Genomic DNA, 245,088 nt, shown 5'->3' with positions numbered 1-245,088 from the left:
CGACTAAGGTTGTTCTCGATTTGTATAAATTTGTATTTGCGTAAAGCGTATGTGTTTGTTTGTGTGTTGGAGCACGTTTACCTTGGAAAAGGGTGATATCTTTGACTAGTCCCGGCCCAAACAAGCCTTCCAAAATGCTTTCAAAGCCTATGAAAGAGGAAAGAGATGTGACGTTAATGCAAGCTGACATGTTTACCATCAAAACGACAAATGACAGCAGCTAAAATGCCATGTAGCCACAAACTGTAAGGAAAAAAAATAAACATTTTTTTAAGCCGTTATTTTATCTTTTGAAGGCTAAGGAAAATAAATGACAAATAACATATCCCATAGGGTATATTTTGCTGATGCACAGCCTCCACTGCTCTCCCCTAGCAGCAACAAAAACAAAGCAGCAACAAAATAACAACATAAAACTGGAAAGAGCAGCACAAAGCAGTTTGTAATCTTAAATCGTGAGGGTGTAAATCAACATGTATTTTGGTATTGGAAAAAATTATAATCACTCACACACGTGCATACATTCCCACAATGGAAGCTCTTTTACACACACGCACACACACACAAACACACACTACTGTATGCAGGCTGATGTAAAAAATACAAACAATTGGTCAAGGCAAATTTGGGGTCCCCGTTTCCTCAAGTTTATGCAAAATCTTTTTGGCCACACACAAACAGAAACAGGAAATATCTACAACCACGAGGCTGGGGGAGCGCCTATTATGCATACACAGACAACAGACGCACACACACACACACATAGACATGCGCCTATACAGACAGGGTGTGGAAGCATTTTTTAGTCACTATGTACACACACACACACACACGTCTTTCTTCTCAGCTCTTTAAGCAAATTAGTGTCGTACCTTTAATACACCAAGCTAATGTCACTCACTTTTTATTAACTGTAAATAGCCTTGTACTGCTGTTGCCTGGCAACCGCATACAGAGAAAGATAAATACATATTGCAATTTTCAACCTGACCTCCCCTCCCCCCCTCCCACCTCTTCCACCCCCCACACCTCCTCCTCCAATAAATGGAAATGGAGGCAGATGCAGAGAAACAGAAACAAAGACACGTGTGTGTGTGTGTGTGTGTGTGTGTGTGTGTGTGTGTGTGTGTGTGTGTGTGTGTGTGTGTCATTTTTTTAGCATAGAAAGAATAGGTTACCGGAGCACACATACACATATACATAGTTTGAGTGTAGCCACTTATCAGGCCACATACTTAACACTGCAAGAATAAACTAGCTTGATAAAGCCACAGCCTGCGTATACAAATTCATTTAATACATATAAAATCATTATGGCTGACCTCTGACAGCAGCAACACAGCTCCTGCAGCACCAAAGTGGAAGATTCAAGATTCAAGGACTGTAGGCGTGTTTTTATATGTTTTAGCCCAATAACTAGTGATGGAAAAGATCAGGTCAGTCACAAATCCTGATGTTTTATGTGACTGACTTCCTAACTTTGGGAAATACACTGTACTGTCTTTAAAAGGTAGGACAGGATGTTGCTTTTCAATGTGTTAGCAATCAGTAAGGGGTGCTTTTTTTATTTATTTTTTTTAAATCTGACCTTGTGGCAGTTTTTCCCTCATTTTGAACTCACCTTTCGAACCCTGCCTGTCTACGGGTTTGTGTCTGATGGACAATATACTAAGTAACACAAGGCATTATGAGATCTTGGGGCACGGAGCTAACGTTAGGGTAGAGAGGCTGTGTAGCATTAAGGAGTGACAGGGCTGGGAATCAAAAGAAGGATGGGAAATACTGTTTTGGAAATTGACCTCCACCGAGTCAAAATGCTTATCTTATCAACAATTAGTTTGTTCCTGTTTTCCAAACAGCGTCGCGAGTTATAGGAGCTTCAGCTGGGAGCTTGAACTGTGCTCAAAGTTGGTCAGGGGGATGGTGAAAGTATGCGGCTGCAAAAACCCATTCACATCGTGTGGACGTTAAATAACCTACAAGGGAGATAGTCAAAACAAGCATGGAGGACTTTTATATTGCAGTACAAAGATGGAGCTCGTGTCCAGGTTAAACACATGCTGCAGTAATACAATAATCGTGTTGTCTCTTCTCAGTCAGCACAATATTGACATCAACACACACTGAGGAGGAAGAAAGGATGCAGCTTGTTGTTTCACCTGCCAGCTAAATCTGGAAACAAACCTGTGCTGTTAATATATAATAAATTGCAATATTACAATATCACTGCCAATTCCCAACCATACCAATTTCTACAAATTATATAAACTTTTAATTGTTGCAGATTTTCAGTTGGAAATTCTTCGTCATATCAAATGAGTGAGCATATTCCTGATTATGGACTTAGACACGCAGAAATGAGTGAGTGAGTGAGTGAGTGAGTGAGTGAGTGAGTGAGTGAGTGAGTGAGTGAGTGAGTGAGTGAGTGAGTGAGTGAGTGAGTGAGTGAGTGTGTGTGTGTGTGTGTGTGTGTGTGTGTGTGTGTGTGTGTGAGAAATCCCTAATTACCAATCCTTTAGTCTTTTCAGCTTGTGTTGGCCCGATGCCAGAAATACATAAGTGAAGTTGTGTTAAACTTAAAATTCCAGCCAGACCTATCATGGTATGATAGACACACACAGAGACACACACACACACACACACACACACACACAAAAAGGGCCTGAACTTGGCAGAAGAAGCTTAAGTGGGTGCACCACTTACAAACTGATGCTAAAGTTGATTTTTATTTTACTTTAAATAACATAGACACCCCCCCGCCCATTCTAAACATGTGAAAATGATTGACCACATGAGACAGAAACAAAATCACCCAAAGAGTTTATTGTTTATTGTTTTTATTGTATGTTTGGTCAGTGCACAAAACTGTAGTATCGCTGGATTAAAAGTCCTTTAATCATATCATGTCGGGTCTCATTTGGAATTATAGATTATGCACAAATTGGGCTTTCAGATTTCAAGTCCTTTGCATGACGCTGAGCACCTCACATACTATCCAGGACAATTCAACCCTACACCGACATTCATCCTATTGCCCAAACCTCCTCTGACGGGCAACCAACAATCTTCTTCTTCCTTCTGCTCTTCTCGCTTTCTTAAATTAGTACAGTATTGCAAATGGTGGACCCCCCACCCCAACACACACACACACACACACACACACACACACACAAACACACACATCACAAAGTACCCTTAAATCTGCACATGCAAAATTCATTCGGCCTACAAAGGCAGCTTTGATAACAAAAAAAACGGAAGCTTCAAAGAATTTTCAAAAGCTTCAATTCTTCCATCCTCTCCAGTTGCCAATGTGCACAGACATACAGCTTTCTTTTCAAGTCAGGAGGGGGGGGGGGTATAATTAGGGTTGCAATGCTGCAGCGTGAGAAATCAGCGCTGGAAGTCAAAGTTACACAGGCCCCGTGCTATTTGGGCCACGAGATGGAGAGCGTTTTCATATTTAAAAGGACAGTCAGTCACAAATGCATCTCAAAGTAGGTGATGACTCCCCCGCGAGGCTGAGGCTGTGATTGGACGGATGAGATCGAAGATGTGATTGGACAAATGAGATTAGGGGATGTGATTGGCTAGATGAGATAACGGCGACAAAGTCTTCTGAGCCATGGGCAAAAAGCTCCAGAAAAGTAGGTCAGTTAGTGAACGCATTCTGGGCCCAAAAGCATTCACACATGACATGGTAGAGACCATGCACGCACACACACACACACACACACACACACACACACACGCACACACACACATCTGGGATTGTGTCAGTGTGTTATGCAAAAATGCACGGGAATGTATATATACATACAGACACACACACACACACACACACACACACGTTCCCAATCCCTAAAAAACCTCCATTGTGTCACTTCCTTTCACTTCACAGAGTTCTGCAGCGCAGCCAGGAGCAGCGTTACACAAACTTAAAGACTCACACACGCACAAAACACACACAAAAATGCACACAAATACACGCATGGAGGAAATCACATGATGTTGAGCTAATCCACATCTGCACCAGGAAGGTTTAAAACTTAAAATATGTGATTATAAAACCTTGTTGATTGAGGATCTGCTGGAGGAATATTATTTCAATAATAAAACAGAGGTGGATTATGTAAACACACACACACACACACACCTTTCAAATTTAGAATTGAAGCACATGATTCCTGTTGTAACTGCTTGGTTTTATTTAAAGCTAAAATATCGTTTATATTTCATGGGTGGCTGCGGGTCAGGTGCTAGAGCGGTCGCTACTTAATGGAAGGTCGGTGGTTTGATCCCTGGCCCCTGCAGTCAACATGTTCAAGTGTCCTTGGGCAAGACACTGAACCCTAAATTGCTCTCCATGCTTTTCGAACCACAAGCAATTTTATTTTTGAATGGAGAACATTTCATAAATGACCAAGAAAAGGCTATATTTCTCTGCCTCGTTATGGGCATGGCAACAGTCCAATCCAAGTACTACACTGAAACATGGAAGAAAAAAATAAACAAAAACAGTCCCATTGCTGTTGAGAGCAACTGAGTTGCTTTAAATGTGTCAAATCAAAGTGTGAGAGCACACACAAACACAAACACAAACACACACACACACACACACACTTCCAAATGCCTTGGAAAAGGAACTCAACACTGAAGAAAGCATTGTGATCTATCCGCGAATAAACAGGGAGGCAGAGAGGGAACGCACAGGAAAAGGGACCTGCGTTCGGCTTACTTGTGACCATTGGACCTAAGCTATATATAGTGCTGCATGAGCATTAATAATTTAGCATGACCAAAGCTGTTAGAACTGGGCCCCTTGCCTGGCCCTAAACAAATCAATACCTAATTAACCCAGCCCAACAGGGGCCTGGGCTTAAAAGAAGAGGAAGTGAGACACCATGCTGGGGAGAGAAACAACAAGCCAAGTAAACTTCACCTCAGACCTGACACCGTTAGTGGTGATTGCATTCAAGTCTTTACTCCTGACAACCTGGCGAGACTTATTCATTTCTTTTCACGGTGACTTCCAAAAACATTATGATTAGAAGCAGTGGAACTCTTCTAGCCCAATTAAACAATAATTGGCAGGTTATAAAGACAGCCCTGTGGACTGGATGCTACTAATCAGCTGGACCAATCAGTTGATGTATAAGCCACTGATGGTGAAGCACGAATTAAACAGCTGATATCCAGCCAGCTGATGCGAGCACAACTTGAACTATGCCTGATCTTTGTCTGTTTATGTGCAGTAAGCATAATGAAGAAGTTAAAACAAGCCTTTGATTTTTAAAGGTTAATAAATACACGTGAAATGAGGTTAAGCTGGCCCTGTGCTTTCTGCAGCCAATTTATTATGCTAGCCAAAGGCCTGAGACATGCATGTACACTTAAGCCCCTTTTTACACACTCACTGCAACCTTGAACTTATCTAGACATTACGGGGGAGCAGTGTGTGAGAACGCAAATGTCCAAATCAGTTGGACCGGACATTAAAAAGCCTTTACCAGCCCCTGCCAGCTCCCATCTACAAAGTATGTGTAAAGTCTGATTGTACCCCATGTGTGAATAGAGCAGCTCATTGTCTGGAGAATTCACAGCAAGCAAGGGCGTATTGGTGCTGTTTCTATCATGTAGTTGGCGTGAAACCAGAAGAAAAAAAGCATCCGAGGTTGAAGAAGAAGGGCCATTTACATGAAGACGGTTTATCTGAAGAGACGACAGGATGACGGCAACGGAAATGTTTATCTGAAGAGACGAGAGAATGACAGCAACGGAAATGTTTATCTGAAGAGACGACAGGATTCTGGAAGTTCTGTCGATAAGGGCCAATGGCAAAATCGTCGAACAAATTCAACGAACGGCAAATGACTTGGTTGTTTATAACCCAATTACAAACCAGCTACCTATCCACGGTGTAATCCGCTTCATGTCCTGCCTCCTGCACGCTCTAACCAGGCACCATCCCTCACCTAAACCAAGCGGAGTATTTCTAAGTGAGAATGCATTTTACACGGCTCTCCTGTTGTGTGCTACATGTGTGAAAGGGCATCCGACTAATCAGGTCCAGACATTTTCCAGAGTTACAGGTGCGTTCCAAAGGAGCACTTTTGTACTCAACTCTTTGTGCAGCAACTCTATGTTGTATGTATCTTACCGAGATTGTGAACTATAAAGTTGTAGTGATGATTGTTTTATCCATGATGGATTAAGCCCTAAAGATCAATGATGCAACAGACCTCTGATATTAGCACTCCATTTAGCTGCAGCCATTTATACAGAGGCTGCTTAAAAAAAAAAAGAGGTAAGAATAACATTTTTATGTGTAATTCTTTGCACTTTGACCCTGATTATAACCTCCACGCAGCAATGTATAATCCACTCTGGTGACAGTGAGGGACACGGCAGGGGGAGTCAGTATTTGGAATGACACGAGGACATCACATGACAAGTCAGCAACCAGAAACACTACAACAGAAATTTACTGGCAGACTAATCTATTCTTTCCACACATGTTCCATATTTACTGTGATTTGGATTCAACTCAAAGTGACTACATGTTTGCTTAATTCGGCGGTAAGTACATTGGACTGTCAAATGATACGTCATAGTTGATCTTTTTTATGTCTGAGCATGTTACTTTGCATGGTCTTCATTATTAGGATGGCCATCTTCACACACCACCAAAAGGAGCATGAAGAAGATTGCTATCTTCTGCTTAGAGGCTGACATTTTTTTCGGGAATCCTGTGGTTCACGGGATATGGGAGTCAATTTCAATATTCATCAAGTGATTGGGACGAGACGGAGAAAAAAAAGTGAGCGGGAGCGGATGGGACTGAAATCAAAACAACAAAAGTCAGTTTTTACATTAAACCGCAGTTCTAATATGAATAAACGCTGTTTTCTTTATTTGAAACCAAATTCTAGTCATTATGTTGTCTTTTTTTAATTCTTTTTTATTCTCTCCTGTCTGCTCTGGTGACTTGTTGCAAGGGACTGGGATGGTATGGGAGTCATTCATCCAGGATTGGGATGGGACTGGATTTTATTTGTGTGATGGGACAGGATTAAAAAAATCCAATCCTGTGTCACCCTCTGCACATGATAAAAATGTGAAGATTTAGAAATGTATCATTTCACTGATGTCAGATGCTTTTATGCTTTATCTGTAGGCTACCAACATCATTAAAAATGCTGCTGTATAAACAACCTAAACCAGGAGCTAACACAAGCTAGTTCGCTACATGCCCAGCCTGAAATGGCAGCAGAAACAACAAAAGCACATTTAGCACCATAGTTTTTGTACTAGGACTTGGTGGGCCAAAGGAGAATAAACACTACACAGGTGTCCAGAAAAACATGTCCAAAACGATGCCCATCTTTAATTTATTTTAGTTTATTTAAGGATCCCCACAAGTGCGTCTAGCCTTCCCGGGCTCCTGAACAAAGAAATACAATACAGACATACAAAAAAGTACGGACAGCGTAGGATAAAAACAATCAAACATTCTAGACAGATACACAAATGAGAGAAATTAAAGATGAAGTAACAGTAGAATTAAACATGAAAACAGAGGAGAAAGACACAGAAATGCTCTTTCTGCTAAATGTGTAGCCAGTTGTTAGCTAACATGCTACAGCTTGACATTTCGGTGAGTTTTGTTTGGAGTTTTTGTTTTCTAGTGGCCAAAAAAAAATCACTTCATGTACCAAGAAACAGAAGGAAAAGGCAAATATAGCATACAGCATTGTTATTGTGGCAGTGGCTACTTGCAATCTAATATTAGCTAAAATGAGCCATAGTCTGTAGCTGGCCAATGGAATGTAGCTAAGTCGCTAGTGCGTTTTCTCTCTTTGGTAATTTATTTTCTTAAAAAATGCCTCCGTAGCTAAAGTGAATCTGTTCCTGAAAGCTCTTTTTTATTCTTTGGGTGGCTCTTTGTTTTCGTGCGAGGTTCGTGACAATGTTCTCAGACGTCGCCCCAAGGACCGGCTTTCTGGTTTGACTGACTGGATGATGATTGACTGACTGCTGGAAAGAAATTAAATTCAGTTTGACCTTGGTGCCTCAGTGGAGATTAAAGGGTCTGATTTCAAGGCTGCAGAAGACACACAACCAGCAAGATAGCTTTATATCACTGCCATCATCACATGTGTACACAAACTGTTGTAGTGTGTTTGATTGCAACTGTTTGGGTGACATTTTACAATAAGAAAAAAAAAGTAGTTAACATAGGATTAAACAATGTTGGACCAATGAAATAGTGATCTGTGTGTTGATGCAGATGCAGATCCAAAGCAGATTAAAATTGTCTATTAAAAACAACACGTTTAGAAGGTTTGCACTCTCTTGAGTGATCCATGGTTTATGTCATGCAATAAAGGTTTCTGTCAATTAAAAAGTCTTAAAAGTGTCGCTTTTAATTTAATTAGTCTCTCCTGCCTGAAAGAATGGAAGCAGCACAATCAATAATTAATCTCAATCAAGCCTGATTGACTTTATTTTACACCATAAACCAATGGTTAAAAGAAATAGTAGCCTATTGTATAAAAGCAATGCTCTATATTTGGATGCGTTTTGTTAACCAACTCTAAATTCTTGTTAAGTGAAATGTTTGAGTGCCGAGACTCACAGAGCAGAGGGAAAGAGTACTGATTCTCAAACATCTCCGCTGAGGAGAGATCAACCAAATGCTTTTTTTATCTGCAGCTTCAGTTCATCTGTTGAACCATTTTTTTTGTCTGTGTGAGAACAAATACTGATATAAAAGCTTGTTTACCAAGAGTCACAACCACCTTTGGCAAATGAGCAGTGTGTATATGTATGTATGCATTTATGTCTATGTGTGGGTGTGTGTCCGGGGGAATGAGGGAGAAAATGAATATAAAGCAAATATGTGCATGATTGGCCAAAGGCGTGGTAAAACACAGAGACTAAAGCAAACTACAGGAAACACGCACACACATAAAATTGAAATACACAGCCTAAACGCAGTGTGTCTATTCAATCTGACGTCTTCTCGGCAAACCAAATCCCTAATCTCATCTCATCTCATCGCTCTCTCTCTCTCTCTGAAGTATCCGGTGATGAGCTCAAAGGAGGCTGATGTGCGCTGGCAGCTATTTCTGTGACTAACACACGACCATCGCACACACACACATGCACATGCTTGTTATTGAGGCAGAGACCCCGTAAAAGCAATCAAAACTGGGCAGTGCCTCTCAAGAAGTTTAATCAGCCCAAGAGTACCACCATCACACCGCACACCAAACTGTGGATTTGGAGGTTTGACATTATGTTGCCATGGCGTCACACTTTCAACATTTGAACATGGTCATGGCTCGGGGAAGAGAAGGGAAGGAAAAAAAAAAAACTCTCTCTCACACTGTTGCAGCAGCAAGGGATAGGTGGAAAAAGTACAAGACACAGATTAAAATATATATATATATATATATATATATATATATATATATATATATATATATATATATATATATATATATATATATATATTTATATATATATACACATACACACACATACATACATACATACATACATACATACACACACAGATTTTCCAAATACAAACGATTGGTCAAGGCAAATTTGGGGTCCCCGTTTCCCTATGATGCACTGGGGCAGGCTTGGACTCGGGTGTGGTGCTGCTCTGAATCTGCACTCCTTTTTTTCTGTTCGCTCTGCTCATCTCTGCAGCCAAGCAGATGTCACAGCGGGAGGAAAGAGAAATAAGAATCAGTCCAATTACTCATCTAATTATCTAATTATTTCATTATGTGGTGGAGAGCAGGATGAGGACGTCTCTGTGTTTCCTTTCGCCCTCTGTGCTCCATTCCTGGTGACGACACCTGGAAATATTTCAAAGTATTACCTTTCGGCACAGGACCTCTGCTGTGGATTCTGGTTTTCCTGCGCAGATTTTATTGCTACTTGCAACTACTTTACTTTACTTTTATTTATTTGAGCTCCAACACAAACATGCATCCTCCTCTCATTTTCCCCCTTCTGTATGTTCTCTCTCTCTCTCCCTCTCCCTCGCTCTTTCACTCTCTCTGCACCCCGTTAGATGATTTGGCTGTTTTTCAGCCAAATACTTCTGATTGCTTCCAAACCACAGAGCCGGTTCTGAACCAGCGGTTCTCAACCATCTGGCTCTGCACGATTATTCATTATCAATTCATCTGCTGATTATTTTCTCGATTAATCATCTGGTCTATAAAATGCAAAAAAAACTGTAAAATATGTGCATCCAAGATGATGTCTTAAAATGTCTTTGTTTCTTCAGTCCAAAACCCAAAGCTATTCAGTTTTATATGATATAAAACCAAAAAAGCGCAGGAAACCATATTTGAGGGCTAAAAACAGCATTTTATGCCATTTTGTCAAGACAAATTACTTTAAGGAATAATCGTTAATCAAATTAGTTGGTGATTATTTTTCTGAGTCAACTAATCGTTGCAACTTTAATGCTGATAGTGTCTGCAGATTATTTCCATGGTGCCAAGATGTGAGTGTTCACTTGAATGAAGAGTGTTCACATGAGCTTTAACCCTTGTGTTGACTTCGGGTCACATGGGCCCGTTTTAAATTTGTTTTATATCAGAAAATATTGGACGTAGAAATAAGCGCTGAAAATGTGTAGAAGAAAAATTTTAAAATTTAAAACGTTGGAAAAAGCAAAAACAAATTGTGAAAAAAGGCGTCACAAATGTCAGAAAAAAAGGTTGAAAGGAAGACAACACAAGGGGGGGGAAAACAAGTCACAAAAACAAGAATAACACTTTGAACACACGTGATGGTTAGTGATTGATGTGCCCAACTGAATTTACTGACAATGGTGCGAAGAAAAATTATTGGAGATCCTTTGGATGAAAACAGCTTCCGGGTCAGAGGGATCGAAGGAGAACAATGAAATGCAAGCAAATCAACTCCAAAGTTAACATTACTCAAGGCTCAGAGGCATTAAAACCATCAAGATCAAGATGACCCCTTATCAATTAATCCAATAGGACCAAGTTTTGCAAAAAAAACTATGGCAGATCATGAACTACTACAACTACTATTTCTAGTCATAATTCCCTTATCTTTATTGTGATTGTGATTGCACACACTGCTTAATGTGTGTTTTTGTCCTTGCTGTGTGAAGTACTTTGTGATGAAGCATCAAAGCACTAAATAATTAAATGTCATTGTCTCACTGACAAATGAACTGTGTCAACACGCCAAAAACCTACTCTGCACTCTGCCGAATATTTCATTCTGCTTTCTTTAAATAAAGTAATTCTATTAGTTCTTGAAGTACTCTGGGACCTTTGACCCAACTCTGCAACCATTAAAGAGAAGAAAATCTCAAAATTCTTTGGCCAATACATGTTCCTCTCCACACTACCGTATAGGTCTTTCATTAGGCTACAAGGTTGCAATAAAGAGTGAAAAATAACATAAAATGAATGCCATAGCGAGCCAACAATAAGACAAGAAATGAAATGCAGGCAGTTTTGTAATGCCCGGAGAAATGGGTAAAATTTTTCTTGCTCATCGACCTTGTCTTAAATCCTTTTCAGTCAGAGGAAGAAATTATTCACAGCAGGACTTAAAAGACTCTCAAATATCGGCTTGCAGCTGTGGGGAAGAAAGATGTAAAAGAAAGAGAACAGGGTTAAAACTGTTACTGACACAGAGACCTTGCCTTTTAAAGACCATCTCGCTTCAATGCACCAAGGGCTCCAAACAAGCACTCAAGATTTTATCATTTCTAAAGGGCAGCAATTTGCAATTCACTGGAAACAGAACCCTTTCAGATTGAAGAGGGCGACACAAGGCCGTCCTTCCGCCCTTGAATTCTTTCTTTTTTTTTTCTGTTTCTGGCTGACATTGTCACCCCTCCTAATGGACACCAAAAAAACATTCTTGGCACAGCTGCAGGTTTAAGCTAGATCCCCCTGCTCAGCAAGAGAACAAGCCTTGTGGGTTAGGGTTATTTCCATCACATGTGCTTTAAGAGCAGGAGAGAAGAGCCTCAATGGACTTGATAAAACTGGACAACGGAAAACAATTATGTGTAATTTGCTTTAATTATTAATGCTTAGTACTGGGGAAATAACAGTTTCAGCACAGCCCAGTGAACAGTTCAAAATGAGATAAGATCTTCATTCTTTCAAGCACTCGGGATCATTTCCTGAAGTCTCAGCTAAAGGCTAAGTTCACCCAAATTGTAACAAAAACAACATATTCACTCACTTACGTCGTGCAAACGGTTTTGATTTGACGAGGTTTTGAGATGTATGTCTAAGATGTCTGCCTCGGCCCCAAGACAGCACCTTCATAAATGCAACAGCCTGAAGCACTGTCGACATTTAGATCACATTGGTATATTCGAATAGGATCTGAATGTCCTCTGGTCCTTTCAAATCAGGTCTCTTGTGTTTTCAGAATTAATTTATGCATGCATGGTTTGGATAGGTTTTCCCCAGGTTTGTTTTGAATGAGGTCAAACATTTTGGATTGGTGAACCCCCTTTTCGGGCTTTCATCAGCAGCTGTTCGAAGTAGATATCACAACCAATGAAAAGCCATTGTATATAGCATTAGAAATCTCATATGTATCAAACCCTGGCCAATTAAAACCAAATCTACTATGGTTCCATTGGAGGTAAGTGAGAAAATGTGTTTTGTGTTAAGTTTGGATGAACTGACTTTAAAAACTCTTTGTTTGAAAGTCTTATGATGTTATAGCTGCACCTTTATTTTCTGTTAGAAAGCATGTGTAATGAGCATAAGTTTCACACACGTTTTTTTTACAAAGGCTGTCTGAGCGGATCCTCAGAGCGGAGGATTGTTTCAGGGCCCTGGGGACTGTTGATCCTGGTTCATCGCCAAAGCCGAGACCTTGTGTAAAGACTGCTTGTTCTGGCGCGTGGCAAAGTTTCAGCATTGCGAGCAACACTGTAGGAAAGTTATGTGGCGCTGGCACACAAGTCAACAATCACATGCGGAATCTCCTCGTTAGCATCAAAGAACTGTGAAGCCGAAGCCTTTATCCGCTTCATTATCTCCTAACACGGAGCCTCTGAGCCCAATCTTCCACTGGTAATTACTATCAAGTTCTTTGCGAAGGGAGGTGAGGATTTGACCAAGTAAAGCTCAATGGCTCCACTGTGCAACAAAAATATATATAATATTTAATCCACTGCACAAATGAGGCATTCTACGATCAAATGAGAAACATCCGGACTCAGATGGTAAGCAAACGAGCCTGACATCTAATCTTGTTAGTTGAGCTGAAGTCGACAGCATTCACAACTTCACCATCATTATGTAGCCAATCAGGAGCTCTTTCTTAGGACTGGATTATATTTTCTGCATACACAAGTGTGCTAGGGGCCCGTGTGGCATATATTTGGTCATCAGAGGGTGTATGGGTAGGCTCTGTGCGGACATCCGTGTTCGGTATGTTTCTAAGCAGGATTACGGAAAGACTACCAGCCTGATTTTCATAACACTTGGTGAAAGGGTGTAGCATGGGCCAAAAAAGATCAAATTGAATTTTGGAGTGGAACTGAATCACTGGGCAGCTACACAAATTTGTAGTGGAACGCATCTTCCAAGCGGACTCCAGAAAGTAGAATAACAGAGTCTAGTCTTGACGCCATCAATATTAAATAGTGGTCAGAAATCATTCCGTTTCTTAACGGTATGATCGGCTGCCGGAGCTTTTCCTGACTCACATTAAAGGTAACAGTGGTGGCTGAGAGAGAAGGGAGGCTTTTATTGTGAAGCATCTACAGGAAGTGTTGAGTTTGCATTAGTCTATATCCACGACGTTCCACTTCAGGGATTGCTCTGGTGCCACCGGAAATTCAGCCGGATATCCTTCTTTTCGACCGGATGTCCGTTACCGTTTTCTTACTTTGTGTTGGAATTTTAAACTCCGCTGGATTTGAGGACTATGGTTAACTGCTCCTCAGATCTCTGCAGGGTAAATCCAGACAGCTAGCTGGGTAAGTTCCTTCCCAAGGCTATTTTGCAGCTGCACCGGGGCTACGTCCGGTGCTTAGTGCTGCCCAAGACGATTGTGATCAGTTTAAAGATATGCCGATAAACCAGAGCATCCATATCCCATCCTGGAATGCTGTGTGGACTAGCCAGACCCTCCTCTACAGCGCTGTGGAGGAAGGTCTGGCAATGTGAGACTAAGTTTGAATTAACAAGTCGATTTGTTGTCATCATTTTGTTGAACACTTCAGTCCAGACCAAGAAATCCCAACAACTACTGGGCAGGTTTGATGAAATCTGCTGTGGATATTCATGTTCCCCAGATGATGATCACTACTCATTTCAATGATACCTTTCCTTTTCTCCAGTCAGCATTTCACAAAACCAAACCAATCTCATGAACGGGTTCCTATGATTACGTACGAAAACGTATGCACAACAATTCGTATGATATCCTATGAAATTACGGCGACTGCCGGCTAGTCACGTAACGACGGGTCACATGACAGTTACGTGTAGCGGTCTTTACATTTAAAATTAGATGAGAAAAGGTTACTGTGAGCCGGGTTCCGGTCACCATGAGGTGCAGAGCATTTCAGAGGCCATTGCAGTTGAGTTTAGCCGACAAAATGTGATCGCCATGCGTTAAGGCACCAAATGGCTTTTTTTTGAAGATTAGAAAAAAGATTGTGGTGTGAATTAAAAAAAATCTGTCTCCTTATGCAGTACTCCCGGCACATGAACACACGTTTACTGGGTGAAAGTCTTTTGTTTTCCCCAGGAAACGAACTCCGCTCCCCCACTTGAAAGCGACCTTCTTCCTACGCAGACTGAAGCCTCCTCATACAGGAGCGGTCACTGTGGTGCATACAGCAATATAAATACATGGAATACCTACAAATGAAAGTGCATTACATTTTGTAGCTATATCTACGAATGGTCCATGAGCCTGTGAACACTATGGGAAAACACATCTAGATTTACTTTCTGGATCATTTAGATTTACCTGAATCAAAATGTATTTAGCATCATAAAGTTCAACACTTGAACACTGTGAGATAGAGTAGTCCCGCAGTTTTCTATCGGTGGCTACCAAGCAGGTCCCACTAGCTTTGCCACCTGAACAACTCATTTTTTTGTCTCTCCAAACTCAGATTTTTTTCCCCCAGAGATTCAAATCAGCAATGTTCTGGTCACAAGTCAAATGAGGCTTGAAATCCTCATTTTGCATGTTGATGTCTCTCACACTGAACAAACACTTCCAGGAAGAATGCAACGAAGTCATTAAATGTTTACCACAATCTAAACTTGGTATAACATCCCCTAAAATGAATCAATGACCCAGAACTAAACAAAGAAATTAATTCTCACTGCATAATAAAGTCCAGCATGTTTTTTTCTGAAAAAAAATAAGGGTTTGGACTGATTTCACACTTTTTTTTAATGTTTCCATGCATGAAAATGTTGTTTTCTGCCAGCAAAGGAAATCCTTCAGCACAGTTTATAGTCAACAAAAAGCCTTCTGTGGTGAAAACAGCTCCTAACATGCTACTTGTAGATATATTGCTGAATATGCTACAGATGAGCCAACACACACACTAACAGACAGTAATTACACTTATCTTTATGTTTTTTTAAGAAGAGTTACATCTTTTTTTGTAAATAAAAAATAAATACTAAGAATGTCCAGATTGTTTTGAAAATGATAAACAACATGAATGAGCTCTACTGTTAATTTAATTTTAATTTAACTTTTCTATAGCATGCTGAAAAAAACTGTATAAAAGTATGAAAATGGAAAATGTTAAACGATAATGTAAAAAAAAAAACTAATTTAGGTACTGGGCGTAAAAAAAAAGGCCGGGAAGTGTCCAGAATAAACTACTGATCCCAAAATAATCCGACAACAATATTTAAGAGGTTAAACCTTTAGATTTCGACAAGTTAAGGTGATCGGTCTGAAGGACTCAGTGGACACTGAGCTAACTGAGCTAACTGTAACACACACACACACACACACACACACACACAGATATCCAATGGGATTCAATGACTCACTTCTCTCTCTCACACACACACACACCTAATAAAAAAAAAAATTAAAAACTATTTGTTTTGGGGCAGCAGAAGCATAAGGCAGCGTTACTGCACTTAAAAACACACACACACACACACACACCTATTTGTTTTGGGGCAGCAGAAGCATAAGGCAGATAGTTACTGCTCCTTTCTGCTCCTATCCTATCTCTTCTGTTTCCCCACTCAACCTACATTTCACTTGAATTAAAAAACTGGCTCTGACCAAAGAGACACATAGAGACGGTGACATCATGCTTAGCGAACAGCTAAGCTACTGGACAGCAGAAAATCCAATTTGTGCAGGCAGGACCTCGGCCACCAAAGGCACTGTCGGGGGGGCAACTCCCCCTCTTCCACCCTCCGGTCCAAACACAGTAGCAGAGGGGTGGGATGGTGTGTTTTTTTTAAGCTTTTAATGCCAGTGATTAAAGCCAGAGGCGAGGTTCGAGGTTCTCCGCTAAGCGCAGAATAAATGTGGGTTTTTTTACGGCAGAGCGGAGCTGAGCGGACAGATGTGGGGCATCGGCCGTCTGGAACAGATGTGATGATGTTTAATCTCCACTGGATGCATCTTATTCTGGTGCACTCACATTTTTAATGAATCGTATGTGGCATTTCTGCTTTTTTATAATTTTCACTGTGAAGGGAGATGGACAAAGTGAGGATGAAACAAAGGCTCCAGATAGAACTAAACCAAGGCCTCTTTGTTGTCATGGTTCCTGAAGACACAACATGACTTGTGGCTGATCTTGCGGCACCAGAAGTTCTTTGAGATCTAACACAAAACTCCTAGAATGGAGGGACTCTGAGCGTGACCATAATGGTGGCATTTTTAAGTTCTAGATGTCTCACAATTTGTATTTTCGTTGCAGCAATTTTGTAGTCAGAGATACGCGAGAGCACAATAAAACCTGCTGATAATGTCTCTAAATACCGCCGTATTCCCTTCACAGCACTACACACAAGAATATCCACAGTTTGGTCATTAGAGGATGAATGGTGTAGCACATTACTGAGATTTTATAATTTACCTCTCTGAGTCTCTACGGAACAAAAAGGCTCCTGCTGCCTGCAGCTGTTCTCGTCTTCAGATGTCTTCCCGTCTGTATCTCTTCAGGTACATATGAATTCCCAAACGTGTTAAAGTGGGTTGTAAGTGTTGAGGTTAATCCACTAAAAAACTGCCTTATCGGGGAAAAGAGTTGCTGAAGAATTAGAGTAAGACACAACAGTTGCTTGTTAATATTGTGTCAATTTTAGTCTACATCCTCAATGTTCCACTTCCGGGACTGCTCCGGTGCCGTGGGAAATTCCGCCGGATGCATGTATTTTCGCCGATGTCCGTTACCTTCCCCTTTCTTTGTGTTGGAATTTTTAACTCCGGTGGATTTCTGAGGACTATGGTTAACTGCTCCTCAGATCTCTGCAGGGTAAATCCAGACAGCTAGCTAGACTATCTGTCCAATCTGAGTTTTCTGTTGCACGACTAAAACAACTTTTGAACGTACACACGTTCCACCAAAACAAGTTCCTTCCCGAGGCTATTTTGCAGCTGCTCCGTGCGGAGATTAGCCCATGACGATTGTGATTGGTTTAAAGAAATGCCAATAAACCAGAGCACATTTTTGAGCTGTGTGGACTAACCAGACCCTCCTCCACAGCGCTGTAGAGGAAGGTCTGGCAAAGCGAGACTGTGTCAATTTTAACTACACAAAATCTCGGCCACGCCTTCAAATGACAGAGAACAAAAGTATTGAGTAATCTAATTAGGAGTGGGGTTGAAAGGATGCACCTTTTTTTTTTTTTTAGAGACAGCTCAGTTATTACAGCTGATCTCAGCAGGCCAAACCTGAAAAAAAAAACCCAAACATATGAATATATAGGTTATGTTTCCCAAAAACCTTATTTTTATTTGTCACAATAAAACCACCTGACTGGCCTTTTCAGACTCATCCATACTCAATACGGTTTTCACAAATCCCCATTTAAAAAGGAGTGTAAACAGCTTTATGTGGATGAAATGTGAAGAGGAAAAGATGTGGTGGCACAAAATCCGCCCTGCAGTTTGTTTTGGTGACACAGCAGGGTATCCACATCCTTCACAACCTGACCGAGCGCTGAATCCTAATGTGTGACACCCCCCCCCCCCTCATTGTTCGATACGAGCACCACTACGCCTGCAGGACAAAAAACTACAGCATTACGTCTCCTACTGTCTTATAGTGCACCTTTCTGTTTATGTTTTCTACACTTTTCCCTCTCTCTCCTCTATTGATTATTGTTTTGTTATTGCCTAGAAAAGCTGAAGGACAAGCCACTGACATTTCTTCATTATTGATTTTTTTTTTTTTGAAAAATTGTTTTGGGTGTTTTATGTCCCGCTGAGTGTTGGGTTTGAAGGTTGATGGCGGGACTAAACCTCTTTGGCCGTCCCCAGCTCTCCTCTCCCCCTTGACCCGCCGGGGCACGTGGGTAAAATTCCTTATGAGATTTAAATGTTGGATGAGACAAAAGAAAGCTAGAGTGCTCCGCACACATACACATACTCGCCCATGGAGGCCTTATGTGATCATTGTAGTGCTACATATACAGAGTATGTGTGAGGGTTAAAGAGCGCGGACATAACGGAGGGAGGATGGACCTTCAGCTAGAGACACATTACACACACTCTCTTTATACCTTTTCTACCCTTTCTTCTCCCCTCCCCCTCTCAATAACACCCTTTTTATTTTATTTATTTCCTTTAATTCATTCATTTCCTATAATTACTCTTTCACTCCTTATCTCCGCCCTCTCCAGTTTCTTTTCTACCTAAATTACTCCTTTCCCTGCCCCCCGTTTGGTGAATATTTATTTTTCATTTCTCATTCAGTCTCGTATTATTTTATTCCCTCACTGAACCATGTCACACTTTTTATTTCGTCTTCATTTGCTCTCTCTCTCTCTTTCTCCAATATAACATTTCCCACCCCCCGTCCATTGTTACAGCTGTACCATCGCTGCCTCGAGAGACGAGACGCTCCAACAATAAACCTGCTTAGATGGCTCACACAAAGGCCACACACAGACACACCACACAGACACACACACACACACACAAAATCTCCGTTACAGTATGAAGAGGATTAGACAATGAATATGTTATTTAAGGCTAAAGCAGAATCGTGGCTATGATTTAAATCATTGAAACTTATGAGATGGGATGTGAACTCCGAGTTAAAATGTTTTCAGTACTCACACTACACAAACGTCACATTACTTTCTGTATGTGGAACTGCTGTTGAATTAGCACAGAACAGCTGCACATGAATGTAGACTTGTTGGAGACTCGTGCTGCTAAAATACCAACACTGTACGCTTACTGAAACTGGAAACTCTTATTGTGACATATACAGTCATTCATTAGCTCCTATCACACAGCCTTTGTCATTATTTGGGAGTTGGCGCGCATGATTCACTTTCTGAGTTAAGACACAGTTGCATTATATCAGCTTTGGAGAAGGAAGAGGGACGTCTTCTTTCTTTACTGAGACACAAAGGATGTGATGGAGCAGCGATCGTCCACGAGAGAGAAACTGCCCCGCTGTGAAAGCTCCATACGTCTCCTCCCCCTCTCTCCATATACCGTTGGTACAGCCTTTTACTGAGGCCTCATGCTAACTGCCTGATTGACTAACTCTATATTTATGTATGCACATGCGTGTGCGTGTGTGTGTGTGTGTGTGTGTGTGTGTGTGTTGTCCAGGATACATGCACTAAATGCCAGTGAGCCGCATGCCTCCACTGACAAATAGGGATAAGAGCGAAACCCACAGAAGCCATTACAGTGTTATAATATATATATATATATATATATATTTTTTTTTTTTTTTTTTTTTTCGCTGAGGAAGATTAAAGCAAAAGGCCGTCCATGTCCAGCAATAAGCCAATTTTATGTAAGCGCTACTTGACCCTAAAACTCACAGATGACCACATGTGCAGACGTTTATAGCTAAATTGCTGCTGTCATTGACAGGGGCGTGGCTAGAAGGGGGGCAATATGATAGGCCTCCCCTGGTGCCCCCCCACCCCAAATATATTGGGCTAGAGTGCTGTCAATATGACAATTGTGATTTCCATTGGATCAGAGTACTGTCACTTGGCTGCCTGTTCTGCCAATTTTCCCAGCCCTTGTCACGTGACCAATTAATGTTTCTATGATGACTTATCAAAATGATATACCATGGAACAAGCACTGAAATATTTTCTTTAAAAAGTGGCTGAGCCTATAGAAAATGTGTCTATAATAACATTACATTACTAACTTAACCCTACCAGCCCTAAGGTCATTTTTACAGTTCATTTTCCGTCTGGTTTTATTTTCTAAAAAAGCTTGTAAAACATCAACCCTGTTGTCTACAGTCAATTTATGAAAATCATTTTTTTCAGGAAAAACTGGGCTATTAGAATATTTGTGCTGCAGTGAGGTCACTTGAATGTAAAAAAAAGGTTGTATGACCTTAAAGACAAATAAATAAATAAAACGGAACATGAATCTCACAGATATATATTGATATCACAGACAGATCAATAAAAGTGAAGCCAATCTCCTGTCTAAATCAGTTCCCATATGTATTAGGAGTCACACTGTGAAGAAATAAACATAACTTATACAGTTGACTAAATGTAATTTTTTTCAAAAAAAGTCCAGATGCTTTTGCCCTCATGACATTCACTTATGCCAATAATCAAATAATAATGTCATATTTATTGAAATCACACACATAGCAATGTTCTAAAACAGTTCTATATATTTGGAGTCATGCAGTGCAAAAATAAACATAATGAAAAGGACAAACTATTTACATTTCTTCAAAAAAGGCCCCCATTAATGCCAAATCCCAAAACAATCTTCTCTGTAGAACGGTAATAAACTGGAGTGATCCATCTTTCACTCTATAGCCTTTGTTCTTGCTTGGATTCGCTGGAGCGATCTCTCTTTCCTCTCGATAGACTCTTTGTATGACGGACCTGCCTTCCCATTGGTTGAAAGACGTCAACACAATCTCGCAAAGCATCATGGCATATTCAAAATGGCAGCTAGCATCGAGCTAGCGGCAAAAATGACGGAAAATTGATAAATTATGGACATCAAGTGGATAAATCTTGGATGTAAGCATTTGGATTTATTGCTGAACAACTCCGAAAAGAGGCACAACTTCCAGGCTGGATAGAAAACCTTCTGTAAAGGCTACAAAGACACCAAAGACACCCCCGTGATGGCTAACTCGTTAGCTATTAGCAGCAAAACTCGGTAAGTTTGTACATTAAACCGTTATCAAATTATCTAAATATTAATCAGAGGTGCCGTTGTACGTCGCTGACGACGGCGTCGGGTTCTAACGGTTAATAACACAATTTGTTTAAAATGAAAACAAGTGAAACTAATGATGAATGAGGTCTTTTATTTAGCAGTATTACATTATGTTGTTCTATCCTATCCAATATTTCCTATATTTCTAAGCAGATTTTCTATGCTGTATTCTGATAAATACAATACAATTATTGATCCCCACCCTCACCCGTGCCACCCCACTTAAAAAATCCTGGAATCGCCCCTGGTCATTGACTTTAAAGACAATACCTATCAATAATGGACAAGAAGAAGGAGGTTAAAGTCTCATTTGAATTTTTTTAAGAGCTAACCGGCTAATGGGGCATAATCGAATCAGTGTAAATATGAGGCAGACAACATGAGCGGCCAAGAAAACCATCATACTCTAAGCAAAAGAGCATATAATATCAACTACTGTCACTTCAATGCATCTTTATCAAAATAGAATCAAAGTGAATAGAATCACGTCCAATTTTTCTTTTTGCTGTGACTGACAATATTGTTTGGTTGTTGTTTTTTCAAAGTGAAATTCAGGGATGCTTCAATGTTTTGACCTGCAGTTTGCAGTGTACATTCATCACAAACGTCGGCACATAATGGGCTTAACGTTAACTTAAAAACTTTAACTTTAAAAACTTCAGCAAAAAGGTAACTGAGCAAAATGTTCCAACTCAGGAAATTCATAAGCTAGCTGTCAGGTAAACACCCTGCAAAAAGTTGAGTTTTTAGGAACAGTACTGTATATATTTGTGTACTGACAAAAACTGTCAAAAGCTGGCATTGAATACTTTTTTTATTTTATTTTGTGATCTTGCTAACTTGCACGGTAGGGCTGGGCAATATATCGATATTATATTGATATCGTGATATGAGACTAGATATCGTCTTAGATTTTGGATATCGTAACATAAGTATTGTCTTTTCCTGGTTGTAAAGGCTGCGTTACAGTAAAGTGATGTACTTTTCTGAACTTACCAGACTGTTCTAGCTGTTCTATTATTTGCCTTTTCCCCACTTAGACATTACGTCCACATTACTGATGATTACTTATCTAAACTCTAAGGGCGTTTTCACACATACCTCATTTGGTCCGGACTTTCGGACTTTTTTGTTTGATCCGAACCAAAATTAGAGGTGTGAAACCTCCCCCGGACCACGGTCCGGATCAAAAGACCAAATTTTGGTCCGATAAAAAGGGGTGGTCTCGGGCCGGTTCGTTTATAGTGTGAAAGCATTTTTTGGATGGTTCGGACTTTCGGACCAAATAGAAGAAGCTCTGGCAGGCTCTCCTTGTGTTACAAGACCGGGGAATAGCTCCTTTAAGGAATAGCTTGGTGCTTAGTGTGTAGGCTACATGAGAGAGTGAGAGTGACGGTGAATGTGCTCAGAGCAGACAGCTGTCGGCTATCAGAGCAGAGAATACAGCAGCAGTTTATTTGTTAAGTGGTAGTAAATGTACAGTGTAGGTTTCCGTTTGTCTCTGAATAAATTCTCCAGAAAGAAAGTTCCCGTGTCTTGCTTCTCAACAACACAACAAAACAAAAAGAGCCGCGGCAGTAGGGGAGAGCAGCAGTCAGTTGAAAAAACTCCGACACAGAGAGAGGATACGAGATGACGGGGAAGCCCGTCTACAAACCAATCAATTGTAAGTATCTGGAGACGCAGCTCACGTATGTGATGACGGCAGGACGTAGTTTTGTCCCGTATAGATCTTTAGTGCGCTTGCATAACTGCAGTGTGAAACCAAAACTTACCGGATCAAATGTATACAATGTAACAAAAACATGAACCTTGGTCCGGACCTTGGTTCGGACTTTCATGTGTGAAAACACCCTAAGTGTGAAAATAATTTGTTAAAGCACCAATTGTCAACCCTAGAATATCGCCGCAATATCGATATCGAGGTATTTGGCCAAGAATATCGTGATATCTGATTTCCTCCCTATCGCCCAGCCCTATTGCACGGTGATCATATATATGCGGAATTAAATTATAATTTAGCCACTGGTATACCTTATTTCATCAAGTTTTTGTGTTTCAACAGCATTTAAGAATGTTGACTTTTTTTGTTAAGAGCTTTGTATCGTTTAAAGCAGGGTCTTCAACCGTTTTAAAAAATTAAAAAAATTAACAATTTGGCGGCCCCCCTGCAGTAACTCTGAGCACCCCCTAGGGACCCCGGACCCCCTGTTGAAGATCTCTGGTTTCAAGGTATCTAAAAAAAGCATTGTTTTGGTATCAATATGGAAACCCAGGTACACATCGGTATATGTTCTTTAAATATTGCAAATGTCCTATTGAGGAATTAGGAAAACCTATAAGTATGTTAATTTCATTATTAGAGCTGCAAAGATTAATCGATTAGTTGTCAACTATTAAATTAATCGCCAACTATTTTGATAATGACAGTAAACTGAATATCTTTGAGTTGTGGACAAAACAAGACATTTGAGGACGTCATCTTGGGCTTTTGGGAAACACTGATCGACATCTTTCACCATTTTCTGACATTTTAGAGACAAAACAACTTATCCTTTCATTGAGAAAATGATCGACAGATTAATCAACGATGAAAATAACTGTTAGTTGCAGCCCTAGTCAATATAAGAAATGGTTTCATTGGCCAGGAGGTTCTATAGTTTTGTATAGTGTCTAATATAGACTGAAAAGTTGTGTTTCCCAAATAAAAGAAGCTGAGACCAGAACAGTGTGACTGCATTCACTGAACAAACTGAATTATATCTCTTCTGTATGTGTATAAACATTCTGGGTACAACCTTAAAATCGTATTTATTGTATTTATGTATTCATTATTACCAATGTTAGCTGCATATAAACAAGGTTAAAAAAGACAAAGGAGACTAAAGACAAAATGCTTGCATCACTTTTATGAAGGGCATCGTGTACTTACTGCAGATGCGTTGTAGAGACTAAGATTTAGAAATTAGATTTCATATTGGACTATATTTAAAAAGGTGCAGTAGGTAAGACTTATAAAACTAACTTTCAGTCATATTTGCTGAAACTGACCCTATGTTTGAGTAGAACTACATGAAGCAGATAATAAAAAAAAAAAATCCAGCTCCTCTGGCACCACCTACAGCCTGTAGTGTGATTTGTAAAAATCCACCGCTCCCTGTTCAGATGCACCAATCAGGGCCAGGGGGGGTGTCTAACTGCATGTTAATCACTGCTCATGCACACACTTTCATTCTCCCTCGTGGGGGGAGGGGCTTAGGAGACCGTTTTGTGCTTTAGCAGAAAGGGGGGGAGGGACTGAGAAGTTATTGATGTTCAAATTTTTTGGCTAAGTCTTGGATCTTCCCAATCCTACCTACAGCACCTTTAACATTTAAAATCAACAATAAAAAAAGTGAACAGGTGTCTAAATTTTAGTAACCTACAGGCTTTATCTATTTACATGTAACTACAATTACAAAAATGTATTTCTCTAATCATCATAAAAAAAAAAACTCAGTAGGAATATAAAATAATAACATTTCATTTCACCCCGGGGGTCATTGTGTCTACTTTTGCAACTCGACCCTGCTTGGTGTTCAATGTGTGCGTTAAAAGGTACGATAAAGGCTAGAGATGCACCGATTACAACTTTCGAGGCCGATTCCGATTACAGATTTTTCATTGAGTTTGACCAGCCGATACCGATTTTAGCCGATTCCAATTTCATATTTTCTAACCACCTTACAGCACACACAAATACTTATTTTCTATCTTTTCTTTAATAGAACATTTTACATTTTGCATAGAACATAGAACATTTTTTGAACAGATAATCTATCGCTATAAAACAGAACTATATAAATTACTCCTGGTGTGGGAAATTCACTGCATTTCGCTGTCTTTGTACTCTGCACAATGACAATAAAGTTGAATTTAATCTAAAAAAAAAAAATAAATAAAATAATCATGGTTACCTCGGAACAATCCAGCAAATAGACAGTACCCCAGAGTGCTGTTACCTGAAACAGATGATTTAACGTCACTGCTCATTTTACACACATTTTAGCAACAAAACTAAACGAAGATTACTACGTTTTTAATGTTGGATTGGAGCGGTATGCACCCCCACTAACCTGGAAAGCGTTTTAATAATGTTAATACAGCGTGTCGGAGGAATACAAACTTCTGTTTGTCTCCTGCAGTGGGGCATCAGAGACAGGGACCGTCACCGCTGCGTTTGCTAACATTAGCTTCTTGTCTCATCTGGGGTCTGATAAACAGTAAATTCATCAAAGTCAGTGTGCCCAACGCTATTTTCCGATAAACTGTAGTTGTGAGTGAGGTTTTCATGTTGACCGGTCGCCTGAGATCAGTAGAGCAAACGGCTCTGCAGAGCCGTGTATAATTACGACTTTACTTATTTTAGTTAATTTCATACAGCTGATGGAGTGGCGGTGCGTGTGCACGTGCGATGCTGATGTTGCTTGATGTTTATCATGCGGCGCCCGAGTGCATTTGACCGGCATAAAATCGGCATATGTCAGACTGACCTGCCGGTCTCCGGTCATGGCCGGTCACGTGAAAATCGGCCAATTCCGGTCACCGGCCGGTCAATCGGTGCATCTCTAATAAAGGCCCAACACACACTTGCGCATGTAGACATAAATGTAACGATGGTATAAAACACGGAAATATAGCGACGTACTCCGAACGCTGAACACTTCACACCAGTCGGACTCTGCAGGAAAGCTGTGGCTCCGTCGGCCCCGAGATGTGAAACCACGACACAGAATGAGAACGATTCTACTGAATTCCCCTTTCATCGGAGTCGTTTATCAAAAGCATCTCACAGCAGAAGAGCGTGGAACTGCTATTTCTACATCTATTAGCAGCCAACAGGGAGGAGTTGGTGGAAGAGCAGAACATATCACGAGGAAGAAGCAAATAGCCAGAATTAAAGGGTCAGTTCACCAAGATTGCAAAAAAGACAATCCTCACTTAAGGCCGTTTTATGGTTCTGCGGAGGCTCCATGGAGAGCTTTCGCCGTAGCCTACGTAAGTGGCCTGAAGTTTATACTTGTGCGCTGGTGTGTGTGTGTGTGTGTGTGTGTGTGTGTGTGTGGAGTGTGTTAGAGCGAGGGAGAAGTGAGAGAGTGATGGCGATTAGCTTTGGAGCAAGTACTAACTCTAGAGTCATAGCATCTAATAGTATTTAGATAGTTTAGGTTTTAACATACTTTCACATTTGGCCCACATAAAGCCCTAAAAAAGACAGCAAAAAAAGTTGCTTTGCCATCATAGAATTTAGCAAATCAAGCAAAACAATCATTCTGATTACGTTTTTAAACCTACGTATGTGTGGGAATTTCTGAGTCTCAAAGTCGGCAAAATCTGCCAAATACTGCGTTGAGTGTTGCGTAATTACAGTTTGGAAAACATTTCCCCGTCTTTTTGGTTTGGCACACAACTAGGCAGGCCAAAAAGTATTTATTTATTAACCTAAATTGTTATGTGGGCCGGTTCAAAAATTGCGAGGGGCCAGATGTGGCCCGCAGGCCTTGAGTTTGACACGTGTGACCAAGACAGATTCATGCCACCATCCTAATGCAATAGATGAATAGGTGAATTGAAAATGTAGTTGGTGGTCCTCTAAGCAATCTTTTAAATCACAGATGTTATTCTCAAAATTACAAAATATGACTTAGAACTTCAGCAAGGAAATCAAAAGCAGCTGCATTGTTAAGCGTTTTAGTAGAGAGCGTTTGCTTATGTAAATACATTCTCACACACACACACACACACACACACACACACACACACACTAACATCTTTTAGCCTGAACAGCATCCGACAGATGTGAGGATTGGTTGAAATCTGGGTGAGTTAACGAGGTCAGGAGGCCCAGGGCCAACGGGACAAAGACATATTTTTGGACTTCGTCATGTGTGTTTGTGTGTTAGATGTGTATACTGTGCGTTTGCAGTCCGTGTGTGTGTGTGTGTGTGTGTGTGTGTGTGTGTGTGTGTGTGTGTGTGTGTGTGTGTGTGTGTGTGGTTCTTGTTATCATATGATTTTCACATGAAGTTGCGCTGCTACATTTTGATGGACAAAGGAAGCAATTCACAGACAGAAGGGCACATTAGGAAAGGATGTATGTTTTAAATAACAGAAATCCCCCTAAAACACACACAGGGATGATTGTCTACTGTTAGGAGCTGGCTGATGCATTCACTGACCTGCACCTTTAGCTTTGAGTATAGGCATGGGCCGATTACCGGTTTCAAGGTATACCGCGGTTTGAAAGAGTCAAGGTTTCAAAACCACTAAAATGAGTGGTCAAGGACAGAAAGTGCAGTTTAGTAATCTGTCTCCTTGCCAGTGTGCGGTATGTTTAAAAATAAAAAAAACATTGTGTTCAATGAAAAAAAAAGAAAAAATGTTTTTTTTACCAAGACATTTAAATAAAATAATACATTATAAAGCTGTAATTGCAGTACCGCAATACCGTGAAACCGTGATATTTTTCCTAAGGTTATATCTTATCGTATACCGGCCCATGACTGTTTGAGTACATGCATATTTTTCATTTAAAGACATTACATTTTTTTTTATAAATTTTTCATTTAAAGACATTTTTTTTGTAGGGCTGCAGCTAACGATTATTTTCACTGTCGATTAATCTGTCGATTATTTTCGCGCTTAATGGATTAGTTGTTTTGGTCTGTAAAATGTCGGAAAATGGTGAAAAATGTCGACCTGTGTTTCCCAAAGCCCAAGATGAATGTCTTGTTTTGTCCACAACTCAAAAGATATTGTCCGCAATGTCTGTCAACGGGCTCACTGGCTCTCTCAAAGCAGGATGGACAAAATCCTGAGTCGTAACGGATCCCAAAGATGAGACAATAAAGTGAAAAATGGGACTGTGTCATGGGTTAAACCTGGGACATGAAATTGTGTTTTTGTGCCTCTGTGCGTCACATGATCCAGTCAACAACTGCGGGCAGAATAAAATCAGTCGGCTCGCCATCATTCTGCTCCACCGACATGGAGACGACCAATTAAAAGAGTCAAGTCATTAGTTACATATTCCTTCACTTTCTCTTCACATGAGCATGAGATATAGACAGTGTCACCCTACAGAACAAGCTTGTCAATAAAAACATTTTTAAGGGCTACATTATGGTTACTTAACCCTCCCGTTGTCCTCGGGTCAAATTTGACACGTTTACAAAAACTTTCTATATCAGAACTATGACAAAAGAACGTTGGAAAAAGCAACAAAAATGCAGGAAAAATGAAAAAAAAAATGGAAAAACATTTTTTTTCTTTAAATGCTGAAAAAAGTGACAAAAAAAACCATCAAAACATCATTTCTGGGATTTGGGGTGTTATTGTCTCTGGTACTTCCACACGCATACAAACTTTGAAAAAAATCCATCTATGCTGTTTAGAGTGAGATACGGGTTTCTGAATGTGTCCTGCCTTCAGTCTCCGGGTGAGCTGTTCAAAATCTGCACGGCTTTCTACGTAACTAGCCGAGACGAGGGGCCTAGGGGGCTAACTGTTAGCATACTAGCTCGTTCTCAATGGCAAAACACTGCTACAACACACACAAATTCACCCTAATCTACAAAATAAACTGTATAGAACTACTTACATGTCCCTGTTCTGCAGGTATTCCACGCAAAGTTTGAAGTGCGCCCTCATTCAGAAGAAGTCTCCCAGCTAATCCTGCCTTGTACAGGCAGAAGTTGCAGAAACAGCTAGCTAGCTCATGTAATCCTTACCTAGCTACTGCAGCATGTGTGACTGACAACAAAGATCTTACAGAAGTCGCGAGGTCTCACTCTGTAGCTAATAGCATGTGTGACTGACAACAAAGATCTTACAGAAGTCGCGAGGTCTCACTCTGTAGCTAAAACAGAGACCTGAACACAGGGTGAAAAGAGGAGCTGCAGCAATGTGCAGTACAACAAAAATATGGTGTTTTTTGAAAATCAAAGCATGTAACCCTATTCTGATACAATCTCAAATTACAATTATGAACCTGAAAATGAGCATAATATGGCCACTTAAAAAAATTTGACAAAAACATAATTAAAAAAACCCAAAAAGTGACAAAAGAAATTGGAATAAAATCGACAAAAACGTCGAGAAAAGTGTATAAAAAGACACTGAAATTTCGACCCAGAAAAACACAAAGTTGCATGGTCGACAGGAAGACAACACAAAAGTTAAAACAGAGTTAAAAGAAATGTTTTGCATGTTTCAACAGCTGGATGGATATCGTCGCTGTCAGGTGAAAACCTTGTATTTCCGAAACCGCTGTTTTTCAGGGAATAAAAAAAGGAGGCTGATTTATACATCTTATTGAGCTAAGACAAAGTCAGACGATATTGCATCGTCACTGTTTAAATATTTGTAAAAACCCACAGACAGAAGTAAAGAGAGACCAATAGCATTGATTTATGAAAAAAATCTATTAAAATTATGAAATATAGAGATATGAGGTTTCAACGATATGTAGGTAGAGACAACTGGTATGTTAAGAATGTTTCCTCAAATTTCTACCATAAAAGATGCAACTTGATATAAGTCGAATTTCATTTGTAGTATTTCAAAAAGACAAAAGGTGATGACAGTGCAGTCAAAGAGTCTTAAAGCAGCCATATTATGCTCATTTTCAGGTTCATAATTGTATTTTAAGGTTGTACCAGAATAGGTTTACATGGTTTAATTTTCAAAAAACACCATATTTGTGTTGTACTGCAGTGCTCTCTCTCACTGCTGCAGATCCTCTTTTCAGCTGGTCTCTGTTTTAGCTACAGAGTGAGACCTCTTTTCTTCTTCTTCTTCTGTACTATCTTTGATTGCACTGCACATGCCCAGTAGCTCAGATGTAGATCATGTCAGCTAGCTAGCTCCATAGACAGTAAAAGAAAGGCTGTTTCTACAACTTTGGTCAGTTACAAGGCAGGATTAGCTGGGAGACTTCTAAATGAGGGCGCACATGTAAGTAGTTCTTTTGTAGATTATGGTGAACTTGTGTGTGTTGTAGCAGTGCTTTGCTATTGAGAATAAGGTAGCATGCTAGCGTTAGCATGCTAGCGTTAGCCATAGCGTTAGCATGCTAACGCTACGAGCTAATGGTTGCGGTTAGCCTGCTCATTTCGGCTTGTGACATCACAAGCCGTGTCGATTTTTAACAGCTCACCCAGAGACTGAGGGCAGGATACATTCAGAAACCGTATCTCACTCTAAACAGCATGGATGGATTTTTTTCAAAGTTTGTATGTGTGTGGAAGCACCAGAGACACAACATAACACCCCAAATCCCAGAAAAAGTGTTTTTTTCATAATATGGGCACTTTAAACATCAAGTGCATCAGTTACGATAACAATTTACTTCACTATTTTTTTTTGTATATAGATCAAATGAATATACAAAGCGGCAGTGAGAGGGTCAGTTGGGTCACCAGAATTTGGCTAAACAATTTACAGTGCTAGATACACATGCCCACAATAATTAAAATCTTAGGCTAAAAGTTAAGCCACATAGGCATAAAACAAGTTGTCCTAAATAGTCATGTGGTTGCCAATATACTGACTTTTTTCCTTGTATGGACTTTTAAAAAGACTCTTGCTTGCAGATCAAAAATGGTTGGCAAGCGACCTCTTGCGATCTCAAGTCCCACAGAAGCCAAAACCGCTGGAGAAAAACCGAGGAAGCAGATTCAGTAACGGATCAGGATTGCACACTCAAATCTGATTGTGCTCTTAGGAAAACGTGCGCTCTCAAAGGTTGACTTGCAGCTCAGAATGTGTGTTGTGCTCTCTCTAACCTATTGTCATTAATATACTTCCATACCCGGGCAGCACTGTACCCAAGAGAGCTTTAACAACTGGTCATAAATATTTCCCTTTTTGCAAATCAAAGGTCTGGTGTACTCTCTGAGAGAGAGAGAGAGAGAGAGAGAGAGAGAGAGAGAGAGAGAGAGAGAGAGAGAGAGAGAGAGAGAGAGAGAGAGAGAGAGAGAGAGAGAGAGTGAGAGAGTGAGTGTGTTGGAGAGAGAGAGAGAGGTAGGCAGGAAGAGCAGCTCTGGAGTTCAATATTGACATAGCAGCAGAGGAGCCTCATTGCATTAATATTAGATGATATTATCACTAATATGGAGGAATGTTCTCTTAGTTAGCTCCACCTACAACACACACACACACACCTCAGCGTGTTAATAGCTTTATGTATCCTTGAACTGTTCCCCAATTTGTCTTCACAGTCCAAAGGTGGACGGTCCAAAGAGCCGCTGATAGGCTGCAGACACACCTTAGTTCACAAAATGTTCACGACTCATTAACCACATCCAAAACTGACACACTGCAAAACAATGGGACAACAGTGTGAAAACATGCTGCATGAACCGAAAAATTAACAGAAAAACCTGTCTCAAATACTTCCTGGTTTATGAACAAAAGTCACAGATTTGAAAATCCAAACAGAAAATTCCTGCCTGCCATGTGTGTTATAAGGCTTTGCTGGTTAGCTAACAATGAACACAATAGTTAAGCAAGAAGGGCACTCTGAGAGCACAGACCTCCGCCAGGCCATGCCTTTTTCATAATGTTAATGCAGTGTGAATTTTCAATCAGAAACTCACTTTTCAGATTATTAACGCCAGATGAATGCAGCACAAATGCCCTATCTAGCAATGTTGATGAAAGTGACAAATAATTTGTGTATCGGCCCCATGATTTGGATACTTTTCAAACTTGAATGGGTTCGTCTTTGGCCCATGCTTCACCCTTCCACCAAGTTTCATAAAAATCGGGCCAGTTGTTTTTCCGTAATCCTTCTGACAAAGAAACCAACAAACAACGGACAAACAGAGCCGAAAACCTAACCTCCTTGGCGTAGACAATAATGGAAATAAGCTTTTTCACTATCTTGCCAAGAGTTAGATGAGAGGATTGACACCACTCACATGTCTGTACGATAAAAATGAAGCTACAGCTAGCAGCTGGTTAGCTTAGCTTAGCATAAAGAATGGAAAGGGGAAAACAGCTCTGTGCTGTTGTGTGTAGTTACACTCATGAGTCATGACTGAAATAGAATTCTGAACTCTGCTGTTTTCCTTATATTACATTTCGTTGGCAACATGAAACTGTTTTGCACAACAGTGTAAGAAAGTGTTACTGGAATGCTGTGGTTTTATTGGCTAATTTACAAATGCTATTCATGCATAAACTGGTTTAGTAAGGCATTCACATGCCACTAAAAACATATTGAGAATCTTGCATAACAGTCATAATGGAGCAGTGTCTCACAAAACTGAATCAACCACTGCATCAAATGTCAGAAATAAAATCAGAATTCTGAGATTAAAGTCTGACTTTTTTCTTAGAATTCTGACTTTAATCTCAGAATTCTGACTTTTTTTTTTAAAACTTGAAAAAAAAAAATCTACTTTAAAAAAAGTCTGAATTCTGAGAAAAAAAAGTCAGAATTCTGACTTTTTTTTCTCAGAATTATGACTCTAAACTCAGAACTCAAATAAGTTGTTCACATATGGCCCTAATCCTCTTCCGTAGTCTATTTACAGTAAAATAACTTAAAGTTTAAAAACAGCATGCGTACTGTAAATAAACAGTAGTTTACTGGTAAAGTTGCTGCCAGTATATCACAGTAAATTTACGGTGAAAAATTTTACAGTGTACGGGACTGGCCATAACATTACAGTTCTGCAAATTATTTCAAAGAGTGATTAATCTGTTTACCAAAACTATGTGTGAGGTTTTACTGAAACATGTGACCGTGCTATAATCACATCTATGTGTGTTGCAAGTCAATTTACGGTGACAGATGGACACTTATGACCCCTCTAATAATGCATTTCTAGTATTCTTCTAGTATTCTCTATAATAATATGACTCACATGAGTTTGTCCTTGTGTATCTGATCTCTTACACTAATTTATACAAGCTTCAGCTCCTCAGAGTGCAACACACTACTTTCATTGTCACTTAACTACCGGCAGATAATACGTCCAAATTGCAAAAGCCCGCAATGATAATTAGCCGGAGAGAATGTGTTTCATGCAGCTTTTGAATAGCTTCAAGTTAAAGTCACACATCAGAAGAAATCTTCAATTTGATTCACACAGTCAAAACCCTAATCTTTTCTTTACACGTCAAATTACAATTACTTTGAAACCACAGGCTCCACATGGACGACCCATTAGTATCCGAGTTGCAATATTGAAGAAAAAGAAACTAGGCCGAGCCACTGGCTGTGGAAGCACATCATGTGGCCAAAATGTTTACACACCTCTTAGTTCCAATGAAAAGGAAATCCTAACAGCAAAACATCTAGATCATAAAATGGTACTTTAGACAACAGTGTTTTTTATACGGTGGCCAACCAGCGCAAACGCGCCACAACAGCCCCAAACACTTCCCATTTCTATTAGCAGAAACGTGCTGCAAATACAAAAACGAGGCAAAGTAAAAAAAAAAAAAACACACAAACCCCCAAAACATGAAAAAAAAATAATAATACATGCAATGTAATATGTAAATACAATGCAAAGTTTAAAACACAGTATGCAAGTGTGAGTTTTTCTCTCCTGAACATCCATTAGCCGACTGCATTTTGAAGGTTGACTAAAAAGCTGGTATACATAAACATAATGCTCTATACTGTAGTCCATCCACTTTAGCAGTGATGTCTTTGCTGCTTATATTATACAACCATAATCTGTTGTTGACCTTATGAGTGTCTAATAATGTTTGTCTGCCCCACAGTCGCATCCGGCCACAGTCTGGTGTCCAGCCCGACCCCCCCCAGTATTTTGCATCTCCCGGCGCCCCTCTGGTTTTTCTGTCGAAAACCCCGTAATTGGCATGATCCTCAAAACGACATAACGTCTATTCATCACAAACAAATCCATACGTTTTGTATGTTTGTCGTCGTCACCCAAGTTGCCAGATCGTCTATGAAACACAATCTACACAAACAATCCACACACTACGTACAACTTCAACCCATCTGTCACCAAAACCCGATTCATTGAATCGACTGCTCTATGCACAAACTGACAAGCTAGCTAACTTAGCATAGCCTTTGTCAAAATGGCAGGGCAGGACCATGGATATATAATAACATCCATGGGCACTAGGGGTGGGAATCTTCACTGGTCTCACGATTCAATTCAATTGCAATTATCCTGTCAACGATTCAAATCGATTCGCTATCACGATGCATCACAATGCGTCACCTCCTCAATATTATTACATATTGTTACACATGGTTTTCCATCGACAAATTCAAGCAGTCAGATATATATACTTTATATACTCCCCTTTTCATTGTATCTGCTCTTAAAAAGACACTTCCTGAATGTAGCGGAGTCTGAACACATGGAGGCAACAGATGAAAAGGAAAAAACTGAAAAAGCAGCGACTGGAAAATTAAAAAGGTAACACCAGTAGGCAATAAAACGATTGTGGTTAAAAAAAAAAAAAGAAAAGCAGAAATTATGATTCATTTTGTCTAATAGTTAAGATCAGTGGATGTTGATGGGTAATCATAGTCAAAGTTTAGTCAGGACGTTGTTTTAAAAAAAGAAATTTGAATTTTCTCAGCGAGTCACTCTTGCATTGAGTAATGATGCTCATTAACTACGCCCTTGTAGCCGAGCTGCAAGCTAAACAGCAGCTAAACAGATGACGCCAGTTTAATCTACCAATTAGCTCCGCTGGTAGCTAAGAGTATGGGGCTCTGGATACGTCACCCCGTGTATTGTGGTGATTGGTCGTAGTGTTATCCAATTGCGTGCAGTGAGATTTTCAAATGCATGCTTGGTGCCGCCCCTCGAGTTGGGCCATTTTCATTACTCAATGCCAGACCCTTAATCTTTCGGATTTGGGTCTGGATTTCCAGGCTAATGAAATTAAATAAAACACCCAAAATTCAATGGAAGTAATCATTAATTTTACCAGCGAAGAATGTTGTATAGGTTCCATCCAACGTACATGCAGCGAAGTTATGTTTGTGCAATTTGGTTTAAAGAAACCCATATTTCTGACATAAAAAAAACTTTGGAAACGGGTCAAATGTGACCCGAGGAAAACACAAGGGTTAAATATTAATATTACTTTTTTAACCAGTTTTGTTAATTGGGGTTTTATTTACTCATTACTTAACTTTGCCTTGACTGTACGCAGACCGATCATGCTTACTGTGCAAAGTCCCCCCCCCCCCCAAAGGTCTATTCTGAGCCTAGAAAAACCCCCGAGTAATAAAACACAACAGTACAAATAACCCAAAATTGAACCAATCTATCAAATAGGTGATACATTGATTAGTCGATCGTCAGAAAAATTGATGCAAATAGTTTAATTGAATATTCATTCAAGTCATTTATTAAGAAAAAGGTCAACAATTCTTCTTATTTACTGCTTTTCTGTTTTCTATCAAAATAAAAGTAATATCTTTAGTGTTGGTCCTGGACAAAACAAGCCCTTTAAGAAATTACCTGAGTGGTTTCTGCCTTCTCTTAACCCTTGTGTTGTCCTCGGGTCAAATTTGACCCATTTTCACAGTTTTTTTTATATCAGAAATATGGGTTTCTTACAACCAAATTGCCCAAAAATAACTTTGATGCATGCATGTGACATTCTTCGCAGGTTAAAATAATGATTACCTACATTGAATTTTGGGTGTTTTATTCAATTTTATAGCATTTGAAAAACAATGTAAATAGTTTTAAAACAGTACATCCTGCCTAAACTTGACATAAACTGTGATCCACTCAACATCGTCTGATCTTAACGCAAAATAATTCTGAATTTCTGCTCTTTTTTTAAAACTCAAAAAATAAGCTATGATGTCATATAGATTAGGGTTATTGACTATGAATAGTGTTGAAAAAAAGTGAAGAAAACTTTTAATAAAAAGCGTTAAAAGCACCGGGGAAAAAAACGCTGAAAAGAAAGTTAATTTTCAATTCTTTGACCCGGAAGGAGAACAGGTTCATGGTCGACGGGAAGACAACACAAGGGTTAAACTGAACAGTTAATTGATTAATTGAAAAGATAATAGTCAGATTAGTGGTAATGAAAAGAGCCGAGTTATAGTTGCAGCCGTGTTACGTTCCACAACTTTCTCGAAGCTGAACCGTTTAGCTGCACAGCAACAGAATTTGAAGCTCACTGATTGTTTCTCACCGCAGTTCTTCCTTGGGAGTTGGAGTTCACATCTTTCCTCGGGTGTTGATTAACAAAACATTTCCAACGTAGTTTCTAAGAGAGCTTCACTTCCAGTTTTTGGACAAACTCAAGTGGGCCAGTCACCCCCTCACTGACTTTTACCTCCAGCCAAATATAACTCCACCCACTTCTTCCCTGCCTTATTGATTCCCCCCCCCCCCCCCTTCCACACTTTTACTACCATTTCTCTCTTCCATGATATTTCAAAAAGGAATTTGTCCTTCTGGTTTTGACCCTTACGGTCATTACTACGGCTCTCGGCTCCACAGTGCTTTCATTGTCTCATTTTCAAAAACTGCAACCCCCGGCCGCTGAAATCTCCAAAAAAAATGCATGAGCCCTGTCGCATTAATTAACCAGAGAGAAATGGGTTTCATGCAGCTTTTTGAGCAAAGCATGCAAAATGACTACAAATTAGAGTCACATCAGAAAAAAATCTTTCACACATTCTAAAAGCTAAACATCATCTGGACCTTTTTATTGAAGCGTTGAGAAAGCAATTACTTTGAAAACATTTGCTCCACACGGATTACGATTTATCTCCCAGTTGGAATTTTTAATGCACAGAGATTGCACTTTGATTATTATAATTTTTTTTTGTGCCTGTATTGTGCAGCATTACTCACCTAAATAATGAAATCACATGCTTGTACATAGGGCTGCGTATTGGCAAGAATCTGGCAATACGATACGTTTCACGATACATGGGTCACGATTCAATATATTGCAATATATTTCGATACTGTGCGTAAGGCGATATATTGGGATTTTTTTAAAGTATCATTTTAGAAAAACTAATATTTAAAAAAAGACATGATGTGCATGAAAGTCAAAGAAGTTTAATTTAGGTAAACTATTCAGTACACAGAAAATGCGTCTCTGCAGAGCCATCTAGCGGTAGGGGGTTTGAACACAACATAAACGTGAACCACCATCTTACATGAATGTTTTTGCACGTAAACAAAAAAATAAATAAATAAATAAAAATAGATATTGCGTTTTTGAAAATCGATATAGTATTGCTAAATAAAATATCGCGATACTCAAGTGTATCGATTTTTTCTTACACCCCTACCTGTACATGGGTTTTAAAGTGTGTGTACACATGTAGCTGCTCAAACCATTCGAGGGCTCTGTATATTTATAATAAAGAAATCAGGACATTCAAATGATCTGAACACGGTGGCATTACATTTGCTCATGTGTGTAAGAAGTACTGATATTGGTGAGAAGAAGGTGAGTATGTATATCATAAAAATGGACCGTTTGAAAAAGAAGAAAAAAACATCAACGGAGAGAAAATGTGGAGGAAAAGAAAACCCAACCTGCCTACGCCGCAATTAAGTCTGAGACGAAAATGTCTACAGCTGCCACTCCAACACACTCTGCCTGTGTGAGTGTTTGTGTCTACAGACACATGGACACACTCACTGGAAAGTCTACCAGACTAAAAAAAAAAGCTGTCTGAATATAAGTGCCTCTTGGCAGAAATTAAATGAAAAAGAATTCAAGAGATCCTTCAGCGAGCAGCGAACTTGATTGAATCCTTCATTTCTGCCTTCGAAAAAATACAGCCAGAGACACCGGCGAATCTAAGCGATGTTTGACAACACTCCTACTCAAAAAGCGACGTTACAAAATGTCATTTTAGACATTTATTTAACATTTCATTCATGTATTACGCTATTTTTTGTGAAGACTTTGTTAACTCATTTCAAGCACCAAAACAACTGAGTGTAGGTACGTTTTCACAAGAGATTTGAAAAATATCTCCGCTTTAGTGCCAAATTATCTCTTTACACATTGCTCTGGGACAATTTTGGCCGTCACTATGCAGAAAGCTGAGTTTGTTCTAAACATTTTGATATGAAACACATGGGGATCAGTTATATGCAAAAAAAAACCTTAAAAAGGAGAATTCAAGAAGATATCTACAAAAGCCCTTGGACCTCAGAGGGTTTTAAAAAGGCAGAATTTTGCCAGAATAAAAAATGAGTGCAGACATGGAAGGCTGAAGAAAAGAGAAGACGTAAAGGAAAGAGAAGAAGATTGAGAGAAGAAGACGTGGACAGAAAAGAAGTGTAAGTTTAAGGAGAAAAAAAAGAAGAACAAGGGAGAGGAGAGAGATACAGAAAAAGAGAAGGTGAATTAAAAGAAAAAGAGAGACAAAAAAAAGAAAGAGAAGAAGGAAAGGGGGAGGGAGAAAGAGGAGAGAAAGGATGCAGCAGAGAGGAGGAGATAAAAATACAAGTGGCATTTCTTCTGACGGAGAGGGGAGTGACGGCAGCGGCAGAGCGTGGTTTGTTGCTTGACCTTCAGTTTTATTGCCGTGTGTGTGTGTGTGTGTGTGTGTGTGTGTGTGTGTGTGTGTGTGTGTGTGTGTGTGTGTGTGTGTAGCAGCATGGTGGGCTTGACACCTAACTGAGGGTGACACGGTCACACACAGAGCATAGCTGAGAGCCCCCAGCTCTGCAGCAAGCCCGGACCTCACACAGCACAGCTGGCCCTGTCACCTCCACTTATCCTGCCCGACTCAAAGTCTGCCTGTACAGTAACTCTGTGTGTGTGTGTGTGTGTGTGTGTGTGTGTGTGTGTGTGTGTGTGTGTGTGTGTGTGTGTGTGTGTGTGTGTGTGTGTGTGTGTGTGTGTGTGTGTGTGTGTGTGTGTGTGTGTGTGTGTCCAGTACAGTGCTGGGTAGTAAAAGCCAGACGCAGAAGCTTGTGAGCGTCAAGGTGCATTCATTCAATTATTTTACTGTCCCACTGCACTATGTAAACCATAAATTATCCGCTAGGGATGCCAGCTTTGTTTTGTTCAATACTGACGACTATGAGCGTACATAAATCAGAGCTTGCGGTAGTTAAATGAAGAAAAAAAAAAAAGCCCAGAAAATCTTTAGGCTTCTGGCCGACATGGTGTGTTACAGCTTTGATGTAGTTAGGTGTAAAGCATCAGGATTGTTAGCTTGGGTTACTTGTAGTTAGGGTTGGGGTTCAATATCGTTTTATCAAATCTGAATTAGAATTAGAGCTGCAACGATCAATCGATTAAAGGTCCTATGACATGCTGCTTTTTGGATGCTTTTATATAGGCCTTAGTGGTCCCCTAATACTGTATCTGAAGTCTCTTTATATAGACCTTAGTGGTCCCCTAATACTGTATCTGAAGTCTCTTTTATATAGACCTTAGTGGTCCCCTAATACTGTATCTGAAGTCTCTTTATATAGACCTTAGTGGTCCCCTAATACTGTATCTGACCTAGGTCCCCTATACGTCTGCTTTTATATAGACCTTAGTGGTCCCCTAATACTGTATCTGAAGTCTCTTTTATATAGACCTTAGTGGTCCCCTAATACTGTATCTGAAGTCTCTTTATATAGACCTTAGTGGTCCCCTAATACTGTATCTGAAGTCTCTTTTATAGACTAGTGTCCCCTAATACTGTATCTGAGTCTTTTATATAGACCTTAGTGGTCCCCTAATACTGTATCTGAAGTCTCTTTCCCAAAATTCAGCCTTGGTGCAAAATTACAGCCACTAGAGCCAGTCCTACAATGAGCTTTCCTTAGGATGTGCCATTTCTGTGTCTGTAGCTTTAAATGCTATTGAAGATGAGAGAGGGGGGGCAAGGTGGAGGGTGGGGGTGTGGTCTTGACCAACTGCCACTTTGCTCGTTTGAAAGCCATGATGTCTCTCTCTCATTGGTGGGCCAAATTCTCTGGGCGGGCAAAGCAGAGAAAGGGGAGGTAACCTTTCCCCTTATGACGTCATAAAGGGAAGATTCCAGATCGGCCCATCTGAGCTTTCATTTTCTCAAAGGCAGAGCAGGATACCCAGGGCTCGGTTTACACCTATCACCATTTCTAGCCACTGGGGGACCATAGGCAGGCTGGGGGAACGCATATTAATGTTAAAAAGTGAAATTTTCATGCCATGGGACCTTTAACCGATTAGTTGTCAACCAATAAATTAATCGCTAACAACTTTGATAACTGATTAATCGCTTCGAGTCATTTTTTTATGAAAAATTCTCTGATTCCAGCTTCTCAAATGTGAATGTTTTCTAATGTCTTCACTCCTCTGGGACAGTCAACTGAATACATTCGAGTTGTCGACAAAACAAAAAACATTTGAGGACGGCATTTTGGGCTTCTTGGGAAACACAGTTGATTCTCCGATTAGTCAATTGACAGAAACAAGCCTCTCAAATGTGAGGATTTGCTGTTTTTCTCGGTTTTATATCATTGTAAATGTGAATATTTGTAGTTGGACTAAACATGAACACACTGATCACTATTAAGCCAGCAGAGACAATGTTACAGGTCTAATCTTATGAACAAATGGAGCACTCAAAGTGAGGAAGGGGGCCATTATGTGTGCTGCAGTCTTTCCGTTACCTCAAGGTGAAAACTCTTGAGAACACAAAAGATAGTTTTGGAGGAAACTCAGGCTTCTCTTCAGCAAAACATTCTCCGCGAATTCACCAGAACCCTTTCATTTATCAGCCACTTTTGAGGATTGTGTTTGCAGACAAAGAAAAATCCATGTACGAACTCAATAAACAAATGGAATGCAACAAATGAAGCACTAACTCTAATAAAAAAACAAAAGTTACAAAAACGTATGTGACTGTGCACACCTACACATTTGAGCAACTACAGTAAGAGAGCAGCAGGCAGTCTGCAGGAGAAAATAAACTGGGTGAATGACAGACTTGAATGCAGGTTTTGTAGACAAAGAAACAGAAATGGCTGGTAAGGTGGGAGTCAAGGTGGGCTGAAGGCGGAGCTGAAGAAGTCTGGGAGAGAAAATCTGCATCGTGGCTTCACTGAAGACAACAGGATGTCGCTTACTTCTGAATCTAATGTCATTTTTAACTAAAGCTGTCTTTGTCAGCTTCATTTAACTTAATTTCTTGATAATTCATCTTATTTTAGAAGCATTTTACTACTTTTCACAAAAGGGCAATTCTACTTTTAAAGGATAAGTCTGGCGATATTTTTCTAATCGTCAACAAATCCCACAAAAAGACCAAAACCAACAGGGAATGTATCTACTAACAAGTATTGTGTTACATTATTGTTATTGTTATTGCCACACTGTTGCACTGGGTGACATGTTCCTTCATGAACAAGCCATTCGTTTTGGTACCCAACCCTATCACTGAGGCTAACCTCAAAAAAAGAAAAGTTTATATATGTGATCTGTTTTTAAAGATTTAATATAGGAACCATTGGGCTTGGGGCTGTGTGAAATATTTAGGGCATATTTAACACATTGTTGGTGTTGGTCCTTTAAGAGCAAATTAGAATTGGAAATTGGCCCTAAATAACAGTATAGAATTACACCAGCCTTAACCTTTAAATAGTGAATTGAACTGTTTTCCTCCATCTGGTGCACACATATTTAACATCTGTCCTGTGTGTGTGTGTGTGTGTGTGTGTGTGTGTGTGTGTGTGTGTGTGTGTGTGTGTGTGTGCATCCAAATTAAAGCCACATAACTACAAATATTATATCATTATAACTTTCAAACATTCTTGGCGTTAGTCAACTTTTCAATGACATTCATATACTAATTAAACCCATTCCCACTTTTTCAACTATTGTCACTACTTCACCTTCTTCCTACACAATTAAAGCCAGCAATCCAGTGTAGCGTCAGCCTTTCAACATACAGCATTCACAACGCAATTTCTTCAGAAATTGCATTCTCCAGTTAACTTCTGTCCTTCAGCTGGAAACTGCTGGCAGGCCTTCACTTCCTCCTCTTGTACAAAAGTCAAAAATCTCACACCCCCTCCCTCCATCTTTGAGTATTTTCAGATGTTGCTTGTTTTATCATCTACATTATTCTGGTTTGTTCATCTACTTCTGGCTGCGTGGTGCCGTTTCATCCTCCAGGCCGTGAAACATGTTGGTTTTCTGATTAAAAACTGTTCTATTATTTTTACCCAAATGGCACAAGAAAGAATCGACCGCTCATTGGCTGCCAGGAATACACCTACAGCGGCTCATAGGGGACAACCGCTGCATTCAAGTGTGTCGACACAACTAATAAAATATGAGCAAGGTGAAAAACAAAACAGCCTTTTAAGTGTCAAGGGCATTTATGCCCATTTATTTTTAATTGCTTTGTTGTTTTATGAATTTTAAAAAGGCTTTTTGCCCTGAAGCTGCCATTAATGTCTGACCCCAGTCACCAAACTATCAGCTTTCATGTGACTCTTTATTTCTTAATATTTTATTATTGTTTCATGCTTTTTCTGGTTTATTACCATAAAAGAAAAAAATTCTAAAGCCCCCACTAGCTGCTTGTTGAGGCTACAATACAACAAAAAACTAATGCTTTCCTCAGATCTTTACCAGTGAGTCCATCAGGGCTTAAAAGTTAGGTTTCTCTTAACGGTTGTGGATTCATTCAAATCAAGTAAAAAAAAAAAAAAAAAAAAAAAAGTTAATTACATTGCCTTTCGTTCATTTAATTTACATTTTCTTTGAACAACCTGATTGATGCATCAACAAGTTTTAGCTTATTACAGATATAGGTCGGCCAAGAAATAATTTAAAGGTCCTGCGGCATGAAAATGTCACTTTATGAGGTTTTTTACATTAATGTGAGTTCCCCCAGCCTGCCTATGGTCCCCCAGTGGCTAGAAATGGTGATAGGTGTAAACCGAGCCCTGGGTATCCTGCTCTGCCTTTGAGAAAATGAAAGCTCAGATGGGCCGATCTGGAATCTTCCCTTTATGACGTCATAAGGGGAAAGGTTACCTCCCCTTTCTCTGCTTTGCCCGCCCAGAGAATTTTCTGGGCAAAATCTTGGCTGTTAGGTTTCAGAAATCGTTTGCAATTGACGTCCGTGTTATAAAGGGGAATTTGGGCCTGATGGTGACACAAGACGAAAGGTTACGGCAGTGGTTCCCAAAGTGTGGTCCAAGGACCCCCAGGGGTCCCTGAAGGGGATTCTAGGGGGACCCAAGCAAAAAGGGGAATCATTTATTTTCAATATAATTCCATCCTTAAGTAACACAATGACAGAATGTATTTTCATCATGGTCTTCATACACTTTGTGTAGTAAAACATCTAGAAGCAAAAATTCTATCAAATGGGGGACCCTGGGACAAAAGCTAATCAAATGGGGGTCTAATTTTATTCTAATTGTTGCAGCGGTTTCCTGCGTATTTTCCTCTCTCCTTTCATGTCTGAGCTGTGATTAAAGGCGGAAATGCCCAAAAAAGAATCTAAAAAAAGAATGGGGGTCTAATTTGTGTCAGTTAAGGGGTCCTTGATGTGAAAAAGTTTGGGAACCACTGGCTTGTGGGACACCCAAATCATTAGACACAATCCTGTCACAACCATGAACATATACGCCGGACTTCCTCGGCCATCAGCTGATTTTCTAATCTAAAACGGTGTTGCCAGCAGGGAAATATTGCTCAAACTTGGAGAAAGCTGCATCAATTTCCCTGACAACACCAAAGGTCTTGGTCCAAACAGATGTTGGTCTGTATACGAGGAGCTTCTGCCCTGACTGTTGTTCGGTGTGGAAGAATGACAACAAGGTCAATGTCCCCGGGCGGTGTGAGTGAGTCAGACTCCCAACTCGCCCTGCAGCTTCAGAAAAGCATCAAAAGGAGACGATCCTCTCTTCTGCTCTTCAGACAAAGACTGCTGTGTGGGTTTCGTTTTTTTAACAACGCTGACATCGCTGAGCCCCCCCCCCCCCCCTCCTGTGGCTGTTGAATGTGGCGGCGAAGGCTCTGAAAGCGAGCTCATTCCGACACGGCGGAGACGAGGGTTCGCTCATGACGTCCTGGTTAAGTGTATTTGGAAAGATAATTAACCACAGAGAGAAAAGAGTGAAGGTAGTGATCTACGCAGACGGAGGAAGAGGCAAAAAAATAAAATGAACAGACAATGAAATGAAGCTGAAATTGTCAACCCCCATGAAAATGAGAATAATGATACAAAAATGATCATTCCCTCCAATATCGTGAATCATATCGCAATCTCACTCAAAATAATCCCAATTAGATATTTTCCTAATATCGTGCGTCCATTACGCCTATGGATCTGGGATACCCAAAATAGCCTTTCCTGTCAAATACAAAGATTTATAAAATAATACATTTTGTTCTCGCGCCACAGTTAATGTCAAATATGAGTTAAATCAACAAAACTCTGTGTGTAAAGTTCTTTCTCCGGCCACTGTTTAGCATTTAGCTGAAATGCTGAAGTGCTTTAAAAGGGTTTGTGTGTCTGTGTGTGTGTGTGTGTGTGTGTGTGTGTGTGTGTGTGTGTGTGTGTGTGTGTGTGTGTGTGTGTGTGTGTGTGTGTGTGTGTGTGTGTGTATGTGTGAATCATTTGTTATGGCTGTTGAGCAGTGGGACGGTTGAAGCTTTCTCTTCAGGTCTCTTTGCTTTCCAGCCTTTGCTCCCTGCGTTCAACCAAATCACGCCATAACAACACGTTTGCAGTGTTAAAAGCTAACTGAGGCAGATAAAGGGGGGAATATACCGAAGGTTCATGTCCTCCTGTTCCAAGAGCAGTTTGAGATAGGGCTGTGCAATTAATCAAATTTTAAATCGCGGTTTCGGCTCCTAACGATCACCAAAACAATGGCATCGAGAAAAATTATTATTTTTGCACATTACACTTTGCAAGTTAACTCTTATTTTGTGCTGTGAAGGGGAGTTTAGAAAAAGTTCAATAGGACAAGTAAAAGAAATTTCACAGTTCAAGGTGTCATCACTGTTGATTTGTTTCACTGGTTTTTTCAAGTTCAATAAATGCAACATATTTCCAAAAGATATAATCGTGTTAAATAATTGTGATTTCAACACTGACCAAAATAACTGTGGTTATGTTTTTTTTCCATAAGCCAGCAGCCATAGTGTAACCCTGTGAGGTCTAAGGGTGATGTCACATATCTTCTTAAATTTACCTTTTTAAAAAGGTATTTGCATGTAACTGATCCCTGTGTGTTTCATATCAAAATGTTCAGAACAAACTCAGCTTTCCGTATAGTGACGCCCACTGTAATATGCGTCGTAATATGTAAAGTGGCCATATTATGCTCATTTTCAGGTTCATAATTGTAATTTGAGATTGTATCAGAATAGGTTTACATGGTTTAATTTTCAAAAAACACCATATTTATGTTGTACTGCACATTGCTGCAGCTCCTCTTTTCACCCTGTGTCAGGTCTCTGTTTTAGCTACAGAGTGAGACCTCTCACTTCTGTAAGATCTTTGTTGTCAGTCGCACATGCGCAGTAGCTAGGTAAGGATTACATGAGCTAGCTAGCTGTTTCTGCAACTTCGGCCTGTACAAGGCAGGATTAGCTGGGAGACTTCTAAACAAGGGCGCACTTTCAACTTTGTGTGGAATACCTGCAGAACAGGGACATGTAAGTAGTTCTATACAATTTATTTTGTAGATTAGGGTGAATTTGTGTGTGTTGTAGCAGTGTTTCGCCATTGAGAACGAGCTTGCATGCTAGCGCTAGTATGCTAACGGCTCGCCCCCTAGGCCCCTCGTCTCGACCAAACACACTTTTAAAATAGTAAGTCTCAGGTTTTTTTCTCCTTTTCTAAAAAGAAATGTAAAAGGACACCACTTTAAAAGGCTGAACATGTCATTGTGGAATATTATCTCCTATAAACACTTTTGTTAATTATTCCCCTCGCTGGTTTTGTTGACATGGCAAATCACAAAAGCAGAATTTATAAATCCAGGATAGGTGCCTCTGCTTTTGTGAAGCCAAGTCGAGGCTAAATTGAGCCAGGATTACTGGGAAATCCCGGCTTAATCCGCTATCTAGGTTTTGTGAAATAGCCCTCCGGAGACATTCTTCTAACGGTAACGTTTGCTGACTGAGTTGCTAATTAAAAAGGACATCCAGCAGACTATGGGATGTCTAAACAGGTGTATGAGGGTTCTCTAGTGCAAAAGGTTTGCTGTATTATTTTTTACATACGAGATTTACTTCCTCTGAGGAGTTCTCAGGCCTGTTTGTTCGGTTTTTTTTAGTAAGTCATTTTTAAAAAGGTCAAAAACTCAAGCAATTTAAATGAAATCTTGATTAAAGTTATGAACCATTGTGTTGTCTTCCTGTCAACCATGAAAAAACAAACACTTTTGTTGTCCCTATCTCAATGTTTTGGTTGCTTTTTTCAAAGTATTTTTCTCACATTTTTGTGGGGGTTTTTTTTCAACATTTTGGGCGCTTATTTCAACATCCCATATTTTCTAATATAAAAAGAACTTTGAAAACGGGTCAGATTTGACCCAAGGACAACATGAGGGTTAACTAGGTATATGCTCCAGTCTGATCTGTTGGATCGGTATCGGCGTCCAAGACTGAACTTATTAAGTGGATCTGGTTTCGGATCTGTTCATTTGCAGCAAAAACTTATTGTGTTCAGAGTTGCTCCTGATATGAACTGGTGCATCCCCATCATGAACCACAGAACAAGGGACTGGTTTTTGGTGCAAATCAAGGACGTTTTTAAGAGGATTTCTAAATTACTTTTACAATTTTCCCACAATTGTTTATTACTATATTTTCTCTGTATGTGTCCTTAGCACTGCACCGAATCCAGATTTTTGGGGTTCGGCCGAATACCGAATCCACTGGCTAAGATTCTGCCGAATCCGAAAACCGAATCCTACTAAATTTTTTTAATTTTGGCTGCTGTCTGTAGATTCCTTCATGCACAACTCGTATTCTTTCAGATGTTTCATACGCAAATGTTTTAACAGCGGCGATGTTGTGTATTGTTTAGGTTCCTTACCACCACGAGACAAATTGCCATTGCAAATAGAACATGTAGCTGGACTTGAATGGTCTTCTTTTGACTGAAAGTACTGCCAAACAAACACTTATTCTGCTCACGAGTTCCATTTTCACTTTCTCACAGCCTACTGCATTGAACGCTCCACCTACGTAAACACCTTCCTGTAATCAACAGTGCCGTCATTACGGCGACCGGTGTAGTGCGCGTAGTGCAAGCGTAGGGTTCGGTGGAAAAAAATTCTAAGGTTCGGCAGAAACCGAACCCTGTCAAAAAGCCCAATATTCGGCCAAATCCGAAGCCGAATCCTGGATCCGGTGCATCCCTACTTATAGAACACAGTTTTTAAAATGATCAAGTTGTGAAAGCAGGCACCGAATGTTTGGTCTGATTAATAATCGTGTTTACTCATGCACTCTCTTTACGTTGTTCAAGCTCTGTTGATTCTTTTAAAAAGCAGTTGAAGACTTTGCTATTCAAGCAGGCTTTTAGTGAGACAAGGGCTTTTATGGCTGGCTGATTTTATGTACCTATGTTTTCCTTTGTATGCTTATGTCTTCTATTTATCGTATTCCAATTTATTGTAAAGCACTTTGTGATTTTATCTGTGAAAAGTGCCATTTAAATAAACTTTACTTACATACTTATTGATCAGATAGTTCCTCATTCAAATAACACACGTTGCCTGTTTTATTATTTTCATTTTGGTAAAGCTTTTTTATGGATGCTCATGTGTCTGAATTTGGCTCTTTTTGTTAACTTAAAAAAAGAGATTTGTTGAAAAACATCTAGCCTTCCAGTACAAATCTGTATTTTGAGTTAAGAGAAATAAGTCACTTCTAGAAAGCTTTTTTTTTTTTCTTTAAATCCGTCTACAAATCAATATCAGAAAGTAGATCCGCCGAAAATAAAGATGTTGCTTTAATTGTTGTGAATATAAACCACAGCCGTGTTCCTATCTGAGAGGCAGCAGCAGAGTGTTTACCTGCGCCTCCGTGCGTGCTCCATCTCATGTCCAGGGCCGAAACCTAATGAAGTCTCATTCAGGCTTTTGAATTGCAAATAATTGCCCATTGTTTCCGTGTCATTTGTTGTGCAAAGCTCATCCGTCAATGTGTCCTCGCAGGGCTTGTTGTATAAAAGCAACATACGTTCCTAAACCCTCCCTCCTCTCTGCCTCGCCGTTTCACTCTATTGTTCTAAGTCGCCCATCCGTCTCCCTCTTTGAGGAACTACGCTTCCCAGGGTGCACCCGTGGGCGCACCACACACACACACACACACACACACACACACCTTCTCTGATAACTGACTCTAGACGTCCGATGACTAAAATCCTTCATCCGGTTAAAATGTATAGTTAAAAAAGACCAAGATCTACAAATGTGTATCGTAAAAATGTGGCTTAAAAATGGATAAAAAGTCAATTTATGAACTGGCTTCCGGCAGACAACCACAACGCGGAAAAGGGGATATGACGCAATTGACAGGCAACCAAAAGACAGATTTCGCTGGGTTTTTAAATGGTTGGAAACATTTGCGAGAATGTACATAACTCAACAAACTATGTAACATAGCCATTTCAGAAAAGTTACATATAATACCTGTAGATTAAACTTAAAAGTTAATGTGACCCCTGACATTTCTGCGGCTACTTTTTAATATTGTTCCAAACAAACTACATTGTTGTGTCTGTGATAGGGCTGCAACTGGCAAATTATTTTCATTATTGTTAAATGTGTCAATCATTTCCTTATTTATTGTCTATAAAATATCAGAAGAAATGCCTATCACAATACCACAAAACAACCAAGGGTGACATCTTCAAAACGTCTTATTTTGTCTAAAGCAACACTCCCAAACCCAAAGATGATCAAAATAGCGCTTATCATTTCTCTGTTTATCGACTAATCAATTAAGCGACTAATGGTTGCAGCTATAGTCTGTAAACTTCTGTTTGATACAGACCTGATTTCATATCAGTCGGCGAACAACATGACAGGCATTTATTTAGATGACAAAGTTGCAGATTACGTCTGAAAATGATTGGGAGCAGACGGTTGCATTTGCCCACAGACTGTCCCTTTAACTCTGAACCGTGACAGCTTAGCGCTGCTTAACCGACTGCTCGGCTCCATTATTATCTCATTAGCCGGGTTCCTCTTGTTCAGGAATATCGAGGTGCTACTTAGTATTAATGCGTTGTTAATGGCGGTCTGAAATGACACACACTTTTATTTTAATTCCATTAATAGTGAACTCTCGAGGAGATTTGAGCCTTTCCTCATTAGAATAATAAGGCATTCCCTGAGCCTAATCGTCACAACTGCATGGCTAACCACGAGTCTCACACAGCTCTGAACAAAGTCTCCTCACTTTCCAAAAGTACACACACACACACACACACACACACACACACACACACACACGATCAAATACTCTGAGAAGCAAATTGCTTAAATATGACCTTCCACACAAAAGCAGCCATTATGGAAGAATAAGGAGTTCACAAAAGGCGGGACCAAGTAAACATTCCTGCTGCTCTAAGTGTGTGTGTGTGTGTGTGTGTGTGTGTGTGTGTGTGTGTGTGTGTGTGTGTGCTACCTGACCTCCTTGGTACAGTTTTTTGGACACTAACACCATGCGGGCTCATGCACGGTGTGCAGTTTGTGTATATACAATGACAAATATAACACACATAACAAAAGGAACTCACATACACACACACACACCCACACAATGGAATGCTTACATAAATTTTGGTTTGAGCGGGGACGCTGAGTACAAAGTTTAGTCAAGGACTTTTGAGTGCTGCCTGGTGAGACTGAAGGAAAGAGAGAGAGAGAGAGAGAGAGAGAGAGAGAGAGAGAGAGAGAGAGAGAGAGAGAGAGAGAGAGAGAGAAAGAGACTTGAGACTTTAACAACAAACTTTTCGGCCTTTTATTTGGTTTTAAGACTCTCATACATTTCCCTTAAAGATTCTCCAACACTTAACAATAATGAAAAGCTTCCCATCCCCATCAGATACACCAGAAAAGTCTCTGGGGAGGAAAACAACCACAGAAAGGGCCTTTTTTAAGAAGTCAGCCGCCTTCCTCCTCTCCTGAGATTTTAAACTAGTTTGTTATTTTAAAGCTGTCGCTCCGCTTCTTTAACAGGTTGAATAAAAAAGCGTTATTTTCTGAAACAGTTGACCAGTTTCTCAACAGCCACGTACCAAATGCCAGGTGTGTAACCAGAACGCCGGCAGTTTGAATCTTTCTGACAGTTTAGATAAAGGTGTGTTCGTACACGAGTCTGGAAAAGAGCACACACACACACACACACACACACACACACACACACACACACACACACCTTCTGTCGACATCCACTCAGTGCCAGTGGTGTATTTTGCTTTTCCACAGATTGCGTCCACCCCCATCCCAAAGAGAGCAGTCTCTCTCTCCCACGGGGCTCTTGGTTGGCATGGATCGGCCCCCGAGATAGCTCCACACACACACACACACACTTTTACACACATTACTGGCAAGCATGTGGGGGGGGGGGGGGGGTGTGTGCATGCTTAATGAAGAGGGTACGCTGAGATTTACAGTGTTGGCACCCAGTCAGACTGCCCACCACCTCCCAGATAAATGTGCCATGTTTTGTTTTCCTTTTGAAAAAAGCCCATGAAAAGAATTAGCAAGATGAAAAAGCGGCACGCAGATCTCTCGGGGCGTCCATCTGTCCATTACTGAAATAAAAGCCGTTCGCTCAGAGAGGGAGGCGTCGCGGAGGGACGGAGGGATTCTGTTGACTTGATAAGATGAGGATTTGACTTTGAGTACAGTGGGGAATCGAGGGGCTGAATGGTGGCTGGATACAGTCACACAGACAGACAGACAGACAGACAGACAGCTCAAGGGATCAACACAGCTTTCATGTCGACCTGTATACACTGTGGTGACTGAAGGTGAGGCAACTCATCATTTCGTTACAACAATGGCCATTTTTGGCGTGTTAAAAGATGGCAATTTTAGTTTTGAGTCTAGCATGTTTCTGCCTTTATTGGCAGATTTATTTTGTAGAGAAGTTTTTTTCTGAGGCAGCTTCTTTGGAGGCAAACAAAATCTCAGAGTCAATCTTCAGCTTAACCTCAGTTAAAGTAACAGTCCAGGGTGGGGGATGAGCTAAATGTTATGAAACAGTGCTGTATAATCTACTTTACGCTGCCGTTTTGGCCAGGTCTCTCTAATGTATCTCAAGAGACTTCCTGGTGAAATAAAGGTTAATAAAGGTTAATACAAATTAACTAGCGCCTTGCACTTGAGTTATGGCCCAAATATGTCACCAAAAGCTAATCAAATGCTTGAGTTTGTGCCAAATTTTAAGAAATTCCCTCCAGGCTTTTCCTGAGTTATCGGGATGTACGGACGAACAACCCGAAAAAACATAATGCCTCTTGCCACGGCGGTCACCGGTATGGAGGAAGAATAAAAGAGTAAGCTTGCTTATAGACAAAAAAACATGAAACATTCCGAGCTAGTGAGGCCAGGTTAGCTATTTAGCCTTGCTGAGATTCCAAGTTCAAACTAGCTAGTTATTAGCATATATGCTACAACATGCAAGTCCAGAGGTCAGCAACCTTAGGCTCAACCACTGGCACACTAGCAATAAGTTGTGTCCATTGGTTGGAGCACAGCCTGTTATTTACGGTAGTTTGATTGACTTTTTCCCCGTCTGCATTCCGCAAAGACCCGCCCTAGCCCACTCTACCTCTTATTGGCTAGTACTCGTTGAAATGGCATTTCATATTACAAAGGTTGCGAACCCCTTTATTAGTCCATAAAAGCACTGTTTCCAAAAGGTCTCCGTTTGTGATTGTCCAGACTACAAAGCAAACAGTTTTCAAACCAAAACAGGGGCAGCAGTGTTTCCAAATGTCTCTGTTTTAGGGGCTCGGAAACGCCAGAGTAGTGTGGACGCGAGGCGTAAACAAAGCAAAAGATATTCGTTTTTTTAAACCAAAACCTACTGTAGTAGTGTAGATGTCGCCTTGGATTGCTGGACACTATAGGGACCCTCAAACATCTTCTGCCAGTGGATGGAATACATCACCAGATAACCACTGTTTCCAAAACTTTAGACCATATAAAACCAACCAACGTCAGCTTAACCTGGTGGCATCGTTACTGTGTTCAGATACGCTCTCCCTCTGAGAAGTGTTGGAAGTAAAAAAGCAATCTGCCACTCAGACTCACACCTCTCTCTTCCTCGCACTCTGTCTCTCTCCAGCACGGCCACAACCTTTCAGCAATCAAATTAGCTGCACTCTCCTACCCAGAATATGTGCCAAAAGGAATTGGCAGTTGGGGCTATAATTGCTACCACCTAATAATGTTAACCTTTGTATGGCATATAGGCCCTACTTTATTATCAGTACAGCACAGGGTAAAGTGATGAGGCTGGTGGTGTCGACAAGCTGCATCCTTTCGAAACGCTGAAATAAACTGGAACACGTCCACCTTTGTTACCTGACCTTCTTAAAAACACAAGGATCACTATTAACACTGTTTAATAAAAAAAAGTTTTGGCTCATGACATAATGTGATTTAATTTCAATGCCAGCACACATTTTTGTCTACAAATAAAACATATATTCCTTTTTTTCTTACAATTTTGTCTTATTTTGGAGTTTGAAGGCTTTTCAAATTAAGAGTTAAAAAAAATTAAATTTGTGCATTTTTTCAATCGACAAAAAGCTAAAACTATTAGTCAATTAATTGATTGGTCTATTTTTAATAACGCTTTAAGTCATTTTTCAAGCAAAAATGCCAAACATTCCCTGGTTACAGCTTCTCAATTATAAAGATGTGTTGCTTTTCTTTGTCTTATGTGATAGTGAACTCTAATTTTTTGGGGTTCTGGATTGTTTTTCACTACTTTATGACGTGGATGGATTTATTGAGAGAATCATTGCTACTTGCAGTACTAACAACATCTGAATATCTGTTATTTCACATAAATGCCCGAACTGCATAAAGATAGCCCAAAATTAATACAAGCAATGTCAAAACTCACTGTACCTGCAACGCTTTTTTTTTACACACAGCACTTTTGAAAGCAAATTCTTCAGCTGGTCAGAAGACAAACATGTCTTATGATGTTCCAGTCTCTCAACAGTTTCAGAGCCGATTAGCCTTTTAACAAATAAACATGTCAGACTTCAATCTGACTGCTGATAACTGCTGCTGCACTCGGCCCTAAAAGTCCTCGCGCATAGCAAACCAATGAACGGCAACAACCATAAATATGAAGAAATATGCCGAACTCTCTCTCTCACACACTCACACACACACACACACACACACACACACACACACACACACACACACACACACACACACACACACACACACACACACACACACACACACACACACACACACGTGATCTTACAGTATGTTCATCATGCTTATGATAGATATCTCTGTCAACGTTAGTATCTATGTAGTATTCCTTGGGACTTAAGTCTCACTCAGATATCTAAATAACATCCTTACGGGGTTTATTACAGGTATACAGCTCTTTTCGATTAAAGGGTATGCTGTGAAAGTAATCAAATTTCAACTCCAACGATCACAATAACAACGCAATGGAGAAAAACAATATTTTTTGCAGATTCAACTTTGCAAGAAAACTCGTTATTTTGTCTTGTGTTCTGAAGGGGAAATCAAAAAGTTCAACGGGAAAAGTATTTAGGGAAATGTCACGGTTCAAGGTGTTTTCACTGTTTTTATACAAACAACAAATGCAACGTCTTTCCAAAAGTCAATAAGTAATCGTGTTAAATAATGATGACCATAATGATTGTGATTATGATTTTTGTTCCATAACCGAGCAGCCCTATTAAAAAGGGCATCTGCGACCCCAAATGAGTTACACTTTTTTAAAAGGGAACAACACATCATCATCTGCTGCTGCTTTTAACTACCACCCGGTGACCCACTTAATCCTTAAAACAGCACTAATTAGACTAGAAATGAAAGCAAAAGCAGGGCACAAAGCAGGCAGTTCATGCTATCAGTAGTAATGTGAAGCTAGAAAATAGTCTAAGTTTGTTGAGTAAAAACACACTCTTGTGTAATAATCTCACATGAAATGACCAAACTGTTGTGAGACAAGTGGAGGAAAGGAAAGCCTTTTTGTTTACGCTGCTGACTGTGATTCCTTATGGCTTAAGCCATATTTATGCTGGAGGTCAGAGATTACCCAACCTCTTAATTTAACACTACATGCTCTCATTAGAAGGTTTTCTTACTAAAAAGCCTATAGTCGGAATCAGGCCATGTGGGTTGTTATAAAACGCGCGTATGGATAAGTAGGTGACAGTTCAACGCGCAACATCTGGACACAGAAGTGCATCCAAAAACAAGTGCAGCCGCAACACCCCTGACTCTGATGCTACTCGGGTGGTGCTTATCCCTTTATACCGCTGATAAAAGCCAGATTAAGAGCGGGGCAGAGAGCCGAGGAAACCCGGAGAGGTTAGGAGATCTGACGTTAAGAGTGGATCATAATCTTGCCATAACATCAGGATAGGTCGATGTAACCGGATTAAACTGAGCTAATGAAATACAACAGAAACGGTGGTGGAGGAGGAAGAGGAGGAGGAGGAGGAGGAGGAGAGGGGGGAGGGAGATGTATGGATGAGAAAATCCAAAATAAAAGCCGACATGAACTAATGAGAAAAAGCAGGGAGAGGTCAAGAACTGGATTTCCATTCGTTTTTTCAACAAGACAAAGCCTGACACATGCCACGGCCGCTGATGTTAATTGTCCCTGCAGTGGCAAAGAGATGCTGTACTGTCATAAACATAATTTTTTTAATTTTTTTTTTTTTTAAATCATAAATATGTCTTGATACAAACTGCGCCGGACAAATCTCAACCGCAGAGTTCTCCACAGCATCCAGGAGCCCCGGCCGTTTCAACAAGTACCAATCCGGGTTTAGAGGCGAGCGCTAAGGCATTTCTCCCTGTCGACCCCCCCCCCCCCGCCTATACCTTCCGCCTAAAATACAAAATTATTCCCCCAATGCAGCAATGCGCGCTCCCAAAAGCCGATTTCCAGGGAAGTGGAAGGGAGGAGGAGGAAGGGGGAGGAAGGGGGGGGGGGTCATGTTTGGAGATTGAGAGCGCGCAACGCCTTCCCTCCCTCCACCCACCACCAAAATCTCAACCCGGCGGCGCGCACGCGGGCACAGGCAAGCCTATAGCGGGGAAGCCGATTGGCTGAGGCGCAGCTCCATCTGCACACGTGACTTTGCCCTGCTTACAATAAATAAACAGCTCTGGAATAATGTATTAAAAAAAATAATAAATCTCCAAAAACACAGACATTCTGAATACAACAACACTCAGCAACAGATCACAGACACAAAGTCTGCAGGTGGAACACCTGCCAACATTTCGGACATGAGCCAGAAAACTTAGAGCTGAATATTTTTTTGGATATGTCCGGTGGGAGGCAGGCGGCGCCAGGCAACGCCGTGCGTAACAAGAAATGACAGCTTCATGTAGAACCTATAGGTTTTTCCAGCCGCGGCTCCCTGCTTCAAAAGAAAAACAAACGCAAACACACAGTTACCGGCACCGTCCGCCGCCCCGGACCGCGCCACACACACTCTCACACACAATGCCAAGCGAGCTTACCTACACAGTGAATGAGTTTGTGCCTCCAAGAGTCAAGTTCCTGCCGAAAGCCGCGCCTCTCTACCGTGCATTGCTGCCTTTTGCACAGACTCGCCATTTTCTATCGGCCCCTCCCGTGGGCGCGCACATACTGCTGGGTGCTTCCCTGCGCGCACGTCACCGGTGGTTTTTATTCTAGGGCTGGGTGGAGTGAGATATGAGGGGGACGGGGCTGCAGCATCTCCCTTTCTATATCGCTCGTTTGTCCCACCCACCAAAAGCGCCCTCCCTCCTCCTTCTACTTTCCTCCACCCCCCTCCCAGCATCACTGCGCGAAGATGTGCTGCCATTGGTCGTTTACAGACATGTTTGTCTGTTTTAATGTTGTGTAGCAAGTCACAGAGCACATGGCGCCTGTGCTCCAAATTTGCCATGGCTTAAAGCTATGTGTGTCAAAGGGCGCGGGTGTGCCGGGGATTTAAAATGCGCATAAAGACACTGCATTGTTTAAATTCACAGATATGTTACAGTGCACCTCTCAGCGCTGTAGTTAATAAACTGTAGCCTGAAGTGTGTGGACTGTGTATACACAGAGGCATTGTTATAAAAAAAAATGTCATTTTATGAAAATAAAAGAGCCTGCAGCTCTTTGATGTGACTGTAAACCACACTGTCCGAAAAATCCCCCTGATGTCCCTGTGGAGGCTCACATCGACCAGGAAACCGACGATTCGACCAGTGACATCACTAATATTCATGTAAACAAATATTCTCATTGAGCCAATTAAAGGATTACTACAAATTCTCTGTTAAGGGATTATGTGACATTTTCTTGCTAAGTGGTATTAATCAAATTAATGAAACGCTCAACTACTCAGCTATTTCCACCCATCCATTGCATCTTGAGTGTGTTTTCCATTGCTGGCATCCACATGAAATTTTCCATAACTGACATTTTTCAAAACTCTGTCCAGGATTTTAGAAATACTGATGTGATGAGTCTAGTACCACTAGTAATGTTTAGTTGTAGTTGGACAATTTATGGGTTACACTATTGTGTTGCGGCTGCTGTAATATGTTTTTCTTTATTCTTTTTTTTTGTGTGTACAAAGTAAAGAATGTTGTGTGTGGACATTGGACCGGAAGATGTGGATAAAATTACTTTTGTATTGGTGTCATGGAATTCCATGTGGGATGGGCCGCTTATAGTGGCATGACACGTAAATAAAATATCATATCATATCATATAGTACCCCCCCCCCAAGTCCACAACAGTAAAGGAATCACCCTAAAAATGTATATTGTAAACTCCCCAAGGCATACAACCCCCCCAATAATCCAAACTGGCCAGGGCAACCCACCCCAAAAAACTATTATAATTCCTTTGCATAAAGTCATTTGCACCATACATTGTTGCAGAAAAAAATCACCAGAATGCAGAAAATGAAGTGTTTGATATGCTCAAAATTTCAATTTTGCTCAAAAGTGGAGATCTTGATCCCCCCCCCCTCCCAGCTTGTGACCGGGAGGTCGTCGGTTCAATCCCCAGCGTGAGGGGAGAGTGAAAGAGCAGCCCTTGAGCAATCTCAACTGCTCCAGTGGAGCTGCTCAGTGGCCAGCAGATCAGACTGTGATTATATTGGGCAGGTTCCAGGTGTGAATGTGTAACTGTGTGAATGTAGTCTCGCATTGCCAGACCTTCCTCCACAGCGCTGCAGAGGAAGGTCTGGCTAGTCCACACAGCAATCCGGGATGGGAGCAAAACATGCTCTGGTTTATTGGCATTTCTTTAAACCAATCACAATCGTCTTGGGCGGCGCTAATTGCCAGACGCAGCAACGGCGCCGCTGCAAAATAGCCTAGGGAAGGATCTTGTTTTGGAGGAACATGTGCAAGTAATTAAATTTAAACAGCGAATGTAAGTCGAAACTGCCTGCGAGCTTCTCCTGTACTATACAGTAAATCCTCTTCTATGCGACAGTAAGTTGCGTGGTCATGATACAATCGTTAGCCTATTTTTACAAAAACTTCTGCTACGGAGCCATAACGTGAGGTACAAGGTAATGGAGCCTTTTATACATTATTGTGTTTCTTTGGAAATAAACAATGGACAAATAGAGTCTTTAAACGCTTCAGATGTAAAGTTATTCGCTGTCAAAGTGACGTCAAAATGAATGGGAGTCAATGGAATGCTAACGGCAGGTGAGAGCTAGGTGGTATCAAAGTGGCGCCATAGGAGGTACGTGTTGTGGAGAGAGGCTTACCCTCTTGGTCAAAAGAGAGGCTCCCTCTCAATTTCCCTGATTTTTTTTTAATTAAATGTTTAATTTTTTGTACAGATCATGGACCAACAATACACATACCACAGCATGTATGACCTAGATGGCTACAATAGGCCTACACACAACTTCACAGCAGAGCACACACGTCAACACCATAAACAGTGCCATAAAATTTAAATGAAAAACACCTGATTATACTATCTTTGAAAACAGTTCCACGTTGATCCCCTGAAAGTTTAAGATTAGCAAATTTAGTGAGTCATCAAAAACGTAATATAGGCCTATTTAGTTTCTTCAGAACGATGATGTCATGCCAATTTTGCATGATACCTTCTACCCGGTCTGCATCTTGCGTTTTAATATAGCCTTTTCTTATGACTGTCTCTACCTCAATAAAGGTTGGGGCACTGTGAAAACAAATGATAGGAATAAAATCCAGGACTTTATCGTTCCATCCCTGGCAAAGTTTGAGAGCCTATATGTTGTATTTTATGCATCTATTGAAATATGTTTTATAAATCAACCAACTGAAACAAACAAAGAGCAGCAGTTATTTCATATTCATGTTCAATATGTTTGTTTGTTTGTTTATGTATGCACCAAACACAAGGGCAAATTCCTTGTAAGTACTTACTTGGCAATAAACCTTTTTTTCTGATTTCTGATTCTGGTGAGATCTTATTGGCTTCCTCCAAAATTTGAATGACCCCATTATACCATCTTGAAAAGCTTGATGAGAAAGCAGCTGGATTAATGTAGGAGCTGGACTTAGGCCGTTATATTGTTGGATAAGTTAAATTATAATAAAACATCACATTTCATAAACTACATGTGTTTTGTGTGCAAAAATCTTATTTATAAGTAACCAGTAACCAAAGCTGCCAGATCAATGTAGTGGAGTAAAAAGTAGGCCTACAGTATTTCTATCTGAAATGTAGCGGAGTAGAAGTAGAAAGTGACATGAAAAGAAAAGACTCAGGTAAAGTAGGCCTACAAGTACCTTAAATTTGAACTTAAGTACTGTACTTGGGTAAATGTAGCCTACTAGTTACATTCCACCACTGGTAACTAGCAACAGTTAAATGTTTGCCATGTCTTATAATGAAAAAAATGTTAATTAGACCTATAGGCTATTAGTTAGTATATTGCTTAATAATCCATTTTTCCCCCGAGAAACCAAATTAGGGCCGTTTTGTTGCATTTGGGTCACCTTGATTCTTTTTCCCCCCCTTAGCTTTTTAGTGAATTAAAGCCTTATTGGCTTTGAATCCATATCACCTCATTTAACAAACCCTCACCACCTAGCGCCCTGTGAGAACGATAAATCAAGTTACATAAAACCCGCCAAAACGCGGGTCTAATCACCAAATTGAAACATGAAATGACACAGTATCATTAGGAGGAACCTCGCTGCAGTTTTATAATCCTACAGAGACGGTGAGCAGCGCATAAAAAAGGCAAGGGCAAACGCTTTAACGGAGGAGCACTCCGGCTAATTAAGCCGTTGAACCCGTTGCCCTCGACAAAGATGTCTCCCGCGGAGGGCTGGACAGAGGGAGAGAAGCTAATAGGAGGCCGCTTTGAATCGAAGTGGAGGAAGGGCAGCCAATGAGACCGCGGCACCTTGCAGAGACGCTGAGGCTGCTCCGCTGCCAGGGAAGTAGCAGTGAAAAAAAGCGAAATTGTCGCTGAGAGGAGCAGAAATCCTCCAACTGCCGCGTTGTTTTCAGTGATGTAGAGAAAAAGGACTGAGTTGCTCTTTAATAAAACAGGTAAACTGTTTATTTTATTACTCCAGGACAGCCCAGTGTGTGTGCGTGTGTTTGTTTCGGAGGCTGACAGCGTCATGCCGGCAGGATGAAAGGGATTAGGGCGCCGTTACTGTGGCAACATTAGACGGAGGGATACACCATAGATCCTTTCCTCCTCCTCCTGTCTAATATGACATCGTGTCTGATGGCATTTGAGCAATTATTCAGCCTAATAAAACGGACCTTAGATGTTTTCTTTTTCACTGTGAAGCCTAAATGTTTCTCTAATGCTCCTGTCGGCGGTAGTTTGTCTATATAACATCATTTCGAGACAATGGAGAGGATAGATAACGTTAGCCCTCAGAGAGCCACAGTAAACAAAGCTGGTTAACAAATGACAGTGGATTTGAGTAAAAATGGAAATTTAAAGGATCAAACAGCTACAAAAACACAGACAGGAGACACATAAGACGCCTAAATGAATAAAAACACCTCTGCTGTGCCAGTGTGTTGCTGTCATACCACTGCTGGAGTAGGCTAGGCTACTAGGCTAATAGTAGGACACATGTCCAGGGGGCACAAACAGGTGAGGGATCCCAAAGTGAAGCAGTACTTTAATAGTAGCCTATATTAGGCTATTGCATCTGCCCTGGTTCATGCTGCTGTACTCCAATTTATGGTAAGTTTCTCTTGAAGAAAAAAAAAAGCCCAATAGGGATAGAAATGTTGCTCCACCACCTGTACTGGTTCGACCAAATGGAGCAGAGAGAGGGAATTGGACACACAGGGTGCAGGAGAGCTGGGCAGCCTCAGCCTAGTCTATATCAACGACGTTACATTTAGGGGATTGTTCAGGTGTCGCTGGAGGTTCCGTCAGATGTCCTTTGGCCGGATGTCCCTCGCTTTCCACTTTCTTTGAGTTGGCGTTCTAAATTCTGGTCGATTTGGGAAACATCCTCCGAGCTAGAACCGACAATCAAATTATGTTTATCTTTTTTATTTGAGTAAAATTCTCATCACACATTCAACTGCCATTTCAGTTCCAGCGCTCGTCTACCTACATGCACATGTTCCTCCAAAACAACATCCTTCCCCGGGGCTATTTTGCAGAGGCACCGTTGCTGCGTCCGGCGCTCAGCACCGCCCAAGACAATTGTGATTGGTTTAAAGAAATGGCAATAAACCAGAGCTGTGTGGACTAGCCAGACTTTCCTTAGCGCCGCTGTCTAGAAGGTCAAGCAATGCGAGACTAGCCTCAGTCTGACTCCAGCCAGCCATCCATCCATTAAGAGTCAATAATTTCATAAATGAAAAAACAAAATCTTAAACATTTGTTGTTTCCAGCTTCTCAAATTTAGGACTTTCTATTAATCTGTGTTTTAAATCACAGTAAATGTAATCTCTTAGGGTTTTGGACTTTTGGTCAACCAAAATAAGACGTCACATTAGGCTCTAGGAATTTGTGATGGGCATGCTTTTTTTCTGTGATTTCATAGATTAAACAATTATTTGATTAATGAAAAAAAATAATATTTGAGAGATTACTCTTTAATCTTCTGCTGTCCCACTTGGAACTTCAATTGTTGGCCAGGCATTTTGCCCAACATCAGTGTTGGACCTCACTAAGTGTAAATATAGCTTTTTTTTCTGAGCGCCAGCATCTTTTATTTTTATTGTTACCAATGAAGTATGTGGCTGCATGCGGCCGCATAGAGAAAAAGCACTACACCCAACACACTGCAGTGTTCAAAAATGCAAGTAACCCATGGTTATGGCGTCAGATTTATGTCATATCTCATGAGTGCAATAAATCATGCTCCACGAGCAAATTATATAATTTCACACGTGCAGATATCACTCCTCGCGCACCAACATCACCAACATCACAACGGATGAGAGACACATACAGTCCTTTATTTACGGTACTATCCTGCGCTTAATTGTTAATAAAGACAGAAAAACTGTTCTTCGGCCGGGACACCAACTCCAAGCTTCTTGAATGAAAGCTGTCAATCAAGGTAAACTAAGGAGGTCCGTGGGTGATATCGCCGTAAAAGTGACAAACCATAGGAGGGCCAGTGCCTCCTTGGTTTCCGCCCCGAAAATTCAAAAGTCAGTTTCATGCGGCGAGCAGAAATCAACTTCGCGAGCAGAGTTTACCTGCGAGAGCTTGTATGTCCTCCAGCGCTTGCACAGCAGACACTCGGGGCCGCGTGGTGGCTGCTCTGTGTGTGTGCTGCTTAGTTTTATACGCGCCGGTACCATTCTTTCCCTCTCCCTATGTTTTGTTTCACGCTCACAGATGCCTATTCACTCTCGATTGTTGAATTGGTGCGCGAAGAGGGATATCTGCTCGTGTAAAATGATATAATTTGCTCGTGAGCATGTTTTATCGCACTCGCGAGATATGATATAATCCCGACGCCATACATGGTTGGTTAAAAGGTGGACACATTATTAGATGAACTCTCAGCTGTGCGTGCGTGTGTCAGAACGTCAGAGCTACAGGTTATTTCGTCCATGTCTTGATGATGTTTTTGTGTGTTGTCGTGTGTGCCAGCAGGACCCATGACCCTGACACGAGGTTCCTTCAGCTACTCCAATGGCGAGGAGTACCACGGCGAATGGAAAGAAGGCAAGGCCGACCTGTTCACTCTCACTCGTCCATCCTCCATCACTGGCTGCATTTGCATGCACAGCAGAAGTGTTGTTATAATAGGATTATGGGCGTAGCGGACACGGGGTATATGGGGGGACATGTCCCCGGCACTTTCAATGTCTTTGCCATCCGTCCCCCACACTTACAACACGTCTTAGTTGATTTGAACACACCGTCAGTAGGCGAGTGTGCACGGTACTCGGGTTGCGTCAGTTGATTGATAGACTCATATAGATATAGACAATAAGAAAAATATATACCGTATAATAGAAATATATACAAAAAAATTTGGGGAGGAAAACCCATTAAATGCACTAATTAAGATCAGTGTATATGATGGATTAGTGGCATTAGATTAAATTTGGGCTATTACGGCCAAAAATTACACTACCCCCAAACATCTGTGTTTCCTTCAATCATAAATAAAATATAGGCAACTTGGAATCCACAATTTGGTGAGACAAATGCTAGAGGATCTTTTCAATAAAAATACTCCTCCTGAACAATCTGTCCCCCTCAGTTCTGAAATTACAGCTACGCCCCTGAATGGGATCAAGACGATAATGCACGCAAAGCAGAGCCCGTGTAAATAACCACACTTGTATTTGATTCATGTAATAATGCTCTTGAGGGAAGTGAGCATAATCACAGTAACGTATGTGGAGTACTTAAGACTTTATTTGCCACCAGTTGGGACCTGTTTGCAGCTTAATTGCATTTACCGCTCATAGGTTTCTTTGAATATGTGCTCGGCTCACTGTACGGACAGGGGGAAGGAAGTCAGTATAAAACTATTTCTATTATAAAGACCATGGAGACAAATGCTGCAAAGCATGGATATCTTAAAGGTTTTTGGTGTGTGCAAGCACTGTCGCCTGCCCATTTCAAGTAAAAGAGGCTGTGCAAAGATTGTTGATATTTGAACTCAACTGCCAAACAAATGCACCCCCCCCCTCCATCCCCTTCAGAATCTTCGCCCCCCTAGATTCTTGGACACGCATTGCTATAGCGACCACTTCTGCGTCTCTGCTGACTTAGTCTCGCTTTGCCAGACCTTCCTCCACAGCGCCGCGGAGGAGGGTCCGGCTAGTCCACACAGCATTCTGGGATGGGAGAAAAACATGCTCTGGTTTATTGGCATTTCTTTAAACCAATCACAATCGTTTGGGCGGCGCTAAGCTCCGCACGGAGACGCCGCAAAATGGCCTCGGGGGGAACTTGTTCTGGTGGAACGTGTACGTTTCAAAAGTTGTTTTAGTCGTGCGAGAGCAAACTCAGATTGGACAGATAGTCTAGCTAGCTGTCTGGATTTACCCTGCAGAGATCTGAGGAGCAGTTAACCATAGTCTTCATAAATCCACCGGAGTTTAAAATTCCAACACAAAGAAAGCGGAAAGAAATGGACATAGGCGAAAATATACGCATCTGGCGGAATTTCCTGCGGCACCGGAGCAATCCTGGAAGTGGAACTACTGCTGACTAAACGAAATATGGCAGGGTCGATATTAGCTCACGTTAGCTTGTGGATTAGCAAACTGTTGCTACTGCTGTAAACCAGCCAGTTGGGAGCAGCCATCACAAAACAGTGAAACAACGAAGCAAACGTTATTAGCTTCGTATCAGAGAGCCCGTATCAGTTTTCATTCCGTTGATCACGGAGGTTTCTGCAGCGTTGAAACGCATCAGCGATGTTAACAAGGATCTTCCTCCTTTCCCGGTCATACAACTTCTTTTTTAATTTCTATTCTTCAGTCCTTTTCCTCTTTTGCTGTTTCTCTGCCAACTCTTCTCGGTGATGACTCCTGGCCCGGACTGCACATTCACATTCCCCCCTGCCCCCATCACTCGCATCACTCGCTGGCTGATAGGCTGGAATAGTGTTTTGTGGCTCTTGCGCACCTTTCTGTCTGTTTTCCCTTTACAGAGCCAGGGCTGTGTAGGAACACTGGATTTTTTCAGTGCACACAGAAAATAGAGAGCTAGGTGACCGTGAGGAGATATTCGCTGTATATTGGATTAACATCGCTTACTACCACCTTTAAATAAGGATCATGTATCCATCAATATAGCAAAGTTGTGAGATTAACAGAGTTTATTTTCAAACCTCTCATTACAGTCATAATCCCTCAGCCAAGAAAACAATACAAATCACAGTTTGAGTTTGATAGTATGACAGCAAACTGAAAGAGCAATGTAAGCTACATACCACAGCATCACAGTGCAAGACGGCGGAGCCTTGAACAATGAAATCATTTCATCATAATCCAAAGTGTCTGTCAGCTCCTTCTCAAATGAAAGAATAGATAAACTGTTCACTCGGTCTGTGAGCGTAATTTCCCGGTTGCTTTTGTGGCTCCTGTGCAGTTGGTTATTGGAGGGAATGACAGGAAATGACAGGAAAGTTGGCAAGGAGTTCAAATGAGCAGTCACAACGTGGCATTGATGGGCGATCCCATTAAACATCCATGGGTGGGACGGACGATACCAGACGTCTAAAAAAATATAACGATTTCTTTTTTAATTTGCGGCTAACTCATAGCCTGACATTTTTTATTATTATGATGAGTGTGCCAGCTCGAGATTTAGATGGCACAGGCACGTCCGGGCACATCCGTGGCTACACGGGTGAACTAGTTGGCTTTTAAATGTACCTGCACTCGCATAGATTGCATCTAACAGGAAGAAAAATTAAAAAAAGGTGTCAAACTGAAGTCCGTAACTATAGGAAAATGTTCACACACAGAGCATGTGGTTAGTGAGCCCTCTGAGATAAGAAATCACACTACCTAAACTAGTATTTGCAGTTTGACAAAAACACTCATAAGCTTTAGGGCGTTTAACAAAGCACAAAAGTTTGGCACCAGAGCGAGCGTGAAACGCGAGGAGGAACATATGGTCTCTGCAGTTTTAGCAAAAGAACTGCTAAACCGGTTTGACTCTGGTGCTCTGATATGCTCAGGTTTGAGTGCAGCGCAGTGTTTTTTAGCACAGACGTTTCTAAGTTACGACTGGAGAAATGAGTCCACAAATAGAGCTGATGTAGATCTGTGTAGGCTGTTTGGAACTGCCAGGATTTCTTGGCATTGTGTGACTTTTTTATTTTTAGTTCAAGAAAAACATACTACATATTGAAGATAAATTTGGTCACTAGTTCAAGTCCCCGCATAGACCAAGTACGGAGTGCGGGCACCTCCTGGGCACTGTCTAGGTTCCCGTGAGCAAGGCACTGAACTCTCAACTGCTTGGAAGGCAGCCCGCCTTTGCATCTCTCCACAAACATATTGCATGTGTATTGGTCGTGTTTGTGCATTTGTGTGTGAATATATATCTATAACAGAGTGAAAAAAATGAATTTCCCCTTGAGGGATTAATAAAGTTTACATTCTAATTATTAAAAGCTGAGGTTGAAAGTTCCTTTTTAACATTGGAAACAGCAGTCGAGGGAAAAAATCTCAAGAGCTTTGTGTAGTTGCTGTTTTGGACCTTTTTAACCCTCTGAAGCCTACGCCTGGGCACAGTTTTATATTTTTGCCATTTCTGAGTTTATTTTTTCAGTCTGTATCCAGTGTTACACGTATAAATGATTTAGGGAACCTATTCTTTCTTTTCTGGTGCAGTGTAAAGTCGTTTTGTTGAATAACTCCACTTTAAAGTAGTTTATTTATGTTCTTTATCCATTATGACTGATTGTCAAACTGAAAGAAAGTTCTATGGCATTCATTCTCTGTATGTATTTGTTCATGTTTTACAATAGGGTTTCTAAATCAGTATGGGCCGATTCGCAAGTTAAGACACCTTGTATAATTCCATGTCTAAACAGAGCTAAAGTACTCCTGGGAATGTATTTTGTAGCACTTAACATACCTTTTCCTAAAACACAATTGTTTTCTGGCATTTTCTAAATATGTGTGTACACATTGTGTTGACTTTAACACTACAAGCTCAAATAACACTGCTGACTTTGCTCTGTAATATGTAACTGTGTGTGTGTGTGTGTGTGTGTGTGTGTTTGTGTGTGTATGTGTGTGTGTGCTTGTTTTACTATATTCGTGTGGTCCAAAAACCGGGGAATACAGTATACTTGTGGGGTCTGCACAGCCTTGTGGGGCCCAAAATGCTGGACCCCACAACTTTAAAGGTCTGTTTGAGGGTTAAGACTTGGTTTTAGGATTAGGGTTAGAATTAGGTTATGGTTAGGGTGAGGGTGAGGGTTAAGGTTAGGCATTTAGTTGTGATGGTTAAGGTTAGGGTAAGGGGCTAGGGAATGCATTATGTCAATGACGGGTCCCCACAAAGATAGTGAAACAATCGTGTGTGTGTGTGTGTGTGTGTGTGTGTTTGGGAGGTGTTGCCATGAGCACAGATTGATGTGTGTGGTGCGTCTCTGCGTCCATGCATGCAAAGTCACTGTTTGCACACAAACATGTAGTGGTGTGTTGGACAGAGGTCTACGGTGTCACATGAATAATTCAGCAGAGCGATGGGTGAAGACAGGCCCAGAGGCTATCAGGTTACAGGAAGTAGGTTGGGTACATGCACAACAGCCAGGGTACAGCCAGAAGCCATTTACTCATGTACTTCAACCCATGCAGTCATTTAACATCTATGCATTACCGCTATCGATTGACATAAAAGCCGGACAAATTCTGCTAAACTGTAATTAGCTGGAGACCGTGACCCGACACGAGATTGAGGGGAGGGCGTTACAAAGGAGCTGAGTGATGGATTAGAGTCTGTCTGGAGGGATCAAATCCGAAGAGGAAATAAATGTCCCTTGCTGCAGCGGTCCACTGATAATCTGTCCCTTCAGTGACGAGTAAACTGTTACAGCGGCCTGTGAAGCACTTTCACTTTTGCCACTCAATTTCATTATATTCAAAGAGCAGCATTCATACTTTGATACTCCTCTAATGCTTGATGGAAGACACTGTTCTTTAGGGCTGGAACGATATGCTTTTGTCCCGATTCGATTCTTTCGATTCGATAGTATTCGTTGTTGCGATTTTCTTTTCCTTCTTTTACAGAAACAAAACTTGAATAATTCACTTCTAGAGACAATATATCATGAGACTTCTAAATCACAATAATAAATCACATGTCAGTCGGTCTGACATTTATGTCATTTGTAAAGAAGAGCATAACATGGACTTTCTGCATTTTCTGCTTTCACTCTGTTTCACTGGAAACGGATATGATGTAGTCGCCGTTGGCGGTGCCGTGTACACAGAAAATATTTAGGCGAATCGTTGGTAAAAAAAAATGTATAAAAAGAAATTGATTTCAGGGAACGGATTGATTTTTAAAAATCATTGCAAAAAAAAAATCACAATACATAACGTGAATCGATTCTCCCCCCCACCCCCCCCACACACACACACTCCTACTGCTCTTGGTGTTTGTGGCCAGACAGCTGCGGCCTCTTTGACATTCCACAGATCATATTTTAGCAGTTAGTCTGTGAAATTTTCCGCCTCAGGCTCTTAGTCGCTAGTCAAGGCTCCCACAGCCTGAAGAGTTGGATTTAAGTCCCTGTTGGCCCCCTTTTTACCCATATATACCTACCATACACACACACACACACACACACACACACACACACACACACACACACACACACACATATATCTGCACGGATACAGTATGGATACAGGATGTTTCAGAGGACTCTGAAAATGGAATGCAGAGCTCCAGATTTAGCTTCTGCCTTCTCCAAATCTCTTCTCCAAATCTCCCGTGAAAACCCTGCTGAGATTAGGCAGAGAGCAGCACATTAAGCAGCCCCGACAGATGGACTGCCTAATTTACTTTGCCATTAGCTGGGAGCAAGGGACAACACTCTCTAAGCTCACCCTTGCCTCACCCCCTGTCTTCCCCCTCCTGTAAATCCCTATCCGCTGTTAAGGCCCTGACACACCAAGACTACCACCGGCGACGGCCACCTGTGGCGTCGCCTCTCGTCGGCCCTCGTCACCTTTGTCTGGGCCAAAAAATTTGCACTGGAACACACCGCACAGACTACAGCCGACGGCCAAGTACCACGTACGTTTTGCTCATGCATGCAAGGAAATACCTCCCCATACCAGCAGGCGACTGTAATCATTTAACAACGGACACTGGACACTGGACACTGGAATTGTTTAGCGGTGCAGAGGGCACAGAGAGAGATCTATTACTGTCTTCATATTAAATATCACGGTGTAGGATATTAGTTTATTAACGTTAGTTGATTATGTAATGTGTAGGTATGTAGAGATCTTTTTTGGAATAAATATGCCTAAACAAGTAGTTATGTTAATGTCGTAGGTTACGTTTGCCATCTTATGGACATAAAAAAAAGTGTGCAAAAAAAAGTAATTCCAATAGTTTGAACCTGTGTGTTTTTAGAAGGAACATGATTTATGAAACATAATTTTTGACCAGTTTTGATAGCTCTATGTTTATTGGATTGATTAGATGAGATAAAAAATGAAAGGAGCCTTGGGTGTGCCTGTCACAATGGTGTGTTTGTTTTCCTCACTCTTGTTTCCAAGCTGAACAGCCAATCAGGTCACACACACACACACACACACCCAGACAGAGATACACACAGACAGAGATACACAGACACACACACACACACACACGCACGCACGCACGCACGCACGCACGCACGCACGCACGCACGCACACACACACACACACACACACACACACACACACACACACACACACACCCCCAGACAGAGATACACACGCACACACACAGACAGAGACACAGACACACACACACACACACCCAGACAGAGATACACAGGCACACACACACACACACACACACACACACACACACACACACACACCCCCAGACAGAGATACACACGCACACACACAGACAGAGACACAGACACACACACACACACCCAGACAGAGATACACACGCACACACACACACACACACACACACACACACACACACACACACACACAGAGACACACGCACGCACGCACGCACACACACACACACACCCCCAGACAGAGATACACACGCACACACACAGACAGAGACACAGACACACACACACACACACACCCAGACAGAGATACACAGGCACACACACACACACACACACACACACACACACACACACACACCCCCCAGACAGAGATACACACGCACACACACAGACAGAGACACAGACACACACACACACACCCAGACAGAGATACACAGGCACACACACACACACACACACACACACACACACCCCCCCAGACAGAGATACACACGCACACACACAGACAGAGACACAGACACACACACACACACCCAGACAGAGATACACACGCACACACACACACACACACACACACACACACACACACACACACACACACACACACACACACACAGAGACACACGCACGCACGCACACACACACACACACACACACACACACACCCCCAGACAGAGATACACACGCACACACACAGACAGAGACACAGACACACACACACACACACCCAGACAGAGATACACAGGCACACACACACACACACACACACACACACACACACACACACACACACACACACCCCCAGACAGAGATACACACGCACACACACAGACAGAGACACAGACACACACACACACACCCAGACAGAGATACACACGCACACATACACACACACACACACACAGAGACACACGCACGCACGCACACACACACACACACACACACACACACACACACACACACACACAGACACAGAGAGACACACGCACGCACACACACACACACACACACGCACACACACACACACACACACACACACACACACACACACACACACACACACACACACACACACACACACACACCCCAGATCTTTCTTTCTCTCTTGTCTCCTCATGCCACTTGGCGAGCTCACAGTAAATCCTTTTCCTCGCCTGCGGCTGCTACGAGGAAACCCAGGACCTCCGCAGCCCGTTTCCAATTGTGCCTCACATCCAGTTCTTCTCCCGCTGTCATGTCCTGCTGGGCCTGCTAATAGATGTTGGCAGGGAGAAATGTTCACTTCTTTCCCTCCCCGTCTCCTCCGACTGCCACCCTCCTCCTCCTGGAATTTAGTCACAGAATTAGAGGGGGGAAATTAGGTCTTACCTCTGTGGGAACATTTTAAGAGGCAAAAAATGAAAGAGAGAGACAACAAGACCAATTATGATCCCCCTGAACTGCTAGCTCAAACATTTGCATTAGAATAATACTGTACCTGCCTTCTAAAATGTTTTTCCCAAGAAAATCGCCACACACCTTTCGGTAAGCGTCTAAACTTCTTTGATGTGGTATTCATGCTGAGATTAAACCCTTTACTCGTCTGAAGCTCATTGGATGTTTTACTTGCATTTTTGTGCTCATTGTGTATCTTCACACTAACCAAGTACGTGACAAGCTGTAGAAAAACACGGGTGTTGCGTGTGTGATATTACCCATATATTTATCTAATGTAAGGTGACCCTGGGGTGTTTTGAAAGGCGCCTCCAAATAAAATGTATTATTATATTATTATTATTATTTCTGAAGGGACGTTTTGAAGCTTGTGGTTTGGGTTTACTGTTAAAATATCTCAAGGGAGAAAGTTTGTACAACAGGCTGAAGCTGAGTCAGCATTGAACACCGCAGCTGACTCTGATTGGCTGAGAAACCTGTCAATCAAGCTGACGTGCTTCCTCATTTACACTCCCATTATTAGCCTCATTATGTTCATAAGAAGTTAATAATTGTTTAGTTTGACCACAATTTGAGTTTTGAGCATCATACCACAAAGCTTGTTTAATTATGTTTCATCATCAAACAGTATTTCAAAAATATGATCTATTTTTAACTTTTAAAGACACAGAGACCATTCTACATTCTTTTATCTCCGTGCATTGATTATTGCAAAAGGCCTTTTTACTTGTCTCAACCCATCATCGATTGATGGACTACAGACTGTACAGAACTCAGCTGTTATTTAGACAAGCAATAGGGGGAAATGTATTAAAAAGGGACAATAATGTTGAAAAAGGCGACTAAAATGTCGAGAAAGGAAACTAAAATGTCAAAAAAGGCGACAAAAATGTCAGAAAAGACAACAAAAACGTGGATAAAAGTATTAAAAATGTAGAAAAAGGCGTCAAGAACATCAAATCAGACACACACAAGGGGGAAATGCACTTTGGATTTCTCAAAACATCTGGCCTCATTCACAAATGTTTTCTTTTGTTTTTCTCTTATTTGTTTCTAAAACTGAAAAAGAGAAACATTTAAATAATTCTACATCTGATTCGTGAAAACAGGCACAGACCACTGATTTGATCGTACCCATGTGAAAAATCTTTGCGAATCAGGATTGTGCTTTAATTGGACGTTCCAGGTAGGGCTGCACGATATTTAGCTTTATCGTCTACATTGCGATGTGCGTCACATCGCAGGACGTTGCGATGTTGACGCTACAACTTCTTTGCTGCTTGATAAAAAAGTAAACTTTAACATTAGTCAGGTGTAGGTAGGAGAGACAGCGAGACGTGACGGGAGAAAGACTCCGCTGAGCTGGCCTGGCCCTGGGCAAGCCAGCCTTCTTTGAGAATTCTTTATCGATCTTTTTCCCTCCCTTTGTAGAATAAATTTTTTTTACTTCAAAGATAGGCTACCTAAATAATAATTATAAGGTAAAAAAACATTCCTGTATTGAATTTGTGATTATTTGGCTAAAGAGTTCTATTTCTTTCTATCTACCTTGCTGACACAACCACTAAGCTTTATACAAATGATTGTGTAATGACGTCAAAAATATGCAAATGAGCGTATGACGTCATCTATCAATCAATCAATCAAACTTTATTTATATAGCACTTTACAGCAACCAGCAGGTATCCAAAGTGCTTAACATCGAAACCAAGAATAAAAACACATATCATACAAAATAAAGAAAGAACATGTAAAATCAGAAATAGTTACAGAGAAACAGAAGAATGAAATCGTCACACCACTGCTACGTATTAAAAGCCTGACTAAACAGATGCGTTTTAAGTTTGGACCTAAAAAGAGCTACATCTGTAATAGTGCAGATATCAGGGGGTAACTTGTTCCAGAGTCTCGGAGCAGCAACTGCAAAAGCCTGGTCACCCCACCGTTTATATCTAGCGACTTTTAGAGCTGGTGCTAGCGACTTTCATTGGAAAAGAGTTGGCAACACTGGGGGGGGGGTTGTTATGGGAAGTGAGGCTCTCCCATGTGTAGAAAAGTACCGTAAGCGGCAGCTGCCGCTGACACAGTGATGCACATGCTTTTCCCTGGGTAGTGAAGCTACAGTAGTCCGTGTTTTATGTTCGCTGCAAAGACAAACTAAATCACCTGATTAATGCAACGTAATCACGACATATCCCGGCCATTTTTCACCGCAGAAAGCTACTACCAGCCAGGCTAAAGCTAACATAGTTAGCCTAAAGAAACAAGGCGTCTGTCCCAACTAATGTTATGGTTCGGATCTGCGACGCTGGAAACGTAACACTAATCTACAACAGCAGTCTGTTTCTGATATAACGTAATTTACACTGATTTAAGTGCTCTTGGATACACCGTTTGTTGCAAGAGTGTGACATGCAGGCTCTGCATGCACAGCAAACCAACAATCATGATTAGGGCTGAACGATTTTTGAAAATAATCGAATTGCGATTTTTTTCCCAAATATTGCGATTACGATTCGATTATTTTTTTAAGCTTTGTCTTCTGTATTATTCAACAAAGAATAATATAATAATGTATAGTATGAACACACAATTACACACTAGACAGTTAAATAAGTAAAAATATAGTATAGTATATATCTACACACACACACACACACGTGTAATTTTTTACAGTGCACAGAGAGGAGCTGCCTCCAGCCCCTCCCCCTCGTGAAGTTGCGTGCTGCCGAGTACACTTGCTCAGAGAGGCTATCGTTACGTTAGCTAGTTGCTGGTGTTCTTGCCGTGGGATTAACTGTACTAATAAAACTGTTGAAACACCGCGGCAACGCTGCTGTGAAAGCTCCCCGAACGTCATTAATCAGTCTGGTTGTTACCCCTCAGTGGCAGCTCCTCCACTCCATATATTGCTAACCGGAGCTAACCGCTAATCAGAGCTAACCGCTAATCAGAGCTAATCGTTGCCAACCGAGCCTTCAGTTCTGTGTGCCTGTATCCATTAACTGCATGTATGGACTCAAGCCCGAATAAAACCCTTCATTTTATTAAAATGGCTGTAAAAGTTTTAAACTACAACTCAGAGTTGTTTGAATGACAGAAATCAGCTGAAGGTACAGTGTAGCGTTAGCGTGCTAGTTGATGCTTTCTCTACGGAGTGCAGACTGATTGCTCTCGCGAGTCATGTGACCAAATCGCAGCCTTTGCGATTAGGAAATCACGTTTTAACATATCGCGATATTATCGAAAATGCAATTAATCGTTCAGCCCTAATCATGATCAATTTTAATCAATTTATCAAACAACCAAAGCAGGCCCAGCTAGTCGAACACAACCTGAAGTTTAGAGGAAGCAACATGCATACATTATTAATATCATTCACTTTAGCCTGGATTGATATTATATGAATACAATGGTGTCATGTCAGTCAACCAGTGTATTTCTTCCTAATTTCTCTCTCCAAAATCACTTCAGTAGAGTAATCACAGCGCTTACTTGCTTTGGTTTTTGTAAAGCATTAAAGTTCAACAAAGACTGGTTCACATAAGAAAATTTACTTTTTCATTTTTATTTTCTTTGTAGATGCACTCCCCTACAAAATCACCCCAGTAGTTGAGAATGATTTAGTATCGCAATATATATCGCAGGGAAAAAAAATATCGCAAAGTTTTTTCCAATATCGTGCAGGCCTAGTTCCAGGCAATATCCCATTAAGAAATGCCCAAAACCAGTGGATCCGCTGGGTAAGTCCCACTGCAGATATCAGGCTTCACGGTCGGGTAGTTAGCCGCTCAAATAACATTTATGCTGGGAAGCACGTTGTTTTAGGAGTGCACAAAAATATTTCACGTCATGTTCCATCGTCTAATAACATTGAGCAAATCACAGATTACTTTCTTTGTACCGTGCTAGGACAAACAATTTTTGAAAAGTGTTTAAAAGTACTGACTGTGCTTGAATATTGTATATCTGCTATTTTCCTGTCTAGAGCTGTTTTATGTGTTACTTTATAGCCTAGAAGTCACCACAAACCATAACTAGAAGAACCTCTGCCAAGGCCTAATGCCTCATCTCGCAATGTTAGTGAAAGTGAAAAATACTCTGTATATCCGCCTTGTTTTTTGGATCCGCTCCTGAATTTAATGGGTTCTTCCTTGGCCCATGCTACACCCTCCCACCAAGTTTCATGAAAATCGGGTCTGGAGTTTTTCCGTAATCCTGCTGACAGACAAACAAACCGAACTGAAAACATCATAATCTGTGTGTATCAATCCCGACCACAACAAAGATTTTGGAAGTAAGAAGACATTGATGACCAGACATAAATCCTGCCGAATAAACCCCATATCCTCTTAATCAACACACAGAAGAACTGTATCTCCTTGTTTTGGGGGAAATTTTGGGAGAAGTTCACGGTCATGTTTTCTTTAATTTACTTTACAATGTCAAAAAAATGTCACTAAAAATAATAATTTTCCAGTGGATTAGGTCTGGTGGGGGTCAATTTAGGCCAATACGCTTGGGGAAACCCTGAGTACTTTTTGACAGTTTCATAATTATCATCATCACGCCCAGTTTGTTTTTCTGCCCATTCTTATGGTGCCTTGTTTTGGTTTCCTGTTACCGGTTGTTATATCTTTCTGGCAACATTTTGAGGTTTTTATGAGCCTCCTGGGGCTTCCATATCTCACCTGTGGAGTTTAAAGCCAAGTATTTTTTATTTTTATTGTTTAAAATAATCAGTTGATTTGAAGGAGCGAGCTCAGCTGTGTGTGTTTGGTGTTGCAGGTCTGCGTCATGGCCTGGGACAGCTGACCTTCAGCGACGGGACGTGCTACACCGGACAGTTTGAGAACGGCCTCTTCAACGGCTGCGGGGTGCTGGTCTTCCCCGACAGCTCCAGGTCTGTGCTTCCCTTCCTGCTCAACGTACCCTAGACCTTTTAAAATGAAATCACTTTTTAGAAAAATGATCTGGAAGCTTGAAACTAATATTACAGTAGCCAGTTCAATACCTCTTCTGCTTTATCCAGTTTTTATTTTTATTTTGTCATGGTTGTGTATGTTTTATGCTTCAGTTTCCTGTTTTATTTTGTAGTCTGTTTTCTCCCATGTCATGTATTGTTTTACGTCCTGCCTTGTGTTTTCCCACCTCTGCCCCACCCTGATGTGTTTCACCTGTTCCTGAGCCCTTGTGTCACCTGTCCCTTGTTTCACACACTCATTACCTCTGTTGTCAGATCATTGTATTGTGTGTGAGTGTGTGTAAGTCTACCCCCTTTGTCTTTGTGTTCCAGTTTTTTGTTTGTTATTCCTGGTCTTTTGGCTTCCTCTACGTTTTGGAACTATTTTTGCCTGCTGTCTTCAGGACTCCTTTTGTTGTATCGCTTTTTATTTGATTAAATCCTCAAGCTCACCACTGCCCTGCTGTCTCTGCATTTCTTGGTCTGCCGTTTCCCTAAACGTAACTATTTTTTAGCCAGAAAGTTTCTCTAAAATTTTAATTAATTAATTTTTTTGGCAAACCTTCTGCTTGGTGTCAGGTGTCTGCTGCAGTCATGGTGGGAGACTATTGTTGTGAATTTTTTTCGTCATCATTTAATATAGGCTGTAATCTATTTTTGTTGAATCGATGAATCGCTTTGTTGGTGGGGTCTTCAACGTTTTATTAAGCCAAGGACCCCTTAACTTAAAGAGAGATGGAGCAGGGACCCCCTTCTGCATATATTGTATAAATTGAGTTGCATATTAAACTGGGCCTACAATAACGTATAGAGCGGCCTAAAGCCTTTATACATACCTTTTTAGTGTACAGAATACTAAGCTATTAAATAATTGTTGGCATGTTTTTATAAATCATGTTTTAATGTTAAACCTAAATGTGGCAGAGTTCATCTTTAGGATAAACTGTATATGTGGATGGCTTTAGTGACTACCTTACCTTAAGGCCAGTTAGCCTAACATCAATGTGTTTTTTTTACTAATAGGCTGATTTATATATGCTAATAATATATTGGATTCATTTTAAAACATTTTAGTTTTCAAGAAAAAACTTTAAAAAATGAACAATAATTTGGTTAAAAAACAACAACAGAGAAGGTAAGAAACTCAGTGTGTGGATAAAAAAACCTCAGAAGTGTTTGATAATCTCTCAACATTTTATGTAAAGCCCTTTGAATTTTGAACGTTTTTGAAGTAGTTCTCTGTTGCTCTAATACAGGGGTCTTCAACGTTTTCTGGCCAGGGACCCCTTAGCTGAGTGAGAGACCGAGTAGGGACCCCCCCCCCCCTACTGCTTATTGTATACAATTGAGTTGCATGTTAAACTGGGCCAAATGGATGAAAATAAATGGTTATCATTTATACATCATGTTTTAATATTAAACATACATTTGGAAGGCACAGTGAATCCTTAAGCTTAACTGTATGGCTACCATAGTGGCTACTGCACCTACAGTAAGGTTATCTTCAATGTGTAAATACTTTCACAATTAAGCTAATTTATATTTGATATTAATATGTTGGATTCATAATAATGTACTGAATATGTTTAGACATATTTAGAATTACTTTAAAAAAAAACTAACTCCGAGGACCCCCTAGGGGTCACGGACCCCCTGTTGAAGATCTCTGCTCTAATATAATTCCGGAGCAATACTTATACTACTTCTTCAATTAATTATCAGAAAATATGGTCATCATTACACACTCTGTGATCTTGCCTGAAAACATTCCTCCCCACTTAAAATTTGTGCTTTGGAGTTTCTTTCATTCATACATTATTTGTTTAGTTCAATGTTCAAGTACAGCTGAGGATGTTCAAGTGTCTGTGCCTGTTCAGGGCCATCTGTTGTGTTGTTAGTTGACTAATTCTTCATTGCCATTTGTCACTCTCATACCTAAAATTCCAAACATTCAAGACCAATATTGCTACAATGTAGATCAAAACCCCAATTATCGCTCACATCACTATAAAGACATTGCTTTTGCTTTTTAAAAAATGTCCTTCCTCGCCGTCCTCTCAGCTCTTTTCCTTCATCCTTAGATGAATCCAAATAACTGGAATTGAAGTTGTTTTTCTTCGTGAAAATGTGTGTTCATGTGAATTTTTCTTTTTAGGTATGAAGGGGAATTTGTGCAGGGCAAATTTCAAGGCGCCGGCGTCTTCACTCGCTTCGACGGGATGAGGTTTGAGGGCGAGTTTAAAGGCGGATGTGTGGACGGCTACGGTAAGACTACACTACTCAACTCATTCTCCTCAGAAAGGGGTTAACAGAGTACATTTACTAAAGTACTGTACATTAAGTACAACTCTGAGGTACTTGTGCTTTACTTACGTATTTCCATTTTCTGCCACTTTAATCGTCTACTTCACAATTCAGAGGCAAATATTCTTTTTCTGCACTGCATTTATCTGACAACTTTAGTTACTTTGGAGATTCAGATCATTATTTAATAATACAAGTTACAATCAACAGATACATTATGTGTTATTATAGATTAACATAAAACTTTATTGATCCCCGGGGGAAATCACAAGCTACCCAGCAGCATATAAATCTGTAGTATAGTATAATAGTAGTAAAAGTATAATCAAAAATTCTCTATAGGCAGCTATATTTACGAACGGTACGCACTTCCTATCTCCTAAGTGGGCATGGCCTTGTTTCAAAGTGTATCATATCATATGAAAAGTTATATTTGCATAGTGTTTTTATATTTTCTGGTGCTAACATTTGATACTTACACAGCTAAAAGCCATATTTAGCATTTAGAATACATCTGTGGCGTTTGCGATTGTTAGTTGACTTTAGCTTACTTTAGCAGATCTCGCAAGAGTTTGTTTTCCTGAGACAGGAACAGGTCTCGAACAAAGATAATTTCCTCCTGATGTGTCCGTCTGAAAAATGCCATTCTAGTGTCCCAATGTTCAGGAGATATGTGGCTTGTGAGAAATGGGTCTAAGTATTTATTTTGGTGACTATGGGGCGAAAGAATCGCTCATAATCTGTGTTCACGTTGACTTCTCTTATTGGAATCAAGACACTCAGGAGCTGCCGCTAGTATCCTGAAGAGGCGTGGCACAGATACAGAAAGTTAATCTGAGTTGGGCCGTCTCAGTTCTAAACTGTCTCTGGTATAATGTTTCCGCTGATAAAGGTGGGGGCTAATTTTAAAAGTATATGAATTCATCAATAATTAGAATCCAATAATATAATATACAGTATATTATTCTGAAATGGGCCATGTTTATCTGTGTTTTAAGCCCCCAACGTCTCCTACGCACTAGGATTAGGCAATGGTTAGGGTTAGGGTTAGGGTTAGGTGCCTTGAAGTCAACGGTCACAGCGCTGCCTGGAAGGAGACGTTGGGGACTTAAAACACCATCGAGCATGGGCCATTCTGCATAATAAGTCATTTTACTGTTGGTACTTTAACTCCATTTTGATGCTTACTACTTTATCACTTTTACTTACGTAAAATGCACTTACACTTATTGTACTAAATGCAGGATTTTAACTTGTGTCGGAGTATTTCTACACTGTGCTATTGCTACTTTTAGTTAAGTTACCTATCTGAGTACTTCTTCAAATGTTTGAGTGCAGTGATGCAGGTAATCATCACTGAAAGTAAACATTTAAAACTGTAACAGGAGGATGAAGCATCAGACAAGAACATTTCTTAAGGTTAATTTCAATATCTCAATTTGGCAACTTTACTTTCTTCACTTTAATGTTTTGTTCAGTTTTTCTGCTTCTTATAATTAAAAGTTTGTGTCACACATTTAGGTAATAATATGTATCTAATTTGTAATCTCACACATGGTTTTTCTCTCTCTCTCTCTCTCTCTCTCTCTCTCCTTTGTTCTGATACCAAATGTTTTAAATACTTTTTTAATTATATTAAACAGTGAAACATGTTAATTGTCTGGACTGGAGTCCCCTGTGTGTATGTCTAGGCTTTGAGTCTCTGAGGTAATCAACACGTTTTTATTCATGTCACCATGACAACTGGTTCATTTTCGTGCTTGTAAAAATAGAGATGGAACATAAAGATTCCTTTAGGTTGAGAGATCTAACAACCTGAAATCAGGAGGGGGGGCGAGCAGTGTGTTTTTTTTTAAAGGAAGGGCTTCATTCCTAAATGTTTTTATGGAGTTTTTAATTGAACATTAACCCAAGTTCAGGTAACAGTTAACCATAACCCATTATTAGACAGAAGGAAGAAGTCAGATGTAGGGCTGGGTACCGAATTCAGTACTTTTTAAGCACCGACCGAATTGCCTCTAAAGTATTGATTATTGAAAAATGCCTCGTCATTCAATACCCAATTTCAATACCTAAGTAGTATATCTGATCAGCGTCAGTGAGCCAATAAGAAAGCAACATGCTTCTATCAAAATCTAATAATGTTGGTGATTGGCTGTCTAACGTTACACGTCGTAGAGACGCAGAAGACGGGGCTCACATAGTAGGAGCTGAAAAAGAAATGAAAAGATTTGTGCTGTAATACTGTAATTTCTTTATCGCAGTCACGGTATTGGTATCGATACCGGTATCTAAAATTCTTTGAACGAAGATGACAGAAGATTAAGGTGATGAAACATAAACTAGATTCAGAGTTAAAGTCTCAGCTGAGTTGAAGCTATAGTGCGTAGTTTGCGTCAGTGCGTCCACATGATACAAGCCTTCCGTGACTGCACACCCCTCCCCTCCACGCAGTTGCTAGTAGCCAAGGAGGACACAGGATTATAAAAAACATGGACTCTTCAGAAGAGGTAACTATCTTTACTTGAGTTTCTGCGTGGGTATCACCGGACGCCACAATCTTCTGAACATAGTCATACTGAGAAATACAGAGAGAGTTGTGTGGAGCTGATAGTCTTAATTAGCTTTGTTGCAACTCATTTGGCAATGGCTTGAATGTAACGGACGTTCATTAATATCAGAAAGTTACGCACTAAAGCTTTAAAACAAGCACCAAGAAGGATTTATACATTAAACCAGAACCTCTCTGAAGTTTTAAGTAATTCATTGTCACCACATCTAAAAGATTTCTTCCCTTCGGTGTTAGAGTGCAGGAAAATAAAAGTAAAAGTGTTGTGTATTTTGGGCCACTATGAGATCCGTAGTTGAGATACACCTGATGGATTGTGGGTAACTTTATTTTTCCGTTGTTGGTGTTAGCCATGCTGCTGTGACGACATGCTGTTGGTCTCTCTCACGACTAAAACAACTTTTGATCGTACACATTTTCCACCAAAACAAGTTCCTTCCCGAGGCTAATCTGCAGAGGCACCGTTGCTCCATCTGACGCTTGTGATTGGTTTAAAGAAATGCCAATAAACCAGACCCTCCTCCGCAGCTCTGTGGAGGAGGAAGGTCTGGCAAAGCGTGACTATCCCCCACCATGCTTAAGCCACTGGGAATTACTGTATTTTTATAATGTATTTTAAGATGTTTTGTCATATTTTCAAATGTCCAGTTAGCTTTTAGCACTGACTTAAAGTAAGGCCCCTATGGAATCTGTCTTACAGCTTTTTTAAATTCTTAATTTTGAGATTTCGTCCATGATTCTGTTATCACAGAAACTATTGGGCTCTACATTAATGCTGCCATCAGTCTGGGACCGGCCCCAGCCGGGCCCTCGTCGCAGAAACGAACTTTTTTATGTCCGAGTCTTCGCGTCTTTGTATCCTGTTTGCTTTGATGAAATATGTCACAAGAAATCTGTCTGGTCCAGGAGTGCTGACGTTTTCGGGCGGCGGCGGTGGCCAGGAGGGCCTGTTTGAGACCAACCAGCTGATGAGGAGGGAGAACAGCCAGGGAGCCGTGCAGAGAGCGCAGGCAGCAGCCGCCAAGGCCCGAGCTCTGGCCATGTGACCCGGACTACATCACCCACAGTGCCCCACTTCCAGGATCCCCATCCTCTCGGTTAGAAGGGCTGATTATGTTATTTATGGAGAGATTGCTTATATTCTTTTCTTTGGTTTCCTTCTCATGTCAGTAAGATTTTGCTCTTTTACATATATTTTATTTCTCTTTCCTGTAACATCCAGTATTATCTGGAGTAGAACTTAATGGCTCCAGTTTCAGTTCTCCAATTCTCTTTTTTTGCATCCGATTAGAAAGCCACTGATTCAGGATCAGCTGAGGCCAAACCCAGATTAACTGCTCAGTCAACACAATGGTGCTAACCCTGCCTCAGGCTCAGCTCATCTGACAAAACACAACTCTGGATTCAAAAGTGCATATGGAAGTTCCAGTAAACATTGATTTGGTGTTTTTTTTTTTTTTTTAATCTGGGTTTAAATGAGAATACATTTTGATTTTCCTTAACCAATCACTAGAGACCATCCTATGCGTCTGAATCTAACGTAATTTTATGTCGACACTGATGCGTAGCCAAGCCAAGCCAACATACTGGTTTCGCTGGGGTTTAAAAGTGGAGCGGAGCAAAGTAAAAACAAACGATACGACGTTGGCCGATATTTAGACGGCTCATCAAGACCGCAGCGATGTCATGTCACATTGCAAGACGAATCAGTCAACTCGGTGGAGTGGCCCGACTCAAAGGTCTAGACCCAGGCAAACATTAAAGTTATTAAAATAACTACAACTCCAAGAATTAATTCAGATCTGTAATTATCTTTTGTTGCCTGAGGAAGGATTCTTATTTGTGACAGCGTAATTAATGTTTACAACCTGAAAATGAGATAAGCTGCAGAAGATAGAAAATATTATTTATAATAGACTAAAAGTGTCTGACATGTTGATAGCTGTGGCTTAAGTAGCTTGTTGAGGTCACCAATTCAAAACTAGTTATTAAGCTTAATTGACATTGATATAATAATAATAATAAAAAAGAAATAGTAATTTGTACAGAGTCTGCCAAAATAAAACATAAATAAATGCTTTGATTAATAAATTAATGTTATTAAATGTACCAGAAATGTAAAAAAGATGCATGTAGGTATTCATTAATTGATTAAAAAAATGCTAACATAAATAAATACGTTTAAAAGTCAATAAAATAAATAAATAAATGGGAAAATTAAAGTAATTGATACGGGAATTAATACAAAGGTAAATAACAGACAAAAACAAAGATTTGTTGTAGAGACTAAATTAAGCCCAGTTCAAACTCCGACAATCAATCCTATTTTAACCTTGAATGACCAAATCAGTGCGTTCTGGGTTTCCTGCACACCTTAACATTAACAAGCTACTTCCTGCAACTTGTGGAAGTCCCATTTCAAAACTATAAAGTAAATAAGCTTAAAGTACTGATATAATCAGTGTTGGGAAGGATACTTTCAAAATGTATTCCGTTACAGAATACAGAATACATGCCCAAAAATGTAATTTGTAACATATTCCGTTACGTTACTCAATCTGAGTAACGTATTCTGAATACTTGGATTACTTCCACATTGAATTGCATTTTATAAGTGTAGGAATGCGGCCATCACATACAGCTTACAAAACAGGTCTATTCTGGTGTGTTCTTCTGTTCCAGCTGGCTGAATGTGTACCTGAACAAGCAGATAGGTTGTTGTATTTGTAGTCCCGGACTGCATACTACAAAAATCTAACTGCAGTCTAAGCTACCACGAGCTAATTTTAGCTAACGTTAGTTAGCATGTCAAACGGGGCCAGTCAGTCTTTCAACGGCTCTGGGGATGGTAAATCAGCACATAGGAGAATGTAAAGTCGCACATCAACTATGAAATAGCAAGGTGACCAGTAAAACTACAGCAGACGACTACCCTTGGCTAATTAAAAAAAATAACTTACTTTAAGATGCTTCTTCAGGTTGGAGGTGGAGTAATTTGGACGCTGAAAGGAGGTTGGTTGCACTGCACAGTTATATTTCGTTCTCCCTGTTCTTTCTTTAATGTGAAATGCTGTTTGAATTTCCAATATAGAAACGCATTCCTACCCTGGCTCTGTTGTGCCGGTTCCGGCTCCATCTCTACCATCTCTACCTCTATCAGTTATCTCGCAAATAGCTAATTTTTTCGTTTTTATATTGGGGCTTCTGGGAAATGCATGGAGTTGCCTTCATTTATTCAGAGAGTGAATAAACTCATTTCAAACTCATTTCAATAATGTAACTGTATTCTAAATACCAACTATTTAAATTGTAACTGTAACGGAATACAGTTACTCATAATTTGTATTCTGAATACGTAACGCCGGTACATGTATTCCATTACTCCCCAACACTGGATATAATTGCATTAAAAGTATGGAGGACGGAAGCGGCCATAATAAAATAAATAAATGAATATGCCATTAAAAGTACCAAAAATATGAAAAATTACATGTAGGCATTAATTCATTGATAAAAAAAAATTAATAAATGCAAAAATAAATAAATACATTTAAAAGTTTAAAGAAAAAAAAGAAATGGAAAAAAAATAGAAAAGTAAATGGGGGAATTAATACTAAGGTTAAAAAAAAAACAGAAGACAAAGATTTGTTGTAGGGACTAAATTCAGCGCAGTTTAAACTCAGATTTTTAACCTTTAAAATGCCAAATCAGTGCTTACTGGGTCTCCCGCCTTCCTGTTAAAAGACACATTTGTTGTAACATCTGACCTTATTGTTGCTCTAATATCTAAATATTAGTCATTAGTTAGTGGAATGTCAGAAAAGTGTAGATCTTGGCTTAAGTAAACGTGAGCGGTATCTTTTGTTGTTTTCTTTCACTCAGTGCCGTTACAGCTCAGTCTGATCCCAGATCAGCGGGAACATCCTCCTCAGTGCCAACCACACAGTGCCAACAGGCTGCAGCTGATCCAGAATCAGTGGGGGGTGATGGAGGTGTCGCAGGCTGCAGTTACTGAGTGCAATCTTTTTTTTTTTTGGCGGTGCAATCTAATAATAACGTGCAATTTCTGCCTGAAAGCAAGATCCTTTTACTTCTGGAGATGAGACGCTGGCTGCCTTGTCTGCAAGAGAGGTTTAATTCCAGAAATCCAATTTCTTTTTTTTTTTTACGTAAAATAGACATCTTGTAGGCAAAAAGTCTAAAATCATTTGTAATTTGTTATCAAGAGTACACAATGTGCTTTCTCTTAATGTCAGGATGTACCAAAACAAGACTTTATCATTATGTTGGATGCTTTCTCCAGTGTTTTTTGAAATCAAACTCTTGCCGGGAGGAAAAAGAAGAAGAAGAAGAAAAAAAAAAAAACGCCTTTGCATGCTTTATGCAGCTTCCCCCCCCCCTTCTCATCACAACCCTAATTAATGATGTCACTTTCAATGTTTAGTGTTTGTGTATAAATCACCAAAAATACCCCCCACTCCCCTCAGAGGAGAAAAAAAAGGTGTAAGCTTCACTGTTGTGAACTTAACAGAGCTTGTGATAAGCTCTAACTAACACCTATTTCATGCGTGCTGCCTGCTTGGGCTCAGCGTCTGTCTGTATAATAAGACCGGCGTGTAGACGCTAGTGTGCGTGTGTGGTGTGTGTGTGTCTGTCTGTGTGTGTGTGTGTGTGTGTGTGTGTGTGTGTGTGTGTGTGTGTGTGTGTAGTCGTACTATGGGTTGGCAGGTGGGCGGGGTATTACATGGGAAATTCAGTTAATTGTCTGTTATGTGATTATCTCCGAGTGCGATTAATTTAGGATGTGGTTCGGGGGGCTGATGTCTTCTTGTTAAATGGAGCTGACTGTTGCCTTTAGCTGGGGTGGTTTTTAGACTGGGGTGGGGGGGGGCGTAAGTCTTTGACACTGTGTTATTACCAGGCAAAAGCCTTGTGACTCTGTGATAGTGATTGTTTTTTTTGTTTTTTAAATATGTTGTTCTGTTATTGAACTCAACGAGCGAGTGTTCCCTCAGTTTAGGGATCATGAAACCCTTTAAACACACACCTTAAAATCTCAACTTGAAAAGTTGCCGTTTGATATTAACGTGAAAAGGTTTTCACTCAACAGCCGCCGCCGTCATGAGTCACACTGTCTGATTTCATGTTCCACTGTGATGAGTCTCCCTGATGAAATCCACCCTAATACAAGAATTCACTCATTTCCTTTCCACCTCCTAGACGGTTGATCAAAACGGATCCGTCAAGCTCAATATTGAGACACTTTATCAACCAGGAACCGCAGCAGGCAACTATGAAGAAGCCTCAGATTTAAATGTATAATCAAAAGTGTCTCAGCAATGGTACACAACAGACCTGGGCTGTCTTTTTAAGCAGGGGGACGCAACTGTTCACAAATTGTGCTGATATTATCAAGGATCATTGGAATAACATATGACTTGTTTGTTGCTAAAAAAAAGTCCTCAACTCATCCAATGTTTGCTTAAAGGAACAGTTCCAAATTTTGGGAAAAACGCTTAGAGTTACCACTCATGTAGGGAGGGGGGTGTGTACTCAACCAAAGAAAATCTTGGTCGACTGGAATTCTCCCAACTCTTAAATCAATCAATTGTTTTTTTTTTCTCCATTTTGTTTCATGAGCCCATTGTTTATTGTCCTACCCAACATCAGATGAAAACCCGAATATCAATGTTATCTTGATGGAAAGCTGACATTTTTTTTCAACATTCGCCTGAGCTACAGAATGCTTGCCCTTTAATTAGTTTTTCAGGCTTTGTGCTAAGCTAAGCTAAACACCTCTTGGACTTAGAGCAGAGATCTTCAACAGGGGGTCCGGGACCACTAGGGGGTCCTCAGAGTCACTGCAGTCCCCCTGCTTCCAAATGATTAATTTTTTGAAAGTTTTTTCAAAAACTAAAATGCCTTTAACATGAATTCAACATAGTATTAGCAAATATAAATCAGCGTATTTGTAAAAAATCCCCACTGAAGATAGGCTTACTGGCCTATAGGTAAGGTAGTCCAAGCTAAGGCCACACACAGATACAGTTCATCCTAAGGATTGACTGTGCCACATGTATGTGTAACATTAAAAGATGATTTATAAAATCATGCCAACTATTTTAATAGCTTAGTATTCTATGCACTAAAAAGGTATGTATGAAGGCTTAGTTATACTGTATGTAGTAGGGGGTCCCTGATCTGTCTCTCTTTAAGTTAAGGGGTCCTTGGTTTAAAAAACGTTGAAGGAAGACCCCTGGCTTAGAAGGTACGGCAGCTCTCTCTCACTCTCACTCGCGCCCGACACACACACACACACACACACACACACACAGACTGCAGCGTGCAGTTCAGTGTGGCGCTGACTCGTGCAGATTCAGAGTTGAAAGCACCAAGCAAAACCTAACTTTGCTTTTAATGATATTAAAGCGAGGAGAAATGTTCTCCCCTCGTCTTAAAATGGTCATAAATGGATACAAGAGCAGCCTGCTTCCTTGATTACTGCTGCAATGAAGCGCTTGGTTACGTTGTAACCTTGGTTCTCTGAGTAAAGACTATTTTTCCAGTCATATTTCTTAACTGAAGTTTTCTTTAAAATAGTGTTAAAATCTCGTCTCGTTCTCGTGAACCCAATCTCGTGCTGAGTGTTTCGTCATTAAAATATGATTAATAAAATCATGCCGACATATTTTAATAGCTTAGTAGTCTATGCAAAAAAAGTACGTATAAAGGCTTTAGGCCGCCCTACACGTTATTGTAGCCCCAGTTTAATATGCAACTTCATTTTATACAATATATATTGTAGGGGGTCCCTGATCTCTCTCTCTTTCAGTTAAGGGGCCCTTGGCTTTAAAAACGTTGACGACCCCTAACAGAGTATACAATAGGTACCAATCTTCTCATCTGACTCTGGGTAAGACAACAACAGACTGTTCCTTCAAGTTTAAACTAAGGTAGTGTATATTATAAATACAGTATGTTCCAACCATAGACTGTTAATATGAATAATGATATTTACAGTCTATGGTTCCAACCTATTTTGATCATCAAACGCAACTATTTAAAAACAACAATGAAACTTTCTGTGAATATTCTGTTTTAGAAGTGATTTCCAACAATCGGAGGAGACTTGATGCCTTTAAAACAGGTTATTTGAACAAAAACATGGCTTGATTTTTCATCTTCAGCGAGTCTTATTTACACCAGGACTCTGTTGTTGTTGTTGTTCTTCTTCTTTCTTTAACAATTTTAAGTTGAATGTAACATTACATGTGTTTTCCTGTGTTTTTTTTAAGAGGCAAAGAGAAAATGTTTACCTATTCTACACACACGTGAAGAGCGGGAGATGTAATCAGTTTCCATTTGTTCCACAGTGTTCACCTTTCACACACTCACACTTCAGCCCGTGCCGGCCTGATGTCTGGCACTAAACAAAACCAAACCCATTACCGTAATCACCACTATAATGAGAAAATAAGGAAAGAGCATTCCATGTCTCTGTAATTGTTGTTTAACACGTGAATGGAAACAAAAGTCATGAACGAAACAGAGGGAGTTTAACAAGTGCCTGAACAAAAAACCTTCTTCTACTGTGCTTTGGATACTTTGAATACTGCCTGACTGTTTTAACAACTTTTTCTTCTTAAGTGTCAATGTTTTTTTTTGTTTGTTTTTTTTAAAGCTATTTGTCTTTTCTCTGCTTGATGAAGTAAGAAAGGCAGTGTGGGGGGATGGAGGACAGTGGTTGATCAGAACGTCATCACACTTAAGTCCTCCAAAACTATATATAGGTTGTTTGTTCCTATACCCTAATACAACCCACAGGAGCGTTTAATAAATCAGCGCCTCGGTGGCAGAGATACGACTCACGGGAGCGCTTTTTTCGCCCCCATATCTAAACAAAAAGAACGAAACTGTCGTGTCTTTAAACACGTGGTTAAAGGTGCACTATGAGTTCCTGCGTGGTTTCAGCACGATTTCATTTTTGTCTCAAATCGTCGGCATCTCTCCTTGATCCGTTAGCTGCCTGCCCCCTGAACACAGTGTGAAAAAGCCTCTTGGGAGACAACACAGGGGTCGTAAACATCACAGAAACACTAGAGGCACAGGCTGTGTACCAAAATACAACAAACCACGTTCCAGCCAATCACAGACAAGATGGTTGGGGTAGGGGGTGGTGGTTAGTGACAGTTAGTCAGTCAGTCAGTCATGAAAGTTACAGAAAACATGGGGGGAGGGGCGAGCTTGCTCTGTTTTGTTTGGTATTTACTTGGAACGTCAACAGAAGTGACGTCATGCAGGAACTCATAGTGCACCTTTAACGCTGTGAACCGTCGCAGTTTGGTTACATTTAAGACGTTACTTAAAGGGTAACTACTGTTTTTTTCAACCTGGACCCTATATTCCTATGTTTTTGTGTCTAAGTGACTGATGGGAACAACAATCTTTGACATTGGTCCAGTATTAAGCGAGATCGCTGCGGTCGACAGCGGCGAAACAAGCTACAATGTAAGTTAATAGGGCAATTGTCCAGCTTGTATTTACCTTCACAAAAGTGCTCGTTTTGCCGCTGACAGGCTCAGATTAATATGCTAAGGGTCTGACAACATTATGGAAAGGATTTCTAAGGAGGTCGACCTTTCTGTTAAAGAGTAGGATCCTTTTTTTAAACATAAAAACATCCGCGAAATTGCGTTCGCTAACGCCACCAGACTCCATGTAAATAAACAGTAATTTTAGCGTCGTATAATACACTTCATTCAAAGTCGACAGAAACAAAATAAAACTATGAAAAGTCGTTTTGGGTCGTCTTTCCACTTTTCCAACCATCACAACTCTAGTTTTGGTTGAAATAAACACATAATTTATCGATTTACATGTGAAAATACGTTGGCTCTATACAGGCTTTAAGTATAGTTTTTTTTAAATGGAGTCTGGTGGGTTTAGCACTAGCGATCTCAGAGCTGTTTCTGGTTAAACAGAAAGGTCTTAAATAGGTTTTTAAAAGGTCTATTTCTGTAGGGATCATTTCCATAATGTTGTCAGAATAAGTTGTCAGAACTTAGAATATTAATCTAAGTCTTTTAGTGGCAAAAAGAAAACACTTTTAGTGGACCAAATTGATGATGCACAATTACATTACAGCCCGTTCTGTCGCTGCCGGTTACAGCGTTCATGCTTAATACTGGACCAATGTCAAAGATTGTTGTTCCCATCAGTCACTTACACACAAAAACATAGGAAAATAGGGTCCAGGTTAAGGAAAACAATGTAGTTACCCTTTAACTTCCGGTTACGCATAACGTGATGCAGAACGCGACGTAGCTCTGTTTGTTCCATGAGGTAAAAAAAAAAAACCGGAACATAAACCCCGGTCTCCTTGTGAAAGTCCTGTGTTTGTTTGACCCATCCCTCCCATGGATGTATTATAAGACCTGGATGCAACGTTAATGGTGGAGCCCCGTTCATTCCTATGAGAGTTGCTCAGTGGCGTATCCGCCAAAAAAAATTTCTAAGCTACCAGGTTTACTTCTGTGATATGCGGCCCACTGAATATCCGCAGTAGTGTTTTCTCCCACTGGCCCCGCCCGCGAGTTCCCGCTCGGCCCAGAAACTTTACATTGGGGTAGGTTTTTTTAAAAGCTTTTCTCGGCTCGAGGGGAGCTTTTCAAATATAAAAAGTCCATGAAATAAAAATTCAGAATAGCGAGAGTGATACTCCACCTTTTTTGCAGTTCGAGGTGTCCTGTCAACAGTTTTACAGGCATCTCTTTTACAATAGTGGCCCATGGGGGAAATCCTTTCTGGGTCGCAGAGGGATTTTTCGTGAGCGCTGGTTGTGAGGGCCTGATCCGGCATACGCGGAATTTGGCGCGCTTATACTTTATCACTTTACTTCCTGCTTTGCTACCGTAATAATTAGGGAGGCCACTAGAGGGCGGCACCACCATAAAAGGTAAAAATAATTGGTAATTGCTGCTTGAACAAACGACCTATAGGAGCGTTTTTCGGGGGGAGAGAACAGTCAGCACTCCCTGATGAGTAATGACACAACCGACCGACCGACTCACTGCCTTCCTTCCTTCATCTGCACTGGGCTCAGTTTTAGGCACAACAGCTGATTTCAAATATCTGGAAGACGGAAAGTAAAACACTAGATGTACCTTCACCTGCATTAAAGCTTTTAAAATGATACAATTATTCAGGAAATGTTTTGATTTTTAACAACAGAAGGATAAAAAAAAAAAATGAAATGGTTCATGTCCCACATTATCTAGCTGTCACGGTTTTATTTTGAAATGCACCATACTTCAGATTTAGTTAAAGGGGCACTCCACCAACCCTGATGACATGGGTTTGGGGCTAGAATACTTCAACATTTGTAAGGTATGTGCTACAAACATACAAAGATATGGGGTTTGGAAGGGTCTAATCCATTAGAATCTGAGCATGAAACCTAACTCATTCCAGAGACTAAAAGTCAGGATATCTCGGCCTCTGCTGCTTCCGTTTCAACACGTTCTCACACTCATCTCGTAAAATATGGACGCTTGGTCAGGTGCCTTTGTCGTTCTTATTGACGCTAAAAGTCTCCTTTAGCGCTTTAACTAAACGTGCTTGGTCGGGACTATTGCCGTCCCTTTTGACGCAGTTATGTTAAGAAAAAGGTCGTGGTTGGGCTTACGGTTCCGTGACACGCGGGAACTACGGGACGGTTGGGTTTAGGAAAGGTTTGTGGGTGGGCGTACGGTTCCGTTACACGCCAGAAGAATGGGATGGTTGGGTTTAGGAAAGGGTCGTGGGTGGTCGTACAGTTCTGTGACACGCGGCAGGAAAGAAAAAAACGACTACAGCAAGCGTGTCAAAATGGACGCGAACCCCACTCTCCTGGGTGAAAGTCCTGTGTTTGTTTGACCCATCCACCCCCCTAACCAACCTCCTTACGCGGAAATTCGCCCTTACATACTACTCACTAAATCCTATCTAACTGCTGCTCTCCCCGGTGCGTTACACAAACACGCTGAAAGACGCCTTTTTCGTCGCATCAGACGCTGACAGCCACTGTCCAAACGTCCTTATTTTACGAGTTCGGAATGAGAACAGGTTGTCAGTTTTGACCATTCTTTATAAAGCATACAGAAGAAAAGGATTATTGCAAAACAGATATCACCATGAAAACCTTTCCCCAGTTCTAGAGACACAAATAGACAAAGTTTAGTCAAATAAATTAGCCCAAAATCTCAAAACTGACCAGCGCATGAAAAAAACATGTTTTTGTCTGCCGTGTCTGACCTTAAACTATCTCTTGGAAGTCCTCCAACCGTATAGAAGTCCAGTACTAAACTAAACTTTAAAGAGGATAAAAGAATGTACAGTACTGGTCTCTGATTGGCTGACAGGAGCAGTGGGGGGTTTCTCTAGTTTAGCTGCTGATTAAATGGATTTCAGTAATTGTTGATCAAAGGGAACCAATCAGGACCAAGTCCACGGATGATACAAAAAATTTGATTTTCAAATAATGAAAGCCTTCCGCACAGTAATTCAGGTCTTTACCTGAATTACTGTGCGGAAGGCTTTCATTATTTGAAAATCTAATTTTTTGTATTTGAAATTGGTTAGAACAAAAGTAATTGAGTGTTATTCTCGCCCTCGGGACGTCCGCTCAGTTGGTATCTACGTTATAAATTCAAATCTTATTTTACACAAACTGAAATTCATTTCCTAAAACGGGCCACCTTCAGTTGTGAGTTCACAATATTGTAAAGACAATCTAAGATCCACTTCTGTGTTTTTAAACGCATAATCTCAGTCTTCACTCAGTGAATGGAGCAGGCTCAGGTGTCACAACTGACCTACATGTTCTACATTTTACAGCTCTTATCAAAGTTACATGTTCAGTCAGGAGTTTTTTTATTATTATTATTATTAATATTATTATTATTATTATTATTTATTTCCAAAAGCTTAATTTGGCTTGAAAGGGTAGATTTTGGTTATAAGTAAAAACACAAGTGATGGTTGACCTCCAGTTGAACATGCAGACAGAGTGGACAACTGAACTGAAAAACTACAGATGCCAGAAAATAATCTCTCTAACTCAAATCTAGATAATGTGGGACCTTTCGAACAAACCCTCTGACACACATGTTGTATGTTTCACACGGGGCGTTGTCCCCGTTTCTGCACCTTTAAAAACACTGACCGAGCATCTGAACACTGAAACCTGTTGTCACAAAGCCATAATATCACTTTGGTCGTTTTCTGATGAATTTGTTGCAAGATGATGTCACGTGAAAAGAACCAGTATTTGTTTTTTTTTTCTAAAAATGGAAATTAATCCAGAGAGGAACAATAAAGAAAAGAAAAATGCATGAAATTCAACTGGATTACGAGCTGTTTATTTTTTCATATTGTTTCAGTATGTGCTACAAACATACAAAGATATGGGGTTTGGAAGGGTCTAATCCATTAGAATCTGAGCATGAAACCTAACTCATTCCAGAGACTAAAAGTCAGGATATCTCGGCCTCTGCTGCTTCCGTTTCAACACGTTCTCACACTCATCTCGTAAAATATGGACGCTTGGTCAGGTGCCTTTGTCGTTCTTATTGACGCTAAAAGTCTCCTTTAGCGCTTTAACTAAACGTGCTTGGTCGGGACTATTGCCGTCCCTTTTGACGCAGTTATGTTAAGAAAAAGGTCGTGGTTGGGCTTACGGTTCCGTGACACACGGGAACTACGGGACGGTTGGGTTTAGGAAAGGTTTGTGGGTGGGCGTACGGTTCCGTTACACGCCAGAAGAATGGGATGGTTGGGTTTAGGAAAGGGTCGTGGGTGGTCGTACAGTTCTGTGACACGCGGCAGGAAAGAAAAAAACGACTACAGCAAGCGTGTCAAAATGGACTGGAAATGGAATGGAAATTCAACTGGATTACGAGCTGTTTATTTTTTCATATTGTGGTTTTTGCCCGAGCAGAGGTGCACTGCAAACCTTTGATGTAAATTCACAGCTAAAATCTCACAGTACCTTACAGTTTACATACTGTGAATGGCAATGCATTGTGGGAGAAAATCATAATATTACAGCACTATCTGCGAATGTTACAGATTACAGTTATTTACTGTCAATGCATCTTGGGAAAATAAAGGAAAAGGTGGGAACTACTCTGCAGCCAGTGTTTTACTGTAAATTCAAAGAATACGGTAAGAAGCTGTCTATTTACAGTAAAATAACTTTAAGTTTAAAAACAGAATGCTCACTGTAAATAAACAGTAGTTTACTGGTGAAGCTGCTGCCAGTATATCACAGTAATACGGTGAAACATTTTACAGTGTATGCTGGGAGAAACATTGAAATGACAGTTGATGACAACAATGAAAGGCACACACACCCACACACACACATAGTCATAATTCTTTTCATAGTCACAGTTAATATTTAATAATAACCTATTGCACTGTTCAATCCCTGCACTGTTCTCTTTTGCACTTCCACTATTGCACACACTCTACCATAGCACCTTTAACTCTTTACATTTCTGTGAGTGATTTTTATGTATGTGAGATATGTGTGTGTGTGTGTGTGTGTTTGTTGTGTTGTGTTTGTCTAAGCTACTGGATGCCTAAAATTTCCCTTGGGATGAATAAAGTATCTATCTATCCACACACACACACACACACACACACACACACACACACACGTGCGTGGCACTATCTTTGTGGGGACCCGTCATTGACATAATGCATTCCCTAGCCCCTTACCCTAACCTTAACCATCACAACTAAATGCCTAACCTTAACCCTTACCCTCACCCTAACCATAACCTAATTCTAACCCTAATCCTACAACCAAGTCTTAACCCTCAAACAGACCTTTAACCTTGTGGGGTCCAGCATTTTGGCCCCACAAAGCTGTCCGGACCCCACAAGTATACTGTATTCCCAGTTTTTGGACCCCACTAATATAGTTAAACAAGAACACCCACACACACACACTGTATGGAAGGATTTTGAACTCTGATCACACACTTGGCAGGTCTAGTGATTATTTGTGGAGCTGGGCTGTCAGAAACCCCCCACCCCTCCCCTCCCCCTGCTCCATCCTCCCCTCCCCCCCACCCACTCTCTGCTCCGCTGTCACTAAAATAGCTTTAAGGTGTGTTTAGGTTGGACTTTAACCCCTCCGCCTATTCCGTCTCCTTGGCAACCGTCCAGAGTTCCCTTAATTTGTATCATCTCAATTCCAAGTGCTGCAGCAGTTTTGCCTGTTTGCCCCTAATCATAGAGCCTGTTGCCATGGCAAAGTATTTAAATATGCTCTGCAGATCATCTTAACCTAACGCACCACAAGTGGCAGCTGTGTTTTCTTTTGTTCCTTGGCCTAAAATAAATGTATTCCTCACTGACCTAACCTCATGCTTCATATCTGACTCACTTTTTAAGAAAATCTCATTTTCCAATGTATGATTTTACATCGTCTCTTCCCTTGCTATTCTTCCCGCCTAATTCCACAGGGAAGGATCTCATATTTTCTATTTCATGCCTTCCTTAAAGAGAGAAGGCTTTGTCTGTTATCTTATCAGCGGAGCTTCACGGCTCCCAAAAGCTTTGGCCATGTTTAGAGAGGAAGTGCACGCAGCATACTGATAAGAGAGGCCCAGGCACTGCAGGGAAAAAAAACTGTCACTGCACACGCAACTGCAAGAAATAAAAACTGCCATTATCACGAAAAAATAAAAAAGAAGAAGAGGCACACACCTAGTGCAGATTTTGCCTGGTTTTAATTGCTCTGGGTTCCCAGCGCTTCACAACGGCACATTTGGGAGTTTGTGTGTTTGAGAGTAAACATGCATGCATGAGTGCGTTAGGGGAGGTATATAATATTCATCTGCTAGAAAGGAATTCAGCAGCTCTTACTTTTCCACTCTGAGCTGCTGTTAAGAACACTGATTTTACACGAAATGTCTGTCCAAAATCCTGACATGTTCTGGTGCACGGACGATGACCGATTGGAGTGGTTGTTTAAATTTAATATTTATAAGTTGGCGACTTTTGTTTCTAAAGCTTGGCAAAAAAGACTAGAAGGTTTATTTGGGTTAGGGTATGTGGTTACTTTGGCATCTGGTCCTTTGTCCTGGGTAATGGTGTCATGTAAGCCCGTGTGGGCTGGGCATATTATGCTGCGTTCCAGGCAACCCGTAACTCGTGTTTTCACAACCTTCTACCCGTGAAAGTGCCCTGGAACGGCAGTCAAACCCGTAACTTACTACTCGTGAACTCGTACCAGATCATTGTACTCCCAGTTCCATTTTTTGATATCACACACACATAAACAACAATGGCGACCCCTGTTGATGCTGTGCAGATGCCGGTGATTAACGGTGAGAAATAGAAATAAATATACATAGGCAACGTAAAGTAATTCCGCACATTGTAATCAAAATAATACACATACGATTGTGTACTACTACAGGTTATGTTTATTAAAAGAAGCCCAAAATATGTTGCCGACTAGAAATCGCTAGTATCAGCTAGCGCTAGCTAACGCTAACGGTAGCTAACACTAACGCTAGCTAACACTAACGCTAGCTAACGTTAACGCTAGCTAGAAGGGTTTGTCGTGACTTTCCCTGAACGCTACCAAGTTGTGAGTCGTGACTTGAAGTTGTAACTTACGGGCTAAAAATTGTGTCTGGAATGCAGCATTATATTGTATGCATGACACAATAATAAAAAAATATATTGATTCATTCATTCATTCATTCATATAGATTTAAAAAATAAAAATATTATTGATTGAACTATGAAGCATTTTGAAAAAAAAAAACAACAACAAAAAACAGAAAACTTTCTATTATGATAATTTATTTGAATGAATCTGAACACTTTTCATGGACCACACTTTGAGAATCACTGCTGTCAAATATTCTCAGGAAGATTTGGTTATTTTCTCTCATTTTAAACGGAATATAATTTGTGTTTGGACAAAACAAGATATATGAGACATATACTGAGACAGTACTTTGGATATTTTGTAGAAAAAGAAATTGGTAGTGAAAATAATCATTGGTTGTGCCCTTAAGTACAACTACATTTTCCAAAAAAAATTGTTTTACAACATTTAGACTGTCAAACATCAAATATCAAATTGTAATTCCCCCACTGGGGATTAATAAAAAGTATAAATTAAATTAAACATCCTTCATTATTCACTATTATCATCCACTAAATAGCGCATTTGCCATTTTAGTAGTATCTGGTAGTATCCGGTATTTGATCATTTTTATATTCTAATTTAAATTATCCTACAATGCATGCATTCAAAAGATGGTCAGTAACTAAGAGCTAAATGCCATAATAGTTTGCACTTACAGAGAAAAAAATGCATATTTCCATGACTGACCGATGACAGGAATGACCTGAGGAGTGTCCAAAAGTGCTTTGAATTGTGCACAGCATTCCTTACGTAGGGTAATCTGAAGGGTGAAAGGTTTAAGACACAGCCTTCATCTCATTAAACCATCCATAGTTTAGAAGTTGTGGGAATTAACATATTAGGTTGAAGAGTAATTTTGCATTTATATGAATTTGAAAATACGATTATAAAGAGCCACAAAATTCAGACTGGTTCATTTTGCTCTAGACACAATCGAGTCAAGTCTTTCTTAGCTCTCCCTCAGGCAAGTCATCAAAGCACATCTTCATTTTAAGACCAGAACACATTCATTTTATGGTTATATTTTAACATTTCAACATGCCACCGCCTTCTTGCTGCAGGTGCTTCAGGCACAGAAGGAAATTAAAAGGAAAAAAAAGAGTAGCGCGTGAGCAGATTGAAGGAGGGCGAGAGGGATGGAGTCCCATGTGTTAATGTTGCAGAGGAGGAATAACGCAAAGACCCGAAGAGAGGAGGAGGAGGAGGAGGTACCCAGGGACGTGAAGACATGATCTACATATTCAATATTTTGAGACCCATCAAGGAAAAAATCCACACTTTGATGCTCAGAAATGTCTCAGACATCTGCAGTGTTCAGTGGATCCCAGCACCATGTTTTTGTGAGACATGTTGGACTTTTTTTTGCTCTTCAGCTCACAAGGTGTTTGAACTTCAGAATCAGCCTTCAGGTTACAGTGTGGCTGGAGAGGGAGATGGTGACAGCAGAGTCAAAGGTCTGCAGAACCGCACCTTTGAATTCAAAGTCCAGCAGTCCATGTGTTGCTGCTGCTTTGACTTCTGAATTAATGAAGGCGTCTGCGGGTGAAGAAACTGGTCTCTCTACTTCTTCTGCTCTGGATTTGTACTTGTTGTGGTTGAAAAGGGACAAAATAGTAGGGCTGTGTATTGGCAAGAATCTGGCGATACGATACGTATCACGATACATGGGTCACGATTCAATATATTTCGATACTGTGCGTAAGTCAATATATTGGGATTTTCTGAAATTATAATTTTAGAAAATCTAATATTTAAAAAAAGACATGATGTGCATAAAAGTCAAAGAAGTTTACTTTAGGTAAAGAATTCAGTACACAGAAAATCAAACTGCCAGTTTGGGATTGTGGTTTACAGGTTCTTAGTGAGCTAATGTTTATATGCTAAAGTAGGCCAGAGTTCAGCCATAGCTACATTGTTAGCTTCTAGCAAAAAGTCAGGCACTGCTAGGCACTGTTAGGCACTGCTAGGCACTGTTAGGCACTGCTAGGCACTGTTAGGCACTGCTAGGCACTGTTAGGCACTGCTAGGCACTGCTAGGCACTGTTAGGCACTGCTAGGCACTGCTAGGCACTGTTAGGCACTGCTAGGCACTGTTAGGCACTGCTAGGCACTGCTAGGCACTGTTAGGCACTGCTAGGCACTGCTAGGCACTGTTAGGCAAGGACACTAGTGGTGCGTCCCAGTATAGGCATCTAGTGGTAGGGGGTTTAAACACAACATTAACGTGAACCACTGTCTTACATGAATATTTTTGCACGTAAACTGAAAAAAAACTGAAAAAAAACAAACGATATTGCGTTTTTGAAAATCGATAGATAGATAAATAGATCGATTTTTATTGATCCCAAAAAAATGGGAAATAACGGTGTTGCAGCAGCAAAATATCAGACACACAGCACACATACAGAGTATACATTAAATAATAGGAAACAATATACATGAAATAATAATAGAATACTACACAAGCAATATTTAAAATATATACAATTTGGAAATAAAATGTACAACTGTTTCAATAGATATAGATTTATTATATATATAGTATAGCTATAGTATTGCTAAATAAAATATTGCGATACTCAAGTGTATCGATTTTATCTTACACCCCTACAAAATAGGAAGGTGTTCCTTCACCAAATGTGAAAAAAGTTTCCAGAAACATTTACTGGAACTTTACCTGCAGTTCAACAAGAGGAACCAGGGACTATATTTTGTTCCCAGGGTTTTCCCAACCATTACAAAAATTAGGCGCAACACCCACGTAACACCGTGAGCATCAAAACTAACTAAATGACTTTTCTATGATCTAATGATTGTAGTTCTTTAGCAAGTTTTGTCTTTAAGCTTTTTGAGTGTTATTTATTTATTATCTGCTCTAGTCTTTCCAACGTTTTAGACACAGAAGTGGTAACAATAACGGTCCAAAATAATGTGAAAATGAGCCCTGAGCTGCAGAAAAAAAGTTGCCGGTGGCGTTTAAAAAAGCACTCACGACTTTTTTGAAAGGATTATAATGTAAAACAGACTGGCAGCTTAAAGGTGCTGTAGGTAGGATTGGGAAGATCCAGGACTTAGCCAAAAAATTTGAACATCAACAACTTCTCAGTCCCTCCCCCCCTTTCTGCTAAAGCCCAAAACGGTCTCCTAAGCCCCTCCCCCCACAAGGGAGAATGAATGCGTGTGCATGAGCAGTGGATTTTTTTTTTTAATTACCTGCTTCATGTAGTTCTACTCAAACATAGGGTCAGTTTTAGCAAATATGACAGAAAGTTAGTTTTATAAGTCTTACCTACTACACCTTTAAACAAAGACACCAAATGAGCACAGCCTAACAGATTAAACAAGAAACCATTCATTTAGACCGCAAACAATCCTCAATTTGCTAACCAATCGTTAAATACACTCCCAATTCACATTCGACTTTTGAAATTTTAAATCAAGAAATGTCATGTTTTAATTTCAAAGGGGTGAATATCGGAACAAATGAACTCAGATACATGGTTTTCAAAGTAAAATATTTCAACATTAGGTATTCAGTGGCTGTTCACAGTTAAATACTTGTGTCTCTTATTTGCTTCCACAGTATTTGCTCTCCTCATTATAACATGTCTTTGCTATTTAAAGCAGACCGCAATCATTCATTATAAGGTAAACTAAAGTACAGGTTGTTTGAACAATCAATGCTGATTTTTTTCGTGTCGCCGCTAAAGACTGTCTCCATTTGAGGCAAAAAAAAATAGGTCATGCAGCTGCTCAATTATGCTTAATTTTAGATCTGCGAACGCCCAGTTTAACTAACTGTTAATCAGGTTGTCGTTAACGCCGTCGCTCATTGCTCCCCTGTAGCTCTCTGATTCAAGACTCAAGTCTCACTGTGAAACCAAAGTCCCATACATGGAATACCATACCACATACCACATCTATCAAATCCTTCTCCAAATCCATCAAACATTGGTTATTGACTAATCAAATATGCTGCCATAATACAGAATAAAGTGTTTGTCTTTACCACTATAGTAGTGTCTCTGTGTGTGCATACTGTATGTGTTGTTGATGCATTCTAATGTGTGTCTATGCACTTTTACCTGTGTCTACTGTGTATGATACTTGTGTTATGTTTTTCTCATGCCATCAACCTGCTAGGGACTGCAGATGAAAATTAGCCTGTATGGCTAAATCTGGCACATTTACACGTTGGACTCTGTACTCATGTTGATTAATGTGTCTTGTCCCTTTTAAATAAAGAAATCTAAAAAAATAAATAACTAAAGATTGTATAATGCATAATGTTTATCTACAGTTGGCCTGTTTAACTGGCCCAGGTATGCTTCATGCAGTCCATCAACTAGCTGTTTCCTGTTGGGTTTTTGTTGTTTTCTCTTTCTAGGTTCACTCCTAAATCTGATCCACTCTCTCTGTTCTCTTTTACATATTTGTAACTATTTTGTTGTGTGAGTAGTCCTTTTAAGTGCAGATAAAGAATGCTACTTAGTAGCCTGGCAGACTTCTCCTTGACGTGTTCACCTATCACAGACAGGTGTAACGTTACGGTGTCCACATACTTTCACGGGATTGTAAGTTCACAGCCAGAGAAGAGAAGTCCTCGGCTCGGTCTCTGAGCAGGTTTCCCATTGCTTTTCTCACATTAAGGCTTAGATGTGTGAGCAAAAGATAGTAGTAGTAGTCTCAGAGAGAGAGAGAGAGAGAGAGAGAGAGAGAGAGAGAGGGAATGAGTGTGGTGGTGACTCAGGCAGCAGCAGCTAACCACACGGAAGAAAAGAGGAGATGCTGAGGGAGGAGGGAAAACATGGGAAGGCAAAAAGGGGGAGGGAGGGGGGGGGGATCTGGGAATCTTTTAAGCTTGGTTTTAATCTGGGTCGCTGCCAGAACAGTAGAGAGAAGACAGAGAGGGAGAGAGGGACTGGGCATTACATGCTACACTTCACAGAGAGGTCACCATATTGCCTGTAGGCTGGGATGCAGAAAGAGAGAGGGGGAGGATAGAGGGGGGGAGAGAGAGAGCTAAAGAGAGAGAGAGGGGGAGAGAGAGGAGAGAGAGGGGGGAGAGAGTGAACATTGCGTTTTAAATACCTGTACATATGTATATCTAATGTCAAATTCTGTCTTAACGTTTTTTTAGAAAGACATTTTTTTGTTTTTGTTTCATCTTGCCTAAGAACTTGTTTTCATATTTGCTGTATTGATTTATATATTCATCCATATATCCATCCTAATATTGTGGTAATGTTCATCTAACTGTTTATTGTGTTCTGTCTGAATATTTGTAAGAAATTGCATGTTGATGCTTTGGCAACGTTGTTATTGAAACATTCATGCCAATAAAGCCCCTTTGAATTCGAGAGAGAGAGAGAGAGAGAGAGAGAGAGAGGAGAAAGAGGAAACTGAAAGGGAGAGCAGGGAGAGATGATGGAGGGAAGAGGAGGAGGAGACGAATGACAACCTGTCCGCTGTGGAGTGATGATGAAGTACGGAGGAAACGAGAGGGGGAAGAGTGTTTGTGGGGAGATCTCTCCATGTCATCGGCACCCTCGTCCCTGTGATCAGGGGTGGAATGTAACTATATACTTAAGTACACATTTAAGGTGTTTGTACTTTACCTGATTCTTGTCTTTTCATGCCACTTTCTACTTCTACTCCACTACATTTCAGAGAGAAATATTCCACTACATTAATCTGTCAGCTTCAGTTACTAGTTACTTTACAAATTAGGATTTTTGCACACAAAACACATGTAGTTTATAAAATACGATGTTTTATTATATATTAAACTACCCAACAATATAACGGCCAGCTAAAAATTATTAGATGATTAAACACTGAGTTGATTGACAGAACTGTTTGGATGGATTCCAGTTTCTAATTGAATTAATTTTTCTGCATTGAGTACTTAATACTTTAAGTTCATTTCCCTGATGATACTTACAGACTTTTACTTAAGTAATAATTTCAATACAGGACTTTTACTTGTAACAGAGTATTTTTTTACAGTGTGGTATTAGTACTTTTACTTAAGTAAGGGATCTGAATACTTCCTCCACCACTGGCCTCTGACGCTGCAGCGCTCAGGGAAGCTTTTGCTGACTCGCTACTAGTCCCCAGCATCACAGGCCTCGGGGGTGGGTCAAAGGGATGCCTTTGCCGCAGAGCAGGCAGCACGGTGGGGCTTTCTTTGGTTTGCAGCTGAAAAAAATACTTATTCCACACAAGCTAGAGTTGCAAAGTTTAATCGATTAGTTGTCCATAGGGTTGTGTACCGACATCCGGTGCTAATACAGCACCGGTGCTTTAACAACCGGTATCTACCGGACCATTTTGGTGCCACTGAAATGCCAGCGCTGTCCTCTGATGCTCCGAAACGGACGTTAGAGGCAACCGAAACATCGCTGCATGTGATGCTAGTTAGCATAATACACTTGGCAGCAGGTAACGTTAGCCTACCGTTAGCTAGCAGCTGGATTAAAGAGAACGATTAAAATGTTGACAGCTAACGCGGTGTGACTGTATTTCACTGTAGAGGATTCCAACACGGAGACGTAACAGTCTGCAGCTGCCGTTGTCGGAAAAACAACACAGACGGTGCGTTCACTTGAAACTCGCCAGCCTTGTGATGCATTCAAAGTTATTGTAAAATACCCTTTCTCCATCTAGTGGTTGTTTTTGTCGTTTACCAGCAATTTACTGGTAAAATAAGTTATTGTTATAAGTTATTGTTATTTCATTTTTAATAAATCATTTAATTTTGACCATATCGCCTTAGCAACAAGCCGTTCTTAAATGTCACCGACTGTCGTTTTGTGCAGGCACCGTTTAGGCACCGGCACTGTTTAAAAAGTATAATTTTAGCACCGGTATCGGAAAAAACCCAAACGATACCCAACCCTAGTTGTCAACTACAACATTTTTTATGAAAAAATTCTCTGACTCCAGCTTCTTAAATGTGAATATTTTCTAGTTTTCTTCTCTCCTCTGTGACAGGAACCTGAATATCTTTGAGTTGTGGACAAAACAAGACATTTGAGGACGTCATCTTGGGCTTTGGGAAACACTGATCCACATTTTTGTTGTGGTGTATAAAATGTCAGAAAATTATGAAAAATGTCGATCGGTGTTTCCCAAAACCCAAGATGACGTCACCTGAAACGTCAAATGTGAATCCAAATTAGAGCTTTTTGGTTAATCGCATCAACTCTTTGTTTAAAGGTAAAAAAATGAATCTGTTTGTGGCATCATGACATAAGGCGATTACCGACGTATTTTTGGGGCGCATTGTTCTACCCAGTGTGTCACAAAGCTACGTCTACGTCGCCGTTCAGCAGGACAATGACCCAAAACACACATCAAAAAGCAGCGGTGGAAGAAGTATTCAGATCCTTTACTTCAGTAAAAGTACCAATACCACACTTTAAAAATACTCTGTTTCAAGTAAAAGTCCTGCATTGAAAATGTTACTTAAGTAAAAGTATTGAAGTATCATCAGGACTTACTTACTTAAAGTATTAAAAGTAAAAATACTCACACAACTGGAAACAATCCAAACAGTTGTGTGTTTAAAGGTCCTATGACAGGCTGCTTTTTGAATGCTTTCATATAGGCCTTATTGGTCCCCTAATACTGTATCTGAAGTCTCTTTATATAGGTCTTAGTGGTCCCCTAATACTGTATCTGAAGTCTCTTTTATATAGACCTTAGTGGTCCCCTAATACTGTATCTGAAGTCTCTTTTATATAGGCCTTAGTGGTCCCCTAATACTGTATCTGAAGTCTCTTTTATATAGGCCTTAGTGGTCCCCTAATACTGTATCTGAAGTCTCTTTCCCGAAATTCAGCCTTGGTGCAGAATTACAGCCACTAGAGCCAGTCCCACAATGAGCTTTCCTTAGGATGTGCCATTTCTGTGTCTGTAGCTTTAAATGCTATTGAGGAGGAGAGAGGGGGGGAAAGGTGGAGGGTGGGGGTGTGGCTGTCAGTACCCAATCCGTACCGCCTGTAAGATCCGTTCTGCGCATGCGCATAATTCAGCACATGCGCAGAAACTCAGCGTGTTTTACGACACTGCCTGATCAGTTCTACGCTTGCGCACAGCTCTATGGTTACCGGAAGAAAACATTAGACAGTGACAGTAGACCGTTATGATGGCAGAGATGAAGTTTACAAGGTGTTTGCTGGAGTTTCCTAAAGTATCTGTTAATGATATACGGAGGGTCGTCTGGCCATCCAGTACAACACCATGTAGCAAATTAAATAAAGACTTCAAGTTTTACGTTTCATCATTTCTTTGCAACTTTGAAGGTAATTTGCTAACGCTAGCTAGCCTGAGCTAGAAGCCTTGCTTTGGTGTTTTAAGTCATGACTCCGTCCTGCTTCAGGTTAATCATGCTTGAAATAAAGTTTAATCATGTGCATATACCTCTCACTTTATGTGTTTGTACTTTTATGAAAGTTTCGGATAAAAACATGGCTACAAATGAGATCTCTGTGAGAGACCAGCATACTCCTAGCAAACTATTATGTAGCTCATGCTGGACATTTCACCCCAAATTCCGGTCACTTTACTGTATTTGTATTTGTTTAGTATTTGGTTTATAAGCTTTTATTGGTGATTTTTTTACGGTACAAAGTCCTGCTACATACATACATATATAGCTAGCTATATATGCTCGGCTATGTCGCATTAGCATGCAGCTACATAATAGTTAGCTATGAGTATGCTAACGTTAGATTGTAGTGGAACGAAGCCACACTTTCTAACGTAAAAAATCGCCGATAAAGGCTTCTGAACCAAACACTACACAATCGGACATGTTTCAGCAGGAATGTGACCCGGAATTGGGCAGAATTTAACAACATTGCTAGCTAAGGTGACATGTTTACTGCCGTTAGCATGTAGCTACTATAGTGGTATACAGCAGTGGTGGCTGGAAGAGCTGTCATCCCGTCTTTGAAAGGACACTTAGCTATGTACGTTTACACTTCATCGCATTAATAATATACAGTCTATGGTTATTAGTCAAGACGAAATATTAAAAGTAAAAACATTAACATAAACAACACAACAACGACGTCGCTACACGGTTTTGGATCAGTGGCAACAAGTCTTGATTGTTTGTATGACTATTGTATAATAAAGATTTAATACAAAAGTTGTGATGTTTGGTCGTAAAGTGTTTCAACGCATGCGTGGTACAAATCGCACAGGGACATTGTTAGTTTTCTACTACGTAATCATGCGCATGCGCAGAACGGATCTTACAGGCGGTACGGATCGGGTACTGACAGTGGCCTTGACCATCTTGCGGCCACGGTTGTAACTCTCTACTTCCTCATGGGCGGGCCAAATTCTCTGGGCAGCTGTGGGCGGTGGGCAAAGCAGAGAAAGGGGAGGTAACCTTTCCCCTTATGACATCATAAGGAGGAGATTCCAGATCGGCCCATCTGAGCTTTCATTTTCTCAAAGGCAGAGCAGGATACCCAGGGCTCGGTTTACACCTATCACCATTTCTAGCCACTGGGGGACCATAGGCAGGCTGGGGGAACTCATATTAATGTTAAAAAAACCTCATAAAGTGACATTTTCATGCCATGGGACCTTTAATGGTCTAATCATTTCAGCTGGACTTGTAGGCTGTTATATTGTTGGCTAGTTTCATTTATAGCAAAACATCACATTTAATAAACCACATGTTTTGTGTGGAGAAATCTTAATTTATAAAGTAACTTGTAACTAAAGCTGTCCAGGTTTTCATCCCGGAGAAGTTGTTTAGCCCGGTGGCTAGTGTCTTTTCTTCGACGAGGGCCCGGCTGGGGCCGGTCCTAGACTGATGGCAGCAGTAATGTAGAGCCCAATAGTTTCAGTGGTACCAAATAATGGACGGAATCAAGAAATTAAGAATTTAAAAAAGCTATAAGACAGACTCCATAGGGCCTTACAGGTAGGGTGCATGCCTTTTCTATGGTACTTCAGTGTATTTCTATGGCATTCCCAAATAAATCAATTCATATGAACTCATGAGTGGAATGTCTTTCAAACTGAGGACGTTCAGAGCCTTATTTACCGCTGTCCTGATCTTTAGAAAATGTTGACTGATCTTTTGAATACATCCTTTTAATTCTCTAAATGTACAAGTGGCCCTGCTATTTTTTTAATGTATTTTACGTACTTTCCATAAAATCATCTCTCAATGCAAATCAAACCAACTATTAGGCTAACTGAAATAAAACCATGCAAATCTCTATATGACTCTATCAATCAACTGACGCAACCCGAGTAACACACTCGCCTACTTATGGGGGCCGGAGGGAACCAACATTAAAAGTGGAGGGGACGTGTCCCACCCCCCCTCCCCGTACCCCGTGTCCACTACGCCCATGAATGTACTAAATTACATTCCACCACTGTCAAAATGCATCCAGGAATGGGTCAAAGGAAAACGCTGGACTGTTCTAAAGTGACCAGCAGGGCCACACGGAATCTGTGGACGCAGAATTTCACAGAATATCATGCAGATTTTAAACAAATTTAAAGAATTAAAACCCATGTTAACACATCTCCACCCCTAGCAGAAAACAGTCCGCTTAACTCCGCAGATTTTCATTCTGGATCACCGCTGAAAACTGTAAAGAAAGTCCGCAGATTCTGTTTGGGTCTGGGACCAGCATTGAGTCCATCCAGATCTGAATCCCATTGAACACGCGTGGCGAGATCTGAAAACAGCCGTTGGAAGAAGGCACCCTTCAAATCTGAAACAAATTGGAGCCGTTTGCAAAAGAGGAGACGGCCAGGAATTTCACTGAAGTCTATAGGATGCACTTGAAGGCAGTCATTTTCTCTAAAGGCTATGCTTCCAAATATTAAATATTAAATCTCATTATTTTGTCAATGCCATTTCTGTTTAATCATTTGAATAGACATAAGTTCTGACTTAAAAACAAAGTTACTGTGCTATTAACAGCGAAATAAAGAATTCAGGATACTTTTGTACCTTTAGATTGTTGAAACTACGCTGACTGAGCTTCAAGGCTTTAGGGTCAGACATGCTCTCTAAATAATGTCAACAGTTAATGCAAGCAGTGAAGAAAAACCCACACAATTTTGAATAAGAAAACTTCAAAGAATGTCAAAAATGATTTCTCTTCTCCTTTTGCCATCTCTGGAAGGAACAAAACGTTTTGCAGCCAAAGAGAAATATAGTAATAATTATTTAGTTTTAAATTAGTTTTATGTATTTAGTTCTTTGGCAAAAATCTAAAGCACCATGACCGCTCTGGACCGTCAGAGTGAATGAAAATAATATAGCTCATACTATCAGAAATCCTTGGACACATTTTCACTGTTGCACAGAGTTCATGCCTTTTCTATGGTACTTCAGTGTATTTCTATGGCGTTCCCAAATAAATCAATTCATATGAACTCATGAGTGGAATGTCTTTCAAACTGAGGACGTTCAGAGCCTCATTTCACAAACTGCAGCTCTACTCAACTTTTTTGTCTCGTTTGGTTCATACAGTAAGTTTGGGCCTCAATCCGTGTATCATTCGTTTTTTTTTAAACTAAAACCATAAAGGGGAAATTCCAGATCGGCCCATCTGAGCTTTCATTTCTCAAAGGCAGAGCAGGATACCCAGGGCTCGGTTTACACCTATCACCATTTCTAGCCACTGGGGGACCATAGGCAGGCTGGGGGAACTCATATTAATGTTAAAAAAACCTCATAAAGTGACATTTTCATGCCATGGGACCTTTAATGGTCTAATCATTTCAGCTGGACTTGTAGGCTGTTATATTGTTGGCTAGTTTCATTTATAGCAAAACATCACATTTAATAAACCACATGTTTTGTGTGGAGAAATCTTAATTTATAAAGTAACTTGTAACTAAAGCTGTCCAGGTTTTCATCCCGGAGAAGTTGTTTAGCCCGGTGGCTAGTGTCTTTTCTTCGACGAGGGCCCGGCTGGGGCCGGTCCTAGACTGATGGCAGCAGTAATGTAGAGCCCAATAGTTTCAGTGGTGCCAAATAATGGACGGAATCAAGAAATTAAGAATTTAAAAAAGTTATAAGACAGACTCCATAGGGCCTTACAGGTAGGGTGCATGCCTTTTCTATGGTACTTCAGTGTATTTCTATGGCATTCCCAAATAAATATAGATAAATAGATAGATACTTTATTCATCCCAAAGGAAATTTTAGGTTGGATTTTTCCAAATTTTTTTAATAAAGGCATTAAGATCAATTTCCAAAATATAATTTTTGATTCCTCTTTTAAGTCAACTTTAGCATGGGTGTACTCACTTATGCTTAGCACTGTATATATACTTGTATTCATGTATTTCTCTGAAGGATTTGTATACAGTATGTCGACCGGAAGACGTTTGCTCAATAAGTTTGTGGTGTCTTGTAATCCCATGTGGGATGGGCCAAATGTTTGGCATGACACAGAAATAAAAATAAACTAACAAAACTGACTAACTATATATTATTTTATTATTGCCTATATCTGTACGACTCTATCAATTAACTGACCCAACCCGAGTAACACACTCGCCTACTTATGGGGGCCGGAGGGAACCGACACTGAAAGTGAAGGGGACGTGTCCCCCCTGTACCCCGTGTCCACTACGTCCATGCATGTACTAAATTACATTCCACCACTGTCAAAATGCATCCAGGGATGGGTCAAAGGAAAACACTGGACTGTTCTAAAGTGACCAGCAGGACCACACGGAATCTGTGGATACACATTTTCACAGAATATTCTGCAGATTTTCATTCTGGATCACTGCTGAAAACTGTAGAAGAAGGCACCCTTCAAATCTGAAACAAATTGGAGCCGTTTGCAAAAGAGGAGACGGCCAGGAATTTCACTGAAGTCTATAGGACGCACTTGAAGGCAGTCATTTTCTCTAAAGGCTATGCTTCCAAATATTAAATATTAAATCTCATTATTTTGTCAATGCCATTTCTGTTTAATCATTTGAATAGACATAAGTTCTGACTTAAAAACAAAGTTACTGTGCTATTAACAGCGAAATAAAGAATTCAGGATACTTTTGTACCTTTAGATTGTTGAAACTACGCTGACTGAGCTTCAAGGCTTTAGGGTCAGACATGCTCTCTAAATAATGTCAACAGTTAATGCAAGCAGTGAAGAAAAACCCACACAATTTTGAATAAGAAAACTTCAAAGAATGTCAAAAATGATTTCTCTTCTCCTTTTGCCATCTCTGGAAGGAACAAAACGTTTTGCAGCCAAAGAGAAATATAGTAATAATTATTTAGTTTTAAATTAGTTTTCTGTATTTAGTTCTTTGGCAAAAATCTAAAGCACCATGACCGCTCTGGACCGTCAGAGTGAATGAAAATAATATAGCTCATACTATCAGAAATCCTTGGACACATTTTCACTGTTGCACAGAGTTCATGCCTTTTCTATGGTACTTCAGTGTATTTCTATGGCGTTCCCAAATAAATCAATTCATATGAACTCATGAGTGGAATGTCTTTCAAACTGAGGACGTTCAGAGCCTCATTTACCGCTGTCCTGATCTTTAGAAAATGTTGACTGATCTTTTGAATACATCCTTTTAATTCTCTAAATGTACAAGTGGCCCTGCTGTTTTTTTATATATTTTACAATGTTTCACTGACTGTGTGTGTGAAGTGAAAGGTGACGCTCGCTCGTAGTGACGAGCACACGGAATCATCACAAACTGCAGCTCTACTCAACTTTTTTGTCTCGTTTGGTTCATACAGTAAGTTTGGGTTTTTTACAGCACATTTACAATATGGTTCATTGTTGGTGTTTTATCGACCTCAATCTTAAAGAGCTTTCCCTCAGGAGTATCCTGCACACACAAACATCTGCACTTTATGATCCAGAGAGTTCTTTTTTTTTTTAATTTTTGCTAAAAGGGTGCTAATTGGTTAGATAAAAGCAAAGATGTTAAAAAAAAGCTGGAAGGCTCTCATTGCCATGGCTACCTGCTACACTTGGCTTTAATTATAGCGGTAATTGCGGATTTTAACTTTTTCACATCCCAGAGTGCTCCGACGGCTTATTTTACGGCAAACTGTGAAAGTGACCTTCAGTTCTGCCTTCTGTTAACTATGGCTGATCAGTGGAAACATTGAAATGAACTTCCAACCTTTCCTGTCGACCAGATAGACACGTGTTAATCACTGCAGCCAGAAAAACACCCATAGAGGGGGTTTCAGGTCTTCTGTGGAAGTGGAAGTGTCCTTATTTGCACTTTATTTACTTTCTGCCGTTATTTGGGGTCAGAAGTGTAAACTGTATGCACTACATACTGTATACATAGGCCCTTAACATTCCCACAATGAAACAATAAGTAGGACTAAATACAACAAGTCCTCTAAACGGAACAAGGATAGAGGTCATTTACTCCTACCAGTGTTGTAATGGAACCAAGTACAAATACGTTGTTAGTGTACTTAAGTTGAATTTTCACGTATTTGTTCTCAGGGTTTTCCCTGCCACTGTAAGGTTTAGGTTGCAGCACCTGAGCCGAATAAATGTAACTAAAAAGATTTTCTCAGATCCAATGACTGGAGTTGGACTTCTTTAGCTTTAAGTTTTGCCTTGAAGTGCTATTTATTTATTATCTGCTCTAGCTTTTCAGACACCGATATGGTGAGAGATGCAAAAATAGCACAAAAGGGACACAAACCGACTACAAAGAGACGCCAAATGACCACAGACCCAAAACAACGCCAAAGGAAACAAAAATGACCAAAAAGAGAAACAACACGACTACAAAGAGACAAACTCCCACAAAGAGAGCCAAAATGTACAGGGGAAATTGCCTCTTTGTTTTAATTGAAAAACGCTACATTTTCTTCAGGAAGGACGCCTAAACCCCCCCACCAGATACGCGCACCTAAGTCTTCCACAAAGCTAGGGAAAACACGGTTACACTTTACTTGAAGGTATCTACATAAGAGTGACATGACACTGTCATGAACGTGTCATAAACATTATAAACAAGTCATTAACGTTTATGACATAACGCTTCTTTTAGTAAGTGTCATTCGGTTTTTGTCATAACAAGTTATGGTTATGGTTCATGTGTTCATGACAGTGTCATGTCACTCTTATGTAGATACCTTCAAGTGTTACCGAAAACACTGCTACCAGTGTTGAAATGTAACCAAGTACAAATACTTTTGTTACTGTACTTAAGCAGAATTTCCTCGCCTTTGTTCTTTACTTCGTTAATTATATTTCTGGAAAATGTATACTTTCCCTCCACTGTATTTTCCCTAAGCATCTTCGTTACTACAAAAATAAAGGCAGAAGAAATGTGTTAGATGCATGCTCCATTCCAGTTGGTGACGTAATGCCTGTTGGTTGCCAATCGCCAAAACTAAAAAAGAAGAGGAGGAAGCATAATGATGGAAGCCCCCCCCCCATATAATAATTTTTGTTCGTTGGAGTGAGTGAAAAATTCTATTTCTGTTTCTCTTTGTTGATGTCAGACTTTACTTTTACTTGTACTAATTAAGTGCGTTTAATATCAGAAATTAACTTTGGATACTTATATAATATTTTAAAAGGTGACTAACTTCTACCAAAGTCAGTTTCTGGTTAACATACTCGTACTTCTACTCAAGTATTGCATTCAAGTACTTTATACAAGACTGATTCCTCCCCTCCTATACGATCCACAGGATTAGGTTTACTTTTATTTTCAAAACGGGATTCGAACTCTGGTCTCTTAAAGAAAAGCCCGTGGAGGTTGACCTAATCACACACATCCTCTGTGAACAGTTTAAAGGAACACGCCGACTTATTGGGAACTTAGCTTATTCACCGTAACCCCCAGAGTTAGACAAGTCCATACATACCCTTCTCATCTCCGTGCGTGTTGTAACACTGTCTGACGGCTCCATCAGGCCAGCACAGTACATGCAGGTGAATGGTTCCAACTAGCCTACTGCTCCCAATAAGTGACAAAATAACGCCAACATGTTCCTATTTACATGTTGTGACTTGTATAGTCACAGCGTGTACAAAAAACAACGTAACATGAGACACAGCCATCTTCTAACTGTAAACAAACCGGGAACTATATTCTCAGGCGGAAGAATATAGTACTTGGGCGGAATGATTTGCTTTGCAGCAAACCTGTCTGAGAATATAGTTCCCGGTTTGTTTACGGTTAGAAGATGGCTGTGTCTCATGTGACCTTGTTATTTGTACACGCTGTGACTATACAAATCACAACATGTAAACAGGAACATGTTGGCGTTATTTTGTCACTTTTTTGTCACAATTCGGAGCAGTAGGATTAGTGGAACCATTCACCTGCATGTTCTGTGCTAGGCTAAACTACCGGTGGAGCTGTCAGACAGAGTTACAACACGCACGGAGATGAGAAGGGTATGTATGGACTTATCTAACTCTGGGGGATACGGGGAATAAGCTAAAGTCCCAATAAGTCGGCGTGTTCCTTTAACTCAAATGTGTCTGCATGAAGAGCAAACCCACCTTTTTTCTTGACAGTTAAATACAGAAGGAAACCATATGTTATTGAAGTGAAATGCAATTTTATTGTCAAAACAAGTGCACATACAACATGTTTCTAACTTTTCAATTTACTGAATTTTTCTATCTGCACTACTGGGAGGTGCAGCAGAGAAGCAACTTGATCGTATGACAGTGATTTTAGGGTCAAATAAAAAAGAAGTATGAATAGAAAATGTCATTTAAAATGCAACATGAGCGGAGCCTATTAAAAAAGAACTTTGAAGTTTTCATTTGTAAAATCTTTGATTTGATTCAGGTTTTATTCATGACAGAAAACGTAAGCCGTAAGAGATTTTAGGAACAAACCTCCAGTATATGACATACTGTATATGAACCGAATTAAGTTGATTTTTTGGTATTTTTATGGGGGGCAGCAACGGATTTATTTTCGTGCCGCGTTCCTAGGGTTGGGCATCGTTTTGATTTTTACAATTCAGATTCTTCCTTTCGATTCGGGTTCTTATCGATTCTCGATTCCGATTCTTTGATGGGTGAAGTTGAAACGAGTCACATGCTTATTTGTCAGATAAGAGGAACATTTTATTTTATTTTGACTCAATGGTGATTTACAGGCTTTTTCAACGTAAAATAAAGCCACACTAGCGCGCCGCTTACTGTGCTCCGTGGCCGCAACACAACAAGCGCCTTGGAAGTACGGTCGCCGCTACGGAAACCCAAACTTGCGCGTGTTAAATTTGGAACCGATGATAGGATTCGAAACCAAATTTTCCAAACGATTTCAATAAAAAAAATGTTTTTTTGAAACAATTCCAAAATGGAACCTCCATGCCCAATCCCAGGTGTTCCCCCTCCTTGCCAAATTACACTGACAGGTCTAACGCTAAATTTGAACGCGTACCGTAAGCGGACCGTTCGCGGAGAAGATGAATGTATGTTTTAACTGGCTACACCTGCAGCGCACACACGGCGTACCTCACAGGTGAGAGGGAGAGCTTTTGCTTTGGGATTGTTGTCGTTTCTTCAGTTTTTGGAGCCGGCACAGCGCTGTGATACGTCAATCTACTGTCAGCTGTTATCAGAGGACGCAGGTGAGGGAAACAAGAAATAAAAACAGAAACTCTCAAAATAAAATGGCCAATATGCTCATTGACAGTCATCAAGTCGTTTCCTGTACATTGGTAGTTTAATTTCAAAGACATATACACACTTTATGATCCATTTCTGTTTAAGAGGGCCGCACACACCTCGCGTAAAATATACAAATGGAAGACTGTCCTATTTTTACCCTTGTAGAGCGGATCTCTGTGGAGCAGACGCACCTCTGACAGTTTCATCGATTATAGTGGAAGCGTATTTTTGGAACATCCGCTCCGCATACGTTACGCATGCAATGTAGCAGGCCCGTAAGGGCTGACCTGCTAAAAGGTTTCCAGGTAAAGTGCGCGCGCGCGCACGCACACACACACACACACACACACACACACACACACACACACACACACACACACACACACACTCTGCCCGTCACCCGTGTGACCTCACAGCCAGCCGTCGGAGGAGAAGTCCCGCCTCAGCTGCTGAGCCTCGGCCTCTGTGAGCGGCTGAAGAGGTGATCGACAGGCGCCGCCGTGGAAACCAAACCACTCCATCGCCTGCTTGAGGGCGGGGACTCCCAACTTCCTGGTCACCTAGCAACACACAGGGGCGATTCCAGGATTTTTTTTTAAGTGGGGTGGCACAGGAGGGACCAATAATCAGTCAGAATACAGCATAGAAAATCTGTTTAGAATTATAGGAAATATTGGCTAGAACAGAACAACAAATTGCTAAATAAAATACATCACATTCATTAATAATTTTACTTGTTTTTTTTGCAACAAATTGTGTATCCAAATACAATACACAAGGCAAAAATTTGGATAGTCATCATGGAAACATTAATTGGTCATGTAACAAGGGCTGGGATGATTTTTTTCACAGAACCGTATAAAAATAAACTTTCCCTTTTTCTTTATGATGCCTTTAATTTTGTCTTTTTGTTTGTAGTTCTTACCTTTACAACAGTACTTGAATAACATTAAATAAAAATATATGTAAGTAAAGGTAGAAGTACTTATTTTACGTCATATTTACATTAATGAAAGTGGTTTTAATTTGGAGTTTTCAGATCACGTTATGAAAAAATGGGAAGCCGTACTTTGTTTTTTTGGGCAGACTGGACTTTATAAAATATATGAGTTGAACCTCATCAAAAGCAGCCAATGAAGTCTTAAATCTTTAAGAATGCAAATCTTCTTTGCAACGAATCCTGCGAGTTCTACAAAACTGCAGTTATTTTTTTGCCGAAAACAGCCGTGGTTGTGTCTTCACGCACTGAGGTTTAATCAGGCTTGATCAGTTCTACCTCTGAGGACTGTGACTAACCCGCCAGTCTGTCACTGTTTGTGCGAGTTTGTTCTGTGGTGTCGGCGGATAAAAGCGTCCCCGGTGCGGCAGATGGTACTCACGGCGGCGTTGGGCTCGATGAGGCGCTGCTGCAGGACTCTGGCTTCGTCCCAGCGACCGGACACGCACAGACGCTCCAACTCACACAGCTCCTGGCCCAGAACGTTAGCCAGCGCACACACTCCGCCAACCGCACCTAGACACACAGATCACAATCCAGAGGTAAAGGATGAGCATATAAGAAAGAGTTGTCGCTTTTTTCGCTCTTTCCATTTTTTTCCCCTCATACAATGAGATATGTTCTTGACCTTTCCAACCACAAACCATCCTTTTATTTGTAAAAGCGTGTGTCTCAATAAAAAGGAAGAAAAAGAAGAAAACAAGACTCTGCAGCCATGCTTGTAGCTCTGTGAGGCTGTACTACTGACTGACATTGCCACCCGAAAGAAATGTAATAGAAATGTAGGCAAGGCAAAAGATCTGTATGTGTATAGTCAAGTTCAATCACAAAGTAGGGCTGCAGCAGAGACTTCTCATCCTTAACTTAGTGAGCAGGCTTCAACAATAAGAGTTGCCCGATGGCCCGAGGCAAGTAAATATTACAACCCACTCAGGGTCCAAAATTAGCTCCATCTACTAGCCAAATGCTGGTAAAATATGCAAGTGTCTAGGTAGAGTAGCTTCACTCACCAGCTAAAAAACAATGGGTATCTGTTTAGTGGTCTATATCCTCGACGTTCCACTACTGGAATTGCTCTGGTGTCTTTATTTTGACAGGACAGCTAAAGACATGAAAGGGGGGAGAGAGAGAGGGGGGAATGACATGCAGCAAAGGGCCGCAGGTCGGAATCGAACCCGGGCCAGCTGCGTCAAGGAGTAAACCTCTATATATGGGCGCCCGCTCTACCAACTGAGCTAACCGGGCACCCCCTAATGCTGTGTGGACTAGCCAGACCTTCCTGTTCGCTGTGGAGGAAGGTCTGGCAAAGCGAGACTATCTGTAACTGGCTGGTACATTTTTAACATTCACTAGCCATTTGGCTGGTGGACAAAAGAGTTAATTTTGGACCCTGAACCCACTTGCCCATTTGGGCAAAAAAAAAAGAAGCTAGGTTTCTTACTGGTTTTAACATCACAACATCACATCACCCATTTTTATAGACTCGCTTTTATGTGATGTCGTCTTTTTCTTGTCGTCTTATTGTTGCTTTTATTCTTTTATTTACCGTTTGGCTTTCTTTTGTTATATTGTCCTCCAAGTATCCTGTTTTTGCTTTGTCTGTGAAAGCTTTTTGACAGTTTTTAAAGGCATTATACAATGGATGGTTGTTAGTTTGGCCTTGTTGAGGCGTGCAGTTATACACTCAAGAGAAGTAATATACTGGTAGGCAGTTAGCCAGTATTGTGTTAAGGGTAGATTAGGGTGGAACCAAAGCCTTAAGATGGTCTTTTTTGCTGCCATAAGCACTGCCAAGAGTAATCTACGTTGGTTGAGAGTGAGGGATAGCTGTGAATCATCGTTAAGAAGGCAGGTTGTATGACATCATCCAGTAGTGATGACACTATAGAAAATACATCAGTCCAGAAGCGTCTGATTGGGGTGCACTCCCAAAACATGTGCATTGCTGTGCCAAGTGCCTGATCTGGGCAATGAGTGCAAATAGGATTTGGGACTAATTTCATTTTGAAGCATTTCAATGGGGTAGCATATGCCCGATGTATCAGCTTGAAGTGTATGAGTTGATGATATTTATGTTAAGTTGAAGCAGGTGGCCTGATAAATCACGTTTGATCAGCTCACTGTGTGCAATGACTCAACGCCCTTTGTACAGTATGTTTAGAATATTAAACGCCCCGTCCAGCAATCATGCACAGTGCGCTGTTAGCATGCATCGCAGCAAAGTACAAGAAGCACTTGAGTTGCCCAAGAGATGGGAGAATTTCCTCGAATCCTCAGAGAAGCGTGGAATCCTTCAGCTGGAGTTTTCACATGACAAGGTGTGGACAGAATTCAGTGTTCAAACAACTGAAGATAAAACACAGCAGAAAGAAATGTCTGGAATGTTTTCTGCATGGCTTTAGGCTGAACATATACTCCTTAAATAAAGGCATTCCATCACTCCCATGGTTTTACATTACTGCTGTCAACACACAGACACAAATGATTTACTGACAACGTTTAGAGAATCGTTTTTCGATGTCCAGCGTTTCAGCCTTCCATCCTCTTTTTTTTTTTTCATTCCCTGACAGATCAGTAGGCAGCAGGGCTTCATGTGATGTCTGATTTTTTTATTGACAGAGCTAGATACATATACATTTTTCCAAGGCAACAAGATATCATGGCCTTTCAGTGTAACATCTCTGGAGGAAAAAAAGCACACTGTTGTTGTTGTTGTTGATAGTCGAGCCAGTGATGATGGACAGAATTTCTGTCCGATTTATGTTTTCTGTGGCCCGCCGCTGCTCAGATCACACCGCTGACAGCAGCTTACCTCACGCTGCTGACTGACAGCTCGTCAACAAAGACAGACGGAGGCAAAATGTGATTCAAGATGTCCAGGCAAGTGGAAGAACGGTGGAACGAGGTCTGTAGGTCAGAACCAACTGAAACAAACGCACTCACGCACACAGCCGGCCCTATACAATTTGGTGCCTTAGGCAAGATTTCAGCTGTTTTTGGCGCTTTTTCTGAAGGGTGTTGTCATTTTTCGCCGTTTTTGTTGTGTTTTTTCCACATTGTGGGTGCTTTTTACAGCATTTTTTTTTTCACAGTTTTTTTAGCTTTTTCCGACGTTTCTTTCAAAAATGTCATTTATTTCGACATTTATTTGTTTTTGCCAATTTCTTTCGACATTTGTGATGCTTTTTTCCATAGTTTTTGATGGGTTTTTTCGACGTTTATGGCCCTTTTTTCAACGCATTTTTCGGAATTTTTGTCGCCTTTTCCAACATTTGTTGGTGCTTTTCCAACGTTTTTTCCCCCCTTATTCGACATTTTTGCCGCTTTTTTCTAATTTTATTCAATTTTTCTTGACTCTTTTGGTCTGCCGGCGCCCGTAGCATTTGCCTATACTTCCTATGCCACTGGCCCTGTTCAGACAAATAAATAATTGTCATATTCAAATTAACATTTACCTCTACCTAAATGAAAACATTTTGACTACTTTTGATTGTTGGATGAAAAGAGATGAATTTGGACAAAGTTTTCGAGGATTTTTTATACCATTGGACCGAGTAGTAGTCTGATTGGCTGTTCAGCTCAAGCGAATTGGTGCACGAGAAGAAAAGCGGTGGTAAGGAAAGCAAGCGAACGACTGTCGAGGAGGCACACACAGGCACATTTTTCATCTTCATCTCATCTGATCGATCCAATACATAGATCTGTCTAAACTGGCCAAAAAGACGTTTGAATATTCCTTCTCAAAAAAAAAAGGTTCGGACTATTGGAATATTTATTTTTGCAATTTAATGAATGTCTTTACATAAAAATGACAACAGCAGCACTTTGGGCACATTTGGCCAAAGATATGACCAAAACATGAACGTGAGACCACAGATTTTGGTTCGAGACCTTCCCTTTGACAGCCTAGCAAAGCACAAGCGAGCTAAGTCTGCAGATTTGGAAACTCCACTGAGAACAGAAGTGCATGTGAAGCTCTTTGTCGTGAGGCTCTACACGATTTTGACTGACAGGTAGACGGCCGACCCCTTTCAGCCCGACTGGTGGGGGTGTTGAGAGCATGAATTCAGACATCGGAGACACAGTGTGGACATATTATCATATCTATCCATCACACACACACACACACACACACACACACACACACACACTTCCACAGCTCTCTGATTTTTGCTCCCTGACATGGGACATTCTCATCTCCATAAACTGAAAGTGTGTGTGTGTGTGTATGTGTGTGTGTGTGTGTGTGTGTGTGTGTGTGAGGCATGGCTGGCAGTGGGAGAACATGACTCATTAGGTTCCTCGATGCCTAACGTGTTATCTAATCCAGGCTTACAGTTCGGTGTACGTGGCCGCCATACCGACAAGGTAGAAGACATGGTTTCATAACGCTGCTGCGAAGGGTTGCTGATGTTTTATGATTTACTCATCTTCAAATGAAAGATGACATGCCTCCCCACAGGATCAGAAAACCCGACTAAACTCGGGCTGATTAAAAAACACAAGAGTCCAGATAAAAACAGGCCAATGCTTCATTTCTGAAAAGTTGACATATTGGACATGGGAGGAGAAAGGCTTTTAATGTGAAATTCTCTTGAGCACAGGTGAAATACAAATAGTAAAATACATAAGGAACAATGACTCCATCGCTCTACATTATCCCGCTTATCACACGGCTACTCATACAGAGGTTACCTGTCTGCTTCTCGGTCGGGACAGTTAACTTTACCGCTGAAAAGCACCGCTCTCCGGCGAAAGCCAGGTCGCCCCGGTGAGTACGCTAACCGTGGAGCTAACTAACGCTCTGTTTGCGATGTTGCTGTTAGCGCTGTTAGCGATCCCCGTTTCCTCCATCCTCTCTCTCCCTTTGTGATCTGCTGATCAGCAGTATGAGCTCCGTATGAGCACAAATATTGATTTCAAAACGACTTTATTGATTTAAAAATGGTCCGCCAGAGTCTATGATGAGAACTCCGCCCATGGCAACGGTCTGTTGTACAGATAGAGCAGACCGCAGAGTGCTGTGATTGACAGAATCAAGTACTCAACCAGGCCGTGTAATAATGTTTGCTGGTTTGAATTCTAACTGTAAATGTGTCTCTTTTGTTTCCAGGCTGTGAGTATTATTATGGTTGTGACATTCAGACTCTCGAGTTCTGAGAAATAGAAACTTCTGAGAATCTGTTTTCACGGTTTTAAAAAACGCTTCCAGAAAATACACTTCAAAGAACAACTTCTTTGTTTAATTTTATTGGAAGTGTGTTTCCATAGTTGTGCACCGACGTGCAGAAGAGTGAATCTATCCGACACTCAGCTAGTTAAATCTGGGCACATCAGACATTCGTCTCCTTTATGTTTTTGTGAACATTTCTCTCTTGTTATGGCAATAAAATTGCTAGCTAGTACTGTTTTGAAACATCTTTTGATGGTGCATTAACTACTAGGACGTGTGTAACTCTACTTTTTTTTTTATATATTTTGGCTATGGCTGTGTTTGCCAAACCCATAGCTCATGAAGTACAAGCTTTTCATTGTCATTCATCATTCATTAAGTAGGAGAGATTTTAAAACAGTTCCTGCTTTCAACTGCAGATGCAATGATGACGCAACTTCAGCAAGTTAATTAGAGTTGACTCAATGGTCTTTGTGATGGATTCATTCTCTCAAGTCATTTCCATGCCTTTGCTAATTGATTTTGATAGTAAAAGTAAATGAAATCTAACAGCTGCTTGGCACGGATGGATTAGTGAATGGCCTACGGGGCACAACAGAGCTGTAATCAGGCCTTAAAAGTTAGGCCCGACAAGCCCGAGCCCGACAAGTACATTTTGATTGACAGTTTTTTAAAATCCCGAACCCGTTTACAGCCCGACATTATTCAAACGTGCGCACGCACACAGCTCTTTTGCCTTTTGTCAAGAATGAGTCATTTATACATTTTTTAACATAATTTATTCATGACTAACGGAGGCTATAGGCCACTTGGAAGTTGGAACAAAGAAATGAAATAAGTCCTCCAGAGGCCAGCCTGCGTTTCACCTCCTCACCATCCATTTTCGCGCTAATCAAAGCGCATCACCTGACCGCTCATTTACCGCGCAACCCGGAGCGCAACCCCGAGCCCAGCACGAGCCCAGCACGAGCCCAGCACGAGCCCGGCACGAGCCCGTGTAAAATGACAGAAATTAAGACCGAACAAGCAAAGCTCTTCAGCTCTAGGGCACAAGCCCATGGGCCCCCTGCGGCCCAGAGGGTCAGGAGCCCTGTAGTCTCGCTTTGCCAGACCCTCCTCCAAAGTGCGTTGGAGGATAGTCTGGCTACTCCACATCGCATTCGGGGAAGGGAGGAAAACGTGCTCTAGTTTAATGGCATATCTTTAAACCAATCCCAATTGTCTTGGGCGGTGCTAAGCACCGGAGAAAAGCAGCGGTGCCTCTGCAAAATAGCCTCGGGAAGGAACTTGTTTTGGTGGAACATGATAACGTTTAAAAGTTGTTTTAGTCGTGCAACAGAAAACTCAGATTGGACAGATAGTCTAGCTAGCTGTCTGGATTTACCCTGCAGAGATCTGAGGAATAGTTAACCATTGTCCTCAGTAGAACGCCAACACAAACGCCAACACATGTAGTATAGAACGCCAACACAAAGAAAGACCAAGGCAACGGATATCCGGCCTAAATGAATTTTCAGATAAAACGGATTTCCCGGCGGCAACGGAGCAATCCCGGAAGTGGAACGTCAAGGATATAGACTAGGGGCCCTCTGGCCTCCACCTCCTGATGTCTTTGAAGAGACACCGACCAACTGATGCAAAATGACCACAGAAACACAAAAAGACCACAAAGAGACACAAATTTAGGGATCAACCGATACTATTTTTTCAAGGCCAATACCGATACCGATTATTAGTCGTTAAAAACACACCGACAACTGATATCTGGAACCGATATGCATATACAAATGCATGTCAAGATTTTGGAATGTTACAAACTCCAACGAAAAACTTTGTTTAGATACTTTAAGCAATTATTGAATAAATGAGAAACTTTCAACATAACACCCAGTAGAAGATAGTCAGACAGTGTTGTGGTTATCAGGCAACTAAAACGCCGATAAAGATAATCTGCCAACTGCCAAAAAAACTGCCCGATAATACGGCCAGGGCCGATAATTGGTCTAAAACAACATAGAAAAAGAGGCCAAAAGCATCACAAAGTCTGTGTTGCTCCTATGTAGGAAAGATGGTGGGGCCCATTGTCTCATAATCCGTCCGTGCTGCTTACAGTAGGAAATCAATCTAAAAATGAGGACATGTTTAGGACATGTATCCTGTGAAACTCAATATCAGGATTATGTCCCTAAAAATCTGCACGTTCAGTAGACGGTGACATGCGATCCGTTCAGGAAGCTGCTCTGTTCATCTGGAGTGGGAGCGAAATCTGAAACAACTACAGGAAGTGACCCCGGAATGCAAGGGTTTATGGGTTAGAAAGAGGGCGGATGTTGACATCTGATAGCCAGCGGTTTTGTGTGGATGACCATTTATCAAAGCACCCACACACAAAAAAAACCAACTAGATATTTGTGAATAATGTGGCCGCTTTCTTCGCTTGTAATTGAGGACCCGAAATGAAAGACATACAGACAACTTCTCCCTTTTGGTTGGAGATTAAAAAGAAAGAAAGAAAACAAACAGTAAGGGAGATGGCAGCCTGGGGGATAAGAAGGCTACCGACCGCTCCCTGTGAGGAACAACAGCACTGTTAGGTACAGTTAGTCCCGTTTTAGGGCTTCTTACCAACACAATAGGCGGCCATGAGGAACCCTGCTGAGCCCGCCAACACCTGGAAATCCTGCCTTTTGGTTTTGTGAACAATCAGGCCGATCCGTGAGATCTGAGGAATGAGTAGAAGAGAGAGAGAGAGAGAGAGAGAGAGAGAGAGAGAGAGAGAGAGAGAGAGAGAGAGAGAGAGAGAGAGAGAGAGAGAGAGAAGAAGGTAAAAAATCAGAACTGTTTCATCGTTGGCCCTCCTCCCTGCTGTCAGGACTAATATCTGGTGTTGTTTTTTTTTTTAAATCCCTGGAGATGCTGTCACAAGAGACAACGACAAATCCAACATCTCACAGGGTAAACAAATCGCTCAAATTGAGACGAGCGTCGACTTAACACGGCGGAGGTTTTGGGGAGGAGGGGATGGTATCAGATCCAGGAAGAAAAAAAAAAAAACAGACAAGTCCCAAGTGAGAGGGGGAAAAAAAGGAATCAACTTCAAACGAGGAGGATGGGGAAAGGCTCATGAATAATTGATAAGCTCCCTATTTTGTTTTGCCTCTTTTAATTCTCTTTTGTTAATCCGGATATGAAGCGCAGAATCCAAATAAAACCTGAAATGTTCAAAGCGAGCGGGAGACGACTCTGCAGCTGCTCTGCACATGAAACATGAAAAGTCCACAGGGAAAACCTGCATCCTTCCAGTCCAGTTTAAGTCTCCATCGCCATTACCGCCGAGGGTCTATTTTTAACCTGCAGGGGTGTCAATCAGTTTCCCCGTATCAGTCATTTCAAACACGCAGGACTGTAATTGATCAGTCAGTCAGTCAGGTTCTAGGAGTCTCCCGCTGGTCTCCTGAAGGCTCCAGCACTCCGGCTATTATCCATACATCCAGAGCATTATGCATTATGCATTAAGTGTTAGCTTTTCTTTTTTTAATCCTCCTGGTGTCCTCGGGTCAAATTTGACCCGTTTTCAAAAAGTTTCTATATCAGAAATATGGGTTTCTTTCAACCAAATTGTCAAAAGAAAAAAACGTTGATGGTTCCGTACAACGCTCTTCACAAGTAAATTAAATGATCAGCTCACTACTTCCATTGAATTTGGGTGTTTGAGTCAATTTTATAGCATTTGGAAAAAAAATTGATAAGAGAACGTCAGAAAAAGCGCCGAAAATATTGACGGAAAAGTGACAAAATAACTGGGAAAAAGGTGACTAAAACGTCAAAACTTTTCCAAAACATCGGGAAAAGCGACAAAAGTGTCAAAAAAGACGACCAAAACATTGGAAAAAGTTTACATTTTTACACAGAGAAGCCAAATTGCACGGTCGACGGGACGACAACACAAGGGTTAAGTCTCATTATTGTCATTAGCCTGCAGAGTGTGACTTCACGCACGGTAAGCACGGTCCTCGTACAGAACGGCAATGAGTCTGTGTTACCTTATTTGACAGAAATCTATGCATTATGCTGTTATTTCTGACAATTTGATAAACAAAAATGTACATTATGTACACAAAATCCCAATTAACAAAACTGCTTTAAAAAAAATATTAATATTTAAATTAGGGGTGGGAATCGATTGGCACCTCACCATTCGATTCCGATTCAGAGGCCAACGATTCGATTCTAAACCAATTATCGATGCAACCATTTTTTTATGTACATTTCCATGCGTAATTTTTAAAAATATACATATAAATCTGAGTTTGCTACTCAGAGTTTGCTTCCCAGACAAAGCCGCTAGACAAAGCTTAGATTTTGACATATACAGTATTTGTCACACACAAGTTTTAATGAAATGTTTAGTCTACTGAGGTTTTTATTGTGTAGTCGTTCCATGCTTAAGCCTTAAACATGCTTGTGGAAGTCCCCTTCTCTCCCAGTAATCTTCCATGTCAGAGGCTCAGTCATGTTTAAAGGTGGAGAATTGGCTTCTTAGAACATGAAACATGAGGTGGTCAGATGTCATGTGATAAAGTAGATGAACAGCCTAAATGTGTTTTGCCTAATTATTTTATGTATGTTAGATAATGTGTATATATACAAAATGTATTTCTTTTCTGCACTCTTGCCTAAATTCTAAGTTGTTGTCCATTATCCCATCCTCTTTCAGTCACTCTGTTTTCTGATTTGTACTTGTCTGGAGACAGTAACTTTTAAATAAAAATCAACACATTTTTTTAAATCGGTTATTAACTTATCAGAATATATAATAGAATCGTTCTAGAGAGAATGGCGATGCATCTAAGAATCGATTATTTTTCCCACCCCTAATTTAAATACTGCCGTTCAAATCCCCCGGGAGAGTCCGGTACAGCCAGAGATTAGCTCTCATATTCAAGGTTATGTTCTGCTTGTTCAACGGTGGCTTGGTAAATTGCTCTTAAAGCAGCCATATTATGCTCATTTTCAGGTTCATAATTGTATTTTAAGGTTGTACCAGAATAGGTTTACATGGTTTAATTTTCAAAAAACACCATATTTGTGTTGTACTGCACCGCTCTCTCTCACTGCTGCAGATCCTCTTTTCAGCTGGTCTCTGTTTTAGCTACAGAGTGAGACCTCTTTTCTTCTTCTTCTGTACTATCTTTGATTGCACTGCACATGCCCAGTAGCTCAGATGTAGATCATGTCAGCTAGCTAGCTCCATAGACAGTAAAAGAAAGGCTGTTTCTACAACGTTGGTCAGTTACAAGGCAGGATTAGCTGGGAGACTTCTAAATGAGGGCGCACATGTAAGTAGTTCTTTTGTAGATTATGGCGAACTTGTGTGTGTTGTAGCAGTGCTTTGCTATTGAGAACGAGGTAGCATGCTAGCGTTAGCATGCTAGCGTTAGCCATAGCGTTAGCATGCTAACGCTACGAGCTAATGGTTGCGGTTAGCCTGCTCGTTTCGGCTTGTGACGTCACAAGCCGTGCCGATTTTGAACAGCTCACCAGAGACTGAAGGCAGGACACATTCAGAAACCGTATCTCACTCTAAACAGCATGGATGGATTTTTTTCAAAGTTTGTATGTGTGTGGAAGCACCAGAGACACAACATAACACCCCAAATCCCAGAAAAAGTGATTTTTTCATAATATGGGCACTTTAAACAAATTTAGAGAGGATTTGAATTGCTATTTTTATTCTCATTTCTTATCATTTTGGGGCTGGTGAAAAATTCCTCTATGCAGGAAAAACCCTGCTAACCATCTACTGAAGATTGTGGTCTAATGATAATGCATTATCCCATCCAGGTTGTATTTATCTAAATTATTGATTATTTCTGTTGCCTCAGGGCAACAATGTGCAATATGTGTATACAAAAAACAAAAGAGAAAAATCTGATTTCAGTAGAAAAACTGCAAACAACATAAGTTTTAGCAATTAGTTGCATTAGAACAAACATTTTATGCGAGAAACAAGCTATGCAGTTGCTGAATCGCCGATCATTTGAGATCGACAGCGGTCAGTTTACAAGATGTTTGGGAGTTTCGAGAGGCGGCGAGTCCAACTGGACGCCACTCATTTGCATAAAGTAGCTCGGACCTCAACCTCATGCAAATGAGTGAAATGAAAACTCGCCGCAAGGCTACGAGAGAGATGTATTGCACGGCTGCTTACAAAGACAATGAATGGGAAGCGTGGAAAAGAAGATCACTATGAACGCGTACCGTAAGCCTTCAGATATACGTTATACCTAGTGATGTTACGTTCTGTGCCGAGGCTTTGAAGCGTGTGTCGAGAAATCCCGGATGTTTTCCGTGAAGCGTGGATCGAGGCTTGTGTGGTTTTAGACAAACGACGTCATTGATGACATCCGAAGACTCGCTGCCCGTCCGTACCACGTGACTGGTTTAGGAAGTGGGTCGAATCGACACGGTTTTGTTACACATCCGTGATCTACGCGGGCAACATCACTGCCCTCTGCCCGGTTAAACCACCGCAGCTTCCAGTTTTAGAATAGCCTACTAATATTGCCCCTCCTGCTATTATTATATTATGACAAAAGGATCGATTTACACATGTTTGATAGCCGCATTCCTCTCAAGGAAATCCATTTATTATACAGTCATGTTGATTATACTATACCAAAAGAAAATACACATTGATATAAACAGATTAGGTGAAAATTTAGTTTTTTCTTCATCGTTATTTCTAAGTCTTTACCGGTGCAAAATTCTGTCAAAAACCATCTGATGCAGTGTATCACAGATCACACAGACCATCTGTAATATATCTGCCTGTTTTACACTCTGAAGCCTCGAGAAATGAACCCTTATGCGAACCACTTTGCTCATCTCTGATTCAGGCGTCGGGCACATGCAGGAGGCGCACAGCCGTAAAGTAAAAAACCAAAATGTGTTGACAACAGCGTGGGCAGGAGGAATCAGATTAGAGGAGATGAAACTTTGAAGGATCCCTGAGGGGAGGCAAATATCTTAACTACATGACAAGATTGTCTTTTAGAGAGTTCAAATTGGAGGCAATTAGTCTTTCCATTCATTTTGAATGGGGGTAGTGCGTTTAGGCTGCGGGGGGTCGGGGGGGTGGGGGGGGGGGGTCACGCTGCAGAGGCCAATCATGTAACTGGAGATCAGAATTGTCGGTGTGTTTTGAGTTATGGTTTGAGGCGGTGTGAGAATCACGTACAGGAAACGAGAAACATCACTGGCTCTATCGCTGCCACAAGAAAGTTTTAAAGTGCTCATATTATGCAATTTTTTTAGGTTCATAATTGTATTTAGAGGTTGTACCAGAATAGGTTTATGTTGTTTAATTAAAAAAAAAAAAAACGTATTTTTGTTGTACTGCACATTGCTGCAGCTCCTCTTTTCACCCTGTGTGTTGAGCTCTCTGTTTTAGCTACAGAGTGAGACATCTCACTTCTGTACCATCTTTGTTGGGAGTCGCACATGCTCAATAGCTAGGTAAGGACTACTAGCCAGTCAGAAGCAGAGTATGAGGGCGTGCCCTGACAGTAGCTAGGTAAGGACTACTAGCCAGTCAGAAGCAGAGTATGAGGGCGTGCCCTGACAGTACCTAGGTAAGGACTACTAGCCAGTCAGAAGCAGAGTATGAGGGCGTGCCACGCTAGCAGCTAGGTGAGCATTATAACATGTGTTACAAAGTGACCACGTTTGTTTCTGAAGTAAAGGCTGGACTACAATAGAGCTGTTTGGAGTGTACAAAAAAGATATATAACACAATAAAGGAAAGGGAAAAAGCCAAAAAGCGTAATATGAGCACTTTAAAACACTATGGAGGGTAAAAATCACTCTCTGTGAAAATAAAGCTGCCTTCAAGTGCGGTCGGAAACGTCAAAATCTATAAACGATCCAGCCGAAAACAGTAATTGTGAAATATAAAGTCTGCTTGTGCTACATTGGGGGGTTTGAGAACATAACAGGACGTCACACAAATGGGCCGTTTCATTGACACGCCAACCCTGCGGAAAATCGGCGGATTGCTTTTTTTGGTGTGGTATGCCCACTTAGGAAAGAGTGGCGTATGAAAAATCTCAAGTCTGAAGTAGGATTCGAACCCTAACCCATGACTGAACCTGCCAGCTGACAAACTTTGTTTTCACCCTCAGTATGTCCTATTCATTTATTTACAAGTGACAGTCTCTATCTATCGATCGTCAACGAGAGTTGCAAACATTAATCGATTAGTTGTCCACTATTTAAATTAATCTTTTTGTCGGTTTGAGTCATTTTTTATGAAAACAAAAAGTATAAATTCTCTGATTCCAGCTTCTTAAATGTGAATATTGTTCTAGTTTCTTCTCTCCTCTGGGACAGTAAACTGAATATCTTTGAGTTGTGGACAAAACAAGACATTTGAGGACGTCCTCTTGGACTTTGGGAAACACTGATCAACAGTTTTCACCGTTTTCTGACATCTTATATAGACCAAACAACTTTTCCATTAATGGAGAAAATAATCGTTGGCTGCAGCCCTATCGTAAACATCACAATATCTTGTTGCTGAACAGAGAAATTGACAACACAAACTGCTGCTATGTCTTGAGTGCCCAAAATAGAAACACACAGAACCACAAATAATATTTCTACTTGTTTCTTCTTCATACTGTTAGGTTGTTTCAAAAGCAGCTGAGGCAATCTGGAAACCATGATTTGATCCTCTAACAAGCTCTGTAATCAGAGTCTCTGCTGGAGACACTCCTCTAAAAACTCAAATGTTAGCACCAGTGGTGGGAAGTAACTATTTTGCTAAATCATTGTACTTTCAGTGCAATTTTGTGGTACTTTTTCTCATCACGAAACACAAGAGAGCAGAAGCTTTTCCACATGACAGCACAACCAATCACATGCTTTTTCACATCAATCATGATGATCATGCAGTGAGAGTCTGCTGTGAGACAGCCAGACTTGGCCTACAAGCCGGTCCGCACCAGAGTCTGCTGAGAAAACACCAATTTCTGTTTCAAGAAATATGTCGTCTTGTCCCCTTTAAAATGTACTTTGGCTGCAAAGAAGCCCCTCAACCCCTCACACACTGTCTATCTAACTTAGCCAAAGTAAATTTGAACAGAAAAATCCTTTGCTATGATGTGAGACAGGTGCGTCTAACTTGCAAAGATAAATGTAATAGCTGGAAACGTTTTCAGACCTTCATCAGGCAAAATGTTGCTAAAAAAGTACCGAAACATTGCCAGCTATTGAATTTATCTTTGCAGGTGACAATTTTGACCTATGCTCGTCCCACTCCGACGCACCTGCGTCACGTTATAGCAAAGTATTTTTCTGTTCAAATTTACTTTGGCTAAAAAATAACCAGATTTAGTTTGAGCTAAACCACGCTAACAATGTGACATATTTTTGATAAAGTTATAGATGTGCAAAGTATTTTTCTGTTCAAATTTACTTTGGCTAAAAAAAAATAAGATTTAGTTCTAGCTAAAACATGCTAAAAATGTAACATATTTTTGATAAAGGAATAATCTGTCAACTAGCACGAGCTGGCTGATGTGGGGAAATCTGTGTGCCAATCATGTTCTGTACAATCTTTCAGCAACTTGTCAGCCTTCCTCAAATTGACCTATCAACCCATGTTTTCTGTGTTTGGCCCTCTTCACACCTACTTGTTGAGCGGGGGCCGCTCTGTGCTTGAACTGCACCCACGCTCCTGTCTCCCAGCAAGTGGACAAACATGTTATTTCCCAAATCAGAAATCCATTTGCAACTTCTTGCAAACACTTCCCACACAGACGAAAAGGCATTAAGGGCTCGACAAGAGCGAAGTGTTCTCTCCCCCCACTACTAACCGCTGCAATCATCCCTGCAGGATGAAAGTACACACACACACTTTAGTTTAAGGTTCTTCAACAGTCTCCACTCTCTTTTCTGCAGCAGCTAGTTCACTGGAAATGGGCTGCTCAAATCAACACAGGAATACAATGCCGTTTCTGATTGTGCAGCTTTCAACGTGCTAGCATTGCTATTTCACTGCTGCCAAATCAGCATTGCTTTGCTTCGTTTTACTTTTCTCACACTGTTTCACTTTTGATACCAGCTTATGTAGTTGGAGGGGGGGGGGGGGGGGTGAAACTGGACTATGCTCTGCTACTTGGGCTCTTTGTGACTCCAAACCATACGACGATATAGGTTGTTTTATTCCTACCCACGAATACGACCCACAGAAACAAACCAGAGAACGTAACGGTCGCAGTTTTAAACATGTTGTTAAGGTTGTGAAACGATTGCAGTTTGGTTAGGTTTAGGCTAGTCTATATTGATAACGTTCCACTTCCGGGATTGTTCAGGTGCCACCGGAAATTCTGCCGGATGTCCCCTCTTTTAGGCCGAATTTCCAGCACCTTCCTCTTTCTTTGTGTTGGCGTTCTAAACTCCGGTGGATTTATGAGGACTGTGTCTACGTGACTGATGGGAACAACAATCCAGTATTAAGTGAGATCGCTGCAGTCGGCAGCGGCGAAACAAGCTACAATGTAAGTTAATAGGGCAATTGTCCAGCTTGTATTTACCTTCACAAAAGTGCTCGTTTTGCTGCTGACAGGCTCAGATTAATATTCTAAGTGTCTGACAACATTATGGAAAGGATTTCTAAGGACGTCGACGTTTTTAAACAAAAAAAAAACATCTGTGAAATTGCGTTCACTAAACCCACCAGACTCCATGTAAATAAACAGTAATTTTTGCGTCGTAAAATACACTTCATTCAAAGTCGACAGAAACAAAATATAACTATGAAAAGCCGTTTTGGGTCGTCTTTCCACTTTTCCAACCATCACAGCTCTAGTTTTGGTTAAAATAAACACATAGTTTACTGATTTACATGTGAAAATATGTTGGCTTTATACACGCTAAAAGTATTGCTTTTTTAAATGGAGTCTGGTGGGTTTAGAGCTAGCGACTTCAGAGCTGTTTCTGGTTAAACAGAAAGGTCTCAAAGAGGTTGTAAAGGTCTATCTCTGAAGGGATCCTTTCCATAATGTTGTCAGACACTTAGAATATTAACCTGAGCCTGTCAGTGGCAAAACAGCACTTTTGTGAAGGTAAATACAAGCTGGACAATTGCCCTATTAACTTACATTGTAGCTTGTTTCTCCGCTGACGACTGCAGCGATCTCGCTTAATACTGGACCAATGTCAGAGATTGTTGTTCCCATCAGACACTAAGACACAAAAACATAGGAAAATAGGGTTGAAAAAGACGGTGGTTAACCTTTAACATCTTGTTTGTTATCTAGGTTCGGGACTTTTTAAGTCTCTAAATACTGCGGTGCTGACAGGGTTGGAAAAGCTGATCAATTCTCAGCGTTTTTCAGACTTGTCATGTCACAGCAAAAACTGGTCTTATTGGATGTCGTCTAACTTTGTCCGGTTAATATCAAATAGCTTGATGCAAACGAGAATCAGAGCCTGATCCATTACATGGAACTCTGCAGCCCCGTAAAAGGTCAACGAAGCATCAGAGATAACGTTTCTCTACCTGCAGCACAGTGATGCCTGCACTGCAGCGACAGCTGATCAGGATTTCTTCATGACTCACACATTACAAGGAGAAATATAAAAAAAATTTTTTTAAAAAGATGTTGAGGAAGTGGTTCTTACATCTCCTCCGCTGTCCTTAAGGCCCAGGATGTTTGGGTGCTGAGACAGCTTCACCACAGCGTCCAGCGGCAGCTCCAGCCCCGTGTTGGCCGGTACGCTGTACAGAACCACCGGCACCGGGCTGCTGTCCGCCACCTGCAGGGAACACGCAGAGAAATCACGACCATGTTCCAATCCCAGACTTCCCCTTCCTTCCCTTAAAGGTCCCATGACATGGTGCTCTTTGGATGCTTTTATATAGACCTTAGTGGTCCCCTAATACTGTATCTGAAGTCTCTTTTATATAGGCCTTAGTGGTCCCCTAATACTGTATCTGAAGTCTCTTTTATATAGACCTTAGTGGTCCCCTAATACTGTATCTGAAGTCTCTTTATATAGACCTTAGTGGTCCCCTAGTACTGTATCTGAAGTCTCTTTTATATAGACCTTAGTGGTCCCCTAATACTGTATCTGAAGTCTCTTTTATATAGACCTTAGTGGTCCCCTAATACTGTATCTGAAGTCTCTTTCCTGAAATTCAGCCTTGGTGCAGAATTACAGCCACTAGAGCCAGTCCCACAATGAGCTTTCCTTAGGATGTGCCATTTCTGTGTCTGTAGCTTTAAATGCTATTGAGGAGGAGAGAGGGGGGGGCAAGGTGGAGGGTGGGGGTGTGGCCTTGACCAACTGCCACTTTGCTCATTTGAAAGCCATGATGTCTCTCTCTCATTGGTGGGCCAAATTCTCTGGGCGGGCAAAGCAGATAAAGGGGAGGTAACCTTCCTCCTTATGACATCATAAAGGGAAGATTCCAGATCGGCCCATCTGAGCTTTCATTTTCTCAAAGGCAGAGCAGGATACCCAGGGCTCGGTTTACACCTATCACCATTTCCAGCCACTGGGGGACCATAGGCAGGCTGGGGGAACGCATGTTAATGTTAAAAAACCTCATAAAGTGAAATGTTCATGCCATGGGACCTTTAATCTCTCCCGTATTTACAATAAATCCTATAAAGCCTCACCAACAAGGGCCCCACTGACACTGACTCTTACTAAGAATTTCTTAACCCTTGTGTTGTCTTCCCGTCGACCATGAACTTGTGTTCCCAGTGGGTCAAAATTGACAATTAACTTTTTTGGCGCTTTTCCCGACATTTTTGTCCTTTTTTTTTTCTCCGATGCTTTTGGCGCTTTTTTTAGAGCCCGACAGATATATCGGATATTAGGCATTTTCCAAACTATCGGTATCGGCATTTATAATGGCTGATAAATGAATATTTAAAAAATAAAATAAAAATCGGATGAAACACCCTTCAACCAGTGTTGGCGTTGCATAGTTTGTCCACCAGATGGCGCTCTACAACGTCCCTGTTGGCAACACTTTGATTTTTTTGTTGTTATTGTGTTTTTGTTCAAGGGACTTTAAGTTTCATATCTTAAGTTTGTATTTTTATACATTTTATTTATCAGAACTTTAATATATGTTGTCCTCTGTTCAGTTGTGACAATAAAACAAGTTTATTTTTAAACTGCATTATCATATTATTTTAGTGAGGACTCATAAATAACTACAAACAACTAATGTTAGGGAAATCTGTTTATGTTTTGTTACTCGTTTCTGGATTTTTTTTTTTTTAAATATATATCGGAATATCGGATTTTTAAATCACCAAATATTTGTATCGATATCGGCCTTAAAAATCCTTTATCGGTCGGGCTCTAGCTTTTTTAAACATTTTTGTCACTTTTTAAAACTGATGGTCAATAAACCTTACTTACATGACATTATACCAATATAAATAATTGTTACTATTAGTTAAGATCAGAGATGTTGTGGTGGGTGTCAGGATACGGTTTTAAAACCATTTAAAAAAAAATGCAAATGCTATAAAATTGAATAAAACACTCAAAAATAACCGTTATTTTTGTTTAAAAGTCGTATGGGTTCCATACAACGTACATCCATGTTATTCTTGGGCAATCTGGTTTAAAGAAACCCATATTTCTGATATTGAAAACTTTGAAAAACGGGTAAATTTGACCCGAGGACAACACAAGGGTTAAGTCAAGAACAGTACTACTTCTGTTTGACTGTCAGGTGACCTTTGTGAAGTGCTGGATCAGAGCGCGGCCGTCCATCTTGCCCTTATAGAAGCAGGGCGTTACCACGAGGACGACGTCGGCTCCGGCTGCCGCCATCTTCTCCGTGAGCTGCACTGTGGCTCTCGTGGCTGAACGGACGAAAGAGAGGGGGAAGAAACTTTACCATTCAGATTTAATCTGCGCCCTTTTCGACTGCACAACACGTCTCTCAAAAACCTTTTTAATCACGACGAGAGTTACAGGACGGTAGGTGGAAATCACAGGGGAACTCATGGCTGCAGGAGGTTTCAAACACACTAGCTATGTCCCAATTCAGAGGCCACAGCCTTCCAAGTCTACCACGAAGGGCCGAACCCATAGACAGTGAAAGAAATTCAATTCAATTCAATTTTATTTATAGTATCAAATCATAACAGGAGTTATCTCAGGACACTTTACAGATAGAGTAGGTCTAGACCACACTCTATAATTTACAAAGACCCAACAATTCCAGTGATTCCCCCCCAAGAGCATGCATAAATGCATAAATGCGACAGTGGCGAGGAAAAACTCCCTTTTTAGGACACAGCGACGCCATAGACTTCGACGGAGACCAGTGAAGTCTATTAGAAGCACTTTTCCGGTGATGGCTGAGCGTTACTGCGCAGCCTCAAACTGAGCTTGACAATGTAGATGTTACGTGAGCAACCTGTCTGAAAGTTGGAAGTCTTCTGGTAGCTGTGCCAAGAGAAATCTGTTTGTTCGTGGATAAATGTTACTTCATATGAATTCACTTGCCACATACCGAAGTATTTCCAATCCATCAAAACGCTGATGAAATACTTTGTTCCGATGCTTTTCATGGACTTCTCCCATGACTGTATGATGCCTCCACGTCCCCCGATTGCCTGTGAGCTTCTCCTGTACTATACGGTAATTCCTCTACTATGGGACAGAAAGTCGCGTGGTTATGACACAATCGTTAGCCTATTTTTACAAAAAAAACGTCTGCTACAGAGCCATAACGTGAGATACAAAGTAATGGAGCCTTTTATACATTGTCGTGTTTCTTTAGAAATAAACAATGGACAAATAAAGTCTTTAAACGCTTCAGATGTAAAGTTATTCGCTGTCAAAGTGACGGCAAAATTAATGGGAGTCAATGGAATGCTAGCGCGAGGTGATGGCTTGTTAGCCTCAGAATCTCCCCATAGGAGGTACCTTTTCCGGGTGCTCGCTTACCACCTTGGCGGAACCGAGCGGTCTCCGAAATGAGACGGTCTGGTCTGCAGAGCATTACCTGTTTGCGTCGAAGCGCCGCTCCTGTCGCCTAGTAACCGTGACAGCTGCAGCTGATAAGTGATCAAAACGTTTAACTACAACACCAAAATGGAGCCAGAAGTTGTTGTTTTTAAAATTTGACCAATTTGGTCAAAGTGTCTCCAAGAGAGACGAAAATAAATACTAAACGGTCATGTACAGGAGAGCTCCTGTCAGCTCACGGTAGGGTCTTTGAGCAGGACTGGCCGGCCCGATATCTAGCTACCCCCGCGGGGGAATAATTCCTTACACCACAAAGAAGACAAAGCAAGTGGTGTGTGTGTGTGTGTGTGTGTGTGTGTGTGTGTGTGTGTGTGTGTTTTTTCAAATATGTTGCTGGAATATTTATTGAATAAACATCTGTGAAATAATTGATGAAGTGAGAGCCCAGGAGGTCTTTATATCATCAGTGCATGCAGGAATAAAAGAGTAAATGCTCCTCTCTGTGTGAATGTTCATTATAGAACGGAACAGGCAATAAAACTCTTAGACTCCATTTGACTTCAGCTATAAGTCTGTAAGAATGAATGACACTATCCGCCTCATAATGAGCTTCAACTCAAGATCTATATCAGAAACACATGTAGAGGCAATTACAAATCCACACACACACACACACACACACACACACACACACACACACACACACACACACACACACACACACACAGTACAACAACCTACATAATGCCATTTTAATGAAGCTTTATATACATTTATTTCAGTGTCAGTGAGTATCAATTTTTGAAGAATGATTATTATTTAAATGTCAAATATACTGTACATTACCACCACGGCTGTCTTGAAGCTAACTAGGCCTAATTATTGTCAGATTGTTTAACATTATTTATCCCTGAACCTATTTATCCCTGAAGCTTTTCATAGTCATAGTAGTAAAAGAGAATACACACACACACACACACACAGCGTTTCACTATCTTTGCGGGGACCCGTCATTGACATAATGCATTCCCTAGCCCCTTACCCTAACCTTAACCATCACAACTAAATGCCTAACCTTAACCCTTACCCTCACCCTAACCATAACCTAATTCTAATCCTAATCCTACAACCAAGTCTTAACCCTCAAACAGACCTTTAAAGTTGTGGGGTCCAGCATTTTGGCCCCACAAAGCTGTCCGGTAGGGCTGGGTGTATCGATCTAAATATCGATAGTATCGATACCAAGATGAGTATTGGTATCGGATCGATACTGTCGTGATGAGATCGATACTTTTGTTGCAGTTTCACTCCGAGTTCATGCGAGCACAGCGTCTCTCTAAGTCTGTGCGCAGTGTGCAAACAGCATCTCTCTCTCTCTCTCTCTCTCTCTCTCTCTCTCTCTCTCTCTCTCTCTCTCTCTCTCTCTCTCTCTCTCTCTCTCTCTCTCTCTCTCTCTCTCTCTCTCCCCTTCCCCCTCCCTGCTCTGGTGGAGAGCAGAGAGTCAGAACAGTTATATTCATATTTATACATTGTGGCTTAAGCCTAAGTAAATTCACAAACTTTTGTTTAATTATTTTGCACAACTGACTTTATTTTTAACAGATATCTGTGTGTAATGGAAGGTATTTTTGGTTGTGTTGTTGACTTTGTTATATTTATATTTTGTTATATTATGTTATTATTTTTATACCGTTACATTGTTTTATATTGTTCTAGTTAGTAAATAAAAACATTTAGATTTGCCTAAAATCTTTGTCCTATGTTTTATCATAATCATAATCAACTAACTAAAAGGCAAAATCACAATTATTCAATGATCGTGACGTTACAAGTAAAAAGTATCGGTATCGGTATTGGCGATACTAGCCCTGTATTTACTTGGTATCGGATCGATACCAAAATTCCCAGTATCGCCCACCCCTACTGTCCGGACCCCACAAGTATACTGTATTCCTGGTTTTTGGACCCCACGAATATAGTTAAACAAGAACACACACACACACACACACACACACACACACACACACACACACACACACACACACACACACAGACCTACATTCACAGCCTGATCCGGCCATCAGCAGTTTGTCATTTGGCAATGATCTCCTGACCGTCTTCACCACCTCCACCCGCTCCTCCTCCGTCAGGTACGGGTACTCTCCATTGGAACCCTGAACTACCAGACCTGCAACACACAAAAAAACTACATTTTATTTTTGTTACCTCAAGTTACACCTGTATGTTTTTCTGTCTGACTCTCTGTGCCTAACTATTCTATATCGACGACGTTCTACTTCTGGGATTGTTCAGGTGCCAGCCGCCAGATGTCCGTGACCTTCCGCTTTCTTTGTGTTGGAGTTCTAAACTCCGGTGGATTTCTGAGGACTATGGTTAACTGCTCCTCTCTGCAGGGTAAATCCAGACAGCTAGCTAGACTATCTGTCCAATCTGAGTTTTTTGTTGTACGACTAAAACAACTTTTGAACGTACACATGTTCCACCAAAACAAGTTCCTTCCCGAGGCTATTTTGCAGAGGCACCATTGCCCCGTCCAGCGCTTAGCGCCGCCCAAGACGATTGTGATTGGTTTAAAGAAATACCAATAAACCAGAGCACGTTTTCCTCCCATCCCCAGTGCTGTGTGGACTAGCCAGACCCTCCTCGGCAGCGCTGTGGAGGAGAGACTAGTGACTAACCAACTGTGCCTCTCAAACTGGTGGCCAGAGAGGCTTTACATTTATTCTTATTTTTTGTGCTGCCATTAGACCAATTGTATACCTTTGAAAACTATTCTGTCCTCTACCCACACCAATAACGACTGTAGGAGAGAAATCGGAAGTAGAGCCAGCACTCTTCTTTTTGTTCTCTTCCCTTTTTTTACTTATTAATATTGGGACTATAATAGTAGTACCAGAAGTGGTAAAAGGAGTAATTATGTAAACAGTAACACTAGTAAAAGTAATAATAGTAGCAGCAGTAGTGTTAAAGTCCTCAGTTAGTTGCAGTCCTAAATAATAATTTCAGAGTACTGCTACATGTAATAGATAGTAGCATCAGCACCATTATGTAGTACATGTAGACTGTGGCTGCTGTAAAAATCATATTTGTAGTAGTAATAGAAATCCACCAGAGGGAGACAAACACATGCAGGCCTCCAGGTGATTTCTCGTTTTTTCCTCCGTGCTGAACTTTGTCCTCTCTATCAGGTCCCTAAGCAAATACTGAAGGCTTACAACCAAGGTCCAAAATTAACTTTTTTGTCCACCAGCCAAATAGATAGTGAATGTTCAAAGTTTACCAGCCACTCAATAACTAACGTTACTTCTATAAGTCTGTCCTCATGTCATGTGTAAATCACTAGTGTGACTTAAAACTAAACGCTAACACTCCGCACTATTGTCATACTGTGGACCATCCGGGTCCTTCTCAACGACCCCTGCACCTCAGACTCTACTTTGGAAACCTTTCTAGACTCTTCTAACCTTCCAGAAAAGCGAGTTTTGTTTCTTATTCTGCGCTCCCTTCTCCAGGCCTGACCTTTAAATGGTATCTTGGCATATTTCTGCAGGTTGCCCTCCAGTTTCTGGTAGTCCACGTCCTCCTTGGCGGTAAACGGAGTGGCAATGGGCGGATAAATACCGCTGAGGTCCAGCCTGGCAGCTGCTGCTGTGTGGCTCTGGGTTCGTTTCCATGCCGACAGGTGAACTCCTCTGCACACGGGACTCAGGCTTCTCCATACCCGTACGCACAGCATTGTAAAGCGGGCAGAGTGACCGAGCGGCTCGCTGACTGTGTGCGAGGTGGGACTGTGTGCAGCTGCTGCTGCTGCAACCGAGGACAGTTAATGACTAACCCGCTTTTGTAAATATTGACCAGAATTTGTGATTTCTGAACAACTTTGGAAGTGTGTCAACTCTTAAAACGACTCTGTTAGCGCAGAATTAAGCGCGGTTTTAATCGGCCACTTTTTGCTCTCCGTGGCAGGTAAAATTCTGGCTTTTCTGTTGATTTCACACGGTTACCTGACACACGTTTGAAATGTTTGTCAGGCGGTTAGAAACAACGATTTTCAGCACGCAATGTTAGCAATGCTACCGGCTATAATGCAATAGATCCAAAGCTCCGCCCAGGGGCAGTAAGGGGTCATCAACCACAAGCTTGTCCCAGGACTCTGGATATATATGTGTGTCTGGTATTCATGCTGCAGGACCAAATATGATTATAAAATGAATAAATATATACAAATATAGACAGTTGAGGTGATAGCTGTCAAAAATGCACCACTTACAAATGGTTTCTCCTTTTTCAAAGATATGTGATTTTGTAAAAACTCCAGCCTTATCATATAGGCTATTTAAGTTGACGATTTTTCAAGGTGGGATTCCCATTTCCAGTAACATGGAAACAACTGAAGTATATCAAACAACTGAGTGACCAAATACATTTTTTACAGAAAGCCATTTTCACCCAAGCATTTTTTTTAAGGTCCTGATCAAAATTTGACTGGACTAGCCATCCTTAACCTTCAGGTTAAGAAACTGGGATGGTTTCCAAATGGTGTTTTCCAGATATGCAGCTGATTTCCCTGACTGAAATGTTGATACTTGATACTTTTTTCTTTTTTAAACATTACATTTACAGGTAGGCTATCAGATATTCATCATCTATATTATAATAATCTGGAACTCATTAAACCCTCCTATTGTCCTCGGGTCAAACTTGACCCATTTTCAGAAAGTTTCTATATCAGAAATGTGCAGTTTCTTTCAACCTAATTTTAAAACAAAATAACGTGGATGGTTCCATACGACGCTCTTCACAAGTTAAATAAATGATCAGTTCCCTATTTCATTGAATTTGGGTGTTTTATTACATTTTATAGCATGTAAAGAAAAATTGATTATAGAACGTTGAAAAACGTAGGAAAAAAAATGTCAAAAATGCACAGGGAAAAAGTGACAAAAACATCTGAAAAAGTGACAAAAATGTCAGAAAAATCTTCAAAAACGTCAGGAAAAAAAAACATGGGAAAAGCTTTTAAAAAAAAGCGCAGAAAAATATTGACAGAAACTTCGAAAAAAAAGTGACAAAAGTGTCGAAAAAGACAACAAAAACGTTGGAATTTTTTTTACATTTTGACCCAGAAAAACAAAAAGTTGCATGTTGGTCGACGGGGAAGACAACACAAGGGTTACAGCTCCTAAAAGTAGAAACTACTCAGATGCTGCAGTCATGGGAATTATGAAACTATGGTTTTCTGGCTCTTAAAGAAGTTACATCAACAACACTGAACAGAAAAATGAAGTGTTAGTGTTAGTGTCTAATAATGTGACTGACAGTTTGTGGATGTGATGTCCTCTGCAGCCTCTGATAGCCTTTATACTACCGCCACCATGTGGAGAATCGTTTAAGTGCATTGACATTGCACAAATCAGTGAACAATCTCAGCGGTCTGCAGTTTGTGCCATTAAGCTTTGATTGATGCAAATGTAATACAAAGATACCAGAAGGTAAACACATACTGTCTGACACATCAGTTCTAAATCTCCCATAGGTGCTTAACTGGGTGAAGATCTGATGACTGAGAGAATGAGATTTATGTCCTCAGAAGGACATCATATGTGGCATAGATGTATGTGAACACCCCTGCAAGTACTTTTGTGTACTATTTCTACATACTTTCCCTCTTGTTATTTATTAAACTGTTTGCATAGAATAATACTATATTCTCTCTCAATTAATTGTGGATGTGTGTGGATATTGTTAAGAAACCAAAAACACTGCTTGAACTCACAAGATAACATGGGAGCCACTGTTTTGTCCTTGTCTAAGCACGGTGTGTTCCTGAGGGCATACATGCCCTCTCAGACCAGGTAGGGGAGACGTCATCAACTCTGACAAGATAACAATTGACGACATCTACTCTGTATCATGATTTATTGCATTTACACTTGGTATTATAAAAAGCAGCTGTAGAGAGCTTTTCGTTAGGTCACTGTCTGTACTATTCTGTAGTGCGGAGACTGCCTCCTTGTTGGGTTCTCAAGTAAAATGAACTTTGATATATCTTGAGTGGTCCTGTCTATTATTTGATAATGAAATTATTCTAACAACTATATTTGTTGAAACTGTTTTTCATGGTTTTTGGCTTGGCCCCTTAGTTCCAGTTAAAACGTACTGATATTTTAGACAACAGTGTTGTTCCAGCTTGTTGGAGGCCCCCCTTTTTCTATTTTCAAAATAACAAATCAGTATATCCCTTTACGTTTAAGAATATTCTACTTAGAAAGAAGAATGTGTCTGCGTCAGAACAATATACAGTATGTGTGTATGCATTGATGTCAAACCACCTCCATGTATGTGTTCCCGTGGTCAAGTTTGTGTCAGACGGAAACGTGGGCATGAAATAATCTAAACACTGTAATCCCCCACCCCCTCCAACCCTTGTATTTCTTATGTTTGTCCTGTCACTAATCTGTATGTTGTTATGTCTTTGTACCGTGTGTTGAGTCTGATTCTCTGAGGGGTGGAGTTGAAACGATACGAGGACTTTAGAGCGCCTGGAAGTACGGCGGCCGCTACGGAAATCAAACCTTGCGCGTGTTAAATTTGGAACCGATGATCGGATTTGAAACCAAATTTTCCAAACGATTCTGAGTTGGAGCCGGTTCTCGATGCCCAGTCCTACAATTAACAACAACAGTATAAAAGGATGAGAAGGATCTACATTCTTCCGCTCATCTTTCTCATCACATTCTGATGTTTAGGTCAGGCTTTGTGTGTTCAGGCAACAGAGACAGTAACATCAGGATGTGATGAGCAGCTGTTATCAGGCCTGCGGGTTTAGCCATAATAACATCTTAACTTCAGATTAACCCTTGTGCTGCCTTCCCGTCGATCACGCAACTTTGTTTTTTCTGGGTCAAAATTTGAAATGAAAACTTTTTTTTCAACCTTTTGTTGTTCTTTTTCGACACTTGTTACTTCTCCCGATGTTTTAGTCGATTTCTTTCCAGGTTTTTTGTCACTATTTCCGACGTTTTTGTCGATTTTTTCAGCAATTTTTTAAAATGTTTTTGTCAATTTTTTTTAAATTTACAAAAAGTCAATTTATTCCCAGGTTTTTTGTCACTACTACTACAACGTTTTTGTCGATTTTTCTTCAGCGATTTTTTAAAATGTTTTTGTCAATTTTTTTCCCCTGCGTTTTTTAAGCTCACTTTTTTTTAACGTTCTTTTTTCATTTTTTTTTTCAAATGCTATAAAATTAAATAAAACACCAAAATTCAATAAAAGTAGTGAACTGATCATTTATTTTACCTGTGAAGAGTAAAGTTTCTTTGACAATTTGGTTGAAAGAAACCCAAATTTCTGATATGGAAACTTTTTAAAAATGGGTCAAATTTGACCGGAGGACAACAGGAGCTCAAATAGCAAAAGTTTTGGCACTATGTTTCTCATCTCAGTGCTTATTTAGTGTTTCATTTAAAAAAAGACATCATCTTCATGTAGGAGCAATGATTTTGTTTACTTTGTGTGGTTTTCCTCGTGAGATACTGAAAACTGGAGCACCTCTCCAAGGTCCTTAAAAACCTTCTAATGAAACCATCTCAGACAGAAGAATCACTCTTTGGTTGCTCTTCAACTCCGCACTCCGAGCACAGAGGGGCTTACAAACAAACAATTTGAAGGGGTCACAAGCCTAAAAGTTTAGGAACCACTTCCTATACTGTTATATGACAGCCAAATATTTTACAGCCAATGCAAATCACAAAAATGATAGTTTACCGCAGAAAAATAATGTTCACAAAACAACAAACAATAACTGCAATACTTTCGTGTTGTAACTAACGGCTTTATTCATGTTAATAAAGCATGTATCAATGCCTTTTAGAGCAGTTAGAAGCCAATAAAAAGAATAACTTGTGGGTTGCCAGGCTGTGAAAAGTTATTTGGGCTGTTAAGCTTTTCTGTTTGGCAGTATATGCAATCCATTAATAAATGCTCATGGGCTTGTTTAAAGGAACACGCCGACTTATTGGGACTTTGTCTTATTCACCGTATCCCCCAGAGTTAGATAAGTCCATACATACCCTTCTAATCTCCGTATGTGTCGTAACTCTGTCTGACGCCCCCACGGCTAGCCTATTTTAGCCCAGATACTGGAGGTAACCGGCTCCATTTAGCCTACTGCTCCCAATAAGTGACAAACAATAAACAATAACCCTGTGCAATAATGGCCATTTCCCACCCCAACCCATCTCCCATCCCCTGTCATGACCAACCACACTACCTCTGGACATTTCCTCATCTGCGAACCTTTCTTCTCTTCTTATGCTGAAACCTGCTGCTGTCTTATGCATATGTGTGCGGGAGGGTGTGTGTTCTCTAGGAGGGATGGGAGGGTGCCAGTCAATTGTGGGTGGGTGAGTGTGTGTGTGGGAGAGAGAAAAGAGAGAGTGAAATGTATGTAGGCGATGGGGGGTGTTTGTTTGTTACATATTTTAGATATTTTACTGATTATTTATCTATTTAAAAGCACTGATCTGGAGCGGCACTTTGAATTTCGTTGTTTTAATACACTGTATTCATGCAATGACAAATAAAGCTTGATTTGAAAATAACGCCAACATCTTCTACCTGGGCGGAGTGATTTGCTCGCAGCACCTGAGAAGCCCCGTGGTGAGGAGCAGAGAGTAACAACGGTGCTTTTCAGATGTTGCGCTAATCACTCCGCCCAAGTAGCAGAAGTAGCAGTGCTTTGCCTTTCTGAGAATATAGTTCCCAGTATGTATACGGTTAGAAGATGTCTGTGTCTCATGTGACCTTGTTATTTGTACACGCTGTGACTACACAAATCACAACATGTAAATAGGAACATGCTGGCGTTATTTGGTCACTCTTTGGGAGCAGGATGCTAGTTGGAACCGGTTCCCTACAGGATCTGTGCTAACTAGGCTAGCAGTAGTAAGTCATTATTCAAAGTTTACTTTTAATATACAACAAAGTCAGCAGTACATGCAAATAAATTGTTAATAAATGGCTTTTGCTCTGAAAAGCACTTGCATTTGGTTAAACAGTCAGTTGGAGGGTCTACCTGATTAAAGCAAGTGACATGCTGGAGGATGATAACCAACCAGGCAAACCAGAAGGTCTCTTTATTATTGACTGACCGTCTAACCGATCTATAAAGCATACATCATTTATTTATTAGTGACGAAACCATTACTTACAACTTATAACCCCCTCATTAAGAAGGGTGCCTTACGGCAGTCACAAAAATCAATGATGACAGCCTCTACTTTAGGAATAAGGGAGGAATAATGTAGATAGAAAACTGGATTTCAAATATGCTTTAAAGCACAATTAGTGAACAAGTGTCATCAATACACTTAAGTATTAGGATAGTATCTTAGAAATATAATTGTTATTATTGTCATGATCAAGTGTTTTCATAATTATCACAAAACAATAAATTCGCAAATCACTGATTTAACCCAATAAAAAAATGTAAACAATGAGCTTGATGCTATTATTAGAAAGTTACGTCACTGCACAGTGGAGTGCGTGCGTCTCTCTCTCTCTCTCTCTCTCTCTCTCTCTCTCTCTCTCTCTCTCTCTCTCCAACAGAACATCATTATCACCGCGGTTATTGAGCTGCAGCTGGTCCCTCCCTCTCCCGCATGGACCGGAACCACGCAGCGCCACGTGATCCCGGAGCTCTGGACTGAACGAGCCTCTCACACCGCATCATGGCTGCGGAGGATGCGGCCGCGCGGTCCCGAACCGGAGCCCTGCTCTCCAGCGGGGCTCCGCTCTCTCCTTTCCGCCTGCTGCTGCTCTCCCTGGCCGCGTGCTCCCTGCTCCCCGCCCCGGCGCTCGGCTTGCTCGGCTTTCGGCCGGAGGAGACCGGAGCGGAGCTGTCCGTGGCGGACGGGGTGCTGAAAGCCACCGAGGGGACCCGCTTTATGCTGCGGGTTTATTACTCTACCTCCCCGCAGAGGCTAAACCGCACCGCGGCGACTCGCGCCAACAACGCCGCGCCCTGGGTCGCCTTCATCGAGGAGCCGACTCCCGGGCGAGAGGGACAAGCTCACCCGAAGCGGAACATGTGCATGGACAAGAACGCCAGGACGTCCGACATCGAGGTTTTGGGCTCTTTCAAGTCCGCTTCCAGTCAAAACTCGGTGCTGGTGGAGCTGCTGGCCAAAGACCTGCGGAGGGGGGAGAAGATGAAATACTACTCCATGTGCGCCTTTGACGGATCCAAATGGGAACACTACCGGACACGGGATTTCTGGGTGGCCGTGGTGGAGCGCTCGGCTGTCCCGGAGCTCTGGCTACAAGTGCTGGTGTCCGTGCTGCTGCTCGGGCTCTCGGCGCTGTTCAGCGGGCTGAACCTGAGTCTGCTGGCGCTGGACCCGGTGGAGCTGCAGGTCCTCCAGAACAGCGGCACCGACAAGGAGCAGAACTACGCGCGGAAAATCGAGTCGGTGCGTCGGCACGGCAACTACGTGCTCTGCACTCTGCTGCTGGGCACCGCGATCATCAACGCCTCGCTCGCCGTGTGGATGTGCCAGATCCTGGGCATGACCTGGCTCTCCACGGTCATCTGCGCCTTCGGCATCTTCTTCATCGGGGAGATTCTCCCGCACTCGGTGGCGTCGCGACACGGCCTCGCCATCGCCTCCAAAACCATCTGGGTGACGCGGCTGCTCATGGTGATCTCCTTCCCCATCTCCTACCCCATCAGCAAACTGCTGGACCTCATCCTCAACCAGGAGATCTCAAACTTCTACACCAGGGAGAAACTCCTGGAGATGCTGCGCGTGTCCGACCCGTACCACGACCTGGTCAAAGAGGAGCTCAACATCATCCAGGGAGCGCTGGAGCTGCGGACCAAGACCGTGGAGGACGTGCTGACGCCGCTGAGCGACTGCTTCATGCTGGCCTCGGACGTGGTGCTGGACTTCAACACCATGTCGGACATGATGCAGAGCGGATACACGAGGATACCGGTGTTCGAGAACGAGCGCTCCAACATCGTGGACATCCTGTTCGTCAAGGACCTCGCGTTCGTGGACCCGGACGACTGCACCCCGCTGAAGACCATCACCCAGTTCTACAAACACCCGCTGCACTTCGTGTTCAACGACACCAAACTGGACGCCATGCTGGAAGAGTTCAAGAAAGGTGGGTGTGAGTGCGTGCGTGCGTGCGTGCGTGCGTGCGTGTGTGTGTGTGTGTGTGTGTGTGTGTGTGAATTGAGGTCAAATGGGCGCCTGGGTAGCTCACCTGGTAGAGCGTGTGCACATATACAGAGGCTTAGTCCTCGATGCAGTGGCCGTGGGTTCGGTTCCGACCTGTCATTCCCCCTCTCTCTCCCCTTTCATGACTAAGCTGTCCTGTCAAAAAAATAAAAAGAATTGGTCAAATTCTAAATCAAGATACAAATACAATGTATGAAATTGCAGCCACTTTGAAAATATATTATATCAGAGAAACACTAATACACAGTAGCTGCTAGTTATTTTATGATTATTCATTTGTGATAGTATTCATATTATTATTATTAGAAAACCAACCAATCCAAAGTCATACTGTACACATACGTGTATGAAGAGATGTCTTTGTGCCAGCTTGATTATGGCCTCTAGATCTTATAGACACTGCCCGAGACAGGTCTAACAAAAATAGGCCTTCTGTGAGCGTCTCTTATCACGTTTGGCTCAAGCTTGTCAACTTGTCCGGGACAGCACACACTGAGCCTTACAGGTTGTCAGGATAAATACACTTCCAGTGAAATTCAAGAGAAAGTCAAGAGTTCAGGAAATTCAGAATTATTTTCAGGGTTCTCCCTACCTACCATCATAAGGCGCAGCCCACAAGCCGTTTTTGGCACCACATAAGCCGAAAGAATGAACGTGAAGTCATTGTGAGCGTCAAAACTAACTAAATGACTTTTCTCAGTTCTAATGATTGTAGTCTGTCCCCCGTTTTGTCTTTAAGCTTTTTGAGTTTTATTTATCTGCTCTAGCTTTTCGAGACACAGATATTGCAATCATTATGGTCCAAAATGATGTGAAATTGCATTTTTCTTTTTTTCTTTTTTATTGAAAAACATAACATTTTCTTGAGGAAGGACCTCTTAACCCCACACCAAATACTTCCTGCTACGTCTTTGACAAACCTAGGGAAAACACTGACTTACGTGTACGGATCATACACTTAACTTTATTTTATCAGGCAGTCTCATCAAGATCAAGATCTGTTTTTCAAAAGGAGACCTGAGATTAAAAAAAAACATTCATAATCAGACCTTGTAGTAACATGAAATAGATTTTCTTTGACTTTATGTATGTATGCTCAATTTGGGGGGGAAAAAACACTTGTTGTGTAGACACTGAACATGTGTTTGTACCGTGTTTACAGAAAACCAGACCTACATTTTGGCAGGCAACTTGTGAAAATTATAGGAGGATGTGACCTAAAAGTTGTTGGTTTGAGTCCCTGGACTTTTCTGTAAAAGTCAAAACTGACAGCTGAGCTGCCCTTGAGCAACCTTCTTTACCCTGTAACTGCTCCTTTAAGTATTGTGAATGTGTATCTGAGAGCTTTAAGGCCCTATTTGCACCCAGCGCAACTGACTTTGTACACCGACGCATGTATCATTCCTATTTTGCACCCGATGCACAGCAGACTTTTCCCCCAACAGACTCACGTCGGTAAATTAGGGAATGAACTTGCGCTCCCGGGGGCTGTTCAGCAAAAAGAGGAGGCGTGTTCCGGCGCAAACGTTCCCTAGTGCTATTTTGCAGTTTCAGAAAACAATTCCGCCACAGACCAGGAAAAACCTAGTCTAAAGTCAGTGGCGCGTTATTCAGATGCTATTTTAAGGGCGCATGCTTGGCTGTAATGTACACTGTAAACCCCAATCCATCCATGACACTAAATTTTAATGTTACGTCCACACAAATGTTCAGGATTGTCAAAACAACATAAAAACTTTATGTTCATTTGACACAAAAAAAAAAAAAATCATCCCATGTGAGGTTGACATAATTTTTTTATGTTAAGTCAACAATTTTTGACTTTTGAGTTCATTCTACTTAAATGTATAACGTCAACATCACATAATTAGTTCAAGGCCAATTAACAACACATATACTGTGCACTTAGCATATATTTTTATAGTTAAGTAAACCTAAAAAAAATGGTTGTCAAAATATGTACTCAATGTTTTTATGTTCATATGACAAGCGGTCACTTTCATGTTCAACAAAATGAAAATATTGTGTTCACTTAACACAACAAAAACACATAATTACAACATAAGTTCCAGAGTTATGCTGAACACAAATATTTTGTGCTGTTTTACCATAAAACTGCCACAATGTTTTGTGTTTTTACCAACGTATTATGTTTTAGTACACATAATTAAGTTTTAACTAGTCAAAGCAACGTTAAATTTAAAGGTTGAGAACAACTTCCATTTCTTTGTTTGTCTAATTTAAAATGTTTGAATAGAAAGGATACATACAATTTGTGTTATGTTTGATTTGATCGTACTGCAGTAGATTTCGGAAACTGCACGACGTAGATGTGACGTGAGCAACCTGTCTGAAAGTTGGAAGTTTTCTGGTAGCTGTGCCAAGAGAAATCTCAATCATTCCCAATCTAGCAGAGACGGAGAGCGTAGGTATATGTAAGGAGATAACATAGGCACAGGCTAATTATTGCTAACTAAAATGATAGTTAACATTAGTAATTAAACTTAAACAGCTAATGTAAGTCGAAACTGCCTGCGAGCTTCTCCTGTACTATACGGTAATTCCTCTACTATGCGACAGTAAGTCCCGTGGTTATGACACAATCTTTAGCCTATTTTTACAAAAACGTCTGCTACGGAGCCATAACGTGTGATACAAGGTAATGGAGCCTTTTATACATTGTCGTGTTTCCTTAGAAATAAACAATGGACAAATAGAGTCTTTAAACGCCTCAGATGTAAAGTTATTCTCTGTCAAAGTGACGTCAAAATGAATGGCAGTCAATGGAATGCTAACGGCGGGTGATCGTTTGGTAGCATCAAAATGGTGCCATAGGAGATTCGAGCTCTGAAGCGAAGCTTACCCCTTTGCATGGAACAAGCGCGCCTGCTTTTAAAGGGAATGTGAGATAACGCTCTGATTGGTTTATTGCACGTTACGCCCAAACCACACCTATGAGTAATGTAGCTACTTCAGACCAACCCGTTTTAGATCCACCCACAAAGCTACTTGCGTTTGCCGTCTGATACTTGCATTTCGGATCGTTATAATAGGGCCCACTGTCTGCAATGCCCTCCCCTGGATTAAAAAAAAAAAAGAGAGTTGATGAACCCCATTTTGCAGAGCTGCTGCTGCAGCAGGGCACTGTTTCTCCCGTATGGAGTCAGCTGCACTCCTGCTTTATTGTAGTATATTTTATATGAGTATAAAATGGGTGGGGTGCTCAGCAGCCAATCACAGGCCTCGCTGCGCTCTCTGCCTTTCCTGCATGTTCAGAGACCCTGCAAGGTCAGCGTTTTCTCTTTTCTTTTCTGCTGCTGGGTGTGTGCCGAGGACGGGAAGAGACGGAGGTAAACAGAGAAGGACACCTTGACCATAGCTGCTTCTGTTTACAGAAGACAAGTGACAGCTCATGCATTTACAGTTATGCTTATTTTGGAAGCACTGAGGGAAAATCTGGCATCATGCATAGTCATGTTTTAAAGATAAGCTTTTGTTTTGAGCTTTGATTACTATGCATATTTAGGAAACACATTGAAATATCTTCCCTGTGTGTGTGTGTGTGTGTGTGTGTGTGTGTGTGTGTGTGTGTGTAGTATTTTGTACGAAGCCAGATGCCATCAGAGTTTTGTGATGAACACAAACATGCGTCACTGTTCCACAAAAGGATCAGTGATCTCTCTCTCTCTCTCTCTCTCTCTCTCTCTCTCTCTCTCTCACTCTCTCTCTCTCTCTCTCTCTCTCTCTCTCGTGTGTGTAACAACACCTTCAGGCACTGCGGCAGAAAAGCGCATGTTCCCTCGTTCATTTGAATGGGACCCCTGCAGCAGGATGCTGCCACTGAGAACTCTGGACGGAAAAAAAACACACAAATAAGTGCAAACACATCGAAATAAAACAATATTTTATATCTATGTGCAAACGTCTGTGTAGCGTTACATTCACGCCCTTGCCAAACAAGTTCACACCGCCGATTAAGCCGATCACTGCCAGGGAAAGCTCTCTGCATTTCTCAGTATGCCAGAGTTAAGCGCGATTAATGCTTCTGCGTAAAATCTAAGCCGTGGCTACGTACCTAGGTACATGGAGACACAGACCCTACGTCGGACCCTACGTCGTAGTACCTCTCGAACAATGCAACTACATGTCGCGGCGAAGCACGTCGCTCGGCCGAACAGGGTTAAGCACAGATGAGACACTTTGTTTCTCCCACTATGACTAGAGTCGCTACTCCCTCCGAAGCTAATCGCCGTCACTCTCTCACTCGCTCTACCACACCGCACCACACACACACAAATGCCGGCCCTGCTATTAGATCGACGCACACACCAACGCGCAAGTATAAACTTCAGGCCACTTACGTAGGCTACGGCGAAAGCTCTCCGTGGAGCTTTATGGTGTCTGGTGTCTGGGGCGACTTTCCCAGTCTGGTGCCAGTTTTTCCAACTCTTTTCTAATGAAAGGAGCTAGCACTCGCTCCAGAAGTCGCTAAAAGTCGCTAAATGACGCCATTCGCTCATTTGCATATTGGTGACATCATCAGGTATCATTTGCATAAAGCTTGGTGGTTGTGTCGGCTGACTGCCGGCTGCTCCCGGCGCTAGAGGAGATGGAGAGAAAGGCCCTGTACTGTTGGCAGAAGAGCCGTGGACTGTGATTACTCTGAGCAGCATGCATGGAAATGAATTACAATTTAATATATCTTGCTTTTCCCCTGATGGTCTGAAGTCGCTAAATCTGTTGCTAGTCGCTTTATAGAAACAAAGTCGCTGAGAAGGTCTGAAAAGTTGCTAAGTCTACTGAGAAAGTCGCCAAGTTGGCAACACTGTCTGAAAGAATACGTGCTTTTTAGTATTCATTACTTTCAAATACATTTTAGGGACAGTTTGGGATTGGTAGCATAATAGTTGGTCACTGAAAGGCCTGTTGAAGACCCCTATTGTAATCCATGTGCTTTGCTCAATGAGCCCGGTGGCTACTTAAGATTTTATTCAGGTTGACTGAGCCGACTTGTGAAGCCACTGCTCAGTGTTCAGAGTGTTGTGGAGTAGATAACAGGACTGGCGGAGCTAAAGGCATTTCATACTGTATGTCACAGTAAGAAAATGTTTGAAACAAGGCAACTACTATCTTGGCTGTAGTTTGAACGCATAGAAAGTTAACACATTAATATTCATATTTGCAAGCTTAAATGTCCAAATCTCTATGAATCACCTGTTTTCAGCTATAATAAAATGGTCCTACACAAAAGGTAAAGACAACTTTTGTTATAACTCTATGTTACATACAACCATTGTTTCAGCTGCATTAACATTAGTATTTTTCGGCGTGAAGCAGATTATAGTTTCAAATTGAAATAAAGTCTGTACCCTAGAAATCTAAAAAGCAACACTATCAATGCCATTATTGCAGTGAGAGCTTATTAGCTGCAGTATATTAGAAGAGTTGCATGGACGAAGCAGTGTCTGGAAGATAAGGCACACCTTTGCCTGCCAAGAGTTAGAATAAACACTAATTTCAACACATTTAAAGACACTGCAGAGGTGTAGCAGAGACTCTGCCGGTCTGATTTCTTTTGGCCTGAATGCTAAGCAACGTGTCTGGCGCAGATGGAACCGGCCAAGTAACACCTCCTCCCGCTGTGAACAATGCAGGTACGAAAAGCCTTGCCAGTGCCAGGGGAAGTAGGTTAGACAGATGGAAGGCTGAACGGTGAACATTTTACACACACATCCTGGACGAGAGTCTGCATGCCTCTGCCAGAAAACGAGAGAAGTTTGTCTTTCAACGATGATGCCAAAACAGACCACGAGAACAACACTAGCTTCTAAATGAAGATAAGAAAAGTCTGTGTGGCCAAGTAAGAGCTCTGACTTTAATTTGTGGTCAAACCTCAAAACTTTCTGTTCGCCTGAGAAAGTTTCCGAAGAAGAATAGCCAGCAAATATGTTTCCATCTCAGAGTCTAAACAAGATACCAGCTGTAGTAAATATTGACAAAATAAGACAAATAGCCTACGTGATATATTTTCATTTAAAAAAAATCAAATTATGATTTGCTATTATCCTTTATAAAGGGGAGATGTTGTATTATACAACAAGTAGATCCGACCAGGCAATCTGATTGGTCGACTAGACATTTGGAACGTGCTCAAATCAAAATGATAGTACGCCCAGAGCACACCAGGCTTATCACTTTAAATATGACTTCTCCATTTCCATGTCAACATTACAGGGTTGAATTAAAAAAAACATTTTTTTGGAAGATTTATATTAATGAAAATAATTTAAAAGAAAATAGTGGGACACACAAAAAACTCTGACATAATTATATAAAAATGATTCATTGGGTTAAACGAGTATAGTATAGTTTAGCTGTGCCGGTGGCACGTCGCTATGGAAAGAATAGCTGCTATAGCTAAATTTGGCGGACGTAGTGACTGATGGGAACAACAATCTTTGACATTGGTCCAGTATTAAGCGAGATCGCTGCAGTTGGCAGCGGAGAAACAAGCTACAATGTAAGTTAATAGGACAATTGTCCAGCTTGTATTTACCTTCACAGAAGTGCTCGTTTTGCCGCTGACAGGTTCAGATTAATATTCTAAGCGTCTGACAACATTATGGAAAGGATCCCTTCAGAGATAGACCTTTAAAAACCTCTTTGAGACCTTTCTGTTTAACCAGAAACAGCTCTGAAGTCGCTAGCTCTAAACCCACCAGATTCCATTTAAAAAGCAATACTTTTAGCGTGTATAGAGCCAACATATTTTCACATGTAAATCGGTAAACTTTGTTTATTTCAACCAAAACTAGAGCTGTGAGGGTTGGAAAAATGGTTCTTAGTTTTATTTTGTTTCTGTCGACTTTGAATGAAGTGTATTTTACGACGCTAAAATTACTGTATATTTACATGGAGTCTGGTGGCGTTAGCGAACGCAATTTCGTGGATGTCTTTATGTTTAAAAAAAAAGGATCTTAATCTTTAACAGAAAGGTCGACCTCCTTAGAAATCCTTTCCATAATGTTGTCAGACCCTTAGAATATTAAGCTGAGCCTGTCAGCGGCAAAACGAGCACTTTTGTGAAGGTAAATACAAGCTGGACAATTGCCCTATTAACTCACATTGTAGCTTGTTTCTCCGCTGCTGACTGCAGCGATCTCACTTAATACTGGACCAGTGTCAAAGATTGTTGTTCCCATCAGTCACTTAGACACAAATACATAGGAAAATAGGGTCCAGGTTGAAAAAATTGGTAATTGCCCTTTAATTGACTGTTTGGCTAACGTTAAACGGGGACAAGAACTTGTCTCTGTTGTTTGAAGTTCGCGGACAACATTAACATTATAGTAGCTAAACCTATCCATCCAAAAAAATATTTTTTCAGCAGATTTCTTAGTTACAACATGATTGAACTAGCAAAGCAGTTTGGCGTTTATACGGTATGTGCGGTATTTTTTCAGTTTGGGAAATCCCACGGTCTCTTCAAAGCTAATGTTAGCTTAAGTTGGCTTGCTGACAGGGAGGGCCTAGAAATCCTCTGTTGCTTTTTGATTTTGAGAGCAAAATGCCCCACAATATGAATACAACATATTATAACTTTTATTTTGTTGGTAACTGTTGTTATATAATTGCATCACTGTTGTGCCAATAATGACGTTAAATCAAACCCTCCGGTGGGACTTTATTTATCCTGTTCCTCTGTTGACACTGATTGATTTACATGAGACACTACTGCCCTTTTACGGCCATTTCCACCCCCAGTCCTTTATTTTCTCCCTCTAAATCCTTTCCCCCCTCTCTCTCTGTCCTTGTTACTGTACCGTGTCCCAGGAGGCAGAGTATAAAATATTCAGTGTGCTGTATTTACAGTTTGTCTCCCTGCCATCTGTTCTCTGTATTCATTATATTTTCACAGTACGTTTCAGCTGATCAGCCCTTATCCTGATCAGCTGAACAAAATCACTTTCAAATTAATCTAAATCTACTGCTCTCTGGTCATGTGTTAGGTTTTGGACATGGGACCCTGCAATGACACTTGATAAAGTGAATTTGCTGAACATGGAACGTTGTGGATATAGACTACCTACTAGCCTTCTGAAGGCCAAACGTTGTGGATATAGACTACCTACTAGCCTTCTGAAGGCCAATTTGCAGGTCTTGCCATCTGAAAGAGGTGGTTCCTCACATGGGACACAGCATGAACGGACAGGAACAAAGGATGCATTCCTTAGAGGGAGTTCTGTATAAATTAGCCTCTCTGACTAAGCTCTTGTAAAGCTCCATTCTGAAATAATATCAACCATCGATGCTATCTTCAAAGCCACCAGACTCCTTTTACCTCACAGAACACGGGAGTTACTAGTCTACCGCTGCCTCAATCGGTTAGTTTGTTAGTGTTATTGTGCAACTTTGGTGAATCTGAACTAACCCTTTAAAATAACAACAAATCTGAACCGTCCCTTTAAGAGGAAATCAAGGAAATTAAACAAGGTTGGGAGGTCAAAGAAATACTAGAAGGAAAATGCAGAAACAAATAAGAAAAATCTGCAGGACACGGAGAGAAAGAACATATAAGACTGACTGAAAATACTCTCTCCTCTTCCAAGCTATTTTGTATGTAAGGCTGACCTATTTAGCTGAATGCAGCTCTGCCAGAATTGATTGTGTGTGTGTGTGTGTGTGTGTGTGTGTGTGTGTGTGTTCGGTAGTATTTGGCAGGCATGAGTGCAGAAGCAGAGAGAGAATGTCATGAGTGAGGAAGTTGATTTGGAGCCAGCCGGTTGAGGAGGAGCTACAAACAAGGATTCACTCTGTTTTCGGTCTGTGTATGTGTGTGTGTTTGTGTTTGTTCAGGGAGTGCGTGTGTCTGTCTGACAGTGAACTTGTGAATTATGTAACGGAGGGATGGATGAGTGACGTAACACACAACCTGCTGCTGTCTGCAGTGCAGTGTCTTGTTAGCTACACACACACACACACAACCCTTTCTTCTTGTTCTTTCCGCTTCGTTTAAATTAATTAAATTGAATCCCATTTAAGAACCTGCCTGCCTTTTATGTTTTATTTCCTTCTGCGGAACAAGTTTTTCCCCCAGCAGTGCACAGATTATTAATTACTCCATTTGTCTTTGGAAACGCCCCAAGATTTTACCTCCAGAAACCTCCACACACTCATCCTCCTGGAAACACAGCAGAGGCACAGCAGACCCTGGAGAGTGTGTCCATGTGATGGATTGCGTTCTTGTGTTTTTGTATTGAATCCTCCCTCGCTGTTACACCCACTGCATTCAGCTCCTTCTGCTCCACTTGCTGAACATCAGGCTGCAGAGCTCCCACTCAGTGTGAGTTCAGCATGCAAGAAGAGACGGCACTACTCAAATCTAATCCGGAATACAAATATAAAGTACAAAGGTTGTGTCCAAAATCGCATACTCTGCACCACACAGTCAATATGTATACTATCGTTCTACGTACTTTTGTGTAAAAAAACAGTAGTGTGTATCTTTGCGGACGCACTAAGCTTTTAACGTCACTTCCTGAGAGCCTCCTTGCCTTTGGAGGCGCGTAACCAAGAGAACCCCTGCCGACCCCCGCTATAGCGGCATCGCCAGATAATGCTTAGATTACTGAAAAAGGAAAGCAACTAGACCGATTTTGTCACAGGTGACAAAATCCCAGATTTTTATATGTAGAAATGTAAAGCGTTTTTGACGTTACAGAGCTCCTTGGTTACTGTCCGTTTGTCTGCTTCAAACGTTGTCGTTACTACCGCATTGCATTGTGGGATACTTATGCCGGTGTAGTGTCCAGTGTTTGCATAATGTAATATTTCACCGGAAATAGTATGCAATTCGCGCACTATTGGTTACATTCTAAGATTTCGGACATATTAAAAAATCTCACATACCGTTTAAGGGAACTAAATAATAGCATGTTAGTATGGAATTTCGGACCTAGCCAAAATCAAATTTATTTGACAATATTATCTCATCTCCTGAATCACAGGAAACACATCTTGTTCAGTGATTTATTTCTGAGATAATTACCTAGATTTACTAACCATTTACTACTGCCAAGACATCAGTACCTTCAGCAAAAGACTTTACAGCAGCTATTTACAGCACATTTTAATTTACTGATGTTTTTTTTAAATTTCTGAAGAACTGAATAAATCCCAAATTTTTGTAGCCTGGTCCTACCAGACTCTGGTACATTTCATTTGTCCAGAGAGTCTGGCCACTCTCCATTGACAAGTTAACTTCCTTGAAGGCGGGTACTCTGTTGAAGTTTAAAACTATTGGATCTGCCCAGAGCTACTCTGGATCTGCCATAACCAATCGCTAACGTTTGGTCGTGACGTCAGCTTAGCATCACTAGCGTTGGCCTTAGCCAACTCCTTCACCACTAACGGCGCGAGCTGGAAAATCAAACTGTTCCCGAACCCCGTGGGGAGGAGGGCCACAACATCATGGCCACCAACAAAACTCAGCAAAGAATGTTCTTGCTCGGGCTTTAACTTCTGGATATTCGGCAGCGTTGCCACAATGGACCAAATGGCTTCGCTCACATCTTTCTCCACCGTCATTACAGAACTACAACCCAAATTAGCGCACAACCTCAACGTCATTGTTCTCAGCCACTTCCTCTGTTCCCTGATTGGACCGGTAAAGATTTGGCCGAAGAAAGCCCAAGAATATACCGCAAACCCAGATGTAGTACTGAAGGAAAATGAAAATTGAGTGGAAGTACGTAGGAGGGCGGAGCCAAGGGTAAAATGTTTGCTCCTTGTCAGTCAAATTGAAACATTTCAGTTCAACTTTTTAAAGTGGCTTGTTGTCCCACTGTGATGATCGTGTTTAAGACAGCGAACGTAGGCTGGTCGGCCTTCCAATCAGGAATCTCAGATTTATTGGTTTGGGATTAAAAGGTTACCTCAGTGGACTCAAAACTGAGATTGAAATTTAGTTTGGGACACCACTAATGATAATCAGATCTGGCTAGTTTCCTGTTATGCTGACACATAATATATCACTTTCCCCCCCGTGTCATAGCTTTGTTTTTGTTTCTGATGTTTTACTGACAGTATAGGGTTTTCCCTACCATTATAACCTCCTCCCCTCTGGCAGGCGCTACAGATCCCTGCGCACAAAAATAACCAGACCCACTTCTCTACACATTACATACTTGTCATTCCAATATGCATCTTGCACACTACTTTTCCCTATTACTTTTTGCACTTTACATCCCACTCCATGTGTACTTGTCTTGATATTATGTCTTATTTGTATTTTTGTATATTATGTTGATATGTGCCTATATGTATATTGTTGTCTCTATCATACAGTATGTTACTACAACATGTCTATTGTTGAATGTATAGAGAGTTAACACCTACCAAACTCAAATTCCTCATGTATGTAAGTATACTTGGCCAATAAATCTGATTCTGATAAGGGTTAGGTGCAGCACCCAAGCCGTGTTGGTTAGCATCTAAGCCAAATAAATGTAAAATCAATGCATCAAAACAAACTAAAGGACTTTTCTCAGATCTAATGATTGTAGTCGGTCCCCAGTGGACGTCTTTAGCAAGTTTAGTCTTTAAGCTCTTTGAGCGTTATATTTATTATCTGCTCTAGTTTTAGAGACCAAATAATGGTTTTGAAAAATGGAAATTGAAAAAGGTCCAAAATGTTGTGAAATTGCATTTTTTTTTTAAGATGAAAAAATTAAAAAAGATTCTTGAGGGAGGACCCCTACACCCCCCGCCAAATACGTGCACCTAAGTCTTCAACAAACAAGAAAACACTGCAGTTGCATTTTGCTTTGTCCAAATGTTTTGCGAATACGAATACGAAAAACTTCATTGTCCACAGATGTGAAAAATGTTCTTCGGTTTCACCAAGAATACAAGAATACAAGAGAGATAGGACATTACAAACAGTACATAGCCAAGACGGACAAAACAGACAATACATTTCATAAAAAGTGACTTTACAAAGGTTACATTTACAAAAAGTAAAATAAGTAAATAAATAGATAAATATAGCCTACTAAAAATGTTTGCTGTGCATAAAACCTGCAGCCCGGAAGTCGGCCTCGGCCTACATCCATTCTTAAGTACTGTTCCCAGCGTTATTTAGCATCTTCACAGCATTGGGGATGAAGGATTTCTTAAAGATGTTTCTAAATGCTGTTGGTACTCTGAAACGCCTCCCTGAGGGTAGAAGTTCAAATTCGCTGTGTATGGGAGGGGCCACTACTAACTTTCTCAGCTTTGTTTGTAATGCGTTCCTCATAAATACTGATTAAGTACTGTATACGTTGCCCTGTAAAGTATTATCTAAATGCAATCTGGATTAAAAGTGATGACTGAGTCGACCTTTTCGTCCAGGGAAGTCCCACCTGGCCATCGTGCAGCGGGTGAACAACGAGGGCGAGGGCGACCCTTTCTACGAGGTGATGGGCATCGTCACCCTGGAGGACGTCATCGAGGAAATCATCAAGTCCGAGATCCTCGACGAGACGGACCTCTACAGTATGTATGCATGCGCACAGACACGCACTCACTCAAAATATGAATGTTATCGCATGCATTAAGACAGGGGTGTCAAACTCAACTTCCCTAAGGGCCACACTGGAAAATAAGAATCATATCAAGGGCCAGACATGTAGAGTTTATTGCTTTTATGTCATCGAAAAAGTCAAATTTTTTTTACTGTATTATTGCATGTCTCATATAGTCTTCTCACCTACAGTTTGGTCGACAAAAATGTCAAAGAAAATGCCAAAAACATTGGAAAAAAGCACAGAAAAAAGCTGCAAAAATGCGTCAAAACCGTTGAAAAAAGCTCCAAAAACTTTGTAAAAAGTGACAAAACTAGACGGGCCAAAATTTATTGTGCACCTAAATTGATATGGGGGCCGGATTTGGCCCGCGGGCCTTAAGTTTGACACGGGTGCATTAAGAGCTGTGTGATTTACTCATTCTGTGTGTCGGTGTGTGTCTGCCCGATCAGCTGATAATCGTACGAAGCGCCGCGTTTCTCACCACGAGCGGAAGCAGCAGGACTTCTCCATCTTCAAACTGTCAGAGAACGAGATGAAAGTCAATATCTCTCCTCAGCTTCTCCTGGCAACACACCGCTTCCTGTCCACAGGTAACAGCCAATCAGCTCGCTGCTGCGTGTCTGTGTTCTTGTATCTCTACACTGTGGAACAAACAAACATCCTCACAGGGAAGGAGAGACGAGGGATATCATCCAAACTCAGGATACTTCCTCCAGGCTCAGTTTTTTAAGGGACAGAGAATGTTGGGCCTTTGGTTTAGAATAGGATTAAGTTAAGGTAAAGCGCAAGGCCTGAGTTTAATGGGATTTAAGAGAGTTAAAGAATTGAAAAATGGGAAAAGTGATGGTCCCACATGGCTGATGCATCCTCACAAGTCTAGTTTACATCCTACAAGACCTGAAAAACAAATCCACGCTTCATATCTCTTGCTGTTTGGGGATTCTACATGAAAACAAGCAAAAACTATGTGAATGAAAAAGATGGGCTTTAAAGATGGGTCTAAATTTAAAAACAGAAAAGGATTCAGCATTTCAGGTTGAGACAGGGAGACCGTTTAAAAAAGAAAAGGCTGTGCAACTACAATAAACCATGGGACGTAAAAAAAAAGAAGTGGGTAAAGCCCTTCAGCGTTGACTCAACGGAAGCCTTCTGTACTTTGTCGAAGGGAATTTTCATTTGGCCATGGAGATAAGAATGACTTGACCCAACATGCTTCCAAAGAAATGCACACATTAACAAACTATTATTAAACCTACTGTATGTTGCAGTAGGCATGAGAGTTAGCCTATGTATTAATATTAAATTAAGAGATCTAAGTTATCATTATGACAAATGGCTTAAAACAATACACTGTACATTCACACATAACCGTACCCACACTGCTGTGGCAGGCGACCTTTTGTCCCTTAATTCAGCGACAAAGTTGGCAACCCTACATCCTGGTCATGCCCATTTTTTAATATGAATATCAGCCAGAGTCCTGAGTGGGATGGCCAGTCCTCCTGATTGGGCCATGAGAAAATGTTGTCATCTTTTCTCTCCTCCCTCTGTCAGAGGTGGAGCCCTTCAAACCCGCTCACATCTCAGAGAAGATCCTGCTGAGGCTGATCAAACACCCCAGCGTGGTTCAGGAACTCAACTTCGACGAGAAGAACAAGCGAGCGTCGCAGCACTTCCTGTTCCAGCGCAACAAACCCGTGGACTACTTCGTCCTGGTCCTGCAGGTATACCAGCTTTTAATACTGCAAGAAATACTGCAAGTAGACGGACAGAAGCTGGTCGGCTCACGCCGTGTTTCTGTGTTCCTTCAGGGTCGAGTTGAGGTGGAGTTTGGTAAGGAGGCGCTGAAGTTTGAGAATGGAGCTTTCTCTTACTTTGGGGTTCCTTCCATCATGCCAGCAGGTAGAAGCACACGCACACACACACACACACACACACACTGTTGTGTTTATATTCTTATTAGAAAAACTGCTTCCTAACATCCATCCTTCCTCTTCACCTGTATGTCTAAGTACACGTCGAACTTAACCTGAATACAGTACAAGAAACTATTCCAGATTTCAATCCTCACACTAAACTGAAAACTTAAATCCTAATTTTGTTGTTGTTGTTTTTTAAGCTCATAGTGGCTCTCACGAGTATAGAATTAAAAAAACACAAATACATATTGTAAAAGCTACTATTATATATATACACATGCACAGATAGGCCTACACACTGGATGTATTTACCAAGGAAACAGAAGAAATGAAACAATCTTAAAATCAGAAAACTGAAAGAATCTACATTTTGTCAAAAATAAATCATTGCTTGTGAATGTGCACTTAACTTGGAGTGAAGAACCTGATCAGCAGCACTCAAACGCTCCACAAATCTTTGGCCACGGCATTTACATTTCTCTGAACAGCTTAAAATATGTCAACGTTTCCGAGTCAACTGCCAGAATATGAATGCAGCATTCACAGCAGCGAAGTGACTGAATGAATGGAAGCTTTCAGCTACAATGGCTGAGCCCGCCTCATATCAAGAAGGGGAAAATGAAAAACGACGCTCTGAGCTCCCTCGTGATTTGATCGAGTCTCATCCGTTTCTGTGAAAGTGCTTCATAAAAGATTGATTGGTTTCTTGGTCTCCTGCAGTCCACAGATCCCCCTCTCGCAGCAGTGGTTTGGACCGCTCTGAGTCCATGCTGTACGGAGGCAGCATGAGCCAACTGAACGGTGGGGGGAACGTCTACCTGCCAGACTACTCTGTCAGACAGCTCACACAACTGCAGATCATCAAGGTAACACCTGAATGTCGCACCACCTCAGGGAACACTGCGTTTTCAATTTCGGCCTTTTGTCATACAGTATACACTCCCCTAGCGTGCACACACACATGCCGGCCCTGCTATTCTCTTAAAGAGATACGCTACGACACAGACACCAACGCACAAGTATAAACTTCAGGCCACTTACGTAGGCTACAGCGAAAGCTCTGCGTGGAGCCTCCGCAGAACCATTTATCAGACTTAAAGGACAAATCCGGCGCAAAATGAACCTAGGGGTTAATAACACGTGTACCGAGTCGACCATTCTCTGGGATATGTTTTCATGCTAATCGAATGTGACCAGTTTTAGCGCAAACCGCTAATTAGCTTATAACGCTAGTCGTCGGGGCACGCAAAAGTAAAAAGAAATCGCTATTTCTATATCACTAACAAGGCTCAAAATAGCACCACACGTCCATGGTAGCATAATGAGGGTCCCTACATGTAAACCAAAGCATTGAGAACTTTGTAAGTGTACAGACAGTTTATTAAAAAGATAGTTTATGGGCGCCCGGATAGCTCAGTTGGTAGGGCAGGCGCCCATATATAGAGGAGGTTTACTCCTCGACGCAGCGGGCCCGGTTTCGACTCCGACCTGCGGCCCTTTGCTACATGTCATTCCCCCTTCTCTCTCCCCTTTCATTTCTTCAGCTGTCCTGTCCTATACAGGCATGTGCCATCTTGGGAAAACAGTCACGACCAAGTCGAACGATGAACGCCGTGCAACCAGTAAGCAGTAACATAGCATTCCCAAGATGGCGCCTGCCTGTATACGTGAACGGTACTGTCTTTATAAACTATCTTTTTAATAAACTGTCTGTACAATGCTTTGGTTTACATGTAGGGACCCTCATTATGCTACCGTGGAAGTGTGGTGCTATTTTGAGCCTTGTTAGTGGTATAGAAATAGCGATTTCTTTTTACTTTTGCGTGCCCCGACGACTAGCGTTATAAGCTAATTAGCGGTTTGCGCTTAAACTGGTCACATTCGATTAGCATGAAAGCATATCGCAGAGAACAGTCGACTCGGTACACGTGTTATTAACCCCTAGGTTCATTTTGTGCCGGAATTGTCCTTTAAGGCTCTGCCTAGTCTCGCCTTTACTATCCACACGCTGCAAAGCGGAGGAGCGTCTGGCTAGTTAACATAGCATTCCGGGATGGAAGAAAAATGTGCTCTGGTCTATATACCTTTTTCACGGCAGACATGTTGACATGTCATAGTAGGAAAAGTACAGGTGTATTCAAAACCATTAATGATGGCTGCATTCCACTTAGGAGAGGTCCTGGTATTGTGCATGCTGACTCACTGAAATAGCTTACTGGGACACTTGATGGAATTGAGCCATCGTTAAGGTTATCAATTTCAGCTGTGCTTTTCCTACTATGACATGTCAACATGTCTGCTGCGAAAACAACCGTCATGGGCGGCGCTAAGCTCTGCACGGAGCCGCTGTAAAATAGCATCCTTCCAACCCTTAACACTACCCATAATCCTCTGCTCCCGTCTGTCAGATCACCCGGAGCCACTACCAGAACGCTGTGACAGCCACCCGGATGGACCACTCTCCTCTGACGCCGGATGCAGACGGCCGTCTGGCAGAAGGCAACACCCCGACCCCGGAGGCCCCGGCCGCGGAGCACGGCGCCACGCTGATGCCCCCGGGGCACAGCAGCAGCAGCAGCAGCAGCAGCACCACCACCACCACCCTCATGCCCCCACGCAGGGAGCACGGCCGGCCCAGCTCGGCACGAACCCGAGGACAGCAGTCCAGCGTCCCGCACAGCACCTCGCTGCTGAACCAGAAGAACCGCATCGTCCGTAAGTGTCCCCGACTCCTGAGACAGTCCTGGAGCAGGTTCACAGTTCAGACCGAAATAAATAAGAGATGATGTGAGCCAGCAGAGGCAGACAAACAATGATGGCTCCCTCCAATGAGTTTCTCTGAATTCATTAGGGCAAAATATTCACAATGAACAGAGTTTAATAACCTCATCCAAATTGCAAAGAGATGTTTTCAAAAAGCAGTGTGAGGCAGAGTCTGAGGAGAGATAAACAGACTGACAGACAGACAGAGAAATGACTGAATATAAATGAGATGAAAATAAGGAAAATACACGAGGCTGCAGATTCTCAGTCTTTTTGTTTGTGCTCGTTAGCGGATCCCTATGAGAAGCAGTTGGAGTATTAGACTTTTGTTGGCTGTCAACTTGGGTTTTTAATTACAGAAAGGAGAGGTGAGGCCCAGAGGTGTAGTCTACGTGATACGCAGGTATACGCAGTATACCCACTAAGAAATCTCCAGGATTTCCATATTCCCACTTAAGAATGTGCAATGATACGCAACAACATCATTTTTTTATTCACAAATACGTGGTTGAGTAATGTGACAGCAAACTAAACTAACACTGCTGAACATGCAGTTTGACTTTTCTCATCTTTCATCGACCCGCTCCTCGCTGAGCGCATGTGCGTAGTGTGTGCGTAGCGACCGGGCCCAAATGCTCCGCCTACACTAACGCCAGCATCCTCCCTTCACCGCACATTTAAGACAAATATAAGTAGCCTATTTTATTTTGTCCTCGTTGCTTTGGGGTCAACTTTTGGGATCCAGGCTTAGGTCCCTGATGTGAAAGCCCCCTTACTGCTTTATATTCCATTATATTTTTGATATAATTTTGATGTCATCTGTTTTCCTTCTCATAGGATAAATAAAGGTATTCCCACCATAAATTGGTGCATAAAAAGTGTATCAGAATGCAAGAAATTAGTCTTTGACGCTCAAAATAACAGGAGGACACCCAGACCCCACACTTTAATATGTGTGGGGTCCCCAAAAGGCCCATTCTGAGCCAGGGGAAAAAAAAAGTGGTACAGTATACCCACTACAATACATTAGACTACACCACTAGAAAGGCCTCATGTATATTTTGATGCGTGCGTGTGTTTATGTGTATCTGCTGCAGGCAGCAAGTCTGACGGCCAGAAGAGTCCCAGCGATTCAGTGTTTCTCAGGATGGATGAGATCCCGTACATCAGGGAGGACAGATCTGAGGCCGACGCGCACACTGGTACGAGCTCTTACTGTTAACTGCTATGTTTAGACGTGCAATCTGACTGGTCGGAAAGACTCTAACGCCATTTTAAGGGTTTTTCCTGCATAGAGGAATTTTAGAGGTTTTAGCCAACCCCAAAGAAAAATCACCAGCACCAAAATGACAAGTATTGAGAATGAAAATAGCGATTTGGTGATTTATTTACATATATTATTTTTAGTGCTGTCAGTTAAACGCGTTATTAGCGGCGTTGACGCAAACCCATTTTAACGGCGTCAATTTTTTTATCGCGAGATTAACGTTCTTTTTGGCCTAGCAAACTTTGTAGTTTTTTTCACATGCTGTTGCAACAACTAGTAACGTTAGAAAAACTACAACACCACACCGGATCTAGCTAGACCGGAAACATAACAACAGGCACGCCGCACACACTTGTTTGGGCTTGCGAGCCGGCCGAAGAGTAGTAGGCTAACGTTACGTTTTGAGGGGATGACGAAATGGATGCCAATAAGATTCTGAATGGAAAGTTTACTATTAAAAAGTTGCCAAATGGTTCCATTGACAAGACCAAAGTGATCTGTGTGTGTTGTCGTTGTGAACTGAGCTCTCATCGCAGCACGTCCAGTCTGAAATACCACTTGATGGCCGAGCACACAGCTGATGGCCGAGCACACAGCTGATGGCCGAGCACACAGCTGATGGCCGAGCACACAGCTGATGGCCAAGCACACAGCTGATGGCCAAGCACACAGCTGATGCCAATTCTCCGCCCCCTCGTCAAAGCCAGGCGACAAAAGTACAAAGCAAGCCGATCCACTTTTGCATGTTGATAAGAGCATTAAAATGAGAAAAAATAATGGGACAAAAAGAAATCTAGGGACATTTAGAATAGATACAAATGTGCGATTAATTGCGAGTTAACTATGACATTAATGTGATTAATCGCGATTAAATATTTTAATCGTTTGACAGCACTAATGATTTGGTGATTTTTTTTTGGTGATTTGGTTATTATTTTCATCTTCTTCCGCTTATCCGGTAACGGGTCGCGGGGGTAGCAGCTCCAGCAGGGGACCCCAAACTTCCCTTTCCCGAGCCACATTAACCAGCTTTGTTAATTGGGGTTTTATTTCCTCAAGCACAATATACACATTTTGTTTATCAAGTTGTCAGAAATAACAGGAAAATGTATAGATTTCTGTCAAATATGGTAACACAGACTTATTGACTCTACAGTACGTGGACCGATCATGCTTACTGCCGTGAGAAAACCTTGTCTTGGCCAGCTTTAAAAGTTTCCAGAGCTGTCAGTTGACACGTCGTCTTTGGTTTCACACTTACACACAAACTTATCTGAAGAGTCACACAGGACTTTAAATGTGTCCTCCGACGGAGACCAAAAACTATTCATCATTGAAAGAGGCATGACTACGTCTCTCTTCCCTCTCTCAGACATGGCCTCTGTTCCCATAGAAACGGACACGTCCCCTTTCATCAGCAGCCTGTCCCTGAGTGGCTCAGAGGACACACTGGGCAAGAAACTCCTGCTCAAACTCAGTCAGTCTTACAAAACCTTTTCTATGCCTTTCTCTCTCTCTCTCTCTCTCCCTGCTTTGATTAACACACACACACACACACACACACACACACACACACACACACACACACACCTCTTTCTTAAACATACATTAGTGATTTGGACTTTCCTACTTTGTATTCTCATGAAGTTTCGTACAGGGCTCTATTTCTTTTTCTTATAGCTTGTAAGCGATAAACTACATACAGAGATAAACAAGACCCAATGCAGATATCTTTTAAGAGACGTTCTCTCTCTACTCCAACTCCATCCTTGGGTCTCAAGTTGCTAATTGGACTCGGAACAATGACCGGCGTACGGAGGAGGAAGTCTTGGCCCAGATATCCGTTATACAGATATCTGCTGGCTACGCCAGAATCACCTGAAATATTGGCCGTCGTTGTCAGACACTAAACAGGCGTCAGACCGATAGTCGAGGGGTTCAACATCCGAAAGTAAACAGAAATTAGCCCCTTGGATTAGCTATTGTAGCTAACTGCAGCCAGCAAACCAAGCTAGCTGCATATATCTGCACATGCCAAAGGCTACATTTACATTGCTGCCTTTTAGTTTTAAAGTGCTCATATTATGCTCATTTTCAGGTTCATAAATGTATTTAGAGGTTGTACCAGAATATGTTTTCATGGTTTAATTAAAAAAAAAAACACCATATATTTGTTGTACTGCACATTGCTGCAGCTCCTCTTTTCACCCTGTGTGTTGAGCTCTCTGTTTTAGCTACAGAGTGAGGCATCTCACTTCTGTTCCATCTTTGTTGGGAGTCGCACATGCTCAGTACCTAGGTAAGGACTACTAGCCAGTCAGAAGCAGAGTATGCGGTCGTGCCCTGACAGTACCTAGGTAAGGACTACTAGCCAGTCAGAAGCAGAGTATGAGAGCGTGCCACGCTAGCAGCTAGGCGAGCATTATAACATGTGTTACAAAGTGACCACGTTTGTCTCTGAAGTAAAGGCTGGACTACAATAGAGCTGTTTGGAGCAGTTTGTGAACAGTGTTTACTGTTGGAGATGGTAAGTCCCTTTGGGGTGGACTTTGGGCTTTTTCACTTTGTAAACCTATAACGTGCACAAAAAAAAGATATATAACACAATAAAGGAAAGGGAAAAAGCCAAAAAGCAGAATATGAGCACTTTAAAGCGGAGTTTTGAGCCAAAAGCGATCTCCGTACACCCAAGTTATTTTAGCTTCAGTAGAAGAACTAATCTCTGTTTAAACTAACACGTCCAAACCGCATATCTAATCAACATTCTCGTATACCGGGCAGCATATATACTCCGCTCGTTGCTGGTAGTTGCCATGGTAACGTTAGTAGCTTAGTCTCAGAGATCGAGACGTCATCACCTAATCAGGCGGCGAAACATTGGCGTCAGTGTTGGTGTCTCCATTTGCGGCCGCTGCGACGGCAACACAACCCCGGAGACTCCACACCAAAACGTGGTCAGATGTTTTTTTATTTTTTTTTTTTTTATTTCTCCGGTTTAGAGGCTCTGACACGCCAGAGCATCGTGAATGAGAGGCGTAAACGTAGCAAAAGGTATTCGTTTTTTAAACCAAAACGTTGCAACGGAAATGTAGCCAGTCTGTTTTTCCGAATCTTTACGACGGAGGTGGAAAGTTAGCATGACCCATAGCCAGAAGAGACACAATTACGAGGTTAAGTTCCAATTTGAAAAATAACAGAATTTGAATTTAACTGTTCCTTGTCTGACAACGTGTGTTGACTCCACAGGCCACAAGAAGAGGAAAAAATCCCGCGAAGGAGAGAGAACACCAGAGGACATTTCAGAACAGCCGCTGGTGAAAACCTAGCAGCGTGCGTGCGTGCAACGGACCCCAACATTCCATCATCTGATGGTTCTTTAAGTTGTTTGTGAAGACGATGTGGTTGGTGAACTACAGCTATCAGAGTTTTATCTGAAAAAAACACACTCCAACACCCCCCCCCCACTGTAGGAGTTTATGAAGTGGACCCATCCACAGATATGTACTGAACACTTGGATGGAAGACACCAGTTTATAAAAAAAATAGCAGCTTTGCAATATGCATTATACTGGAACTTCACAGGTTTTTCATGCTGATGCTTGTAAAGGAATGACTGTGAATGTAAAATGTTTGTAGAAAATAATAGTTTTATACTATATATATACAGTATATATATGTGATCACTTCTCCAATGGAGCCGAAGGGAATAACAGTACATAGGAATCGGATGGAAGACACCAAAGACGTTGCTGTTTTTATACCGCCACGAATTGCAGGGGACATCTCAACAGAACAGAAGTCAACTGGCTGCTTTGTGCTCAGGCTTTTGGTTTGAAAGGTCGCTTGATTAATGTTGCTTGTTTACCTGCTAATTAGATCTATAGTCGAACACGAACGAACAACAAATATTATTCTTTTTGTCTTCTATTTATGTACGAACAAGTATTTTAGATTGTGTCTGTTTTAAAACATTTCCTTCCCTTTTCCAAAATGCAGATTGGCACACACGTCTAATAAGGTCTTTACAAACCAGGTGCGTTTTTTTTTGTCTTTTTGCGTCAATATATTTTTTCGCAGTTTTTTTGTTGTTGTCATGAGTTGTTTCACATAGACCAAAAATATGACGCGGTGACAAAGCGACACATAATCGTTTTTTCAAAACAATGTCGATTTTTCCGAGCTTCTGTTGCATTAAACAACAACACGGGGGCACGTAGCCCGAACACAGAGCCGCCCGAGGCGACAAACTTTTATTGCTTTCAACCTTGAGAAAGGCAGCGCATATCATATTCACTTCTTTTAATTACCTTTCACAATAAAAGTCCTAGATGGCATAACTGTTTACCTGCCGGCAGGGTCCAAAATTAGCACCAGCCACCAGCCAAATGCTGGTAAGATATGCTGGTAGTGGCTGGTAGATTTGCGTCACTCACCAGCCAAAAAAACAATGGTAATCTATTGAGTGTCTGGTCAAATTTTAACATTCACTAGCCATTTGGCTGGTGGACAAAAAAAATAATTTTGAACCCTTCCTGTCGGTATAAATATTCCCAGGTGAGGATTTCATATTTTTGTGTTGTTTATTCGTAACGCTCCCAGTGTGTAAAGGCCTTAAGCGAGTACATAATGTGGCCAAAAGTATGTGGACACCCCTGTTTTTTCTGGTTTGGGCCGCCTACTTACAATGAACGGAAGTCTTAATGCAACAGCATACAATGAATTTTAGACACAAGTGTAACTTTGCATCAATAGTTTTTGTATGTTGGTGTCAGGTGGTAAAAAAACAAATGGTTGAAAAACAACCGCTCTGCATCATCGCAGCTGTATGTTCAAACAGCAGGCTGACTCTGAAGTAGCTGATTGACTGTGCACCTTGTTAACAATAGTCAGATTGGATTTGTATGGTTGTTCAACTGTTATGTTGCTTATTCTGCTTTGTGGTGAAACTCATCGCTATAACGCCTCCGCTTATCCAGAAATTACCCTCATCCTTGTTTGTTTTGAGCTCTTCTTTTTCATTATTTGAGTCGAAAGTTCCCTTTTGAAGATATGTGACGTGAGTCGCATTTTTATAGCTTATAAAAAATTATTTCTTTTTTTTCTTCTGAACCGTAGAGCGCTGTTAGACTCTGGCTCAGACATGGATAAAAGACAGATTGGAGCTGCCTGTCTGCATATAGATTTTTTTTTTTTTGAATGTTGGGTCAGTCTTTCATTTCAGTTCAGTTGTATTCATGACACGATGTGTGACCACTGAACCTCTTTAAATAATCAGCTCGTGCTGAGCCCTTTTCATTAGATCCATTTCAATTATAAATGAATCTCGTCTTCTCTAGCTTTTCTTTATTGGAGGGGGAAATGAAAGTGTCTGCAAAGTGGCTGAAACTGCTGTTGTTCCCCACAACATATGATGGTTGTATCCCCTTGTGTCATATAGGATGCCAAGATTACATATATTATTGGCTTTAGAAGTCAACACCTTCCATATTATCTACACTGGAAACACATACCTCCATAAAGCTCTACTGTAGACTTGGATGTACACCTTCACTCATCAGCGTCTCAATCATTTCTCAACCAATCAACATGTAAATTAACAACTAGCTTGACACAACTTGACTTTTCATCTTTACTTTAAATGTCACTGGATTGACTTGCATTTATATCATACTTATTTTTTTCAGAAATAATTCCTTTCTTTGCTGTGTGTTTTCATCCAAATCATGTTTAAAGCTATAGTGCGTAGTTTTTGTCTCCCCCATGAGGAATCCTAAGTAATGACAACAAAACTGTCGGCACGTCCACATGATACAAGCCTTCCGTGATCGCACACCACCCCCACCCCTCCCCCACGCAGTTGCTAGCAGCCAAGGAGGACACGGAGGATTAAAAATACATGGACTCCTCAGAAGAGGTAACTATCTTCACTTGAGTCTCTGCGCGGGAAAGTCTCCTGACTCACAATCTTCTGAACATAGTCATACTGAGAAATACAGAGAGAGTTGTGTGGAGCTGATAGTCTTAGTTAGCTTTGGAGCAACTCATTTGGCAATGGCTTGAATGTAACGGACGTTTATTAATATCAAAAAGTTACGCACTAAAGCTTTAATTTCAGCTTTTTTTTATCTCCACATTGGCAACAAAAAACGGGTTTTCTGAAACGTAATGCAAAAAATGTTAGTAGAATTTGAGATGAAGAATGTATCCAGAATCACTGAATGTTCTTTCAAATACATATTTGCTTTGCCTCCCTGGTGCATGGATTTTAACTAAGCCTTAACTGCAGAGCCTTCTCTAGCATGGTTTGATGCTATGATTAGTCCTGTAGAGAGTGGTAGTGCTTTAAATTAGGGCTGCTCAATTATGGAGAAAAAAATCATAATCACGATAATCTGATCAATATTGAAATCACGATTATTTAACATGATTACTCATTGTCTTTTGGAAAGATGTTGCAATTATTGATCTTAAAAAACAGTGAAACAAATCAACAGTGAAAACACCTAGAAGTGTGAAATTTCCCTTCATACTTTTGCTGTTTGAATTATTTTTCCCTCATTCAGAACATAAGCCAAATAAGAGTTTACTTGCTAAACGTTATGTGCAAAATAATCATTTTCTTTTTTTATGAATCCGTTTTTATGATCACTAGGAACCAAAATCGGGACTAAAATTTCGAGTAATTGCACAGAAATACTGAAAACGCTTAATGCAACGTTATCGGTTTGAAACGACTCCGTAGATCTTGGGAGGACGAACCATGATCTGCATCAGACGGGGGTCATTTTCACCGAAGACATTTCTGACGTGTCGCAGCAGAAAAGAGCACAGGTGTAAATAAAATGAATGATGGCTGAATTCCATTCAGCTGCTTCGATTTCAGGGTCCTGGTACGGTGAATGCTGGCTCACTGTCGGGGCTCACCCCTATTTTCCACCGGGCGTGTCTGCGCATGCGTTCCAGAGGCGCCGCAACCACCGCGAGCAATCGCGGACATTCAAGTCAACGCTTGATATTCCGCTCCGCTAAAGATACGCGCCCGGTAGGGCTGGGCGATATGGAGAAAATCAAATATCACGATATTTTTGACCAAATACCTCGATATCGATACCGCAACGATATTGTAGTGTTGATTATTGGTGCTTTCACTAAATATTTACACAATGATAAATAATTTGTGATAAATAATCATCAATAATGTGGATATAATGACTAAGTGGGAAAAGGCAAATAATAGAACAGTTACAACAGTCTGGTAAGTTCAGAAAAGTACATCACTTTACTGTAATGCAGCCTTTAAAACCAGGAAGAGACAACACTTATGCCATATTACGATATCCAAAATCTAAGACGATATCTAGTCTCATATCACGATATCGATATAATATCGATACTGTATATTGCCCAGCTCTAGCGCCCGGTCTATTTTCACATGAGCTGTTCAGACAGCCGGCCAGGAAGTGAAACAGCGAGAGCATCCAGTCAATTTACCCCCCCCAATATCCTATACAGGTATGTCGCCTCTACAACACCACGGAAAACAAGAGATTCATCTTGGAGGTGGAAAAACACAATAGACACACATTTATTTTTTTTTTTTTTAAGGACAACGCCAGAAAAGAGAAGGCATGGAGTTTAACTGTAGGAGTGCCTTGAGTGGACGGTAGATACTAGCGTAATAAATAGAGGTGCAACGATGAATCGATGAATCGATTAGTTGTCAACTATTAAATTAATCGCCAACTATTTTGATAATCGATTAATCGTTAAAAACAAAAAAAGATTTCTCTGATTCCAGCTTGTTAAATGTGAATATCTTCTAGTTTCTTCTCTCCTTTGTGACAGTAAAATGAATATATTTGAGTTGGGGTCAAAACAAGACATTTGAGGACGTCCTCTTAGGCTTTGGGAAACACTGATCCACATTTTTCACCATGTTTTGACATTTTTATAGATCAAACAACTAATCGATTAATCGAGAAAATAATCGACAGATTAATAGACTATGAAAATAATCGTTAGTTGCAGCCCTAGTAATAAACACGCGATTGTTCTGTACAGTACAAAGTAGAGACTGTAATCTGCTAGTCGAGACGCTCCCCGTGTGGCGCGTGGCGAAGGACGGAATAAAACCGGAACGCAGCACAGACACGCCCAGTGGAGAATCCGGGTAACTGGGACACTTGACAAGTCAAAATGTCTGCTGTGAAAAAGCTCCATTTGGCTGAAGATTTCTCATTTTCTGTTGGAAAAAGGAAACGTATACTCTCCTGGCAGAGATACACTGAGCTCAATATATATTTAGTCTGGTTGTAATGTTTCTGTGTGTATTATATATTGTATCCAAATGGATGAACTTATACGGATACGTTATCCATATAAGTTATATTATAAATGTATATTCTTAATGAATTATTTTATATTAGTGGCTGTTATGTTATTAACATAATAAATGTGTTGCTTTCTAAATTCTTACAGGATTTACTGCTTGGAGATGGCAACCTTAAAGAGCTGATACAACTGTCTTGGTTTTATGGATTTAATGCCTCAGTCTACATGAGCTGAAATTCTATTAATATAGAGAACAATCTAAAGAAATGTATTTGGAACTCTGATAATCCCTGTAAAATGTTAGCTTGGTGATTTATGTGTAGGGATGGGTACCGAAACGCGGTGCCAATAGGGCACCGGTTCCGACATAAACGGTAGTAACGAGACCGAATAAGAACGAAAATTTCGGTGCCTGACTTTTTTTTTTCAGAAGCATCGCTGCACGGGACGCTAAATTACCGTTAGCTAGTAGCTGGATTAAACCCAATGGTTAAAATGCTGACAGTTTACGTTAAGTGTGACTGTATTTCCCTGTAGAGGATTCCAACAGCGGGACCTAACAGTCTGACTGCAGCTGCCGTTGTCGGAAAAACAACACAGACGGTGCGTTCACTTGAAACTCGCCAGCCTTGTGGTGCATTCAAAGTTATTGTAAAATACCCTTTTCCCATCTGGTGCTTGTTTTTGTTGTTTACCAGCAATTTACTGGTGAAATAAGTAATTGTTATAAGTTATTGTTATTGCATTATTAATCAATCATTTAATTTTGACCATATGGCCTTAGCAATAAACAAGCCGTTCTTTAATGTCGCCAACTGTCGCTTTGTGCTCCTTTTTTTTATATTTTATATTATATGCATTATAAATATATATATTTCGGTTCAGGCACCGGCACCGTTTTAAAAGTATCGTTTTTGCACCGGTATCGGAAAAAACCCAAACGATACCCAACCCTATTTATGTGTTATCATTTATCACACTGATCAGATATGATATCATTTCAGGCTCCTTGTCCCAAAAAAATGATTCAAACTTAAAGGGTAACTACAGTTTTTTTTGTTTTTTTTTCAAACCTGGAGTCCTGGACCCTATTTTCCTATGTTTTTGTGTCTAAGTGACTGATGGGAACAACAATCTTTGACATTGGTCCAGTATTAAGCGAGATCGCTGCAGTCGGCAGCAGAGAAACAAGCTACAATGTAAGTTAATAGGGCAATTGTCCAGCTTGTATTTACCTTCACAAAAGTGCTGTTTTGCTGCTGACAGGCTCAGATTAATATTAATTAATATTAAAGTGTCTGACAACATTATGGAAAGGATTTCTAAGGAGGTTGAGCTTTCTGTTAAAGAGTAAGATCCGCAAAACTGCATTCGCTAAACCCACCAGACTCCATGTAAATAAACAGTAATTTTAGCATCGTAAAATACACTTCATTCAAAGTCGACAGAAACAAAATATAACTATGAAAAGAGGTTTTTAAAATCCCTATCTCTGAAGGGATCCTTTCCATAATGTTGTCAAACACTTAGAATAATAATCTGAGCCTTTCAGTGGCAAAATAAAGCAATTTTAGTGGACCAAATTGATGATGCACATTTGCCCCATAGGGTTACATTGGAGCCCGGTCTGTGGCTGCCGGTTACAGCGTTCACACTTAATACTGGACCAATGTCAAAGATTGTTGTTCCCATCAGTCACTTACACACAAAAACATAGGAAAATAGGGTCCAAGTTGAAAAAAAATCGGTAGTTAGCCTTTAACAGTTTGGAGGTTCTGGTTGGAGCTACAGCTGGATTACTGGATGTTAATGAAATGAGACCTCATTTCCATGAGCACTGGCTTCTTGCAACCCACAATCCTTCAGTTCTATCTATTCTATCCCTGTCTGTGCATAGCGTTCTGACTGTGTCCCTGAACCTGCAGTGCTTTGGACTTTTTTTGTGTTCCTCTGCTTGGGGACGGGACAGGACGGATGGGCGTGGCTCCGTCTGACTGAGTTCGCAGGATCAGATTTGTGGCACTGCAGCACAGAAGAGGAGGAGGGAAAGGGGTGCTGCGAATGCTGGGAAGGATGGGAGAAAAAGGGAAAAGCAGATAGAGGTCTAAAGTCTCAGGTCTGACCGATACAGGAGCTGTAATGGTCTTTCAATGAAAACACATTTAGAAAAATCAATACAATTTTGGTTCAGGCCCGAGATAACTTGCTGCGTTGCTTGTAAAAAAAATATTTTGGCGGGTCACCTGCAGTGTTTGTTTTATTGGAGGTTTCAAAAAGGTCTCAACATGTCTGAATAGTTTTTGCGCATTTTTTTTAAGGACAATCAAATCAAATTTTAAAGATCCTAAATATTGGCAAAAAGTATTGCTATGATAGCAGTAGTACTGGCTAAACACTAGATAGATCCATCGCATGCTGGGGAGGATTACAAAGAAGGAGGGATGCTTTCTAACTCAGCTCATTGGCTAATGTAACAGGCGGAGGGGGGGGAGGTGGGGGGGGGGGGTTAGAGAGGGGAAACATCCCTCCTGGGTGCAATGTGTCAAACCTGCTGAGTCACTTTGCGGCATTGGAGCGCCGACCACAGCCAATCAGCATCATCCTTTAAGGTCAACGACAGACACTATTCGGATTCTGCTGCAGGGTTTTGTTGATTAGATTGGAGGTTTGACGGATACCTTTTCCCTGCTGCAGATCCATTTGAGCTTTGGGTATGAGGATGTGTTCTCAAAGAGTCTGGGATCCGTTTTGTATTTTCACCATTTCTGCTATGAGCCGACATAATATGCTTGGTAGAAATGTGTATTGTTTGCGGCTCTGTTTTTCAGTGGTTTGTAATGGAAAGACCTGTGTGGAAGACATGTATGGATGAAGTGTTTTTGGGAAAGAGTATGACAACTAGAAAGTTGTAAAGCAGAAAGCAACTACGTGATGGTATTTTGCATCAAAATCAACAGAAATATAAAGCTCCACAACACATAAACACGGTAAACAGTCTCTAGTCTTCAGTTTACAATTGAAAATAAGTCTGGTGATATTCTATGATTCTGTATTTTTCTTACTGTCAATTCCCAGGAAAAAACTGAATTGAAATTGCTACAGACGCTAACTGAAGGTACTCCAGGTATAATCAAATTGATAGAGAGAAGGACAAACTGCTGCAGTACATATGTACTGTACTGTTGTATAACTCCACAGCGGCCACAGAAGGATTGGCAAGAAGTATAGGAAGGTAGGCAACTAATATACAATGCTCTGCATAAGTGAGTACACCCCTATGTTAAATTCCCATAGAGGCAGACAGATTTAGATTTTTAAAGGCCAGTTATTTCATGGATCCAGGATACTATGCATCCTGATAAACTTCCCTTGGCCTTTGGAATTAAAATAGCCCCACATCATCACATAGCCTTCACCATACCTAGAGATTGGTATGGGGTACTTTCCATAAAATCATCTATCAATGCAAATCAAACCAGCTATTAGGCTAACTGAAATAAAACCGTGCCAATCTCTAGGTATGGTGAAGGCTATGTGATGATGTGGGGGTATTTTAATTCCAAAGGCCAAGGGAACTTTATCAGGATGCATAGTATCCTGGATCCATGAAATAACTGGCCTTTAAAAATAAAAATCTGTCTGCCTCTATGGGAATTTAACATAGGGGTGTACTCACTTATGCCCCCTGTATTTTAAGGAAGAACATTTATTTATTTACAATACATTATTCATTCAAAAAAGAAAATTGGTGTCCTTAAAGGTTGGATTTTTCCTCATTTTTTAAATTAAGGCATTAAGATCAATTTCCAAAAGATGATTTTTTTATTCCTCTTTTTAGTCAAATTTAGCATGGGTGTACTCATTTATGCTGAGCACTGTAAATATAAAATCATATAGGCTAACAATACAACAGTAGCAATGGCATCAGAGGAAGCAGCATTATTCATATTGTTCCATTTGTTTATTGAACTATTGACTCATTTATATTTATTTATTTATTTAATGGACTACGCAACGGATTGGGTCATGCTACTTCCTGTCAGCTTATTCAGAAGTAAACAAACTGGGACACAATGTTTAAAACTGCGATGGTCTATATTGAGTTGATTAGCTAGGTCTTCACGGGTCCAAAAGTTCGTTCCCGAACCCCAAAAGACCCGAAAGTGTAGTTCCCCGACCCCAAACCGAACCGGACCCTTGCAGAATCGAGAAATGTCAGACTCGAGCTGGACTGAACCTGGGTGACTGGGTGTTGTCTTTTCCTGGTTTTAAAGGCTGCGTTACAGTAAAGTGATGTCATTTTCTGAACACACCAGACTGTTCTAGCTGTTCCATTATTTGCCTTTACCCACATAGTTATTATATCAACATAACTGATGTTTATTTATCAAAAATCTCATTGTGTGCATATTTTGTGAAAGGACCAACTGTCAACCCTACAATATCGCCACAATATCGATATCGAGGTATTTGGTCAAAAATATCGGGATATTTGATTTTCTCCGATATTGCCCAGTTCTAATCTAATCTAACAGCTGATTATTACTATTAACAAGTTAACCTTAATTTACATTTTGTCAAAACAAAATGTAGTGTCTTACCTGACGTAACATTAGCCTTCTCCCCTGTGCCTGACCATGTTGATATAATCCGTCCTCCTAGCCAAGAAAGTTGATAAAATACATCCAGGTTTTCTGTTTTGCTGATTGAAACAATCCACTCATTTCAGTTTAAAAATCCACTTACTGTCACGGTGACGGATGACAAACACGGTTTATTTAGAACCAGCTTTACAGTTTTGTTGCACCTAGCATAATAAAGATAACTTCGGCTGTTGGCCATTTTAATCTAAAATAACGATTGCTCGATGCCACCGTTGCTAACGTTAGCATCGCTAATTTGCTGCCTGACCTCTGTTCTCTATCTTTCCCTCCTGAGCAGCGGCCATGGCAGCGGCACTGGCTCACGCAGGTCCTTTGGTACCGCCAAAGCCGAATATCTTTGGTACCACCTTGTGGCCACTTAAAACATCCATGAAAAGACCCGGAAACCGGAGTCAGGAGTCGTGTATGGCTGCATCCTGGAGACCTCCCGTCCATTGCCTCCGGGAGGGCATGAGACGGGAGGCTCCAGGCCGCAGCCATACAGTCTTGGGAAACCGCGATAATAGAACGAGACCCGACCTCAGGGTTCGGGTAGATCCATGAATACCTCTACTTGGCACCTGGGCCACGTTCATCCCCGACAAAACGTAGCAACACCTATTTTTTTTAACTAAAAACGGTGGTGCGTTACTGTAAACCAGAGTGATGGTTCTGCTGTAAACACCCTGTTGTGTGCGCAAGCGCTCTGCCTACCACGAGTTGTTTACAGACGCGTCTCTGCTGATTGGGTATCACCGGTGACACAGTTAATAAACTAGAGACACACCCACCAAACGAGAGAAAACCTTCTTATATACCAGTCTATGGAGAAAACATATCTCAATGCAGTTGCTTAATACATCCATGGTTGCACACCGTTTCACACTAGGAAAACAAGTCGTTCAACCAGGAAACCGCAGGAAAACGGTGCACACCGTTTTGAGATTGAACGTGCCCTTGTTTTTTAAGGCAGTTACCATGACTACAGTCGACAAGCGGCAGCTAAGTTAAACGTAAACAGCCCACTTTCAGGTCCTAGCTAGCTAGTTTGTCTCGGACCGGTTGTGATAAAGTTGTGAGAGCTAGTAAGTAGGTTCAGTTCTTTATCAATATCAAATGAAAACTGTTTAATTTAGTCTAACCTATAACGCTAGCTAGCTATTACGCTACCGGAATGTTGAAATTAAATAAAAACAACCGTTAATGTTAAGTTAGCTAACGCTAACGTTACTTGCATCAGAAACATGTAGCTAGCTAGCTAGCTAGCTAAGTTAAACGTTAGCGCAGAACTAACATTAACGTTATTAACCTGAAACGTTTTTTTGTCAATAGTTTGTGCTAATTTGGTTAGACTAACATTTAGTTGTTTTGAAATATGCAGCCATGTGTTTTAATAATAATGTTAGAGGAGCTACCTTAATGTGGGAACCGCTAGAGGAGCCTTTTGCCTTGATTTTAGCCAGTCAACTGGACAATCTCTAGCTAGTTGAGATTTTGAAGGCAGTCCATTTCTCTGTTTTATGGTAATTGGGTAACTAACTAGCTATATAGAGAGAATGTAGCTAGAGAAACAGTACAAGTAGTTCTTTGTCGGCCACAAATAAGTTTAAATTGTTTGTGCAGCTTGTACAGAGCCAGCAGGCCTGTACTACGAAGCGAGATTTGGCGTTAACGAGCTAACTTCAGGTTCAACCCAGGGTTTTCTGTACTACGAAGGTGGATTAGTTGTTATCGGGTTCAATCGCCGTGGTAACTTATCCTGAACGCCTAACCTGGTCGGGAGCAGGTTATGTTGGAGATTAGAGATCAACCGGTGTTAAAGCACCGCCTACTGACCAATCAATACTCGACTGATAACGGCGTCACCGTTCTTAGAAGATCAGCTGGAGCTCGGTGGGCGGAGAGAGAGAGGTGCACTCATAAAAGTTAAAACATTTAGAGACCCACAACCCCGTTAACATTCCCTGATGGGTATCTTTATGAAAGATATAGATTTTCAGCGGAGGGAATTACATATAGGCTATTTGTCGGTTTCTTCAGCCGTGTGTTGCCAATACGCACATCGGTTTGAATTATGTTTTTATGTTTTTTTATTTTCTCTCACGATCGCGTACCACTGCTGGGGTTGCAACTGAAATAAAAGCCTAAAGCAACGACAGTTTATGGAAAGCAAAAGTGTAATTATATATGGTCAGATCTTGTGCCTGACTGATGGGGAAGTGACCAGTTTAGTCTAATGTATTGTAGTGGGTGTACTGTACTGTATATTGGCCAGAATCTGCCTTTGGGGGAGGAGGGGGGCATATCATAGTGGGGGGTCTGGGTGTCCTCCCCCAGGGAAGTTTTAAGCATCAACGACTTCATTTCCTGCATTCCGATACACTTTTATGCACCAATTTATGGTGAAATACCTCCATTGAGCCTATGTGAAGAAAAAAGCACAGATGATAATTCAAAATATATCAAATGGAAAGTATGTTGTTACGTGTCATTGGGCATTTTTAAGTGGGTATATGGAAATCCTGGAGCTTACTATCACGTAGACTACACCACTGGATATTGATAAACTAAAAGTTTGTGATTTACGCATAACAGCGTCGGCATTTTTGCCAGCTTTCCTTCCTGCGTTTTGCCTGTAAAACCGTGTCTGTGTTCTTCATATTTATGTAGAATTATAGTTTGCTCTTCTTATGTAAAATATGCGGCTCTGGTAGATGTTTGCGATTGGTCGTGGTGCGCAAACACCGCCTCTTTTATGTGAACGCGCGCACCGCTGGATTGGGAAACCCTGGGTTGATTGATCTAGTTGATAACCAGCGTCGTGATACAGGTTATGCGGGACCACGGTTGTTAGGGTTAGGTAAAGCCGGATAACTGAAAGAAATCCTGGACATGTTGATCTTGATTCGTAGTACAGGCCTCAGATGCCACAAGCAATCTCAGACATTTCATCACCACAGCATGCTTCATAAACAATTCACATTATAATTTCAACAGCAGGACCAAAACAAAGCAAGGAGGAAACTATACAGCTAGACAACTAGTGCAATCAATGAACGTTTGTTTGTTTTGTACAAAAAAAAACATTTTCTTCATTGATTCTGAATAGACTTGGGAGAAATGGAGACAGGACCGATCCAGGTCAAAGTGCCAGGCAGTAATAGCCAGTCTACAGAGCGCAGAAAAAAGGTTAGTGTGTGTTTAAGCACAACTGTGCACATTGGTGTAGATTTCAGGGGGGGATGCAGGGGATATTTTAAATTACAGAAAAGGTTGTGTATTTTTTACTGTTGCTAAGTTACACCCATAATATCTGTTTTTTTTTAATTACAGCAAACTCCGGATAATAAGCTATCAGAACTGTTTCTGGTATTTTACAGATTTATTTCTTAGAGTGCAAGAAAATTAAGTTTTTCACTCTCAAACTTCCCTGGGGGACGACCCCCAGAACCCATGGTTATAATGTGTCCCCTCCAATGTTGAAACTACACCCACGCCCTTGACTGTGCATATACACATCATACATTGTTTTATGTCTACTGCACATTAGTAGGGCTACACAGTGTCTTTAACAAGTAAAAAAAAAACATATATATGTATATAGTGTTTGAGATTGTACTGCTGTGCTGTTCTCGTCCATGGTCAGGAGCTGCGTAATTTATTGGCTATGTGTGTCGAAGACGAGACTGAACCCAAAAATAACTCGGCTCTCCCTAAACAAAAGCAAGACAGTCCTGACCAGAAGATGATCCTGATGAAACAAGGTGGGTGGAGACAGAGCGGAGACTCACAAGGCATGTTGCAACGTTTGGCTTACAAGGATTGCTTACTTTAGTGTCAACATGTATCTATCTTCTATAGAGATGAAGAGAGACAGGCAATGTGACATTGAACGGAAGAGCGCACAGCTGGAGGTAAATGACTAAGAGGGCCCTTTTTCCCCCAACTCTTTTTATTTGAATTTCACAACAACATTAATGCAGTGGTAACTGGCAGCGACAAATAAGGCATAATTGTGCATCAGTATGTCAGTGACTCTCACGTCCCATACACAACCACAAACCAACCGAGTCAGGTCATGTTAGCAGTGGTGGAAGAAGTATTCAGATCCTAAAACACACTGTAAAAATACAGTAAAAGTCCTGCATTGAAAATGTTATAAGGTAAAAGTATGTAAGTATCATCAAGAAAATCTACTTAAAGCTTTAGTGTGTAACTTTCTGATATTAATGAACGTCCGTTACATTCAAGCCATTGCCAAATGAGTTTCTACAAAGCTAATTAAGACATATATATATCAGCTCCATACAACTCTCTCTGTATTTCTCAGTATGGCTATGTTCAGAAGATTGTCGTCCGTGTCCTCCTTGGCTACTAGCAACTGTGTGGAGGAGGGGTGGGGGTGGTGCGCGATCACGGAAGGCTTGTATCATGTGGATGCACCGACAGAATTGTTGTCATTACTTAGAATTCCTCATGGGGGCGACAGAAACTACGCACTATAGCTTTAAAGTATTAAAAGTAAAAGTACCCAATGCAGAAAAATCCTCACATTTTAGAAACTGGAAACGATCAAAACAGTTCTGTCAATCAACTAAGTGTTTAATCGTCTAATCATTTCAGCTATACTTGTAGACCTATATATTGTAAATATATAATAAAACGTATTTTATAAACTACATGTGTATTATTTGCAAAAAATCTTATTCTTTAAAGTAACTAGTAACTGAAGCTGTCGGATGAATGTAGTGTAAAAAATAAAGTAAAAAGTACAATATTTCTCTCTGAAATGTAGCGGAGTAGAAGTAGAAAGTGGCAGGAAAAGAGAAGACTCAGGTAAAGTACAAGTAGCTCAAATTTGTACTTAAGTACAGTACTTGAGTAAATGTACTTAGTTACATTCCACCACTGCATGTTAGTTATGGAGCTTGTAGAAGTGCTGCTGGGTGAATTTTATCACCTTTGTGCAGAGCCAGGCTAGCTGTCCGCCTGTGTGTTCTGTTTGTTCTGTTTGTTCCATAAAGTAAAAAAAAACAACTCATGTTTACTTTTATTTTCAAACAGAACACAAACCCCGGTCTCCTGGGTACTTCCTACTTTGTTCCCGTAAATACGGAAAAGGCCACTATAAATGAAATATGAGTCTTAATTACTGCTTGAACAAACGACCTATGGGAGCGTTTTTTTTTTTTGGGGGGGGGGGGGGGGGTTCACTCTCTAACGGACACATATAAGAGTTGTATCAATCCTCTCACCCAACTCTCGGCAAGAAAGAAAATTAGGGTATTTCCCAAAATGCCAAACTATCCTTGAACATAAAGACACATATTACATAATAACATATTTTGTTTTGTTTACAAAAGCGCAGATTCTTCATAGATCTAGCTTCTTAATTCTGCTCTCAAATGGCACCAGATTTTACTTTAATTTAAATATACAACATTTTCTAAGTCTCACAAAAACCTGTGGGAAACACTGCACAGATTTAGTTCTTTTTTTATATATAACAATTATATAACAATCTGCCAACATCAGCCTAATATATATTGCTGCACTGTCAGTTAATTCCATGATGACAAAGACTTAGTATGTTGAACAAATGTCTTCTTTTTTTTTTAGGCTTAACCTCCGTCTCCTTACTTATCTGCAATACTCCTCTTACCTTCTTCCCTCCATCCTCAGGCATCTCTGATGAAGAGCAGGAAAGACATTAAGAAGCTGAAGAAGGCCATTATCACAAAGACGGCGCATATAAAACAGCTTGAACAGAGCCTTGAGATAGAGAACAAAATCTCTGAACAGTGCCTCAAGAGGATTGAGAAGAAAGCTGAGGATGCCAGAACACTGTAAGCAGTAGCGGATTCCTTGCCATTGTGACTTAAAACTGAATTCCTTTTTTAAATTTTATTATAATAATTGTAATGTTGTCTCTGTTGTCAGTTTTGAAAAAGAGAACCAGAAGAGAGAAGAGGCAAATTCTACAACTGTGAAGTTAACTAAAGACATAGGGACCTTAAAAAGGTATCATTATCATCATTTAGGACCGTTCTCACCATACCTGTGTCTAAAATATTGAAAAAGCTGGATCAGATCAGAAATAAATAACACTCAAAAAGCTTTAAGACAACACTTAAAGCTAAAGAAGTCCAACTACAAGTATTAGAAAAGAAAAGTCTTTTAGTGACATTCATTCAGCTGAGGTGGTTCCCAAAACGGCTCGTATAATGACAGGGAGAACCCTGCATAAAGAAAGTGATTTACCAATACTGTGCGTGTAAGGAAAAGATCTATAAATAAAAAGTGAGCAAGTATTAATCTGCAGTGAACATGGATAAAATACCCTGTCTTTCTTCTTGATAGTGAACTCGCCAAGATTGAGGATATCCTGAATAAATATAAGAGGTACAAGAACATTTTGTTCAAGCTGTCACCTCCGGAATGGCAAGAGGGTAAGTGTTGAAACCCAGGGAATCAATATGTCATAGATCATAACTGCCAGGGTGATGTTTGGTAATCCCCATGTCTTAAATGTTAACTTTGGTTATGTTATGTGTCTAAGTGACCGATGGGAACAACAGTGTTTGAAATTAGTCCAGTAATAACCCTCATGTTGTCCTCGAGCAAAGTTTTTTTATATCAGAAAAAATGGGATGTCAAAATAAGCGTGAAAAATTTATAAAAAAAAAATGTTGGGAAGAGCAACAAACAATGAATAAAAGTCAAAAACACGGGAAGAAAATGTTGAAAAAAGTGCCCAAAACATTGAAAGAGTGACAAAAACGTGACAAAATGCGACAAAACGTCAGAAAAAGCGATACAAATGTTGAAAAAGTGACCAAAACGATGAAAAAAAAAATACAAAAACATAAAAAACTTTGAAAAAAGCAACTAAAACAGCAAAAGTGTTTTCTTCATGGTTGACGGGAAGACAACACAAGGGCTAAGTAAGACTGCTGCAATGTCATGTTAATTGGCAACCGTGCACCTTCAATTTCAGTGTCCACTAAAAGTGCTTGTTTTGCCACTGACGGGCTCAGATTATTATTCTGACAACATTATAGAAAGGATTCATACAGAGGTCTACTTTATCGTTAAAGATCATGAAACAGCCCCGAAATCGCTATCGCCAAACCCAGACTTCATTTACAAAACACTAATTTTATCATCGTAAAACACACTTCATTCAAAGTTGAAAGGAAAAATAAATAAAACTATCTAAAGTCGTTTTAGGTTGTCTTTCCACTGTTCCAACAATCACCACTCTGGTTTGGCTGATATTTTAACCCTGAATTAACTCATTTACATGTGGAAATGTGCTGGCTCTTTACACGCTAAAAGTAGTGTTTATTTAAATGGGATCTGGTGAGTTTGGTGATGGCGATTTCTGAGCTGTTTCTGGTTAAACAAAAAGGATCTTCCTCTTTAACAAAAAGGTCTATCTCTGTAGGGATCCTTTCCATAATGTTGTCAAGACACTTAGAATAATAATCTGAACCTGTCGGTGGCAAAAACAGCACTTTTAGTGGACGCAAATTGGCCGTGAACATTTATCCTATAGGATTACATTGCAGCCCGGCTTGCGGCTGCCGCTTTCAGCGTTCTCGATCAATACTGGACCAGTTTTTAAAGATTTTTGTTCCCATTAGCCCACAGTAAATACATGGGAAAATAATGTCCAGATTGAAAATACCGAAATTAGCCTTTAAATCTTACTTGGTCTGACTTGTGTTTATCAGTATAAATGAGATGCAAAAAGAAAGCCTCTGTGTAGTATCTGTGAGATTTTCAGGAATTCCTTTAAAGAGCATCAATTTAGTATTGCACTTCATTATCACTGGCGGAGTCACGAGAAAAGATTCAAAACAAGACTTGATGCAGCAGAGGGCGTAACTTCGGGTTCAAAATTGGGGGGGGTGGAGATCGTGAGTTAAAACAAGCGACAAAAAACATCAAAACAATTGTTTTAAAAAAACTTGAGAAAGCGCAACAAAAACCCATAATTATTATTGGGGGGGCCCCATAAATTATGCCTATGGTGATGTGAACTATAACATGCACACAGGTTCAGGGTCCAGTCCGGGTCCAGTTGTGCCATCCAGCAGGGATGCCCGCGACGACACTCTGTAAGGAAACACCAACGCACTCACACATCCATGACCATGACGCACATCCAGTATTTGTCTCGTAAATTCGGATGGAGTGGTAAATAATAAGATCAATGATCTAGACTATGACTTTCATTTAGTTATCGGTATAAGGCAAAAATCATCACAGTATAAAGAAAAACATACTTTTAAAACTAAATTTAAAATCTAAAGACTTCCAACGCTCCATGTAGGTCTTACTTAGTTTTTTATGTGAAATATATATATATATATATATATATATATATATATATATATATATATATATATACAGTGCTGCTCATAAGTATTCATACCCATGCTAAAGTTGACTAAAAAAAGGAATAAAAAAATCATCTTTTGGAAATTGATCTTAATGCCTTAATTAAAAAAATGAGGAAAAATCCGACCTTTTAAGGACACCAATTTGTTTTGTGAATGAATAATGTATTGTAAATACTAGTATTGTATTCAGTTAGCCTAATAGCTAACTGAGAAAAGATCCATATCAATACAAATCAAACCAGCTATTAGGCTAACTGAAATAAAACCGTGCCAATCTCTAGGTATGGTGAAGGCTATGTGATGATGTGGGGCTATTTTAATAACAAAGGCCAAGGGAACTTTATCAGGATGCATAGTATCCTGGATCCATGAAATAACTGGCCTTTAAAAATAAAAATCTGCCTTCCTCTATGGGAATTTAACATAGGGGTATGTATAATTATGACCCCTGTATTTTAAGGAAGAACATTTATTTATTTACAATACATTATTAATTCACAAAAAAAATTGGTGTCCTTAAAGGTTGGATTTTTCCTCATTTTTTTTAATTAAGGCATTAAGATCAATTTCCAAAAGATGATTTTTTTATTCCTCTTTTTAGTCAACTTGACCATGGGTATGAATACTTATGAGCTGCACTGTATATATATATACATATATATATATATATGGGGCTGAGCAATTCATGAAATTTTTATCGCAATTTTGATTTTGGCTCCTAACAACAAAAACAATGTTATCGTAAAAATGATTATTTGCACATTACATTTTGAAAGTAAACTCTTATTTTGTCTTGTGTTCTGAAGGAGAGTTCAAAAAGCTCAACGGGAAAAGTATTGTATATTATATTAAAAGTATTAATTTCTCCCTGTTGAATTATTTTATCATTATGCTTTTTGTTGCTGCCGTTTCATAAAGCTATAAGGAATCTACCAAATGTCAGACACATATCATTACACATCTCTCTTTCTTTGGCATTGCGGGGTCAACAGCAACAGCTCAGAATGTGAGGTCAGTTTACCCGCAGCAATACCTATTTTTTTATTATCTTGAGTGTTTATGTGCAGCCCTCACAGTGTCTTTCCTGCAGGAGAAGCTGGAGCTGTACTTCTCTGATCCCCAGCAGCTTCTGGATCGGATGGCCGAGTTGACGGAACAGAACCTGTGCCTGATTCCTCACTCTACCCGGGTGGACGAGACGCTGCAGGAGCTCAAGCAGACCATCGAGGCAACCTGGAAGAAAATGTAAGCATCATATCATCCAAAAAGGCAAAACTTGTGACAACAACAATCTCATCCGATGCCAACTCCTCTCTGTCTGTAGGAAAAAGGAAGACGAGAAGTTAACATTGCAGGTGAATGACATGGAGGACAGAATCAGAAACGAAACGGAGAGAGCTACTTTGCTCAAAAAGAAGGTTCAGCTCCATGACTCCCTGAAAACACAGGACCAGGTAAGGAAGCAGGACGTGCTGTACGTTTAGTGACTACGGAGCCCCTAAAGGGACGTGGGATTTATTTATTTTCTGATGCACACAAGAAACTTTCTAATTTGCACGAGAAACCAATCTGAGTAGCAGTCAGAATGCCTGCCGAGGAGGAGGTATTCATCTTCCTGAAAACACAAAGAAATGTACCTGATAGTGTCATCAACAAACTTAAAGATGATAGGTAACTGTTAACTGATTTCATGCTGTGAATTTGAAATATTAACTTTAGCCACAAAACATTAGCAGTACTCATTTTGCTAGCCTTAGATGGGTTTCTTGTGAGCACGAGATACTTTTGCATGCGCACCAGAAAGTTTCTCGTGCGCACAAGAAAAAGAAAAAAAAGAGTCATGTCATGTCCCCTTACGGGCTTCATAAGCGACAACATCCCCCTCTTTCAAATCTCAAAGCTGCACTTGGCAACTTAAAATGGATTCATTGGGGGAAAGAAATAGAAATAGTAGAATAGTAGAATAATAGAAAAAGAAATAATTTACTGCAGGGGTTTTCAATGTTTTTTTTAAACCAAAGACCCCTTAACTGAGAGAGAGACAGAGCAGGGACCCCCTACTACATATATTGTATAACATTTAGTTGCATATAAAAACTAGGCCTACAATAATGTATAGGGCGGCCTAAAGCCTTTATACATCATTTGTTTTGCATAGAATACTAAGCTATTAAAATAATTTTTGGCATGATTTTATAAATCATGTTTTAATGTTTAACATTAAAACATGAAATCCTTAGGATGAACTGTATCTGTGGATGGCCTTAGTGACTAGCTATAGGCCAGTAAGCCTGTCATCAGTGGGGATTTATATATGCTAATATGTCGGATTCATGTTAAGACAATAATTTGGAGTGACTCTGAGGACCCCCTAGGGGTCCCAGACCCCCTGTTGAAGATCTCTGATCTACTGTAAAGTGGCATCATTAAACTACACACGATTTTGGAACGTCCTGCCCGAGGAGATAAGGCTCGCAGAATCAGTGAACTCTTTTAAATCTCTTCTCAAAACCCATTTTTATGAACTTGATGTCGTTATTGCTATTGATTTTTAATTTTGTTTGATTGCTTATATTTATATGCTTATTTTGTCTTCTCACGACGGTTTGTGTCTTTTTTTTTTTTTTTTTTACCCATTTTTCTCTTGCAAATGTTTGGCCCCACTCTTTAGCTGCCTGTTGTTTTATTTACCTCTTCTGCCTGGCTTTGTCTGTCAAAGCATTTTGTAATCTCTGTTTTCAAAGGTGCTTTATGAATAAAAGTTAATATTATGTTTACATGACATTACATATTCATTGTATTCCGTATCCTCCTCCCCTTTTTGTCTGTCCCACCTCCTCTCCGTGCCTACAGGACATTATGTTGGATGCTCTGGGTGCCAAGGTGACAGAAGTGCATCGCTGCTGCGTGGACAGCCGCCTGACCAACCTCAGCACCTTGGAGAAGCTGTCCAGCGTGGAGTACCGTATGACCGTGGTGCTGGAGCTCATCGAGAACATCCCAGAGGAGGACCTGGAGACACTGAGGATGATCAAAGACAACGAGAGGAAGGCTAGGTTAGTCTCACTGAGCGGCCGGACAGTCGGCCTGTAGTCTTTAAGTCATTCAGGTTTAGAAACGTATATTTTTCATTAATGTATGTACGTAGCTTAGAGCAGAGATTTTCAATAAGGGGTCCGGGACCCCTAGGGGGTCCTCAGAGTCAGTGTAGGGGGGCCTTCAAATTATTGTTAATTTTTGAACATTTAAAAAAAAAATGTAAAAGTCCTAACATGAATCCAACATATTTTTAGCAAATATAAACCCCTACTGATGATAGGCTTACTGGCCTATAGGTAAGCTAGTCACTAAGGCCATCCACAGATACAGACTGTGCCACATGTATGTGTTACATTAAAACATGATTTATAAAATCATGCCAACAATTAGTAGGCTATTTTAATAGCTTAGTATTCAATGCACTAAAAAGGTATGTATGAAGGGTTCAGGCTGCCCTACACGTTATTGTAGGTCCAGTTTAATATGCAACTTCATTTTATACAATATATATAGTAGGGGGTCCCTGATCTGTCTCTTTAAGTTAACGGGTCCTTGGTTTAAAAAAACATTGAAGACCCCTGGCTTAGAGGACATGGCATATTAGTGAATATTTGGTATATTTCATCCAATGCGATCAGGTTCATAATTCTTTGTTTTTTACAATTTGAACCAAAGAATTCCAGGGCTGCAACTAACGATTAACTTTTTTTAAATCAATTAGTTAGAAAAATGTGGATCAGTGTTTCCCAAAGCCCGAGATGACGTCCTCAAATGTCCCGTTTTGTCCACAACTCAAAGATATTCAGTTTCCTGTCACAGAGGAGAGAAGAAACTAGAAAACATTCACATTTAAGAAGCTGGAATCATAAAAGCATAAAAGAAAAATGACTCAAAACGATTACTCCGTTATCGCAATAGTTGACAATTCATTTGAAATAGTTGACAACTAATCGATTAATCTTTGCAGCTCTAAAGAATTCACATATTTTCTAGTAGTTGTAGATTAGCTTAAACAGACGTTTGTTCACTGCAGTTTACAGGATTTTCTTTTGACAAACTTAGTTTATTATTATGCTTCCTTCCACTAAAGAAAAGTACAGAAAAAATGGGCAAATGAGCTTATTATTATGCAGCAGGTCAGCTGGTGAGTCCCTCAAAGTATAGTCTATATCCTTGACGTTCCACTTCGGGGATTGCTCCGGTGCCGCAGGAAATTCCACCGGATGCATTTCTTCTTCGCCTTCTGCTTTCTTTGTGTTGGAATTTTAATTCCGGTGGATTTAAAGCCCCTGACACACCAGCCTGACGGGCCGACAGTCGGCTCCCCGAGGTCCAAAAAGTGCCTCGGAACACACCGAAGCGACGGCGACTTGAGCGTACGTTCTGCGGGTGCGCGAGACGTAATACATCTCCATAACAGCAGGCGGCGCTAATCTGTATTGTTGCCCAAAAAATGAAAACCAGAAATGACGAACGCGTCACGTGAGTCTGGCTACAAGCTCGTATTTTACGAAGATAGTTCACCGAAACGTGTTTCTGAAAACATTTTAAGTGAGACCAACCGGGTTGGTGTGTCAGCGCCTTATGAGGACTATGGTTAACTGCTCCTCAGATCTCTGCAGGGTAAATCCAGACAGCTAGCTAGACTATCTGTGACTATTGGTTTAAAGAAATGCCAACAAACCAGAACACGTTTTTCTCCCATCCCAGAATGCTGTGTGGACTAGCCAGACCTTCCTCCACAGCGCTGTGGAGGATGGTCTGGCAAAGCGAGACTACTCAAAGTATTATTTATGCATCTGCAAATAGTATTTTTATCATTGACTGTTCTCTCAATTATTTGAAGAATTGATTGAATATTACAATAATAATAGCAATTCATTACATTTATATAGCGCTTTATCATAGACACTCAAAGCGGTTCAGGGGTGGGGGACTACTCTATATGTTGTGCATAGCATGTACAGTATGAGTGTAATAATAACAGTGTGGGGCGTTAATGTTTGAATCAAATTTGGACATTGTGAGCAGAATAGTAAATTCAAGACTGGCTTTTCTATCTTCAAACACAATGATAGAAAGACAGTGTACCTTGCAAACTAATGTAAGGAGCTCTGGATAGAGATGTTTCCCCAAAGAGTGTTGTTGTTACATGAAAACCCACTTCTCTTCCTGCTTGCTATATCATGTTCTAGGCAACGTGAAGAGCAGCTGAGGCTGGAGATGGAGAGAAAGCTAGAGATGAAGAAGAAGTGCTTTCAAAAATCCCACAGTGACAGCAAGAAAATAGTGAGTCTTTCACTTCAAAATGAACAACAGCATTATGTGAATTTTGTATAAAGTTTTCTAATCACACAACACAATCAATGATATTATTAAGAGATCAGTAACACATTCATTTGAATAGTGTGTGTAGTCTGGATCGACGGACGTACATTTCCGGAGTAAAGCCCGAAATTCGGCGCGTGGCTCACGCTTGGGCTGCAAAATATATTGATTTTTTTTAATCGCCATCGGGATATCAACTGGCGCAATAAACACATCGCAAAAGACTGCGACATATCGCGGAAGGCACTACGAGATTTTTTTTGTGTGAGTTGAAAGAAAATGTAACTTTTAAAATGTAACTGTCGTGGCCGGTTTGGCTCAGTTGGTAGAGCAGGCGCACATATGCAGAGGTTTAGTCCTCGACGCAGCGGCCACGGGTTCGACTCCGACCCGCGGCCCTTTGCTGCTCTCTCTCCCCTTTCATGTCGTCATCTGTCCTGTGGAATTAAAGGCCTAAAATACCCAAAAAAATAATCTTAAAAAATAATGTAACTGTCACTTTATTAGTTGTGCCTTTTTATATTCAATTCACTGTTCAGATTGTTCACTAAACTAATGTTGGTTTGTTTTAAATTCAACAATGAATTTTTATTTATTTCAGCAGAAAGCAACCTAAATGCAGAACTGAGTATACTTTTAATATCTGTTCATTTATCGCAAGTAATATATTTTTTTATTATTATTTTAATTTGAACATTTGTATGATTTTATCAGCACCTTGGTGCTTCTTTGTAAAGCACTTTGGTCAGCTTAAGCTGTGTTTAAATGTGCTCTAGAAATAAACTTTACTTAATAACTAATATCGTTATTACGATATTCAACGTTATCGCATATCGCACATTTTGCTCATATGGTGCAGCCCTAGCTCACTCGCAGAATGTCCGCTCTCTGATCAGATTATTTTTGACTCAAACGTGTAGTCGAAGCAGTCAGAGAACTAAACCCCGGAGGATGCTAAAACCTCATCTTCTTATCTCTTAGACTGGAAGAAGGCTCATGCCCAGATGCATCCCTCTGGGGCAGAAGGGCAAAGTCAGCGCTGAGGACAACGCTCCTAACGAGGATGAACTCCATGCCTTCCTCTTCACCGCCGAGGACTCTTGAAGTGTATGAAAATTCACCAGTTTTCCAGAAATAATCTGATTGACCACAGCCAGTGCAACCTCATTATCCAGCTTGTTTCTTTTTTTCATTGATACTCTTATGCTGTGACTTTTATTTCTGAATATACATTGTTTTGTATGTAGCCTTTCGTTTTAAAGTGCTCATATTATGCTTTTTGCCTTTTCCCCTTTCCTTTATTGTGTTTATATATATATATATGTTCACGTTATAGGTTTACAAAGTGAAAAAGCCCAAAGTCCACCCCAAAGGGACTTACCATCTCCAACAGAAAACACTGTTCACAAACTGCTCCAAACAGCTCTATTGTAGTCCAGCCTTTACTTCAGAGACAAACGTGGTCACTTTGGAACACACGTTATAATGCTCGCCTAGCTGCTAGCATGGCACGCCCTCATACTCTGCTTCTGACTGGCTAGTAGTCCTTACCTAGGTACTGAGCATGTGCAACTCCAAACAAAGATGGAACAGAAGTGAGATGTCTCACTCTGTAGCTAAAACAGAGAGCTCAACACACAGGGTGAAAAGAGGAGCTGCAGCAATTTGCAGTACAACAAAAATATGTTTTTTGAAAATTAAACCATGTAAACCGATTCTGATATAACCTCTAAATACAATTATGAACCTGAAAAGGAGCATAATATGAGCACTTTGTTTTTTTTTCACGGCCACATGCACTACGATGCACGCACGCCGGACCGGCAATCAAAACAAAGAACAGAGAACCTCAGATTACAACACACACAGAGGGAGCGTGAACTCATTCTCTGCTCAAGACGCCAATCATCCACTATATCATTTAAAGCTAATGTCTGTTTGCAGCTTTAATGCTGAATACAGTCCCTATAAACACAGGGATATAACAAACTGGAGACTGTAAAGTTAGTAATTAAAGTAGATATGAGTAGTGGAGACAGAAATGGTAAATGAATTCTACTCTGACAGGTGTCAGTGGGCCACCCCAATCAAAAACGTATGAATATGAATAAGCCACTGACTATTTGTCTCTTCTCCCGTGTCTGCTTTTCACTGCAGCTTTGTCCTATGTTACACACTTTGCATTGTCCTACATGTAGTGTAGTATTAGTATAATGTAATGAGGTTATACGGCTGCAACTACCAATTATTTTCCTATTTGATTAATCGATTAGTTGTTTGGTCTATAAAATGTCAGAAAATGGTAAAAAAAAAAAAAAAGTCCAAGATGACATCTTCAAATGTCTTGTTTTGTCCACAACTCAAAGATATTCAGTTTTCTGTCACAGAGGAGAGAAGAAACTAGAACAATATTCACATTTAAGAAGCTGGAATCAGAGAATCTGTACTTTTTTTCACAAAAAAAATGACTATTAAGAAAATAGTTGCTGACTAACTCAATAGTTGACAACTAATCAATTAATCTATGCAGCTCTATGAGGTTACAATGGCTATTTAAGGGAACAAAGACGCAATGAATAAGTTACTGAATTCATGATTTGATGGTTTTTGCTGCCCATTAAAGAGTTTTGTGACCATAACCTTCTACACATAGATATTTTAGAAAGTATACAGCCTAGGGAGGGGTTTTTGGGGGAGAAAAAAAAAAACAGGCAGACAGCAAAGATTTGGGTTCTTGTGGTTTATAATTTATTTCAGTATGAGCACACATACTGCAGTGTGTCATTACAAATAACACCACATAAAGGGAGTGTGGTTATGTGTCATCGCAACAACCGACTTTACAGAGGCTTTCTGTAACTCAACAAGGGTACTGCAGGGTGGAAAGAAAGTGACACCAGAAAGAGGAAGAGAGGCCATTTTGTTCACTGATGGCACAACTTCGAACTAACATTATGATCTTCTACGTAGCTGCACAGGTCTGACAAGGCAATACCTAAAAACATCAGGCACATGCATTTACCTTTAAGTGACCGGGACCCTAACGCTGTGCTTACAATGTCCTTCTTCAGACTTCAGCATAGGATATGTCCTGGGATGAGTTGATTATGCATTAAATATACATATATTGAAATATTGAATTGTGATGGTTGACAAAAGGAAAATGGATTTGTTATGGGCTCAGAGCTAAAGTAAAGCAGGACTTCAGTGCTTCTGCAGATAATAGTAGGACCTCTAACAGTGATTATTACATCTATTTACATCAACCAGGCATTTTGGTCAATTCTACAGATACATCATGACATATCCCTTGAAATGCTATAAATGACAGACAGGGTTCCCCCCCAGTGTATTGCAAGCTCGGTGGCCCACCGGGCCTAAGTTGCCCCCCACCAGAACTAAACCAGTGGGGCGGCTAAGTTAAAAACTTAGGCGTCATAAACGTCATATTTTCAAATGTCCAGTTAGCTTTTAGCACTGACTTAATGTAGGGCCCTATGGAGTCTGTCTTATAGCTTTTTTTAAATTCTTAATTTACAATTCAGTCCATTATTTGGTATCATAGAAACTATTGGGCTCTACATTACTGCTGCCATCAGTCTGGGACCGGCCCCAGCCGGGCCCTCGTCAAAGAAAAGACACTAGCCAAAAATTCAAGTGGAACACAAATGATTGAAATTGCACAAAAACAGGCTAAAAATGCAGGGACCTGAATAAAAAGACATTTTTAACTTCTACCTATTCTGGTATGGAGCTCTGCTGGCAAGCATCCCTAGCTTTTGTGCGTTTTAGTGTCTTCCTAAAATCGTTGCACCACAGAAAGATTCATACCTTCATGTGAGAACAGAAAAAAAATCATCCGTCCTCCCATTGGTTCAACTGCTAAATCCCTGCTGCAGTTCAACCAATCAGAGGCCTGGATGAGCAGGAGGCGGGGTTACAAGGGCACAGACATGGTGAGGACTTTGTGTGGCGTACAGTGCAGGAGGCAGGAAGCGGGCGGAGGGAAGCAGCCTTTACTGGACCTTGGTGACTGCGTCGTGGATGGACTGGGCGACATAGTCGATGTTCTTGGTGGTCAGACCGCACATGTTGATGCGGCCGCTGGCCATCAGGTACACGTGCTTCTCTTTGATCATGTACTCCACCTGTTTGGCTGGAAGACACATCACAACACAGTGACGGTCACCCAGAGTGTAGAGCAGTGGTCTTCACTAGATTTGTACTCTTTTTATTTTTATTGTCTAAACCAGTGGTTTTCTAAACTTTTTTCAATAATGTTCCCCCTTTGAATTTTTTTTTTTTTTTTTTTTTTTTTTTTAAGCCAAGTACCCCCCTGACCAGCGTGAATCACTTTTGGTAGAAAAAAAAGTTTATATAAAGAGGAACAGTACAGCGATGTCAGCGATAGATTTAATAAAACAACTGCTTTGTAACTGAAAAAACAAACACTAGAAAGAAGGAAGTAAGGCAACACTAGGCTGAATAAAGTGACAAAAAATAAGAAACAGCAACAAACCTGGAAAAGAGGACAAACAGTAGAAAAAGGTCAGAAAGTAAGGCAAGAATAGGTTGAAAAAAAGTGTCAAAAAGGTGGCCGGGTTAGCTCAGTTGGTAGAGCAGGCGCACATATATAGGTTTACTCCTTGACGCAGCGGCCGCGGGTTCAACTCTGACCTGCAGCCCTTTGCTGCAGGTCATTCCCCCTCTCTCTCCCCTTTCACGTCTTCATCTGTCCTGAGGAAATAAAGGCCTAAAATGCCCCAAAAAATAATCTTAAAAAATAAATTAAAAAAAAAAATAAAAGAAAATGTTAAAAAGCGACCAAAAAAAAAAAAAAGTCAATAAAAGTAAGGAAGGCAAGAATGGGTCCAAAGAAGGTGACAAAAAATGTCACATTTTTGGTAGAGAAAAAAAGTCTAAAGAGGTACAATCAGTCCCTCCAGAAAAACGCGATTATGCGATCGCATAATTCATAATGCATAATCAGCCAAAGTCCATATATTTATGCATTTTTCCAAATACGCCGCAGTTTCGCCCATGAATTGCCGATTTTCGTGAAAAATATGCGGGGCTTGCATGATTTCATAATCCCCGCATTTTCGTTGCAAAAAAGTTGAAAAATGTTGCATTTACTTCACACAAGAGCAGCCATTTTCCCCTGTTGCCATGGGAACGTTATGAAGTGACGTAATTACGTGACGTGAACATCATCGAAAACCTGCAAACCCCACAATGAAGCCATGATGAAACCGCAGTTTTTGCAAGTTCCCGCAATTTCAGCGCATAAAACTGCATAAATATCCCACATATTCCATCGCATTTTTTAAGAAAACGTGCCGCATAATAAAGGATTTTTGCCCGCAACAATCACAAAAAAATTCTGCTTTTTTCTGGAAGGACTGTACAATGGTCTGGTCATGTACCCCCTGCAGTCTTTCAGAGTACCCCTAGGGGTACACGTACCCCCATTTTGAGAAACACTGCTCTAAACAACCCCAGATTGTCATGTTGATGTCTGGACGATTGGACAAATATATATTGGCCTGTGGCAGAGCATATTGCGTGAATTTGTGTGTTTTCCACTCACGGTTCAGGCCGGTGAAGCTGAACATGCCGATCTGCTGCGTGATGTGGTCCCAGGTCCCTGGGGTGCCCAGATCCTGCAGCTTGGACTTCAGCTGATCCCTCATCAATAGGACACGGTCTGCCATGGTCTTCACATTACCCTTCCTACACAGGGAGCACAGAGGGGGAGAGGTGGGAGCAAAAAAAAGAGATGTAACAGGATATTAGAAAGAAAACATGGGCAAAACTTAAGAGTGAAGATAAATGAAGTTCATTGTGATGTTCTCAAAGCCCCTAACAGTTGCCTGTGACTTGTAAAAGATTTGTGTGTACTTCACTTGGGGTATAAGCATGTACACTTCCTTTTCATACACAATGTAACTCTTTGCATATTTGTGTACTAGATGTGTAAATTACCAATAGGCAACACTGCACCTGTCGGTACTCCATCCAGTGAAGGGCTCATTTCATTGGTAGAATCTGGTCTCAAAAAATACAAATGCAAGTCTCCTTCAAAAACAAGCCAATGCACACTGCAGGGTTTGTGAAAAAAAAATGTAAATGCCTTTATTTTACGTGGCAATATGGATTTAAAGCTATAGTGTGTAGTTTCTGTCGCCCCCTTGAGGAATTCTAAGTAATGACAACAACACTGTCGGCGCGTCCACATGATACAAGCCTTCCGTGATCGCGCACAGTGAACGTTACAAAGTTTGTAACGTTCCTAAATCTTAAATTTGACTTAAAGTGCCCATATTATGCTCATTTTCAGGTTCATAATTGTATTTAGAGGTTATATCAGAATGGGTTTACATGGTTTCATTTTCAAAAAAACCACCATATATTTTTGTTGTACTGCACATTGCTGCAGCTCCTCTTTTCACCCTGTGTGTTGAGCTCTCTGTTTTAGCTACAGAGTGAGACCTCTCACTGCTGTAACATCTTTGTTGGGAGTCGCACATGCTGCAGTAGCTGGGTAAGGACTACTAGCCAGTCAGAAGCAGAGTATGAAGGCGTGCCCTGACAGTAGCTAGGTAAGGACTACTAGCCAGTCAGAAGCAGAGTATGAGGGCGTGCCCTGACAGTACCTAGGTAAGGACTACTAGCCAGTCAGAAGCAGAGTATGAGGGCGTGCCCTGACAGTACCTAGGTAAGGACTACTAGCCAGTCAGAAGCAGAGTATGAGGGCGTGCCATGCTAGCAGCTAGGCGAGCATTATAACGTGTGTTCCAAAGTGACCACGTTTGTCTCTGAAGTAAAGGCTGGACTACAATAGAGCTGTTTGGAGCAGTTTGTGAACAGTGTTTTCTGTTGGAGATGGTAAGTCCCTTTGGGGTGGACTTTGGGCTTTTTCACTTTGTAAACCTATAACGTGAACAAAAAAGATATATAACACAATAATGGAAAGGGGAAAAGCCAAAAAGCAGAATATGAGCACTTTAAAGATTTAAATGTTCACTGTAAATGAATATTGGTTCCAAATATCAGTTATCGGTTTTATTAACAACTAATAATCGTTATCGTGACGGCCTTGAGAAAGCGGTGTCGGTCGATCCCTAGAGCGTACCATTCGGCAAAGAGCTCTGGGCAGTTGAGGGTCTTGCTGACGATGCGTGCTCCCTGAGACGGCGGGTTGGACCAAGTCGTCCTGACAATCTTCTCCATCTGGGACAGGGTGCGGCTCAGGTTCTCGCTGTCCTGGGCAACCACGGTCAGGTTGCCAACTCTCTCATCTGATAACAGCAGCAGAGAAAAGAGGGTCTACTTTAGAAAATACGATGGGTAGGAGGGAGATTTCAAGAGATTTCAACGCTTTTGTGGGGCTTTAACTTATTTTTGGCATTTTTTCTAATGTACTCGTCCTTGTGCTACCCCAGGAGTACGTAAATGTGTGTGCAAGTCTTTATGTGTATGTTAGAGTCAAATTTAAAGGGTAACTACCCTTTTTTCAACCTGGACCCTATTTTCCTATGTTTTTATGTCTAAGTGACTGATGGGAACAACAATCTTTGACATTGGTCCAGTATTAAGCGAGATCGCTGCAGTCGGCAGCAGAGAAACAAGCTACAATGTAAGTTAATGGGGCAATTGTCCAGCTTGTATTTACCTTCACAAAAGTGCTCGTTTTGCTGCTGACAGGCTCAAATTAATATTCTAAGTGTCTGACAACATTATGGAAAGGATTTCTAAGGAGGTCGACCTTTCTGTTAAAGAGTAAGATCCTTTTTTTAAACATAAAAACATCTGCGAAATTGCGTTCGCTAAACCCACCAGACTCCATGTAAATAATCAGTAATTTTAGCGTCGTAAAATACACTTCATTCAAAGTCAACCGAAACAAAATAAAACTACGAAAAGCCGTTTCGGGTGGTCTTTCCACTTCGCCAACCATCACAACTGTAGTTTTGGTTGAAATAAATACATAGTTTATTGATTTACATGTGAAAATATGTTGGCTCTATACACGCTAAAAGTATTGCTTTTTTTAAATGGAATCTGGTGGGTTTAGAGCTAGTGACTTTAGAGCTGTTTCTGGTTAAACAGAAAGGTCTCAAAGAGGTTTTTAAGGCCTCTCTCTGAAGGGATCCTTTCCATAATGTTGTCAGACACTTAGAATATTAATCTGAGCCTGTCAGTGGCAAAACAGCACTTTTGTGAAGGCAAATACAAGCTGGACAATTGCCCTATTAACTTACATTGTAGCTTGTTTTGCCGACTGCAGCGATCTCGCTTAATACTGGACCAGGTTGAAAAAAAGGTAGTTACCCCTTAAGACCTATTGAGACCGTTTTAAGACCTTTGTAAGAGCCAATAAGTGTCCTTGACCACCCACACACCACTACACAGGTACACATACAAGCCGTAGTTTTTTGAAAACCAAAGAATCGAATGAAATAAATGAGACCAATGGTTTTAACTGCAAATATTACTTGGCCTATCATTGATCAAAAAGGCAAAAGGTGCGTCAATGACTCTACCTGTGGAAAAGCACCTCAGGGCCTTAAAGCTTGGGCTTAGCCTTCTACGACCTTTTTGAATGAAACTTAAGACCTGTATCACGACATTACAACGAAATGTAGAGTCACAAAAGTACTTGGAATGTAAATAAATGAATGAATAGCGACACTGAGTAATAATAATCTGTACATATACAGCGAATTATATTTGGACTATCGAAAGAAAGAACTATCACACCACGGAATAAAAAAAGTATTTCAGTATTTCAATGAGCATTAGAGGTAGTGTTACATGGACGTAGGACAATTAAGACCTGTTTAAAATTATTTAAGACCTACAACACAATACTTCAGGGAATTTAAGCCTTTTTTAAGGCCTAACATTTTGGTTTTGAAATTCTAGACTTTTTAAGACCCCGCAGTGACCCTGGTATGTGCGTATCATGTGTGCTTACTGTAAAGACCGAAGTTTTTGGAGTAGGACTGAGCTATAAACAGCTCAAAGCCCTCAGACACAAAGTAGCGGATGGCCCAGGCATCCTTTTCCAGATTGCCGGAGGCGAAACCCTGGTAGGCCGAGTCAAAGAACGCAAACAAGTTCCTCCTCTAGAGAAAAAAAGACAAAACATTAAAAGATAGAGAAAGGGAGAACAGTGGAAGATGAGAAAACAGCCCAAGAATACAGTTTTGAAAATCACCTTTGAGCAAAAATTAATGAAGATGTAGATGAAAAAATGCACTTCTTCACATCAATGTTATTACATCAACAAATAACAGATTTGACTCCAATACTGCACATGTTTTACTCAATGGGAGAGCCTGGAAACAGTGACAGCGTGACACCATGACATGTGATCAGAGAAACGACAGGAGCCACGCGTGGTCTTACCTTCATGATCTCGGCGATCTTCTTCCACTCGTCCGGGGTGGGGTCGGTGCCGGTGGGGTTGTGTGCGCAGGCGTGGAGGAGGAAGATGGAGTGTTCCGGAGCTTTCTGTTGACAAGGGAAGACTCCGATCGTAACAAAATAACCACTCCGAAGTAGGGCTGGGTACCAAACTTCGATACTTTTTTAGACAATGACCCGATTGCCTCCAGTCTATAGCATAGAGCAGTGGTTCTCAAACTGTTTTTCTTTGAATTGTTTTTTTAAGCCAAGTACCAGCCAAGTTTATATAAAGAGGAACAATACAGCGATGTCAGCGATAGATTTACTAAACTGCCTTGTTACTGAAAAAAAAAACATTGAAATGCTAATGAACGAACAAACGACAAAACCTTGGAAAAAGACGGTAGAAACAAGGAAGGAAGTAAAGCGAGAATAGGTCGAAAATAGTAACAAAAACTTTTTTAAAAAGCGACCAAAACTTTGAAAACAAACTAGAAAGGAGGAAGTAAGACAAAACTAGGGCGACAAAAGTGGCAAAAAAAAAAAAAAAACAGCAACAAAACTGGAATAAAGCAGATTTTTTAAAGAGGACAAACTTGGAAAAAAAAGGACAGTATAAAAAAGGAAGGAAGTAAGGCAAGAATAGGTCGTAAAAAGTGACAAAAATGTCAAAAAGCAACTAAAACTTTTAAAAAATGGCAAACAGTGACAAAAAAAGACAATAGAAGAAAGGAAGGCAAGAATAGGTCCAAAGAAGGCAAAAAAACATCACATTTTGGTAGAGAAAAGTCTAAATGAAGAGGTACAATGGTCTGGTCACGTACCCCGTGCAGTCCTTCAGAGTACCCCTAGGGGTACACGTACCCCCATTTGAGAAAAACTGGTATAGAGTATTTAAAAGTTACCCAGGGGTACCCACACCCCTAGGGTTGGGTATCGTTTGGATTTTTACGATTCCGTTGCCGGTACTTTTAAAACGATTCCGATTCCTAAACCGATTCTCGAAAAACTGAAAATTGACATCAAAGAAAGGCTCTTTTATAGAGTTTTTTTTTAAATTGAAAATTATTTAGATTTAACAATATATTAACGTTTTAAAGTACTTAAATATATAATAAGAAAGTGAAAAATATTTCAGTCGACACATTACAGTAAGTGGAAGCGAAATGAAGAACCAAAATTTGCGTTCTAATCTGGTCCGATTCCTACCGGTAGCGTAGGAACCGGTTCCATAGTGGAAGCGGGTTTCCCAACCCCAGTCCCCCCCTCACCTCCAGGTCATCCAGGAGCCCGGCGAGGTCCAGGCCTCTGTTAGCAGCGTCCCAGTAGTGGTAGGGCCGGATGTCTTTGAAGCCAGCGTCGGTAAACACACTGTTGTGGTTCTCTGGGAGGAAGAAGAACATCAGAATCCTTTATTAATCCCACAATGGGGAAATTCACACTGTTACAGCAGCAAGGGATAGGGGGAAAAAGTACAAGACACAGATACAAAACTATATATATATATATATATAACTTCAGATCAACTATGAAACTCAGAGGTGGAAAGTAACAAATTACATTTACTCGCCTTACTGTAATTGAGTACATTTCAAATCACATCTGTTATTGAAAACAAAAAGTAAATAAAAAAGGTCTCCAACATTGTTTTTGTGTTGCTGCTTCCGTCATCAAATTAAAATTGAAAGCGTGGTGTGGCTTTGTGCCCTTGTCTAGTTGCAAAAGACTGCAATTTAATTACATAAGTATGAATAAGATAATAAGTATAAATATAAAAAAAGGATATCTCCCCCCTTGCGTTAAAAAACAAACTAAATAACTTTTACAAAATACAATTTTAAATGAGCTACTTTTTACTTTTACTTGATAATTTTATACCTGTAATTTACTTACTTAAGTAAAAGTTCATGAAAGTAATAGTACTTTTACTTAAGTAGAATATTTTTGTACTCTTTCCACCTCTGATGAAACTGACTGTGACCCGCATTGTTACAAAAAATGCAAGGAGAACGTAACACTAAAGTGTTTTCAGGCAGCAAACGTTTTAAGACGTTTAAGGGAATTTAGAGCAGACCGCTTCCAAATTCTAGTAGTAGTTAGTAGGGGTGGGAATCACCACAGACCTCACGATACGATATTATCGCAATATTTTTGTCACGATACAATATTATTGCGAGTTTAAACATACTGCGGCATTCTGCGAGATATTGCAATTTACCCTTTTTCCAACTTCAAATTATAGCTCCAAAACTTTGTTAACGTCTGTTTTATGAATTTCTCCTGCAGACTCTAGTGGACTCAAAAGGCAACGGATTTTATCATTCTAGTACCAACTCAGAAACAAACAAAAAAAGTTTTTCTTTTAATAACTTTTCATAGTTAACGTCTTAAGATGGCACAGACCAAATTTGAAGTCGATCGGATGAAATCTGTAGGAGGAGTTTGTTAAAGTACGACATGTGGAAATGGCCAAAAACACACTAATTTCTAACTTTCAATTCAAAATGGTGGACTTCCTGTTGGGTTTAGGGTATGGCTCCAATGAGCTTTTTTTGTACGTCTTGACTGATACATATGCATACCAGATTTCATGAGTCTACATCAAACGTACTGCAGGGGCTCAATTTTTTAAGTTTTGTAGGGGGCACTACCCTTAAAATATCAAATTTTTGACCAGGCCTGATGCGTGTGTAAAGTTTGGTGAGTTTTTGATTATGATAAGGTCCACAAAAAGGCGATTCATTGCGTGGAAAAAGAAAAAAAAGAATTCCTTCAGTTTCAATAGGGCCTTCGCCGCTGTCGGCACTCGGGCCCTAAAAATCCCGCACTCTGCTCTTGCTATAGCATCACCTTTTATTTAGAATAACTAAAGTTTTGGTCCCTCCTGACCAGCAAGAGTGCGGGATTTTTTTCCTATGTTTCTAAGTTGATGTTATCATCCCACGCACCTGCACAGGAGAATTAGTTTAAATAGTAATAAAAGGTCAATACTTGGGGTCCGTGTTTTGATACAGTATTGCCACGGAAAATTCTATACGCAAATTTTATGCTGTAGCGACCCCCCCCCCCCACCCCCCCCAGTAGTTTGTTACTTGCTTTACAGCTGTCTACTGACCCCAGGTGGGCGCTGAGACATAGACGGGCGTGGCCGTGTTGTTGACGCCGTTGTACCAACGCCGCAGGAACTCTGCCCCGATCCTCAGAGCACCTGTCCCACCGAGAGCCTGGACCCCTCCCACCTGAGAGAGGAAACAGCAGCAAGGAAACAAGATCAAACATTGAAAATGCACTCTGGTAACATCTGCACACTTCCTGGGGGCCTGGCACCAGACCAAGTGTTTAAAGCGTGAGTGTAGGTGCTTCTCATGTCGCTTAAATTGCCTCCTTGACTCCTCCGCTTGCCTCCATTCCTCGCTTAGTCCCTCCCACCAAGGCAATTATCGGAGGAGAGAGAGGAAACGAGCAAATGTGTTTAGAGGGATGAGACCTCCTTTCCTCTGAAGCGTCACATGAATTCGTCAGCTGTTTGGGCGGAGTTAGCAACTCCTTCAGCTGCACGGCTTCCGAGAAGGCTGCTCTCGTGTATCCTTGCCTATAGTTCCTCGACGATCCCTCCTCGATGCTCGGTCCTCGGGGCAGAAATAAGAGCTTTGAGACGGCCTTCACCGAGCAGGGACAGAACAACTTCCGGTTCGACCGAGGAGCCGAGGAGCTATCAAATAAGGGACATGAGATGCAGCTTGTGTCTCACCCTGTTGTCCTTGATGGCGGGGCTGTCCTCGCCCAGGGCAACCTTGGCGGAGGCGGAGCGGAACTCGGGCAGCCCGAGGATGGGCAGGTACTCGTGGTTCAGGCTGCCGTCCTCCACGATCATCCGCTCCACCTTCTTCACCACCGGCAGCACCCAGGGCTGGCAGTCATCGGTACGGTAAGCTGGAGGGGGACACAAAGCAACGCAGCGCTTTATCAACGAGCCACAAAGCCTTCTGGTTCCTGCTCTAACACACTGGGGACAGGAATACAGAAAATAAAGTCACAGTGGGATTTCAGCCTGGGCAAAACATGCAACAATAAAAGCTTTCAGCAACAGTTTCGCACAATTAAATGCCTGCTGTGCTCCGCAAAACTACAGTGCAAAATCCTCAACCCAAACAAAGTGCTTCCAGACATCCAAAACATAATTCATGTTGGGTTCAATTGAATTCAAGTACTTGCACCAATTCTCCTAAGACATTTTTGCCTCCAGAACTGTCGCTCACAGGATACATTTTATTCTTTCTGGACCAGTCTCTGTAAACCCCGGAGATCACCAGTTTGTGAAATTCTCAAACCAGCCAGTCTGGTAACCACGCCACCTTTCTTCCCCATTCTGATAATCGGTTTGAACTTCAGCAGATGGTCTTCACCATATCTCCATGCCTAAATGCATTGAGTTGCTGCCTATATTTTGTGATGTTGTTTGCCGACTATACATTTTCGTTGTGGCCGGTGATATATCAATCAGGTATAGTAGGTTTTCTCTATTATCTCTTCTGGTTGATATCCTTTCACAGCTTAGATCGGCATATCGCTGAACCACACTGCACCGTGATTTCTCAAGGCACTGTTGTATCTCAACATGTTTTATGTCAGAGTATGCAGCCTAAATGTAATAATAGCAATAACCTTGCAGTCTTGCATGACGCAGCTAAAAGGTAGACGGAGGAAAGGAGAGAAAAAAAACATTCAACTATTTGATTCAATGTAATGTCACAGACTCTCTGAAGGTCAACATTAATAGCTTGTCTAAACTACGGTGTGTGTGTGTGTGTGTGTGTGTGTGTGCGTGTGTGTGTTACATATTTGACTCCTTAAGAACTTGTGCTCCCTCATACTGTACGGGGGCCTGTGCAGAGCTGTATCACATATCAGGCCTTGGCCACAGCTACAGACACATTATAAAAAAGGTCAAACAAGTAAGTTTTTGGTTTTAGATCAGTGGATCAAAATTCTGTGTGCCGAGTTCAGGGTCAAAAGTGCAAACGACCACATCTCATGACAGCGAGTATGAAATGTGAATTGGGTGGATTAAAAACACCCAGAAACTCCAGAAAACACTGAACACGTCAGCTGGTAGCAGCTGCTTGCTGGACTCTAAAAACGGCAAAGATTAATCCATTAATCAATAAGTTATTCATTAAACAGAAAACGTACAGCCATGGCGAGTGGCTACATTACACTGGTGAGGCTTTCTACGCAGCTGATTAATTCCAGACCAAACTGGTTTGGTGCACACAGATATGTTTTGGCAATGAAGTGCAACAGAGCAACTCAGGTCCGAGTCTGTGTTACATGATAGGACAACTTGGTAAACTTAAATAACCCTGTAAAGGGTAGTTAGGCCACTACAGCAACAAGTACTGATAACCAGATGTTTGTAGTGTTTACATGTTTACTTTTATAATATTAATGTCATGATATGATACTACATGTCTTCTGGGATTGTGGTTATTATAATGTTGAGCTTACATGTTGTCTTTTCTTGGACTTTAAATGCTTATAATGTTATGCTAAGTTACACAGTGTTCTGTAGTCATTAAACTGTAAGAGATAAATTCAATTAATGATGACAGACTCTGTCCGTTTGGGTATTTTTAAGAGAGTACAGATGCAGGAGTCCCAGTGCTTCATCATACTACCTACAAACCGAAGCATTAAAAGGTACAATATGTCACATTTCTGCATTAAAATGTCTAAAAACGACCATACCTATGTTATATATATATTTTTGTTGTGTACTTACAGTATCCCAAATGTTTCCACCAAATGTCAAACCCAGAGAAATCTGTTTCGTACGTTTCCTTAAGTCGCCCATCAGTGGTGTCATATAACCTTTCACCCTCTAGTTACTCGTAACTCCCGTCAAAACACGGGCACCCAGATTATACGTTCAGGAGTAATTGTAAATCATACAATGTCACAGAAAAAAATATTTGTAACTGTAATACTGCTTTTTCTGCCACAAGGCATCATTTTGTGATTAATTACATGCCACTTTGCAACGCAGTAATACAGCAGAGACCTTATGTATTGATACATATCAATATTAATCCAGCTTAATGTTACTACAATGTGTTGATTGACAAGTAGCTAACGTTAATGCTAATGCTTGGTGGGTAATATTATAGGGTTACAACCATAGATATAAACAACATGCTCATAAAGTTATTTTATAAATATAACGTTATACAGGTAACATATAACGTTACCTGTAAAAACGTAAACCCAGCGTGCTACATCTGTAACGTTAGTACAGCCATGAAAGCAGCAAACAAACGTACAGGTTCAACAGAGATAGATTGTACCCGACCTAAAAAAAAACCAGCATGTTTCTAACAGTTGCGTGACCCCGGGTAAATATTGGAGATGTATTTGAAAAAAGGAGACAGCTTAGAGCCCAAAAGGACGCCGAGTTGGCTAATTTCCTCCTGAACAGGTAAGCATTAGCTTCAGGCTAATTTATCACAGCTACAAGGGACGGGCATTTTATGTCATTTCAACATTCGTGTACTCACGTTGAATTTTATAGCTAGAGTACCCAAGTTGGTTACTTGCAAAAACAATTGAGACACAGACAGTAAAGTGATCCCAACCCGGTCCTGGCTAACGCCGCCATGCTAACCCTGCTAACTGCTAATGTTGCCGGAGGACCAGGCAAGTGGGCCACGGCTGTTTACAACGTGTAGCCTGTTCAGCGGCCGTAGCCGTAGTTATTTTAAGCCAAAAGAGGGGGGCTGTAAATCAGAAGTAGAGGACCGTGAGTTTGCAGTGCGTTTAGCGATTATTGCTGTAATTCTAAGCCGATAGTGTTCAGTCGGGTGGAGAGGATGGCAAGGTATTGTTATTTTTAGTGGTTCCTACCGTAACTAATTCTAAGCCGAGGAAGTGTGTCTGTCCGTCGGATGGAGAGGGCAGCATGGCTGTTGTTTTTTTAGCGGTTCCTACCATAATTCTAAGCCGAAAAAGTGTGTCTGTCAGTTGGGTACAGAGCTCCGAGTGAGCACAGGCTTTTATCACTGTCAATATAGCCAGCATCTAACGTTAGCTACTCTGCTGTGCTGTGAAGTAATGTCTGGCTCTGTGAGACAAGCGTCTAGCAACATTGTTGTGGATGCTGGAACTTCGAGTCTGGGGAGGAGGGGGCGGGGGAGACGACTCTCTTCAGTATTTTGAATATGTACTGCAATAACTATTTTAAACACTAGCTGTCAGTATTACATATTGCACCTTTAAGATTACAGAAAAGTGAAGGGGGAGATCATTCCAGGCAGCTTGGAGATGTTCTGTTGCTGCATAACGGCCATTCTCGCTGTCCCGGAGATTCCCCCGGCAATCCCCACCCACACCCGTCTCTCAGCCTCGTTGAGTAGCTAGCTAGCGTTACAACAACCCCCATCCGCCCGGTGTTGAAACCATCCACAAGGTGACATTGACATGAAATATATTGTGATAGTGTGGTTATAGCTGCTGGCTAATGTTAGCTTGCTGGCTCACTAGCTAACTGGTCAGCTACCAATACAAATCAAATCAAGAAAAACTTAATTATGTTGGGGAAACTGCAGCTATTTTATTAGAATGATATGAATAAACGTTACTAAACGTAACGGGAATACACTTGAATGGATAAACTCGTCCGTGAACAGATGCAATCTAATCAGCGATGGTGTTTAACAATAAAAACTACAACTCCCATAATTCCACGCAACTTCCCAATGTGATCAAAAGACATTTTTTAACTGATCGGAGATCGGCAGTCACCCCGATCACCTTACTCCAATCATATAGGTTAGTAAATTCTACACCATTCTGAGTAGAAGTTGATTTTATATGCGAGTTTTACAAAAATGCTAGCTGCACTAAGTTAAATGTATTAAGCTGAAGACATCTTTTAGTTACTTTGTATACTTAGTTATTTTTGTAAACAAAAAACCTGGTGTGTAGCTCTATTATTTAGGCAAATACAAGTATCGGATCGGGAAACGGTATCGGCAGATATTCAATATTTCAAAAATCGGATTCAGATCAGGCTACGGCGAAGGGTCCGGCTTACCTACGTAGCCAGGGCGTAGATTTAACGCAGAAGCATAAATCACGCTTATGCCGTCATAACCATAACAACAATACTAACAGTTGTTTTTCACCTACTACTGTATATAGTACATTGTATGGCAACATGATGTTTTTAACCTAATTTTACTCACTTTTCCTTAACTGTTTATGTCTGGACTTAAGCTATGTTACTTTATATACTTATTGACTTACTCTTATTTATGCCTTACATTGACTGTGAGCAACTGTAACTGAAGAGGGGATAATAAAGTATTCTAGTAATAAAGTAAAGCAATGCAGTATTCTGATTTTAAAGTATCCTGCAATCATCATCCCCGCCGTCTGTCACACAATGGAACAAGGGCACGACAATCTGACAGCTTCAAAACCTCTCTCAAAATCCAGCTGATTTGAAGTTTCCAAACCAGTCTTTAAGCTCCTGCTAGTGATTCAAAATGACCTTTAGACAGAGACCCTGGTGAAGGGGAGAATGATGCGTTCAGGGACAGAGGTAAAGCAGAAGTGCATTTTGAGTAAACGGTGAAACTAGCAGTCACAAGACGAGGTTCTGCTTCCCTAAAGTATACTTTCCCCCCCCCAGTATCATCATATATGTAACCTCTGTTGCATTTATAATGAGCTGACAGCTGTCAACATGAAGCTAGTTTGTGCTCCAGCTCGTTAGCTTCACTGCTAAGGTCAAACCAAAGAGCTGCTAATGCTTGATAGCATGACAACATCAGCACCGCGTCAAAGGGACACTCAAAGTTAGGGTTATAGGGCTAGATAGCTAAATGAGGCTAACAAGCAAGCACGGCAGTTTGGTGGGCTGACTCACCGCCACCAAGCTAACTTAGCATTAGCATTAGCAACGACCATCTCTTACCTCCAACACCCAGATTCACCTTCTGCGGGTTGCTGTCCTCCCTGAAGTCGGCAGTTAGTTTGAAAACCGCTACCGGAGGAGCCAGCGGGACATCGCTGAATATGGACATGGCTCAGAGCAACGCAGATGATCCCGGTGCAGAAGGAGGAGACCGGGGGAGGATGTTTCCAGAGAGGAGCAGCAGAGAGAGAGAGACAGGCCGGTTTCTATGGGGTTCACCTTCACTTCGCCGCTTCAGGACAGAGAGCAATAGGCGTCAACCCGGCAGCCAATAGGAAGGCACGTAACACCGACGTAGACCTGAGATAGCCAATGAGCGCCCAGTCATGGAAATAATACAATATTTCATTTTTCATATTTTTTAGGTTATTTTTTATAGGTTAAATCGTTGTTTGCAGTAGCTAAGTCACATGAGTTACATCAATCTAATCACTACACAAACAGCATACACTCAAAAAGAAGTAAATACGAAATAGAATAACAAAAACATAAACAACAAACCAAATATCAACAGTATCAGCTTTATTGGCCTTTATTTGACTGGTTTCCCATTACTCTCACAGTTCCAAGAAGTTTGAGAAGAAGAATTTTCAGGAAGATAGATAGAAATGGACCTCTTTATATATATATAGTCTATGGAATTTAACATTATTTTATCAAAGACGGTGCCTGGGAACACAATATAAGAACGTAATACTAGTAATAGTAGTAGTAGTTTACGTTAGTTGAGTTGTCTTTAAACTTGTTACTACGAACTAAGCAGCTGCTTAGGCCCCTGTGGCTACCAGAGGGCCCCGAAGAGCGCTTGAAATGTCCCAAAGGAGCTTAAACAGAGCCGGCCCATATATGCTCACTATGCAAGTTGCGGAAACCCCTGCAAATTATGCAAGGGCCCCGCATCCATCCCCCTTGTGTGTAAATGTTTACAACTTGGAAGGAAAAAAACAACACAACTTTGGAGTGAAATTGGGGAACTGCTATCAGGTAAACTTGTGTTCTCTCCTCTCCAAGTTTGATGTAAGAGAATAACAGTAACATTAAGTTGCATACTTATTTGGACATTATGTGTGCTTAAACTAATATTTACAATACACTCACTTTGCCATATGAAGTGGCAACAATGTTAAAATAATCCTGCTTAGAGCCCCCAAAAGTCTGGGGCTGGCCCTGGTGATAATACACATGTGTATGCAAGCATGTATGTGTGTATTTTCAAGATTCATGGTGGTATATTATTGCATTTTCTGTTAAAAACGTGTATGAAGAGAGCCACAACGTTGCACAAACAAAGAGCAGACACAGCAAAACACTTAGAATACAAGACACAAATGTTCCTAAAAATGCAATGTACAGTATGTACACACTGTACGGGTTATTATGAAAGATATCATAATAATCCAGTAGTTCTATCGCTTCTGAACTGGCATCTGTGCTTTACATGAACATTGTGATAAGCAAAAAGTGGTTCAGATAAGCTGAGTGTGTTATCAAAAACATCAGAGTGATATGGATGAATATCTAACAGCATGCCGCGTCAGCGTGCAAAATTAAATCAGTTCCTGTGATCTGCCACAAGAGGTCAGCGTGACCAAGCAGGAGAATGTGCAGAGTCAGAATGTCCCAGTTACATCAGCATGACTTTCAAAAAGCCAAATTTCACCCTGATTTCACGGTTCACTTCAGCCAAGACATTGAAGTAGTTATTATCTATCAAAAAATGGAGCATTATCTAATTTGATGAGGCCGTTTTCAGTTTACATTATTATACAGTAAATGTGCTTGAGTACTCATTGCAACATGTTAAAATGATTATGTATTAGCTTCCTTCTAATAGGCAGAAACCTCGGACAGAACCTGACTCTTGGTGGGCGGCCATCTAACTGCCGGTTTGGACACAGAGACACAGATACAGATTCTGTTCTTTCTCTCTACTGTTAGAAAACGTTATACAAACATCCAGGTGTGTTCTTCTCTTCTCTTCTCTTCTCTTCTCTTCTCTTCTCTTCTCTTCTCTTCTCTTCTCTCCCTCTCTCTCCCTCTCTCCTGTGTTTAAACTGAAGTGTTTGATGAATAGCCTCAGCTTCACTTCTGTATAGCCTCCACTTCCAGCCCTCCTGTAGCTAAAGTAGCCTATTTTTGTGTCAGTAAGTGTGACTGTCTGACACACACACACACACACTTAACATTTCCTATGAGCAAAACACTGTAACCATAATTCTAATAAAAACACAGATTTTCTCCAAAATAAGGCCAGACTACACTCTCTGCACCTCACCTTTCATACAAATCTTTTAAAATGTTTTTCAAGTGGCCAGCAGTCCACGAACACACACACTCACAAATACACACACAGTACTTCACACATCACACAGTCCTCCCGCTGATGAGGCCTCCTCCTCTGCTCCACTTTTTCTTTTCCCTCTCCAGAAACACTCCGGTGAACCGTCAACAGTGTTGAATTTCAAAGAGGCGAGGGGCTAATGCTCCTGGATAAGGCTGATTGAGTCAATTTGTCGACATGATGGACGTTTCGTTGCCTTGGTTCCTGCTGTCCTGCTGACTGCAGGCTACACGGCTGACAGAGGGCTTTCAGGTAGTTTTCAGGAGTGTTACTGCTCAGTGAGCACTGGAGGGGAACGACCTGCTGGACCAAACCTTAATTTAAATCAGAGTCAGATTTAGAATTGGATGTATTGCCAAAGTCAGATTTCCCTTGCATGGAATTTGCCCAGATGTACTTGGTGCATAGAATAAACATATTAAAAGGTATTGAACAATAAAGCATAAATACAGAATATGTATTACAATAAAAAGATTGTAAAAAGACACTATACTACATAATATACACTGTATATTTTTAATAGAAAGGGAAAGAAGGAGGGCTGTACGGTTTGTGCAGGACAGGGTTTGATAAATATCAATCAGGAGATGTGGAAAAGATAATAGTTTAAGATATGTGTTAATGTGACGTGTAGTGACTGAGAGTGAGGGTTAAGAGCCCGTCAGAGTCTTTCAAGCCCGGTCCTGATGGACCGCAGCCTCCTGCCAGAGGGGAGTGGTTCAAAAAGTTTGTATCCAGGGTGAGAGGGATCGGCTGCAATCTTTCCTGCCCGCCTCAGGGCACCTGGAGGCGGACAGGTCCTGCTGGAGGGACGGCAGATTGCAGCCAGTCACTTTCTCAGCAGAGCGGATGATATGCTAATAAGAATGGGAATCTGAATCTAAGTGAGGTTTGCCAAGTTAAAATTCACTGGCAGAGTGTAACCTAACATGAGAAAAACGTGCATTAGCTGTTTCAGAAGAATCAAGGAATTACACTTTAAATGGTTTTGTACGCCCAAACAACAAAAAATATATATATTTTGTCCCTTATCCCTGACAGTAACCAGCCATTTAGTTTGGTTTTATCTGTTTGGATCATGGACATCATGCATTACAGGTAAGCCACCTCCCTGCTCTACACAGCAGGGGCCCAGTGGTGTGCATCTACAGTATACCGTATGTAGCAGCTTTTTACAATGCAATGTTTCCTGCCCCATCACCGAAAATACCACCTAGGCCCCTCCAGATTGAACCATCTCGCTAAGAGCTTTAGAGTCTTTACTCTGGGCATCAGCTTTGAAAATTAACTCATGTTTCAGTGGATGCAGGAGTTGTTTAAAACCAAAAAGCAGCCACACGAGGAAATGATAATAATAATTAGTGATGGGGTGTCCCATCACTAAGGGGTGCCCCATCACAGAGCGGGCACCCATAGAGGTTTACTCCTCGAAGCAGCGGGCCTGGGTTCGACTCCGACCTGCGGCCCTTTGCTGCATATCATTCCCCCCTCTCTCCTCTCTCCCCTTTCATGTCTTCAGCTTGTCCTGTCAAATAAAGGCCTAAAATGCCCAAAAAATTATCTTAAAAAAAATTAATAATAATAATTACTGATGAGCAAACCGGTCTGATTATCTGATTTTCCGGCTTGAAAAACAGAAGTTGCTGCAGCTGCTTGTTCTCAGTCAACACCCGTTATCCTGCACCAAGGCCCTTTGCATGTGTGTGTGTGTGTGTGTGTGTGTGTGTGTGTGTGTGTGTGTGTGTGTGTGACAAGGGCATATAGGGGGCAAAGCACCTGCATAGTAACTCTCACCCCTCTAACACACAAACCTCCCGCCAAAATGTTCTTTCAAGCTTCAGATGTTTTCATTCCTCTCTGTGTTTCATTCATGTGTGAAACATCTGAGGAATGGGGAGAAAACTCGCAGTGTGTGTGTGTGTGTGTGTGTGTGTGTGTGTGTGTTTACCTCATATATAAGGAGGGATTTAATGTGTCCCATTATGTGTGTCAGCCACTGTACGTCTGTGTTAAGCTATGAGACATGGGGGGGTCAGGGGTAATTCATTGTCAGGTCAGTAATTATCAGATTTGCCAAGGCCCCAGCAACAAACACACACACACACACACACACACACACACACACACACACACACACACACACACGCACGCATACACACACACACACACACACACACACACACACACACACACACACACACACAAACACACCTTAACCAGCCCCGGGCCAGCCAAGAGAAGAGCTGTCAGTGGGACGAGTTGACAGGCCGACCCCCATGGGGGAGACGATAGCCAGCGCTGCTCTGACAGCTGCTTAGTGGGAGATTCTGCCTGCTCATGCTCAGAAACACACATACAAACACACTCTGACACACACATGAAAAACACACACAGGAATGCATGTACGCATCTATATAAACACCAACATTTATGTAGGTCGACTGTACAGCAAATTCACACAGGAATATACCCATAAAAACACAGCACATTGTAGAGTACAAACAAGAAAAGTGCATGTGCCAAAACATGCCGTCCATTCAACTTTTGTCTTCATAGGAGAAGAAAGAAACTGAGAGGACGTGGATCAGCCTTCAGGCAGTCTGACTCAACTGATACTACTTCTACTGCTGCACCGCTAATTCTACTACTATAAGAAACTGGTTAGGCTAAATCACATCACAATGTGACCTAGATAGATAGATAGATAGATAGATAGATAGATAGATAGAATTTATTAATCCCAAACTGGGAAATTACTCTGTCACAGCAGCAAGTTACATAGACACACTTATTCACTCACACACATACAGAAAATACAAGAATTATACTAGAAATAATAAATAAGATAAAAAATTTGATAAAATAAAAGATAAAAAAGATCAAAATGCTAGAACAACTGCAAAAAATATATACTTAGAGGACCGAAAAGAATGCACATGTGTATACAAGTGTAGAATCAAATTTAAAACCTACATACGTAGTATATATAACAAATAAAATATGTATAATATTAAACATGAAGTAGTTCAAACAGTGTGCAAGTAGCATAATTGTACAATATTGCAATAGTGCACACCTGAAATTCTGATCATGGCTACTACTCCAAGATTAAGTTAAGTCCAATTAATTAAGTAATATTATAGTTTATAGTTTATTACTCTTATTTGTCGGGTGGATATAATAACATTAAACTCATACAAGGTAAAGAGCTGCTAAATTCTATCTGCATTCCCTGGACGGGTACATGAGTTGAGCTGTGCTGTGTTGAGTTGAGTTATTTGACCCTGTTGATTAGATAGATGTTTAGGAATGGAGCCCTATAAATAGAAGAAAGGCCTTGACACTGGTGGAGGTGGGATGGTGGAGGGGCAAAGCTGCACAATGACAGCAGATTTAGGGTTAGGGTTAGGGTTAGGGTTAGGGTTAGGGAGAGATAAAATAGGAAAGGTGGTTTAAATATGTAGCCATTATCGTGGAAAGCCTGTGCACAGAACCCAGTGAAATCATTTGGATAATAGTTCAGAGGTGGAGCCTCAGTGCAATGATGAAATAGGCAGACAGTATTGTCTTTCTGCTTGAACTTGAGCTTCATTCAGATTAAATCCACCACACATTATGGGATCTGAGCTGGAAAGACAGAATGAACGTGCTGAAAGCATCTCACAGACTGCACCAATTTCCAATGGACCTATCTCATTTTGCTACAAACAAAAACGTATCGTCATCAAAATAGTATAAAAAATGCTTTAATCACATCGGAATTCTATATATAGGGATGTTTATTCAAGCTAATTTATAATTCTTTATTTGCATTGCTAAATATGGATTGTCTCATCACTCCTGGTCTAGGTACAGCTGAGGCTACATCTACACTACGTTTTAATTTTTAAGTGGCATTTTGAGACAAAAACGATCTCCGTTTCAGTAGCAGAACTAATCTCTGTCCATAATAACACATCTGACAACGTGACCATTCACACACACTGGGCGTGTGTGTGCCGGTGTAAACAGGAAGCAGATTGTCAGACGTGACTCAGCTGAAAATACGGGAGCGTGCCTATGTTCCCACAGCCCTATGTTCCCACAGCCCTATGTTCCCACATTTCTAAGATTTATTTCCAAAATTAGACCCTATGTTCCCACATTTCCTTTTTCATAAATTTGTATTAAATTGTATCCTCCTTAACCCCAACCCTTAACATAGGGATAACCCTAACCCTTAACCCTAACCCAGAACACATAGGGCTGTGGGAACATAGAGCCAAATTTTAAGAAAAATCTTAGAAATGTGGGAACCAATGGGCTGTGGGAACATAAGGGCTGACCCCGAAAATACGGAAACAACTTTGTAGAAAGAACAGCAATGGCAAAAATAAGAGCAGGGATTTATTAGCTTGGACCGATGACGAGGTGGAACTGTTACTGAAAGGTATGTAAGCCACCTAACCGATAACCAAAAAAGGTCTCCGTTTGTGTCTGTCCAGACTACAATGCAACCACAGAGTTTTTAAACCAAAACGAGCTCTGCAGTGTTTCCAAATGTCTCCTGTTTAGGGGCTCGGAAACGCTGGAGTAGTGTGGACAAGAGGTGTAAACAAAGTAAAAGATATTTGTTTTTAAACCAAAATGAATTAGTGTTAGATGTAGCCTGAGAGTCTTTGTCGCATTTAACATTTGTCTCCCCTTATTTCCTGCCAGCTCTGTACGATACTCCCCAATAAAAGCATAACAAACTATATAACAGCTTCTGATAATACTAACTGACACATCAGCTAACAACTGTCCCTAACATGTTTTAAAAGGGAACCTCTCAGCCCTGACAGAGTCTCTCTGGAAGCCTCTGTGGTCAGCAGTGTCTCTGTGTCCCTGTGTCTTTGTGTCTATGTGTCTCTGTGTCCCTGTGTCTTTGTGTCTCTGTGTCTCTGTGTCTCTGTGTCCCTGTGTCTCTGTGTCTCTGTGTCTCTGTGTCTTTGTGTCTCTGTGTCCCTGTGTCTCTGTGTCCCTGTGTCTTTGTGTCTATGTGTCTCTGTGTCCCTGTGTCTCTGTGTCTCTGTGTCTCTGTGTCCCTGTGTCTCTGTGTCTCTGTATCTCTGTGTCCCTGTGTCTCTGTGTCTCTGTGTCTCTGTGTCTTTGTGTCTCTGTGTCCCTGTGTCTCTGTGTCTCTGTGTCCCTGTGTCTCTGTGTCTCTGTGTCTCTGTCTCCCTGTGTCTCTGTGTCTCTGTGTCCCTGTGTCTCTGTGTCTCTGTGTCCCTGTGTCTCTGTGTCTTTGTGTCTCTGTGTCCCTGTGTCTCTGTGTCTCTGTGTCTCTGTGTCTCTGTGTCCCTGTGTCCCTGTGTCTCTGTCTCTATGTCTCTGTGTCTCTGTGTCCCTGTGTCTCTGTGTCTGTGTCTCTGTGTCCCTGTGTCCCTGTGTCTCTGTGTCTCTGTGTCCCTGTGTCTCTGTGTCCCTGTGTCTGTGTCCCTGTGTCTCTGTGTCTGTGTCTCTGTGTCCCTGTGTCCCTGTGTCTCTGTGTCTCTGTGTCTCTGTGTCTGTGTCCCTGTGTCCCTGTGTCCCTGTGTCCCTGTGTCTCTGTGTCCCTGTCCCTGTGTCTCTGTGTCCATGTGTCCCTGTGTCCCTGTGTCTCTGTGTCCCTGTGTCTCTGTGTCTCTGTCTCTGTGTCTATGTGTCCCTTTATCTCTCTGTGTCTATGTGTCTCTGTGTCCCTGTGTCCCTGTGTCTGTGTCCCTGTGTCTCTGTGTCTCTTTGTCCCTGTGTCCCTGTGTCTCTTTGTCTCTTTGTCTCTTTGTCCCTGTGTCTCTTTGTCTCTTTGTCTCTTTGTCCCTGTGTCCCTGTGTCCCTGTGTCCCTGTGTCTCTGTGTCTCTGCTGCCATTGACAGTTAATGGGGTGTGGTTTTTCAGTGAGCTATAGGTCTCATTTCCTCCTCTGTCAAACGTGTGCGCACAACAACTTGTCAACACGGTAATTTACACCACTAAGCCGAGATCAAGACCTTACAGAAAGTTTAGGTTTAGCTGCGGGTGTGTGTGTGTGTGTGTGTGTGTGTGTGTGTGCCTGCGTGCGTGCGTGTGTACTGTATGTCTCTGTACATGCACACCCAGCACTCCCTCTCTGCCTTCTTGTCTGTGTTGAGTCTGGGCGATCACTGGCAGGAAGTGATCCGTGTCGCTGCATACACATCAACAAACAGGACCTGGGACTCTGAGGAGGAGAAGGTGGTGGAGGCGGTGGACAGGGTCAGAGGTCAAAGTGGGAGGAGACTGTTGACTATTGCCTTTGGCAGCAACGTGTCTGCTGTTTGTTTGACCAGAGGCCTGTCCTGTCATCAGGGCTCACCCCGAAAGTGGAGAGGAGACGGGAACAGGAGCGCTTGAAGACAACACAGAGAAGAGTTGTTGAGTGTGTGTGTGTGTGGGGGAGTTAATTGAAAGCTGCCAGTTTTGAATCTCCTTACGGGCAACGGCAGTTTAATCAGGGAAATTTGATGATCTCTCTTCTGAGAAATGAGATGAAAAGATGCCCGCTAGCACCACTGCAAAGTCACAATCAATGTAAAGATTACAATTTAAAAGAAAAAGTGACGCTTTCCAGCAATGCAGAGGGCAGTATCAAGATCCTGAACCGTGCCAGGACTACAGTGCTAAGTTTTGACATCTCAATTTATGTTCTCATCAGGAACAACACAAATAGCATAACTTGAAAAATAAAACTTTAAAGCTCCCATGTTGTAAAAATTGAGATTCCCATGTCTTTTTTTATCATAAAGCAGGTGCTGTTGAGACTGAAATTGAGACTGTGAAAGTATCAAAATGCTCAATCCACAGAAAAATCCACACAGTCGGTATTCAGAAACTGTGCCTTTAAATGAGCTGTCAGGACTTTTTGTACGGTTGTGATGATACAACTGTACCATCAATTTGGTAAAAAGTGCAGTCACAGTCATTCCCCGGCTGCAATGATAGTTCCGAGAATTCGAGAGTGCAGATGCAGAGGACCCGGAAACCCTGACCAATCACAGCAGACTGGGCTTTTTCGGGAGGAGGGTTTAAAGAGACAGGTGCTAAAATGGAGCGTTTCAGACAGAGGGTGAATACAAGTATATTCAGACAGACAGTATGAGAAAAAATAAAGTGTTTTATGAACATTTAAGCATGTAAACATGTTCTTGTAGGAACCCAAAGAACATGAAAATGAGCATGATATGAGACCTTTAAGGGGCTGCATACCCTGAATATAAAAGGTTTCAAACAAAAATCATATTCTTCAGGTAATATCTCTCACCAACAATGAAGCATTTGTCTAAATCATTTCATCTCTGCAGTAAAACCAGATGCTCATCCACGCAGACTGGTATCCCTGAACTTTCCAATCGCCGGCGTCCGCCCTCGGTTGACTGATGGCTTCATTGTTGGCATCCCAACCGGTTGCTGCCAAGGTTACTGAGCTGCAAGATAGCCCAACTCAGAGGGAACAGTCGGCTCCTATTTGGGTCTTCAGGGCCACTTTCTTAGGGGAACTGACAAGGCCTTGCCAGCAGCTGATGGGAACTGGATTGTGTGTGTGTGTGTGTGTGTGTGTGTGTGTGTGTGTGTGTGTGTGTGTGTGTGTGTGTGTGTGTTTGTGTGTGTGTGCGTGTGTTTGTCCTTACCTTGGCACGCAACACTGAGACAAAGCAAATGCACTTAAAATCAGTGTTAGCAGGATTCTGCAGATTGTGTCCACTAGAGGGCGTCTTTTTTTTCCAGAACAACAAGAAGAAGATTATAAGGAGAATATGAAGATTTCTGACACACAAACATGTAGAAAAAGGGGTTAAACAGAGGAGAAAGATGGAGCCTTCCTCCTACACCTGATGTAGAAGCTACAGATAAAATCCTGCAGCCGACTCACTCAGTGCCATAGAACTTTCTTTTATTAATTTCATTGTAGTATCGGATCAGTGCATAGAGTCACATACTTGCCGATACCGATACCAGCATTGTAGGCAGTATCGGAGGCATTTCCGAAACTGGTATCGGTATGGAAAGAAGAAACCACATGAAGATGATACACTGTAAATGGAAACCACAAACTGGTACCAGTACCGATGTGTGGACAGTGATAGTGTACTGCTGTGTTCAATTGTTACCACAGGAGTCGGAGATTTTGCCTCAGAGACCTTGGAGCCTGCTGTTAACATCAGACAGGGCTGCAGCTGTGAGAGTGTGTGCCATTGTGTGTGTGTGTGTGTGTGTGTGCGCGCGCGTGTGTGTGTGTTTATGTAGGACACATTGGCCCCACATATTTTTTATGTGTAGTTTACTGTCAACAAACATTTTGAGGGAAAAGCATTTCTTTTCCAAAATAACGCGCAGCATCCAGGCCCAAAGCTCGGCCCTGCAGCTCTTTATTTACAGCATTGGCGTGTGATGGAGGAGCCACGCCGTCTCTCCCAATAACAGATTGTCATTTTGATGGCGACGCCACAGGGGGAGAGAGCAACAGCCTGAGTCCATTCCTCTGAAAGCACTGTTTACTCCCTGGAAGGTCACAAGGCCACATCAGAGCACAGGGACACACACTTTCATGCACACACACTCACACAACAAAAACCTCATGTTTTTTTATATGCAGATTCATAATGTTTTATATTGATGCTTATTCTTGAATAACAAAGATTTAAAGCTTAATATACAAGTGCTCAATCACCATTTGCTGTCTCAGCTCATTATTCTGTGTATTTCGGTCTGCAGCAGTGAGGATACATGGGAGTTTTAAAGTGCCACTGCAGCACAATCAATCACAAACAACATGGAGACTATAGATAGAGTTGTGTAAACGTACAGTCATTAGAACATGCAGATACACACATATACACAACAAGACAACTTCCTTTCACATGAGTTATAGCCACTCCACAATAGCTCCAATAATAGCTTCCCATCTCTGCGCCGATGACAGCGGCGACCCCTCCCTGGCCTTTGGGTTCTGGTCGCAGGGGCGCTCAACATCGCTTCTGGTTTCATTCATACCAACGAGGCAGTAAACAGACGGAGCATTAAGGAGGTTTAAAACTGGGCGGCACAGTGTTTGTCCAGCAGAGTCGCTGCAGGACAGGACGCCACCTGTTTGGACCGGTAAAGAAGAAAGAGAGCCGTTTATACAGCTGAGATAAATAACCCAGAAACACATTTTAGCAGTGGAATGATGGGAAAGATGTTCATGCTATGAATTACAACTACAACGAAAATTGATGCAGCAGAACCGGAGATTATCGTCTTTTTATTTAATGCATTGTTCTACTGCGGCAGCTTGACTGGTCTTCAACCTACCCAAGTTCTCTCACATTACGCGGCTCCTCCGCTCCCTTCACTGGTTACCAGTTGCTGCCCGCATCCACTTCAGGACACTAGTACTTGCATACATACAGGACCACGAACAGATCAGCCCCAGCTTACATCCAGGACATGATCAAACCATACACCCCTGCCTGCCTTCCCTGCTATGCATCAGCCAACCTGCTTGCTGACCCCTCACGGCGACTCAACTAATCGCTCAACGAAATCTCCGACTGTTTGCTGTCCTGGCTCCTAAATGGTGGAATGAGCTCCCTATTGACATCAGGACGGCCAAAAGACTACACATCTCTCTGACTGCACCTTGGATGATGAAGGCAAAAAATTAAATAAATAATTAAAGCTGCACTTTCATATGGCTCTTTATAGTTTGGCTTATTAAAGCTAATGCTAAGCTAAGTTTGGACTTCACTTAAAGTGAAGGAAGTCGCTTTGGATAAAAGTGTCAGCTGAATGACATGTTATTTAATGTCTTCCTTGTCAAAACCAGGCGCCTACATTACCCACAATGCAACGCGACCACTGAGAGTTTTGGTCAGATATTCAGGTGTTCAGCGCGGTGGGGACGGCGATATGAGGGTCTGAGCGCCAAGCTGCGCACCTCCGAAGAACGCGCTGGCATAGACAGCATTGTAATGATTGGCTACAGGAGTGAAGAAGTCTGTTCTTCGAGCCGCTCTGACCGCTGCTCTGACCTCTGACCGCAATCAGTATGAAAGACCCGACGGTTGGTGGTGACAAGGCGAGCCAGACGCAGCGAAACAGCGTCAGAAGCATGAAACACGTTTTACGTTGCATTCACACCAAATCAGGCGTTGTGGCGAAAACGCCAGTCCTCCCATTAATTTGTTAGCCTGGTCCTACCAGACTCTGGTACATTTCATTTGTACAGAGAGTCTGGCCACTCTCTATTGACAAGTTTTAACTTCCTTGAAGGCGGGTACTCTGTTGAAGTTTAAAACTATTGGATCTGCCCAGAGCCACTCTGGTAGCCTGGCTCCACCCTCCTACGTACTGTCTGGTAGAACCAGGCTAACAAGAGGGGAGACGACAACAACTATCGGCTTAGCATCGCTAGTGTTAGGCTTAGCCAACACCTTCACCACTAATGGAGCGAGCTGGAAAATCAAACTTTTCCTGAACCCCGTGGGGAGGAGGGAACATCATCATGGCCACCAACACAACCCAGCAAAGATTGTTCTTGTCGGGCTTTAACTTCTGGATATTCGGAAGCGTTGCCTGAACGGACCGCATCTTTCTCCGCCGCCATTACGGAACTACAACTCAAACCAGTGCACATCACAACCTCAACGTCATCGTTCTCAGCCACTCCCTCTGGTCGCTGATTGGACCGGCAAATATTTGGTCGGAGAAAACCCAAGACTATACCACAAACCCAGACAGTGTACTGAAGGAAAATTAAGGGGCGTAGTAAGTACATAGGAGGGCGGAGTCAGGCTTTTAATTTGTATCCAGCAGACACATCACTGGTATTTATTCCCTCATGTCCCAAAACAAACCCCAGATTTCCAAGCAACTTCTCCGCTTACCACACAATAATAAGTGAGGAAATAAAAGTTTGGAGCTTAGTTTTGTTCTTTATGCCCGGCCCAATGTGGATTTTCTATTAAAATCTCCATTGACAGAAATGATGCATCAGGGATTAAAGTTTCTTTCTTTGCGGAATGAAAAGTGACAAACTGGAAACTTCGCTCATCCTCTGTAAAGACTCTGAACTCACCACAAACACTGGTTTACACTTTAAAAGCCTGGTCTGAAACCACAAGTGGAAATCATCCAGACTGAGCTGTAAATCTGCAGTGAAACAGAGAATCTTTACACTCTGTGCCACTTTTATTCCCCTTTAAGTTTTCCGTTTCTTCCCTGTGTCTTTTTATAGTACTGAACAGTTTTTGAAACTGTTGTTATATGTTGAATTTATTTGTATTTTTCCCAGTTAGTTTTTCACTGTATGAAAATGCATGATCTGCACAAAATTCTCACTGGGGCATTACATGTCACTTCTTGTAACAGGGGAAGCATTTCATACCACATATCTGAAAAATAAAAATAAAAAATAAACGAATTTAGCACGATTATAATGAAATCAAACCATTATATGAAATATACATAATGAAATCAAGCCCTTTTGTATATTCATTTGTAATGATTGAAAAGGACTTCAATGGTACATATGTGACACTTTTGACAGTTTTTGGCCCACAGTTCTGGGTGAGTAAAACTACATTTCATGCTCAACATTGTAATTAAAATGCAATTTCATGAGACTTCGCAATTATTTTGTGACATAAAATATATGTTTTAAATCATGCCATGAACTCGATTTTTTTTCTCCAATTGCTGGATGTTGTTGCAGTGCATTTCTTCCCAAATGTAAACAAATAAAATACATATCAGTTATATTACATGTTTTTTGACTAATTTCAAAGTTACACTACGCAGCACAGAATTCACTTCACATTATGAGTATATAGTGACACTTGACTTGTGCCGAAAGGATTAGTCAATCAGTCGATCAACAGAAAATTAATCACTAATTGATCAACCATTTTCATCAATCTTGTTGTTTTTTGTTGTTGTTTCAGATTTGATAACCTAAACCAGTGGTTCTCAAACTTCTTTCAATAATGAATGAAATATTTGTTCCTATATGTTCGTACCTTCTGACTAGCACAAAACATTAACACATAACTAAAATTCTCCATTTCAACTGTTTAGAATCACTTTATTCAGTCATTATTATAATGTAATACTATCTCAGGAATTATGTTAACTTAACAATGCTCAAACTGCAGCATGTGAGACTCCATGTGGGAGAAGAAATGAGATTTCCTGCTTGATCTCAGAAGAGCAGCAGCACGAGTGTGTGTGTGTGTGTGTGTGTGTGTGTGTGTGTGTGTGTGTGTGTGTGTGTGTGTGTGTCTGGAAGGTCCTGAGGGAGTCCTGCGGTTTCCCACATCCTGCGACAGCTGAGCACCCAGGTGCCCGAGCTCGGTCCAGGAGAGCAGGAAGTGTCGTGGCATTTTTTCTCCTCCGGCAGACAGTCGACGGGGATATGATCCGAAAAACAGACGGAGGAAGAGCTGAGAGAGAGAGACTCTGCGGTCAGGAGGAGTGAGATTTCATGTTGCTGATGAAGGGAGGTGTGTGATTAAATGTAGTCTAATATTTCATTGATTCACAATGAGGGGAGTTTGCTCCATGTGGAGGTCAGAGGTCAAGGCCAGGGAAAGAACTGGAGGGGGGGGGGGTTGTTCAGTGTCTTGCTCAAGGACACCTCAGCAGTGTGGATGCATGTTGTCTCCCTCCTCATGCTGCTGTGTTACAGGGAAAACTTGACGACAGGAGTTTTAAGTGGACATTTTTCTTTTCCAAATCGATTACAGATACACAAGAAAGTTGCTATTTCAACAAGGCATTTAAAAAACCTCTCCCAACTGTATGCCACTGCAATGCACTCGAACAAACTTAAGGAATCATCACATTGGGGAAACCATACACCCAAATTGTCAGATTACGTGTGAAGAGTAATTGTGAAGGGTGTTACAAAACAAATACAACATACACTGCACTCAACACTTCACATCTCTCCTATACACACACACACACACACATAGTGCGTGGCACTATCTTTGTGGGGACCCATCATTGACATAATGCATTCCCTAGCCCCTTACCCTAACCTTAATCATCACAACTAAATGCCTAACCTTAACCCTTACCCTCACCCTAACCATAACCTAATTCTAACCCTAATCCTAAAACCAAGTCTTAACCCTCAAACAGACCTTTAAAGTTGTGGGGTCCAGCATTTTGGCCCCACAAAGCTGTCCGGACCCCACAAGTATACTGTATTCCCGGTTTTTGGACCCCACGAATATAGTTAAACAAGAACACACATACACACACACACACACACACACACACACACACGCACGCACGCACGCACGCACGCACGCACACACACACACACACACACTGTATATGTGAACTTGAGGCCAGAAATTGTCCTGATAAATTGGGTCCAGTGTTGCGATGAGAAGAGGGGGGTTTTCAATCGGTCAATTCTTTCCTTAAAGTTCTTAAAGTGGTTGAGTGAATGAGATTCAAATTAGAGGTGTTTTTTCTGTATTAGCAGGTGTTCTAAAACACCTTGCGTTAAAAACACAAAACGCAGGGGACTGTGTTGGTGGGTGAGACATAAAATAGGATCCAGGAAGTCCAGTTTGAGTAACAGATCCGTGAATTAGAAGCCTTGTCAGATACCAAAACACTGCATGTAATCCTATGAGACTAGCTTTTACAACTCTGGGAAGTTATCACAGCAGCAGCTATTTTATCTTTCATTGCTACGATTGTGAGGTAAACACTACAAGTACATGACATGGCCTCAATGAAACGAATGAGGAAGTCGGTCCGAACACGGCCTTACTGTAAAGTCTGGGACTGTAGTTGGAAGATTTTGGACTGACAATGGAGGCTGTTTAAAACAACAAACACAGCCGAGAGTGCGTGAAGCACTGTATGAAGACAATCCTAAAGATGGATGTTGCAAATGTCTTTGATCCCAACACCTCTGACCTCACTGGTGGTCATTTATATTGACAACAGTGTGGTTCAGGGTTGCATGATAGAGACGTAATGATCTGTGAAGAGCAGAATAATTACTTCTCAGTCGACTGAGAAGACGCATTATGTGTTTAGCACAAGGCCAGTCTCTTGTGGGCAGATGTCCTGATCAATGCATCCTCATGAATGTGTTTGTATGATATTGTAGGAAAAGTTATGCACAACAATTCAGATGATATCCTAAGAAATAGGCGGGTCATGTGACGACTGATGACAGTTGAGTTTAGCGGTCTTCACAGTTAAATTTAGCCGACACAAGGTGACTGTGAGCCAGGCTAGGGTTAGGGTTAGTCGTTTCAGCGGCCGTTACAGTTGAGTTTAGCCGACAAAAAGTGAGCGTCATATGGCGATGACAGTTAAGTTTAGGCACCAAAAAGGTTAGGTTGGGGGTTAAAACGCAACCAATTTAGGGTTAGTTATGATTAGGAAAAAGATCGTAGTTTGGATTAAAACACCGGTCCTCTAAGTAGTATTCCCGGGACACGAACACCCGTTTCCTGGGTGAGAGTCTTGTCTTTTCCCCAAGACATGAACTACACTCCCCGCTTGAAAGCCCTCTTGATTTATAACGTGGACTGAAGCACTCTTATACAGCGTCAGACAATGTGGTGCATAAAGTAAGAAATACTTGGAATAGATATGAATTACAGTGCTTTACTTATTGTAACGATATATACGAATGGTTCATGAGAACAGCCTGCCTGAGCAATCTCATGCACTGTGCCGAAAAGGAAACGTCAGCATTTTATATTTTTGGCTGCTTTCATCCTGCAAATTGATGATTGCCAAACTATCAAAGAGGCACGCAGCTCTGCAGCTAGGCATAATGGCAGAATGAAATGTGACTCGGGGCGCTACATACCGTCACATCACAGCGTCAGAACATGGCCGACACTTCTTGGCATTCCTGTCGCCGCTCAGATGCAGAGAAAGAGAGAATGCTGTCATGTTTCCAGCTCTCTGATCTGTGGGCCAACGCACACGCACACACACACACACACACACACACACACACACACACACACACACAGAGCAGCGAGGACAGGCCTGTACATGACGTGAGCACTACTGCATTGCTGAGGTGTGTGTGTGTGATTCTTTCTCTGTTAGGCCAAGGACTATTTCAGGGTGTGGACAAAGAAATCTGAGTGGAGAATGTGTGTGTGTGTGTGTGTGTGTGTGTGTGTGTGTGTGTGTGTGTGTGTGTGTGTGTGTATGTGTGTTCTTGTTTAACTACGTTTGTGGGGTCCAAAAACCTGGAATACAGTATACTTGTGGGGTCCGGACAACTTTGTGGGGCCAAAATGCTGGACCCCACAACTTTAAAGGTCTGTTTGAGGGTTAAGACTTGGTTTTAGGATTAGGGTTAGAATTAGGTTATGGTTAGGGTGAGGGTAAGGGTTAAGGTTAGGCATTTAGTTGTGATGGTTAAGGTTAGGGTAAGGGGCTAGGGAATGCATTATGTCAATGACGGGTCCCCACAAAGATAGTGAGACACACTATGTGTGTGTGTGTGTGTGTGTGTGTGTGTGTGTGTGTGTGTGTGTGTGTGTGTGCATTAAGCCCCCCTCACTCCACACTGGCAAATATGTCAATCAAACCATCAGCACTGCAAGACTACTGGCTCCTGTCAAGGCTTCAAACTACTGAGCTCTCTGTGTGTGTATGTGTGTGTGTGTGTGTGTGTGTGTGTGTGTGTGTGTGTGTGTGTGTGTGTGTGTGTGTGTATCCTGCTGGTAGCAGACACCTTACCTCCGCTATGATTAGACGCGCAGAATAATTCCACAGATATATTAGCTGCTTAATCCAGCCCAGGTCAACAAGATCATACACAGCCTGCTGCCTGATGAACACACACACATACACACACACACACACACACACATACACACACACACACACACACACACACACACACACACACACACACACACACACACACACAGTGTGTGTAAATGCATGCACAACATACTGTACGCTAAAGCTATGTGGAGCCTCACTGATATCAGGCTGTTCTCGTGAACCATTTGTACATATCACTACAAAAAGTATTCGTAGTATTTGTATGTGTTCCATGTATTTATTGCTGTATACACCACATTGACAGCCGCTGCCTAGAGCACTGCGGTCTGTGGTGTATAGTCTCGCAATGCCAGACCTTCCTCCACAGCGCTGCGGAGGAAGGTCTGGCTAGTCCACACAGCATTCTGGGATGGGAGAAAAACGTGCTCTGGTTTATTGGCATTTCTTTAAACCAATCACAAACATCTTGGGCGGCGCTAATTGCCAGATGGAGCCACGGCGCCACTGCAAAATAGCCTCGGGAAGGAACTTGTTTTGGGGAAACGTGTACATTCAAAAGGTTGTTTTAGTCTTGCAACAGAAAACTCAGATTGGACAGATAGTCTAGCTAGCTGTCTGGATTTACCCTGCAGAGATCAGAGGAGCAGTTAACCATAGTCCTCACAAATCCAGTTTAAAATTCCAACACAAAGAAAGTGGAAGGTAATGGACATCCGGGCGAAAATGAAAGCTTTCACCCAAGAGACGGGGGTTCGTGTCCCGTTCTAGTCCCGTGTGTCACTGAAACAAACATTTTGTAACCCCACCCACGATCTTTTCCTGAACCTAACTGTCCCGTTCTTGTGTCGCGTGTCAGTTAAACGTACGTCCCATGTCTAAATATGACGTTAAACGGCTAGACGCGAGTCCCGAGAGCGTCAAAAAGTGACGCTAAGGGCCCAGACCCAGAGCGTCAAAAAGTGACGCTACGGGCCCAGACCCAGAGCGTCAAAAAGTGACGCCAAGAGTCCTGACCAAGCGCTAAAGGACACTTTTGCGTCAATAACAAAATGCCAAAGGCACCTGACCGAACGTTGTTTTTTGGCGCGATGGGAGTGAGAAATTGTTGTTGTTGTGGTGGGTGCAGGTTGTTTGTTGACGTTAGCAGACTCCATTTATAAGCCTTTGTAAGCTAGTGTTGCGTTGGCGCAGCACGCGAGCTTAAGGGAACGGACATAAACGTCACATCCTTTGGATTTTCCCGGCAAAACCGTCCCGAGTCCTATATAAAAAAAGGCTGCTAAACACAGTTTCAGTTTTTCAGTTACGTTACAATCTGTTCACACGTTGGCAATACAAAGTGATTAATACATGTAAAATAACTCCACATAGTACCTTTTAATGTTTTAGAAAATAATGACTTTCCTTCTGACGTTGTTTTAATTTAAAACATTTGCTTGAACGTTTAAATTTTACAAACTTTCACGAAACAGGTTTCATAAACAATTGTCAAAACAAAGAATATTGGAAGTCCAAAGTTGCAAAAATGTAATTGTTTATTAGAAATGAAAACTGTATTTGAGCCACTTTTTACTATGCGATCATTTGTGCAAAACAGATGTTAAACCAATTGTTTTTTTATTTAGACTTCAGATGTTCTTTATGTTGACTATATTTTACATATATACAAATATTAGACAGCCTGTTCACAAAGGAGCTAAAAAAAAGCTGTGAGTTATTGCATAAATCATCATGAAAATGACTTTTTTTAGTGGGAATGTGGGAGCTGAACTGTTGGCTTTAACTCCATTAAAAAAATATCTGGGTGAAGAATAAACACGCAGGATGGACAGGAAATTGAAAAGCATTTATCTTATGTATTTCTATAATTTAAACCCCATTAAACACACACACACACACACACACATTTGTAAATTAAGTGTCAGATGGAGGGCTGCCAGCATTATTACACGTCTCTAAAGCTAATTACATGTCCAACAGGATCATTAGCCGATTCACCGGACTGAGTTACAGCATCGAGTTCAGCTGAGGAAACTCGACCCCACAATACCACACACACACACACACACACACACACACACACACACACACACACACACACACACACACACACACACACACACACACACACACACACACACACACAGGTGTCTAAACACTCAGTCTCAAATAGCTTCAGGAACAGAGAGACAGAGAACGAGATGCAACCTGCTGATCCACTTCCTATCAACCCATTTTGAGAAACAGATAAAAAAAGTGCCTCTGCTCGTGTGTTTCAAAAAACAGTTTTCAAGGGTCAGTTCACGTAATTCACAAAAACATTCTCTCACTTATCTTTTGTTGGTATCAAGCCATGGAGATAAGTTTTTGTTTTACCCGTCCCGGTTTTTTAGATAACGCTGAAATTCCATTGTGAATGGTAATCTGTTTCATTCTGTGTCTTTCCAGAAGCAAGAAGTGTCCCGGTTACTCTGGATAATATTGGAACTACTTTCCACTGAGGAAACAATCTCTGGTATAGTTAAAGACCCTCATTTAGACCCTTATATGAGCCCATGGATGGATACCTGGAGCAGGGCACAATAGAAGATTGAGGGGTCTGAGGTCAAGGCCAACACTCCTGCTGTTATTACTATAATTTATTGTTGAAAAGTCTATGACCTCAGTCAAGAGAACACTTGTCTGGTTTTGCACCCGATCCCATTATATCGAGGAGCTGCCTCCATCGAGTAACCCTTCATATGAAAATAACGATTAAATGCAATGACAAATCATTGGATAAATTAATTAAAGAGGAAGTATACTACAGGACGTTCCCATTATCCTCGCTGATGACCTGGGTGGGTCAGTTTAACTCAGTTAACCCTCGTATTGTCTTCCCGTCGACCATGCACTTGTTCTCCGGTTTGGTTTGCCTGTTTATAAAGCATAAAGTAGCCTATAAATGATCACCCAATTCTGTGTTACATCTTTTTGGCCAACTTCATAACTTTTTACCACTAGTTTTACACTTTTTTATGGAATTGATGGTGAATAAATCTAATTTACATGAAATTACGCCTATTTATTGAGTAACATAAGCAGCAATTAGGAATTATCTTGACTAATAGTTAAGGGCAGAGAAACATATGTTGATGGATGTTCACAGATTTTCTCCCGGGTAGTAGTGCTCATCAATTAGTGTATGGAACCATCAATGTTATTTTTAGGAAATTTGGTTGAAAAGAAAGCCATGTTTCTGACGTAGAAACTTTGAAAACGGGTCAAACTTGACCGGAGGACAACATCAGGGTTAAATGCAGTCTATCAAACATTCATAAGGAGCAACAGGACAGCCTGTAAACTGTGTGCACCTAATGATCTAATCATTATTAATATGTGTCTCATTAGTCATCATCACTTTCTTTAAGTAAATTACCTATATATATATATATATATATCAATCTATATATCAATATTAAGTGTAGAAAACAATGGTATGTCAGTCAGTCAATCAGTGTGCTTCCAGTTAAACACCTCCTGACCGTTCAGGAGTCCCATCACAGCTCTATTAGTGACCCAACAACGTTTCAATCTGTTTTACTGAAAAAAGAAAGAAAAAAAAGTTAATAAAAGTGGGACTTCAGCTCAGGTTTTAGAGAGATTAAGACCTTGTAAATGTCTTCACTCTGGAAGTGAAAGTGAAAGTTAATGGCAGGAAGCTTCCCTGAGAAGCAGCAATAAACATCCTCCACCCCTCCGCCCTGCTGTCATCCCGGGGGCGTAAGGATGACAAACTCCCGAGCAGCGGCGGTGCAGGGGGCCCTTGACCCCCCCCGCCTTCTGGTGCAGAGCCTTCCCAGCTGTGAGCCTTTGCCCTCCCGGGGGCCCCCGGTGGTCGAAGTGATCTATTGCCGGTGTCCTTCCGGCCAGAAGCGGGCCTGTCCCGCCTGAGCGCGGCGCTCCGGAGGCCCGTGTTTAGCCTGATCCAGGAAACAGGCCCTTCCTCCGCCTAAACATGGAGAGCCGCTCGGGGACCGACTGCGGCACGCCGCGGGCAGCGAGGCTCTCCGTCCTCCAGCAGAGGTGGGGTAACTGGCCGGTCAACGGGGGCGCGCATGATATGACGTGTACGCGCACCAGTGGATACTTGGTACCCCGTGCGTAATCCAAACCTGTGCGTAAAAACCAATAAAGGGCGCTGAACAGGTTTTAATTAAACTCATCACGAAAAAAACACTGACACCTATTTTTGGTAGGTCTATTTGCAAATTATTTTTTTTGAAAAAGAATGTTATTTTTAATACTTTTATTTTATATTAAAGTAAGTTGAAGACAAAAAGAAGACACCTGTGCGTAAAAGCGAACCAAGCGCGCTGAACAAGTTTAATTGAGCTGATCACGAAAAGACACTGATACTCTTTATTTTCAATAAATGCAGCCTAAAGTGTTTTTTTTTTTTTTTTTGGTTGGTTGGTTTTACAACAAATGTTATTTGTATTGGTTTATTTCTAGATCAACGTAAGTCAAAGGGGAGAAAGAAGACAGTTTGGAATTGTGTCTGATATTGATGTGATAAAATGTAGACCTTTAACCTTTTCAACACTTATCTCACAAGAATATTTGTTTAAAAAAAATGAATTAAGTGAGGGATTTTGTGTGCACTTGCTTCAGTCGTGGCGTTTTGCTGCACAGCTGCAGGGAATCTTCCATTCTTCGGACTTAATTCATCTTGGCTGACGTCGTGTGAGTGGGAACTTTCTCTGCATCTTCTGAACAACTGAGCTCCTGCGGGACAGCAGGGCAGTGTTCGGGCGGTATACAGTATATCCAGACTTTGTCTTACAGTTCATCGTCTGAAAAAGAATGGCAAAAGATTGTTTAGGGCGCAAATCATGATCAGCACAAAATACAAAACACAGTACAGACACAACTGTCTTCAAAGTTACTCTTTGAAGGTTGGATATTGGAGACCAAAGAAGTAAACGTTGAAGCCACTCAGAAAAGTTGAAAAGCTTTTATTCTAATGGATAATGCATCAAAGATAAAGCAGCCTGTGTTTAACTGTTTTATAAGAGACGCAGAACGGGAAAGTGGCTTTTAATGTTTTAAATGTTTCTTTAGTTAGTCTTAAAGAAATACAGTCTGACTTCCTGGGATGAGCTCATGTCATCGCTTGAATAATATGATGTTGGATGCAAATGTTTCCCATAATGCGCCTGCAGCCAAAGCATATAGGCATGTGAAAAAATATTGAATTCATTTTAAAAGTTTCAGTTGAAATTGAGTCCATTTTTTGTGCATGAAAAGTTTATTGATTACCTAAATGAAGTCCATTTTTTTGGAATCAGTAAAGCTGTGAGTTTCCTATTTGCACATTTTGTTTCTGAAGATAGGACACGCATTTCTTCTTAATATATTTTCCTTATTAAGGTTCTAGAAAATGTTCTTGAAATTTGGGAAATAATCATTTTCCTTCCTTCCTTTGTGTGCTGCTTAATATTTTAAATTATTTTGGTTTTTATGCATTTGTTACTTTTATTTCATACCGCTAAAATACGCAAATACAGACTTTTATATCAGTAAAACAGACGCGGTTAGTCTGTGCCCGTTGTGACATCCAGAGAAGCATCCTGACACCCGGACAGAGAGCCAGACTCGATCCGGGCCTGGAGGAGCTCAGCCCGCAATGATTGATGGCTGAAAGCCCCGGCAGGTTGTAAAGCAGCCAGGCTGGACGCTGTTTAGGAGATAGAGAGCTGATAAAGGAGACGCTCGGTGAGAGAAAAAAAAAATAAGGCGAATAGGGCTCTAATGGTGCAGGAGGGGAATCCGGACTGTCTGCGCCGTGATGGAGTGGTCTGTCTCTCTCTCTCTCTCTCTCTCTCTCTCTTCCCCCCCACCGGGAGGCACTAATGCCCTCCAGTTTATACACAGACAGACAGACTTCTCCTCGGAGTAGACAGGAGGAATCATCAGTTTATCTGGGGAAATTATTCATCATGAAAATGCTCCACTCCTCGAGAGCTCTGAGAAAATTAATCCCTGCGGTGTGATAAGACTTAAGAGCCTTAAAAAGAAATTGTTTTCTGGAGACGTTTCTCTGCCTCTGCATGGTTTTCTCATCAAATTAAACCAACAAGCCTCTCTGGAAATTTCTACTTAAGTTAAGAAACAACAAGGTCATGAATCAAATCGCCGTGGCTGTAACGACTTGTTTCCTCTGCAGTAATAACAATGGAAGTGGAGGCTTTGCGAGTCCATCTAGCCACACTGGGCGGCGGGTCTCCCTCCCTGCATCCAGCTCAGCTTTATAGCTCCTTTATCGCGCTACAATATGAGAAAACTAAATAACAAAACACACATCTATCACTCTGGAAGACATTGCCTCCTCTCCGTTTATATACAAATATCCCGGGCTTAATGGTTGGGGGGCGGGGTGGAGATCATTTACTTTATTTGCATGGTTAAGAAGAAGAAGAAGAAGAAGAAGAAAAAAAACAACCTTTCGCTCTCGTTTCATTTCCCACATAAATCAGGAATTCCTCTGCCGGTAAAAGTCGGTCGTTTGTCAGCGGAGTCTGGCGTGCCGGGTGACAGAAAACGAGAAACAGAAGTCCCATTAGGTAAACCATTCAACGCCACAATTTATACAAGCAGGCCGGGCGGGTTCATAAACAGAGCCGGTTGCGTCATGCTGTATATTTGGGGTTGTGTGTGAGAGATATAGAGGCCTGTCCCGAACTTTCAACGACTCAGAGCTCTGAATGAGAGCCAAATACTGTACATCAGCAGAGAGGAGGCCGGTCGTTAAACTCCCAATATGATGAGAAACAATTGTTTTTGTTGCGCTTCTGGGTGGAAAACCAATCATGTTGGACAAGCAGGTGTCAGAAAAGTTCAGCGTTGCTTTAAATGTCTTATTAGTTAGGTTTCCATAGTAAGAGGATAAATCCTAGGCGCTATTTTTGGAGATTGAGCAGCTCTTTTCCTGGAGAAGGCGTGTGGCCGCTGGTTGTGTCCTGCTCAGCGGACATAGACGTTACGGATCACTGAGATAGCGTCTTCCCACTCTGCTTAATGGAGCTATTACTAGCTGCAGGCCTAGGCTATCTAAACACACACACGCACGCACGCACGCACGCACGCACCCGTGCACGACCAGCCTTTAAGCCCGAAAGGCACCGAGGCGCGCGAAGTTTTACGCACACGGCCGCTGGACAGAGAGGCCACAGCGCAGACTCAAACGAACTCTGACAAAGTTATCCACTTTTTTTTTTTTTTTTTTTTTTTATTGTTTTATTGTTTGTATGTTTTCTTTCATTTTGCGTGTGTACAAAATATGAACTAGTCTTCACGTTTATTATTGACGTTTTTCTAAACAGATACAGAACCTCTGGCAGTGTGTGTTAAGTCGAATAAATGAAATATTACACGTTAAAGGGTTTGTTGATGTCATTCAATTTTTACTAGTTTTATGTAATCTTGTAGACATTTCATGTGGGGACACAGGAAATAAATCATGAGTATAATGGCAACCCTCAATTAGATCACAACGTTTAAACATACTAAAACTATATGAAATATGAATTAAAGTTGTATTTCTGTGATTATTCTGGTGTACATTGATCAGAAAGGCGAGATCCTGACGGACTAAAAAAGAATCAGAATTGTGAATTCTTTTGTGAGAAACCCTTTTCAGGTTTTAATTTCGTCGAAAATCTCAAATTATAAAACAGAGATAGGCTATGCTTTCAGCAATTTAAGAAAATTGTTTTCTAATATGATAAATAAGTAAGCCGAGGTAATCTTATTATACCATTTTACAAAACAATCTGCAACAGAACATGCTTTTTTTTGGTTTTAATTCAAAATGCGTTTCCTCATCACGGATGATTTAAAATGGCGTAGCTTAATTCCCCTAAATGTTGCAATTTCTCTTGTATCGCGTCACGTTTTCCAAACGCTTTTACAGTTTTACAAGACTATTAATGTCATATATTTAATTTCTACAATAGCTAATATTAATATTCAATAGGGCAGATTCTGCAATGGAGGCTTTCATGTTTTGAATGATTTTATTCGCTCTGAGACTTTATTGGAATCCGTCCTTTTCTGGCACTTTTTTATATTTTTAAATTCTGCCTGTATGCTGTTGTTTATAGAACCGCAGCCTGAACAGCATATTTCTCATAAAGGGCGCTGTTTTCTTCTCTTTCGGCTTTATTAGCTGCTCATATATCATTGTCTTTCTGATTGCATGGATGAAGAACAATTTCAACACGTATTTAGTTTGAATGTGTAACATATACATGATCATTGTGAGTTTTATACTTGCTCTTTAACGTTTAACATCCTCGTAACATTTTAGTGTTTCTGTTGCTCGTTGAGACTTCACATCTTCAGAACTGTCTCTCTCTCTCTCTCTCTCTCTCTCTCACACACACACACACACACACACACACACACACACACACACACACACACACACACACACACACACACACACACAGAGAGAGAGAGAGAGAGAAGCGGTTGGCTGAGATTATCTCTCCTCTCTCCATCCAACCATCCAGAGCCGCCTGGCGCCTCCGCTGGGCCGCAAATGACAGCAGACAAGAGGTGTAGCATTTCCTATTGTTACCTCCGTTCAACACACACACACACACACACACACACACACACACACACACACACACACACACAGACAGAGAGAGAGAGAGAGTGAGAGAGAGAGAGAGAGAGAGTGAGAGAGAGAGAGAGAGAGAGAGAGAGAGAGTACTATCCCTGCACACCCTGTTCCCTGAAAAAACAGTGACAAGTTATAGCTTACAGACAAAATTTGCATCAGAATGAACACGGAAATGTAATATCCACACATAAATATAATAAGCTCTCACGCTAAAGGAGTATTATATTTGACAATAAAAATAAATAAAAAACTGATGTCTCTGATCATATTTATTCTGATCAGTAGATGTTTTGCTTATTATACTTATCCCCACCTAAGAATAATGTACTTGTATTGTCAGTAAGACTAACACTTGGGGAAAGTAACTCAATACATTTACTCAGGTACCATACTTATGTAGCCTATAATATTGAGGTATTTAAAGTTTACTTGAGTATATCCATTTTATGTAGCCTAACTTTCTACTTCTACTCCACTACATTTCAGAGGTATATATTGCACTTTTTACTACATTTGTTTGATAACTTAAGTGACTTAGTTGCAGATTTAGATTGTTAATAAAACATATTTATTAAATTATCAATAAATGAGACACAGCAGTATAATAACCTTTACAAGCTGCAATATTAAAGTGATGCAATAATTTATCATTGAATATAACCAAATATTATACACATTATTATGGAAAGGGCCCTTATGCCTAATAAGTACTTTTACTTTTAGCACTTTAAATATATTTTGATGCTAATACTTTTTTTTTACTTTTACTTTTAACAGAGTGTTTCTACACTGGGTTATGTTACTATTACTTAAGTAAATGATCGGAGGACTTTTTCTACATCTTGACTCTAAAGCCTATTAAGCAACATGAGCAGTATCTAAGCATCTAAATTCAGAGACCAAAACGTTAGAAGTCCATCTAATTCTTTTGAAGTTTTATCTTTTAATAAAATTATTTTCCTTGTTGTTAGTTTTAAGTAAACAAAGGCTGAGCTATTTAAGGTAATCTAACCCTTTACACTTCTGCTATGTTTTCCCTGACATTTTAACCAACTTATCTCTGTTTGTGTGAAAGATAAAGACTCAAACAGAAGCTTTGCAAAGGTCACGGTCTTCCTTCCAGCTCTGTCAGCACCACTCAGGTTGTACAAGCTGAACAACCTCCTTCCTCCTGATGGAAGTTTGTCACACTCTGCAGTTTGTTGGATTTTGTATATAAACTCACAGTCCTCTAAAGGCTTTCCTGCATAGTTTCATACCTGATGACAAAACCTCAGAGGTCCCAGTCATGATCCCTGAGGTTCACCCACACAAAATGTTCAATATATCCAATATTCCCTCTTCTTTTAGTTTTTTGTGCTAAAAACAGCTTCTACATGCTGCTTGAGAGCTTTGAGACTGTATACAAATGTGTTGTAAAACCAAAACAATGAGCTAAAAGAAACTAGAAGCAAAAGCTCCGTAAAGTTGCAGGATTTGGGGGCACAATTACAAAACCAGTGAGTGTTTCTTCCTCTAATTTCAAACACGCAGATATATGGTGAATCATTGTAGACATTTTCATGAAACAAATGATTTACTTGCCTTTTTATGCTTTCATGTTTTTGCAGCTAAAAAATATCCAAATAAAAAATAGTGTGTCCTCCCAAAAAAAATGACAAAACCTGCCATTTCAGCAAATGGCCCAAAATAGATTTTGTATACATTTATACACATAGCCTAATAATAGTCTCGAATAGCTGGTCTAACTTCACCCATTATCATTCTGCTACGGGGGAAAAAAACGTTCTGGCTTGTTTGTATTTCTTTAAACCAAACATAATTGTCTTGGGCAGCAACGGTGCTCTTGCAAAACAGATAGCAAAGATAGCGGAAGGGGAGGTGAATGGCGCGTGAAATACTCTTTGTCCAGTGAGTCAAACTATAGTAATAATGACTCCAGTCTGACAGGAGCAAAGGAAGAAATAGTGTGATTTCATTATATAGCGACAAAGTTTACAGAAGGGCTTGACGGGTCAACAAAACATTGGTCTTTATCACAGCAACGTACCGTTCGTTTCATTGGGTTTTTAAAAACATGACCAAGATCGTTCCCCTTACATTTACCAAGTCATTTTAACCTGCTGCTGTGTAAGACCGTGAACATCCTAAAACACAGGGCTTTCAAGCGGGGGAGGGGAGTTTGTGTCCCGAAAGAAGTTAAGGGGAAAAGACAAGACTTTCACCCAGAAAATGGGTGTTCGTGTCCCGGGAGTACTACTTAAGGGGACTGGTGTTTAAACCCAAACCACAATGGGTTTTCTAATCTTAACTAGTCGTTTTGGCGTTTAAACTTCAAACTGTCATCGCCACATGACAGTCAACTTTTGTCGGCTTAACTTTACTGCAACGGCCACTGTAACGACCGTCACATCATTGTGACCGGTACCTGGCTCACAGTCACCTTTTCTCAGCTAAAGTTAACTGTAAAGACAGATAAACTTAACTGTCATGTGACCGGTCTGCTAAACTTCGTCGCCGGTTGCCGTAATTTCATAAGATATCATATGAATTGTTGTGCATACGTTTTTGTATGATATCATACAAACCCGTTCACGGGAATGTGTTGACCATAAAGTTGTCAAGTTATGATAAAACAGATTTTCAACGGAGACAAATGTCATCCTGTCAATAGGGGCATCAGCTCCGAAAACGCCTCTATGTGTTGTTCTACAGGGCAGCTACAAACAACATACTCTGTTGTATAATTTGGACTAGTTGTTGAAACTGGTCCCAGTTGACAGAGATTAACGGGTTTCAGCCTTTTTAGGGAGTTCAAAGCCATATGAAAAAATAATGAATGGCACCAGAATTTGTCCCTCTAGAACTCCCATATAACTGCTGTTTACACTGTGGACTGTGTAATATGGCAACATGTGGATTAACAATGAAAAGTAACATTACGGGGCACCTGGTTAGCCCACCTGGTTGAGCATGCGCCCCATGTACAGAGGCTCAGTCCATAACGCAGCGGCTGTGGGTTCACTTCCAACCTGCATGTCATCCCCTTCTCTTTTCCACTTTCCTGACTTAATCTGTCCCAACAATTAAAGCCCCAAAAGTAACATTTTAAAATTGTATTTTTACCTAATTAGGGGATCATGCTGCAAGTTTTGCTTTATTTTGGAGGGTTTACAGTTAGGTTTTATTTCAGTAGATCAGCATATTTGATGAAGTTGATGTACAGGGGTGGCGAACCTGTGGCTCTTGAGCCGTATGCGGCTCTTTGCCTGCTCCTGTGAGGCTCTTACTGTGTGGCTGGGGGCTGTGTCATTGGTTGATTGTTGTTTTTAACTTTTCTGAAACATACAGTATTTCAGATAAGTAAAAAAAAAACACATTTGAATGCATCTGCCAATACTGCCAATTATTTTAAAATGGAAAATAATGCAGCAGAGTTTTGAGGACAGATTCTGCAACCTGAGGAGAAACAGCGGCCACAGATCACCTCCCTCGTTAACCCTTTCACTGCTGAATCCGATTGTTTGAAAGCCCCTTTAGTGACAAATGAGTGAGAGAGTTCTTCGAGTGGCCACAACCGAGTTCAAGCAAGACCTGAAAAGGATTGTGGATAACAAAGACCGTCAGGTTTCCCACTGAGTCAATCTAAGTGAGAAAAAAAACTATGAAAACTGCTATGTATTATGACTGTCATTAGATCTGGAAGACACTGTTGCTGTTGTAGTGTGGACGTGCATGTGTTGTGTGGCTTTTTGCTATGGTGAGTTTTTTTTGTGGCTCTTTATACCTAACTGGTTGGCCACCCCTGATGTACCTGCATGCTTCTTTCAAATGTTGTTGTTGTACCCACATGGTTGAATGTGTAATTTGGGATAAAAGTGTAAACTAAATGCACGTTATGTATTGTATTATACATGTCTTATACATGTAAAGTAATTTCAGTCAAAGTCATGTTGATCAGGGTTTCCATTCTTTGCTGGTTTGAGTCTTTACAGTCTGGTCTTGTTCACATTAGACAATAGTTATGAATTTCAACTGATCTCTAAACTGTTCATCCTCCTGGAAACCTTTTGGAAATCCATCTTGGAAACTCTTCAAGGAGTCCTGATGGGAAACCTTGTCCTAGAATAACCACCTGACCAAAACCAAACGCCCAGTCACTTAACTTTAACTAAAACAGTTTTATTTTGTTTCCAATAGGCGCTGTAGTGTGTTGGCCCATCTGACCCACAGAAAACACAGCGCTCAGCCTGGCGTCATTGGATTTAATGCTTATTTAAAGTAAATGGAGGCGGCCGTGTGCCAGTCTAAACACTATCTTGCCTTGTTTGGCACTTCTTTACGAGGACACGCTGATGATGATGTAGTGTGAATTGAAGACAGTCGCCGGGGAGTCTACAGGGACAACCAGACATATATCTGTCTGATTCCAGCTTCCACAGAAAGAGCTGCACATCAGGATATTTACTACCTGTTGGGTTTACACACAGGGACACTGTGGAGGGGAGACCCAGTCCAGGTCGGTGAGAGGCCCCAAGCGGTATCCAGTTTAGAGATACATTTATCTGCACAGTAGCCCATGAATATGTGCACACCAACAGTTAACTCACAATTTAACAGAATAATGATATCTCTGACAAAACTGTTAAGGCCTAAACAGTGCCTGCTCTGCGCAGTGGCTTATTGAAAGCTTAAATGTAAAAGTATAATAAAAAAAACTGACATTCACTGCTTTTGTGTCATCCAAAAAGTGGCGTAGCACCCTCAAAATGCTTATAATCTCAACTGTTGTTTGAATGACATTGAATCCCCAATTTGTTATATGTTCAAATATGTTTTGACAGTAAAAGATCAAAACTTTAGATTTCTGTGTGCAAACGTGGCAACATTATTCCCCAAAAAATCCCTCTCACCTAACAAAACTGGAGTCTTATGGCCTAGATTGTGCACCATTACAATATGATAAAAACAAATAATTTAAAAAGAGTTCATATTTTCAGTTGGTTCCCAGATGTTTGACGAGCCCTAAGCATAAGGCACTCTGAACCGAGGCACAGTTTTTGCTCTTTTTCAGGAGAAACACAGTTTAGCTGTGTTTTTAAAGCCAAACATATAGAGTGTATATCGTTTTACAAAAGAGCATCTTACTAATGTTGCTTGGGGGTTGCTGCAGAGTTGGAAAAAATACATGATAGAATCTAATGAGGGAGTTTTATGATCTGAAAGAATTTCTTGAGTGTGGTTTCATATTTGGGCAAAAATTCTTTGATAAAAGACGATCAGTTATAAAGATACTAAAGATGACAGCAATTCACAATTTCAGAATAAAAGTATTGGCATCTGCAATGATCTTTAAGCCTTACTACACTTTAGTTTACACTACTAAACTGTTGATCTCCGGCTCTTTCCGTAAAACTGACTTCAGCTGTGAGAAAGCCATTTGAACAACATATATTACACTTTTAGTTTATATATCTTTCCTTAAAACACAAAAACTTTCAGTCAGCCTGAAATAATCTTTTATGATTACATTTTGCAGCTTTTTAAGCAGGACCAAATATTGGAAAAGTTTTACATATAGGGATGCCTTTGAGTTAAGAGTTAAATAAAATCCTCCTGCACGGAGTTTCTGTGTTTCTGAGGAAGCTCAAACAAACAAACAACAGTGTGGCTGCTGTAAGGAAAGGTCAATGTTGGAAATCCTTAAAGACTGTGAGAGCGGTCTCATGGCTGTAGTTTCCATGGGGACACCGATGTCCTGCCCTCAGTCATATTTATGGGACTTTCAGGGATTTAATGCCATGAGGGAGTTTATATTCTGTTATTGCAAACACAAACATAAACCAAAAGAATTAGGAATTGAAGTAGAATGGTTTTAGTAGTCTCTCCACCACACTCACATCCACGTAGAGAAGTGTGGGCAAGGCTTTGAGACAACATTTAGACAATAATGTAATATAATATTATGATCGAGCATTTCAATGAAGAATTAAATGTGAAATGTTGTTAGGTATAAAAAAACAATTAGAACATTTTTACTGAGATTGGTTAAACTCCATTAATTGATGCTTCTTATTCGGAATAAAAAGTGGCTCATTAAACCTTATTATTTAACCAGACATGTTTTTTACAGTAGTTTAAACCAAGGACCCCTTAACTGAAAGAGAGACAGATCAGGGACCCCCTACTATATATATTGTATAAAATGAAGTTGCATATTAAACTTGGCCTACAATAACGTGTAGATGCCTAAAGCCTTTATACATTCCTTTTTAGTGTATAGAATACTAAGCTATTAAAATAATATTTGTCGGCATGATTTTATAAATCATGTTTTAATGTTAAACATACATGTGGCAGAGTGAATTCTTAGGATGAACTGTATCTGTGGATGGCCTTAGTGACTACCTTACCTATAGGCCAGTAAGCCTATCTTCAGTGGGGATTTATACTTGCTAATAATATGTTGGATTTATGTTAAGACATTTTAATTTCTGAAAAAACGTTCAAAAATGAACAATAATTTGGTGCCCCCCTCTGCATTGACTCTGAGGACACCCTAGGGGTCCCGGACCCCTTGTTGAAGACCTCTGGTTTAATACAACAGGACATGAAATGAATAGGCTACATGTGAAATTGAAATGATTTCAAATCTTACTTATTTTGAAACATTGCAGGCGGTGTGTTTTTTTTTTTTAAAGAGAAATCTGCAGGAGGAGCGAAGTGAGCCGGGTGACAGAGGCGAGGGGTCCCGCTGCAAAACGGAAAGGGGAGCTGATAGGAGCAGATTAGTCTTGGCTAAAAACGTCAGTCAGTTTTTTCTGGAGGAATCTTAATTGGCCCGGGGGGCCCCTGCTTATCGGCCCAGGGCGGTTATTAATACAACACCCGCGATAAAGAGGACGGAGCGACACCGAGAGCAACCGGCTGCTGACAGGGCTGCTGGGAGAGAAACGGTCTCACTTTGATAGAGTTGTACATGTACCTTGCATTCAGCTGCAAACAAACAGAGGGTGGGAATAGCACCGTTTAACATCTTGAACCCTTAAATTTCCCCTTAATTTCAAAGTTACAAATCCGTATACCTATTCCTTTTCAAATTTGTACTTGTAGCTTTTTCATACTAAATGAAAAGTGTGGGTTTTTTTTACTTAACTAGACATTTTAATGGCCCCACTATTACATAAAATGGACATGATGTATATTTTCTGGAGTATTTTATATGCATTTCTCTGTTGTACAGTCTGACAGAGTTGGAAAGTTTGGCATCTCCTCTAAAAAGGAAGAGCAAACTTCTGAATTCTATTAAACCTCAGATTCATAACACGTCTTTTTAAGGCTCTGATGGCTCCCCCTACATTAAAGAAGGCCTTCAGAAGAGTTAACACAGCAAGCGGATGTCTTTCTGAAAATATAAATCCGTCTTTTAGATCAGGTGTTTGGTTATTATGAGGTCTGCAAGGCCCATATTGTAACAGCACCTGCCAAAATCTATAATTTCCAGTCTGTTTAGATCATTTCGACCACTTTAAGACAAAAATGTTACTTAAACTCTTAATTCGCTCAAGGTTTTGGTGGCGGATTCCTCACCTCAGCCAAAATCAACCAGTAGCCTATGTGCTTTGCGTTATGATGGCCCCTTATCATTAACTCTGGGTGAAGTTAAACTAATACTCTATTATCCCTTGACCTGACCGTTGACCTAGACGTGTGACCGTTCTTGCAGGGAGCGTGCCGCCTGGTGCGCCTCTCAAAAGAGCGCACAGATTTACGCACGAACCAACACAAAGTCCCCAATGTCCTGACCGACTGTGGAATGATGAAAACTGAAAACAACATGTTAAATAACCCATAACGAAGCTAAGTAAAGATATGGGTAACACATTTCCAGCCACAGAGAAGAGCTAC

General features: G+C 41.0%; 5 protein-coding genes and 2 long non-coding RNA genes across 15 annotated transcripts; 5 read left to right on the top strand and 2 right to left on the bottom strand.

Annotated features, from left to right (window-relative positions):
* The first annotated feature begins 59,973 nt into the window (after nt 1-59,973).
* LOC116049890 (MORN repeat-containing protein 4-like) lies at nt 59,974-88,917 on the top strand. 4 transcript variants are annotated; one of them, XR_004104929.2, is made up of 6 exons: nt 59,974-60,225; nt 62,765-62,839; nt 75,859-75,973; nt 78,189-78,298; nt 81,813-82,003; nt 88,280-88,917. XR_004104929.2 is itself a non-coding variant. In XM_031299935.2 (5 exons), exons 2-5 carry the CDS (start codon nt 62,773-62,775, stop codon nt 81,950-81,952), a joined length of 432 nt encoding a protein of 143 aa, XP_031155795.1. In that variant the 5' UTR covers nt 59,974-60,225; nt 62,768-62,772; the 3' UTR covers nt 81,953-82,682. The 4 variants fall into 4 exon arrangements, 2 of the variants coding, with proteins under 2 accessions (XP_031155795.1, XP_031155794.1); XR_004104930.2 differs by lacking the exon at nt 88,280-88,917 and adding an exon at nt 84,789-85,257; XM_031299935.2 differs by lacking the exon at nt 88,280-88,917 and having other exon boundaries at nt 62,768-62,839; nt 81,813-82,682.
* Nucleotides 88,918-113,181: 24,264 nt separating this feature from the next.
* Nucleotides 113,182-139,568, bottom strand: hoga1 (4-hydroxy-2-oxoglutarate aldolase 1). Its single transcript, XM_031299941.2, has 7 exons — nt 138,995-139,568; nt 137,514-137,642; nt 134,213-134,340; nt 132,131-132,265; nt 123,068-123,164; nt 115,652-115,785; nt 113,182-114,832 (listed from the first exon to the last, which is right to left on the bottom strand). Exons 1-7 carry the CDS (start codon nt 139,209-139,211, stop codon nt 114,683-114,685), a joined length of 990 nt encoding a protein of 329 aa, XP_031155801.1. The 5' UTR covers nt 139,212-139,568; the 3' UTR covers nt 113,182-114,682.
* Nucleotides 132,008-142,109, top strand: LOC116049893. Its single transcript, XR_004104931.2, has 3 exons — nt 132,008-132,018; nt 134,573-134,575; nt 142,013-142,109. It is a non-coding gene; the product is annotated as an uncharacterized LOC116049893 (long non-coding RNA).
* A 2,978-nt stretch (nt 142,110-145,087) lies between these two features.
* Nucleotides 145,088-169,069, top strand: LOC116049891 (metal transporter CNNM1-like). 2 transcript variants are annotated; one of them, XM_031299938.2, is made up of 10 exons: nt 145,088-146,650; nt 159,121-159,264; nt 159,746-159,886; nt 160,851-161,020; nt 161,108-161,198; nt 161,936-162,081; nt 163,624-163,930; nt 165,076-165,180; nt 166,618-166,722; nt 168,492-169,069. In XM_031299938.2, exons 1-10 carry the CDS (start codon nt 145,210-145,212, stop codon nt 168,569-168,571), a joined length of 2,730 nt encoding a protein of 909 aa, XP_031155798.2. In that variant the 5' UTR covers nt 145,088-145,209; the 3' UTR covers nt 168,572-169,069. The 2 variants fall into 2 exon arrangements, with proteins under 2 accessions (XP_031155798.2, XP_031155799.2); XM_031299939.2 differs by lacking the exon at nt 166,618-166,722.
* Nucleotides 169,070-172,553: 3,484 nt separating this feature from the next.
* Nucleotides 172,554-173,714, top strand: LOC118494800. Its single transcript, XR_004896994.1, has 2 exons — nt 172,554-172,920; nt 173,280-173,714. It is a non-coding gene; the product is annotated as an uncharacterized LOC118494800 (long non-coding RNA).
* Nucleotides 173,715-179,084: 5,370 nt separating this feature from the next.
* On the top strand, nt 179,085-193,161 carry LOC116049918 (coiled-coil domain-containing protein 38-like). 5 transcript variants are annotated; one of them, XM_035999962.1, is made up of 14 exons: nt 179,085-179,308; nt 181,329-181,408; nt 181,866-181,983; nt 182,081-182,133; nt 183,902-184,065; nt 184,160-184,240; nt 184,580-184,668; nt 186,282-186,342; nt 187,620-187,638; nt 187,718-187,872; nt 187,952-188,080; nt 189,471-189,683; nt 191,862-191,955; nt 192,976-193,161. In XM_035999962.1, exons 2-14 carry the CDS (start codon nt 181,340-181,342, stop codon nt 193,096-193,098), a joined length of 1,368 nt encoding a protein of 455 aa, XP_035855855.1. In that variant the 5' UTR covers nt 179,085-179,308; nt 181,329-181,339; the 3' UTR covers nt 193,099-193,161. The 5 variants fall into 5 exon arrangements, with proteins under 5 accessions (XP_035855855.1, XP_035855854.1, XP_035855853.1 ...); XM_035999961.1 differs by having other exon boundaries at nt 179,086-179,301; nt 181,322-181,408; XM_035999960.1 differs by having other exon boundaries at nt 179,086-179,304.
* A 1,558-nt stretch (nt 193,162-194,719) lies between these two features.
* LOC116049894 (aspartate aminotransferase, cytoplasmic-like) lies at nt 194,720-210,661 on the bottom strand. Its single transcript, XM_031299942.2, has 9 exons — nt 210,383-210,661; nt 205,160-205,341; nt 204,524-204,647; nt 202,680-202,792; nt 201,409-201,513; nt 200,975-201,125; nt 199,130-199,295; nt 197,585-197,727; nt 194,720-196,150 (listed from the first exon to the last, which is right to left on the bottom strand). The coding sequence occupies exons 1-9, from the start codon at nt 210,489-210,491 to the stop codon at nt 196,011-196,013; spliced, it is 1,233 nt and encodes a 410-aa protein (XP_031155802.2). The 5' UTR covers nt 210,492-210,661; the 3' UTR covers nt 194,720-196,010.
* Nucleotides 210,662-245,088: the final 34,427 nt, after the last annotated feature.

This window comes from Sander lucioperca, chromosome 4 (genome assembly GCF_008315115.2).
Source record: "Sander lucioperca isolate FBNREF2018 chromosome 4, SLUC_FBN_1.2, whole genome shotgun sequence".
In the NCBI taxonomy this organism is placed as follows: domain Eukaryota; kingdom Metazoa; phylum Chordata; class Actinopteri; order Perciformes; family Percidae; genus Sander; species Sander lucioperca.
This window is presented reverse-complemented; position numbering and strand designations above follow the sequence as displayed.

Coding starts and splice junctions, on each gene's coding strand:
- LOC116049890 (XM_031299935.2), top strand. CDS start 62,773: ATGACCCTGACACGAGGTTCCTTCAGCTACTCCAATGGCGAGGAGTAC. Junction 75,974..78,188: donor GTCTTCCCCGACAGCTCCAG/GTCTGTGCTTCC, acceptor TTTTCTTTTTAG/GTATGAAGGGGAATTTGTGC. Junction 78,299..81,812: donor CGGATGTGTGGACGGCTACG/GTAAGACTACAC, acceptor TGTCTGGTCCAG/GAGTGCTGACGTTTTCGGGC.
- hoga1 (XM_031299941.2), bottom strand. CDS start 139,211: ATGCTGTGCGTACGGGTATGGAGAAGCCTGAGTCCCGTGTGCAGAGGA. Junction 132,266..134,212: donor TGATCCAGCACTTCACAAAG/GTCACCTGACAG, acceptor TGTTCCCTGCAG/GTGGCGGACAGCAGCCCGGT. Junction 123,165..132,130: donor TTAAGGACAGCGGAGGAGAT/GTAAGAACCACT, acceptor CTCATTCCTCAG/ATCTCACGGATCGGCCTGAT.
- LOC116049891 (XM_031299938.2), top strand. CDS start 145,210: ATGGCTGCGGAGGATGCGGCCGCGCGGTCCCGAACCGGAGCCCTGCTC. Junction 159,265..159,745: donor CGACGAGACGGACCTCTACA/GTATGTATGCAT, acceptor CTGCCCGATCAG/CTGATAATCGTACGAAGCGC. Junction 161,021..161,107: donor ACTTCGTCCTGGTCCTGCAG/GTATACCAGCTT, acceptor GTGTTCCTTCAG/GGTCGAGTTGAGGTGGAGTT.
- LOC116049918 (XM_035999962.1), top strand. CDS start 181,340: ATGGAGACAGGACCGATCCAGGTCAAAGTGCCAGGCAGTAATAGCCAG. Junction 184,669..186,281: donor ACCTCCGGAATGGCAAGAGG/GTAAGTGTTGAA, acceptor ACATGCACACAG/GTTCAGGGTCCAGTCCGGGT. Junction 187,873..187,951: donor GAGGCAACCTGGAAGAAAAT/GTAAGCATCATA, acceptor CTCTGTCTGTAG/GAAAAAGGAAGACGAGAAGT.
- LOC116049894 (XM_031299942.2), bottom strand. CDS start 210,491: ATGTCCATATTCAGCGATGTCCCGCTGGCTCCTCCGGTAGCGGTTTTC. Junction 201,514..202,679: donor GGCTCCTGGATGACCTGGAG/GTGAGGGGGGGA, acceptor CCTTGTCAACAG/AAAGCTCCGGAACACTCCAT. Junction 199,296..200,974: donor CAAAAACTTCGGTCTTTACA/GTAAGCACACAT, acceptor TGCTGTTATCAG/ATGAGAGAGTTGGCAACCTG.